Raw genomic sequence first — 288,358 nt, 5'->3', positions numbered from 1 at the left:
AAGCATGAGGCAAGAACCATAGTTTATCTTTCTGAAGGACATTTGCACATGTACATTACCAATAAAGGTAAATTTAGCACTCTACATATTCCAAACCCACACTGATGGCAGCTTTTGGGGCTGAAACTTCTTAGCAGGAGAAAAAGGCTGAGAAAGAAAAAGAAGCAAAAGAGAAAGAGGAAAAAAGAATGAAAAGAGAGGAATAGAAGAAAGCAAAACACAAGAATTTAGTATAAAATAGCAAGTGACACTCTGGATATTACTGAGCTTTTTCTCATAGACAAGTGAGTGTGCTCTTCATGTAGCTCCTTGAGATTACAGCCCTCCAGTGGTGCTGTCCTTCCTCTCAGTTCTGACCGATCTGCATATACATGAAAAAACCTCTCCCTTCTGCAGAGGAAGCTTCCTGTTCATGAAGAGTAACAGCGTTTCAGCAGATGTGTTGATATACACAAGACTAAAACACTGACATTCATTATCAAAAGGAGACTTCATGCAGAAAGGAAATGAGTTACAAAACAGAGGGGTCCATATTTGGAAGTAAGAAACCCACTCTCCAGGAAATTACATCACACTGAGCATTTTTCTAGTCTTTCATGGGAGGGTGCTAACATTCAAACTGACTAGCACTTTGTGCTCAGAAGCCTGAGCACAAAAGGTTTGTTGCGGTTTTCTTAATGTATTTTTGTGAAGCTGTTTTAATGCTTAGAATATTGACACATCACACAGTGATGTACCCATTCATATTCGCTACATGAACAACTGGCTCTTTCTAATGCTTTCTATTGTTTTCTAAATTCCCCCACTGCCCAGCAATGCATGCCTGAGTTATTTTAAATTACTTCCAAATTATTTTTGATATATTTATATCCTTGTATAAAGGTTGACAAAATGTATGTTGAATGTTTAAGTTTTTAAAAATGTATTACAAAAAAAGACACATGGTTATTAATCTCCCCCAAGTTCTCCCTCTCGTTTGAACACACTTTCCCCTGCATTCTTGCCACTTTCTAAAGAAGTTATGAAAGTCCTCTTAATGAGCATCTTTATAAATTTTGATAAAAATATGGTAAATGCTGCTACCAAGTACTTCCTACCAGCAAGTGCACTTCACTGTACCTGGCACTATATAACTAGTGGTGTTTCCCCAAAGTCATGATGATCATGGAAGGTAAAAATCCTGAACCAAGTAAAGAAGTTGAGACAGTCACAAGAAAGCATTAAAGACACAGAGTAGGACTTTCAAAACTGTTGTAGAAAATCTCATGCTAATGGGATGTGTGTCTAAAGCCTGGGGATATATTAAAAGCCGATTAATGGTAATGTATTTTATTATAACAAATACTTTAAATTTAAATATTCACCACATTTTATCATATTGCATATATTTATTCAATGTATTATTTTCTTTTTTAAAATGTGTGGAAATCTAATAATGGAGCAATACTGGCATTTAGAAAATATTTCCTGCCCAGCAGCATGTTCTCCACTTTCCTGAACACACAACCCAAAGCAGTCTCTATTTCCACTGCTTTTTCTGGGACACAGTTCTCTTCCCATCCCCAGTAATTTGTCCCTTTATTTCACATTTTTTCTTTTGTTAAAACTGTGTTTAATTTTTATTCTTTCAACTTCTGTTTGTGTTTTTGCTCTGATCTTTGTTATTTCCTTCTACTCATTTTGCATTTAGTTTTTTCTTGCTTTACCAGGTTGTTGTCATTCATCATTTGGTTAGTTATTTGAAATGTTTCTATTTTATATGTAGGTATTTATTGCTATTTTTTTCTTAATAGTGCTTTGGTGAATCCGGTAAGATTTGGTATGTTGTGGGATTCTCTCCTTTGAGAGAGACAGAAAGATGGGAGAGAGAAAGAGAGAGAGAGAGATGCCAGGTATGGTACTCATGGGATAAAAGAGAACATAGCTCTCTTCTCATAAGCAGTAAAGCAAATGACCAAAAAAAGCAACCACACTTATTTTTTCCAAAAATTAGGGAGAAAGACTAAAGACAGTAGAATAAAGACCAGCAACAAATCACAGTCTCTAGGACCAGGAATCAAAATACCAGGAAAACAACTCAGTGAAAAGCAAAAGAAGAGCTCTGGGAATCAAGAAAGAGCCAACAAGAAAACAGAAATCACAAACTGAAACAAATGAAGACAATGCAGAGAATATAGCAAAGTAGTCTGGAGTGCTGGTTACAGTTCCCAAGAAGAGGGCTCTGTCACCACAAACACAAGGTAAGCCCAGAAAGGACTGGTAGGCCTCGGGAGAAAGAAAATACTAATAGGAATAAATAAAATAGGAAGCACTATCTCCAGGAAAAGTCCACTATTACTGTAAGTTGTCCATACAGCATATGGTTTTACTCTGAAAGTGACTCATTCCGCATAGCAAGCTAGAGTTGAAGAAGAGGTCCACTGTGGCATGTGCCATCGTTAGGGGTGATAAAATCAGGAGCCATTTTGGGAAGACTGACTTATTCTAGCAATCATAAGCCACAGAACAACTGGGCTTCTGGAGTCACCATGGTGACTAGGTGGAAGATGGAGTTAGAGCCTCTAGTATTTTGTTTCTCCCTAGGCCTACCAATCCTTTCTGGGCTTACCTTCTGTTGTGCAGACAGTTATGGAGGGGGCAGGCTAGTCACGGAACTTCTGAGATGTTTAAGCAGTGGTGAGCTCAGGCAGAAAACAGTAGTCCTGGATTCTGTGGTGAGAAGCCAGGCCTGTGTTGTATGGGTTAATGAGAAGACTGGGTCAGAAAATGCTATGTTAAGTCTAGTAGACTTCTTGGCTCCCTAATACTACCTATTGTTGGTTTGGATAGTTCCCACAGAATAGAGTGTACTGACAAAAGGATCTCTATAGGAAAGGGGCATCTCACAGTCCATAAAACTACTAAGAGAAAGTAAAAGGATGGATATTCTATGAAACAAGCAAGAAATCAAGGAGAGTTTTCTTTCAAACAGAAAAACTTAAGATAGTATCAGTCTAAACACACATACTGGTAAAGGGAACAATTCAACAGGAAGTGATACCAATTATAAATGGAACAAATGTTGTCACATTCAACTTTATAAAACATAAATTACTGAACATAAAAAGACAAGCATTAATACAATCATAGTGGAAATCTTCAATACCCGACTCTCACAAATAGACAGAACAACTACACAAAAACCAATAATGAGAAATCAAGTTAACCCACACCATTAAACAAATAGACTTGCAGATATCACAGAGTGTTTTACCCTGCAAGTACAGAATACACATTTTTTCAGCAGCAATAGAACTTTTTTCCATAATAGACCACATCTTATGCCATGAAGCATGCTTATATAAATACAAAACAATTGAAAGTTTGCCCTACATACTATCAGATAATAATGGGAAAAAAACTAGAAATCAACAGCAAAAGAAACCACAAAAATTAGGAAAACATATGAAAATTAAACAATATGCTATTGAACAACGAATAAATCACAGAACAAATTTAAAAGTTCTTAACATCAAATCACAATGAAAGCATACCATACAAAAGCCTGTAAGACACAATAAAAGCAGTTCTAAGAAAGAAGTTAGTGACTGTAAATGCACACATAAAAAAATAGATCCCGAATAAATAGCCTAATAATGTGTCATGAGGTTCTAGAAAAACATGAAAAATCCAAATCCAATACTATTAAAAGAAAAGAAATTATAATATCTAGCAAAAATTAGTGAAATTGAAACTAAAAAGAATGAATCAAATAGTTGGTCCTTTGAAAGAATAAACAAGATTAATAAACCCTTAGCCAGACTCATCAAAAAATAAGGAAAGAAAATATTGTTATCAATGCTATCAGAAATGGAAAAGGTGAAATTAAAACAGACACCACCAAAATCCAGAGGGTGATAAGAAACTGTTTTGGAAATGTATATTCTAATAAATTGGAGACCCAAAAGAAATGTACATGTTCTTAGATCCACATGAATTATTAATTTTTTTATTTTTAAAAGAAAAGTCAGAAAAAAAACAAAAAGCAAAAAATATAAACAACAACAAATTCAAAACAATAACAATATAGGTTTTCAAAACAATGAAAGAAATCTAACAATGGTTGTTATATTGCATATTGTTCTCTCTTTTTTTCCAGAGAGAGAAAATGAAATTAAAGAAAATAAAAAAAACAGAAAAAAGGGTAGAACAATACCAAATTCAAAAAAAAAATTAACATCTGTCATCTTAAAAAACAGTTGGCAAAGTCACAAAATCAAAGCATACATAGTAGCTAGACACTCAAACAAATTGACAGCCTAAATCCTTCTGTTCAGTGTTTCAACAGAAACCCAGTAATATGGTCATCTATCTTATACACTTTCCTTCCCTCTCACTTTCACAATATCTATTATACTTTTTGGATCCCATTATTCTGTCAGTTTTTATTATTTTTTACACTAGAGAGACAATGTGATATATACTAATGTGAGTCTTGTTTTTTTCACTAATAAGGATATTCTCAAGTTGCCTCCATTTACCTATAAAGTCCTCAAGATCATCCTTTTTATATCTGAGTAGTATTCCGTTGTATAAAAATACATTTTTTATCCATTCTGCAATTGATGGGCATTTTTTCCAAAATTTAGCTATCACAAATTGTGCCTCTATGAACATGAATGTGCATATATCTCCGTGACATGACCTTTTCAATTTTTCTGGGAAAATACCCAGAAGGGGAATAGCTGGGTTGAATAGAACCTCCAATCCTAGTTTTTTGAGGAATCTCCATACTGATTTCCACAGTGGTTGCACCAGTCTGCACTGCCACCAACAGTGAAGCAGTGTTCCTTTTTCCCTGTATCCTCACCAACATTTGTTACCAGTTGTTTTCTTGATGGCAGCATTCTTTCTGGGGTGAAATGAAATCTCAGTGCTGTTTTAATTTGCATTTCTCAAATGGCCAGTGATGGTGAACATTTCTTCATGTATTTATTTCCCATTTGAATATCTTCATCTGAGAAGTGTGTGTTCATCTCCAATGCCCATTTTTGGAGACTCTTTGAATTTGGGGAGCTTGATGTTTTTCAATTCTTTATATGTTCTGGATATAAGTCCTTTGTCTGAGGGGTTACTGACTAAAATTCTTTCCTATTCTGTGGGTTTTCTTTTCACTTTGTTAATGATTTCTTTTGAAGTGCAGAAACTTTTTACTAATATGAGATCCAAGTTGTTGATTCTTTGAAGTGTATCCCATGTGGTTTGTGTTTTATTCATGAATTCTCTGCCTATGCCTATGTCTCCAAGATTTCTACCTACCTTGTCCTCCAGTAGATTTAGTGTTTCTGTTTTAATGTTTAGCTCCTTGATCTATTTTGACTTTAGTTTAGCATATGGTCTATTTTCAGTCTTTGGCAAGTGGAAAGCCAATTTTTCCAATACCCTTTATTAAAGAGGCTTTTTTCCCTCAGTGAACAAGTTTGGCCCCTTTGTCAAATATAAGATGGCTGAGTATCTTTGTAATAGTGTTTGTATCTTCTAATCTGTTCCATTGATCTTCAAGTCTATTTCTTTTCCAGTACCATGCTGATTTTATCAGTGTGGCGTTGTAGTATAGTTTCAAGTCAAGAATTGAGATGCCTCCTGTCTTGCCTCTGTTGTCCAGAATTGCTTTTGCTATTCTAGGTTTCTTCTGTTTCCAAATGAATTTTAGGAATATTTCCCTTAGGTATGTAAGGTATGTTGATGATATCTTAATTGGGATTATATTGAATCTGTATAACAGTTTTAGGAGTATGGTCATTTTCAAATATTGGTTCTTCCTAACCAAGAGCAAGGAATATCCTTCCATTTTCTAATATCCTGTTCAATCTACTTTTTTTTAGAGTAGTATAATTTTCAGCATATAGATCTTTTACATTCTTGGTTAGGTTGATTCCTAAGTATCTGATTTTTTAGATACTATTGTGATAGGAAATATTTCCATAATTTCTCTCTCATGGAGTTTTTTGTTTGTGTACAGGAATGCTATTGATTTTTGAGTGTTAACGTTATATCCAGCTGTGCTGCTGAATTTGTTCATTACTTCTAGTAGTCTTTTAATGGAGTTTTTGGGGTCTTCTATGTACAGTAGCATGTCATCTGCAAATAATGATAATTTAACTTCTTCTTTTCCTATTTTTATCCCATTTCATTTCTCCCTCTTGTCTGATTGCTCTGGCTAATATTTCTAGAAATATATTGAATAGAAGTGGTGACAGTGGACATCCTTGTCTTATTCCTGATTTTAAAGTGAAGAGTTTCAGTTTTTGTGCATTTAGTATAATGTTGGCTGTTGGACTGTCATAAATGGCCTGTATGAGATTGATGTACGTACTATCTATTCTGGGTTTCTGTAGGACTTTTATCATGAACAGGTGATGGACTTTATCAAAGGCTTTTTGTGAATCTATTGAGATGATCATGTGATTTTTATTTTTGGCTTTGTTGATGTGATGTATTACATTTACTGATTTGCATATGTTGAACCATTCCTGCATGCCTGGGATGAATCTCACTTGGTTGTGGTGTATTATCTTCTTGATAATTTGTTGCATTCTATTTGCCAGTATTTTATTGAGAATCTTGGCATCAATGTTCACTAGTGAGAGTGGTCTATAGTTCTCCTTTTTGGTTGGGTCTTTCTCTGGTTTTGGTATCAGATTAATACTTGCCCCCAAGAATGATTTAGGGAGTATTGCTTTTTTAAAATTTCACTGAAGAGTTTAAGGAGTATTGGCACTAAACATTCTCTAAATTTCTTATAGAATTCAGCCATGAATCCATCAGAACCTGGGCTTTTTGTTGTTGTTGTTGGTAAGTTTTTAACCATGTTTTTTATTTCAGTAGCTGATATTGGGTTATTCAAAATTGCTAAATCTTATTAAGTAAGCTTTGTTAGTTCATCTGTTTCTGGAACTGTCATTTCCTCAGTGTTTTCCACCCTATGTGAGTAGAGTAGTAGGTGATCGTGATCGTTATCTTTTGAATTTCCGTGGGATCTGTAGTAATTTCCCTCTTTTCAGTCCTTAATGCATGGGTTTGAGTTTTTTTTCTTTTTCTTGATAAGGTTGGCTAGAGATTTATCAATTTTGTTTATTCTCTCAAAAAACCAGCTCTTTGATTTGTTAATTCTTTGTATCTTTTTTTTTCAATTGCATTAATATCTGCTCTAATCTTTACAATTTCCTCTCTTCTATGAGCTTTGGGTTTGACTTACTCTTCCTTTTCTAGAAGCTTGAGTTGTAACATTAGGTTATTTATTTGTGCTCATTCTGTTTTCTTGATGTGACTATTTATTGCTATATATTTTCCTCTTAGGACTGCTTTCATTGTGTCCCATAGGTTAGAGTATGTTGTGTCTGCATTTTCATTGTATTGTAAGTATTGTTTTATTTCTTTTTTGATTTCATCTGTAACCCGCTGGTTGTTCAGAAAATTGTTATTTAATTTCCATGTATTTATGCAGATTTTTCAGTTTTTTCCACTGATTTCCAATTTTAGTGCATTATGGTCAGATATTATGCATGGGATAGTTTCACTCCTTTTGGACTTACTTAAGAATGTTTTATGAGTTAATATATGGTGTTTTGGAGAATGTCCCATGTTTAGCAGAGAAGGATGTATATTCTGATGTGGTTGGGTGGAAAACTCTGTAAACATCCACTAAGTCCATTCTTTCACAGGTATGATTTCAGAGTTCTGTTATTTCTTTGCTGACTTTTTGTCTAGTTGATCTATCTCTGTGATAGTGAGGTGTTAAGGTCTTCTATTACAATTGTGTTCTTGTGCATTTGGTTTTTCATGTCCATTAATGTTTGTCTTATCTAGTTGGGTGCCCCTGCATTTGGTGCATATATATTTATAATTGTTAGTTCTTCCTTTTGTAGTTTTCCACCTATAAGTATGTAGTAGCCTTTTTTATCTGTTTTAATCATTTTAGGTTTGAAGTTCACCTTGTTTGCATTTTTTCTGGATTCCTGTTGCACGAATACTGTTTTTCTTCCTTTGACTTTTAGTCTATGAGTTTCTTTTTGAGTCGTATGTGTTTCTTGTATACAACATACAGTGGGGTGCTGTTTCCTGATCCACTTTGTCAACATGTTTCTTTTGACAGCGTGAATTGAGCTCGTTTACATTTATGGATATCACTGATATGTACTGGCTTGACTTTGACATATTGTGTTTCTGTTGTTGGTTTCCCACTTTCCTCCCTTGTGTAATTTCTTGTTCAGCCTGTAGGTTTTTTTCTGTTGTTGTTCTGGAGAGTGTGGTCATTTTTGTCTCTTTCTAGCGTGTCTTTCAATACTCTTTCTTGGGTTGGCTTGGTAGATATGAATTTCTTCAGTTGTTCTTTGTCATGGAAATATCTTGTTTCTCCATTAAATTTGAAAGACAGTTTTTCTGGGTACATCAATCTGGTTGAAAGTTGTTTTCTTTAGGGTTTGAAATACTTCACTCCAAGCTCTTCATAACCCGAAGGTTTGTGCTGAGAAGTCTGCTGTGATTCTAATAGATTTTCCTTGACAGGTGAGTTGTGTCTTTTCTCTAACAGCTTTTAGTATTCTGTTTTTATGCTGTATGTCTGGGATCTTAATTATTATATATCTGGGTGTAGATTTATGTTGCTTATGACTGTTTGACATTCCATATGCAACACTTATTTGTATATCAGATTTTCCCCCCAGGTTTTCTCCTTCTGTGAACAGCTTAGTTAAGTCCTCTGTGTTGTCTCCTGCATCCTCACTGATGCCTATTAATCTTATATTGTTTCTCTTGGCATCATCTTGAAGCTTCTGGATTGTCATTTCATGCTGCTTTGTTGTTTTTTTTAAGTTTTATCCTTTCATGGTTGCTATCTGAGATCCTGTCCTCAAGGTCTGCAATTCTATCCTCAGCTTCATTTAAATGATTTTGCCAGCTTTTAATAGAATTTTTTATTACTTGGTTATCGCTTTGAATTTGTTTCATGAATTCTGCTCATTTTCCACATTGTTCATTGAAAGTTTCTTTTTTAAATTTTATTTTAGGAGAAAAAGAAAAAAACAAAAAAAGGGTACAAGTAATACAGAATTTCAAAAAAATAAACAGTAGGAAATCACTAGCTAATAGATTACATATTGTCATCTTAGAAATAGTTGTTCAAGTTACAAAATTAAAGCATATAAAGTGGACATTCAAACAGTGAGACTGCAAACAGTTCTGTTCAATGATCCAACAAAATTCAGTAATATGATTATCTATCTTACATGCTTAAATATACATTCATTTATATCCTTTAGAGCACTTTCTTTTTCTCTTTTTTACAATGACAATTATACATTTTGGGTTTTATTACTCCCACAGTTCTTATTACTTTTTTTTGAAGACAATAAAACCAAATGTGACATAACAAAACAGAGTCAGTCAAATCAAAAGGATGGACATAGTACATAATATAAAAACAGAATACAAGGTGATCAACAATGGTTACCATAATGCCTCTTGCTATCTTAAAAAGAATTGCCTATATCATCAGTTATAAAATTGAACAAAACAGTAAAGAACAAAACCAACAAAACCAAAACATTGAAGACATTACAGGACTTCAAAAGAAGATAATAATCAAACCAAAATGGGCATCATAGTGAATCTTATTGTCTTCAAAGTTGTTGCCTATATTCTCAAAGTTTCCATTAATTTCCCATGCTCCTGTATTTTTTAAATCTATTTCTTCCCTAGCTATGTTGAGCAAATCCTTTACTAAGATTGTTATTTCTGTCTTTATGTAAAACATTACTTCTAATTTGATTTCCTCTATAGCTTCATGGATTTGTTTCTTTACTTCATTTGCTATCTTTTCAGAGATTTCTTGTGTATGACTTTTACAGTTCTCTATTTCACTGACACCTGTTCTTGCATCTGATGGACTAGACGTTTGAGATTGCATTTTGGTTTTTCATTTTGTCATTTTCATCTTCTGGGAAAATATGTGGTTATTTAATCTCAACAGCAGCAGTGTATCTTCTAGGGTCCTACTGTGTGGTTGATGTCTGCCTGATTGTTGGGTACATAGTGACTGGAACCTGCCAGGGTCCTCTGTCTGGGTGAGGGGCCACCATGTCTCCCATCAAACCAGCACAGCCAGTCCACTGCAGTTCAAGGTTCTGGGAGGAAGAGTGGGAGCCAAATGTTCATAGCAGTGCTTGGTCTAAGAGATGGGGAGGGTAGCCAAGGGCAATGGGCCTTGCCAGGGTAGGTGCAGTGGTCCTCTGAGTCAGAAAACAGGAAGAGGATGCCGGGTCACAGGCATGGCTCAGCAGCCTCAGCTGGGGTAAAGCACGGAGGTTGTTCTCCGTGCGGTGGTGGCGGGAGAGTGCTGAGGCATGCAGGCCAAATTACTAAAATTTAACCAATAAGATATAAAAGCCCTGAAAAGATCAATAGCAGGCAATGAACAGTCATTAACCAAGAAAAGTTCTGGACCTGATAGATTCACCACAGCATTCTACCAGAACTTCAAGAAAGATCTAACACCACAGTCCTCAAACTCATGAATGAAATTGAAAAGGGAGAAGCACTGCCAAACTCATTTCTTTTTTTTTTCTTTTTTCTTTTATAGAGGTTAAAATATAATAAAACCAATCAAAACAAACCAGTGTAAGAGATACATGACTTCAAAGCATTACAAAATCAGCAATAGTTACCATAGTGCCTTTTGATGTCTTTAAAATAGCTGCAAATAATTTTGGACATACTGAAAATCAAACAAAACAAAATAGAATAGGATCAATAAAAACAAAACAATGAGTGCAATAAAGGATTTCAAAATAAGCCAATAATAAATTCAAAATTGATGCCATAATGTTTTACTATCTTTGAAATAGCTGCTCCTGCCATCAGATTTAACATAATCAAACAAAACAAGAGACAATAAAACCCAACCCCGCTGAATAATGGAAATGATATAGGACCTCAAAACAAGACCATAGGGAATCAACAATGGCTGCAACTCTCAGAAGGAAATCCCCCTAGATGCCCACTGTGTACTGCTAACCTCTGAACCTATGATCAGATGACTGGTCCTGGATCTGCACTGTTAGTGAAATATCAAAGCACCACAAGCATCCAATTGTATTTCACCTCAATAGCTATCATCACAGCCTGTGTTTCTGCAGATAATCCAGTACCTTACAGGGAGATAAGGGAATTGGGGTGGGGGTTGGTACTTCTTGTTTGCAGCCCACAAGCCAGAAGGGGCTGGGGTCTGGCTGGTCCCAGGCTGGCAGGGACCCATGTATGGTGCTGGTTCCCAGACAGGACTTGTTTGCTGGTGTGACTATTGGTCTCTCTCCTCCAGTCCACAAATGGCACTTCCATTGCTAGAAGCTAGTGTTACCGTAGCTCCAAAACTGAGCAAAGATTTAACAAAAAGGAAAACTACAGGCCAACCTCCTCAAAAGGCTGTTGCAAAAATCTTCATCAATGGGGCTGGGGATTTAGCTCAGCGGCATAAGCGCCTGCCTTACAAGCAGGCAGTCATGAGTTCGATCCTGGTACCGATAAGAAAGAAAAAGGCAAAAAAAAAAAAAAAATCTTCATCAAGACACTTGCAAACAAAATGCAACAAATTATTTTAAAAATCATATATCATGACCAAGTTGGCTTTATCCCAGGGATGCAAATAAGAGGTAACACATGTAAATCAATAAGTATAGTATATCACATAAATAGAAACAAGGACAAAAGTCATATTATGACTTCAACAGACACAGAAAAGTCTTCAACAAAATCCAACTTTTGTTCATAAAAATAACTGAAAAAAAGAAGGATTTTATTACAAAATGATAAAAAGTCACTTATAATAAACACAAGGCCATCATATTACTAAATGGGAAAAACTGAAAACATTTTCTCTAAAATCAAGAATAAGACAAGGTCATGCACTTTTACCATCCCTACTCAGTATAATACTCAAAACTATCCAGAGCAGTCAGTCAAGAGAAAGAAAAGGAAAATGTATAGGAAAGAATGAAGTCAAATTATCCTTATTAAAAGATAACAAATCCTTTAGCTGAAGTTACAAAACACTGAAGTCCTCCAAAAGACTGAGAACTGACGTGCTGCTCCCTTACCAACAACACAGCTGTAGATTCCATGCCTTGGTCACAACCACCATCAGCTCAGAGCTCAGAGCAGTGGACTCCAGAAATACCCACCAGCCCATGGGCCTGATCTTGAATGAGGCCAAAATCTGAAACCCAAGATTCTGATTAGATGTCATTTATTTCCCTGGGGACACTGGAGGTAATTCCTTGTCACAAATAATTCTAAAAAGCACAGAGCCACACAAGTGACTACTAAACAAAGAGCCTAATGAAGGATGAAAGGAGGTAAGTCCAGAAGAGTTGACCACTTCAGGAAGAAACAAGAGAAGCCAGCAGCACTAGCACTGAGGAAGCACATGTTACAAATAAATAAGTAAAGTGTGGAGTCTCACCCTATGGGTTGGACAAAACTCCACTGCAGCACATGTCATTTTGATATAGGATATTAGGGAGTGGCAAAACTGACTGCAGAAGCAGGCGTGATCTGTTAATTACAAAATTCCAGACCACATGCACAGAACAGTTCCCAAATCCCCACATGTGAATTTCTCATGAGAGCTCAAGCACATCTTCAGTTGGATGACCTAGGCCTGAGGTATGGGATCCCAGCACTCAGGACCCATCTATAGAAGTTCTCAGGAGTTTCCTTGGGATTTGGACAGTATAAATTGACCAAGACACCTGAAAGAGATTGTTATCATGTTTTTTTCTCATGGTTGCCTATCCTGCTTCCTCCAGGGTGAAAATTCATCTTGATTTTTTCTTTTTTACTTGGCCCATGCTCACTCTGCAAAGCCAGTTTCTCCTGTACTCTTCACTTTTACTTTTTTAAATAAACTTTCCCATTGCTTTTTGTCCATGTTGTTCAATTCTTTATTTGAGACAAGGAGAACCTGTAACCCAACTCCAGAAGGAAAGGCAAACAACCCAAACCTCAGTAACACTTATTTGACAAGCTCCTTTTAGAAGGAGCTACCCAGTAAGAATAATGGCGGAGAGTTTAATTGGTTGCCATTTTGATAAGGGATTGATTGGGTGGGACTGAACTGCTGAACACCTACACCACTCCTTCAGGACAGAAGTGTTACCCTACCACAGTGATTGGTGAGAGACAGCCATGGAAGCAGACTGAAAGAGGATGAGAACTGGGCATAGACCCTCAGAGATTCCCTGAGAAGTTCAAGATCACGCTAGGAAAGGACACAAGACCTAGATTCCAGGACAGAAGGACAGGATCAAGAGTCATCTGTCTTACAAAAGTATCTACATCTGAAGGTAATGGTGTTCAGTCCAGTGGGTTGCTCGATTCCCCAGCCCACAGGCTCTATCCAGGAACCAGTGGTCTGTCTGCTTCCTCATGTACCAGCCTGAGTGAGTATGCATCTCACCTCGAACAGCTGCCACAGAGAGCTTACCACACAAATCCACAGGCTATAGAAAGGGGCAAGGGGGAATATGACTTGCTGGATTCCAAAGACTGCAGGTTTTGGAAGAAAGCATTTGGAAATACATAGGAAACTTTTTGTTCTTTTGACCCAATTTTTCCCTCTATTTTTCTGTAGAATTCAGGGTTTTATCACCCATTTTCTTTCCTATCTTTTAATTATTACTTTATTTGAATAGGTCTTCCTCCCCCCTTTCTTGCTCTCTTCTTTTTGCTTTCTTTAATTCATTCCATCATTTTTCCCTTGAGTTCACTCTCTATTTTTTTATTATTTATTCTTTTTTGTTGATTTTTTTGTTAATTTTATCTACTGTAACTAATTTTTTTACTCTTTAATAGGAACATTTATTTCAGTTTTATCAACTTCCCATCTTTCACTACATAATTTTTCAAACCCTGTTTTTTATACTCCTATTCCTTGCAACCTTTGTCTTTCTCATTGTAGCCATTAACATTTATGAATTTGGAGATAGTTAACCAAATCTTGTTACAGTTGAATACTATTCTATTAGTTTTCTCTGTATGGAAATATATTGATTGCCTGGGGGTTATAAGTATTGTCAAAGAAAAGGGAACTGGGCCAAACAGGCTGCAACCTAACTGGCAAATAAATGGAAATGGTTGGATCCTGGGACAGAGGCAAGGGCCAATAGCTAGATATGCGTCGAAGACATTTCTGAAAAGTAAACATTAACTAAAGAGGTTTCTATACTAGCCATAAAGCTACCAAGTATAATTAATCCACAAGCCTCAGCACAGAAAGCAAGCTAATAAACAAAAAATAGAGAACACGGCAAAAAAGAAAAAGGCCTCCAAAACCTCCCACAAAGCCAGCCCATGAGGCATTAAGAGGGAAAGTCATACTGCGAAAATATCTAACATGGTAACAGTGGAGGTAACAAAATAGATAAAGAAGGTATTTGGTGAATGAAAAATGAAAGAATTGGTAATCTCAGCACTTGGAAAGTTGAGGCAGGTGGAGAAAGATTGCTGGTGGCGATTAAGACAACAGAGTCAGTTAATTACATACAGTAGCATCAAGACAGTGGCTGCTTATATAGGAGTTCAGATGACAAGCATATTGTGGAGTGGAACACATGGGCATGAAAAGTGAAGTGCAAATGGGAAGGTGACAATAGCAGAGTCACTTCCCTGTGTATCAGCCCAGATGGAAAGATGTTACTTTCAACTGGTCGAACAATCAAGCTATGGGTTTTGAAGCCAAAGAAGTCTACAGACACTTCCCAGAACATGCAACACTAGTTTCATCACTTATGTTCACTACTATCAGACATCTCAATGATAGCCAGTCCTTCAATGGCCTTTATTTCTTATCTGGAGCAGTACATGACCAGTTACTTAATGTCTGGCAGATCTGGTCAGAAAACAAAAGAAAAGAATACAGTGATATCTTTTACCATTACAGATGAGACTGTCTACATTTTTACTTTGTCATAAAACAAGAGACTGTCAAGTTAGTTGTTGTTTGCAGAGATAGTCAAATCCACCTTTCTGCACATGTATGAAATGGAGACTGCAAAAAGCCTTTGACTTCCAGCTACACAATTCAGATAGCAACACCTGGGAAAGGCAAGAAATCAGTGCCAAAACCCATCCCTATTTCATCAGCTGGATTTTTCTCAGACAAAATGTCCTTGTTGTTTGTGCATGGCAATTGGTTTTAACTACTATTGAGCAAGTGCCTTTAAACTCCAAAGAACCCCATATTTGTTTAGTGAAAGATATTTCAAACTGCTAAAATCCAAAAGTAGAAATGGCTATAACAAAAGTGAGGACACCAATGATGAATTCTGAAGCAAAATTTCTGGTGCCTGGAATTCCTGGGCATCATGCAGCTGTCAAGTCACCTCTTCCACACACTGAACAAGTGGAAAGCAAGTGAAGTGAGGGGGAAGTGAGGTTAGCATCAAAGAGTGCCTGGGAACCATAGATATAGACACGGAAGAAGGAAAGGGTGACTTTTTTGCAGACAACCCAGTTCTGCTCACCCAGGGTTTAGAAAGTAATGCACACTTCTGGCAAGGTTTAATGAATAAATTGAGCCCATTTATAGATTGTTTTGGGAGACAGGATGTGAGCTTGGCTTATGAAATACTTGAGCCAGAACCTACAGGAATCTCAGCCATGAAACAGAGCAAGGACTAAGCAGCCAGTGCTTCTGGAGTTGCTGGCCAAGCAAGAGGTCATCAGTGGGAAGCATGGGCCATCAGGGGATTCTCCTATGGGGACTTATACATGCAGAACATTGTCATTAACATGAACGACCAAGAAAATGTCACCATCCTTCCCTGGAGGGGAGATCTGCCAAAGAGAGACTCATTGGGTTAAGTGAAAACACTGGCTGAGGAGCATATAATTTTGAAGAGATGAAAGAAAGTGGCATAGATATGGGTGCATTTTAGAAGCATGAAGAAAGCCACACAGGGACTGATGATAATGAGGCCTCATTCATGAGACTCCCTCTGCCACAACTGACTCTGCTCCTGTGACTGCCTCTGCTCCTGTGACTGCCTCCAAACCCAGTGACTCGGAAAGTGAATAGAACAATCAGTGAGTCAGATGATGACCCTCCACGCCAGCCAGCCAGTGGCTGCAGCTAGGCATCATTGGAAATATGATGAAGAAGATGATGATAAGTGTGAGGAGGCAGCAGATAACCCAGTTGCTATGGTGGCCGGCCATTCATTTTCCTATATTAAAGTGACCAGCACCAGAGTTGGTGGCCCAGATGACACCAGAAGGGAAGGAAGCATATATAGCAATGGAACAATGCATGTTTGAGGACCTCTTTCAGTGAGCCTTCTCTGCCTACTCCTACTTTCAAATGTCATGCTCCTTTCAACCTTTGAAGAACACTGTTTAAGTGGCTTTCTTGCTTTTTTGAAAGAAAGCACTTGTTAGTCTTTTACAAAGAATAATGGGAGAGAATGTTTGATTTTAATGCCAGAAATTCCCAGAAAGGTAGGTTTGCTCTAAGCATTCTCTTCATTGCTATTATCACAGTATTAATATGTTATTGTATTTCTGTATCTGATTTTTCTTTACCTTTTAAGAAGCCTTTTATACCTTTTGAGATGAGTGAGGGAAGTAATTTTTTTTACATACTTACAGAAACCTACTACAGTAATAGTTTTGTTTATTCTTACCAAAGATTTAAATAATTCTTTGTATTGTCCCCAAACAAAGCAGCTTGCTGATAGGCAAATCACCAGTTAGGGAGAAAGAATACTGAGACTCCAATTTCACCTAATTAATATTGTGATGAACATATAACGGGAGGTGGAAATGTGTGCAGAAGAGAGATGATTATAACCGAGCCTTATAATTAGAGTGCAAACTAGAATTTGTGTCTTCATAACTGACCAGATTCGTAGATTCTGTTGTATTGCCTAATACTTTTTCATTTGGAGTTTGGATGATACAAAACAAAGCATGCTTAGCATACTATTATGAAGAAACTGAAGAAATCAGAGACAAAGGTTAGAGTCTGTGCAAAGAGTTAAGACTGAAGAGCACTGGCACGAGTACCTTAGAACTGCCTGTGTCTGTGTTGGAAGCCCTTTAGGTGAACCCGAGTCTGCTCTACCCCCACTATAGACATTTTGCCAGTGCTATAAACTATGGAGTCCATCCCAACATAAATCAGCACAGACTAATTGACTACCTTCCTCTTTCTGTCTCAAAATCTTTTGAAAGCCCTCTCTTTTTTTGGTCCTTGTCAGACATTGTTTTAGAGGTCATCTTGTCTATAGTGGAGCATTGTAACCTCAAGAAATATAATTTGTTTGGGTTCTGATGTGTAGCATGATTTTCTTGAATAGAAGAACTTTAAAAATAAAGGACACTTGTATTTCTTATAATACTTTTCTGCATTGTAATTTTTAAGTATTTATTATTTTGTAGTATATGTGTGAAATTAAGATGGCATCTTGGAGTACTTGAGCCTTGTATGAAGTAATATTTCCTTTTCTTGCATCTATTAATGATTAAACATTGACAATAACTATTTTATACTAGCTGAGATGTGTTAATATATAGCTCCACAACATCATGAAACAAATTAAAATGTATATTTTCTCACTAAAAATATATTAAGAAAAAAATATGCTAAAAGAATTTAACATACAGATAAATGATGCACATAGAACCCCAAATAACCATTATCAGAAAATAATCACTCCAAGACACATTATAAAGTTTCAAAAATCTAATACAAGAAGATAATCCATTAGAGAAAACAAACAAATCACTCATTAAGGAAAATCCATCAGAATTACAGCACAGTTCCTAATATGAAAATTAAAGTCAAGGAAAGCTTGAAATGAAGTGTTTCAAATCCCCCCAAAAAGACAATTTCCAAATCAGACTAATGTTCTACAAAATTATCATTCCAAACTGATGGAGAAATAACATATTTTCATGATACAGAGCATCAAAAAAATAATGACCACCAAATTAGCACTCCAAAAACTCTTACAAATGTTCCTATAAAGAGACTCTGATGCTAAAAATTCCAAGAGAATATATTCATCAGGAAGCATGAGTAAGTAAGCAGAAAAGAAAGAAAATTAGGAGCAGAAAAAAATAAAATGACAGGGATAACACCTACCAATTCTAGCTATCTGTGTTAATGATCTTAATTTGCCAATCAAAAAAGATAGATTAACAGAAGGAAACAAGAAACAAGACCAAGAAAACTTCTGGAAAGATAGTGGAGTAGTGAGCAGCAGAGAAAGAATCTTCTTGAACTTTGGTGTCCAGACACTGAATTATAGCTATGTAAAGAGAAGGAGGGGTGGGTCCCTGGAGCCCAGGAAATATCTGGAGTGAGAATTAAAGCCCTTAGTGAGGGCCAAGAGAGAGATTTCAATGAAGAAGGAAGAGGTGGCAAATGGTGCTTTGTCCCTGAGCCCAAATTCACTGTACAGGAAAAGTGACTCTAACCTTCAGATGCATGGAGATGACTTGCCAGTGGCCTCCCTGGATAAATGCACCAGTGCAATGGAGCAGTGGACACAGAAGACTGCAGTGAATGGTGAGTTATTTAGGTTAGGGTGTCTCCCAAGGTGGCAGTGATTGGCCAGAAGCCATCTTGAAGAGGGACCAGCAGAGCTCAGACTTTAGATTTTATTATATAATCACAAAACTAGTTCAATTGGTCAATAGTTAAAACAGTTCATCATTTTCTAGACTGTGTTTGATGATATTGTTACTACTGAATATACTAATTTAGTCCAGATAACATAATAGTTCTAATCAGTTGTTCTTGGTATACCAAGACTGAGTTGTCTAAGGTAAAGAATAGTATAGGCCAGTGCCAAAGAACCAGGGAATGGGCCAAGGAGGCAGAAACTTCTCATTCCCAATAAGTTGAAGAAGTAAGATCTTGTAACAAACTCAAAAGCCAAAAGTCAGTTATACCTGGAAGACATCTCTGAAAAATAGCCATTTCCTAATGGTTCTAAATACTAACAATAAAGTTACTCACCATAAACAATTTATAAGTATCAATCCAGAAATAAGATTTTTTTGTTTGTTTGTTTTTGGTACCAGAGATTGCACTCATTGCCTTGTGCTTGCCAGGCAGGTGCCTACACCACTGAGCTAAATCCCCAGCCTCTCAGAATCAGATTTTTTAAAAATAGAAAATGAGAAGACATTTAAACAAGATGCAACTCCAGACTTTCAGGTCACCAAAAGCAAACCAAGGAAACAACGAGGTGAAAAAACCCAAAATCTACCCACCTGGACTCTCTGAAGTGATAACAGCAGAAGTAACAAGGCAGATAAATAAAGTTCTAGAAAAATCAAATCAAATCAGAAGTAATTTCTCAGATAACTTCAGAGATGGTGACCACAATGAAAGACATGTTTAGTGACTCTGCAACACATACAGATTTTTAAAAAGAGGAGCTTAGGAAAATGATGTAAACTATGAAAGCTCAACATAGGAGACAAATGAAATCCATGAAACAGATTCAAACAGTTATCCAGAAGATTAAAAATTCCATTGAAATATACACCACTGAAAGTAGACACAGTAAAAAGAGCCAGTATGAGAACTGAAATCAGCTATAGAAGACAGGATTATAGTTAGTGATTCTGAGAAGAAATATTTCTTAAAAATAGCAAGATACCATGAAAAATCATGGTATCTTGCCAGCTGCTAAATGATGCAAAGTAAAATAACATAAGATTGATCAGCATCTGTGAAAAAGTAAGAGATAGCACAAATGATATTTAAAAAACCTATTCACAAAAGTAATGACAGAAAACTTCCTGAGCAGGGAAAAAGAATTAGACATACAGATAACTGAGGCACAAAGAATTCCACTAGCCATGATAAAAAAAAAAAACTCCTACAGCATGGCATACAATAATAATGATTCCAGAAATTCAACATGAGAACAGAACACTAAAAACTTTTATACAAAAGAGACAAATCACCTATAAAGAAAAGTCCATCACAATCACAGTAGACTTCTCAAAACAAATCTTGAAGTCAAGGAAATCTTGGAGTAAAGTATTTCAAGCCCTAAAAGAAAACAACCTCCAAAGCCAGATTGATGTACACCACAAAAATGTCTTTCAAAATTGATGGAGAAATAAAATACTTCCATGACAAAAAATACCTGAGGAAATCTATGAATGACAAACTTGTACTCCCTCATGTTCTGAAGGACAATCTAGAAAAAGATAACAAGGGTTTAATTTCCATGAACTCCAACAGAATGAATCCACCTGGCAAGGCAAACAGTGAAAACAGAGTGGGACTAAGAGAGACAACAAGAAAACAACAAGATAAGTTAATACATGTTGGTTATATCCATCACTGATAATCATCTTAGTTCACCAATGAAAAGAAATAGATGGACATAATTGATTAGAAAGTAAAATCCAACAATATGCTGTTATGAGAAACATTTTTAATTCAAAAAGAAATTCATGGACTTCTGGGAGAACATGGTGGATAGATAGCAGCAGCTATGGAGGCTCTCTGAGATACCTCGCTTAGAATCCAGGAATGGTATGGTATAAGGAATCCTAAGCAAGGGGAGATATACCCTGCCAACCCAGGAATGAACTAAGCTAAGAGAAACCAACTGGAAATGCAATCCTGGTGCTATAACAGGAACAGATAAAATCTCAGGGTGGAAGCTGGAACCCACGCCACTGGAAGCTGTGATTTGAATTTCCTGCTACTGCTGCTGTGTCCAAATCAGCACAGCAGGGAGAGAAACGCATGAGAGCTCTGAGAGTGGGAATCGGCTAACGGAGTTGAGAGTGGGACTGGCAGGGAGCCCTGCATCGACCTGTGGTGAGTGAGTGGAATGGGGACCCTTCCATAGAGTAGGAGGCTCCAGCAAAGGACATACTGGGACTGGGCAGACTTGCTGGAGCAGGACGCTGCAGTGACTTTAGTTGCATATTCCCCTCTCAAGCAGGATTGGTGGGGAGTGCCTATCCTGGGTGATGCTGCTGACTAAGACCCAGTACGCTAGCCCAAACCAGGTCCCAGCGTCTGGAGGTGCACCCTAGCTGTGAAGTCTTCGGTAGGTTGATCTGGAGGGGTGGGCCCAGCAGAGGCTGCCTAGGTCTTTGTCTCCCTAGTACACTGCAGTGAGCAGAACACCTAGCTGGTGCAATTCAAACAAACTGTAACAGACAAAGAGAAAAAAACTGGGCCTCCTATATTCACTTGTATGGAAGGATCAAAAAGTATGGGAAGAGGAAGCAACAAGAAAGGGTCCTCAGTCCTCAATCCTGAGAACACTGATCCAGGAACGGTAAATACAAAGGAGGACAGAAAACATGCAATATCAGACATGGCACCAATAGATATAAGGTGGTATCTCCAAAGCCTCATAGATGAGTTTAAAAGTGAAGTATTTAATGAAATAAAGCAAGATATAAATAAAATAGTTAAGAGAAATGATAAGTACAGCCCAAGAAAAAACAGCTGGTGGGATGGAAGAACAGAAAAAAAGGAGAGAATTGTTTGATGCAGAAAATAGAGAAAACATAGAATACGTGAAGCAGATTCAAAGAGATTACCAGGAAACTAAAAACTCTATCAAAAGCTGTCATAACAGCTTGAAAGAAACTAAGGATAGATTATCTGAACTGGAGGGCAGATTTGTAATGTGGGAGCATGAAATGAAAAACTTCTTAAAAATAACAGGAAAACAAACAGCAATAATACAAAGGCTAGAAGATGATTTAAGAGGATCTATAACTTAAGAATTAAGAACATAAAAGAAGAAGTAGGGACTCAAACAAATGAACTACAAAAGCTATTCACAGAAATAATCCAAGAGAATTTCCCTAATTTAGCAAAAGGTAAAGATACTCAGATGTATGAGGCATACAGGACCCCAGCCACCTACAACCCAAACAGAGCAACACCCAGGCATATAATAATCAAAATTCCAGAAATTCAGTATAAGAACAGAATATGAAAAGCCATCAGAGACAAGAAATAGATCACTTACAAGGGAGCACCCATCAGAATTACAGCAGACTTCTTGGAATAAACCATCAAATCACGAAGAGTGTGGGGGGGGAAATAATTCCAGCTTTGAAAGATAATAACCTCCAACCAAGATTGATATATCCTGCACAACTATCCCTAGAAATTGATGGAAAAACAAGGTGCTTCTAGGATAAAGAGGAACTAGGGGAATTTGCAACCACCAATTCAACTCTACAGAGAATACTGCAAGATATTCTAAAAAAGGAAAATACCAAGATTCTAGAAACAGTGCAGAGAGGCCACAATGAATGCAGCAGAAAGCAAAATGAAGAAGACAAACTGACAACAAATGACAGAAAAAGAGCTCAACAGAAATGAAGCAGAGAAGAAATAGGAACAGCTATTTTGGAGAAAACAAGACATCATAATAGCTAGTGCTGATTTAGTATCATCTTGTTTTGAAGTCCCATCAAGCTTTTATTCTTCGGTCTCCATCAGTCTTAACAGGTTGTGTCTTATTGAATTTTATTATATGTGATAATATAAACAAAAACTTTTATAGACAAGGAGATTATACAGAAACCATTGTTTATTTTCTGACAGTTGGTTCTAAATACCTTGTAATACTGTCATTCTCTTGAATGGTTTTACATTGTCTTGATATGTTTGGTGCTACAGTATACAAAGTTATACTCAAAGATTTCAAGGAAAGAGACACTATGGTAACTACTTTTATGTCAGGGTATCTTGTGGTAAAACACTATTTTGTTTAAATGGTTATGCTTGACCTGCACTGTTTTGTTGTTATGCCCTTTTTTATCTCAATCTCCTTTTTTAAAATTATTTACTTTTTTATATTTATCTTTTTAATTAAGGGAAAAATAAATAAAAAATAGCAGTATACATTATAGTAACCCACTTTGATTTCCTATTAACTTGATTTGAAACCCTGTATTGCCCTCACCATCTTGTTTTGACTGATTTTCCTCTATTTTGCTTTGCTTGATAATACCAAGTTTGAAAGTATAGGCAATGACTGTGAAGACAATAAGATTCATTATGATGCCCATTCTGGTTGACTATTATCCTCTTTTAAAGTCCTGTAATGTCTCCAATGTTTTGGTTTTATTGTTTACTGTTTTGTTCAATTTTATTATAACTGATGATATAGGCAATTCTTTTTAAGATAACAAGAGGCAATATGGCAACCATTGTTGATCACCAAGTATTTTGTTTTTACATTATGTATTACGTCTATCCTTTTGATTTGACTGACTGTTCTGTTATGTCACATTTGGTTTTACTCTCTTCAAAAAAAAGTAATAAGAACTGTGGGTCTAATAAAACCCAAAATGTGTAATTGTCATTGTACAAAAGAAAGGAAAAGAAAACGCTCTAAAGGATATAACTATATATATATTTAAGTGTATAAGATAGATAAACATAGTTACTGAGTTTTGTTGAATCATTGAACAAAACTGTTTGCAGTCTCACTGTTTGAAAGTCCACATTATATGCTTTAATTTTGTAACTTGAACAACTATTTCTAAGATAACAATATATAATCTAGTAACTAGTGATTTCCTACTGTTTATTTTTTCTGAAATTCTGTATAGCTTGTACCCTTTTTCTGTTTTTTTTTTTCTTTTTCTCCTTAAATAAAATTAAAAAAAAAAAGAAATTCACAAACTGCAAGTCAAAAGATGAGAAACAAAAATCCATGTGACTGGAGCCTAGAAAAAAGCAGGGGAAGAAGCTATCCTGGTTGCAAGCAAAGTAGATTTCAAGACTGATTAAGAAAGACAAATAAGGTTGCTATATTCTTGAAAAGAAAACAATCCAAGAGGAAGAGAAAATAATCATAAATATATTTAAACCAAATTCCAGTGCAGCCAATTAGATTAAATGAATATTAATGAACATGAAAAATTAACTAAGCATGAATACAATTGTAATTGGAGAACTCAATACCTCACTGTCACATATACACAGATCCTCCACTAGACAAAAATGAACAAATATTAGAACTGAGTCAAACTTTTGAACAAATGGATTTAGTAGACGTTTACAGTGTTATACTCTATGACATTGGAATTCACATTCTTCTCAGCTGCACGTGGAACTTTCACCAAAATAGACCACAGACTAGCTCATAGAACATGCTTAAGTAAATGCAAAGCAATTGAAATTATCCCACATGTATTATCAAACCATAGTGCAATAAAACTAGAAATTGATGGCAAAAGAAATCATAAGAAGAACCAAGATATAAAAATCCTGAATAATACAATATCAATCAGTGAAACTGAAGAAGTAACAAAAGAAACTACCAACTCAGAAAATCTCAGATCCTAGGATTCACTGATGAATTCTACAAGAATATTAGAGAAGCTCTGACACCAATACTACTCATACTATTTAATGAAGTCAAATGGAAGCTGTACTTATAAACTCATTCTTCGAAGCAATCATTATACTGATCACCAAGCCAGAAAAGGACCCATGCAAAAAGAAAAAATAAAGAGAAGTACAGGCCAATCTCTTTAATCAACATAGATTCATCAAATGAACATAAATCCTCAATAAGATTTTGATAAACAGAATGCAGCAACTCATCAAAATTATTATTCACCATGACCTAATAGGATTCATTCTAGGAATGCAGGGTTGGTTCAATATGTGCTAATCAATAAATGTTATATAGCACATAAGTGGAAGCTAGGACATCCTATTATCATCTCAACAGACACAGAAAAAGCATTTGACCAAATCCAGCATCCCTTTCTCATAAAAACCCTGAAGAAAACAGAAATAGAATATCTTTGTCTCGATCTAATAAAAGTCATCTATGACATATCTGTATTTCTCACCATGAACTACACTAAAATTGAAATGAATCAAAGATCTAAATACTGAAACAATTAATCTTCTGGAAGATAAAATAGGCAAAACTCTTGAAGCATAGGTGTAGGCAAAGACTTTCTGAACAAAGCCATGCATTAGAACTAATAGCATGAATCAACAAATGAGATCACGTCAAATTAAATAATTTCTGAATAGCAAGGGAAACCACCAGCAGATTGAAGAGACAACCTACAGAATGGGGAAAAAGTTTCCCAGTTGTGCCTCACACAAAAGACTAATAGTATCTGGGAGATACTTTTAAAATTCAAGACAAATTAGAGGCCTAAATTTAAAGACTCAATCCAAAAGGGGATATTTGAATTGAATAGACACTTTACAGAAAAAGAGGTACAAAGATCCAATAAATATATTAAAAAGTTCAACAGCACTGACCGTTAGAAAAATGTATTAGAATAACCCTGAAATTCTATCTCACTTCAGGAAGACTGGCTATCATAAAAAATCAACCAATAACAAATGCTGGTGAGCCTGTGAAGAAAAAGCAATACTTCTTTATTTTGGGGGGGAGTATAAACTTACAGTCATATAGAAATCTGTATGGAGATTCCTCAAAAAACCTAAAACTAGCAATTTCATTTGCTGTATTATAGTGATGTATGCATATCCATCTTTACAGCAGCATAACTTATAATAGCTAAGTCTTGGAACAGCCTGTATGCCCACCAATAGATGAATGAATAAAGAAAATGAGGTATTAATATACAATGGAGTACTACTCTGACATAACGAAGAATAAACTTGAGGCATTTTTAGGTAAATGGGTGCACCTTGAGGCCATGATGCTAAGTAAAATACATCAGATGCACAAGTTTAAAATATCACATGGTTTCTCTTCTACAAGGAACCCAAAGTATAAAGAGAATAATGAGAGATGGATAATAAAAAGCAGTGAGATAGTTTTACATGGGAAGGGGGATAAGAGATAAAGGAAAGGGGACGAAAATGAAGGAAAGGAGAGTTTTTTTAAAAAGAAAAATGGAAAAGAATTTTGCAAATGGAAATAGAAAGAAGAGTTGGAGGGAGCCAGGAAGAACAGTAAGGGAAAGGAGCAAGACTAATAAGAATTAAGATGTGTTATGTACATGTACAAACTCTCCATGATATATTAATGCAGTTAAAACTCCAAAATGGTAAATCACAGTGAATCCCACCAAAATTCACAGGATTTTGAGACATTACTTTGAAAACTTACTTTCTAATAAGTTCTAAAATCTAATAAAACTGGGCAATCCTTGACACATATAAATTAGCAAAACTGAATCAAGAAAATATACAAACTCTGAAGAGACCAATAACAGGCAAAAAAGGTGATAATAAAATCCCTACTAACCTACAAAAGTCTAGAAACTGAGGTAGGATAGAAGAAATAGAAGGTAGAAAGGAGACAAGAAAATAATAATTTTAAGATTGTACTGTTAAGATAGCAACTTCCAAGAACCAATGAAAGTTACCTAAGATGATACATATCAGCATCCTTCTGGTTAAATTTAGACTTCTTTCCCATCAGATCCATCACACCCAAAATTCCTTAGGAATACTAAAATTCCATAAATTGGCTTAATTGAGAAAGTAAAGAGCAGTAGCTCATCCCAAGATAAAAGAGCAAATGAAGCAAAACCCAAACATCTTGGTTACTTTCCTCTGGTTGCTGGGACAAAATACTCGACACGCAAAATTAAGGAGGAAAGGTCTATTTAGTTCACAGTTTGTAGAAGTTTCAGCCCATAATTAGCTGACTCCAGGGTAGGATGGCATGGCACCAAGGCAACACTTCAAGCGGTAGAAGACAACAAAGCAAAAAGAGCAAAAGTGGGAAGAGTAGGCCTCTTTAGGTCCTTTACATTCTGCACACCTCCAGGGTGGGTGTAGCACTCACAAAGTCTCCTAGCCGTCTCTTTCACAGGATGAGAATGTTTACAAAGTAAGGATCCTGGCTTCCTGTTGAGTCCCTTAGTTAAACTTCTAAACTTCTCAAGTTGACACAATGTTTCAACTATATTATCAAAGAATACTCAAATTGCCTATTTTTTTAAAGGCCCATATTTGTAGAATGGGCTAATATCCTTGGGAGGGAATACATTTTTCTGGACTTTTCCACCTCTTCAAGAGAGGTCTAAATGTTCTCAATTCTAAACTGTATTGTAGCACACTTCATTTCTTTGAGCATCTCTACTCCACTATCAAGTGCATCATAAAATCTCTGTGTGATTAACCCTTCTCATGACACTTACACATCCTGAAAAATCTTTTTCATGGTGGTGGTCAATGAACCTATACACTTACTCTACAAATCATGGTTAGGTTTTTTATTTCAGTTTGAGGGACCTTCAGATCCAGCCAGTGACGGCAATCCCTAGATTCATACTCAATTGTAAGAGAACTTCAGGAAAGATCCAGGGCAAACAGGGTTCAAACGTGAAACTGAAATGGAAGGAACACTGTAAATCATTCCTTGAAGCTAGTATTATATTGGCAGCAATACTGGACAAGGGCTGATAAAAAAACAAAAGTGTACAACAATTTCCTTATTGAACACGGGTGCAAAAATTCTAACAAGACACTTGCAAAATGGAAAGGTACAAAATAAACACACAAAAATCAATACCTTTCTTGTCCTGGCCAATTAGAAGCTGGGTGGCAGAGATGCGATGTGGCCTCCCCACTCCTGCATCAAGCTGCTGTTGCAGGACCAACCCTGCTCTCCAATTTTTGCATCATGCTCTCTCAGGCAGGGAGACTTGCAGCTCCCAATGGGGCACAAGCTCAACAACCTAGGAGAGGCCCTGATTCTCCCCAATCCTAACCCACCCCTTGTCCTAAACTCCCAACCCTAAGCACCAAAGATAGGAGCTAGCAAGATTTCACCTCTGATGCTGGGCTATAACAAGCCCCACCTGGAGAGGCTGACCCTGGGTGTCACCCACATCCTAGAATCTTGCCTAGATGATAGAGGTGACCATCACAGGAAAGGCACTTGCTGTATGTCGTATGATTTCTCCATGGGAACAAAACAATAACTGTATGATGCCTGAGAACACGACAAACTTTCACTGATGTCCAGGGCCTGGAATATGAAGCTAGATGAGCACATCATTTGAATGGGAAACACAGCGATTAACATCATCTGAAAACTAACTCAGCTCAACCAGTCTTCCATACATCACTTCTTAAGGCACCAAATCTGTCAGACATGGAGAATGATAGGTGTGAAGCTAGTGAGGATCAGCCTCACTGATCTGGTCATCTGCTTCTGCAACCCCGTCTGGGAAATAAGCACCCACCTCTACTTCACTATCAACCTCACCACAGTGATTTCCTTTGTACAAATGGCCTCAGGGATGGCCACAACCTGAGGTTTTCTCTAACTACAAGCATCTCCCTGAGTGATCAAAATCCTAGAACTTTTAGCACTGACATTAGATGCAAGTTGAAAGGGCATACTGAATTTTATCTGAGTCCTTCCCTTATGCCTATCCTAGTAGGTTGTGCTAGCTCTTCCCTCCAAAAGTTGTGAGGTTCAGGTATTGTTTCAGAGTATTCAGGTTCAGGTATTGTTTCACATATTAAAAGGTTTCTATTCTTTCCACACCTGATCCTCAATTCCTTGGCACTAATTGGAGAAGTCTGCTGAAAGAAACCACTTGTTTTTGACTCATGAAACATTAGAACTACACAGTTCAATAAGTGTCCATGAGTCAAATGTGGCTATTTAAACTGTATGAAAGATGCATATCCTTGATTGTCTTCACTGCACCTCAAGAATTCACACAGCTAATAGACTCCATACTGGACAGTACAGAAATATGGAATGTTTCCATCATCGAGAAGTTATTTGGACATTACTACATCAGAATATTTTTATACCGATCTTCTACGAATGTTTTTAGATAATATTGATTGTTTTTAGATAATATTGATGCCTTAGCTTGATGGGGTGTAATATTTCATGAAAACTTGGACTATACAGTTGCATACTCTTTTTATACTTTACAAGGAACATACCTTCTCATTTTTCCAACAAAATTTATCTTCCACTTCAAAAAAAGTGAGAAAGGAATCAATACCTTTCCTATATATCAACAATGAACTCACTGATCAAGAAATCAGAAAAACAATCCCATTAACAATTACTTCCAAAGAGATTAAATACCTAGAAATTAACCTAACCAAGGAAGTAAAAGAACTCTATAATGCGTACATGTGCTGCCAAAGCACACACAGAACTCTATAATGAGAACTCCATCACTCTGAAAAGATTGAAGAGAAGCTTAGAACATGGAAAGGCATGCCTTATCCTCGGATAGGCAAAGCCAATATCCTCAAAAGACCATATTACCAAAAACGATGTATAAATGTAATGCAATTTTAATCAAACTTCAACCTGCATGTTTTACAGATCTAGAATAAATACTTTAAAAATTTATATGGAACCAAAAGATACACAAAATATCCGAAGCAATTCTGATCAACAAGCACGAGGCATTATAAACTATAGACTTCATATTATACTACAAAGCTACTGTGATAAAAACAATATGCTGTCAAAAAAAGAAAAATACTTTGACCAGTGGACTAAAATAGAGAATACAAAAATAATCCAAAGTACTTTCACCCATCAGATTTATACCAAAAGGGAAAATAATGGGCTGGAAAAAAGATAACTTCTCTAACAAATGGTACTGGGAATACAAGTTATCAACATGCAGAATATGAATCTAGAGCCATATCTCTCATACTGCTCTAAAATCTACTCTAAGTGGGTAAAAGACTTAAATACAAAAACAGAAACACTGAATCTATTGAAAGAAAAAATTGGTAAAACCCTTAAAGACACTGACAGAGGCCAGGACTTTCTGACAATTATAAAAGATATATTACCAAGAATCAAAAAAATGTGGTTATGTCAATTTGAAAGCTCTGCATAGCAAATAAAACAGGCAGTAGACTGAAAAGAACCTACAGGAAGGGAAAAATTTCGTCAGCTACTCCTTAAAAAGGGCACTAATGTTTATATATATATTATATGAACATATATAATATAAATGCATATGTATATTATATGAACATGTATATATATATATATATGTTCAAGAAATTAGACACTCTAAAAATAAATGACACAGAAACAGGTGACTGAAACGAATAGATGCTTCTCAGAGGTACAAATGTTTAGTAAATATGTGAAAAATGTTCAACATTTTTTTGACCTTTAGAAAAATACAAATCAAAACTACACTGAGATTCCACTTTACTCCAGAAAGAATGACTATCGTCAAGAGTCCAATCACAAAAGTCAGTGAAGTTGTGAAGAAAAAGGAACACTTCTACATCGTTGGTGGTAGCTAATACAATCACTATAGAAATCAGAATGGGACTTCTGAAAAAAAAGAGAGGAATTCCATTTGACTCAGCTATGCCTCTTCTGAGTGTCTTCTAAAAGAGAGATGGTGATTAAAAAAAAAAGGAAGGTAGACTTTGTAAAGATTAGAAAGAGTTCTGAGGAAGGAGGAGATCTGGATGTGAAAGGGGCATTGAAAAATGATCAAGATATGATATGTATCTGTGCTAGTTCTCCAAGATGAATGCAACTCCTGTGTGTGGCAAACATACATTAACAAAACTTACATTAAGTAAAAATAAATAAAAAAATCTAAAACGGAAATGAGCATGTCAAAGAGTTATCTATACTCCGTGCTGATTACAACGAATTTTATAATAATCTATAAATTGCACCAACTGAAGTGGCTGGCAATGATAAATCATTGTGGTTTTGTATGAAGCGGAATATTATTCAACCTTAGAAGAGAATATTCCATTATGTAATGCAACACCAAAAACCAGGAAGATAAACCAAGAAGACTTTATAAGGAATGCAATAGAAAGACATAGAGTACTGCACTCCACTTTTGTGTGGAATCTTAAAAAAGAAAGTGCTCAAGTGCAGTAAAAGAGGGTAGAATCTTGGTTATTATGTAGGTATGTGGGGAAGGAAGCTGACAGATTAGTCAAAGAGTACAAATAAGTACTTGAGTGTAATCCACAACATGGGGACTACAGTAATTAATAACGTATCATGCACCTGAAATCTTCTAATGTGTTCTTACTACATACACATAGGCAAAGCCAATCTCCTCAAACTCCATGAAGTCTTGTATATGTGATTTGCTGCTTGTGGTAATCAATTTTCTATATATACATGTACCAAAAATATGCAATATGATATTTTTACTCTAGATATATTCATTTTTATTTTTCAATCATACATCAAAAAGGTGTTAAAAAGATAGCTATGAGCTGAGAACCAGCATAAAAGAATGAAGGAAAGAATCAATCATGTAAGGTCCAACGGTGATAACAGAATGCTTTTGGATTCTGCACAAAGCTGTGATCCACACCTTACGAATTCCGGAAGGTGAGAGAAACTGTTCTTCAGTGAGGTGCCACATGTCCTGGTGCTCTCTGTTTATCATTCTCTTTCTGTGCTAATAACACTTGAGGTCTCAAATTAAGATGTATGTTAGGATCACTTGGGTTTATTTTTTTTAAATATATATTTCTTCTATTCATCACCAGACCATTAAATCATAATCTCTAAGAGTAAACTCTGCATATTGATCTTTATAAAAACTCAGCTGGATATTGATTCAAGCATTATTAACTCTGGGAACCTATTAATTGTTCAAGCTTCAGAAGCTCACAAAATAAATGTGTAAACTGGGGTCTTGTATCTTCTTGTCATGGTATACTGCAAATGAGCATGCAGTTCTCTGACTTCATTTCCTTTGCTTGTAAAACAAGGCAAATCAATGTGATGAATGTGTTAATATGAGGACTAATTGTAATGTTTCCAGAACATCACAGACCGTCTATAAGTGACAATGTGATAATTGCCATAATTTTTGTGAAAAACATTCAGAAATATTTGACATTTTCTATAGCAGAATAAAAATATAAATGGAGAATAACAATAAAATCACACAAAATTTATGGATAAAACTGTGATTTCTTTTTTCTAATATTTTCATTTGTTTTCCTATTTCTACTCCTCACACATCCATAGATAGCTTTGCATTCACTTTGTATCTGAGCATGAAGCCCACTGCAGTGCTGCATGTTATGAAGCTGCGATTGACCTTGGGAAGGAGTTTGTTGGAAGAGACATGTTTCCCATGGGTGACAAAGATAATAAAGGGCTTTGCTAAGCATGTTTTCTCATGTGTGTGTTATGGTTTTCATGAAGATATCCCCCCAAAGCCTCATGTACTCACAGGTGGGGCTTTGGGGTAGCGGCTGGGCCAAAGGTGTGGGATACTAAGATTAATGGTGTGTGGTTCTATTATATGATTTATCACAGTTTTGGGCATGAATAGTGGGAAAACACCACCCAAAACATTTGTAGCCTGGATGGAATATAAAGAAACAGAAAACAGGCTTACTGTGTTGTGTCTGTCCTGCCATGGACTGTTTCTATTCTGGATGCCCATCTGCCAAGCTACTTTGGAGCCAACCTATGGATTAAAACATCTACAAACTGTGAGCCAAAATAAATGTTTCCTCCTTTAACTTGTAAGAGTATTTTGTCCCAGCAATGAGGAAAAACTAAGACTCTGTGTGTGTGTGTGTGTGTGTGTGTGTGTGTGTGTGTGTGTGTGTGTGTTGGTCAGTGGTCATGACAATGGGGAGAATAAAAACAAATATTGGAACACCCTTAGGAAGAACCTTACCAGCTATGCAGAAGCCACTTGCCACTTCCCTATTCCTTTCCTGAATTTCCCTCCAAGTTTCTGTTCCCTGTCATTTAGGAATTATTTTAAGCAATGGAAACAGGTGGGAAAAGATAAGGTGCTTTTCCCTTACTACCCCACAGAATTTTGAGACAGAAAGAAGAGCATTGATAATTGGGTTTAAAAGGAAGCCCACTATTTTGTGGCAGGGTTAGGAAAAACAAATGGAGAGTGTCTCTTTATATTTTATTTAACTTTTTAATTTTATTTTAAAGAGATTAAGATGAAGGGGACAGAACAAAGCAGATCAGAACAGAGCAATGTAAGCACCACAGCACTTTCACCACAAAACAACTAGATATTAACAGTAGCTACCATAATGTCTCTTTCTGTGAAATAGCTGAGCATACCTTCATATACAATAGTATCAAACATAACAAAATAGCATAAAACCATTCAAGAGAATGAAAGTATTACAGGCCATTCAGAACCAAATAACAGAAAATGAACAATGCCTACTATATTATCTCATTTTCCCATAAAACATTTGTTTATACTATCACACATAATAAAATCCAATAAGACACAACATGATAGAAGCAATGGAAACAGAAGAACAAAAGCATGATAAGACTTCAAAGCAAGATGATATTAAATCAGCAATGGCTGCCATAATATATTGTTTTCTTCAAAATAGTTGTTCATACAATCACACATAATAAAATCAAACAAAACAGGATAAAACCATTTCAACTAATGAATGAAAACATTATAAGGCTTCAAACAATGTAATGGGAAATCATGATTACCATAAAATCTTATGTACTCTTACCATTTCTTACACTAGGAAGACTATACAGTATTTATACATGTGAGTTTGATTTATTTTGCTTATGAACATGGGCTCAAGTTGTATTCACTGATTTGTAAATATCTCAATGTAATCATTCTTTATAGCTGAGTAGCACTCCATTGTATAAAAATACCACAACAATTTTATCCATTCCTCAGTTGATGGACACTTAGGTTGTTTCCAAGATCTGGCTATTACAAACCGTGCTGCTACAAACATGGGTGTGCATATATCACTGTGGCACAATGTTTTCAGTTCTTCTGGGAATATGCCCAGAAGTGGAATAGCTGGGTCAAATGGGACTTCTAATCCCAGTTTTTTGAGGAATCGCCAGACTGACCTCCACAATGGTTGTACCAGTCCACACTCCCACCAACAGTGCAAGAGCGTTCCTTTTTCCCCACAGCCTCTCCAGCTTTTGTTCTTGGTAGTTTTCTTGATCCTGGCCATTCTTTCTGGAGTGGGATGGATCTCAGTGTTATTTTAATTTGCATTTCTCTAATGAGTAATGATGATGAACATTTTTTCATGTATTTATTTCCATTTGTATTTCTTCATCTGAGAAGTGTGTATTCATCTCAGATGCCCATTTTTAGATTGGGTCTTTGAATTTCGGGGATCTGATTTTTTAAAAATTCTTTATATGTTTTAGACAGAAGTCTTTTGTCTGAGGGACAGATCACCAAGATTTTTTTCCCAGGTTTTGGGTTTTCTTTTCACTATGCTGGAGATTTTTTGACATGCAGAAACTTTTTAATAAGATGTGATCTCAGTTATTGATTCTGGGAAGTATTTACCATGCAGTTTGATTCTTGTTTATGAATTCTCTATCTACCCCTATGTCTTCAAGATTTTTACCTAATTTGTCTTCCAATAGACTTACTGTTTCTGTTTTACTATTCAGATCTTCGATCCATTTAGATTTTAGTTTAGTACATGGTGATAGGCATGGATCTAGTTTTAGTATTTGGAGATTTAGTATATTGGAGAGCCAGGTTTTCCAGCACCATTTATTAAACAGACTGTTGTTTTTCCAGCAAACATATTTGGCCCCTTTATCGAAACTAATGTGGTTGAGTGTGTTTGTAGTTGTGGTTGTATCTTCTAATCTATTCCATTGATCTTCAGATCTGATTTTATTTCACTACAATGTTGATTTCATTTCAATAGCTTCATAGTATAACTTTAAGTCAGGGATTGTGATGCCACCTGCCTTGCCTTTGCTGCATAGAATTGCCTTTGCTATACTAGGTCTCTTATGGTTCCAGATGAATTTTAAGAGTGATTTTTCTATATCTATGAGGTATGTTGATGGTATTTTTATTGGGATTGCATTGACTCTGTAAAGCAGTTTTAGGAGAATGACCATTTTCACACTATTTATTCTTCCTATCCATTAACAAGGGATGTCTTTCCATTTTCTGAGATCATCTTCAATTTCTTTTCAGGGTATTATAATTTTCCCTGTATAGATCTTTTACTTTTTTTATTTAAAGAGAAGGAAACAAAAACTACATGGAGATGAAAAAGAGTAGAAATAATACAGAATTACAAAAAAAAATGGCAAGAAATCACCAGTTGATAAGTTACCTATTGTCATCTTAGAAATAGTAGTTTAGGTTACAAAATTAAAGTACGTAAAGTGACATTCAAACACTGACACTGCTAACAGTTCTGCTCAATGACCTAACAAAAACTTAGTAATATGGTTATCAGTCCTACACACTTGTTTGTTTTTTATCTTAAAGAGGGTAAGATTAAACATATCAAAACAGAACAAAACAGTTCAAAATAAAACAATTTAAAGAAATACAGATTTCAAAGCAAGTCCACTGGAGATCTTAACTGTTTATCTAATTGTCTCTAGTTTCTTCCAAATAGTTGTCCCCATCTTCATGCACATTAAATGCATACTGCATATTACAGAATTAATCAAATCATTACAGGATGATGAAGGCTTTTTAGGTCTTCAAGATCTGACATTGGGGAAGACAATAATAACTACCATAGTGTCTCTCATTCTCTTCATAGTAGCTGTCCTTATCTTTACATATGCTGAAATTGAACTTAAGAGACTAGACTAATATTACTCTGATTAGTGAATAATAGTATTGCTAGATTTTATATCATAATGCTACAGAATTAGATTGGGTTTCTTAGTGTCTCTTCTTCAGAGTATCTGTTCATTACATCTTGCATTATATAATGTTACCATAAATAGTTTTTAAAAATCTTGTCATGTGTGAATTTCTACATGTATATCTATCCTCTCTGTATTATAGGGGAAAACAAATCATAACAAGACAGCAAAACAAACTCCTAGAAAAATATGCAATGAAAAAGACACATAAGACCACAATATTAGGTGATCTACCATAGTTACTATGCTTTCTCTTGTTATTTTCAATAATCTTGTGCACATCATCAAGCTTAATATAGTTAAGCATAGTATTACATAGCTATTTTTATAAAAACACAATTTTGAAAACATTGTAGGGCTTGAGAGCTGTTAATAATCAATACCAATATGGATATCTTTTATATCTTGTCATCTTCAGAGTAGTTGCCTCTACTTTTAGGGTTGATACTATCAAGCATACCAAATTCAAATAAAATCAGCCAAGGCAAAACCACGGTCTAATGAACTGGATTCAAGTAAGATCAGTCATAGTAAGACAATGTAAGTAATACAGGGTTTCAGTTTAAGTTAATAGGAAATTAAGGATAGTTACCATGGTATAATCTGCTATTTTGGGGTCAGGTGTCTGTGCCCTCAAATCTGATATGAGTGGAAAGACCAGAACAAATTAAATTCAAACTAAGCAGGGCAATAAGACTACCGTGTCTTTTAAATACTGATACACTATTAACAATGACCTCCACCTTCTTTTTACAGTGTATGAAAACTATCTATACTAAAGATTATAGCTTACCATCTCTGCCTCATGTCTGCTACTCCACTTTACTGCTATAATTTGTCCACCTCACTCCCTCATTCCACTGTCTGCCCCATTCACTGAGGCCTCTCTGCCACTGTTGCTGGAATCCTGGTATCTCTTCCTCTCTTTCTCTGGAATGTCCTTTAGCACTCTCTGTAGGGTTGGATTGGTGGCCACGAACTCCCACAGTTCCTCCTTGTCTTGGAAGCATCTTATTTCTCCATTAATTTTGAAAGAGAGTTTTGATGGGCATATGCGTCTTGGTTGCAAATTATTTTCTTTCAGGACTTGGAATATTTCTCCCCATTCCCTTCTCGATTTGAGAGTTTGTGTTGATAAGTCTGTAATTATTTTGATAATTTTCCCATTGTAGGTAATCTGCTTCTTTTCCCTGGCTGCTCTTAATATTCTGTTCTTTTGGTGGATTTCTGGACTCTTGATTATTATATGTCTGGGTGTAGATCTGTTTTGGTTGTAGGTGTTCTGTATGCATTTTCTCTGGATATCATTTCTTTTTGCTATACATGGGAAATTTTCCTTTAATATATCTGTGAATATTCTTTGTATTTCATTTTTGGTTGCTCCTGCTTCCTCATTCACATGCTTTATTCTTAAGTTATATATCCTTTTGTCATCTTCTAGCCTTTGAATTGTTTCTTTCTGGCTCCTCATTATTTTTAAGAGGTCTTTCCTTTCACGATCATATATCATAAATCTCTCTTCAAGTTTCAAAAGGCTAACTTTAGTTTCTGTCAAGGCATTTTGCCAGTGTTCAATGGAGTTTTTAGTTTCCTAGTAATTTCTTTGGATCTGTTTCACGTATTCTAAGTTACGTTTAAATTCTTCTTCAGAAGTTTCTCTTTCTTTTTTGATTTCCTCCATTCTTCCATCTGAGTTCTCTTAGGCGGGGCTTATCATTTCTTTAATTAATCTCTTTATATCTTGCCTCACTTGGATCAGGAGTACAGTTTTAAATTCATCTATGAGGTCATGAAGGTATTTTTTTTATTTCAGCTGATGCTGTTTCCAGTATTGGATGGTTACTGTGCTTGTTCTCTTCTGTGTTTAATTCTCCTGGGCTTATTTTCTCATGTTGGAGAGCTGGAGATTTTTTTTTATTTCTATCTCTTGTCATGTTTCTGGTTTCTTTCAGACTGGAGTGTCCTGGGGGTCTCTGGCCCTCTCCCTATTGCTTAGGGCCTTTCCAAAGCATGCTGACTTGAGTTTTTGCTGCCCTCCCCAATTTGCTGTTATCTGAGGTAGGCAGGGATGCAGGGATGGTGCAGCTTAGCCTCCAGCTCTATGCCAGTCAATCTGCAAGTTAGACTGTACTTTGTGGATGTCACAGAGTCATGACAATTTTGTATCTGTTTATTGGGTCCCAACTAGAGGCTTGGTTCAGCCCCAGCAGATCCTGCCAGTTCTCTCTGTGCCAGAAAGTGGCTGACTAATGTCACTGTGGCACAGGGCTCTGCCCAAATCCCAGATGTCCTCTATGAAACCTCTGTGCCAGGAGCGACTATCTAATGTCACCACAGCTCTGGGTCTGCCCAATTCCAAGATATCCTCCACTAGTTCTCTCTGTGTCGCTGATGCCATCACAGTGCTGGGCTCTGCCAAATTTCAAGATGTCCTCCACCAGACCTCTACGCCAGGGGCAACTGTCTGATGTCACCGAGCCATGGGCTCTGCCCAATTCCAAGATGTCCTCCACCCAGGCACAGCAGCGACGGGACCCAGTCCCAAGTACTCACCAGGACTCAATGCAGATCTTCCTCTTGGGTCTACTGCACACTGTGCTGCTTGCCTTCACTGAGTTCCCGACACAGTGCAGAATGGTCAGAAAACTACAGTGTCCAGCTTCAGAGCTCCGAAGCTTCTCCCAGTCTCCTCCGGTGCAGCCAGGTGGCCCTGGCTGCTTCGTGGGGTCCTAGGTCTCAATTTCCAGCAGTCGCCAAAAGCCAATACAGTTTTTCCTCTTGGATCCACTGTGCCGTGTTAAAGGTGCGGGATTCACAGACTTCTGTTATCAGCAGCCGCAGTCTCAGCACAACCTTAAATCCTCTAGCCGCGCTGTGTTGATTAATAAGAATCATTATCCATTCATCTGGCTCTCTCCATGTTGTCATATTCTAGCATCTAATATGATTTCTCCACAGAGACTCTCCGCCCAATCCCCTAGCAAGCCACCATTTTTCTTGATCTTTTATTTCTTTTGTGAGATTCACTTTTAAGTATTTCATTTTATTGGATGCTGTGTGAAAGGTGTGGCTTTTCTTATTTCTCCCTCAGTGATTTTGTTGTTAGTGTACAGGAATACTATTAATTTTTGAGTATTGACTTTCTATCCACCTACATTGTTGAATTTATTTATTATGTTTAGGAGTCTTTCAATGGAGTTTTGGGGGTCTTCTACCCCCAAAGTCATCTGCAAATAATGATAATTTAACTTCCTCTTTTCCTATCTTTACTCCTTTAATTTCTCTCTCTTGTCTAATTGCTGTGCTAGTATTTCAAGTACTATGTTGAATAGGAGTGGTGATAAGGAACATCCTTGTCTTGTGCCTGATTTTAAGGTAAAGGCATTCAGTTTTTGGCCATTTAATATGATGCTGGCTGTTGGTTTGTCATAGATGGCCTTTATCGTATTGAGGTAAAGACCATCTATTCCAGTTTTCTGTAAGGTTCTTATCATGAATGAATGTTGGACCTTATCAAAAGCTTTTTCTGCATCTATAGAAATGATCATGTGATTCTTACTTTTGTCTTTATTGATCTGGTGGATTACATTTATTGATTTATGTATGTTGAACCATACCTGCATGCCTGGGATGAATCCCACTTGGTCATGGTATATAATCTTCTTGATGATTTGTTGCATCCTGTTTGCCAATATTTTATTGAGGATTTTCGCATCTGTGTTCATTAAGGAGATTGGCCTGTAGTTCTCTTTTTTACTTGCGCCTTTCTCAGATTTTGGTACTAGAGTAATATATGCTTCCAGGAATGACTTAGGAAGAATTGCTTCCCTTTTGACTTCATTGAAGAGTTTGAGGAGTGTCAGCATTAAGTCTTCTTTGTATTTCTTGTAGAATTCTGCAGTGAGTCCGTCTGGGCCTGGGCTCTTCTTTGTAGGTAAGGACTTAATTACATTTTCAATTTCATTAATAGAAATTGGGTTATTCAGCAGTTTCACATCTTCTTGACCCAGCTTTGGTACTTCATACATTTCTAGGAACTGTCCATTTATTCTGTGTTATCAAACCTATCAGAGTAGAGGTTTTTGAAATAGGTGTTGATGATCGTCTGTATTTCAACAGAGTCTGTAGTGATTTTGCCTTTTTCATTCCTTATTGCATGAATTTGAGCTTTTTCTTTCCTTTTTTAAATACAGTTGGCTACAGGCTTATCAATTTTATTTATTCTTTCAAAGAACAACTCTTTGATTCATTGTTTCTATGGATGGCTTTTTAAGTCTCTATTGCATTAATTTCTGTTCTGATTTTTATAATTTCTTCCCATCTTTTGGCTTTGGGTTTGATGTGCTCTTCTTTTTCTAGATGTTTGAGGTGTAGCATCAGGTTGTTTATTTATATTTTTTCTGTATTCATGTTATAGGAACTCAGTGCAATAAATTTTCCTCTGAGGATTGCTTTCATTGCATCCCAGAGATTCTGGTAAGTTCTATTTGTACTTTCATTTGCTTATAGGAATTGTTTAATTTCTTCTTTAATTTCCTTGTGACCCACTGATTGCTCAAGTGTGCATTCAATGTCCATGTGTTTGGGGGGTTTTTGCAGTTTCTTTTATCATTATTTTCTAGTTTCATAGTGCTATCATTTGATAACATGCATGGGATAATTTTGATTCTTTTGCATTTATTTAAATATGTTCTGTGGGCTAGTATATGGTCTATTTTAGAGAATGTCCCATGTACTGCTGAAAAGCATGTATATTCTGATGTTGTTGGATGGAACACACTGTATATATCTATCAAGTCCATTTGTTCACAGGTGTGATTCAGTTCTGTTATTTCTTTCTGATTTTCTGTCTGGTTGATCTGTCACTTGGTGTCAATGGTGTGTTAAGGTCTCCTGTTATAATTGTGCTATTGTTAATTTGATTTTTGATTTCTATTAATATTTGCTTTGTATAACTGGGTGCTCTGGAATTTGGTGAATATATATATATTTAAGATTGTTATCTCTTCCTCTTGAAGTTTTCCCCTAACCAGTATGTAGTGACCTTCTTTATCTCTTTGGATCATTCTTGCTTTGATGTTCACATTTTCTGCAAACAATAGATACCTCTGCTTTTTTTTTTTTTTTTTTTGCATTCTTATTGCATGAAGTATTGTTTTCCATCCTTTGACTTTCAGTCTGTGAGTATTCTTTTGGGTTAGATGGATTCTTGTAGACAGCATATGATTGGATGTTGTTTCTTGATCCATTCTGCCAGTCTGTTTCTTTTCATTGGTGAATTGAAAACATTTACATTAATGGTTATAACTGTTACATATTGGTTTATTGTTGGCATGTTATCTTTCTGCTGTTGCATCTTTACCTTTCCATTCTGTTTTATTGTCTGCCTTGCTTAGTGGTTTGTTCCTATGTGCATCTGTCTTTCAGTACTCTTTGCAGGGTTGGCTTGGTGATCATGAAGTTCTTCAGCTGTTCTTTGTCATAGAAGTATCTTATTTCTCCATCCATTTTGAAGGACTGTTTCTCAGGGTACATCAGTCTAGGTTGGATATCATTTTCCTTTAGGATCTAAATTACCTCCATGCTCTTCTTGACTTCGTTGTTTGTGTTGTAAAGTCTGCTGTGATTGTAATAGGTTTTCCTTTATAGGTGATCTGTCTTTTCTCTCTAACAGCTTTTAGTATTCTGTTCTTATGTTGGATTTGTGATTATTATATGTCTGGGTGTAGTTTTATTTTGGTTATGGCTATTTGGAATTCTATATGCTTCACTAATCCTAATGTGAGTTTCCATTCTCATGTTTGGGAAATTTTCAGCTATTACTTCTGTAAATAGCCTCTTGATATCATTTGTGTTATCCCCTTCTTTTTATTTATCCCTATTAATCTTATGTTGTTTTTCTTTGCATCATCTTGCAGTTATTGAGTTGTTATTTCCAGATTCCTTGTTATTTTTAAAAGATCTTTCCTTTCATGTATACTAGCTGTAATCTTGTCTTCGAGGCTGAAATTCTATCTTCACTTTTGTTGAGGTGGTTTTGACAACTTTCAATGGAAATTTTGATTTCCTGTATATCTCTTTGCATCTGCTTCATGTATTCTGTTTGTTTCTTATATTGTTCATTCAGGTATTGTATCTTTTTTATTTGTTCCTCTAATTTTTTAATTGTGTCTTCTTTAGGTGTGTTTAGCATCTCTTTCATTACTTCTTTTTGTTTTATCTGGAAGATTAATTTTAGTTTGAATTCCTTGAAGTCTTCCCAGAGTTGCTTCTTTATTTCAGTTGCTATTATTTCAGGTATTTCAGGTGTATGGCATACATTTTCTCCCATGCACATGGCTCCTAGGTTTTCTTGGGATGGGCTGGAGGTTTGAAATTGCATTTTGGTCTTTTGTTTTGTCATATATTTCCATGTTTCAAGTGTTGTTCCAAGGCTTCCGCTGGGCCTGCTGGAAATTGTCTCATATGCCCTCGGCTCCTGGGACTGAATGGAGGTTACTGAGCATAGTCCAGTCAGGCCCACAGGACCTCCTGTGTCACCTCCAGTGTTCCAGGAAGCTGGACAGGCACCTAACCACTGTGGATGATGGTCCAGAGCTGGCCCTGGCAAAGACCAATGCCCTGGGACTCACTTATGTGCTCTCAACTCCCCTGATTGAAGAAAGTCATGGGGTATCATCTAGTTGGACCACAAAACCTCCCGAGCCTAGTGTATTGTGGCTGGAAGCTGGCTGTATCCTTGACTACTGGGAGAGATGATCTTAAACTCTCCTGGGGCTCGGAATGGTAAGCAGAAACTCACTCCCGCTGGGTGCTCAGTTCCCTCCTCTGGCAGCAGAGTTCCCTGGATTGAAAGAAGCTCGCTGGACATGTCCCAGGCCCACCTGAAACCTGCAGAGACCAGTCTAGTGTGGCTGGAAGCTGAGTGCATCCTTGGCCACTGGGAGGAATGATCTTCAAGGCTATAGAATTGTTAACCACGAACTTTATAAAGTCCATGAGATCTGTACTGTCTTTTATTTTTTTCTTAATAATTTATTTCCTTTTTTCCATTAAGCCAACTAAAGACTAATTTTATTGATACATTCCAAGAACCAGCATTCAGTTTTACTGATTTTCTCTATTGATTCCCAGTGGTAAATTTTATTGAATTCTGTTCCAATTTTTAAAATTTATTTTCTTCCATTTACTTTGAATCTAATTTGATTTTTGTTTCCAAAAGATGAAAGATTACTGACATATGTAGTAGTCTAATATCTAAGACTAGTACTTGTTGTATGTTGTGGTCCACAAATTTTGTAAGTGGTATTCTAATTTCATTGTAAATCAAAATAGTTTTTGATTTAATTTTTTAAAAATTTTCTCCATGTCAAGTTGTCCAATCTTTAAAGAGTACTAAAAATTCCAATTTGGGGGGCTAGTCTGTCTCTTTTTGCAACTCTCTCTCTCTCTCTCACCTCAAACATCTTGACATTATGTAGTTAGGTATGCATTTAAGATATTATATCTCGTTAGTTTACTGACCCCCTTAATCAGTTATATCTTTTAAAAAATTCCTGATAAGTTCATTCGTTCTGAAGTCTGCTCTATCTAAAATAAATGTAACTGCTCACAGTTTGATTAGTGTTACTTTAATATTTTTCCATTCCTTTGCTTTTAATCTACATGTCCTTATATTTCAAATGGGGATCTTATAGACAGCAAACAGTTTTGTTTTCTGTTAAACTCTGACAATATCTGCTTTTAAGTGATATATTTATATTAGCGACATTTATAATCCTTATCTATACATTTGGGATAGTTCTGCTTTTACTGTTTTCTATTTGATGCCCTAGCTCTTTATTTGTTTTAATTAACACTTTTTATGCCTTTTTGTGATTTTAATTGAGCATTTTATATATGTCCACATTCTTACACATTCAGTTTTGGAAAAAGTCACACAACCCACTTATTTTATTTGTATGTCCTTGCTGAACCAATACTCAACACTCAGAGTTAAGAAATGAATAGTTGTTCATTTATTTCACAGCTCACAGCTTATTTCAATCCATAATTAGCTTGCTCCTAGGTACAGTGGAACAGTAAATGGGCAGCTGTTCATAGAGGAAGAAAATACCAAGAGCAACAGTGGAAGGGAGAGGGTTCAAACATCTTTCCCTACTTTATATTATACTCGGACTATCCACTTTAGGATGGGTGTAGCACTCACACCCCCATTCCCAAAACTACACAATGAACCAATCACATACTCTAGATTCAAATTTCTCAAAAAATCCCACTTCTCCATGATCATGGGAGTCTTTAGGGGGACTCCAGACACAAGTAATAGCATCTTCCTAGTAAGTGGAGATTCATAGTCGATTTAATTTAATTTAAGAAAACTAAGTGTTGTCTTTCTCCTATGTTTTGAGAAAATCAAGACATTTATATGTATTATGTTTCAGTTTTGCTTCGAAAGACATTTGCATTATTTCTGTTATCAGAACAAATAATACAATTTAGAAATGGTTAATGGACTCTAGCTGCCATTGCAGAGACTTCCCACTAGTATCCAGCTCAGGTCCCAGAGGCAGTGGCCAGCTCTGCTTCCATGTGCATACCAGCCACCATCAAGGGTGCTTCCTGCACCAGTAGCCAGTGTAGACTGGGAAAAGTAGCAGCCAGCCCTGCCCCTGCACACCTCATGGCCACCATCACATACCTGTAGCCAGTACTAGCCAGGAGAATCAAACAGTCATGCTTCGGAGAATTTGTAGCCAACATGGCAAGTGCCTGGGAACCCACTACCCACTTGTCCAGAAGAATCCAGGAAAATGTCAAGATGAAGAAGCAACAGGCAGTCTCTGGACTCTAACTCAAGCAGAGCAAGTGCAGGAATATAAACACTAAAGAGACTGGGACTTGCACACTTGAAGTTTCTGAAGTGATAGCAACTGAAACAACTTCCTAAGGCTATTAACAAATTAGAACAGAAATACTCCCTCAGGTAAAAGAAGAAATGGAAGACAACGAAAAGTTGCTAAGCATCTCTAAAGAAGATGTAGATAAAAAAAATAGAGAAGTATAGGAAAATGAGGGAACCTTGAATGAACAATATAAGAAGGATTTAGAATGTGTGAAATAGATTCAAAGTGATATCCAGGAAATTAAAAACTCCATTGAAACTGGCAAAATCAATTGAAAGGAACTGAAGACAGATTTTCAGACCCTGAAAACAGGTTTGCAGCTTGCTATTATGAAAGGAAATATCTCTTAAAAAAAACTAAGGAACCAAGAAATATCAATTCAACAGCTGTAAGATGGCACAAAGAAAAATAAGAATACTAGGTGTCAGTGAAAAAGCAGGAGTCAACACAAATGACATAAAAAAGTCTATTTATAGAAGTAATAGCAAAAACTTTCCAAGCACGGGAAAAGGATCTGACTCCAAGTGAGGCATACAGAACTTCAACTAGCCATAACCAAAATAAATCTACACCTAGACATACCATAATCAAGATCCCAGAAATTCAATACAAGAACAGAATATTAAAAGATGTTAGAGAGGGGTTGGGGATTTAGCTCAGCAGCATAAGCACCTACATGGCAAGAGTAAGGTCATGAGTTCAACCCCTGGTACCAAAATAATAATAAAATAATAATAATAATAATAATAATAATAATAAATGCTATTAGAGAAAAGAAACAGATCACCTATAAAGGAAAACCCATCAGAATCATGACAGACTTCTCAACACAAGCCATCAAATCAAGAAGAGGCTTAGGTATTTCAAGTCCTAAAAGCAAACAACTTCCATCCCAGACATATATACCCTGAAAAACTGTCCTTCAAAACTAATGGAGAAGCAAGATACTTCCATGACAAAAACAACTGAAGGAATTTATGACTAGCAAACCAACCCTTAAAAGAATATTGAAGGACATTATAGAAAGAGATAAAAATGATCACGGTTCTAGGAACAGTCTCCCTAGTATAAAAAAACTAAAGAAGTTAGTGGGATCCAAAATGCACAATAGACATTGTGAAAATGAAAGGGGAAGAAATGTCTAAAAAAGGAAGACAGTGGCTATTGTTAATCTATTACTGTGCTTTGAAACCCTATATTGTTTTCATTGTTCTGTTTAGTTTGGTTTTATTCTGTTTTGTTTTGCTTGATTTTATTACATTTGATGGCATCAGTAGCTATTTCAAAGGTAATAAAATACATTATGTGGTAGCCATTATTGATTTTCTATTATCTTGTTTTGAAGTCCTGTATTACTTTCATTGTTTTGTTTTGATTGATTTTATTCTATTTTATTTTGCTTGATTTTATTATGTCCTGTTTATTTCATTTGGTTTTATTCTCCTCAAAATAAAAATAAAATAAAATTAGCATTTCATATTTGAAAAAAATAGTTAATGGTAATCACTTTAGATGGAGTTAGGCAATTGGGAGAAAACTAAGAAGTGGTGCCTTCAAACAGGTGTGGGAGCCAGATGGGAAGTGATTCAGAATAGGATACAGTGGCACACACCTGTAATCCCAGCATTCTGGGAGGCTGGGATAGAAAGATCACAAGTTCAAGCCCAGCCTGGAATATTTAATGACTTAGCAAGATCTTTTTTTAATAAAAAGTTAATAAAAAGATAAAGGGGTTAGGGCTGTAATTCAACGTGAAGGCACTGCATTTTTTCCCCCAGTACCAGAGACAAAAATAGTGAGCCAGTAAGGAAAACTGAAACAGTGAATCCGGCTTCATTTTAGAAACTAGTTAAGGCAAGAAAAGAACCAATGAATTCATATGCCACACAGTTCGAAATAAAGTTTATTAAATAATATGTACAATAAAGGTAGTAATTCAACACATCTATTTATCAAATTCACTTCAACAAGGAAAAATAAATGAACAAAAAATTTGTGCCTGCATAGTACATGCTCTCAGTGTGTAATTTAAGTGAAACACTTTAAATTAATTGGTTATATGTCAGTTGGTTTTCTTTCAGAATATCTTTTTGTAGTAACCTATTCTAGCAATAGAACTTAATGCTACTGCAGATAAATAGGACTGCAAAAATCCATCAATGAAATGAAATTTTTAAAAGTTCTAATTGAGATTATACCTTCTTCTCCCAAGAGAATAATTATTGTAAATTTTAATAGTGTATGGCGGGTATTTTTGTGCTAAAAGTCTGCAGGTAAGTTATTTGGAATTCTTTCATTCAAATAAAAAGGCAAAACTTAATGACTTTCTTATCTTTCCTCCCTTCCATTCAAATTTTTAAAATTGTTTTGTATACAAGATAGGTACACTGGCTATACAAAGTTAAATGTACATATTTACAGTCCCACTTCTCAAGCACATGATCTTTTTTTTTCTTTTACTGATCCCAGAGAGACTGCAAAAGTTAAGTAGTTCTGGCCTGCCTTAGCCTGGAAGCATGGCTAAAATATCAAGGCATGCATCAGTTGGTTGCATTTGGTGTAATAAACCTGTAGAAACATTTCAGCATAAAAATAAGTACTTTATATTACTAAATATCTGAAGACAAAAGAGTAATTGGAAACACTTGTGTTTTTTTTTTTTTGTCATACATAGGAAGCAGAAGTAATGCATTTTACCGTATTATTTTATTAACCATGGGCAAATTGGTGAAGCATACCTCGATTTTGAGAAACATACAAAGATGCGAGGCTGGCATTGTATGCAAATGTGGCTTTACAAATTGGTTTTATTTTCTAGCTGTATTTAAAGAGGTGTTCAAAATTACCTACTTAATCAAGAAGCACCCCTCAAAAAACTATTAGATTCGATCACATTGTTAATGGTTTGCATCTAAGAAAGACCAGAAAACACATTAGCCAATAAAAAGATTACATTCCAAAAACGGTGTGATGCTGCTGTGCAAGATGCACGTGCATATGCATTTCTATTGTATTCCCTCAGAGAGAGAAAGTAAAGCAATAGTGCTCGTCAAAGGTGGAGCAGACCTTCCAAAGCAATATGTCTAATTATCACTAGGACCTAAAGAAAATCATGAAGGCTCTTTCTGCCCAAAAATCCCCTTCTCGCAATTTCAGTCTTTTTCCTTGGGATTGAGGCTCTGGTCCATCTTGCTAACAAATGTCTCTGGGAAGAGTAACACATTCAGTCCCCTTATGAGTCATTTAAATTTGGTTGCTTCCTGAGAGCCTCCTTGAGAGAAGCACTGAAGAAGGTGAGGGTGATGCAGCACACTGGTGGGTGGTGGTGGGACCCTAAGCTGGGCATCTGGGCGGCAGCTGAATCAGGGCACTGAAGACAGATTCTGCTGGCTTGTAAAGACTCCAGACTTCAGGACACTGGTTCTGGGGTAATTCTTAGGTGTGCTCAGAGACCCAGAGCTTCCAGTACACACACCTCTATGACCGAGAATTGCTACTTCTATTTGGGACCTCAAACATGTATTTGTGGGGCTGATGAGAGGGTGAAGGCTCTGGAAAAATGTTCAAGGATTTCTAGCCACAAACTACCTGGAGCAAAAAGTTCTCCCGGCATCCTAGTTGTTCAAAAACAAGCTAATGGAGACAAAAATATGACAATGCTTTCTAGGATCCCTCCAGAAGAAACTCACCTCTGTCTCTCGACCTTCCGAGCACTTACAACAGTCTGTCTTAAGGTCCTTTTCTGTGTCTGTCTCCCCAGTCACCTCCGAGTTCCTGGCAGGCAAGGAACATTGACTTCTATCTTTGGTCACTAAGGGATCTAACAGTGAAGCTGATAGACATCTTCATCTCCTCTTGGACACGATTGTGACTAGAAACTCTGGGCATCACAGGGGTCCCCTCCCCAGGCCCAGCACCCACCAAAGAAGATCTCCTGGTGGCTGCTAGTAGTGGCAGAATAGCTGCTTCTGTACTGTGCCCCAAGGGGATCCCTTAGCAGGTGTCTTAGGATTCACAGCCTGAAGGTCTACATTCTGAGTGGCCCTTGAACTCTTCCAGGGAGTAAACCTGGAGACACGGAGTCCTTCTGGCCTTGGTGTGTCTTACTCGTGGGTGTCCCAGAGGCCAACACCCATCAGTGTATTTTAAGTGAATCATTACATACTGCTCTGGATTCCTATGAGAAGAGGCCTAACAATCCCAAACTGTTTGTGCCAAACAGAAGTCAGAGATGAAAGGTTAGCAGTGGAGGCCTGATAAGTGCAGCTACACTGCCCTGAAGTTGATTGTTTATAAAAGCCAGGGAAAGGGTCACACTGCAAATAACCTCTAGAGCTGCAGAGCTTCCTGACATGATTACATGAAAATAAGAATATAACATTTTTACCTGGCCACCTGCTCAATTCTCAGAATGAACGTTTTGTGCTTTTCTGTCTGAACATCATGGCCATCAACAGCAAAGTTCCTAGGCAAACAACCACACTGCACAGGGCTGATGATTTGCCTCCATTTGTTCCCCTAGACCTCAGAAGGTCAAAGAATAGATTCGACCTTGGGCAGGTTGGGGCCTTTTCACCACTGTTGGGGGACAGCCTAAGCAGCAGCCTACACTGAACCCTAGTAGCACTTGAAGAAATCTGCTTTCTACGGGGTAGCCAGGATGCAGAATGGGATGTCAGTAGATGCTCAGCTTTAGCACCTCTGGGATATGGCTGGGAACCTGTGTGGCATCCCAAAGGTTGCTTTAGGCTCAAGGACCCCTTGGATATGGGGCTTGTTAAGGCTGGGTTAGCATTTCTGCCTAACTCTACTCCTGGACAGCTCTTTAGGTCAGGCTACCCAAGAAATGGGGGAGGGGCAGGTTGGAGCAGCTTCCAGAGGCCAATAAGTAAATACAGATTTACTGTTATTATTTTTGTCCAGCACATGGCTCAGTCTTGATACATGAGTTTAGCTTTTAAATACAACACTTCTCTATTCCTCTTTTTCATTTCTTACTTTATCCACTGCATTAACTCTCCTACTGGTTCATATTTAAATAAAGAGACTGGTATGTGAATTTTGATTCTTTCTCCAACAAAAATAATCTCTGTGGTTTTTCATTCTTCTTATAGATATAAAGGTTTTACATAGTTGCCTGGAAAAGTGCCAAACTGCCTGGTCCTTCTTGAAGTACCTATAAAAAAACACACATACACTAAATGAGAAGACCCACCCACTGAGTGTAGGGACAGTACTGTAGTGATAGATTTCTGCTCGTGTCACTTATATAAGTCCTGCAGTTTATAGAAAAGTATATGGTTTCCAAAACACTTTCCCCTATGTTATCTCATTTTTGCTGGATAGTAGGCTACTCATATCTAATATTCCTATTTTTTAGGAAAAGAAATCCAGCTTCAAAGAGCATCAGCAACACTTCTGAGATCCCTTAATTTAATGTGTCAGAGGTAAAATCTGAATCCAGGTCTCTTGACTCCCAATTCACTGCTCTTTCAAACATTTCTCCTTTTTGAAGGACTTTGCACATTTATTCAATGCAAAAATATATCTAGGATTTAGACTTTCTGAAGTGTAGGATTTCTAACAGACCCCTGACAATGAGTACATAGCAGAAGGACATTCCTCTGAGAAGCCTGGAACAAAGCCTCCTTCCTTGCTTTTGCTACCAATCTTGTTTGGGTCCCAGTGATCCAGGAGCACTGACTAAACCCTCTGTGGCAAACCCCTTCTTGGGCTGCTCCTTATCCACAACTATGAGGCCCCTAATCTTGACCCTCAAAAGTGGAAATGCTCTTGGAAGAGTTTAATAGCTAACTAGCTATTATACTTAATATTATATAATATTATATTATATTTAATATATTAGCACTGAATTCTCAAGTATCACAGCCACATGTAGTGACAGCAGCTGAAATGTGGCTAGGCTGATTTGAGCTTTTCATGACACTAATGAGTTGAGCTGTAACTAGGAAACACATACTAGATCCTGAAAGTTTGGTATGAAAAGAATGTAAACTAATAATTTTACATTGATTACATGATCAAATGGTATAGTAAATGCAATGTTTATAAAATATGCTAGAATTAATTTCACTGAATTAAATTTTTTCAACATTGAGTCTAGCAAATTTTAAAGTTTCAATGTGGCTTACCTGGTATTTCTATTGAACTGCACTGCACTAGAGTGGCTGCTGACTTCTCAGATCTGACCTTCTTCTGAGAAGAACAGTTCCTGGTAGTGAGGGCCTTAATTTCTGAAAGCTTGGGGAACACTGGCTCACTTTCTAAGATGCTGGTGAGGCAAGACAAATCTGTCTTCCCACGCATGCTGAGGATGTGCTGTTCTCATTATTACAGCCTGACATTGCTTTAGGAAATCTTTTCCAGAGAGACCATGAAAGAGCTACTCTTTGGAAAAGGGAGAAATTAAAGCAAAGAGGAAGTCGGTGATTCCTAACATTATGCTCATAATTGAATAGAAAGAAGGTAGGCCTGGGGAGAGATGGGCATCTGATTTCACAGTGTGACACTATAATTTACTACTTGCGTAATCTTTAGACAGTTACTTAACCTCTTTGGCCCTAGCTTTCTGAAATGAAGATATATCTTGGTTTGCAGGAATGTTTGTTGAGAGAATGTAATTAAAAGTATATCAAGGGTTTGGCTTTGTAACAGAATTTCAATAAATGTTGATTTTTTTTCTTTCCTTCCTATAAAGATGAGTTCTTTGTTTTTGCTTTGCAGTGCTGAAAAGATGAAACCCAGTCCTGTACCTGCTAAGCAAACATATTTTAACAGATCACTGATCTACATATCTAGCCCTCCTTTGTTTTAATTAAGTAGGTTACTCTTTGAGTAAGACTGTTAGAAGTCCATAGGAAGTTCTTTGGGATAGCCACACATATACTTGAGTTTCATGTTAAAGACCTAGCCTTCATCAGAATTTTCTTGTATTGTCTCACAAAACTTTTAAAAATAAAATTTCCCAATGTAAAATAGACATTTACAAAATAAAATGTAAATGAAAATCTAATTAATAACAATAATGAATTTGATAATTGCCCTTTCATCCAGAAGACATTGTCATATTTAGTTTTTAAGCTCAACATTAGTAACACCAGTACCATCTCTCGAGCAAACAGGCTGGATGGTACAGAAACTAAAGTTCTTCCACCTGTTCAGAGAAGACAGTGTTTTGCATGGCTTTTCATGCCTAGCTTTTCAATATACAACCAGGGAGAAAAGCATGATGACAGTCTTACCAACAAACCATCCATCATCACATTTTTCCATGACATCGACGATATCTCCATCTTGGAGTTCCAACTCATCATCATTTTGTGGTGTATAGCTATATAATGCTTGGTAGCTAAATCTACAAATGAGAAAAATGAACAGTAAGTGAGTCAAATGCTGACAAGATTGGTGAATTTCAAAACTCCATTTCTGTTTCGTCAATATTTGATTAATGCTACATCTCATTTGCATTATTCAACTCTGTCAACTTTTTCTTCTCTGGTGCAGATGTGTTTAAGTCTTGGCTCTGTCCATAATGTTTCTTGCTTTACACCTCCCACTCCCTTACAGCAACCCTTTATAATGGAACCTCTGCTGCCACCTCTCTAACATTTCTATATCAGAGGTCAATAGTGACTTTTCCAGTTGACAAAAAGAACATTTGCTAGACGTTTGATTCTTACCCTGGCCTCTCAGAGGTAGGTGACACTGCTGAGCAGATGTCATTTGCCCTAGCCTGTGAAAGTGAGCATTCCTGGAACATCATCTATGTCTCCTGTGAGTCTGTATCCCTGTGAGTAACCTCATATACTTCTATAGGTATGAACAGATCACTCTGTCCTAGCTAAGCCTCTCATCACTTCGTCACTGGGTTTGTATCTTCTAAGCAATGATTTTTGTCCTTTGCCTTTGAAAATTAATTCCATTCTGCTGTCAGATTTATTCCCCTAAAACAAAAATATGACCAATATGTTGCTCACTTCAGAAACCTTCAATGGCTTCCTTGCAGAAAAAAATCAAAACTTCATGGCAAAACCTACCATCTGGTCTCATCCTATGTTTTGAGCTTTAGATCTATCTGTCCATGAACAATATAAAGTGGTCACAAATGCTTCTTGGAGTTCTCTAATACTGCCTATTCCATGTCTTTGCAAATGGGATCTCATCTGGAAAGATCTTTTCTTTCCTAGTGAAGTTCTCATGATCCAATTTTCTCTCAATGCTTGGTTCAAATTCCCCTTCTTCTGTGAATGGAAGAATTTCATATATGCATAGGAAATATCTAAAAGAATCAGATTTATTTATTTCTGGTCAAAACTAACAGTTCTTCTCCCTATATCCTCCAGGAAAATAGCACTGAACACTACCAGTAAAACTCTCATTTGCCCGTGCATGTCACTTAACTCTTTACCACACTCTTGTCTCCTAGCAGTCCACGACTTCTTTTATTTATCCACCACTCATTTTCACAGTGATTGACAGGAAACATGGCCTTTATTAGAGAAGCAAGGATGACTTACTCATTCCTCCAAATGTCTGTACCCATAGCCAGCCAATGGTCTGCTTTCTGAGGCCAAAAGTACACCAAGAACATCAGAACTAAAATTTTCCAAAGGTACTTACAAGTCTTGTGAGGTTTGACTCCTATCTGGAGTGACTCTTCGCTGCTGGGCTTGAGGTTGCTGAGAAATGATTAAAGATGGTTTATTGTCAGAAGGAGATACCTTGTGATGAAAGTCAAGGGGATGAGAGACAGTGCTGCAGTAATGAACAGATTTTTCGGCAATGTTTATGATCTCATTGCAAACTGCTTCCTGTGAGGTGGCCCCGACATATCCAGAAACCCCCACAGAACAGTCAACATGGGGACCAAAAAAAAAAAAAAAAAAAGAGAGAGAGAGAAGAGATGTAACATTCCAGACGAAGCACATAAGTCCAGGGAAAAACAGAGTTGAAGGTCCAGGTTTAAAAAACAGATATTCCAGTAGTGGAGTACAGGAGGGATCCAGGTGTAAGCATGGAAAAACAGGTAAGATACAGAAGAATTTGGAATTTAGTATCAGTATTAAAAAATAGAGGGGCAGCAGCATAAAAGCCTGTAATTAGTGAGTAACTGTTACAAATGGAATAGTCTCAGGACACAAATGCATTATGTATCCCCAATCATGCACTAATACATTAATTTAATCTCACATATAGGCAGAGTGGAAAAATAATCTCTAGATTTCTCTGCTTTTTTTTTTAAAGGGTAACCTAACATTTGGTTCTACTACAATAGCCACAGACTCTTGTAATGGCTCAGTGAGTTAACCAGTCATTACTCTAAACTTTGGAGTCAGTAAGGATTCTCTTTAGAAATGTTACCATAATCTTATTCAACAGGCATCTTACCACATAGCTCTTTTCAGATTCTGTGAGATCAGGTCCTGCTCTCAATGAATGATGAGAAGGCTGTGATCACCAAGCAAATCATAAGGGAGACATTTTAGCAGATGTCACATTGGAAAGGATTCAAAATAAAAGAGTGAGCAAATACACATACCACATCATCACACTCATATGACACGGGATACCTGTGGCCTATGGCCACTGAGTCTCCATGACAACATGGTGGATGTAGAGGACAAAATGCAAAAGTACAGAGTTAGAAGCAAACATCCAGGCAATGAAATGAGAAATTGAAAACATGGCTGCAGTAGTTGACAATAAGCAACATACAGTCTCCAGATTGGCAGGAGAGAGACATGAGAGATGTCTTTTGAAACAGACATGTCCCTCCATGAGCCACATAGAATTGTTCCCTTCACTCTTAGCTAAGAAGCATCTAGGGAAGGGCTGCTATGCCAAAGCCAGGTTAAGTATTTGTTGACTGGAAGCCTCTACTAGAGCAAAGTTATAAAACTATCAAGTCTGCCACAATTGGATATTTACAAAAACTGCAAAAGAACACTTTGAAACATTACTAGTTAATATTTGAAGTATCAAACCAGACCCTTCCTCAGGAAAATTTGCATATGACATATTCCATAGGTCTGAATGGAGTTCAGAGAGCTCACAGGGCAAAGCTTGTTGCCAGAAGGAGGAGTGCACAACCTGATACAGATGCTGAGATGAGACTGTCACTCAAATAGCATGTGTTGACATGAAAATAGGGGCAAGCAGGCAATGCAGACCTGCCCTTTGAACAGGATTCCGTGGCAGAGGCCAGACCTTCACTCAAAAGACTTTTTAAAATAATTTTCCCCACAGAAGATGCAAATCTGAGTGCTAGGAATTCTTTTTGAATGAATATTTGAAAACCCTTCAGGTACCAGGCAATAACTGCAATGGTCCGCAGTAACTCCAGGGTCTTAGAAATGTTTGTGTAGGGTCCACTTGTTTTATAGAGATGCCCACCTAGAGGGAGAGACCCTGTAATGTTGTATAGCAGCTGAATATACATTTGTCTCCTGGGTTCCACTACTGCTGTGAGTCATGTCTCTCATCCTCGAACCATCTTCTACCTTATCAAGAGTGCCCACTGACATAATCAAGAACTCTCCCAGAAATGCTAGAGAAAAGCAGACCAGGTTGATCCATTTTCTTTTTGCTTTCTTTTCTTTTCTTTTTTTTTGAGACAGGGTCTCATTGCAGTTCAGGCTGGCCTTGAGCTCACTCTATAGCCCAGGGTGCTCTCAAATTCACAACGATCGTCCTGCGTCAGCCTCCTGAGTGCTGGGATTATAGGTGTGAGCGACCACACCTGGCTCTGTTTTCTTAAAGAAAGCAGCTGCTCGGGGTATTTAGTATATTTCTCACTACCACATGGATAGTGAGAGGTGAAGTATCACATCCTCCTTTCCACTGTAAATGGCCCCATCCTGTAGCATGTTCTGCACAGCCAATCTCTATCCAGGCATCACTGCTATACTCTCAATCTTCAGGAAGTCTCTGGTTTTCTGAATCTTCTCCAAACTGACCACTCAGATTCAAAACTTTGGATTTTGGCAAGAGTTAAGGAAAATGCAGAACCAAAGTCCATTTCATGCTCCTTCAATAGCATCTCAGCATTTGCACCCTTTGGCCTCATGGCTGAGAGTTGACCTATGTGGCTCTACTCATCATTCCTCATGCTCTTTTCAAGGCTTTCAAGGGGAGAAATGGACATCTGCAAGCACCTCCTGTGTGGGCTTTCAGAAGAATAAAACATATTCTGGTCACTTTGAGTGGCCTAAAAGAAGGGACAACTTAACACAAAATAAAAAATGAAAAATACTTCATTAAATACTCTTTGGGCATATTGGGTTAAATGAAATCTAATATTAAAATTAATTCCATCTATTCCTTCTTAGTAAAATGGCTACTAGAAATTTTAAACAATGTATGTGACTCAAATTATCTTTCTCTAGGCATTCCTGCTTTCAACTCCCCTAAATCCTAACATCTGTCCTCTACATCTAACATCTAAGAGTGGACATATGCTCTCACCAGGACCTCATCCAGGGTTAAAAATAAAGGATGTATTAGCTCATGCTAAGTATATTTCACACTCTGAAGATAAATTCCGGTTTTTACATCTTTGGAAAAATAGAAATCTGTCCAACAATGTGGTTGTGAACATGCACATGCGTGCACACACACACATACACACATATACTCAGACTGTGCTACCCTTTCCTCATCAATAGTAAGCAAGCAATAGTCAGTGATCAAGAATCTTTCTTCTGAATTCATGCGCAAGCTGCACTTCTGGCCTGGAGCCAGGTGAGTGGCCCTGGCTCTTGGTCTCCTGTTCTGGTTTCCTATCTTCAGTTCACACAGGTCCCTCTCAAATCTGACCTTAGTCTCCCTGGAGCTGTTAATTCCTCTCAATTCACAAAACACTTCATGCTACCACAGTTTCTAAGTGTACTCTTCTAGCTTTTTGTGTATACCAAAGTCTAGAAGTTCAAAATTCATTACACACATTCTAAAAGAACAGCAGGAAACACTGGAGATGTGGACAGGATAGAGACCCTCATCTATATAACACTGGAGCCCCTCTAGAGATACCATGACTCTATACTGCTCTCTTAAATGGGAAGCATCTCCTAGAGACGCATTCCTCTTGTCACCTCCTGCCTCATGCTTTCTTAGATCCTGTCCACCTTTCTGGTGACTTGTAATGGTCCTTCAGTAGCACAGTGAGAAAATACGAGTGCCAGGCCAGGTTTTGACACTAATTTATTAAGTGCATAACTTGCTTTGACCTCAAAGCTGTCAAATAAATAAGGTTAGGTATGATTTATATAAATGTCGTTTTTGGCTCTACGAATCTATGATTGGAGTGTGTTTGCCTGATGAGTTAACAGTTACCACTCAGCAGGGCTGGTGTGGCTTAAGGGAAGTAGCATTTCACACGCTGTGAACAGGAGACCGGGTGGGGAGAGCTTCACGTCACACTCAGATACAGACGGACAGCTCATGTCTGGAAGTGTGGGAGACAGGGGCTTGTCCTGTGACAGTGGCAGAAGATTTGTAGCTCCTGGAACATCATGAATGCACTGCCAGAAAACTAGTGAAGCCAGACTCAGCTTCCATAGTTGCAGTTCCAGGAAAACTCCAGTGTATCCTCGAGCCGCTTCTGGGTCCACTGCTTTCTCCCTCTGAGCTCCCAGTTCAAATATAAAACAGCTCATCAACAATTAGTTTACTTGCTAACTACCCATACCGAATCTTGCAGACCACTCAACAAATGAAATTACCAAAGTGACCTTGTAGAAATTGGAATCTGATGACACTCAGCTGAATGTTTTGCTCATGGTAGACTATGGTTTTACTTCTTAGCTTCTGTCATATAGTAGTCAGGGAACTAATGGCAGATGTGCTAAAGGGTAAAGAACCTAAACACTCTCCATGAGTAGCTTATACTTTTATCCTCAAAGTGGGAGAAAATAAAAAGGAACGCTCATTGGTTAGAATGCAAGTTCAAAACTTTCTAAATTCTTAATTTACACAACTCCCCATAGAAATGAGTTCCTTATCTTCTACTTTCTTCTCTTTCAACCCCATCTTCTTGCAAGTGGAACAGGGTAACAAAAATGAGGTAAATGACTTCTGTTTCTTTTCGTGATCCTCAGTATCACAAAGCAGCTATTGAGTCCCATCTACCTGCCTTGTGCCAGATGCTTTCATCAGCATTATTCACTGAACTAATTCATGTCATTTTAACTCAAGAAGGTGGTCAGTGCTTACTACACTTTATAAATGAGGAAAAGATACCTAATATGTTGGAACTGGAAATATGAAGAACACGGATTCAAACAGCTGTTTCTCTAACTCTAAATTCTGTATACTTCTCTACACCCTGATCTTTGAGCTGCTCTACCAGAGGGAGATTTCAGAACCTGTAAGAAAGATGCTGATGCACAGATCACCTTGTCTTGTACCCTGTGGCTGGCACCTGAGTATTGACTGGTAAGCAACATTTCTCTACACACTGGAGGAGCAGACACCACTGCTGCTGAGTAAAAGGAAAATGTTTCATGCTTTTGAGCATCTTAACATTTCAAATTTCCTCTTTTGTTCTTATTTGTATGCATTTGCAATGCAAACTGCATTGTATGTTTTTCCTTTATTTTGGATTTCAGTCTGTTCTCTTTGTGAGAACAACTTATTTTCCATATGCTGAGGGATATTTCCTCTGAAATCACCAAAGCAATTCTTTCTGTCCTCTCAGATGCATGGCTTCTCTGCTAAGACAGTGGTTTCTCCTTGTGTTTTTAGGCAGATATTTTGAAGATACTTAGCTCCTCTGAATACGTTCATCTCATACTTTGTACTCTCAGATTTTATTGTTTGATTGGTTTCCTTCCCTTTACAAACCAAATTTCTATTAAAATTGCTTTGTCACTATTTGTAGGCCTCAGTTTTCTCATTTCATCATAAATGTCTAATGAATTAGAAACTCTTAACCTACTGGTCCATGGACAAGATGGGAGCGCTGAAGTGACTTAGCTATCAGCCTCTAAGAACTTTGCACAAATGCATGAGTCACCTTTCTCATACTGCCTGGAACTCTCAGTTGGCTCTGATTCTCAGAGGTTCTGTGATACAGAAAAAGCTTTGTCAGTGGGATAGGTGGCTTTTAAAGATTCTTCCTAATTTAGAAATTGTATGAGGCTTGCTCACAAACTTCAGAAACTCTTAAAATTCATGACTAGATACTGATCAGCAAACAACACTTCTATCCTGGGGAAACAATATATATTTGATGATGATAATGATACAGATTTCCTGATCTTCTCTTTTTATTTTCCTCTCCAATTATTGATAATCTGTTGGCTAAAATTATGCCCACCAAAATCCAAGAACTTGTCCGGTAATGTGAATTCTTGGGTATTTTGTACGTACCTTGAGTATGTTTTGTCCAAATAATTAAGCTGTCTCTTTAAAAAACAGAAGGAAAATGTTCATTTTTCAATGGACTGAAGGGATATAATGAACCCTCTACTTAAAATTTTAGATGTGTTTCTCTTTATCATCTCAACTAAAATTCATATAAGATTTTCACCTGATCACAGACTATCAAAGCTAAAGGGACTTCAGTCCTCTCATCTGGATCTTTTGTTCATGCACAAGGTTCTGCCAGGAGAGAGAAGTGACTCATCCAAAAATCTTTGCAAGCTAATGACAGAGCTAGAGCTACAAGTCTGCACCCTGACACTCAACACATGTTCTACAGATCTCATCCTCATCTTCCCAGAGAGTCCTCCTGCATTTCATTCACCCACTTCAGCTACTCAGGAAAAAACCTGCGTCTAAAATCTTAAACAATCAAACCAATGTGACAGCAATCTTGTAGTGAATTTAAACCTTTTTAGTGGAAGAGTTTACATATGTACAGTGTAGGGGCAGGGCGCAAGTGCTAAGGGTATAGAAAACAGTGGAGCAGGGACTGCAAGCATGATTCAATGCATCCTTAAGAGATGCTGATGAGTATCAGAGGTGCCGAGGAGCACCCTCCAAGTCTCAATCCCAGCTCCCCTCCCATTCCCCCATCTGTTTACCTGCAGATACCAGAAGCCTCACCTGAACCAGGAGCACATCATTCCCCAAGCACATCTTTCAGTTTCTAACCCTGTGGTAAGTGCCTTATATACTGTCCTCATGTTTACCTCTGGAATACTTCTCTTTAAGGTCTACGTCAAATGCTACTTTTTTCTCATAAACTATTTCCAGATAACCACCTTCTTCCTTCTGCTGCTTATTACATTTCCCTTTCTTAAACTTACAGCATAGACTTTCTGTGACTTTTTTGCTTGCATTACATTTACTTGTGAGAGGGTCTTATTTCTCCAGGAGATGTCTTGAACTCTTATAACTGTTAGCTATTTCCTGTTTCTTCTTTTTTTCATTCAACAAATAATTACTGAGCACCTTTCATCTATAGCCTGCTTCACAGTTCTTGATCTTAGGGCTTAACTTTAGCTTTGCATATGGGCAGAGGCAAGCAAAAGGACCATGACAACAAAGCTGAGAAGTCAGTCAGGTGCAGGGCTCGCACAGCACTGAGTCAGGCTGCTTCACTGAGTCATTCAGGGGTAGAGGAGGCTGTCAGGAAAGACAATCTCTTCCACCTCTTAGAAGTTACATCTATGAAAATGTGAAGGCAAGTGAGGACTATCCAGACAAAACGTCAGGGAGGCTCTGGAAGAAGAGGCTGGCTTGCCCTCTAAGGGGTCTTCTGAGGCCAGGACGGAAGATTTTCTTGATAGTGATGGGAAGCCCCTGATAATACTCATTCCCCTCAGTCTCTTGCAGCATTTAACACAGTGCCTGGAACACACTATGTACTTAAAAGAAAGTAAATAATCCTAACTTTTCATGCTATGATTTAATTCTATCAGAAAAATTCTCTGTATTTACTGGGCATTAACTCAATCTAGTTCCCCCAAACCAACAATGAACTTGTAGGTTTAAAAGGAAAATAAAGGCTGGCAAAACTTGGTACAGAAGGCATTTAACCAAACAAATAACAGGCTGATGTCATGGTGTCCTGACAGGACCCTTAGAGAACAGCAGTCATATAAATCCTTTCCTTCATTAGCTTGTCTGTCACTCAAAGAGGTCCTAGGAGGCAGGAGACCCTTGTGAAGGACCCCATTTCCAGAGGTGCCACGGGAAGGAAAGTGAGAACAGCTGAGGTAGAGGGCAGATACCCTCTCCACACAACCTCCCATCCTGCACCAGGACCACTAGCCAGTTACATCCTAGCAGAAAGTTCATGCCAGGAGAGCAGAAGCAAGGGAGGGGGCAAGAAATGGTACACTTGGGGTCTGGAGGCCCACTAGGAAGGACTATCAAATTTCAGCACACCTGGAAGTCTCCAGTATTGCCAGCTCTTCCACTCCTGTGTTCCACTAGTCTAAGCATCTAACCTCACTCTGAAGTCCTGAACCGTGCAGTTCCTTTACCCATTGGACCCCGGAATTGGCCTGTGCTGATGACTCACCACTGAAAATAAGAGGACTCCTAGTGCCTTATGTTTAAATGTGACTTATTAGAAACACTTAATTCTTTTCAACTAGCCACTTTTCCGCCTGTGCCAATGATGTACACTTTCCGTAACTGGACGTACACTTTGCTTCCTCCCAGAACACGCATTCTGCATGCGTCTGTTCTGAGACCAGGTACAGCCTCTGGCAGCCAGTGCTGCTTTCCCGAAGCCCTACACTGTGGGGTGAGACAACAATCTGCAGCAATGGCAGCAGGAAACACCCATTTTATGGCTATCTACCACACTTCATTTCATCTATACAACTGCTTTACCAGGGGGAACTACTTTCACTCCTCCATTGGACATGGGAGAATTGTGGCTCAAAGAGGCTTAGTGGCCTGCTAACAAAAGGCTACACCCAATGTCTTATAAACCATCCCACACTGCTTACCTTCAGTGATCCTACTCCTGCAAACAGTGTTAGTGCTCCGAGAAACTGCTTGTAGTGCTGCCTCATAATAGAGGTCAGGACTACACGGGCTGGCAACACTAGTGATTGCCAGGCTTAGTGAAAATTAGTTTTCCTCTCCTATTCAGCCTCCCAACCCCATGTACACTTTCCCTTACTCTTGCTCCCTTGGTTCACTAGCCTGTGAATTGCCTGAATTGGAGGTCTAGGCTAGTACAGTGGTACCTCAGTTTATGAACTTAGTTTGCTTTACAGTTTTGGGGAACACAGGTACATTTGGGTTTGGGTGGGGAAGATGGTTACGGTCATGTTTGTCTCCTGTTATGCAGTTTGCAAATAGAAGCAAATTTTTGCTGAATGCTTTTGTTTACAAATGGAAGTGTTCATGAATCGAGGTTTTACTGTATGCTCTGGCCTCTGTGCTCCTATCACTATCCTGGTGACATTGCTGTGCCTGTTTGTTTTGCTCAGCATAAGCTCTTTAAGATCATGGATCAATGACTTCTGGACCCTACCCAGAGCCTGGTTTCAGCAGCTCTTGAATTAATGCTCATAGATTGAATAAGTAATGAATGCTTCATAAGAAAACTAGGTTATACAGAAAAGACCTAGAATAGCAAAGATAATTCTAAGTAGCAAAGGCAAGGCAGGAGGCATCACAATCCCTGACTTGAAGTTATAGTACGAAGCAACTGTAGTAAAATCAACATGGTACTGGAATAAAGTCAGATCTGAAGATCAATGGAATAAATTAGAAGATACAACCACAACTACAAATACACACAACCACCTTCGCTTTGATAAAGGGGCCAAACATATCTTATTAAAGAGACTGTCGTCAGGAAAACCTGGCTCTCCATATATCAAAAACTAAAATTAGACCCATGCCTATCACCATGTACTAAACTAAAATCTAAATGGATCAAAGATCTGAATATTAAAATAGAAACACTAAATCTGTTGGAAGACAAATTAGGTAAAAATCTTGAAGACATAGGAGTAGGTAGAGAATTCATGAACAGGAATCAAACTGCATAGGAAATACTTCCCAGAATCAATAACTGGGATCAGGGATTTAGCTCAGTGGCATAAGCACCTGCCTGGCAAGTGTGAGGTCATGAGTTTGATCCCTGGTACCACAAAAAAAAACCAACCAAACAAACAAACTGGGATCATGTCTTATTAAAAAGTTTCTGCATGTCAAAAGAAATCTCCAACAGAGTGAAAAGAAAACCCACAACCTAGGAAAAAATCTTAGTGAACTGTCCCTCAGACAAAAGACTTCTGTGAAAACATATAAAGAATTTTAAAAAATCAGACCCCCAAAATTTAAAGACCCAATGCAAAAATGGGCATCTGAGATGAATACACACTTCTCAGATGAAGAAATACAAATGGCAAATAAATACATGAAAAAATGTTCATCATCATTAGTCATTAGAGAAATGCAAATTAAAACAACACTGAGATTCCATCTCACTCCAGAAAGAATGGCCAGGACCAAGAAAACTACCAATAACAAATGCTGGAGAGACTATGGGGTAAAAGGAACTCTCCTACACTGTTGGTGGGAGTGTAGACTGGTGCAACCAGTGTGGAGGTCAGTCTGGAGATTTCTCAAAAAAGCTGGGATTGGAAGTCCCATTTGACCCAGATATTCCACTTCTAGGCATATTCCCAGAAGAACTGAAAACATCATACCACAGTGATATATGTGCACCCATGTTTATAGCATCACAATTTGTAATAGCCAGATCTTGGAAACAACCTAAGTGTCTATCAACAGAGGAACGGATAAAAATGTTGTGGTATTTTTATACAATGGAGTACTACTCAGCTATACAGAATGATCACATTGAGATATTTATAAATAAATGGATGCAACTTGATACCATACTCATAAGTGAAATAAATCAAACTCACATATATAAATACTGTATAGTCTCCCTGGTATAAGAAATGGTAAGCATACATAAGATTTTATGGTAATCATGATTCCCCATTACACTGCTTTGAAGCCTTATAATGTTTGCACTCATTAATTGGAATGGTTTTGTTCTGTTTTGTTTGATTTAATTATATGTGATGGTATGAATAGCTATTTTGAAGAAAACAAGACATTATAATAGCTAGTGCTGATTTAATATCATCTTGCTTTGAAGTCCTACCATGGTTTTGTTCTTCTGTTTCCATTGGTTCTATCATGTTGTATCTTATTGGATTTTTAATATGTATGATAGTATAAATAAATGTTTTATGGAAAATGAGATAATATAGTAGCCATTGTTCATTTTCAGTTATTTGGTTCTGAATGCCCTGTAATATTTTCATTCTTTTGAATGGTTTTATGCTATTTTGTTATGCTTGATACTATTGTATGTGAAGGTATGCTCAACTATCTCAAACAAAGAGACATTATGGTAGCTACTGTTAATATCAGGTTGTCTTGTGGTAAAGTAGTGTGTTGCTTACATTGTTCTGTTCTGATCTGCTTTGTTCTGTCCTCTTTTGTCTTAATCTCTTTAAAATAAAAAAAATTTTAAAAAGAATACTAGGTTGTAAATCTGAGGTTTGAGCAGAGTTTTCTATGGAAACATATACAACAACTACTAAATAAATGGTTTTAGAGACATCTCTGTGAACCCACTTGGATCAAAAGAGATTGCAGAATATCCTCAGCTCTGAAGCAATTCTAGATCACCCAAGATGGTTACAGTGATGGTGAATCTTGACTGCCAATTTGATTTGGTTTGACATGGCTAGATTAGTGAAGCTCACTTCTGAGTTTGTCTGAATGAGTCAAGGGGGCATGTTGGTGGGGACTTTCTGGTCTCTAGCCCCTTCTTTTGGACCTCTCCTATTCTTTCTCTGCGTGTGTCCAGCATGAGCTGAGCAGCATTCCTCTGCCATGATGTCAAGCACCTTGACTTTGGGACCACATAACCACGGACTGAAACCTCTGAGACTGGGAGGTCAAGGGAAGATTTTCTCTTTTAAGTTGTTTCTGTCATGGCACCAGACATCCTGGTCCCAGCAACGGAAAGGTGACTAGTACAGTAGCTTGACAGCTTCCTTTTACAAAAAGTGTCACTCAAGTTTCCAGCCTTGTGCCTCGTCTTAACATGTGTTATTTTGAGAATCTCAATTCATTCCATGAGGTAGATGAAGAAACCAAGTTCCAGAGAACGTAAATAATTCCCATCATCACAAAGTCTGAGACTGAGTATTCAAACCTGACTCCTTTGGAGAAAGCGCTTAAGGTCTTTGGGCTTTCTAAGTAGCTAACAACACAACCAAAACTAGAATCATGGTCTGTTCAGTTGCCAGGTTCAGTTTTCCTTAAAATTTTCTTCCCTCAACACACCCTAAAGCTGCTTTGGTCTAAACTAAAATTATGGTAGCTCACAAACCTGTCATATCCACTTAGTGACTCCAGGCCTGTCAGGGAACACAGGCTCGTCTAAAGAATGCCTTTGTTCTTTATGAACAAGGGCCTCTGCACTCACACAAACAAAAGACAAGACAAAGACCTGACTGACAAAACTAAGCACTAGCAGCCCACCACGAGTTATTGAAAACAAAGTGCACGTCACAGAAAACCACACCGTACCACATCACACCAAAGCCTGGTATTCAAAGCCATGTTAGTCAGAGCAAACCAAAGATAATGTCTAAAGCATGAACAGGACATGAAGGAGGCTTCTTCCTTTTCATGGGCTTTTGTACCAGGTTAGGAGCAGTCAACAGGGGGGATACTTCTGAGTCACCTCAAGGGGCCAGAACGAAGCCTGACCTTTTCCTCCAGCTTTCCCTGGTCCTAACACTTTAATCAATGTCCCCTCCATTTCCATCCTGGGATATCTCTGCTCCCAATGCAAGCAAACAGGTCTCACAAGCATCCACTTGGCCTTGACTGACAGATTAGGGACAAGACATCCAACCCACCCTGCCAAGTAAGATGCCAAGTGCACCCCAGTCATGCTGCAGGCCTACCTGACTCATACCACTCTGAGCAGCTCTCCTCTCAGCCTCGCCACCTCTATGCAGCTCTGTCTGCCCCGCCTCCCTTCCTGGAAAAGTGCTGCCCAGAGGCTTGCTGGGCCGGCTCTCCTCAGGAATGCGGAGCTCTGAAAGTCTCTGTTCAGTACTCAGGCACCTGACCACATCTGAAGGCTTCAAGCAGCTCTTCTTAGAGATCTTGGGTCCACCAGGGCATCTCTCACCTGCCTTGCTCTCTGCTTTTCTTTCATATTGTCCATTCTCTTCTCGCCAGGGCTGAAGTTTGCTCTGGCTGCTAAAGGCACCGCTAAGCTCTGAGATGACCCTATCAGAGCTCCCAAATAGCGGCTGGGAGTAGCCATGTTGGTGAATGCCTGAAGATGGCATGTGGAAGCCACCACTTCCATTGACATGAAGAGAGGCCTGCGAGCTGGGAGCCAGTGAGTAGGTTTTCTGAGGAGCAGGCAAAGCCAGTGGGGAAACCCCTGAGTGCGGGGTAGGGTGATTCGACCAACTCCCCTGAGAGAGGCTAACAGGCAGGGAGGGACGGGCCCTTGCTGATGAGATGAAGTGGTCCGCGTCACACACAGATGCCTCAGGCAGAGGAGGCAAAGGTGGAGTGAGGGCCAGAGAATGCCTGCTTGGGAGTCCTACAGTCAGCGATATCCATTCGGAAGTGACAGCGTGCATCTCAGGGGACAGGGTTCTACGGGGGTGGGGTAGAGATGAGGGGGCTGGCATGATGATCTTGCTGAAACCCGGGCACTTAAAAAGAAAAGGAGAAAAGGAAAACAAAAGGAAAAAGTCAAAGGAACAAGTGTCAGCACAAAGGAAAAAGGAAGAAAATAATCACAAGAGGCACAAAGAGGAATGAAAAGGAGAGAATGAGCAGGACACTCTGGTGTCCAGCACGGAAATCACCTGGGGAGGTTTGGAAAGAAACTGGGATGTGGGTGAAGTGTGCGTGTGTGTGGATTGGTATGTGCAAGCAGGGGACAGCAGCAAAGGCAAGTGGCATGGAGATGGAACAGGTTCCCATCAGATAGTGACAGGTGGTGCCAACCTGCTTTGCAGACTCAGATTTCAAAGGGACACACTGGGAAGCCACACCCCAGCCCACCCCAGTCTTCCTGCAACTGGACCCCAGAACCAGAGCTAGGGACATACCACTCTTCAAACTCTTCTTTGGGCTTTTATTTTCTCTAGACTCAAAAGAGCTTTCCAGAAAGGAGCATGAGTATTGTGGCCATTTTGTTTTACAATCACCCTTGGCAACAGTCACATGAAAATCCCAGCTGAGTTGTCCACGTTATCACAAAGCAGATGCCCTGCTCCCATCTCACACCCTCTCTCAGGTTAGCAGGCCTCACTGGGCAGGAGTCTGTCAAGAGCTCTCTACTGGCATCAGCGATTAAACAGGTGGGAGAGGAGGAAATGATGAAAGGGAAAGCATAAAAGAGTGTTACCCTGGGTCCCTGGGTCCTCTGTCCATGCTCTCCACAACTTGCACAGCCAGTTTATTCCACGAGATACCACCCCAACTATGCCTCTCTTAAAGTTCAAATTTTTTCATCACTTTGGGAAAGTGGGCATGGGCTTGGAGTAACTTATATTTTAAAACAAATTTCTCCATAATTATTGTCCAGAAAAACAGAATTTGGTACAGACTTACCAAAAAATATGATATTTCAAATTTATTTTAGTAAAAGACACATCACCATCAATCCCCCTCACAATACTCCTAGTCCCTCTACGCTGTCTCAAACACATTTATGCCTTTGCCACATTCTGAAGCTCTGGAAATCCTCCTCCATATAATTTATAAGGCATCAAAAATGTGATGAATACTGTTGTGAAGGGCCATCCAAGTAAAGGCAGGCCATAAAAACATTACAGTGTGTCTTCACCCGCCTTATTCATTGGATCTGCTACCATGTGACTTCTGGCTCTTCCCAATGTGAAAGGTAAGTGTTCTGAATCAGTTCTAGACACCAAAGTTGTCATGACACTGCAACTAAAAGACACTCAGGAAAAAAGATTTCCAGAACTACTTCAGAACTGCATTCAAAATGGAAGGGAATTTTTTAGAGACATAAATTGCAATGTGTCATTTACTGTAATAAAAATTTTAAATTAAATATTCACTGTGTTTTGGATCACATTTCCTAAGTGTCTTTTCCAACCTGGTTGGTTCAAGTAAATGCTTACACAAATACTCTGGATCTGGTCTACAAGTCTAGAGACGAAACCATGATATTCTTTTTCCATTGTTTTCTTCTGCAAGCCAATCTTGACTGACAACATGAGACCCATCCTGAGCTGCAGAATTTATGATACAGCAATGGTATCTATACCACAACTGCTACTAGTAACTAACTAATAAAGGCTCTTGCTTCTCTTTCTCTACTCACCTTTAAGTTCTTTATCTTCCCTGAGATGTTTCTTTTACTGAGTGCTAAATAAATGCCATGTGTACACACAAAGACAAACTGTAGTGTACCGTCTGCATTGCTAGGGGCAGTTCATAATCACAGTACTCCAGAACCATGCCATTGCACTGCTGAGCCTAAGTTACGGGCTATGTTATGGAACCAGTGATGATAAGCTTATGTACCTGAGGACTTGCAGTGACACTGCGGCTTGGAGAAGAGGAGTAAGGCAGGTCAATGTAATCCACAGGGTTTTTTACCAGTGGCCGTTTGAGTACATCCACATAGGTAATGGGGAAGATGCCCTGTCGGGATGTTCCTGGAATCCTCCCTTCATACCAATTCTCATCCACCTGTCGAAGGAGTGTGATCCTTTCACCCTGAAAGACACGGCAAGACAAAGGTCCTTACCCCACCACACCTCACGAACCTAAGGCCCCTGCCTGCACCTGGGCTGTCCTATATCATTTATCACGCCCTTCTCTCAGGAGAAGTCTGCCATGCTGATGGAGTTAATGTCACTGTGATCTTCAAGTATTTCAGTAAAAAGGTCAAATTCATGCTGCCAAGGTAAAAGTCATGGTTTTGACTCAATTGAAGAAAAATAGACATCCTGTAAGGTGAAGAGTTTGCATGGTTCCCTTTTTCTTCCTTTTTATAACTTTATTTTTCATGTATTATTACAGAAAAGTTAGAAGTAAACATAAAGCAGACAATGATCATCTCTTGGAGAAAACAATATCAGAACATATGCACCTTCCACATGTAATCTTACACACGTGAATTATACTTGCCCACATTTTTCTTATGCAAATGGAGTATGAACTGTACTTCCCTTTCCCTATGCTTTGTTTTTAGACTGACAATAAATACTGAACCTCTTTCTTTAGCAAGTAACATAATTCTAAATTTTTAACAGTGTTGTACAGCTTCATGGATCAGTATGGGGAATTCTACACACATGAATGATTCAATTACTGATTCCCTGCTGCTGGGCAATTAGGTTGCTTCCAGAGAATCTGACACATAGAGTGCTTTTGAATCCCTGGGAAGATGTCCCCTGCTCAGTGTGAGTGTGTTCACAATCAACATGCCGAGCTCCTCCCAGGCAACAAGATGGTGGTAACACTGGCAGCTTCTGCTTACTGAGCACCAAGCAGATGCACACACCATGCTGGCAGTCTCACATTAGGCCTTTTACAACCACCCTGGGAGAGCCATTTATCTCCATTTTTATATGTGTGGTGATGAGAGCTCAGGAAAAGCATTTAACACGTCCCAAAGTACACCACTGATAATCTGTAGGTTTTGAATTCAATGATTCTCAAATTCCTGCTGCTATTAATGGACTATAAACCAACACAGTGTTCACCACAGCATTAAATGTTCACTAAATACTGGTTGGGCCATTTATGAAAGATGTCTAAGGTTCTAGAAATATTGCCTTAAATCAGTGAACTTAATGTGGTTAAGTTTAGTTTCAAAACATTTGACCTCATAAAATTCTCCTATTGCCCTTACTCAAGTGTTAACAGCGTACATTACTTAATGGTACAGACTGCAGACAACACCAATGTCACATTCCCCACATTAATGGCACTACCCAGAAGAGTGCCAAAGCACACGAAGAGAGGGCAGCTTGCCTTTCTGAAGGACATTTCTATTTGTGTATCACCATTAAAGTTAAACTTCGCAACAGCTTCTCCATATTCCAAAACCTGCACAGGCGGCAACTTTTTGGGCTGAGCTTTCTCCGCAGGAGGAAGAAGCTGAGGGAAAAAAAAAAAAAGAGGCAAAAGAGGAAGATGAACAGAAGGGAGCAAAACACAAGTACTCAGTAAATAATGGTGCTTTGAGCATGCCTGGCTTTTCCTTACAATGACAAAGGGCTACAGTACCTCAATGTAGGTACACGGGAAGATTCCCACTCTGCCGTGGTGCTCTCCTTCATACCAGTTCTGATCGATCTGCTTATAAATGTAAACAACATCTCCCTTCTGCAGAGGAAGCTCCCTGTTGACAGAGGGTCAGAACATTTTAGTAGATGCTTCAATACATATTATGCAAGGCTAAGGTACTTGATATTAGCAAAAGGAGATTTCAAGCAGAGTCAAAGAGGACAGATTATGGGGAGGGGGGTCAAATCTGACAGAAAACCACTGTTCAGGAAATCACATCACGTGGCACATTTTGTCCAGTCTTTTGCAGGAGGGGTATTAACACACAAACTGAGTAGCACTTGAAAGTTCTCAGAAGCCTTATTAGTTTATTGTTGTTTGCTCAGTGCATTTTTTGTGAATGCTATCTGCTTAGAATACTGACATACCACATAGCAATGCACTCAACTATCTTAATTGATATTTATTAAATGAAGAAAAAATGCTTTTTTCTTTTACATCTCTCTACTTCTTGTCCAGCAAAACATGCCTGAATTGTTTTAAGTTATCCTTAGGCCAGGTGTGGTGGCACATGGCCATAATCGCAGCACTCGGGAGTTTGAGGCAGGAGGATTGCTGTGAATTTGAGGCCAACTTGGGCTACATGGAGATGCAAGGCCAGGCTGAACTATGTAGAGAGGCCCTGCCCCACCCCTCCCTAAAGTGAGACAAGGAGAGAAACTATAAACAAAATAAAAGCTTAAGAAGAGAATAAAAATTGTAACCTGAAATTTCATGAATTAAAATGACAGTTCTCCTATGTATAAAAGCAACAACACAGGAAGAAAGGTCTCTGAGTGTACACTGGAGGGGCATGACCTTTGCAATGTGCCAGGAAGTCCCAGGGGACATGAGAGAGGCTGGCTAAACAACAGGGCACATGTGGAAAACTTTGCCCACTAGATCTTGTGCTAAATAAAAGCATGAGGTGGCTTTGTGGGGCTTGAATTAGAAAGAGGATCTCAGTCCCCAAAGGGGAGGAAAGAGGGTCTGTAGCATTTGCCCCTATCAAAAGGAATGTCTCCAGGCACATTTTTGCCATATTCCTCGTTGAGATGTTCTGACTTTCCCCTCTTTTTATCTCTAACTGTGGACACAGGGAGGAGCAAGACTCTCTGCATATCCACCCCTGCTAGAGATGCACAGGCTTCTTAGTCTGCTACCCTGAGTAGCAGGGCAACTCATATGAAAGGAAACAACTTGGAGATGTATGTAGTTGTAGCCACTGAAAATATACACACAGTGTCTCTGTGGCTTCCATCTTTCCTGCACTGTGGACCACACCTCAGCTCCCAGAGAACCATGGACCAGGTCTGGTGGTAAGAAGGCTTGGGTAACAATAGCCTGCTATATTTCATGTCTTTTCTGGAATATCACTGTATACCTAAGCACAACACAAGATCTGAAATGTCCCAGGGAAAGAAAAACTTGGTTAATTATTTTGCCCCAAGTTTCTTTATGCTGAAGACCCTCAGTTTCCTCATTTGTTCAGTGGGGATGATAACCACACCTGCTCCATAGAATTCAGCCTTGATACCTACGGGTACATGAGTTACCATATGAAATATACTTTAATCAACACTCATAAATTCTTCTCTTATTTTTAATCCCAGTTGTATTTCTCCAACTTCATTCTACAAGTGTACTGTTGTATCTCAAAAAGATAGGTAAGAAGGCAAATAAATGTGACTGGTGGCACTTACTTTAGTGTCTGAGCTTTAAAGTCAAATTTGGCTCTGGCAGGTCTCATCTAAACACAAGAAACATGTTACAATCATGATTCATGAACAATGAAAAGAATGCATTTTCACAAGTTTCTAAAAAGCAAAGCAGAAAACTTCACACTGACAAGTTCATTCTGACATAGACATCTTGGAAGAACTCCAGTGTCTAACCTCTGCAGCCCATTAGATGGATGCTTAGCCAGTGAGTAATCACAAGAATTCACTCAGTGAGGGCCAGAATCTATGTCTGAAAGAAACAGTGGTTCCTAAAACATGACACTGGCTATTAAAAAAACCAGTCAGTCAGAAGACCTGAGATGTTCCTTTCCCACTGTCTCACTCCTCAGGGGCAGCCACTAGTCTGACTTGAATTTTGGTCTGCATGAAGACAGAGCCGACACACCTCTCATGTCATACCCAACTCTGCGTATTTCTTATGATCTATGAGACCATCCAGACCGAGACACCACTCCTGAGGTAGCCCTGTTCTCCCAGACACTCAGGCCTGGAGGTCAGCCTCTGTCACAGCTCCATGCTCTCATCACGTTTGTCATTAAATCAGGCCTGCCCACTGTCCACGCACATCTACCCTGGTCAGCTCCAACTTCCAGTTCCTGCAGGTGCCCTCTAACTTCACCTTTCCTTCACTCTATGCATCATCACTAGGAGCACAGAGAACATTTCTCAAGTTCTCTTTCGTGTTGGCGTGGGCGCTTAACTGTCCTTCAGATCCAGCTGCTTAGAACTGCTGACATGGGTTGAGGCCTTGGGTCAAGTTTCCTGCTTTTACTTAACTGCTTTGGCTCTATGATATGCTTCCTGCTCCAGGCAGGAAAATTTATTTGTCACATCTCCGCTAAACCCTCTTCGCTGTCAATTTCTTCAGCTCCACTTCTAGCAAGCTCACTTTTATCATATTTATTTGCATGTCTTTCTTCCTCATCTTTAAAAATAATAATATTTAAAAGGACACAGGGGTTAGAAATTATATACATGAACAACTATTTTTGGCTTTCAGCATAATTCTGCCCCCAGCGAGGAGCAGCTCCAGATTCTTCAACTTCTAGGATCTTTTGGACTGGCCAAACAACACGATGAAAATCAAATTACATGTCTTCTTCTACGTTAGAAGACACAAGGAGAGTGGAAAGGAAAAAAAAAAAAAAAAGAAACACTTAAGGTGAGAAAAAAATGGTATTTAAAAGTTTCATCAAATGTGGTTTTAGATTTTAATCCTTCAGGGATATGCCCCATATTTCCAGTCTTCTCATGCTTGTAGAAATCAGCAATCATGAATCCTTTACAGGAATTTTTAAGTTTGTATTTTCAGGTTGATGTGTCTGTTTCTACACATACATATTAGGGGCCAACTGAATGACCATATTATAACGTTAATACTACACAATCACATTAATGCTACACAATTTTAATATTTGTGTCTATCTGTAACCATTAACATAATCTAACAGTTATAGGAGCCAGATGTGCTGGCACACATCTATTATACCAGCTACTCAGGAAGCTGAGGCAGGAGGCCTACAAGTTCAAGGCCAGTTATGGGCAACTTAATAAAACCTTGTCTTAAAATAAAATAAAAAAAAACAAAGGGCTGGGGATATAGCTCAGTGGTGGAGAGCTGTGTAGCATGCATAGGTTCCTGGGTTCAATGTCTAGTACGATGAAAAACAAAAGAATCAGTTGTGCTTAGAAAAGTACAAAAGAAAGAACTCAATGACAAAAATTGTAAAGAAAAATTTTACAGACATTCCATCTGAAAAAAATGTGGATGGTCCAGAGCACCCTGTGTCACCCAGTTGTAGAGCTGGGTGAGCACTAAGAAACTTATATCAGCAGCAGATATTCACACTTCGAATGGTGACTGAGTTCAATTAAACAATGTTACCTATCAACTACACTAACAGAATTGTACCAGGAGTATTTAATTTGTAAACTGTCTGTTCAATTTGTAAATTGGTGTGGCTTAGTAATTTCCATTAAAAGGAATTCATGGTTACTCAAAACTGAGCAACTGTGAATCTAGTGACATTTTCAGACCCACATACAGCTGTACAAAGAAGACCAGCTCCTTTTTCTTCTTCTGTTGCTCTTGACACCAAATTCTTGTTTGCTTCCACTTCCCACAGCATTGTGATGCTTACTCCAGGACAGACACAACTACAAGTAAGGGGAGATCCTGCCACTAACAGTTCACCCACAGTCTAGACAATCCTGTTTCTCCTGCCATGGAGCCTTACACAAAATCAGTGGCCACTCTAGTTCTAGTAAACAGGAATGCATCTACGCAGTCTCATCTACCTGGTGCTTGCTGATCTCTATTTTCTTGTTGATTTCTACTTATTAACTCTATCAGTTAATTTCGAGGGCACTGATTCTCTAAATGTGGCCCCTTTACCGGCATCATCAACATCATTTAAGAACCTGGAAATTCTAGGCCCCATCCCAGAATCAGAAACTTTTGTAAATGGAATTTTTTTTAACAAGCCTCCAGGAGGTTCTAACAATCAAAAACAGGAACTGCTGCTACTGGAGGGAGGTAGGGCTCCTTAGGGAGAGCGCCCACCTCTGTGCAGTGTTAGCTCCTCCGCACTGCGTTTGCATTCACATGTATCTCTAGCATGCCTGTGCACAGCGCCATCTCCCTCCTCGTTCACAGGCAGGTAGCCAGGTAGTGAGGATGAGCCAGCACCACGACCCTCAGAGTAGGACTGCTCTGAGCGGCAGCTGCAATGCTGAAGGCTGAAGGCTGGCCGCTGAGTAACACTTGTTGACTTTGGCTTCTGCTGCATTTTCTTTTTCTCCACACTTTAGGACTTCCCCTTCCCAGCTTCACTTCTTTATTTCCTTTTCCTTCTATTTTTTTTAAAGAAGGCAGTGACATTTCTGTCACTCGAAAGATAGAAACGTGAATATTAACCTACCATATTGAAACGTTATATAGTAAAAGACATATGGTGGGTGTCACTTTCTCACATTCTAACCCCACTCCAACTTCCAGACACATGCACTCCCCATGCAGAGACCAGCAGCAGCAGGCTACCGAAGGTTTATACGGCGAAACATAAACTCTGCCCCAAAAAGCAGCATTTGGCCAGCATAAGTTTTCCAACATGTTGGCCAAGACCTGGGTAAAAGTCATTTCAGGATTTTTTTTTTCATTCCACTATAATACGAAGGTTTTGTAAACTAAGTTGAGAAATGTCAACATTAGAGAGACAAATGAAATGTCTCTCAGAGAAGTAGCTTACTCTTGAGAGTTTATTCTCAGGGTAAGTCTGTGGTTTTCATAATTCCTCAGTGAGATGCTGCAGGACTCCTGAGCAATTCACACAATCCATCCGTACTTGAAAAGCAATATTATTCTCTGATATTTCAATACTAATGTCATTAAGTTTTGAGATCTTTGCAAATGGCATAAAGTATCAGTAGCTAAACTTCCATAATGTTTCATTAACCATCTCTATAAAAAATCTTATAATTGTCCACACTATTGCTATCAACACATATAACCTAAGGTATATGGTGCCTAAGCAAATGCGCAAGCCACACAGTATCATGATAAAATGCAGGATGGAGAGGCTGACTCATGAAAGCTCTAAGCATGCATGAGGGGTGTGCGACAGCAGATCCCAGCCCCACAGCCAGGCATGCTTGAACATACAGAGCACAGGACATAAGGGGGCTCATGTCCATTCACCAGCCGCAAAAGAGCCAAAGCAAGGCCAAGGGAAGCCGGGATGAAGGTGCTGTTTGGAGAACTAAACTGGCCTACAGAATGCAATGCTGAAGGGAGGCGAACATTGCTTTAGGTCAAGCAGCAGTTCAGGTGACCAAAACAGACCTCTGCCCCTGATTTCCTTTTTGCGGTATCGTCTATATTGAGGAGATCCCCAAAGCGCTCATTAGTGATAAACTGATGGTGAGTCGGGATGACGCCCGTGTGGCGTCGAGCTGCAATGTCGGCCTCTTCCTGCTCGCGCTTAAGTCGTCTCTGGTCCGCTAAAAGTTTCTGCCATGAAATTGCATAAAATGGGCAGTGAATCATTGGATCTAAGGTACTGGAACGCTGCCAATAAAAATAACTAAGGAAGAAGGTTCTGGGTGAGTAGGTAGGGTGAGCTGTCAGAGTCGTCTGTCTACAATCAACGTGCTCCCATCATAACCATCGTGCACACTCTAGGAAGGAGTTACCAGGTCAGCCAGTGGCACAGCCAGGGCACTACAGCACCCTGGGTGGGCAGCAGGAGGCTATGTCATCCCTCCCCACTGAGCCCATCATCCATTCCCCCAGTGTAGTCCAATAGCAGGGCTGGCTGAGTCCTCCTGCCAACATCACACCTATGCTGTGAGCTATGGGATCTCACCATCTGACAACCAGGTCATTTTTGTGCTTCCTGTATCTGTTGCCTAATAGATTCTTCAGAGTGGAGCTGCTTATTTAGGTGCCTTCCCTCCTTGGGCAGCCAGCAATCCCTCTAGGCACAATTTTTAGGAGGCCTTAGGAAATACACAAAAGGATAAGTACATGGTTGACTGAGAACCTTATTGTCTAACTGAACTATTCTCCACTAGGCAAAATGAATCTGAGCTTAAGGGAATGGTATAGAATATAAACTAAGAATACTGCTATCTGGCATGAATTGATAAAAATAGTTATCTAGCTCTATTTTTAAAGACCTTTTGAAATAATCAAATAATGCTGCTTATCAAATGTCCTCAATGGCTATTGAAACAGCTCTATAGAATATCTTAATGTATTTCCTTATACCATAGCAGTCTTATATTCCTGGAAGTAATGTTCTTTATAGAAAAGTATTAATTAGAACTTAAAATTCTTAACACGTTCAATAAAGCATTAGTGTTTTTCCAGCAGGCAATTAAAGGCCTTCTGTGATATCTAGCCCCAAAGGTTGGTAGTCCCAGTTTTTCTCCAGGATCTGAGATTTCTGGGGCTCAGTAAAACGTAAAGATTAAATGACAGCTGGGTTTGGTCTGGAAGATCTCTCTAAGTTCAAGGCCAGTCTGGACTATATAAAGAGACCTTGTGTAATTAAAAAAAAAAATTAAATGAGAAAAGACAGCAAAGTGCTCTTCAAAGCACAGTGCTCTGAAACTTGGAGCCTTGATTTGCAGTTCTGCCTCTGGTATAATTTAACTTGTTAGGTGGCTAGGGTCAAGCCACTCCCTTGCTGTGGTCCCTTCCTGGGTAAAATAAAGGGCTGGCTAAATTACCACAGATGACCCTTCTAGGATTGACATGTTTTTATTTTCTGAAAAGCCATCCCAATCAGTGTTAATAATAAGGCATTTGCATAAAAAGTTCAGACCAACACTCCTGCTGCTGAGAAGTGAGTCTTTCCTGTACCTATGAGAATGGACTTGTGCTTGCGGCTGCCACACATCCTTGCTGCTAAAAAACAAAACAAAACAACAACAACAACAACAAAAACTCTGGTGCTTTGACCAAAGTTGAGTATTACCGGTGGAGGCCAGCTTCAAAAGCAGCCAGTTTCCAACCTACTGGTTAGTATATGTGCTGCCGAAGCACACACCCAATCTAGTGCTTAAATCTGACCTCATTAAATCCATCAAGCCTGAAGCTTAATCACATAAACCAAAAGATGTCAGTAAAGACAAACAATTTTAGGGTTTATCATTTGACATCCTTCTGGCAACAGGCTACTCATATTCTGTGTGCAACTTCTAATATGCCAATTGTTAAATCAAATAAAATATGACCATTTTGTAAGTAAGAATTCTACATCTTCCATGTCAGATCCTAGAGTTTTACTACTAAGATTGAATTTCATCTTTCTTTATCACAGCAGTTTAGGCCTATATACATGGAAATTTTGTATCTTGGTGATAAGAAATATTTAAGAAACTCCTACAGAAATGAATCTGTTTCGTGTCCTGGTGAACAATTATTAGTGAGTTTTGAATTTCCTAATTAGAAAAAAACTCTGTATATCAAATATTTCTTCTTGCTTCTTCCCATGGGCAAGTGTAGTATCTTACTGAGTAAACTGTGCTTGGTGATTGGGAAGTATGATCATTTCTTTTTGTCATTTGTCTCACTATCTGATAGCAATGATTATAAAATCATTACAAAGTCAACCGTATCCTTAATCCTTAAGGAAATTCCACCTGAACTCTAGAATGACTCAAGACAGAGCAGCATAGAAACAGGAGGTGGAACCAAGTTGTATAGATATCATCCCCCACTGCCATCATTCCCAAAAATTTCTTCCATCGTTTAATTCAGTATAGCTTCCTTTTACAGGAAAACAGACACTGAGCTGGTTTAATGGACAGGATCTCTTTTCTTGGGAAAATGAAAATACACTTTATAATGTTTTAAAACAGCAGAGGCATGTGATCTTGTCCATTCAATGGCTGATGTGCAGATCCCCGGGAGAACGGGTTCTTTGCTAGACTCTGCCAGTCATACCACTGTACAGGTATTTCAGTAGCTGCATGGACATAGCCAGTTCTGAGGTTTTCACCTGAGGCTTACTAAAACTTGGGATATTTCCTTTCCTAATTAAAAGTAATAGAGTTATAGGAAATTTGCTCAACTTGTTTTATAAAATGTATTATTACTATTTTTCACTTTTCTCTTTTTCCTGCTGCATCCTTTCCAATTTGAACTATGCTTTGTGCCAACAGAAGGGTGGACAGCAATGGAAATCTGTGGGTAGACTTCCTTACAAAACAGGAGAGGAATGGGAGGAGGAACAAAGGGTGAACTTTAGCTCCCAGTTTATGATGCATCTGGTGCAGCAGTGGAAAACCTTTTTTTCTATCTCCTATGCAGCAGTACCAGCTGGGCATTTGTAACTGAAAGCCTGTGAGGAAATCAGTCCCATTTTTAAAAAAGTAAATTAAAGGAGAAAAAGTCACCATTAAAACCCCAATCTTTGCTTGAAATCATTTGTTACTTTTCTAACTGGTGTCTAGAATGTTTACTTCCTTTATGGTCTTTTTCTGCACAAGAGTTAAGAGATTTAAATAATGAAATTTACCTCTTTGTCATCATGACGTCTTCGAATGAATTCTTCTGTGGATTCCAAGTAATCAGCTGGTATAAAATGTCTTGGTGACTCTGAATCTTCAAAACAACAAAGTAGAGTTAAAGCAGAAAAAAGTTTAGTGGGAAACCAGGTTAGAAAAAGATTTTATCTTTCTTGTGTTATAAATATCAAATATTTATAGTTATTGTTGATCAATGATCAATAATCAAATTCTGAAGAAAAAAACATCCAATCCACCCTTCCCTCTTGAGTTTTGGATTTACTTGCAAACTAGTTAAACACAAAGAAACTCATCAAAAAGCAAAAGGAAAGGACATTCTTTAAGTGTCCCTACAAAGAGGCGTGCAGGCTTTCATAGGGACAAACTATACACTCACACACACAGGGCCACAGAGAAAGGCTGCCTCTCAAAAAACCACAGGTGGGTCAGGGACTGGCGCAAACAAACAGGGGTTTGGGAGTTCAAAACGAACACATTTCTCAGATGAGCTAAACGGCCAATTTTTCTTTCAAAACAGTTTGGTGGTTAGTCTACATGACATGGGACTCTGTTTTTAAAGAAGTGCAGCCACTATGAGCCATGATTAATTGCCAAGCAAAACAAACAGAAGTAAAGGACAGAGCAGAAAATGAGCACCAAAGGCACATAGGAGGAAGAGACAAAGCAAGCAAAGCAGAGACAGGGGAGGTGAGACCGGTCAAACACACAGAATGCCACCTCCACGGGATGGAGCCAGCTCACTCTGAGGGTTGTTGTTCCTGTCCAGCCCGTGGTCTGAGCATGGCACAGAGTTCCCATTATTAATGGCCCGTGAACAGTCCTCCAGGACCACAGGTCTCTCCTGAGGGGGTTCTGAGCTGTGGCTAAGCCTAGCCATGGTGTGTCGGGAAGACAGGCGGGTGGGAACCAAGGGCTTCCCTGCTGAGGCAGCCTGGTCCAGATGGGGCTGACTGGGGGCCTCTGGCTTCTGGCCCACCAGGAAGCCCGAGGAGTCAGCAGGGGAAGGCTGCCTAGGGTGGTGCTGGAGGGGCTTTTTCAACCGAAAAGGGAGGGGGCTCATTAAGTAGATATTCCTTAGGAAGACGCTCTTGTCACCCCTGGAATCCAAGCGCCAGTTTGGCTGCCTAGAGGACTGCTGCTGCTCGTGCTTCCGGATGGTGGTAAAGCGGGTATAAGAGGCAGGGCAGGTTCCCTTGCACTTGTTGAGGCGATGTTTGGGGAAGTCTCCATGAATGCTGCTGCCGCTGCCCTCTCTGCTGTCACTGGAGATATTTGAACAGTGGTCCAGCTCATCTGAGCAAGTAGAGAGGGGCTCAGAAGGCTCGAGGCCCCGGAAGCCCAAGGCGTGGTCTGCTATATTGCTACACGTGGGGGCAGCATAGACTCTGCTGGTGTTCATCACATCCATCTCCCTAGGACAGAGCTTAGTTGACTCAAGGAGGGACTCGGCTGAGCGGGCTGAGGCCAATCCACTCCTGGACAGCACAGGTGTGGGGGACTTGCTCAGCCTTCCAGACAGGTCCAGGGATGGCATGGATCGGGACCGCTGAATAAGCTGCTCAAAAGCAGTGATGCGGGAAGAGACGGTATGCTTGGGGATGTGTTCTGAGCCCTCCTGGCTGGGCCCTAGCTCACCCCTGGCCAGTGCCAGGCTGCTCCTTTCAAAGTGGGAGGCAAGATCCCGCACACTCGAGGAGGAGATAGATCCCAGGGAAAGGCCGGCTCTGTTGATCTGGTGCATGTCCCGGTAGAACATGGTAAAGTGCAGCCCAGCCTTCCTGGAGAGGGTGCAGGGCCTCCTGGTACTGGTGCTATACTCCTGGAGGCTCATGGTGCTGCTGGACTTGCTGTCATAATCCCGCCGGGAGCACATTAGTAGGTTCTCAATGCTTCCCCCAACCTGAAGGGGGAGGCTTCTTTTGGAATCATTCAAAGAAACAGACACACAAAGGTTCTCACAGCTCTGAGCCTTCTCTGAGGGCAACAGGACACTCTTCTGTTCCTGCAAAAGAGCGCTGGGAGCAGAGAGCCTAGGTTTGAATTTGGAAGGAAGGATCTCTGAAATGCAGGCTTTCGCAGCGGACAGGGGCTTCTTGTGTTTACACCCAGGGCCTATTGCATTGCTAGTGTGAAACGTTCGGCTATGAACTGAAGATGAAGGAATCATGTGAGCATTCCCACCTTTACGATCCACTGGTAAGCATGCAGAATAAAATAAACAGACCCATTAGGTTAAAGCTGAAAGCTGCTAATAAATAAAACTTAAAAAAAGGAGAGGTAACATGCTCATTTGTCGTTAAGGGCTTTTAAAAAATTTCCATTGATGTCTGGAAGCAAAATAATCTGTGCTGCAAAGCAGGTGCAAAGATGCAACAAAAGAAATGGCCACCCTGCCAGTTAGGAAAGGCTGAAGCTCAGCTAATATCTAGAGAAGGGAATTAGAACAAAAAGGAGAGAAATGCTTCAGAGAGAGCAAGGCTGGGGTCCAGACGATGGGAAACCATTAACACTAGAAAGAAAAATGGCCGGCGAGAAAATAAGGGAGGAGACACCAGGACTCCGAGGCCTGCATATGGACGGGGACTAAGCAGAGCTTGTCCCGGGTGCTGGAGGTCCGCCTGCTGCTGACTCGGGTGTGTGAGAGCCAGAGGCTTGCCAAGCTTCACTCTGTTAATTACCTTTCGTGGAAGCTGAGCTGGAGGGTCTCTTGAGCCCACTCAGGCCCTGGAGAGGGATGTCACCACCTTCCAAGACACTTTTATAAATCTGCCTCTCATTCTCCAAGCTACTGAGATCCCCTGGAGCCCCATCCGATTCCCTCTTCACTGCATGGAAGTTGGAAGAATATATACTATGAACAAGGTAATTGCAAAAGAGAGAGAAGGGGAAGATAACAACAGTTAGCCTTTTCTCCATGTTTCTAAAATCACATCACCAGCTAAGGACAAGGCACATACTTCCTGACACCATAATCAAACAATGTTCTTTCCAAAGAGCATTCTGATTTCAACGTGGATATCTACAAAGACAAGCCATTGGGGCCCTGACTGTTCAGAAATCAGTTTATTGAGATGAGTGCATTCAGGCTTTAAAAGAATAACTGTAAAACACTGTCTGTGGAGCGTGGCAGGGAGTGGCTATGAGGAGAGTGGACAGAAGGGATGGAGGAGGCTGGACATCCAGTGCTGCACGTAAGGTGATAAAGGACATGGGTAGAGGGGACATGGCTCCAACATGTGGGTAGCCATGGACTTAAAGTCCACTACTTGGATAATTTTTATAGATTTTTACATATTAGTGACATAATATTAATATCAGTTGTGAAAAGAGAAGTCCAGCCATTTTGGATGACTAGAAAAATCAGCAACCAAGCAAAATTGAATCTTGGATTCTTCATCCTCTTATTTGCTCTATTATGACAGCTAAACCTCACCACCACCACCCAGGATAGGGTCTCACTACCTTACCCAGACGGGCCTCAAACACTTGAATTGGAGTGAACCTCAGCTTCTTGAGTAGACAAGACTACAGGTGCATGCCACTAGGCCCAGCATTGCAGTCACATTTTGCACTCATTTTTTAGAGTTTTTGTTCAGAACTTTATGACATGTATCATGTGCATAAATTATTGCCCATTTACATCTTTCATTTAATTTTTTTTGTTAAAATCTAACTAATTTTCAAGTTACTACAAGTTCTTTTTGGAATGAAATGGAACACAGAAAAAAACCAGAAGTTTTTAGTCACTGACCCCGTCCTCCTCTAATCCCACTTTTCCACAGCTTCACCTACTGAGACATTAACCCTGACACTGGTACATGCACATTTTCTTTTTCACAAAAGTACATAGGCTTCTTCAATGCTGCTTTCAATCATACTGAATTCAGTCCACTGGTGGTGGGGTGGATATGGCAGTTCTGAAGATCTTTAGAGCTTGATGGAATTCCTTCATCCAACCTTTTTACTATGAATCCATTACTATGAATATGTCAAACATACAGAAAACCTTAAAGAATAATAAAAGTAGACACACACATTCTCTTTACCTGGATTCTATAAGGGAATACCAGGCTGCATTTATTTTATCACCTATCTGTCCATCTATCTTTTTACTAACTATCAGTAATAGAAGATTTTTTACCTTCCACAAAGTAATCCCTTCCTTCTATGTATAACTCTAGTTTCTGAGTTACCACAATGATGGCAATAAATAAATCTATCTGCCCCTTGCCAAGATGTCCCATGTGGTAGGTACTATGCTCAGTGCCTCAGGATAAGTCCTACTCCTGCTATTTTTTAGATGAAAATATGAAGCACTGAGAGACTGGATAACCCTGCAAAGCAGGCCAGGTTAGCAGGATGAAAGTGCTGGAATCCCAGCTATGCCATCAGATGCCACATGGGTTATATTTTCTTTTTTTTCAAGGAACAAAATGTTCATATTATTTTTGAATTTTCCCTCAGTTTTTGTTTTCATTAGTAAATATTTGCAGTACATAATGATTACATTCCCTGTGGAGACTTGGTACATGTATTTCTTTTTTTTTTTTTTTAATCCATTTCCTCTCTCCTTCTCCCCCTCCCTCTATCCCTTGGTTCCTTCCCATTTGAGAAAGATCTATCTCCCTATTTCCTATTATCATACTTTTATTTTACTTTTCATTTGTGTTTAGGGTTTCAGCGGCTGTTTTAGACAAAAGATTAATGACATAAGTGCAGCAGGGGCATTCTTGAACTCCCGCTGGCTCCTGAGTGAGCCACTGCCTCTTGGGCAGCACAGAAACCTACAGAGCTGCATGTTCATCAGAGATCCAGTAATAACATAGTCAGAGACCACCACAGGGTTATGGACAGGAAGTGTCCTAGGCCCTTGCCTGCTACTCATTAAAAGCATGATTTTTGTTTTCTTCTAGGACAGTCAGGACCTAAAGCCATTTTTGCTAAAAGCTATGACTCTGTATTGGGGGGTACAGATGCCCAACAGGTAACTAAGAGCAAGACAAAGCTTGACTTTCATTTTCTACCCTTTGTTACTGCAAATCTTTGGGTCAAATCCCTTTTCAGCCCTGCTAATGGGTATGTTGATCACTTAGGCAGTGTCTAAAAGTTGCCAAAATGAGGCTGCTTAGCCCAGAACTTGCATATCATCTCCCTCAAAAACAAGAACACCAAAATAAGATACAGGGACATCCCATTATCTCCAGAAGCCTCCAGCCATTGTCCTAAACATCTACTGTGATCACCTAGATGCCAGGGAAAAGCAGAACTCCACATGACTGAAACCACTACAGAGATACTCATTTCATAGGAACAGAACTGCCCTTCCTGCCACAAGGATTCCAGAACTAGGAAAGTAGGACTGAGATAAGGAGCAACTGGACCCCAGCCCACCAGCTCCTCCTTAAAGATTGGGTTCCTCCCTGTGGAAGTGCGCCAATCTAGACTCCCTCACCAGAGTGAGCCTCTGCCATCTATTCAAATTGCAGTCTTCTCCAGCAGGCTTACTCTTCACTGTTAAGGGCTGACCTGATCTTTGTCAGCTCCTCAAGATATCATTTTCTTAAAGCTTTTTCCTATAAATATGTACCTTAGTCTTCCAGTAACTTATCAAAGGCAAGGAGCCTCTCCAGTTAACAACAGATTTTGGCACCTAACAGGTCTATTTCAGCCTCCCACAGGATTTGCCTAGACCCCAGAACTGACTGAGCAGTCAGTATCAGAGCCCTGGACACTCAATGTTGCCAGGGGTAAAACTGGCCCTTCAGGTGGTCTTCCAATCCCTTTTTTCTCCTTTTCCTGACCCTATCTTGTTTAATTTCCTTGGGACACAAGGACTTAGTTGGTACTTCCACTAATTGGGAATTGTAGGGCCCATATGCTGGATGCATGCTAGGCAGCAAATAGCAAGAGACACTAATCAGGGAATACATCCCTGGCACAAGTGGCACCGGGACCTATGGCTGAAACAGGAAAGGTGGTGGATACTCTGTCAGAACACAGTGATGTCTGCACCTTAGAACAACCAAGCACCTCTTGCTCCCAGCACAGGTAATGCCTCATACAGCAGCCACTGATAAGCCCTTACCCGGACCCACTACCAGCGAAGGTTTTCATGCACCTGATTTCAGGAGGTCAGGACTCCCTCAGGTCCTTCCCTTCCTCTCTGGTCTAGGTAAAGGGATCAAATAATTTCCCCCTTTTCCTCCGTCAACACACAAATATTACGGGGAACCCCAGAGAAAAGGAAACAACTCTCAAAAGTTTAAAGCACAAAAGCAAGCACATGAAGCAAGTCTCCAGGGAGTTTCTGAGGTTCGTTTCTCCTGGAGAGACACCTCGGAGAGGGCCAAGATGGGGGCAATCTCTTTCCTCAGGTTTGGCCCTTATTTGCTGGAGCACACTAGACTACATAGTTCAGGAATACCCTCGATATATACTTGTTGAATAAATTAAGGATATTTCCTGAAAGTAAAACTGACCCATTCAGGCTGATCAAGGGTATGTCTTGATATGTGACATTATGAACTTACACATTTTTATCCAAGTATAAAACTTACTTAGGGACCCCTGGCTCCTGACATCAGTAACCCAGAATCATTACCATGGATGGTGGACTGCAGGGAATCAGGATAATCCAGGCTTAAGCTGGTTGTTTCCACTGGTGTCCCTTGTCCCCACCTGAGTGCAAAGCCCTACCCCTAGAGATAAAGATTGGCTTTCCCAGGCTCAGTGGCCAGGCCTAAAGACATGAATGGCTGCCCGTGCAACTCTGAGCTGCCAGGTTTTTTCTGTAGTGGGTGCTTGTAGATCACCCCCAACACTCTGACTGAAAAGAGCTAGAGTTACAGGGGTCCCAGTGGTGGCTTGCAAGCTTTTGGCACTAGTTACCTATTTCTAAAACCCCAAACTCATCTAACCGCTACTGAATTTCCTAAAGCAGCTTCATTCTGCTGCCCCTGCTGTCCAGTAAATTGCTTCAGCCTCGGTAAGAGCTCCCTGCCTACCCTCCTGTGTTCGTCTTCATCCTCTGGTGACTCTCAGCCGTAACTGGCCAGTTGTCCTTCCTCTTCCCTCCACCTCACCAGCCGTCAGGATTTACCACTCAGCCTGCCCGCTGTCTGGCCATATTCCACCCATTACCGCTGTTTTTTCCTGTTTCCCACAGAAAGACAAACCACCACTCAGGAAATCTCTCAGAATGGAGTTGCTACAGCCAATTTTCTTTCTGATACCAAAACGGACAAAACAACGCTTTTTCCAGATGTGTAACATTTTAAAACAATGTGTAAGAGCTCTGGAACAACATTTTCAAAGGTGTCTTCTTGAGTTCCCTAATGCTGGAAAAAGATATTTTGCTTGCTCCATTGTTCCAAGGGGGAAACTGAGGACTAGTGGCGTCCTCTGCCAAGGTCCCTGTTGAGAAGAGATGCAGCCTTAGGTTTCCACGGATTGAGAGGGGCACAGAGAAGATGGACTACTACCCCTGTTGTAACAAAACAAGCCAAACTCAAAAGCTCAGCTCTGAGCAGCCGAGCTTGATCCAGATTTGGGTTTACACAGAGCCAGTCAGGAGGAGGCAACACAGAAAATTCAGCCTCTGAGCAAAACTGCCTGCTAAGTTTCAAGAGAATTCAACAAAAATATACTCCCTGGAAGAATAAAGTGAGAGAACAGAGCAATCGCACCACGGCCAACCCCTTCCGGTTGTGGCAATAGGTGGGCTATGGAGGCAGGGGACAGGGTCCTGGAAAACCAGATTCCAGTCTGATTCCAACAGGAATACGGATCACCTGTGGAAATCTTACCTCATTTAAAAACTTTCAAATAGGCTGCTTCTCTCAGCTCAATTTCTTTCATCTACAGAACTAATGAGCATGATAAAAGTATCCATGAAATCCACACCCAAATTTGTTCTCTGTTAGAACACTCTTCTAGGTGCCAAACACAAATATTCACTTGCTTTCTATGTGTCTCAACCTGGTTTACTTCAGGCATTTTAAATCCAACACATCCCAAATCAAACCCAGCTCTGTTCTGCCGCTTCCTATCACGGAAGCCAGAAAGCTCACCGAATCCATCCCCTTCCCCCACCTGTACTCCCCAGATCTAATTAGACACCGAGTCCTGCTGCCTGCCCCTCCTTGACAGATCCCACATTAACACTCTTGCTCACTCTCTCTCCCTGGTTCCTGCCTCATCTACAACCTGCAGCAAGGACACCACCGCTTCTTCAGACTCAAGCCCTGACTCCCTCCAATCAACTCCACAAATCACTGCTCGTGACATTTCTAGACAAGATCTCACTCTATCCATCCACTACTCAGTACTTACTGGGCATCTAATACATGTCAGTCTCTTCTAAGTACAAGAGGCTCGGCTGATAACTAAACAGACAAAAACATTTCTCCCTCATGAAGCTTGTATTTACTGTTCAAACCTATTTAGTGATTTCAGACAGGAAAAGTAAAAAGCAATTGTTAATTGTGGATTTGGGAGAGCAAGTCTATACAATCCTCCAAAAGTTTCCTTTTACTTCAAGAAAATTTTATTTTTTTCTCTGTGTAATGTGTTATTGCTGTTCAGATTTTACTTGACACTATATAAAGTCTACTTTTCCTCTTTCACAAAATAAGAGGTGCTCACTACCTTTTAGGTCCCCTCATTGCATTTAGCACACTAGATGTTGGTTGTTATTCACAAATCTTTTTCACTGATTACATCTGAACCTTTTGTAGGCAGGCGGTTTATGATCTTAACCTTCATATGTCTGGTACCTAGGATAGTTCAACAAATATTGGTAGAATAACTTACTCTAAAAATGCCTAGATATTTCTGATGTTTTTTTTTCCTAGGGGAATTTTGAATGTTTCATATAATTTTTGAAGTTATGATTTGTGTTTTATTCTTAAACCAGGTCAAGGGAGAATCCTGATAGACCATGCAGCAAAGAGCAGCTTGTCTTAGAGAGCCACCTGCTGGTCAAATAGAGTAAAGCTCTTTAGGTCAAGCAAAGAAGGTACCAGTGCTAGTCAATGCTGCAATGGTAGGTGATGACGAAAGTAACCTGGCTACTAATTTACATGTCTGATATGCTAGTTAGATAACATACAGAAATGGACACACACTGTGATGGTAACTATGAAAATAGATTTATAAAGCAATGATGGGTCACTATATTAGGGTATTAGAACTATGGGTGAATTTCCTTCTCACTGTTCCTAAGTTCTTTTAATATTATAACATTTAATGCTAGTTAATTGATTAACTGACAAACTTCAATTTGTCCAACACATGAAAGTGGGTTTAAAACAACAACACTCCACCAGCTGTCACAAAGGGCCACCTGTGGCTCTTTCTCTCCTGGGTTAGATCAACACAGCTAACATTTCCTTCAATATGTCACCCTCATCCACCAGAGAAGGGGCCCATGTTCCGCTCGCTGCTCAGGAGGCTGGGATCCAGCTAGTTATAGATCTACTCATTTGCCCAGCAGCATTTACCACACTCTTGCCTTTGGGTCAGGCAGCCTGTTTGGGCTGCTTCCTCATCAATCACAAAATGAGGAATCGTACATATTTGAATAAAATCGAAGAATACCAAGTCTGATTGCTTACAAAAAAATCCAGAGAGAAGAAGAGTACAAGAAAAAGACTCATTGTTTCCTGCCAAGTATTTCAGAAAAGCTGGTGATGGCTGAAAAACAGTAGTCTCAAGAGACCCATTTCAGTGAGGCACATAAGAATGGCTAGTAAATTCACACATCACACATCTTCATGGACAGCCAAGGAGCCTAACACACTTTGCCCTTCTGAGTGCTTTGCACCAGTCCCTCCCAGTCCTGCTAACCCAGTATTGCAAATAGCTGCTTACATTATTTTACCATCACTCAAAACCAGAGAACCTACATCTTCTGCTAACTACCACATTAGAATCAGAACACTCCACATACCAGCTGTGGGACCGTAGGCAACACGCTACCTCAGTGTGCCCATCTTATCACCTTTACAAAGGATATTGAAAGTAACAGCCAATGATATAAAGTGGACAAATTGTTAAGCATAGTGCCTGGTGCATAGTAAGTGCTCAACAAACTATTGCAATTATTTTCTTTGAGATTTGTGCCTCTAACATTGACAACCCACAGCAGCTACTTTCTTTCCAAACTTGTTTTTTGTATGTATGTGTGACAGTACGGATTGAACCTCCAGGGTTTCCCACGTGCTAGGCAAGTGCTCTACCCCGGAGCTATACTTTCAACCTGCTATCTAAACACTTTTAATGTTTTTTTTAGTCCACTTCATTTATTTGCTACTTTGGCCTTCTGTTTGTACTCATTTTATGTGTGAGTGTGTGTGCATTGTCCCCAAAACTATTAAGGGGTTCATATTTACATCTCTGTTACAGTAACTAGCATAGTAGTTTAGCCCAGCAGAGGTGAAGGAATTCACTGAGCTGGCCACTTAGCCTGGAAACAGTATTTTATGTCTTGTGCATTTTAGGGATGTAAAGATGAGGAAATGGTTAACATTGGGCAATCCTGAAACAACAAGGGAAAAAAATGATGTGGTTTAAAAGTCCAAGCAGGCACGGGGCAGTCAGGATTGCCAGAGTGATAAGCTAAAAACAAACAGGCAGCCTTGGGGACCAAGGAGAATTTGGTGGGAGCAGGAGGAAGGCTTCCGTCTGCAGGTAGCCTCAGGTTACCTGGTCGACTTCATCTCTAAAAGCAGATATACAGTGCCTAGAAGCCCTGTGCCTTGTTGTCACCCTTAGAGCTGCAGACACAATCCCCTAGAAGCTCTTTATCGGAGCAGGCTCAGAGCGCAGCACGGAGGGAGGGTCCTAACATTACGTTTTGTCCCTTACTCTTCTGTATCATATTGGAACCTGGTCACCGCTCCTGCAGCGGGTGCAAGAGAATTTCTTCTCCAAGGTATGAACTATCCTCTAAGGCAGGTACTCTTTCCTTCTAGTTGCTAGTTTAATATATTCCTTCAGGGGCTGGGGATTTAGCTCAGCGGCATAAGCGCCTGCCTTGCAAGCAGGCAGTCATGAGTTTGATCCCTGGTACCGATAAAAAGGAAAAAGACAATTGAGGGATATATATATATATATATATATATATATATATATCCCTCAATTGCTTCTTAAGATACTGGGTATATTAATCATAAGGCACTCACATTTATAGTAGAAAAATTAACATCTAGCTAGAGCTTTTGATCACTACCCTAAAAGGTTAAAGCTTTTCTGTCTTTTCCTCTGAAATGCCCAAATCTTAGCTGACTGACTTTCAAGTGAAAGTCTTTCTTCTAAGTACTTGCTTTGGCAAGCAAGGTAGGGTAGAACATGTCCAAATGATCATACTATTTGCCAAAAGAAGACCATAAACTCAACCCCACTATCTGTCCCTTCATCTTGATATCAACTTCAGCCCATCCCAATTATACTCCCAAGAATCCAGGAAAAAAAGAACTTTGATTCTAAATATGGACCAATAACATCATATTCTAAAGATAAAGACATTAACAGAGCAAAAAACTTATCAAAAGTAGTAGGAATCATCACAAAATTAATTTAGAAGAGAAGGGGAAAACAAAAGAAAAACTAATGTGAACACTGTTTGACTGCTACCCATCACCAAATTACATCATTTGAAGGCTCTAGACACAAATGAAACACTTTGGGCTCAAAATATATATCTCTCTCATCCTATTTCTTATACTTAATACATTAAGTCATGTAAACAAAGTGAAGTGACTTACTATCCAGGAGGCTCTGAAGAAATGTCTGGAGTGGGACTGACTGTTGAGCTCTGTAAGTCAAAATAGAAAAACAAATGTAGATGATTTATTTTTCCTTAGAGATTTCAAACCAAGAGAAAAAGAAATAAGCCGCTTTCCAATCCTCATTTAGGTAAGGACCTCTGGTCGGCCAGGGACCCAGATGGAAGTCTCCAGGGTTTCAGGGCAGTGGACTTCTCAGGCTCCGCTCTTTTGTCTTCCAGGACACGTGGTATGTTTCTGAGGGGCTCAGCCAGTGGCCCCTGGATTCACACTGATCTTCAGCCACAGGTTCCCGGGCAATGGCCCCCCATGGGCCACATGCAGCAGTCACACAGAGAGCAGGCTCTTGGCCAGCATTTCCACAGCCCTCAGAACCCCATGCTTGGCCACTGGAGAACCTTTCATGCACCGCAACTGCCACATCCAGAGAAGGCCACACAACAATTTGGGTAAAGAATATACAAAGTGGATTTCAAAAGACAATACTGTATTAAAATAATTTGTTTATGCCCAAAGTTTAAGAAGTACGCAAATGAGGAGAGATGCAATTTCATAAATTCTACTGATCATTTCAGCAGGAATGAAAATGCTTTATAAACCTGTAGGCCACAGTACAAAACGAGGGAAAACCACCAAGAGCTCCATGCAGGGAAAAAAAGCAATGTAATTATGGCTTAAGGTTTCTTTTGTTGTCTTGGAAAGAAAAATGTAAAAGGTTTGAGATATTTGTGATGAGTAAATCAATGTAAAAAGTAACTTTTAAAGATATCCTTAATAATGACCTTATCTCTAATAACAACTGTTTAAAGGAAAACAACCTATCTGGAGAAGAAAAAATTAGGAAAGGAGGGAGGGACAAAGAAAAGAAAGAGATTATGGAAAAGGGAGGAGACGGCAAGAAGGGAGAGACTCATCCACCTCGCCCTCTCTCTGCCTGCCGAAATACCCACCTTTAACTTGTAGGTTTGAGTATTTTCATTTTTGAGAGCATCTCTGTCCTCAGAAGACTCTGCCTCACCCAGTCCCATTACATCTCAGAGAGGGCAGGTGCTCTTATCTCCAAGTTCACCCTCCAGCCCTTCAGGCTGCCCTGGTGTATGCAATGCTTTCTTGTGCCCATTGTGCCCTGCGAAGGGCTCTAGGTCCCTGAAGCAGGCTCTGCCCACAGAAGATAGCAGTTAATTTAGTAACTCTCTAGCTGTCACCCATCTTTGTGCGGATTACAAACACTCTCTCATATTGGGCTACTTTAAGAAGTATCACTGATTCATTTTTCTATCCTACCACAGATTTCTCATCCACAGTTCAGATCACTTTAAGACTTGCCTGAACCCACAGTTCTTACTCCAGAACGAGCTGTGGTCACTTCTCTCTTTGGACCCTGAATCTGACAATAGCTATACCAAGTTCTGGTCTCTATCATGGTTGTAAATTTAGCACCCCCTTACGATCTTCCTCCAACCCCCAGTCATCTATCTATCTGTCCCAATTGCATACACAGTGACTCATCTTCTGTGCCTCCTTCAAGTTCTGAGGAAGAAGCCCCTGACTACTGCCCCTCTGGCTCTCTCAGCCTCTGGCGACTCTCTGGATCCTTGGCTTCTAAGTGCCCTGACTAGCCTGCAGCTTTCTTATGAGAGCTCTACTTAGCTAATACTGTAAAATCCTGATTTTCCCATCCTTTACCTGGTTTAAGTCTCTGGCATTCACATGACTCTTTGAATCCCAATTACTCAGGCTAGTAGCCTAACTAACCCTTTTACTCTTAGTTCTGCTTATGTGTAACACAGATTAATTATCAATTTCCACTTTGCCTGCCATAGTTTGTGGATCTTCTTGGTATCTTGAGCAGCATCCACATTCCTGTTTTATTTTCTCTAAAGATACCCTTCCCTCAAGATAATCTTTAATTCTGAGAGAAGCCCTTTGGAACAGTTCTGCATATATTAGCTTTCCCTTTGGAAACCCATTTACCTTAGACTGACTTTTTTCCTTTTTCCGGTACCAGGGATTGAACTCACGACCGCCAGCTTGCAAGGCAGGTGCTTATGCCGCTGAGCTAAATCCCCAGCCCTAGGACTGACTTTTAATAAACGTACTTTAACATAACTTCTCTTAACAATATCAATGCAAGTTCAGATTCAAACATTTGCTTGTGACCTCTGGGGTTGTATAATTTTCTGACCTTTATAAGTACAGTGGTACCTCGTTTCAAAAACTTAATTCTTCCCACAATTTTAGTTGCAGAATTTGTTCCACGATTCTCTTGTAATACAGTTGCAAGTAGAATCATGGAATTAATTCTATGACCAGAATCACTGACAGAATTAAGTTTGTGAACCCAAGTGCCACTGTACTATTGCACTGATAGTGCATTGCACAGAAAGGGCACCCAAATCATTACTATCATGGGTTTTGTTTAGTTTTTATATCGATACTGAGAATTCATTGTCGAACCTCACAGACACTGGGAAAGGGCCACTTCACTACTGCATCAGCCCTTTAGTATTTTGAGACAGAGTCTCACAAAGTTGCCCAGGCTGTTCTAGAATTTATGATGCTTTCTTCAGCCTTCCAAGTCACTGAGGTTACAGATGTAAAACACTATGTCTGGTTTAGTGCTTCTTTTGGAAAATGACTCTTAAGATAAGTATCTGCCAGGGATACCAAAAAAAAAAGACAAGGAAATTGCCAAAAACAAAGCTTCTTCAAAATTCAGAAAGGGTACACAGAGGTAAAGGAAAGGAGCTTAAGAGTCACCTCCACAAAGCAAAGGCAGCAGGAGAGAGGGAGAGGCTGGGGGGGGGCAGTTTAAACAACCAGCCGCTCTGAATATATTTGGAAAAATCTCCTGTAAGGAAGAGGTAAAGTTCAAAAAGAATCCAAACAAAAATTAACTAGGAGTGGAGATGAAGACGGGGTAGGAAGGGGGCGGATGCTAAAACAGAAGTCAGAAAAGCCATGCAGTTTAAAATAACCAGCATTACTGGCTGTCACTTCAATTCTACCAGAAACCATCGAACAAAAGGAGAAAAAGCAGCACATGAAAAGAAACTCATGGCATGAGAAAAACTGGGAAATACCTGTGGTGAGTTTGAACTGGGTGCTGTATTAATCGTCTCCATTTTTTCTAAATCTGCCTCTAACTCTGTTTGGCAGAGGTTGAGATCTTTTTCTAGATTAGTCTGGTACAAGAAAGAAAAGATGAGAAAGGATGTTTTAGTTTAGAGGAAAGGGAGAAAGAATGGAAGGTTAAGTTTGAAAATGAGTGTTTTTTAAGTGTTACACCTTAGTAAAGCCAAGTTGGCATGACTCAATCACAAGAGGTCACCAAAAATTAGTTAGGATGTAAAAACAGAGAATACAACCTTAGGCATGTACAATAGAAATCCTAAAGTATCAGAGTTTCAAAAATCTACCTGATAATCTACAAATACCACAAAAACCTACCTTTACGTAGAGACTTATTTTGCCCCTTTCAGAGTACAGTGACCGTGACAAACACTGTATGTCAGAAAAGTAAGTATTTTAGAAACCTCTAAACATTAGTATACGTTTTAGAGACTTTATTAGTTTTATCATCAAGCTAAAAAATAAAAGTTACCAAATTTAAAGGAAAAAAATGACTTAAGGAAAGAAGAAAGAAAACAAACACACTCACACTAAGCACGCTAACGAGCACACACACAGTCCACAGAGGCGGCAGAGGGGAATTACCTTTCTATCCTCTCTAGGAAGGATAGAGCAGTCTCCTGGAGTATAATCCCATATCTTTTTGGGAGGCTGACGGGAAGCAGAGGAGGAAATGAAGAAATGAGCATAAAGACATAAAGACAAACATGGAGGCTGGCTCAAACAAAGAGGGCGCACTAGGGGAACTGTACCAACACAGAGAGGCAAACTCAATGCAAAGGGCTGGGGACTCTGCCTGCCCCGGGGACCCGGAACTACTAGCTGCAAAAGGTACTTCTGTGTCCGTGGATAAAGAGCACATCATCGTTGGATTCTAAATACTGACAATATTTTTTAAAAGGGAGGGGCCATTAACATGATTGTGAACAAAAGTAGACTTTCAAATTCCTCATTGTGATTTTTGAATTAGGGTTGACACTGGAGATCTTACATGTTTCAGCGTTGCCCACTATAAAACATTCACAGCCTGATAATACATGTGTGATCCCAGAGGTTTGGCCGATACAGGGGAAACTGAACTAAGGATGTTTCTGTGGATTGTAGCAAGGAAATCAGGCACAAAAGGGGCATTTAAAGCATTAGACCATTTCAGAGTTTTTAACTCTCCTTACAGTTTAACTAGATTCTAATAATACTACTAGTTACAAAGATACATCTTCCATTCTCCTTTGTGAATAAAGTTTAAACTTAGAATATAAACAATATTTTATGAGGCTGCTTTTGTTTTCTCTTTTAACCTTTTGTGTTAGAATCAGAACTACAATTGTAAGATGAAAACGTCCTATAACATTGTTGTAGGTTCAACAAGGAAGAGATATGGTACAAAGAACACCCAAAAGTTACAAGACACTTCTAGCTGGGGATTTAGCTCAGTGGCCTAAGTGCCTAGCTGGCAAGTGTGAGGTTGTGAGTTCAATCTCCCATACCAAAAAAATAAAAAACAAAACAAAACAAAAAGCCACAAGACACTTCTAATCTGGTGCCTTTCTCTCACTGAGTGGATTCTTTTGTTTTGCCTATTCAAACTGAAATTTCTTATACAATGACTTTTGGGGAGATAAGAGAGGATATTATTAAAAGTTCCTTCAATTCTAAGTAAATTTCATTATATCTGACTGTTTGCCAGTATTCAAACTATTTTATATTGAGAAATTTTGCCCTGAGTATATATGAAAATCCTGCCAATTTCTGTAGAAATCTGAGTAAGAGGGAAGAAAAAACTGACACTCAGGTTCTCTGCACTAAATCTGCAAAAGAACAGTAACCTGGTTTTAGTGTATTTACCAAGGATAACAACAGTCAGTATTATGGTCTCCAGAATAAGTATATCTGTGCATTGCAAAGTAAGTGACACTAGCAATTATCATTAATCTCTAACATTTCATCTGGGAAGCAGACTTGTTAAAGTTATGTACATTACCACATTCATTTCTTTATTGTAATAAAAAATAAATTAAAAGATGATGTTTACAAATTAAATTGGCTTTAAATAATCATCTCTAAAATGGTCCCTGGAGTCTCAAGTTATTTGCTATTTCACAACAGCAACCTGTTGAGCTGAAAGATATTATAGCCAGAATTTTGCTGAAATTTTGAGTGGACTGAAGTGAATGGGTTGAGGAAGAAAGAAGTTCAGGGTAAATGTCTAGTGGCAAAGTTCTAGCAAGTTTTACTTGGGATAGTGAATCTGAATTGATGTAAACAACAGTTTTAAAAGCTGAAATGATAATACACATGATTTAGCAGGCATTTTCATTTTATTCTGTTTCTGAATGGTTGAAAACTTTACCAAATCAATTTTAAGGGTTCATACTTTTATTCATGTCTCTTACTCTTATAGTCCACAGAGGTAAGGGTAGGAAGAGAGAGAAAAACTTTCCTCTATCACACTTTCCCCCAAACTGTTGGTTCACTTAGATGTAAGCCCATCTTTAGGCTACCTCAAACTATATGGAAGTAATCATCTCAATGCTGTTCTTCAGTACATGGGCATTGATTAAGATATCTTAGCAAGTCTTCAAAAGTATTATTTTAAAATCAAGACCTATACAAAAGACAGCATTTCCATTAGGAGTCTGAAGTCTTGGCAGGCTTCAGAGAAAATGCCATCATAGGAAAGTATGTCTAAATATTCAAATAGTTAAGGACAGTTAGAGCAATGGGGTAAGATGAAGACCTCAACATGCAAATGGACTATGTTCTCAGGATATGTGTGAGGTAGGGCTGTGTGGTCCATCATTAGCAAAAGAAACTGTTAATATTGACTAAGCTATTCTCTCAGTCTATTTAGCATATAATGGTGCTGAAATGCTGTTTATCGTTGACAAAATTTTTCCAATGGTAGATGTGGGAAAGCAAATCACAATTAGGAAAATTTTTAATAATTTTTTTTCTAAAAGTTAATATTTCAGATACAACCAGTTCAGTTATTTGGCCAATAAGATGGCCAAAAACTTGTAGATCCTGAAAGGGCTTCAAAAAACATTGGCATGGACTCTTTATTAAACACAGTTTAAACAGATTTTATTGTTTTGCTAGAAGCTTTTACATTCCTTGATGAAATTACATTGTTATTGTTAAACATGCCAGTCAAATCATGGGATGGGAGACAGCTACAGTATGTATGTCAGAAGCAGCTTTTTTGGGCAATAATAGAACAGGTTTTGAGAAAGACAAGACAAGGAAACCAGTAAAGATACTGTTTGATATTTGATATTTGTGAAAAAGATTGCCTGAGGTAACCTTGATGTCTAAATGGTGAAGAGCAGAGAAAAAAAGGGAGGTAAAACAGAAGAAATAGGTGTGCCCCAAACCTTAGAGAAGGGGGAGAGGAAGGTTTAGTCTGCACTAGGCTCATTCCTCCCCACTGTCCCTGGGTGGAACTCTGAGGCAAGGATCACTCAGCAGCCACCTTAAGATGGTGTCCTGGAGGGATCAGAAGAGAGAAACCCTGAGCTATAAAGTTAATTCTTGTCTACAAGTGGAATTATCATATCAAACTATAATAATTCAGTGGTTGGACTCAATATTTAGCATTTCATATAAATATCTAATAAAGTGATTTCATATGCTTATTGTCTCTACCTAAATTCTTTTTGCAATTGTAATAATTAAGACTTTATGTAGAGTTTTAATGTCAGAATCATCTCGAGGAAAAGGATGATGTCAATTCTCCTTTCTATTTGATACTCCTTTGGTTTAAGGCAAAGAAAATGGTCCTTTAAGTGCCATAGTCACTTATCAGCAATACTAACTCGGAGGTAATACAGAGAAGCTGAACAGCATTAGGTTGAACACTAAATGTGCTGGAATTCCTACCCTTTATTCCAAACTTTGGAAAATATTACCCTAACTCACAGACATCATTCCTTAGCAGTTGCCTATGTGGGGATGCACTTGTGAGTTGTGCCTGCATAGAGACCCCTTCTGGCCCGCTCTTGGACTTGTTGTACATATGTGCTCTCCGAGGCAGGAATCATGCTGATTTTTCAGTGTGTCATGTACTTTTATCCTTGTCTTCAGCATGTCATAAAGAATTTGGTCAAGGGAGTTAACCATAAAGATAATGTCACCCATGTGATACTTGTTGTCAGTAGTGGCAGGGGCAGGGGCAGGAGAAGTAATGATTTAGTTGTGCTCTTTGAGATATTCTGCTAAAATATACTAAGAACTCACTGTCTTTTCTTGGTGATGTAAAGTAAGGAAAGCTCACAGTTTGGAGTGAGATTGACAACCAACATGGCTGTTCCCCATCCCTGAATTCCTTACACATAGATCTGATTCTTTAGCAGGAACAATGCATCAACAGCATTTTATACAAAGGTGTATAACCACTGAAGCTATTAAACTTACCGGTTTCCCAAACTCCAATTCCGAAAAGAATTTATACCAAGGTTCATTCTTTAAATCTATCTCTTCTGGGCTTATATCCCGACTCTATAGGGGTTGGTGATAGGGAAATGAAAGAAAGAGAAGGATAACATTATGAAAAGATTACATAGGAACAGGCCAGTAGAGATGCAGTGGTTTCCAGGCACACACAGCAACTGCATTCAACAGCAGCAACTGTCCTTTTTTACTGATATCAGCAAAAACAGGAGAGATAGGATCTGTTAAACGGGGCAAGTGGAGGACAGCAGTGAGAGGCTCATTCTCAGTCCTCAGCAGAGGCAGATGGACTGAAATGGAGAACTCTGTACCACCTTGCAGTTGTTCATGGGTCCAAAATCTGGATATGGGTCCAAAAGAATTCCTTAGTAACTTTAAGTATTGTGGGGGAAAAAGAATCCCTTATTTCCTCTTACAAAGAACTCTTAGTTACTGATGAGCACACCAAACATTTAGCATCTATGCCAGTTGAGTAGAGCAAACGGTTTTTATAGGCTAGTACAGTTTTAGTACATATTTGCAAGGCTGCCTTAATATTTTCAAAATAAATGCAAATACTGATGCCTGATGAAAGCCAGTTTGTTAATACTGCATCTTTAATGGCACACAGATAGGTGAGAAACCATGTCTTGTACACAGTAAAGTAAAAGATGATATAAGTAAAAACAGAGGACACAAGTGAAAAAACATTTTGAACAAGTATCCAAGGGGAATGAGCACAGACAGGATATTCTTTGTGTTCTAACAAATGTTAAGGAACTGAGAAAAAAATTAAGTGACAGAAAAGCTGGACAAGACATAACAGAAGAGGGGAAGAAAACTTCTGTGTTATGTTACAAAAATAAGTTATATTTCTCACTTTATAGAACTCTAAGAGTTATTACATATATACTTTCATGTTATTTAATATTCAATAAAAAATATGTAAACTTCTGGTGTCTTATTGTGGGGAACATATATTTCTAGAAATAATTAGTTCAGAAGTGAATGTCAGGAGAGAAAATCAGGTTCTCCCCTTAACAAATGTCAGCTATGGGGCTGGGGATTTAGCTCAGTGGCATAAGCACCTGCCTTGCAAGCACGCAATCGTGAGTTTGATCTCTAGTACCGATAAAAAAAAAAAAAAAAACACAAATGTCAGCTATGTTCATACCAGACAAAACTGTTCAAGGCTTATTGCTTTAAATTCATGTATGCATATGTTTCAAAACATTTGATAATAACAAAAAGAAAGCTATGATGATTTTCTGCACAACTTAAAATATAAAATGTATATATTTCCTGCTAAGATTGAAAACATCACATAAGGAATTTTACCTCCAGGCTATCTCCTGGAAGGCATATGCAGAAGAGGGTTGCAGAGCTCCCAGCAGATGTCCTCGGTGCTGCTGCATCACAAAGCAGTTTTCCTGGCTACATTTTTCTTAACAAATGAGTTAATACTACTTTTGCAACTTGTAGAAAGAGCTATAAACTATCTTAATGATATTTATCAACCTCTTTTTTGTTAAGATCCTAAGGAGAAACTGCACTACTTACTATTGTTACAGGCAGAGGGTAATATTGATAAACTGCAGATACTTTGAACTGAATTTCAACTAAGATGAAATCAGAAACACAAGGTATGTCCTACTGCATCTGATAAATCTCTTGCAAATATCTGTGGGGATCCAGGGCTTTGATCTTTAAGCGACAGGCTGGCAAGCCGGAAGGTAAATGGATTCTGAATCTATTCAATGAAATGAGGTACAATATCAAGGACACAACCATTGGAGAATGACAGCTTAGACACTGGGACATTCTAGATTCTAATATGATGGTGTTCATGAAACCTAGTTCATGCTTATTTTGTACCAAGAGTATTTATAAACTGCTTCTTGGGACTAGGCTATGCATTTTTTAAAAAACATTAAAATGTACCAACTCTTTTGGGAAAGTCCCTGAAAGTTCTGGGACTTATATCCTGAAACGATTAACCCTTTTTATTTTCCAATGCTGTGTGCAGACTGTTTTACTGATGAGGTTAATGCTGGGCCAAGAATAGAACTGGGAGGTATGTGCAACAACTTGAGTCCAGAGCTTTGAATTCAACAGCTCCCATTCTTTAGACTACTCAGAAATAAGGTTAAAGGGTAACATCACACAGAACTGCCACTTACATTTGGTCTGTCAAATATAACTCAGCTGAAGAGCCAAATAGGGGACAGACCAGCAGAATATGTCCTTCTGGATGCAGAAAAGCAACTCTGTTCTGGCAGTCAGGGCAAATCCCATGAACCCAGGCGACATTCTTTGCTACTGAAGGCAGTTCTTTTTGCAGCTTGATAAAATCCTTGGAAAGGATTGCTGCTTGAATGGGACCCAGATACCAGCTTCAAATTTTAATTAAACAAATTCTCTGAATGTGGTATGCTCACTTGCATAACTTCCTTATGTTTTTAGGGTTGTTAGCTTTCCAGTGGTACTGGGGATTGAACCTTGGGCCTTCACACTGAGCTACATCTCCATCCCCTTTCCCCTTTTCTTTTTTAGGGACAGGTTTTCACTAAGTCACTGAATTGTACAGACTGGGCTCAAACTTGCAGTCCTTCTGCCTCATGCTCCCAGAGTGCTGGGATTACGGTCCTCAGCTGCCATGCCCACCCTGTTCACAGTTCTTGTATCCATATTATCGCACTTGACTGTCTCATTCAGTTATTTCACTAGAGCTGATAGTCTAGATGTTACCTTTATTTTATGGATGGAAACACTTTCATGAAGATCAAGTGACATTCCCCAAGACATAGGACGGAGTCAGAACTGGAACAGAATTCAGATCTTCCAATTCCTGTTGCAGATTTTTGTACCCTATATTATACCACTACTTCTACTCTGAATGATACGAGATAGACTCACTGAGTTTGCAGATGACACTAAGCTAAAGCAGAAATGAAATGCTAGCATGAAATGCTAGCAAGTAAGAAAGTCATGATGAACTGGGAAGAAACCTAATTGGGTTAATCCCCTTGTCTTACACTCTCAAATATATACTGTAATATGTCTGTAATTACTTATACAACTATGGGAACAAGGAGCCCAATATCTAACCAGGGCCTGGAATGTAAAAGTTATTCTCTCTATACCTGTTGATTGATGCTTATATCATGTTTGGTAAGGGATTTTAAAGTATAAAGAAAAAGGTCCTTTCTGACAAAGCAGGTACCAACCAATAGATGTCCAAGGCTGAAGAAAAGAAAACGGACTCACACCATGATAAAAGGGGCCGAGTGATATTTAGACCTTTATGAGCGAGTCTAATAGGTGAGCAGGTGATCAAAGCTATAAACCATGGGGATTTTGAAGGTAGTAGTGTTATGTGGGTCTAGGACAGAGTGGGTATGCTCAAGGCAAGCTGAGATCTAACAGTTGGAACACTCTAATATTCAACCCGCTACTAGAAACATATAGACAAGTCTCTCAAATTATTACTTAGGTTGACAGGGTTAGATAGACATGAATACTACAAACAGAAAAAGAAAAGTGGGCTTTCCCAAAAGGAGCTACTTAGATTCTACATCTGTCATTTACCACATAATTAACCATTAACACCCTCCCCTCGATGTGTATGGGATGAAGATGCTCAAATTCTGGCAAGCCAGATAGTGGATGCAAAAGGCAAGACTCACCCACTGAAACTCATTTCAACTTTTTTGTTCATGTGATAAAAATAGTAGGAATAAATTAAACATAAAATACTAATTCATCTGTGAAGGGCAGACTCAAAAGATTAAGATTCAACTAAAATTCTTCTCTAAAATTAAAAAATTCTCTTTGGAAGAACAGAGCTGAATTGAGTGAAAAGCTCTGAATTGAACTATTGGATGCAGGGGTTCCTCCCTGGTTGCTTTGGAGCTTACGTCCTGTTATAAATGGGCCTCAGGCTGGCCAGACTATGTAGTTTCTGTGCAGAAACATGGTACTTTGCCATCAAGTACACAGTCCCCACATCTCCCTAGAGAGCCTCAGTGGGACAGAGTGTGCTATTTCCCAAGATCTGTAAAAACAATGTTAATGATCTCAAAAACTACAATATGGAAGGTACTTGGACCATCATAATGCCAATGAGGAAAACAAAATTATGCTATTGTTTCCCGGTTCTGAAAGGTGTTTAAATGATTAAGGAAAGAAAATGGAAACAAGAAATTAATAAAAAGAGTGTATCTTCAGTGACAGCCATGACCGTCTATAAATGGCATACAGTGTTGCCAAAGCAAAGGCATCCAACGGCCTGTGGAGTCCCGAAATGTATGAATACATGATGGTGGGCTCCAGGCTGAGCATTTGAGCACTAGGAATTTACCTGAATAGCAGGATTTTCTTTCCAGGAACCCCTGGATGGAAGGTTACCTTCCATGTCCATTACCAGGAACCATCTAATAGGCAGAAAACCTCCAGTGAAAGTGAGCTGAGGAAAGACCTCCGTTGTTTCTGAACTATTTAAAATACAATGCATACTAAATGCTGAAGAACAGCAACTCAAAAAGCACTTGTGAACTGTTGACCTTTTTTCCTAATTAAAATCACTTATCCTCTGAGCTTTTAAAGATGTCACATTTTTATTTTAGTAAAAGTTAAATCAATTATTCCATAAAAACATGTGGAGCAGAAGGAGTGAAGGGAAAATAATTTGAATTCACATTTCAGAGTCCTGGTTATTCTGCGCCTGGTGTGGTAACAGCATGCGATAAAAACCAGTCCGTAGCACAGTCATTCCACCCTAGTGTTGTGGCCGCGGGCTGCAATGTTGAATCCCTCTGGAGAATCCCTTTACCACAATCAGAATCCTCAAGCAGCTTTATTAATGAAAGGTAAATAAAGGGAATCATGACTGACCGATATGAAGGAAATCCATTTGTAAAAATTCTTCCCATTTCAGAGAAGAGGCTGTTTTTCCCGGGTAGTCTGCTATGCCTACATAAGCCATTTTTCTAATAATAATTGATTGGTGATATGAACTTGTGTAGGGGACCAACAATTAGACTGCATATGAAATTAGTCCTCAGTCTTACACTTACCAAAAAAGCAAGGCCCTTAAAGACACATTCTGATGGCCTGGGTTTTCCCCCAATGTATAACATCCTATTAATTATTTAGCTTTTACTGACATACTAGTAACTTCTACAAAATTTATGTGTTCAAATAAGAATCATTTTTTAAAAATCCTGATTTCATTCCAGTTAACAATAAGCCTGATAAATTAATGGTTAGTTTCTTTTTTTAAAAAGCAGCAGAAAAATTAATTTTTATGCAAGTAGAAAAATTTAAATTAGTTAAAAGCATGCACAAAAGGACCAACAGAGCCACAATAAGAGAATTCTTTAAAAGTAGACTTCAGGACTTATTTCCTGAATAAATGCAAAAATGTAAAGAGTAAAAGTATTTCATACTTTCACTGTCTTCTAAATAAAACAAGTCTATCTCAAGGTGCAAAGAATACAATCCAACAGCATGGGGCACCCAGATTAAAGAACATAGGCAGAGGGAAACAAAAAACTTTAATTTGCACATTACCATCTTTTCGTTGTTCAGAACGGAAGACTTGCCCGGCTGATATTCGTAAATGCTTTTGGGCTCTGCCCGGTATTTTCTGGTATCCACTTTCTTATCTGGGGGCTCCCAGTCGTTTCTGTAGAAAGAAAAAATTTTTAGAGCTATTTACATAAAAACTGCCATCGGCTTTTCCTGATGGAAAAAGGCTTGCCATCGGCTTGGCTGTAGACCAATCAAGAGATTTTTACACCCTAACCAGAAAAATCAGAATTAAGGGTGAACAATTTAGTTGTGCTGGCTTGTTTCCCAAAACAACCAATTAAGTTTCTTCACTTCACAAAGGATTTGAGGTATCCTATGCTCCAGGCCAAGCTTCAGACAGTAGAGAAAAGAGGAGAATAGAGAAGGAAAGAAGAAGAAGCAAAGACTGCCCTGCGAAAAAGAACCTTTCACTTTGCTCCGTTCTCATGAGTTTATCTTTCCCCAAACAGGTCTGTACTTCCTATTCATGCTGGTTTAGAGAGAGAATCTAGGTCTGAGCGCCAGTCAGCTATGGTTCAAATCCCTGCTATTCCACCTGCGAAGCAGATGATCTTAACTAAGCACTTTTCCACTTGGAACCTCAGTTTCCTCATCTGAAAAGTGGAAGATGTTGAACAGATTAAATGACATAGTACATGTAAATCACTGAGCAGAGCACCAGGCTCTTGGCAACTATTCAATAAACATTGCTATTACTATAACCATGATCTTCCCTGTTCCACATCCTGCCCTGCTACCCACCAATCTCAGCCTCTGACCCACGTTTTCAACCTGGCACTCAGAAATTGGTTTCAGGAGATGAATTTTGGAAATTGTCTGCAAAAATGTTTGTGCATGTGCATTATTGCACTTTGCACTGGTTATGTTTCAATTCTGAGGTTGGTCTGAAAATTTCTTGAAGGCAGGACAATAACTTACATATATGCATACTTTTCTATAACATGTCATTCAAGCTGCATAAAAAATGTACCCCACAAGTTCCTAATAAATGCTCCTATAAAAGATTTATGAGTACATCCAACCTTCCTTTCAAATTAATTACCACATTTCCAAGGCAGATGCCACTTTGGTCTGTGTGGCATTTTTTGAGGGCCTAGAGGGGGGAAACTGAATGATATTTAAGGAAATAGCCCCATCTAGCTAAGTCTTTGTGTAGATGTTGGGGATGGAAAATGCATGGGACATTTGTCCAGATAACATGACACTTGTTCCATGGGACATTTTTACAAACAATAATGCAATAAAAGGAAATTGGGTTATTCTGTAAAAACAGTAAGAAAATAATTAATGTCATTAAAGTCCAAGCATTATGCCTCAATAATTCATGGTGTTTAAGTAAACTGACATTAAGAAGTGTGGCTTTATTAAGATTAATTCTTTGCTATGAATATATGTAAGAACAGATTTAGTAGATGCACAGAATACGAAAGTCCATGACAAATCTCATAGTTGAGATTTTGCTTGTGGAAAGGTCAAAAGTGATAATTATAGTTAACATTAATTAAGCCCACACAATGAGCCAGGCATACTAAGAATGTTAGTGTGCACCATCTAATTTTATTTTTACAGCATTCCCAACAAGAAGTCATGCTATTAATACTCCAATTTTACAGATAAGGACTCTGAAATCCAGAAAGAATAAGTCACTGTTGATAGGTGACAGAGCAGAGATTCAAATTTCAAGTTCCTAAGAAAGGAGGCTTCTGAGTATCAATAAATGTTGAAGAGGCCCTGGTTGGCAATAATGACCGTAGGACAAGGAAGGACTCACCTTTCCGGGCTGGATTTTAGTGAGGAAGAACGAGCAGGGAGGGGAAGCGTGGCTGACCTCTTAACTACCTTCTCACCATCAATGTAGCTCATCTCACTTTTTGAGCGAGGCACAGAAAGGGAAGATTTTGCTGGAGAAAGGAAATACATATGAAATATTTTTAAAATCAATGAAAACTAAAGTCAAAATGTATCTTCACCCATCATCTTCCCTTCCTCCCCCACAACCAGGAGACTCAGTCACTTACTGTCTTCAGAAAAGGAGTATCGAGGAGAGTACAGATCTGAATCATCATCTAGTGAATAAAAAAGAATATAATTAGGGAAACTGGAATATGGTAGGTGAACCAAGGTGCATGTTCCCCATTTCCACAATCTTGTACCGCATCCAGACATATCAGGGAACCCAGGGAAAAAAGGAAGAATCAAACACTGAAAGCTATGCACCACAGCAGACCACAACGGAGAGGAGTAAGCTTTGCAGAGTCCACCTAAACCCAACAGAACCTTCAGTCCAGATAAGGTATTCATAATGCTTAGTGGATGGCTGCTGCTTTTCACTGGGAAATAAATGGAATCAAATAGCTGAAGGTCCTCCCCAAGAGAATCTCTTCCACCGAAGCTGGAATGCAGAGTCCCTAGTCTGGTTGAGTGGGATTGGGAGCCGAGATGGAACTGGTTGATCATTCTATCTCTAGTCTTGCCTGCTGAGTTCCATGGAGTGCTTACAGGCCTCCTCCCAGGCTTTTCTGAGACTGCTAGTGAGTATGTGACTTTGATGTTGGGTTGCTAGTTACCTTCCGCAGCTTTACCCTATTTTGTATGTTTACATTTCCACATAAAACATCATTAATAAAATAGTTTTGTAGCTATAGAAAGAGACAGAGAAAGTCTGCATCATAATTTGTTTTGATTCTGTCTTAACCTGGCTTCACAAGTGGGAGATGTGGTTATACTGTGTGCTCTGCAAAGGGACTGCTTGGAGCAAGTGTCTCAATCGTGATTCTAGAACAAATCAAACTTTGCAGGAGTTTCTATGGTGTGAAAGGCTTTCCAGTAGAGTACCGCACATCCCTAAGCAAGTTAAACACCGGGGCTCTAAAACTTGCTGAAGGGAGACAAGATTTGAAATCCTCATAGAAGCTGCTGTATTTTTTTAAACTTAAAAAAAAAAAAAATCAGACAGGGGCTGGGGCTTTAGCTCAGCAACACAAACGCCTCCTTTGCAAGCACGTGGTTGTTGAGTTCGATTCCTGGTACCAGTAAAAAAAATCAGACCATAGTCATATGAGAACAGATGTCTACACTGGATTTGCTCTAAAAATGCAGAATATTTAGATATCTATCCTTGACAATCCTTCCAAAACACACTCCAAAGAGAGTCTAAAACAGTAAAACTTTCCTAGTATGTGGTGTCTTGCTGATCCAAATTCAGAACTAATGCTTGTGGAATAAAGACTCAATTCTTTCTCTTAAAATCTGTAACAACTTTAGTGAGGCACGGGACCCAACCAGTAAAGACAAGTCAAAAAATCTAATGCACTGGGTAAATGACAGAGTGCTAATCAACTCCTTGTTTTTATGCAAATCAGTTTAAATTTCAGAGTAGAAAAGGTCAGAGTATTTTATGAAGTGTAAAGCTAACACTGCTATTATTTTTAGTAAAGCGGTATTCAAAGATAGCTTCTCTATCTCCCTTTCCTCCCCTTCCCTCTCCCCACTTTTATCTGTCCCAGGTCTCCCCCTCAGCCACAATAATGGACAGGTATTAGGTACTAAGGTACCTTTTCTCCCCCTCCTCCTTTTGTTCCTTCCTTTTGTCTTAAAAGATAATAATCAGTTAAAATCAATGTTGGACTGGGCTTGGGATTCTCTACCAACCTTAAGCCTTTTCATAAATATAAATTGAAATATAAATTGAAGTTTATTTGTATTAATTCATGCAAATAGGGTAGGGGAAAGATAAAATGGAATCTAAAACTATATTTTTGTAAAGACTGTTCTGAAGAATTTTGTGTTGCCAGTTTTTGATATTGTTGTTTAAATAGGCCTTCTGATTATTATACTCATCAAATGTCATGATATTTAAAAAAAAAAAACTAAACTACAAGTCAGCTTTGATTGTGAAGGCTTGAATACAAAAACATGGTGTCTATCCCAAATGAAAAGTGAGCTCAGTTAGAAATTAACACATTACTGCTTTAATTCCAGCCTAGTATTTTAGCTCAAAACCTTGTACCTCTCTGAATCAAGGAAAACTTAGTCTATCAATATGTGGTTAATTTATAATTACTAGTTGGTTCATGACGCTAGAAGTTATGAGAGGAAAGGCATTTAAATATTCAAAAAATATATAAATTCTAAACTTAAATACTCCTTAGAGTTTTCTATTGTGGGATTTTAGAAGACTTATTAGAACTCAATGAAAAACAGTTGATAAATAGAAAAATGGCCTACTTGGGGAGTTTCACAATTTATGTGCTTTGAAAACCAGAAGGAGCAGCAGGAAAGGTAAGGAAGAGAACAACAGAAGTTGAATGACTAAATGACCTCAACGCTATTTTATTTTAATCTGGTGTAGGTAAAAAAGAAGTATAACCCCCTCCACCCACACACCTAACAGAGGGCAGGGATCTCAGTCACAGGCTTCACACAGAGTCTAAGGGATTTAATGCAGATTTCAGTCCATGGACTTCCAAGCAAAATGAAGTCTAACAGACTCATCTGAACAACTTTGGCAATTAGAACAAATTGCAGAAGGTGTTAGTTTATTCTCTTAATTTTTGATATTTGCCTTACGAATCTAATGAAAGGAAATTTTACCTCACCTAATCAATAGCAATAGTAGCTCTCATTAGTAAGTGCTCCCATTCTTAAAAAATAGCTAGAAATTTATTAATGTCTCACTCAAACCTTTTAAAAAACTCCTGAAGGAAATAAATACGTCATTTTATATAAGACCATCAAGGCCCAAGGAAGGTTAGAAACTCTGCCTTCAGCTGCACAGCGAGCAAGATACAAAGCAGGAACAGATTCAAGATCTTTCTGACATCACTTCCTGTGCTGCTGTTGGTGCTGTAACAGGGATGGCTGCTTTGTTCTTTCATCCTGGTTTCATGTGCCCAATATTGGGAAAAGTGAAAGGCCACTCCATTATTATTTTTATTATAAAGAATCTTGATTTTTTTTTTTTGTCTTTTTTTTCTTTTTTACCGGTACCAGGGATCGAACTCACGACTACCTGCTTGCAAGGCAGGTGCTTATGCCGCTGAGCTAAATCCCCAGCCCCTGAAGAATCTTGAAAATCAAGTGCACACTTGGCCAGGCTAGTCTTTAGACCCTGATAACTTTGGTCTGTTTTTCTATATCATGCTACCATGGGTGGTGCTTAAGTGAGTTTTCTGAGTTTAACCTTCAAACTCCTAGTTCTCCTCCTGCTGGTCTCCAGGGACAATGGGCAACAAGAAGTCACCCTTGCTATATCTTCCATTTGTTTCTTTTTGAAACCTTCTTCTGCAATCTACAACTACACTGGGGAAAATATACATGCAGTGAGAAATGCCAGAGAGTGGCCAAACTCAGTATAAGGAACACTCATTTAACTTCTACACACAAGAGAAAGGGAGAGAGGGTCAGAGGGAGAGAGAAGAAGAGAGGGAAAGAGGGAGAGAGGGGGAAAGAGGGAGAGAGAGATAGAGAGAGATTAGCTATAACTGAGATACAGTTCTTAAAGCATTTCTCAAATGTCTATGAACTAACACCAGAAAATCTCCCCTCACTTCTCCAAAGGTTTTTATGCAAGGCCACAGCACACTCAGCGGGCTGGGTCCTGGGACCCTGCTCACAGTGGAGCCACAGGCTGTCTGTTCTCCTCAGAGCACCAAGCAGCGGGTAGCAAACTGTGGTAACAACACTCCGGACTTCCTAAGCCAGTGACTCCGAGAAGTTTGAACACTATGCAGGATTCACATGGGGTGAATAATTCATTTTAGGCACCTAACGGCTCTTCTGGGCTCACACCAGTGACCTTCCCAAAGGATTTGGCAAAAAGCATTTGTAACTCAATTTGGAGACCACCAACCCCTTAAAACTGCCAGGAGCTACACAGTTGCCTTTTCAATTACATTTACTTTAACTGAGCCTCTAAGTGGTTTTCTGAGTCACCTGTTGCTATTGCGTGATTTTGCATATATGTTTAGAATTCATAAAAATCTTAAAGATAACTGAAGAAAATGCTGGTTGAAAATCACTGTTCCATTTATGCTATGTAACTGACCAAAATGGGATGTTAAAATGTCAGCATTTGTGTAACCATTACCTATACCATTTGATTTCAATTCTATGTACTTTTTAGGTCTTCAAACCTAAAATTATTGTTCTAATATTAATTGCATTTTTAGTGCCAGGGATTGAACCCAGAATCTCTGTGCATGTTAAGCACGCTCACCATTACCACTACCACTGAGCTACAGTGTCAACCCCTCTCCTGCTTATTTTGAACATGGAGGTCTTACTTTGTTGCCCAGGCTGGTCTCTGAGACTCCCAAGTACCTGGGGCTAGAGGTGCGTGCCATCACACTCAGCTTTATCAGTTCATTTTTAACACAATTTTTTTCATGCTCAGCATAATTCTCCAGTTTTACTCCATGCATTTAGGGAGAGTAAGGAAAAAAGGAAAAATACAAAGAGGTATACAACCTCAAAACAAAAACAGTCAAGGAAAAAGAGAAATGTATGCAGAGAGGGGTACATAAGTCTTAGATAGGAGAGGAAAAGTAAGCAAAATAGGCAAGGAGAAAAAAAACAGGAAGTCTGGGAGCTCCTGGAAAGACAGATAAAATGGTCTATTTTTATTAAAGGCAATTTACCTTTAAATTAATTAAAGATTTTAAGGAATGAAAAAGAAGTCCAGGACAGGGTGTAGAGTAGCTGCAAAAGATATATTCAGGAAAAAATAGAATTTTGAGGATGAGATGAGTTAGATAAGACGTCAGAAGAGAAAGTCTGGAAGGCCTCTTGGGTTGGAAAGAGACTCACCCTTATCTCCTATCAGATTCCTGGATCCTGAAGGTGGAAAAGGAATAACTGTTTTGTTTCTTAGCTGTCATATAGGCCATAGACGTCTGCACTTGCTAGACGGAGACCATCTGGGCACTTCTCATGAGGAGAGCAAAGGTGACTGCTGCAAACTGCTTGGCCCCTCCTCTGGGCAGAGCTAACCAAAGTCTGAGGCAGGAGACACAAATCTTGGCCAAGTTTAAGACAATAGAATGATTTGCTTATACTCAAGCAAAATAAGGCTATTCTTAAAAATCTTGCAAGGCCAATAGAGGATTACTTTAACTTCACTACAGAAACTTGGTCTCCTAAATCCTTGTCTTAGTGCAAGCTCATCTAAAAATGAGGAAAAACCACCCTGGGGCAGACCATTATAATACCACACCCTGGCCATGCCTGGAGGCGCTGTCTTGACTGACAGGGGAAGGGTAGTCTCTAGAACTTTTCCTCTGTTGTCTTTGTGATGTGATCCAAGGAGTCCTCACAGGCCATGGACCATGAAGTACCACATCAGTTACCTGGTTTTGCTCCAAATTCTGAGGCCTCATCTGAAAATGAAGTTGTTTTCTTGAAGTCAAATGAGCCAATATCATTTAGGCATATGTAAAGACTAGCACTTTTTAACCTGAATTCCTCAAATCTAATCCTATGTTCAAATTCCCAAAATTGTATCTGGGCAAATATTTTCAGCTCTTTAAGGGGTAGGGGAAAGGTAGTATTGCTTCCTTTTTAGAAGTTTTTAATCATAGTCAAGCATCCCAATCACTCAGGGAGCTTTTCTAACTTCATGTTCCCAGACACTCTGCCAAGAGATACCCGCGGCCTGAGGCAGGATTGACTTGGGAAACTGATGCCTGCAGTGAGGTGTCAAAGAGTCTTTAGCAAAAGGGGACACCCAAAAACATACAATGTATGAGACAAGGAGAAGGAATCAGCAGAGCAGTGCAGCAAAGTAAGCAAAACCTATGTTTGGTTGTCTCTACACCTGGGCGGGTTTTATCCCATACTGGGTGATCTTGTATATACTTAATTGCCCTGCACCTTGTATTCTTCAGTGATGATAGGAGAAGTTACCTCAAGAGATGGCTGGAAGCCTATAAAATGAGGTAGCAAAAGTGATACACTTGGTACATAGCCTTATACTGTACAAAAAAGGCTCAATAAATGGTAATGACATAGTTGTCACTGTGGCAGTAATATCCATACCATCAACAGGGTTGTCACAGTGAGCCCTGGAGGTGCTACCATTATCTTACTTCTTAAGTCAGAAGGAAGGGAAGGGAAAGAGACTATGTTCCTGAAGCTGTTTCTACCTAGCTTGTCCTTCTGTCCCCTGATTTATGAAACAAAGGATAAGTATTTATAACACAGAGCAGTCTCCAAAATCAATAAATGGTTAGAAGGGATTGCTCCTTGTTGGAATTTACAGAGGTTTATTTTTTAAAGTATTTGTTAAACCACATTAATTAAAACATGATCATTCTGTTTACCCTCCAAAGGCCTGGCTGGGAGTTCACTTGGTCACTATTATGTGGGGGAAGGAAGAATGGTAGGCCAGCATAAACACACTTGCATGTGGTCCTGACTATTCAAGGAGAGTCAGCTTTGAGACAGAGCAATCATTTCTAAATTCTATTAACAACCAGAATTTAGACAGAGGCAGCAGCCCTCAGGCTAGCCTCTGATATAGTTATTAGAGACAATTCTGGTTCCAGACTCTGAATTAAACAAAATAAAGCAACAGTGGCAACGAGGTTCTCCCCTCAGAGACAGATTCTGAACTACCTCCCATTTCTTAGTGAAGTTATTTCTTGATGTACATTAAAATTAATGGGCAGAACTTATACTAGGTACTACAGTGTCTTTAATATCTTTCTCTAAAAGGCATAAAATCTTTCCTTTATCAAAAGGGGACTGCACAGAGCTGGATGTGGTGGCACAGCCCTGTAACCCCAGCATGCTGAGAGGCTCAGGAAGGAGGATTACAAGTCCAAATCCAGCCTGGGCAATTTAAAGACTGAAGAAGCCCTGTCTTAAAAAAAAGGTGTGTGTATGGGGGGTACAGCTCAGTGTAAAGGTTCTGGGTTCAGTTCTACAAAACAAGGGGGTTTGGGAAATACACAGAGCTCAGAATCACCTCTCAGAAGCAGCACCAAAGACGGGGTTGAGAGGCTCTGTTGGAGCCCACAGACATCATCAAAATCATAAACCATGGATGTAGAAATCCAGAATCTTGTGAAACTTAAGAAAGAAAAAAGTAAAACTCCAACAGTTTTTAGAAGTTATCTAGCTCCAGTATTTCCTGCATGTGTAACAAGCCTTTGTCTAACTGAACAGATGAGTGATCTGTGTCTGGATATGTCATCAGGCGGGGGTGTGAAATGGAATCTACTCTATTTTTAAAGATCTCCAGGGGAAATAACTTCTTAGAAACTTGTGTTCAAGTATGATCATCTTTGTTAGTGTAAACTTTTTATGTTCAATTTTTTACTTTTTGTTCATTAAAGCCATTTCTCCATTTTTGGTCTTTGAAAATAAAAAACTCTACTAAGCTTTGCTTTTAAATATATATGACAAATTGCCATGTCATCCCTTACTGCTTATGCCTCTAGGAAAAATAACCCTAATTCCCTCTGTGTCAGAGTTGACTTGTAACAAAAAAGTAGGCACCATCATCAGCCAGGTCTGCCAGTGTGGTGGATGAAGACATGGGAGCTCTGGATTGTGAAGCCACGAAGTTCTGTCTTGAGACCCACAGCCAAGTTAATGAAGGAAACCATGGGTATGCCTATGACAGGTCTGATGCAATCTTCCAGTCTGATAGGAGCCATTGTTGCTCTCACAGAATTCCACAGGAAGGCCTGCTTCTGCTGGTATCTGTGGGATATGGCACCTTCCATGTATGCGATGTCTGTCACCTTCCTCTACCAGGGAGCCCTGTCTTATAAACAGCTTGGGTGTGTAAGTCCAGATAAAGCACAAGGCAATTATTGCAATTAGTCAAAATTATCCTAGGAAAAGCTTTTTCCTCAAACGATTCGGCTGTTTCTTCAGCAATGATTTTAGCTCAAGTCAGTACACTGAACAGATAGATTCTTGTCAGTGGTGATGTCACTGGTCACAATTAAGTTATCAGCTTTTAGTTTTCTAAGTCTAGGTTTGTTTAGTAGATGTTTCATTCAAAGTAGGTGTCAGGTATGAAATGGTTTGAAACCACTGACTAGGACATATGAGACACATCAAAAGCAGACACTGGACTTCCGGGAGAACATGGTGGATAGATAACAGCAGCTATGGAGGCTCTCTGAAATAGTCAGCTTAGAATCCAGGAATGGTGCAGTATGAGGAGTCCTAAGCAAGGGGAGATATACCCTGCCGACCCAGGAACGAACTAAGCTGAGAGAAACCAACTGGAAATGCAATCCCGGTGCTATAACCGGAACAGATAAAATCTCAGCACGTAAGCTGGAACCCGTGCCTCTGGAAGCCGCGATTTGAATTTCCTGCCACCACTGCTGCATCTGAATCTGCACAGCAGGGAAAGAGATGCATGAAAGCTCTGAGAGCGGAATCAGCAAACGGAGTTGAGAGCAGGACTGGCGGGGAGCCCTGCATTGACCTTCGGTGAGAGAGAGGAATGGGGACCCTTCCATAGACTAGGAGGCTCCAAAAGAGGACATTCTGGGACTGGGCAGACTAGCCGTGACTTTAGTCGCATATTCCCCTCTAGTGGGATTGGTGGGGAGTGCTTGGCCTGGTGATGCCACGGACTAAGATCTAGTAGGCTAGTCCAAACCAGGTCCCTGTGCCTGGTGGTGCACCCTAGCAGTGAAGCCTTCACTAGGTTGATCTGGAGGGACGGGCCCAGCAGAGGCTGCCCAGGTCTGTGTCTCCCTAGTACACTGCAGTGGGTACATCTAGCTGGTACATTCAAAGAAACTGTAACAGACAAAGAGAAAAGAAAAAAACTGGGCCTCCTACATACGCTTGTATGGAAGGAACAAAAAGTATGGGAAGAGGGAGCAACAAGAAAGGGTCCTCAGTGCCCAATCCTGAGAACACTGATCCAGGAAAGGTAAATACAAAGGAGAATGAGGACAGAAAACATGCAATATCAGAACCAGCACCAATAGACATAAAGCGATATCTCCGGAGCCTCATAGATGAGTTCAAAAGTGAAGTATTTAATGAAATAAAGCAAGATATAAGTAGAATAGTTAGAGAAATGCTAAGCACTGCCCAAGAAAAAACAGATGGTGGAATGGAAGAACAGAAAAAAAGGGGAGAATTGTTTGATGGAGAAAATAGAGAAAACATAGAATATGTGAAGCAGGTTCAAAGAGATTACCAGGAAACTAAAAACTATCGAAAGTTAGCATAACAGCTTGAAAGAAACTAAGGATAGATTTCTGAACTGGAGAGCAGATTTGTAATGTGGGAGCATGAAATGAAAAACTTCTTAAAAATAACAAGAAAACAAACAGCAATAATACAAAGGCTAGAAGATGATAAGAGAATCTGTAACTTAAGACTTAAGAACATAAAAGAAGAAGTAGGGACACAAACAAATAAACTACAAAAGCTATTCACAGAAATGATACAGGATAATTTCCCTAATTTAGCAAAAGGTAAAGATACTCAGATGTATGAGGCATACAGGACTCCAGCCATCTACAATCGAAACAGAGCTAAACCCAGGCATATAATAATCAAAATTCCAGAAATCCAATATAAGAACAGAATATGAAAAGCCATCAGAGACAAGAAACAAATCACTTACAAGGGAACACCCATCAGAATTACAGCAGACTTCTCGGCACAAACCATCCAATCACGAAGAGCATGGGGGGAAATAACTCAAGATTTGAAAGATAATAACCTCCAGCCAAGACTGATATATCCTGCACAACTGTCCCTCGAAATTGATGGAAAAACAAGGTGCTTCCAGGATAAAGAGGAACTAGGGGAATTTGCAACCACCAATTCAACTCTACAGAGAATACTGCAAGATATTCTAAAAAAGGAAAATACCAAGATTCCAGAAACAGTGGCAGAGAGGCCACAATGAATGGAGCAGAAAGCAAAATGAAGAAGACAAACTGACAACTAATGACAGAAAAAGAGCTCAACAGAAATGAGGCAGAGAAGGTTGGGTGGTAGGAACAGCTATTTTGGAGAAAACAAGACATCATAATTGCTAGTGCTGATTTAGTATCATCTTGTTTTGAAGTCCCATCAAGCTTTTTTTCTTTTGTCTCCATCGTTCTTAACAGGTTGTGTCTTATTGGATTTTATTATATATGATAATATAAGCAAAAACTTTTATAGACAAGGAGATTATACAAAAAACATTGTTCATTTTCTGCTAGTTGGTTTAATACTGTCGTGAATAGTTTTACATTGTCTTGAGATGTTTGGTGCTACAGTATATGAAGTTATACTCAAAGCTTTCAAGGAAAGAGACACTATGGTAACTACTTTTATGTCGGAATATCTGGTGGTGAAACACTATTTTGCTTAAATGGTTATGTTTTGACCTGCGCTGTTTTGTTGTTATGCCCTCTTTTATCTCAATCTCCATTTACTTTTTTACTTTTGTCTTTTTAATTAAGGGAAAAATAAATTTAAAAATAGCAGGATATATTATAGTAACCCACTTTGATTTCCTATTAACTTGATTTGAAACCCTGTATAGCCCTCACCATCTTGTTTTGACTGATTTTCCTCTATTCTGTTTTGCTTGATAGTACCAAGTTCGAAAGTATAGGCAACAACTGTGAAGACAATAAGATTCATTATGACACCCATTCTGGTTGACCATTATCTTCTTTTGAAGTCCTGTAATGTCTTCAATGTTTTGGTTTTATTCTTTACTGTTTTGTTCAATTTTATTATAACTGACAATATAGGCAATTCTTTTTAAGATAGCAAGAGGCTATCTTGTAGATCTTTAGTGTATCTTGTAGATTCTTTTTAAGATAGCAAGAGGCTATCTTGTTGATCACTCTTATTTTGTTTTTACATTATGTATTATGTCCATCCTTTTGATTTGACTGACTCTGTTCTGTTATGTCACATTTGGTTTTACTCTCTTCAAAAAAAAGTAATAAGAACTGTGGGAGTAATAAAACCCAAAATGTGTAATTGTCATAGTACAAAAGAGAGGAAAAGAAAGTGCTCTAAAGGATATAACTGCATGTATATTTAAGTGTGTAAGATAGAAAATCATATTACTGAGTTTTGTTGGATCATTGAACAGAACTGTTTGCAGTCTCATTGTTTGAAAGTCCACTATATATGCTTTAAATTTGTAACTTGAACAACTATTTCTAAGACGACTATATGTAATCTATTAACTAGTGATTTCCTACTGTTTATTTTTTCTGAAATTCTGTATAACTTGTACCCTTTCTCTGTTTTTTTTTCTTTTTCTCATTAAATAAAATTTAAAAAAAAAATCAGACACTGACATTTTAACTAACCCTGGATCTAAGCCATCTCATTGTGCCATCTTACACATGCTAAGTGATCGGCACAGTCTAGTGAATGACTTTGCCAATGACGAGGGCTTAGCAGCATGGCTGGCTGAATGATTAAAGAACAGGAGCATTGGGATGCTGGCCCTGAGGTTCTAAATGAGAACTCTTGGTTCTACAGCCCAACGCCATCACTCACAACATTACTAAAGTATTACTGAGCACTTCTGTGCGCCAGCAAGGTTTTCTGTGACCTTCTGGAAAAGCGCTTTCCAATTGCCCTTAATATGAGATATGGTACACTGATGTGGTCTTGTCCAACTCCCTGCCAGACCTGACAGACTACGTGTCCTATTTACAGCACTGTCCTTAGTTCCCAGGAAAGTGCATTGTACACACCAGTGCTCCTTACTACTGAATGAAGGCTGCACTATGCAATCTCCGATGCCACAACATTTAACAGAATTTCTTTCTCTGTACTCCTTCACACCTTTTTTCTGGGTTGCTCAACCAAATATTAGACAATCTTTGTTATTCTGGTCATTCTCAAGATGTTGCTACCTAACTTGTCAGAAGCTTTTTGCCCCAGAAAAAAATATGTGTTCAATACAGGTGGGCTAACCTCTCAAGCAGGTCAAATCCCTACGCGGCTCTTTGATAAGATGTTTTTCAGCTTGCCCAAATCTTTAGTTTCAACAGCTATAATTTCCTACTATTACTAAATTTTTTCCCTTTTGGAGAATTCCTAAGCAAAGAGAGACACTCTGAGGGTCTATGACAAGAAAGGACCAGTGACAAGTCAGTTGCGCATATTTAAAACCTGGTAATGTTTCTGTTGTTGAGAGCTGTCATTTCCACCCGCAGCCCAGCACCATGACTGCATTGCCAAGTTACTGTCCAGTCACCAGCAGCAGGGGACCATCCCAGACACCTGGTCCTGGATAACAGGTACAAGCAGCTCTTCAAAGCATTATAACTAAGCTATGATAGTTACCCTGTTAATAATGTAAACCCTCAGAGAATGTAAAATACTATCTGGACAAACTTTAGTGATACAGTCAGCAAGGAGTAAGACAACACCACAAAACACAAGGTTAGAGGGAAGCAAATAAATGGGAAACAGCCTTTAGCCACCAGGAAAACGCCCAGCCTTCAGCCACCAGGAAAATGAAACAGCACCAGTACAAAAGAAGGCACAAAATTTTCCTTTAATTACCTTCAGATTTAGGACTAGGAGTAGATGCAGGAAACTGGTAGGTAGGAGTGTAAGGATTGTCCTCTGCAGCAGAGAAAAGTAGTGGATTTTGAAACTACCCACCATGAAGTGGAGGGACTAACAACTCCCAGTTGATTCTTTTGAATAATTACCTATTTTAGTGTTATTAAAGCACACAGGCATCACACTCAAAAATAGATTAATAAATTAGAAAGGACTTAGTCATTTTAATATAGCACATCATGCAAATGAATGAAATAAAATGTTCGCCAACCAAAAAAGCTATATAAAATCTAAAAGCCAAATCTGATGCCTATAATGGAGCTCTAAGAACTAATTTAAGGCTAGGACAACAGATAAACTGTCTTAATTTATGGTACCTTCAGAATTTTGCTGGATTTCAGGAAGTTCAGGGAATTTGTACGTAGGGAAATAAGGGTTTTCTTCAGGAGTGTCTAGGCAGAGGAACAAGTTTGGGAGAGAGAATAAAGGCAGATACAAATGGAGAGAATGAACAAGAAGGAATCTACAGACAATTTAGACTCCTTGAATTCTGGAACACAGTAAACTTCACTGATCATACAAAAGAAATTCAAATTGCTTTTACAAATCCAGTCTTTTTGCCTGAATAACTGAGACACATCAAAAAGAGACAATATCACTACTTTCATGGACAGTGAATTATACATAATAAACAGGCTGCAGAATGGGCACAAACCTTTAAGTTTTCACTATTTATAAGCCAGAGATATTAAGTATGATAGTAAGTAATATGTAATGAAAATAATATCCTAAAATAATTTTTTTCAATCAAAGCTTATGCTGTGGGTGTTAGACTCAAGCAAACAAGTGAAGTCTTAATTTCTCACATTCTATTGCCTCCCATCAGGGCAGGTAGTTTTGTTTAGAATCTGTAATTTAGTTGTGTTAATAACTATAATTCTGCTTGCAGAGCAGAATTAGATATTTTGCACATATACATGCACTTGTCACTGTGTTTAGTCTTCCAAAGCTAAGTCTGAGGGACAGAGGCACAAATTGCTAAAGAAAATGCAGTCATTTTAGGAAGTGATCAATGGAGCTGACCCAGCCAGTCACAGAGATCTAGCATTCAGCATCCCCATGATGACTGAACTCATCCATCCAACCATAGCACACTTACTCTTGCCTCAGAAACGCTAAATACTGAGCATCTCAATATTTAGAGACAGTTTGAAGAGGGTCACACCCTGGCTTATTTTGAACCCAGCAGGAGCTAATTAACAGTGATGTTAGTTGGCATCTGCAACTAATCAGAGAATGGATATTTGTGGTTTAGGTGGGAACACAGACTGGAACACACTTTCTTTGCCTTCATGTGTCATCCATGCCAGGCAGCCAGACTGGATTTGGGCACAAGAAAGGAAAGCTTGCTCTGCCTGCAGGAGAAATGGTACCCACCCCACAGTGTAGCAACATCCCTGCCTATGTACTGATTGAAGGCATAGGTAGCAATGGGAGCTGGTGAGGTTGTGACCTGCTCCAGCACTGGCCTAGGTTCTCCCTCCATGCTGGGACACCTGCAGACAGTCCAGCAGCCCTATGATCTGGGAGCACCTCTCTTTCAGCTTGAGCAGGTTCTACTGTGTCAGCTCTTGACTGACACAGCTTGCCGTCTGGCAAGTGCTAACTCCCAGAGGGAAACTTATTTTTCATACGAACATACCCTTAGAGGTATATTATGCATTCTATTTCACAAGGCCAAATGTGTTCTCATATGGATTCTGAAACAACCTTTGGAAGAAGGGAAAGAAGATAAACAGAAAGACAGATGATTAGGCCAAAGTCATATGAGTACTTGGCAGGGGCTGAAAATACATGAGAAGTTTTCTTGATTTCTCGTTCAGGGCTTGTCCAACTTGCCTGGCCTGCAAGGCAGTCATGGGCTGACACAGGATGCAACTAAAGCTGGAAGCAGGTGGGAGATGGAGCTGTTCACATCTCAGGCGGTAGGTACAGAGCACAGGCATAGTGTTAGCCTCAGCTTACTGCATTCTGCAGGAGCTGGGAGGGAAGACGTGTGAGCTGACCTCCAGTTACAAAGCAGAGGTAGGCACACAGGAGCATCACCCCTCCTGGGTCTGAAGGCAAATGACTGGGCTCAGGCAGGTCAGTACCTAGTGGGATCCACGTGCAGGACCCCGGTTCCTGGAGTCTAAACAAAATGACTTCAGGCCCACACCACCAGTCAACATATGGGCACTTAGCTTTGACAAGTGAAAATCAGTACCTCTGTTCAGTTTGTGGATCTGTTTAAACATGGTCTTGTACCAGTCTTTTGATCGTTCAGTATTCTGGAGAAAAGGTAAAATGAAATGAAGATGTTAGCATATTTCAGAATTTATATGTTCACAATATCAAAATCAAACAGGGAAATCACAACATCTTAAGTCAAAACTCAGCCACCTTCGTATCTTAAATATAAAAATTTGGAGAAAAAACAAAGTTAGAATTTACAGACTATTTGGTGAAAAAGATGCATTTCTTGAAGAAAAGTGGGCAAAGACAGGCTTGAATTATGTCTTTTACTAATTTTTTTAAATCTCTTTTTTCATACAAATTTCTCCCATAGGCAAAATACAAGAAACTGAAGTAAAGTTACAAGGCAAAAATACTTGCTTTATCATACTGTGCCCCCAACCATTCTGGGTTCCTCTGTAGGTAAGTATCCAAGTCACCTCGCATAGGTCAGATTTAGAATGCATACATTAAAACATATCCTGTTATAGTACCCAATACCAGAGCATCATCCTCACCACAAATCTGGGTAGTTTTTTTCATTATTTTTAAGATAAAAATAAAACAAGGAAAGACAGATAGTCAGTTATGTTAAAATAGTTTCCCTCCTACTTTACAGATGAAGATACGAGATTTTTCCCAAGGTCACAGAGATGGGACAAAAGTGATCAGGAGGCCCTCCTAACATAATGGTGAGGGCCACAGGTTTGGGAGCTGGTCAAACACTATCACCCACAAGTTGTGCAATTTTGGAAGACTAATGTAGTTCCTCAGAGTCTCTGTTTCCTCACTGGTATGGTTTGGATGAATGTCCCCTAGACATCCATATTTAAAGGTATGGTTTCTGGGTTAGTTCTGTGGGATCTAGTGGAAGGTCATTAGGTACATAGGTACCTGCCTTCAAAAAGAATAGAAGGACCCCGCATGTCTTTTCTGTTTCCTGGCTCATAATATAAGCACAATTCTGATGTACCCTTCTCTCATGAAGTGCCACCTTTACTGGAGCCCCATATCGAGGGAACAACTCAATTTTTGTCTTGAACCTCCAAAACTACAAGCCAAAATAAACCTATCTTTACTTTATAAATTGACTATTTCATTGTAGTGATGCAAAATTGATTAACATCTATAAAATGGGTACAATTTTAGGACTACTCATTCCAGGTCTAAATTAGATAATGTATTCAGCAAACGATAGCTGCAATAATAGCTGGTAATAATTTGCTTTCAATATTATTATTTAGGAACAGGTTAGAGTTCCTTTGAAAGTTAGCTCATGACTGTTTCTTTTGGCCTCTTTCAAAACGATACAAACAATATCCCTTTTTCCAAAATGAAATCACGAAGGGACATAGTGCAGCCAGTGGACTGTTAGACATGGAGAGAAATGCAATTCACTTGAGTCTAGCTTCAAAAGGTAGGTTGCCCTGCATTCCTTAGGGTCTGAAGGACCCTAGGACACCTAACCAGCAAGAAGAGCAGAGAATGGTTGCCAGGCGACCTGCTCTAGCCTCCTCTAGCATTTCCTGCTGACTCTGAATGATGGGTAGCTCCTACCCTGGGCAATCTTCTTCCTAAACCCATAAACAGGGATGCGGCCCTCACATTCTCCAGGATGCTCTACCTCTGGAGCAAGAATTTCTGAACAGGCTCCATCCACAAAATGGTAGCAAAGGAAGATATCCCATGGCATCCTCCCCTGAACATTCACAAGGCCAAAGCCTCTCATTCTGCTGCAGAGAAACCTCTGACTCTGTGCCACCCAGATAGCCTTCCTTTTCATTTCATCGTGAAATTTATTTTTCCATGAGATTAATTAACACTCCCCACCCACTCTGGAAAAGCTGTCATGTGCCACATCTGGAACACAGCTTATGAGGGGAGGGGTCTGGCACTTCAGGTCAGATGCCAGTGCAAGGCCCGCCCTTCCAGGCCTCCATAACCCACACATGGGGTTCACATGCACTCTGAGTGGCATTCTTGTCATGACTTGTTGAAGCTGAAGTATAAAAGGACCTTTTAGGTCAGTATTCATACCCGGAGCGGAATGCCCACTTCATCCATGGACACATCGCTTAGGTCCTGCGTGCTTTTCACCACTCGCCTACTGTCATCTTTTGCTCTTTTTTCAGTAGTGCTGCTGGGTGATGTGGGTTTTTCCTGGGTTGGTGATGAGTTCTCACCCACTCTTCTTTCTGAGACAGAATCTGGAAATGAAAAGCACTAGTTATCTGAAGCACTTCTAACAGCACCAAAGCAAAACACTCTCAAACAGTCCAGTCAGGGGAAAGAGTATTTGCTAACTCCCAACTGAAACTATCGTCACTTAAGGCAGAGATCAGCGAAGTGTAGCCCATGGGTTGGCCACCTATTTTTGTAACTAAAGTTTTGCTGAAACACAGCCATGCATGTTCATTTATATGTTATTTATGGATGCCTTTGTGATACCAGGGCTAAGCTGAAGAGCTGGGACTATACTTCCTACAAAACCTAAACTATTTTTTATCTGGCCTTTTAAAAATATTTTATAACAATGTGTTTTGCAGAGGTATTCTGGATATTCAAGTAGTTCCGAAAATTCTAGACACTACTAGAGCAGGTAGGGCCATAAGGAGGTGATTAAAAATTACTGGGAAGTTTGTACTTCCTCTTCAGAAAGTCATTTAACTTTTCTGTGCCTCATTTTTCTCATCCAAAAATGGGAATAATGTTTCCACTGGCAAGCTCACAGCAGTGTCACATAATGAGGCTTATTAAGATAATTAAAGCCGAAGTACTCAGAGAGCTATACAGTACTAAGAGCTTCTCCAAGTTTATTTAATTTGGCTCAACATCAGAAGTTATAGAGAGCTAACAAACATTCAAGGTGGTTTTCAAATTATACAATTACTTATTATACTTTATTATTCCAAGCCATGTCATTCACTGACTGGGGAGCCACAACTAAACACCTGCCAGATGCTCTGAATTGTGCTCTCCTGGAGACACAAGGGTGCACATCTCAGAATCCTTGGACTTCAGGGAGTTTGTATGGGAAGTGGGGGGGGGGGGAGCCAACAATGAGAATGTGGGAGGATAAGGTCTAAAAAGGATTCAGCATTCAGCTCAGCTAGGAAATTTAGGTTCAGGGCCAACTTGTCTGAGAACAGGAAGTGGAAGGTGCTCTGACAGAGGGAAGAGCATAAGCAAATGCCCAGGTGCCTCTTTGCTACTCCAAGATCACAATGTGCCAGGCACTGCACTGCGTACTCCTCACAGATTGCCACCTTTCATCCTCCCAATAGCTTTCTGAGTGAGAAACTACTACTCTTCTAATTTTTTTAAATAGTTAAGCAGACCAACACTCAGAGATGTTAAAGTTCCCTGCTTTAAGTCATGAAGCCAGCACATGGCCAAGCTGGGATGTGGCCTGGTGTCCACTTGACTACTCTCTGAGCCAGGTACTCACTCACCTTCCTCAAAGGTTTCCTAGGAAAGGGAAGTGAGTTGGGGAAGTGAGAGACAGATGGCTGTTTCCATTTAGACCACCGTAACTTTGAGAAGGCAGTGAAACACTCAGGCAAAAATATTCTAGAGACTCCAGGAGAAATATGGAGGGAGTCCAGTTGAGATGCCTTGGCATGAGTGCAATTTTGGAGTCATCAGCACAAAAGCCATAGCAATGTGAAGACCACATAAGAATTCAAGGGGTGGAAGGAGGTGAGAACAGAGCAAAGGCTGAAGTCCTGCACTGAGTGATGTCAAAGGTGCAGGCTGAAAAGCAGAAGAACCTGCAAACAGATATGGGAGTCGTGCAAGGCATAACAGAGCAACCAGGAAATATGACATATACAAAAGCAGACGCAACAGAAATAAGATGTGGGTGGTTGAACATGTTAAAAAAATAAAATTAAAAAAAAAAAAAAGAAACACACCTACCCAAAAATTGAAGCCGAAGAGGAGGCATTAGATTAGGCAAGAGGAAAATCACAGAACACTGAAGCAAACAGTTCAGAAGGGCAGGTGCCAGTCAGCAGAAAAAGTGATAGATCATAAGCAGAAAGCAGGGAGATAATGCAGTACAGAAGAAAGACTTTTTCAGGTAACTGGAGAGGTCTAAAAGGCTTAAGCCTTAAGCCCTATCAACAAAGCCCAAAAGAGAATGAAGGACATCGATATGTGCTGGCTATTCGTTAAATGCTCATTGACTAGACAGAGGTGCAAAGCGCAGGCTGGGCTATGATACAAGTGATGCCTCGGTTCAGGAAGTTAATACTTTCCATGCTTCTGGTTGCAAATTGAATTGGACAAGAATTGAATCAAAGTCAGTGGTTAGGTTTAATGTTGACTTCACAGGGAAATTTGATTCGGTTCTCCTTTAATTCACCTTGCAGTAAGAATCATGGAAAGAATGAAGTTTGTGAACAGAGTTGCCACTGTGCTTTGTCAAAAAGAAAGGAAAAAATAAGGCTCCAAGGGTCGATGCAAAGTTGTGGCAGTCAGAGGTATCTGTGTGTGGGCAGCTGGAAACAGGGAAGTCAGGATGCTCAGGTTTTACTATTTCAAGCAGGGTGGCTTCCTCTCAGCGGGATGGCTCTTGCCCTGATTTCAAACAAACTTCTAAAATTTATGCTCCATCTATAAGGGCAGAATGATTGCTAAATATTCTATGCAAAACTCATGCTTCAGAAAACCCAGTTTCTGGAACCATCACCATATACTGTAAAGGATTTAAACCAGGCTGGCTTTATACGACAAGATCTTATACTCTAGGAAATTCCAACATGAGTCCATATATTTGGCAGAAAGGACGGGGACATTCTGAGTCTACCCATAATTTGGCTTTTTGAGCACTACCACTAGGAAAAGCTTCCCTAGGTGAGACCAAGAAAGCGCAGGCAAACGGGGTCCAAACTCCACCTGATATGTGAAGGTGCTCATTACCATCATGCTGTAAGGTAGGGAAACCACAGACATCAATTCTCAAGGGTTTCTAGACCCACAATAATTCTTTTTTTAAAAAAAATGTTTTCAGGGCAGATGGTTGCAACTGTAAGACTCATGATAATAGTTTATGGATTTGCCAGAGTCCTTTTGATCTATAAAAACTAGCCTGAAATGATTTTATTTTCAAAGTTTATTATCATGTAATCCCTAACTGAGTAGATTTTGATGTATGGAGAAATGAACTACAGATCTTGAATAAAAAGTGTTACATTATAGAGTGAAAAACCAAAGTGACAATTGTTTCATGCAGATGACAGAGCCACCCTTTTACCATCCAAGTTACAGAGAAAGCTTGCTCTCACTTCTTACTAGGAAGACAAGAATCCAGCATACGATAGGGCATTTCTTTCTAATTTACTGTGCTTTTTAAAGACAGTCTTGGACCACTAAATAAATGATGATACCAACAATTCAGACAGGGCCTCTATGTACGGGAGGAGAGTTAAAATTTTCCTATCCCCAAAGCTTTACGACTGAGGATGACAGCCACACTTATATTGCCCTGGAAAAGAAAGTTGGCCTCTCTACACCCTGTGCTAGACCCCATCCTAGCCTTGTTTCCTTATCTTGTAAGTCTTCCCTTCTTCTAAGAAGACTATGAACCACATAAGTCAAAAATGGGGAGGTTCCATTCCAGATGACTCTCTGAGCATCATGACCCAAAGAAGGCTCTGTTAAAGCATGGAGGTTGGTGGCCTTGAGGCCCATCCCCCAAGTAAGCCTCATTTGCTCCAAGGCTCACAGTCTGGGAAGTGCCAGCCCAGCCAGCTTTCCATTGGAAGCTCCTGAACAAAATTACTTCCATTTAAACAAAAAACTAACAACTTAATGAGCATCTGCTCTAGGTCCATTGTATCAAACATCATTAGTGGATCTGTCTCAAAACCCAAGAAAGGTGGTATCATTAGTCTTGTTTGAGAGCTGAGCCTACCAGCATGGTGGAGAAGCCCTCCTACGAATTGGCTCTTTCCAGGGTACAAAGGATCCTCCTATTTCAGTCACATACAACAGCTCCTCCAGGCAGGAGCAAGCTTAGCATCCTCATTTCCTACATGAGGAAACTGAAGTCAAAGAGGTGAAATCACTTGTCCAGTGACAAAGAGCTCTGAGAAGGGAAATCCAGGACCCACGCTGGCTCTCCTAACATGTGGCTGGTTGCTTAATTCATCCATTCCACTATGTCTTTCAAAACCTCACCGACAGAAAGGAGCCCACCAGAGCAACCTTTTACTGTTTCCCCCCAGGGCGACTGCCCTCAGCAACCTGGACTGGGGCCAGGGAATGAAGCGGACTATAATATGGCAGCTTGAGGAGGGCAGTGAGGGCACCTGGAACTCAACTGCAGCCTGTCCTGGTCCTGTGGCTAAGTCCTGATAAACCCAAGAGAGTGTGAGAACCCCACGTCCTCCCTACCCAGACTCCGCACAAATCACGGGAACAGCAGAGGCATAAATCTCACGCAGAAACATGTATCAGCTGCTCAGAAAATGGTGGCTTCAGTTATTTGCCAGATTAGAGGTTCTTAACCCTGGAGTTCATGAGTATTTGCAAATCCATGGAATTCATGTATATATATTTGCATAGATGTGGCTTTTATGGAGAATGAATCTACTGCCTTCATTAGATTATCCCAAGAAGGACATGACCAAAGAAAGATGACAGAACATCGCATCACACCACCAGCTAACTATGGGCAGCACAGTTCTCTGATGCAGCCCCAGAGCCTGGCTCTGTGCCTGAAACAAAGAAGGTACTCAGTGAAATGACTAATGAGGAGTCAGCAGAGGGCCCTGCTATAACAATAACTCACAACCAGTAAGTATTTAGCAAGTGCCAAGCTCAAGCACTCAGTTGTTTATAAGCAGAATCTCCTTTGGTCTTCAAGCAGAAAAGCTATAGGAAATGGCTAAACTTCCCTGTATTCCTAGGATATCTCAAAAATTCACCAGTACATCTAGCCCTTGCTCCCCCTAACATTGTAGCACAAACCTGCATACTTCCTTAGGGAATGAGCCCTGAAATCTGTTTCTATCTGCAATCACTCTACACTGTCATAGGCCTTGATGACCCACTTATCACCCAGAGGGGACGATATTAACACCACCCACCCAGAGCTGGTTAAAGGTGCAGATTCTCTTCTGTACTCATTAAACCTGAATCTCTAGAGACAAAGCCTGGGAATCTGAGCTTTAACAAAATCTCCAGGAAATCCTGATGCCAAATTCAAGGAGCAATTTCAGGCACTGCTGACTTGAAGACTCTCACATGAACCCACATTTCCAGGGTTATCTACCGGCATCTGGGCTTGCCACCCAAAACTTACTTGTCCATACTTCCCAACCCCAGACTTGTCACCTCCCAAGAGAGTCACCGAAGCAACAAAAGGTAACCTCTTCAGAGGCCTGCCCTGAGTGCTACATCTAAAGCAGAGTCCTCTGTGCTCTTCAGCCAGCACATCCTGTCTTACCATCATGGCACTCATCACAGTTCCAGGGGACATGAATACTACTTTGGTTTACTAGCCCCAGAGGCAAGCTGCAGCAGGTAGAAATGATGTCTATTTTCATCATCTTTCTTACCTAGCAACAGAGATCCCAACACATACAGGAGCTCAGACATTTGTACTGACTGAACATAGGCTAGTGACTAAAAGCCCACTTTAACAGAAACAAGAGTTGATGTGCAAATAAATATATTCCTCACTTACCTGAAAGGCTACTGAGTCGTTTTTGCTGCTCTATGATAAAAGAAAAGAAGACATGGTAAGAGTGAGATTTATATAGTACATGGCAAGACAAGGAAGTCCTGGCATAGCTATTGTAATTAGGGTCCAAGACTGCAATCTCACTGTCCTTTGGGCTTCGGTACTAAAATACCGAGTTAGAGTCAGGTTCCCAAATATCTGCAGAACTCCACCCCTTACTTGGTCCTGCCTCTGTTTTCTAGAAGTTTGTATCTCATCTCAAAATGATCTCATCACTGAAGGAGATCCTCCCAACTCCTCTGGTTTCACATGACAGGACTTCATATGATCTCAGATTTGGTATCTTTTGAGGAAAATCTGATTAGAACCACAAGCATGGCAGCTACCATCACCTGAGATCTTGCTAAAAGCCAGGCTCCATTTTAAGAGATCTTACACATAACACTTGAAAATTGTGGCAACAGTTAGGCATGAATATTTTCTCATTGTACAGACTTAGTCCCTGTACCAATCTGGCTGGGTCCAGAGTACATGAGAAATCTTAAAACAATGAGCATTTACCAAAAACCTCCAATAAAGGGCTCAAGTCATCCAATAAAACACTGGGCAACCCCAACATCTCCACTGGAGAGTTCTGGGTGTACTTGCCATTTGATAAACACAAAAATGACCTTTACCTTCCACAGCTGCTAAATATAAAGCAGCCACACAGATAAAAATAGAACATTTGCCAGGCCTTGGGTGCTGTCGCCATCCCTCTTGGCCACATTCCCATCCTCCAGTTACAATCAGTGTGAGCAAGAAGTAAACAGGGCAGCAAGGGAGCTAAAGGCTAGTGGAGTAGAATGTCCCCTCCTGATGTGTGGCTGGGGTTCACACAGGTTGGACAAGCAGAGGTCCACTGGAGCACTAGGCTAGGCTCTGCCAACAAGTGACCAGATGACAATGGCCATCCACATAACCTCTTAGCCTCAGGTGCTTTGTCTGTAACGTCAAGGTATTTAGTAGTATCTCAAGGGATACATGGCTGCCAAACCTATTGAAATAGTGGCAGCAGCCAGCACAAGTAAAGCCAGCACAAGTGAAACACTATGGTGTAAAATTGCCTTTCATAGGATGTCACACACGCACATACATGCGTGTACACACACATGCACACACACATATTTCAGTGGTGTTACACAGCAAAGGGAGAAGTTAGCCACAATGGGGTGATCCCTAGACAATTTCGCATGCCCACAGATACGTCTGGGAATTTCTGAACACTTGCTTTCCAGTATGGTCCATGGTCAAAAGCACAGGCAAGCTGGCAGGCTTTCTGAAAATGCAAACCCTCATCCTCTTGCCCTCTTTAGAGCCTCTGAACCTGAAACTGCAAGTTAAAAAGACTTTTTGGGTCCAAAACAAAATAAATATTGAGAAGTCCTGATAAAGGGACACACACACTTGTGTAGGTCCTGAGAGTTTCTTGACTCAAATCCTCTTTTCCAGACTAATGATAAAATAACTTGCCCTTCAACACACGTGATATGAAAACTCAGGAGAAAAGAAAAGGGATTGTCTATCAACACTAAGGGCAGAGCCTTGCCTCTCTATTTGCTCCTAGTAGAGGAAGAGTGGCTTAGAGAGAAGAAATTATTGTCATATTACGCCCTTGGTCTGTCTAAGCAGGAGAAAAAGGGAACTTTAAGTTGACTAAAACAGAATTCCAAAAGTAGAGTAAAGGTTTCATTCTCTTGGGAGACCATGCAATAGTTACAACTGTCCTCATGTGTACTGCCTATGAGTTTCTGGCAGAGATGCCAAGTTAGGTAATTCCCAAAGCAGTACCTAAAACACTTGACCTTAATCCCATTTACGATTACAGGGTTGGCCTGGCCAGGTTCTCCCATTCTTTCAACTCTTCCTGCCCCACCTGCTTGTGAACATATGGTTTTACTCTTTATGGGAGGCATCCTTTAATTCTAAAAAAATCTAATATCATTATTTGTGTTTTTTTTCTGAAGGATGAGTGTCTTAAGCTGTATAATTACGAGTTTTAAACCCAAGGGCAGAACTGGGCCAAAAGAGAAAGTAAGAATCAAAGGTAGCTGGGTAAATTAGAGGAACTCCTTTTTTCAATAAAGAAGCAAAAGAGGAACTACAGTCCTAACTGTGCCTAAAGACATCTCACTAGGTGCCATCAGAGAGTCTTGGCAAAAGCCGCTGACACTAGCATTTTCCTAGAACTAAGTTGCTATGGGAATAAATCCCATTTTTAAAGAAACTGTCTTTCCTTCTGGGAATCAACTTGCTTGGATTAGATTTTTCTAAAGTGAGTCACAAAGAAGTTCACAGAGAACCAAAATTTCACTTTGTCTTGCATTACAGACACTTGGGGGGCAAGAAGAATTACTGCCAGTAAAAGGGTGACATAGCTAAGGGGCAAAAGGGCTGGTACAAAGTTCAGTGCGGGACCTTGTTTTTTCTTCTGAAGCACATAGACTCGTGAGGGAAAATGAATATGAAAGCAGCACATGATGCAAAAAAATGACTGTTTAAGACTTGAGTGGGACTATTTTAAGTGAGAGAACATGTTTTATGCATCTATTTTCAAGTTAGAAGCAGGAAACAGAAAACTATTTAGTATGAACAACAATTAAAAATAGACTCCAGTATCATTCTCATCCAAGTTGATTCAGAAGGGAGGGGCAAGAAAGGGAGGAAATGAAGAAGCAGGCAAAAAAGAGAGTCAGAGGGAGATCTGGAACCCAGGTGGGAGCCTGAACCATTGAATGAGTAAAGCTCCACTTTCCTTTGAAATTCATACCAAACAGCCCTCCTCTTCACGGGAAGATAGCTGAAAACTTTCCATTTTATGCTGCAAAGGACTTTTGTAAATAGCAAGTATATTCCTCTATGAAATTCCAAAAAGGAAAACTTGGGATTTAGAATCACCATCTGGGATTTTAAAGCCGAAGGGTCAACATCTCCAATTAATAACTCAAACCTCAAGGCCCCTCAGAGTATGCAGCAAAACCAACCAAAATAGTCAGAGAAACTATAAAAACTAAACATGAAAACTCTAAGCAGAACTGGCTGATTGCACGGTGCAGGCCCAAACACCCACACAAACATCAGTCCCAGAGGGCAACGTTGAACAGCAGCCTAGAGCAGCAACGACTGGGAAGGAGAGCCAGAATCACTAAAAAGGAATCCGGTAGCCTGTTTTAGAGGCACAAAAGCACATTTTATATTTCAGAAAGTTTTCTATCCAATGTTTTATTTTTTTAAACTTGGTACTCAAAATTATGCTTCCTAGAAATATATCATGTTGAAGAACTAAATCACTTATGATACTACTTTAAAATCTTAGATTTTCAGATGGGTTGTAGGGGCACATGTCTGTAATCCCAGTGTTCTGGAGGCTAAGGAAGGAGAATCACCAGGAGCTTGACGCCAGCCTTGGAAACAGTGAATTCAAGGCCAGCCTGAACTGTATAGCAAGAACCTGTTTAAAAACAAAACAAAACAATAAAATAAAATACCAGAAAAAAAACACAAAAACACCCTAGATTCTAGATTTTCTAAGCAAAGCTTTGCCAGAAATCACATGGTAAGGAATTAAGAGGTACAGACTTTTTTGCATTTTGGTGTTACTGTCTACAGATAATCATGAACACCCCATGTGAGGCATATGGAACTACACTATCCCAGCTAACTTCTACAGACACTTGATATCTTCTCAAATTAGTGACCTCCATTTGCCTGCTGGGATCAACCTTCAGGATCATGCAAATAAGTAAACTGGGGCAGATAGTCCAGGACTGGATTTGTGAACATTTCTGTTGAATGACAGAAGTCTTGCCCAAGATATCAAGAAATAGCTAGCTTGACTCTGGTGAGCTAAGAGAGGACACACTTTGAGGCTCCCTTACCTCTATTATGCTGCAAGAGTACAATGGTGGGATTAACAATTGTTGTGGAGGGGTAAACAGATGATGGTTTGCTAGCTGGTAGAAAGGCTTGCAAATCAGTTGCAATATGAGAAGAAGAAACTTCATTTAGTAGAGGACTGGAACCCTGAAAAGAAAACAAACAAAGTAACTAATTGTAAATGCAGGACATCTAGAGTCAATGCTTTTAAAAGGAAGAAATCTAAAACTTTACAAAGGTTTTAGTTATAAACAGAAATGTAGTCCAGAAGACATTTCATCATTAATTCCAGTTAGAAGTTTAATCTGGGACGCTTATTCTCTTGTTTGTATTAGTAAGGGGAAAGAAAGGGAAGTTAAATGTCGCTGACAGTCTCAGCAGCACCATTCCTTATTTTAACCTGCTAGTAGTTTTGGGTCAATCCAGTTACTGAAAAAGCAAATTTAAATCAAAGTAGAATAACATGCAAAACCCATGCAATTCCAAATGCGATCCAGGAATGACAGCCAGATTAATTGGGAAAAATCAGGGAAACTTAGTATAATGTGTTGAGAAATGTAAGACTATATGAAGACAAGATATAAGATGATATAAGAACAAGGAAGAGTAGTGATTCTCTCAGAAAGCTGCTCTTAGTATCAGAATCACCAAACAATTCTACTAATGCTTGCTTCTAACATCTGAATATTATCCTATCATGCTGTGAAATTTTTTCACTCTAATAATAGAGTGATAAAGATCCCCGAAGTAAAGATGTGTGCAACAAATGAAAATAGGGCCCTGAAATGTAGTGAGGGTACATAGACACTTTCCTCCATCATATTTATACATTTTACAAGGTTTCTATTTTGGAATTTATAAACCTCAAAGCAAATGACATTCTTAAGTGGTTTTAAGAACAATATTTTAATAACTATTCTTGAAGCAATTATTAAGCTCAGTCAGTAGTAATCAACCACTGGGAACACACCTGGCCAGACAAGGGACACGCTTTCCCTTTCTTCCTGCCATCACCCTGCACAATGTCCCGCACATAGCAGATGCTCAGTAAATGTCACGAGCATTTACCAACAAGAGCACATCTGATCTAACAACTGTGGCAAGAGTACATATGCGCAATGGAAGACAGGATGTGGGTACCAGCACCCACGACAACTCCTACCACACTGTGGGGACTTCAAGATCACACTGCCGGGGCTGGGGATTTAGCTCAGCGGCATAAGTGCCTGCCTTGTAAGCAGGCAGTTGTGAGTTCAATCCCTGGTACCAATAAAAAGGAAAAAGACCAAAAAAAAAAAAAAAAAAAAAATCACACTGCCAGTCAGTCCTTTTCTTTTGAAAGTTCCCAGAACTGCTGATAGTAATGAGCAGCAGTAGTGGGTGAATAAAATATTTTTCCCAAGTCTTTGAGAGGCACACTATGATCTTGTAAGTGCCTTCTCAACTCCTCCATTTAGGAACTAGGAAATATTTACACTTTTCCTAATTTATCTCAACAGTGACTTAATAAAGGTGTATGACATATTTAAAACACTGCCAAAACACGCCAAGAAACAAAATACAAAGCACACAGCTCTTTAAAGCATATATGTCCAATGTGATGTCTGGGGAGATCACAAAAGCACCGAGCATTTAACCAATTTTATTCTGTATCCTACTTCTGAACATTACACAAACAGCTACTGACAAAATAAATAAATAAATACAAATAAAAAAAATTTTTTAAAAACCTGGCTGAATCATCATGACTTTTATTCTTTTCCCTTATTTCCAAATAGTGACAGATAGAACAGAAGTTGGAATCATGACTTGGACACCATCCATTGGGTCCTTCCTGTACTTAAAAATTCTCATTCAGAGAAGGAATCCAAGCAGTTTCTTTTTTCACCTTTTACTGTTACATAGGGTCAAACCAGAATTTATCAAGCCAAATTTGAGAAGTTTACACCAGGCTAATGAATCAGGGTTAAGAAACTGAGGATTCTGTCCCAACTCAGATGTCCTGGCATGCTTGGAATAAACTCAATATGAAAACCTAGAGCTATGCAAATGATAAATTACAGGGTCATACAAAACTACTTACTCTGGGGTATAAGTACACTAAAAATATGGCTCACATTATCTGCTACTCTTGAGAAACACATTTTGTGTACCCCTATTCCCCAAAACTTAAAGTGGCTTTCAAATTCACCAAGAAGTTCAGCTTGGAGGATGGGAAAGTACATAAGGGAACAAGCGGGTAGATTTCTCCATCAGGGACTGAGCTATAAAGCCCTCAGTCAGGCTATCCAAGCCCTTGGGTTATATCTGGCCAGTCCTGGCCAACTGCACAGTGCTGCATCTAGAGATGTAAGAAGAGGCCTTAGCCCAGCGTGTGACAGTCAGTCCCCAGCTTTGGTATGCCTGATGCCTCATTAAAATTTCTGTAAGAAGCCAAATAAGAAGTTTCTTCACTGCTTTCTGCATGACTGGCTTCAGCTTAATAAGCCACTTGGGCCAGTTCTGTAGGCATACCTTGTCACACAGTGGAATGTCACTGATCAGTTAGTTCCACCAGCCAAGCTCACTGTATCTCAAAATATGACCTGGGACCTGCTGGGATGCTTAAAACCAGGTGAGAATCCTAGGCCCTTCCTAGACCCACTCCATTAGCAACTAAGAGTTTAGACCTTCCTCTCCCTCCGGCGTACACTAACTTTGAGAACTAATACACTAACCCCTAAAATACACTTGAAAGCAAAGAACTTGGTTTGTTCATAGGTGCACCTGTGATGCCTAGCAGACTGCTCAGAATGTGATAAAAACTCAGAGATTACATGTTAATTAATCAGCTGCTTTAGCGTGACTGGCTCCTCATCTGCTAGAGGAAGCCCCAGTAGCATAGTTAATGTTTAATGGTCACATTCTCTATGCCAGAATTCAGTCCCACTGATCCCTACAACCCCATGAGTAGATCCATATTCAGTATCTCCACATTATAGTTCACATTGAAGTCCTTCCAATTCTTTCAATTCCCAGGGCTCATAAAGAAAAAAAGAAACCCAAATGCTTCCCACCTGTGGAGGGAATCACTCTTCTCTCACAGGATGGACCTGAGATGTCAGGGCCCTTTAACTTCACAACCCCTGACTACTGGTGCACCCTGTGCCACAAAGGCCTCTGAGCCTCCTCCTCCTTAGAAGCTCTCACATCTCAAGCCTGTCTATCTTTTGAAAAACTCCTAACATCTGTACAAGGCTTCCAGGTTCATTGGCCAAATAAACCTGTCTAATTTTGTTTCTACCCTGGTCTCCACCACTTCTGTTATAAAAGGGAGACAGTTTACGCATAAAATCAACGGAAGAGAAATCTTCTCCTCCTCCAGAACCCTTCTGCCCCCTGGTACACTGTCCTGTAGAACCACACCTACATTGGCTTTCCCCCACATAATTCTGCAGCTTTTCTCAGTTCTTAAATTTTCATCTGTCTGATCTACCAAGAGCAAGACTAGGCAAAGTAAAGGCCACAGATGTTTTCTCAGAGGGAAGACAAAGTGCTTTCAGGAAGACATGCATTCTCAACAGGACAAGAGGAGGCCCTTCAGAGATGCAAATAGCCACAATGACCCAGGGACACCCAAGGGTAGCATGCACTCTAGGGACAGCAGACCCAAGTCCAGTCATTACACAAGCACAGCAACAGCCAACACTTTGCTCAGAACTTAGTACTCCAGTGAGAAAGAGAGATTTACTGCCAGGAGTAGACATTCAGGGAAGCTGGGGGAGGGAAGTCCAGCAAGCTTACGGTACTTGAAACAGCTCCCGTGAGGTCAGGCTCGGAGATTCTGTGGAGGTCCTCCGGTATGGGAGGGACCAGCGGAGGTGGTGGTGAGAAGGATGGTGGTGTCTGGCTAACAGGGGGAAGGGAGCCACAAGCACTGGCTGGCTGGCTGTGGTGGGGCCGCCTCTGCAGATGAGGGGGAATGAAATCATCTAGAGTCGGGAAGGTCAGAGGTAAGGCAGCAGGGGTGGTCACCAGGGTAGTGTGGATGCAGCCAAGTGGCTCCAGAGATGCTGGAGATCTGGCAGTGCCTTCTTGCCCTCTGTCAGTATTAACCAGGTAGAGAGGGACAACTATTACCTCAGGCTGAGCTGGGCCGGAGGAAGTGGCATCCTGTGGGAAATAAGGGGGTCGTTATGTAAAGGGGTACAGCAGGGACAAATGAATTCCATATTTAAACAGTTGAAAGTGGCCATGCAGTGATGTACTCGGAGAAATATTTAATCAGTGCCCTTTCCTCACAGTACATGAGACAGTTAGTGCTGGCCAGCTGGCCTCCTGATACTCCATGACACAGAGGGAGCTCTATCCAAGTTTACTTTCCATCCATCTATTTTTGAATTCTTTTAACACTTCATGAGAGAGAAAGAGAAAGAACGAGAGAACAGGCAGGCAGGCTGTGTTTCACCCCACAAAACCACTGTAGAATCGGAAAGCTTGGGAATAAATACTATTTCTTTGGCACCTTGACATAAAATTTAAACACTTCATTATCTCATCACCTTATTAGTCTATGGATTTCATGATCTGGCATACTTTGGCATTTACAGGAAAGAGAGAAGGAGAGAAGAGAGGTCTGTGTTTAGAAAGAAGAATTCAGATTCAAGCTGCCGTAATATTAATGAGGAAAGGGAGGGTAAGGAAGTCCAGAGAACATATTAGCTGCTCACATCAGTTTCAAAAGAGACAGTGTAGAAGACACACAAACATTCCTAAATTCTTGCCTTGGCTGGACAACTTGGCTGCAAAAGGTAAATTTCTTTGCTCTTCTGTTTTTCAGGATCAGAAGTAAATTGGGGGCCTAGCACAGGTGGTCTCACTGCATCTGGAAACGAAGCCCAAGTCCCCAGAGAAGGACTCCCGCCACAGTTACCAGCATCTTTATGGATGTCAAAGAATAGCTTGGAAGGGTCAGGAGGAGGAACAGAGGGCAGTTTTCCTGTGCCGGCTGTGCGGGGGACAAGGCTGGGAGCTGGTGCCCGGGTGCCTGCAGCCTCTGAGGGAGTGTCTTTGGCCGGGTCACGTGCACCATGAGAGGAGTTTTCTGATGCGGCCTGGCAAATGTTATTGGATAAACAAGGTACATATAAGCTGCTGATCTTTTTATTCCCGATGGCCTCATGATGTGGGTTAGAGCTCACATTCCTATTAGGAACTAACCTTGTGGCTGCATAGTGGCGCTGGGGTTTGGATAAAGCATTGGGAAAAGTGGAACCCAGAAGCAAAGGACCAGAATACACAGCATCTTTGGGAGCCAAAGTAGCTGTCAGGGAAACAGAGATGGGCTGAGGTTGTGAGGGGTTCTGCTGGCTGGGACTGCTGAGTGGAATGTAAGGCTTTGGTGAGCTCACGTATAGGGAGTCTTTATGGGTACTGCAGAGTGTGGGGGACCGCCATGCAAAGCACACCTCTGGAGGAGGACAAGGGCGTGAAGAGAAAATCTTTAGTAGTATTTTTAAGACACGATAACAAACCAAGGAAAAAAGAAAGAAAAAGAAGGGGAGATGGAAAGAAGGATGACCATTAGAAACAACAGTATAACACAATCTGAAGACAACAAAAACTCTTGACACATTTTAAAGCAAATCCTCAAGCTGGCCTCCTCGTGGTGCCTGTAGTTTTCCTCAGAGCATAACCAAGGACTAGCTTATACTCACCTGGAAAAGCTGGTCTGACTCGCACCCCAGGGAGGCTGAGCCAACCCAAAATAATCTATGTCACCTTCAACACCAGTCCTTGATTAGTTGCATCATCATGGACCTCCTGACTCCGGGAAGCCCAGGAGAATAAGCCCCAGAGACCCCATTCCCTTGAAATTGCCATTCCACAAGACTTTTTCCCTTGAAGGCTTTACTTTAAAATTTGAAGTTCATTAGACTCTTCTGAGTTTCTTTCATTCTTTTCCCTTAGGAAAAGAAAAAATGAAAGAACTATATATATTTTTACGTATTTATAGGAAATAGATATCTGCATTGAGCCACTAAGGTTTAACCCTCAACTCCATACACATAATAAATTAAAGCTCACCAAGAAGAGGACACTATGGACTTTGATGCACATGTGCTCTTTTATCAGGGGAAAAAAATCTGATAGAAATAATTTCAGTATAAAGATGCTAAGGATGTAGCCCTGTAGTAGAACATCTGCCTAGCATGCACAGAGATACTGGGTTTCATTCCTAGAACACTCCCCCCAAAAAGGGAAGAGGAAACCAGCTCTGAAAGTAAAAGCACACGGTTCATAGTCTACCACTTTTGATGTGAACAGGAAAAAGGACCAGGCATTGTGCTCATATTTCAGTTTATTGGATTATACTATGCCGAGTATATCAAATCCACCTACCACAATGCACAGAGAATCTACTCTAGAGGAGGATGATTGGCCTCAGAATTACAACTTGACCCCAAAGCTCTGAGTACAGGTTCAGAGTAACAAAACTATAGTTTACAACTCTTCCCTCGTCTCTCAACACCACTCTTCCATGCGTCTCAGGGGAGCCAAGAGCCAAGAAGTTGGATGACTCTCCAGACTAAGCCTCTTCTTGCAACCTGCAGGTCAACTGGGCATGAGACTATGAGAGGAAGAAAGCTCAAGCTCCTAGAAATTCTCCACCAGTTCTTATCTTTACAGATAACCCCAGACTATAATAAACCCAGAACCCTCTTCCAAACTGTACAAGTTAAAGGATATTACAGTTTGGTCAATATCTATTAAATGGGTTGCAACTAAAAGCTAAGAGGGTATAAAGGTGGGGGTGTTCATCTTGGAGTTTTGTATTTTACTTTTGAATTTTATAGAGTACATATGGGGATGGAAAGCACACTAAAGAACATGAACAAATAAGGATTTTTTTTAAATTTATGAGTTTGAATTAGAATATTAACTGAGAAACAGTAAGTAACTGACCTATCCTTTAGATTTTCTTAAAACCTATCCTCTAGGTTGTAACGCAGCTTTTAAGTTACAAATAATATGAGTGGACTATATGGATATTCTCCAGCAACTCAGTTCCTGTCCCATCCTTAATGTGTCCAAAATGGTATCAGTGGGATGTGGCTGTACATACCAGACAAAAATATAACATGAACAGCCCCTCTCTGACACACAGGAAGGAAAAACCTTTCAGAAGAACTCACGTGGTTCATCAACTTCTAATGGGACTTTGGGTATGTTTACAGTCTACATGATGCCCTCCCAAAACAAAATATTTGGACTAGGATGCACCAAAGGGACTGCCAGTTAGCTGATATTGGCTATTGAGAGTTAAGCAAAAGACCTCTTTATTTGGGTTCAGATTGACTTTTACTTTGAGCTCACATATCTTGCATGTGATTTCTTTTTGTCCAAAGATAGAAATCAGTTTCAATTAGTTTTTAACTCAACTTGGTTGTGGCCATATATGGTACCAGGACACTATCACAGCAGGCATGAGCCTGCCCAGCCTTGTGACCCTGCAGAAAGGATTCTTCCCCACAGTATTCACAATCCACTCAAAACCAAAGGACTTCCTGTCACCAGGCCTCTTTTAGCCCTAAAGAAGAAGGCAGATAAGAGAAACTACTTTTTGTTTCATTGTTAACACTGCAGAAATCACACAGACATTTTTTATTCTTGCCTAGTTGGCTACTAAGGATATTCCACATATTTTTAAAATGAAGATGAGTGGAAAAATTGAGGCTTCTTGAAAAATTTGGTTTATAGTTTACATAGTTCCAGAAACTACCTCCACTTCCTCTGTGAATGGGCACAACGATAATGATATTACAAAGAGGGAGAACTTCTCTCCCTCTTCCTTGAAGGGAGGAGGGCATTAGGTCTAGTTTTATAGGACAAGTGTTCCCATCTGTCCTGTGGGTCTCCTAAACGGTAACTCATCCCTATAAGGATACACTCAGAGCATGGGGTTGTAAGAGCTCTCTCAGCTGAAATCAAGTGAGAGGCCCAGCCTAGCCCAATCAACCATGGATTTGTTGAAGCCAAACTCTACTTACCAATCTATTAATGGCTATGTATTCAGGAAGTTATGTTTATATTCAGAAAGTAAATCTAAAAATTATGCATGATCCAAAGGTTCTTGAAATTTGGTTGACCAATTTTACACTGAATATGCAGGAAAAAAGCCACTATATCAACCACATATCACATTCCCTTTCAAAAGCTCTACTAAAAAAAATTGCATGAAAGATAAGAAAATACTCTGTTTAGGATGTTTGGCCTTATTAAGAAGCTAAGAGTATTGACTCACACACAAAACTCCACCTTTCTGTGAAGACAGAAAGATCACAACTTTGAGGCCAACCTCACCAACTCAGTAAGTTTTGTCTCAAAACAAAATATTTTTAAGAGTTGGGGTAGAGGCTGGAGATGCAACATAGTATAAAGACTGGTTCAATCTCTAGTGCCACTAAAATAAAATAAAATAAATTCCTTGAGGGCAAAATTTACTAACACAGTAATTTTAACATAACAGCGTATTCAATAAAGCTATTGTAAATAAAGGTATCTAAAACAAATGTTTCTTTACTTCCTATGCTTTTAAAATGATCTCTTAAAAAAGAGGTACAGTGGTACCTTGGTTAATGAATGCTTTTGCCTGCAAACAATTAGGTTTCCAAACAGAAGCACTTGGCAAAATTTTGTTTTGGTTTGTAAACTCTGCTCTGGGTGACAAACATGACCACAGCCATCTTTCCCACACAAATACAATTATGGCCATCTTTTTCAAAATTGTACAGTAAATGAAGTCCATGAACCAAGGGATATTTACAAAGCCAAAAGGAATGACTGAGTTACCCTAGGAGCTAAACCAATGATGACAGAAAATGATGTGCTTCTACATTTCCTTTGAATTCATCAACACTGCTTCTTAATCTGGACAGAGCTAATTGTGTGCATTCTTAAAATGTCTGAGAAGGAAGCATGTCGGCCACTGGCAGCACATTTGACCGTTCAAACATGTTTCAGAAGTGGCAAGTCATTTACCAGACAAGCAACCTCTCAAGTCCCTGTGTCTAACGAGAACCAGGAGGCCAGGCATGGTCACAGATCCTGGTTCTAATGGGGGCTCTGGATGCCCATGCTGTATTCAGGGTAGGCGGGGTCAGGGGGAGTAAGTCACCGCAGTGGTGGAAAGCCTTAACAGTGCTGCTTAGCGCACAAGGCAAAAAAAGCCCCCAAGGCCAGCCTGAAAAGTCCGAGGTCAGCAGAAAACATCACCTCTGAGTTGGTTTCATTGCATGAGTCAGAGCAACTTTATATTCTCATTGGCAGAAGCCAAAGAATTGCTAGAGAAGAGGGGTGGGAACTAGGAAAGATCTTTGGAAATTTTAGGTTCCTTGTGAGCTCTGGGAACACCTCCTGAGGGAGGCACAGAAAAGAGGACCATAACAAGGATATATTTCTGCAATATGAGGACAGGAAGCCCCTGACTTATGAATGTCCAAGTTGTGAACTTTCACAGGTGTACTGTGCAAGACTCACTTTGTCAGATTATGAACAAATCTAGCTTACAAACATTCTCCCAGAACAAGACTCAGAGACTTACTGTAACACCACTTTCTTTAAGAGAAAACAGCTCCATTCTGTGAAAGTGGCTGCTTTATGTAAAAATATTCTTCACAGATCACCTGAATTGTAACACTGTCCATCCTTTTCATCAAATTTGGCAATGTATCAATAGGGAAGGAAAGGAAGAAAGTCTGAGAAACCAGGTAGGAGAAAGGACCTAAAGAAAATTATCCTCACTCTAGGTTGCACAGCTTTGGGGAATTTTCTGTTGTATGGTAAAGTTCTATTGTGGAGTAGAATGTGTGAATGAGGCTACGCTGCCATTTTGAGTTCTATTTGTAGGGTTGGGCTCTTGGATTTAGAGTCTGGCCACAGCTACATGATAATAATCTGTAACGACAGTTGCTTGAACTCTTAGAGCCCACCTCTAGAAAATTAATGAAATAAGCACAAAAATCACTCTTGAATATTACCTGATAAATAGTTTTATAAAAATAACCTCAGACTAAGGGTCAGGGATTTAGCTCAGTGGTTTAAGTGCCTGCCTGGCAGATAGGATCGAGGTTGTGAGTTTGATCCCCGATACACACACACACACACACACACACACACACACACACAAAAAAAAAAAACCTAACATTTTTACTTATTCAGTCTAAATGAATTCTCTCATTCAGAACATTTCCACATTCATATCAAACCAAGAAAGCATCAGGCCTATTTCCAATATCCCACTAGAGACCAACTTCATCCCATGCCTCTGCTGCCCTTGACCATGACTCTCCTCACAACTCCAGAGCTCTTTTGGGGTTGATTAAAAGCTATTTCCAAGTAGGAAGGCATATGTCTAGGTTAAAAGATTAGTGAGCAAGTACCATTCACTGATACCCATCCTGCCTGTGGGCACACGCCTACCTGGGGCTTGTCAGCCGGATGGCTCGGATGCACACTTCTGTAGCCTTTGGCAGCAAGAGAAGAGGGTTGGGCATTCCCATTGGCATCAGCACTGGAAGAAGGCCTCCACTCATCTAAGAGATTTAAAAAAACCTTGTCACTCACAAGGAACATCCCCTGACTCCCCCCACTAATTCAGGGGTCCCTTTTAGAAAGCAGGGATAAGAATGCAAGAGAAACCATACCTGCTGAAGAATTCTCTGGCTCCAGAACTATGTGTAGGGCAGAAAGAAAAAAAACAAGAAGAAAAAGGGGAAACAGAAATGGTTACATTTGCGGAAGTAAGTGTGAGCTACAAAGAAGGATGAAATCCAGTACCCTGTTTTCTGACACAAAGTGCCCTCAGTCATGATGGCCTGATTACCATAGGAACCCACTCTAAACCATGATGTGCTCATTGGCACTGACCTTTGAAAACACAAGGCTCACATTCACAGGGATGAAGAAACAATTGTTCCTTGGCATTCTTACTTCTCAGACAGAAAGGCAACAGAACTCTCTACTGCCCAGTCCCTACTCACTAACTCTCACACCCCTCCCCTCGCTGGCAGTAGGCTCAGAATGACTGCTCCTCGTGAGCAGGCTGGGCTAAATAATGGACCCTGGAGAGGAAACGGCTAGATCCTTTTTCCAGGGGTGCTATGCTGTACTAATGGTAGAACACAATTTAAGCCCAGATACATCTGTTGATTTATATATGTTGTTTTGGGCTAGTTCCCATGATGTTTTGTTGTTGTTGTTATTGTTGTTTGGCTGCTTTTCTTCTTTCCATTAAATGAGCCAATAAACACTCAAAATTGAATCACCTTTCCTGAGTATTCATTATGCTATCAGGCAGTCTTGCATCCCTTCAGAATTCCCAGCCTTTGCCTATTGCATTCCAGAGTTCCTAAACCTCTCCCAGTTGGACTCACCAGCACAAAGAATAGAGCCCAGTGTTTATATGCTCAAGTGGCGAGGTAGCTGGACCTCAATTCAAATCCTGGCTCTACCACTTATGGGCTTTGTGATTCTGAGCAAGTTATAAACCTCAATTTGCCCATCTGAAGAGTGAGGATGATTGAGATGCCTGCTGCATTAGTGTTGGTATAAGAACTGAATGAGCTAATGTATGTGAAATGCTTAGCACAGTGCCTGGCAATGCTCATAAATCTCTGCTATTTATCACCATCTTCTATGTTACCTCGTTTCTAGTATTCTTTATCCTCCATTCTGCCCAGGGTTCCACAAGCCTTTTTTACAAAAGGCCAGATAATAAATATTTTAGGTTTTGTGGGCTGCATGGTCTCAGTCATAACGAGAGATTGAGCATCCCTCGTCTGAAAATGTGAAACCCTCCAAAATGAAATTTTTGAGCACCAACATGATGGCATAAGCAAAAAAAATTCACAACTGACCTTATGTGACAGACTGCAGTCAAAAAGCAAGTGCATTAAAAACACTGTATAAAATTATTCTAACAGTGGGGGCTGTGGTTTAGTGATAGAGTGCTTATCTAGCAAACATGATGCCCGCTGGGTTCAATCCTCATCACCACATAAACAAAGCAAACTATTGGAGTAAATAACAATAAAATAATATATCTATTTAAAAATACCTTCCTATATCTATAAGGTATACATGAAGTATAAATTCATGCCTAGCCTTAGGTTTTTTTCTTACCATACCTCATTATTTACACTTCAAATCAGAAAAAAAAAACCCTGAAATCCAAAATATTTCTGATCTCAAGTACTTTGAATAAGGGACACTCAATCTGTATCTGATCACAGAATAAGAGCGGCTACAGAGAGTACATGAATAAGGGAGCCTGCCCCTATATCCTTTTATTTATGGACATTAAAATTTTAATTTCATATAATTTTTATGTGATATACAATGCCATTCTTTTGAATTTTCTTTCTACCTCTTAAAATGTAAAAACTCATTCTCATCTTACAGGCTATAACAAATGCATGCATGGGCTAGAATTTATTCATGGCCGCCGTTGCCAAACCCTAATGCAGCCAATTCTTTACTTCTTCTTATCCCCCATCTGCATCTACTTGTCTCATTGTACTTAGAGACCCAAAGTGGACCAATACTGAAGCTCTCATAGCCCAGGCCTCCATTGCAAAAAGGGTCTCTCAGGGACTAGAGAAGGATTTTCTCTAGTCAAGTTGCAAGTTGACATGTGCAAACATTTATTGAATACCTTCCACTGCTACACTTTTACACCTATTTAGCATTTAATTTAGTGTGCATGTCAACTCTGGGAGGTGGAAATCATCCTACTTCTTGTATGGAAAAGATGGAGGTCAACTGACCTGCCCAAAATCACACAGCCTCACATATGACATCCAAACAGTCATCCCAGATCTCCAGAATCCAAGTGTAGCATCCTGGCCACCACAGACAGCTGACATTCATACCAAGCAGAAGTTGCATCCCACAAAAGTAGCTGGATTAAACAAGTTTCAGAGCAAGATGAAAGCCAGAAGTAAAGATTTTAAATGATTCACATCCATGTACAGCAGCAGTCTAGCTGCATCAGAATCACACAGAACACTTATTAAAATGTACTTCATTGGAACCCCTCCCAGTGTTTCTGATGCAAGATGTAAGAGATGAGACCCAAGAACTTGTATTTTAAGAAGTTCCCAGATGATCCACTGTATGCACTTTGAAAACCACTGAAATTAGGCACAGTCAAAAGAAAAAGTCTTTGTAAACGAATTGTATCTACGGCCATTTGTAAAACACAATTTCTATAAAATGACTCAGTTATGTATTCTTTTAGTGGGCTGCCTGTTCACATTTCTTCTAATTCACATCTATTCATCTTCTCCCCCCACGACCACAAAGTTGAGGAATGTAAAGGTCACGTTTTGCTCACATTACTGCAATGTAATGGTTTGTGTGATCAGATGCAAGTTTGTTAACCACACACACACACACACACACACACACACACACACACACACAAATTCTTTTCTCATTTATAAAATATAACCCTTAGCCCAGGTAATCCTCAAAGGCCTCAAAAAATAACCAGAGATCAGATATCCACATTTAATGTTCACTGGTGTTTCTTTGCATTTGCCTGGCCCAGAAAAATTCTTACAGCTGGCAGACATTCAAAGATTGTCTGTGACAATCTCTTCTCTCATCACTTTCACCATCCCATCTTCTTCCCTAAGTCACTATTCCTAATCCCACTTTTTCATATCATTCTTCAAATGTATTGAGTTTATACAGACACTGAATATCAACAGGTTCTGAGTAATGGGTTATTCCATGAAAGATGTGAACTCTAAACTAAACTGGGAACATGTTATTTTGCCCATTTTTGGTTTCCAGTTGGGTTGGGTTCTATTCAAGTGATACTGTCAAATAAATGTGTCATAGAAAGTTGAAGTGTGACTGTCTTTCTAAACCTGTAGGTATTCTAAAAAGATCATCATTTTTGCATCTGATTACCTTGTGCATCTTCATCTCTGTCTCATTAACTACAAATCCTAATCAAATGACCTACTTCATCAGTGAAGTGGCCACAGATCTCTTCTTGAGTCATGATGAATAAATGAAAGTATATGGAATGGTATGCTTTTTTTAAAATTGGAATCTAAAGTTCAAGGGAAAAATCCCCATAGACATGAACTAGTGTCACTGATCTCCATTTGAATAGTTTCAAGAATATATCTTGGGGATTGACCCAATTTTGCTTCACATTCCAAATCTTTACAATTTTTCCCTGACCCTGTCCCAAAAAGGCAGTTCCCAGGAACCCTTTAAATGGATTTCTTCTGTGTTGAAAGAAAGCTGCATATCTGATATCTCATCACCCTTTGCCTGTTACCTTGCCTTCTGAACCTGGAAGGATGATAGCAGCCCAGGGCCAACTATGCCCTAGCGTGTATGATGAAATCATACATACATAATCATCAATTTTTAAGTAATCATCAATTATTAATTCCTGATTGAAGAGACTGTCAAAATCCTTCTTTTGTTACCTTCTGGCTTCTGAGGTTGGAGAGATGGGAGGCCTTGGAAAGTTGGCTTCTAGGTAGATTTTGAAGCCTTGAAGAGAAATAGCTATTTTGCATTAAATTTAATTTATTTTGCCTTGAGTTTTCTTTCATCTACTCTTTTATTTTACAATCTTTATGGCCTGTGGCCAAAGTCTACTGTTATTTTTCTTTTATCTAGTTGACAGAAATCTTTTGTGCTAACTTCATTTTGGCTTCTTCTGATATTTTTGTTTGTTTCTGATGCTCAGTCATTTCTAGGATCTTAAGATGATTTTCATTGGGTCTGTCTTGATGTGCTCTGGTAGTATACTCAAGAAGTAGATGGCAGATGTTAAAAGCAGCTAGGTATTCCAAATCTTATTTTGGTTTATATTTTACTTAAACTGTATATTAGGGAATTTAAATTTACTCAAAAAGGGGCCTGACCTTTGCCCTCTGCTTCTGGGAAGCAATCTCTAAATCCTTGGAAATTACACCTAATAGGAATGTCTTTGTTTATCTGGGGGCTTTCAGTCATAACAATAATGTGATTTGGGATGGGGATTTTGAGGAACCAAAAGCTTTACCTCTTAATGGAGATCAAGACAGGCAGTGGGCATACCTGTGTACTGGAGACATGACACAAACACACAAACCTTCTGATGGGCAGTACTGGGAATACACTCTCAGATGCTGAGAATGCTGAGAAACAATGTGTTCTGAATTCATGTGGGAGGACAAGGAAAGCTAGTAACTCCAAAGACTCCATGCTATGCATTGTTTCTCTTGGATGATTGTTAATCTCCATTATTTTCCTATAATGAATCATAACTATCAGTATAACAGCTTTCAATGAGTTTTATTAGAATCCTTCAAGCATTATCATTGAACCTGAAAGTGATATTGGAATCCCCAGAATTTGTAGTTGTCAGAAGTGAGGGTGCCCCCTTGTGGGGACTTTTTCTCTCTAGCATCTCAGTTATCCCAAAGATTTGATTTGGGACAGAATATCTACAACTGTGTCAAGTGTCAGTGAATCAGTATTAAGGTTTTATGATGTCTTTTGCTGCAGCCAATCTGGGGAGCAAATATGAGAGTCCAACGAGAGGAAATGACTTATTGTAGGTCCAAGAATGTTTATAACTAAAGCGAACTTTGCAGTAAAGAATCAGGCAGTAAAGATTGGGGCCAACTGACATAGAATTAACAGAATGTAAGGCTTACCCTAGACTCTGGTATTTAAGTCAAATGCAAGAGAGGATATGAGTCTTCAAGCTGTACCAGACTGGAACTTTGTACTGCCCCCACCACCAAATCAGGTTCCTTTTCTCCTCTTTAAGAAAGGATACTGGTGACTTTGCTCTGATCTGACATGGCCAACACCCAGATATGGCTCAGCAATGTGAACAGGAAACAAGTACAAGTACTGCTTCTCCTAGCAGCAAGGAGTTAGCACTAAGATTGCTGCCATTCTTTTCAGATTAGATGGTTATGATCCAAAAGTCAGACTCCATAGCGATTAGCATTCTGGACAGGAAACCGTGGTCATGGATCTGGGATTTGGCTGCCACTTAAAAGCAGGAGTCTGGGGAGTTAGTTTAAACTGGGCTTCTCCTAGGGTGCCACCTTTCACTTCACCTCATAGGGCAATTCATTCTACTAAAATTCACTTATACAGATGGCTCCCAAATCTATGCCTTGAACTCCAAATTTCCAAAGGCTTTATAAACTTTCTCCTAAAAGCCCCTCTCTTGCCCAAGAAACTCAGTAGGCCTAAAAATGAACTTCAACATTCCATTCAATCCCTTTCCCAAATTCCCTGTCTTCATAAATGTCACAAGCATCCTCCTAGGAAACCAGGGAAGACACTTCCTGGTTAACATGAGGTTATCCCTCATTGAGCCCTCTCGTTTCATCTAGTTTTACCCAAATCTCCCAACAGTACAATCTTGAATGTATTCAGTCAATGGGATTCTATTTGTTTCAGGTTAATTTCCAAACTTTCAAGGAGAAGGAGAACTTAAGGACATTTAGAAAGACTTGGAAAGCATCTTGCCCCAGTCTCTCATACCTTATATGGACTTCAGAGTCCCTGTGACTTATAGCCAGGAAGCAGGGTAGGGAACCACAAGCCCTGCTCGACTCTTCTGTTGCAACAAACTGCCATTTTCACTCGCCTTAGCACCTAGGATTACTTTTTTTTCCCTATTTTTCTTTTTCTTCCTTTCTCTCCATTTCTCACCACAATTCTCAGCTAGCCCTTGGCACACAAGTGATGCTGAATGAATGTATGTTCATTTAGATTAATTTCAACTTACCAGAAGAAAACAATTTACCGTGAAGTACATACACTGGTAGGTAAACTCTCAGTTCTGCATTTTTTAAAACAATCTGGTAAAGATTTAGTGAAAGGCATTTTATGAAATCTCTTTTCTTCAAAACTATTTGGTAGAAATTTGTAAGATACAGAACCATCCTAGGACAAGAGGGTGCTTTCTAAATGGCCTCAAATCCACAAGCAGTTCTCCAGCACACAGAGAGTAGCCTACATTAGTGATACTGTGACACTAGAGGGCGCTCCAAGCCCCCTGTCCTCTGAGAATGGACTTAGATAATAAGGTCATCCTAGTGGGACACAGAGGCTTTCTCTTCTCATGACTTCTAGCTTGGGAGCTGCATCTTTCTAGTTAAACTCACAGATGCCTGTTTAGGTAAGCCTTGAAAAGAAGTTATTGTGCTTTCCCTCCTCAACCCCACTTTTCCAGAGAAGAGAGACTGTAACAGTCCAGGGCTTGGACTCTGCTCATCATGGAAGAGACAAGAAGCCAACTTTCCCATGGGCCCCTGAGAGAATCAGGTGGCAGAAGGATTCAAACCCACCTAAGCAAAAGCAAGATGATCTTCCCAAATGGCTTTGTACATCCCAACCCCATGCCCCAGTCTCAGGGGTAGCGCACCTGGCTTGCTTTCATGTTCTGGGGTTTCCTGAGGGCTTGTAGGGTTACTGGTTGGGGCTTCCCGATAAGAGGATGAGGCCCGGAGAGTCACTGCTCCTTTTCCAGTGCAGATTTTTGTGGGATCCATATCTGAAAAGAAATTATCCAAAAGAGAAGATTGAATCCAAGACTCTAGAAGGATTAAAACAACAGTCAGCAAATTATTACAGCCAGGGAAATGACATGAACTTGATTAAGCTACTCACAAATACTCATGGCCAATGGAAATTAATATATGAGTGGTGGAGAACAAGTGAAACCACTTGCAGAGGTTTGTCACGCATCATGAGATTAGGGGAAAGTGGAGGAAAATGATGAGTCCTGAGCAAATGTATGAGTTACTGTATCAGCTGAAAATGCCTCAAATTGAAAGCAGGTTTATTTCTTTTATCAAATGAAGTTTAGGTTGTAAGCAAACTTCTGGCCAATTAGTAATAAGTTATGTTTTAAGAAAGAGTTTATAAAGTTCTCTCAAGCATCCAAATCATCCTTTTTATCAAAAAGCAAATTGGCAACACTGGGAGTTAGAGGGAATGTTCTGAGGAGGACAGTTGTCTAGAGAACAAAAGAGAAAGCAAATCTTGTATCTGCAAGGCAAGAACTCTGATGTGAGGAGACAGAAGGATATGCAGCCTCACATTCCAAACGGAAGAAAACTCATAAGAAAGATGACCAAAAAGGCTCAGCTCCTGGCAGCAGCATTCCGTGACTTTCCCTAGAATCTTCACCGGGCTCTGACCTCCCTGACAGCTTTATCAGGGCCCAACAATGACTCGACATTTCTGAGAGTGCCCCTTCGGGAGGATGTAAAGGTACAGGTGTCCACTTTAGCTAAGGGAGATATAGTCCAAGACCACACACTACTGACCCTGACACATGCCTCTGGGAGAGTTTAATTTATAAATTAGGGATAGTAAGAGATTAACAACTATAATAATAAAACAAAACAACATATTGTAATAAAAGCTTTTTAAAATATAAGAATTATTTATTTCTAGAACTTTTTATTTAATATTTTTGGACCATGGCTGACTATGGGTAACTGAAACCACAGGAAGTAAAACTGCAGTTAAGGAGACTACTGTAAACTTCAAAAGATCTAGATGCCCCGGAAAATCAGTAACGAAGAGGCAGGAAACCAGTCCAGACCACACAATTCTAGAAGGCACATATACCAAGTGTTTATGTGCAGCTGAGTTAAGCTGAACTCCATGCTTATTTGGGATTCTTTTTCCCCAAAATTATTCGTAGCCTGGATCCTTGACCTAAAATTGCCACAATTAGGATTATGGGTTAAAAGCTTGGAGTGCACATTCATACAGGATGTGGGAGTTCATTCCCATTCCTGTTCATGTTCAGAGGAAGAAAAGTTTCTTTTCTCCTTGCTTTCCATCCCAGCAGCCAGCTCCCAACAACTCAGAACAATCATTGGTGCTGCAAAAAAGGACAGATCCACCTCTTGGATCTTCATGGAAAGGAAGAACAAAATCCACCACACGGGGCAGTGTAGGCAGCCACTCCGCCGTATCTGACTTGTCCACATTGTGAAAGGGTAATTGATGCCACAAACTATTAGGAAAAACTGGTTCGTGCTCATTTGCAATAGAGAAGAGGCAAAGCAGTAAATCCATAGCCCATCCATAGATTTCTGGACCACAACCAAATTTACCCAACTTCTTCAAGTATCATGGGAGAAAGTGCAGTGTAAGTCTCATTTGTACCACGGCTCTAAGCCAAGGCTGACATCTGAATTGTATCCCTGCACTTGCCAGGAGAGGTAGGAAGTGACTAGAGGTGAAATAGTGTCAGGACGATGATGTTCTGTGGATTGACAATTCCAGGTTTCTGCTAAGGCAGCTGCTTTTAAGTATTCTCGACTCAGAGGTTCCCTGTGATTCTTGGGGAATCCAGAGTTTTCACAAAATAACTGGGAACTGCACACTTCTAGAGAGAGCCTGTAAAAGGTCACATAGGCCAACCTCAGTGAGAATGTTCAGCCTCTGGCCTGACCCTGTGCCTCAAGAAGGAGACAGGGCCACCGCCTCTAGCTCCCAGAAACACATACACACACAGAGAGGAAGAAAGGAAACAAGCTGCAGAAAATCGAGAACACTGCCGACCATGCAAGGATTAAGCCTCACAGTCTGTTGTTAGAAGGAAAAGAGAAAGGAAACCATGCATGATATAACAATTAAAAAGAAAGAAACCAACCCACAGCAAGATACCTGGAGGGAGGACCAGGCCTGAAGCATTTTTCACTGTCTTCACAGGAATTATTTTAACAGCAGAAATAGAGCGTGCACGTAAAGGGTTGGCGGTTGCTGAAAACACAAAAGGGTAAATGGCACATCCAGAAAGAACATTTGGGAAACTTCCATGCCATTGAGGAACCAAGCAGGGACAATAGGAGGAAGCTGCCTTCTTGAACAGAACACAAACAGCAATAGATATAATAATTAAAAGAACCTGCTTTCTCTCTTCAGCGTTCTGAGCCAAGACACCAGAAACTTTTCTCCAACCATCACCCAAATACAGTTGGTCAGTACTTATCAGTGCCTCCTGTCACACAGGAGCTTGCCAATGCTTTGAACAAAGATGTGCAGAGACACAGATGGTCTGGCAGATAAAGGAAGGGTAGAGTAATCAGGGGGCCCTTGGGAGAATGCTGGATCACTTGCCCTGCAACAAGGGTTCCAAGGAGAGGGCTATGACCCCAAGCCCCAAATTAATGGAAGAAGGAAAGAAACAAGTTCATGAGTTGCCTGGTCCCCAGTCGTCATAACTTCTGGGGTCCCAAGGACCACTCTTACAATCATAGCCTTGTGGCCACAAGCAAGTCAAAGCCTCCATCTGTTGAGGAACAGATGGTCTTAAACCCACTCTTTCCAGGGAAAGAGGTGCCAAGTGTTCAAATGTATACATAAAACTCTAGGCAGAACCCTGGTCTGGATGCTGATGTCCAGCTGAGCTACCGCAAAGCAGGATCACTGTCTGGGAAGCAAGGAAAGCTGTTCACCTCATACCAAGGTGTTTGTGCTTATCGACTGCAGGGCCGTGGGATCACTGTCTGCTCAGCCTCTAATTTCAATGGTGAGCCTCCAGCAAAGCCTTTCTTGTCTTTTTAAAGGCGCTGCTCCTCAACAGTGGACAATATATCTTCCAGCCCATCACATTGCCGCTTCATAGCTCATATGCCAGTCACACTGCATACAGTTGTCAATAACTAATAATGACCATTCTGCACATATTAAGATATAAACAAACTTCCACAGAAATCATATGGACTGCATCTTGTAATCACCAGGACAACTGGCTGGACAGAAGATGTTTCTTACTGTTTTCATAGGAAGAGGCAAGAGGCATGGCCAATAGCTCAAGGTCATTCACTTTTTAAATTTAGAGGCTGATATGAGCTTAGCCACCTTAGCTTCTGGCTCAGTGACCTCCACAGGCCACCTGATATTGTTCAGGTTGTACCTGCCTTGTATCCAATCAAAAATCTAACTAAGGAGAGAGTGACTCCAACTCCATCTGCCGCCCTCCTCTCACTTCCTTAAGTCTCTGATATACACAAAGCTGACTGCCTAACAGGTTTTTTAAACAAATGGAACCCTATTCCTCCCCATGTTTTTCAGTGGATGCTTAAACATCTCTGTAGCCTTTCCATAGGTACTGCCCCATGATACTCCCTAAGTAAAACAGCCAAGATTGTCCAAGACTCCAACAAAGCAGACATGTTTCTCACCATGAGAGAAGAAGGGTGGCCAGGCAGGGAGGCAGGAGAAATGGGACGGCAGTAGGACATCTCCTGCCCCCAAGGAACCCACCCCCAACCCCTCGGCCCCATTTCCCATCTCCTTCTGCTCTCTGTACCTTCTCTCCTCAGCTGCTTCCTTCTGAATTTACATTTTTCCTTGTCTCAAAAGGAATATTGGGCTACATCAGATGGGAATTACAAAGGCCAAACAGGTCAAACTCTCTGCAACTATTCTTTAAGAGATACTGCATTTTGGTTTAAATGTCCCATGCCAGGACTTCTGCTCTTTTTTGTTGATACCATAAGATGCAGATGAGTAAGCATTCACAGAATTGCTGGTACCAGGATGAGAGGCAGAAATACTCATGGCAGAACATCGAACACTCCTATTCTATAGGTAAGAACGCACACTCTCAAAGATAAAAGGGCTCCCAAGACATCTCTGTATGTGAGGGGAAGAACCAGCCCTGGAGCTATATCTCCTCCTCCAACTCAAGTGCCTGGCCACCCCGTACTGCAAAAGTGGTGCTGGGAGCCTGGCTGCAGCCTGTGTGGGCAGCCACAGGACCAGGGAAACTTAGCCTCAAAAGGTGAGGGTGCATCTTATCCATCATGTGCTTTACATTTAAAATTGTCATAAAACTCTTTAAAACTGAAAATGGAGGGCTAGGACTGTAGTTCAGTGGTAGAGCAGTTGCCTAGCATGCATGAGGCCCTAGGATTAATCCAGCACACCCAAACAACAAAGAATCCTGAAAATATGACAGAATGTGCAAGGAACTAATGTCTCAGAAATAATTTCCTTTAATGATTTGGCTCTTGCCTCAGAGGGCTGTGACTGTGTCCCTACCTATTATAAGTGCAGGTTAAACGGCAGATAAGAGGGATTTCAGGCTGATGAATGTCACATTGCCAGGTGTGACGCCTGCCTTGGACCAGGTAGTTACTCCATTATTCATAGCAGCCTTGTGAGCTAGTGACAGCTTTTCAGTACAACAGCTCCCAGTGGGGAAAAAGAAGTCTTACACTTATGAGAAGCAAGAACACGTTCCAGGTCTCAGAAAGTCACAGTCAGGACTAGGTCCCCACTTCACAACCTGATTAAGCAAACAACGCTTTCCCCAGGCAGGTGGGGTGACCCCAGCCCAACATACTCTGCACCTTGTGGAAATACTTTTCAATACCAAGCCAGATTTCTCTTGAAGAGCCTTACCTTTGTCTTGCCCATTGCTGCTAGGTGCCAAGCCATTCACAACGGCTCCAGAGGTACCAACATCACATTCTGAAAGAGGACCAAGAGCACAAATCTTGTTACCGCACCTCCCCAATGTCCACTGAGTGCTGTGTGACATGAGGTACTGGAGACAGAGTTAAGAGACAAAGCGAGCCTGCCTTTACAGTTTCAGGAGTGGCTCCTACCACCAGCCCCCACACACAGACAGCAGCTTTCCCAGGCCTGTAAGATCTCTCTCAGGTACCATGGAAGAGTTCTCAGAATGCTATACACAAGCTATTTGGAAATGGGAAGCATACGTGAATAATATAAAGTTTTCTTGCCTCATTTCTTGCTGACGCTTAAAACAAATCTTTCTAACTTACTCATAATGGCATTTTCTCTCTGCCCACTCACCCAGCTCAGGTACACCACTTTGCATCCAGATACCAGGAGGTCAGAGAGCTTGAGCAGAAGCTCAGGTTCCCTGACACTTTTTCTTACCCTGTCCATGTCACACATATCAAAGTTATTCTGCCCCCTCCGTGAAGTCTTTAGATGCTGCTCCACCTGACCACCCTAATTCTGGTCCTTGTGCCACTATTCCAGAGATGACATGGCTTCCTGATCACTCCCCCTGCCCCCTTTGGTCCCTTCTCTACACTAACCCTCACCTGAACCCTGAGAGTATCTTCTGCACCCTCACCTAACTGCAGCACTACCTGCATTAAACCAACAGGGAGCAGAACAGGTAGAAACAACATAGATCTCTGCAGCACAAGTCTCTAAGCCTTTTTCCTTTACACATACTGTGTTTCACATTGAATTTGAAAAATTAAAACTGAGGGATTTAGTCTTAGAATTTAATCATGTAGAATATTATTTTCAAGAGGGGGAAAAAACAAATTCCAAGTCTCCAAAAGTATAAAAATGATTGTTTCGAATATAATTTTTTGAAAGTAAGATGATCTTCATTTTGACATATGATTACATTCAAATTACTAATTGATACTGTTGGTCATTAAAAACAAACCAAGCCACCCACAAGCCCCAGAGGCCACCACTAGGGACAGAGCCTGACCAACTTGCTCTGGAGTCAAGGTTCTGATCATCATCTTGAGCCTTTCCCAGCTCCATTTCTCCCTTTTTTGAGTGTGTCAGAGACTTTCCAACCCTACGCCAGGAATGCCCTCTCCCCTTGTCTAGGGAAATCCTACACATAATGTGGCTCACTTTAAAGTTCATCTCCTGGCTTCTGGAAGAACATGGCAGATAGATAGCAGCAGCTTTGGAGGCTCTCTGAGAAACCGCACTTAAAATCCAGGAATGGTGCCGGGCGAGAAATCCTAAGCAAGGGGAGATATACCCTGCTGACCCAGGAATGAACTAAACTAAAAGAAACCAACTGGAAATGCAATCCCAGTGAGATAACAGGGACAGATAAGGTCTCAGCATGGAAGCTGGAGCCTGTGCCACTGGAAGCTGCAATTTGAATTTCCTGCAGCCGCTGCTGCGTCCCAATCGGCGCGGCAACGAAAGAGGCGCAAAAGCTCTGAGAATGGGAAGCGGTGAATGGAGTTGAGAGTGGGACTAGCCGGAAGCCCTGCATCGACCTGTGGTGAGTGAGCAGATCAGGGACCCTTCCATAGGAGGCTTCAGCAAAGGACATACTGGGATCGGGCAGACTAGCCAGAACAGGTTGTTGCAGTGACTTCAGTCATATATTCCCCTCTCAATCGGGATTGATGGGGAGTGCCTGGCCTGAGTGACCCTGCTGACTAAGACTCAATAGGCTAGCTCAAACCAGGTCCCAGTGCCTAGAGGTACACCCTAGCAGTGAAGCCTTCCGTAGGTTGACCTGGAGGGGCGGGCCTAGCAGAGGCTGCCCAGGTCTGTGTCTTCCTAGTACACTGCAGTGGGCGGGAACACCTAGCCAGCACAATTCAAACAAACTGTAACCAAGAAAGAAAGAAACTGAGCCTCCTATATTCGCTTGTATAAAAGGAACAAAAAATATGGGAAGAGGGAGCAACAAGAAAGGGTCCCTGGTCCCCAATCCTGAGAAACATGCAATATCAGACACGGCACCAACAGACATAAAGCGATATCTCTAGAGCCTCATAGATGAGTTCAGGAATGAAGTTATTAACGACCTGAAGCAAGAATAAGTACAATAGTTAGAGAAATGCTAAACACTGCCCAAGAAAAAACAGATGGTGGAATGGAAGAACAGAAAAAAAGGGGAGAATTGTTTGATGCAGAAAATAGAAAAAAAAACATAGAATATGTGAAGCAGGTTCAAAGAGATTACCAGGAAACTAAAAACTCTATCAAAAACTGGCATAACAGCTTGAAAGAAACTAAGGATAGATTATCTGAACTGGAGGGCAGATTTCTAATATGGGAGCATGAAATGAAAACTTCTTAAAAATAACAAAAAAAAACCAAAACAAACATCAACAATACAAGACTAGAAGATGATAAGAGGATCTATAACTTAAGAATTAAGAACATAAAAGAAGTAGGAACACAAACAAATGGACTACAAAAGCTATTCACAGAAATACTCCAAGAGAATTTCCCTAATTTAGCAAAAGGTAAAGATACTCAGATGTATGAGGCATACAGGACTCCAGCCACCTACAACCCAAACAGAGCTACACCCAGGCATATAATAATCAAAATTCAGAAATCCAATATAAGAACAGAATATGAAAAGCCGTCAGAGACAAGAAACAGATCACTTACAAGGGAACACCCATCAGAATTACAGCAGACTTCTCGACACAAACCATCAAATCACAAAGAGTATGGGAGGAAATAGTTCCAGCTTTGAAAGATAATAACCTCCAGCCAAGACTGATATAACCTGCACAACTGTCCCTAGAAATTGATGGAAAAACAAGGTGCTTCAACGATAAAGAGGAACTAGGGGAATTTGCAACCACCAATTCAACTCTACAGAGATTACTGCAGGATATTCTAAAAAAGGAAAATACCAAGATTCCAGAAATAGTGGCAGGAAGGCCACAATAAATGGAACAGAGGGCGAAATGAAGAAGACAAACTGACAACAAATGACAGAAAAAGAGCTCCACAGAAATGAGGCAGAGAAGATTGGATGGTAGGAATAGCTATTTTGGAGAAAACAAGACATCATAATAGTTAGTGCTGATTTAGTACGATCTTGTTTTGAAGTCCCATCAAACTTGTATTCTTCTGTCTCCATCGGTCTTAAAAGGTTGTATCTTATTGGATTTCATTATATATGATAATATATGTAAAAACTTTTATAGACAAGGAGATTATACAGAAATCATTGTTCATTTTCTGTTAATTGGTTCTAAATACCCTGTAATAATGTCATTCTCTTGAATGGTTTTATAGTGTCTTGATATGTTTGGTGCTACAGTATACGAAATTATACTCAAAGCTTTCAAGAAAAGAGACACTATGGTAACTATTTTTATGTCAGGATATCTTGTGGTGAAACACAATTTTGCTTAAATGGTTATGTTTTGACCTGTGCTGTTCTGTTATTATGCCCTCTTTTATCTCAATCCCCCTTTTTAAAAATTATTTACTTTTTTCTTTTTATCTTTTTAATTAAGGGAAAAATAAATAAAAAATAGCAGGATACATTATAGTAACCCACTTTGATTTCCTATTAACTTGATTTGAAATCCTGTATTGCCCTCACCATCTTGTTTTGACTGATTTTCCCCTATTCTGCTTTGCTTGATAGTACCAAGTGGGAAAGTATAGGCATAACTGTGAAGACAATAAGAATCATTATGACACCCATTCCGGTTGACTATTATCTTCTTTTAAAGTCCTGTAATGGCTCCAATGCTTTGGTTTCATTCTTTACTGCTTTGTTCAATTTTATTATAACTGGCAATTATTCTTAAAATAGCAAGAGGCAGTATGGTAACCATTGTTGCTCACCTTGTATTTTGTTTTTACATTATCTATTATGTCCATCCTTTTGATTTGACTGACTCTGTTCTGTTATGTCACATTTGGTTTTACTCTCTTCAAAAAAAAGTAATAAGAACTGTGGGAGTAATAAAACCCAAAATGTGTAATTGTCGTACAAAAGAAAAGAAAAGAAAAGAAAGTGCTCTAAAGGTTATAACTGCATATATGTTTAAGTGTATAAAATAGATAACCATATTAATGAGTGTTTTTTGGATCATTGAACAAAACTGTTTGCACTCTCATTGTTTGAACGTCCACTTTATATGCTTCAATTTTGTAACTTGAACAACTATTTCTAAGATGAGAATATGTAATCTATTAACTAGTGATTTCTTACTGTTTATTTTTTAAATTTTGTATTACTTGTACCCTTTTTCTGTTTTTTTCTTTTTCCCCTTAAATAAAAAATAAAAATAAAGCTCATCTCCTTTGTATCAGTTGAGAATTCTCTGAATTTTTTTCAGCTGCAAATAACACTGAGGCTTGCTCGGCCTCAGAATAAATGGAGGAAGGTCAGGGAAAACAGATACACAGGCAGACAGACCCTGTCACCCTGGGACACATGGCCAGTGTTCTTGGAGGGACCTATGGCAGCAAAGAGCCAGCCAGCTACATGACAATCATACCTTCTAAATTAAACATCTATTTGCCTACACCTGAGGATCCAGGTTCAGCATTTTACAATTAGCATCTCATTTTATCTAGAGGGAGAAGTTAGAAACTACTATTCTAGAGAAAAGAAAACTAAGGCTTAAAAAAAGAGAGGGCTACCCAGGTCACTACCTCAGGATGTGAACTGTCCCAACTCACTGCTTATCCTCTTCTCCACAACTGGAACAAACATTTTTGATTCCTGAGTTGTTCTATATTCTATTTACCCAGATGCTGGGCCTAAAGCCCAACATCAGGCTGAGACTAAGACATCCTGCTGAGGCTTTTCACAATAAGCAGCCTGCAGGGCTGAAAGCCTACCATAAACTACAAGGACAGGCTTGCTGGCTCCTCCCTGGGCCCTTCAGAGTGGGGCCTCCACCCCTCCCTACCCAGACCCTGGCTGTGGCTCTTTCATCACCAGCATCACCAGCACCTGCAGAGGAAGCCGCATTCTCCTGATGTCAAATCCCACCTGAGCCTTTGTATCTGGTCAGTGTTAGTGGGAAGGCTAGAAATCTAAAAAGAAGAAACATAAGTTCCATCTCCCCACCATTTGTTTGCTACCCCTTCTTTGGTTCCCCTTAATCACATCATGTTGGACTGTTTGCCCTGTCTTGGGCACCCCTGAGTTCTACCTTCAGCTCCAGCCCATAGTCTTCCTTTTCTCTTTTTCTCCTTTTAATTTACTAAAACAACCAAACTGAAAGAAAGTTGGAAAAAGTGTCTTAAACTCAACAAATCCAACACTACAAACTTAGGCCGCTGCTGAGCTATGTCAGTGTCAGCAGCCTGTGTCCACCGCCATTCTGTTATGCACTAGTTGGTTGACCCTGGACAAGTTTAGCTGCCCTATCCATATATCGGACACAGTAAACCAAGCCCACAATTGGGGGTTTCCAGGAGAATGAAAGAAGATCATGCAAGTGAAACATTTCTCTCAATGACTACCAAAAATTGAAATGAAAAAGAACACATTATTTTCATGCTGCAATTCCCATAAATGATGTAAGCAAATTTTCCGCACATTTCCTGTCTTCCCACTGATCACTTTTAATGCTGGAATAAAATTCTACTAAGTAAATACAGTGAACTTACTCATTCCACACACATACAGGGTGAAATTTTGGTTCCTTCAAATTAAGCTAGAGGGGCTGGGGATTTAGCTCAGTGCCATAAGTGCCTGCCTGACAAGTGCAAGGTCATGAGTTCCATCCCAGGTACCACACACAAAAAAAAGACAAAGTAAGCTAGAAATTCCCAAGATGGAGGTCAAGGGAGTCAGGGTCATGGACTCCTCCTAAGCAATGCCTCCTTCTAGAACCCTACCTAAGAGACATCCTAGGTACCGCCACACCCTCATTTCCCTTCCAGACCCTCCCTTCCTCCTTTTTCCATCCTTACAGTTAAGGAGCAATGTCTTAGCTTAATCTGACATCGGTAGAGCAAGAAACTTAATATTGATAGCAAAAGTTAAAAAATAAGTCAATAAAGAAATAAAAAGGTCCCAGTCTATTTTAAATAGCAAAAACCAAAAGGAAAACAAACACCAAAACAAGTACAGTTCTTTACAGATAGTAGGTACTCAAAAAATCATTAACAACATAGGTGGTAATGGTGACTTAGGACAAGGTCCTTTGGCACTCACTCTGGATGCAAAAACTAAAACATAAAATGCTGCCAGGGCCCTGTATGTGGAAAACCTTGGTAAACAGGTGGCTTTGTAGTTTTGTCAAGAAAGGAAGGATTTAAAATGACTTACTGGAGCTCATGGTGGTAGCAAGACAAGCCTTCTGCAACTGGGACTCTGAATTACTCTGCAGAAAAAACAAACACCACACAAGAGAATTAATGAATGGCAGGTTCAAGATGAATCCCCACAGTTAGCATTAAAAATGCAAGTGTAACCTTTGTTACAGCAGAGCCTGCTAATATCCCTTGGCCACACTTCTTTTTCATGCCTGGCCACGCAGTTCTGTGACCCAGGGGACATCACTAACCCTCCCCAGCCTCAGTTTTGTCATTCATACTGCGTTTAGCTGTCACTCCAGATCTCTTCCACTCTAATCTACTAAAAGCTTCAAGTTATCTGAGCACATACAGTTCAAGAAGAGTGTAAAGGAAAGATACATATATTTTAAGAGAAAGAGGTAAGACCACAACACAAACTAATCATTAGAGGTTGATAATGATAGTGAACACTCATATATAGCTAAAATACAAGGAATGTTCTAACTCCCTAAATATCTTAATTGATTTGATCCTTACAATAGGCCTATGAGGTAAAACACTAATATCATGTTAGTGCACACAGATGCGGAAACCAAAGCACAGGGAGCTCAAACAGCCTGCCTGTCTGTGTGGAGAAGCTGATACTGGAACCCACATAGTCTGACTGGTGGTGAAGGCTCCAGGGCACTGTGCCCCATCACCTGGAGGTGGGAACTAATCGCTGACATTCACATGGATAACCCTGCTTTAGTATGATCTCCAACAAAAGGACACTTACATGTACTGGTAACACTCTGCTACCTACCCAGACATTTTATTGAATAATCATTTGTACCTGCCTGAGAAACGTATCCAACTAAATTATGAAATTTGATGGATCTCAACAAATATATAGTACCATAACACCAACATAATCATAATGTAGCACATTTTCATCACACCAGAAAAGGTTTTTTGTGCCTTTCCATAGTCAATCCCTGGAACCAAAGATGTGCTTTGGGATGAATAGGGCTCTGTGTGTGTGTTACTGGAGACTGAATCCAGGGTTATATTAGGTATGCAAGCATTTTACCATTAAGCTACACCCTCAGCCTTTTCTTTTCTCATTTTCAGAAATGGTCTCACTAAATTACCCAGGTTGACCTGAAATTTGGTGATCCTACTGCTTTAGCCTCTGAAGTTGCTGGGATTACAGACATGCGCCACCACACCCAACTAGTACTGATCTGCTTTCTGTCAGTATAGTCTGACTTTTGCAATATTTTCTATAAATGACACATATATGCAGTCTTTTGTCCCTAGGTTATTCCAGTTTCATAACCTTTTCAAAAAGCAGCTGGTCTCCTATCTATCTCCGCCTTCGCACAACTGAGCCATCTTTACTCAATGACTCACCGATTACATTGCTGTAGCTTTACATCTTAAAACTGAGTAGTCTTCCAACTTCATTCTTATCCAAAACATTTTGACTATTTTAGGTTATTTGAATTTTTATGTGAAGTAAAACTGTCTTATCAATTTCTAACAATAACAACAAAAACAAAAACTCTATTGGAACTGTGAATGGGATTTTGTTGGCTCTAGATCAATCTAAGGAAAGCCAACAATTTAACAGCATCAGGTCTTCCAGTTCATGAGTGTGGCCTACCTCTCCTTTTGTCCAAATCTCCTTTAATTTTGCCCCCACAATCTTTCACGCTGAAAAAAGTATACATCTTGCACATTCTTTGGATAATGAGATCTTACTGAACACATCTGTAGGCTACACAGCCAGACATATGCAGAACTTTGATGTTAAAATGTAGCCCAAAGACCAGCAGCATCGGCATTAGCAGAGACTTATTAAAGATGCAGAAACTCAGATTCCATCCAGCACCTCCTGAAGCCAAATCTGCATTTTAACAAGATCCCAGGTGGTCCCTTTGCCCTTGAAAGTACACAAAGCAGGCATGTAGGGGAAATCACTGGTTCATGATTTCTGTAATGGCGAGTCAAAATAGGGTATGAAAATCTGCATAAAAAACATGCTTTAGTTTCCTTTTCTACACAAGTTGGCTTAAGGCACTGGTTTCCTTTCTGGGTTGCTCTGCTTACTATCATTCTTGGATTTCACAGAGTAGAATGGAAGAGTGGAAAGAAAATCACTCTCAATCCTCTACAGCCTAAATCAACAGCAGCTCTGCCTTTGCTGTTGTCAAATACACCTGAGATTATCCATGACCTTCAATCACCCCCTCAGATTGTTCTCTAAACTGTGAAAACATTTGTTCTTTCAGTCCAAGAACATACAACCTACTGTGTTCTCCATGCCCTTGTGGTTTCTTATCTTACTTTTATTTACCTCTCAGGACTAAAAGCACTGCTCGGATACCATCAGCCAATGTTTTTATTTTATGAATAATTTTCTTAACTGGGCCTGGTAGCACAGGCCTGTAATCTCAACATCCTGAGGCAAAGGGAACAAAAGTTTGAGCCTAACCAGGGCAACTTTGAAGACATTGTTTCAAAAAAATAAATTAATAACTTTTAAAAATGGGTGGGATATCTACCTTAGCAGGAAGGCCCTCAGTTCAATTCCCAATACAGGAGGAAAAAACATAATTAGTTTTAATATGTCAGTTTTTATTACACAATTTTTAAAGCTTGATCAAAGAAATCTTTTGATTCAACTATGAAGTTATCTTAAAGGAACTTTTTATTCCTTACATAGTTGTAAACATATCTGGATAGCTTTGTTTCTTCATTTTTTAAATATTTATTTCATAAACATTTTTCGAGCTTTCTACACAGTTCATATAGCTATCGCTTTAATGGCTATATACTATTTCATTGTAATAACACTGCATGATCCACTTACCAATCCTCTCTATATAGTTTAATTCATCTTCATTTAAAAAAAATAAACACAAAGGGCACACAGCAACTTATGGGAATTATCTTACGAACCAAACAAAATGGAAGCTTCAACTCACACATGGTAAGTAGTCACTGGCATATGTGAGTACTTCTTTGCACACATATACTTCTCGGTACTTAAACTACTAACTTCTGTCAGCCACTTTACTTGTTTATCTGCATTCCAAGAACCTTTGCCAGTGCAGGCTGGGAAAGAGGGTTTTCAAGGGTTTCATCTGGAAAGGGGTTTCTTCATTCCTCTCTGCTGAAGTAAGCTTGACCTGAGCTGAATCCCAAGATTCAGTAATGGTTTTTCCTCTGCCACATAAAGAGCTCACAGTCAAGGCCATGAGACCCATCTAGAAGGTTGCACAAATCAAGCCCAAGCAGAACACTGAAAGTTCTTAAAGTTTAATTTTGTACCTATTGCTGCTTCAAAGATAGTACAGAACATTACAATCAAATGTCGGCTTGAAAATTTTAAAAACCAAGCAGCAAAGAACTTGATTTGGTTGAGTGCTGTGTATGCCTCCACATTATTGAATCAAACATCTAGAAGTCCTCTCTAAAGAAGCCAGGCACCTTAAGGTAAAAGCCAAAGAGGAAAGAGCCATCGCGTGGCAAAACCGGACAACTGCAAGTAGACAATTATTTCATGGCAGGTTTCAGAAATTTAGAGTTATGGCTCTGGTGGGCCAGCCAGGGTAAAGTCACCATTCCCCATGCGTTGGGCTACAGAGCTCTATCATAGTCTTCGTAGGGCCTTCGTACAACATTAGGACAAATATTTCACTACAAGAACAAGATGTGAAATGGCCAGAGTTGCTAAGAACACACCTAGATAACTAACGATTCTATGTAGCCTCTCCCTCATTCCATGACCCTATAATTTTAAGTTTTGATGACAAAAAAAAAAACTACTAAAAATCAAAATCTATGCTTCTAGATGCAATAGAATCAAAGAATAAAGATTAGTTTTCTATTAAGGAAGGAAACAAGGTATAAATGTGGAGAATTTGGGGATGCATGACTAGGGAAACTTGAATTTGTCTGTAAAGCAAAGTCAAGGTTCAGCAGAGATTCTTGGAAGAAAATGAGCCTTTGGCTAAGCTCTTACACAGCACTCCAGCTTCTCCTGTGCACTGTGAGATTTTCTGCATACCTCTCCTGTCCTCAGCACTAGATTATACATATCTGGAAGTGAAGGATTATGTCCATCCTCACCACTGAGACACTCAGTCAAGATTTTGCCCCTGTCCCTACTTGGCCTTGAGAACATAATTTTGGATTCTTACCTTCAAAATAACCAAGACTCTCCTTAACTCCACTGTAGCTGTTTAAAAAGGAGCCAGCTCCCCACTCCGACAAAACCCCAGTTATACTCTATCTTTGAAATCTAATCTAGGTCTTGATTTTATACATTTGTGCTACCTCCAATAGCTTGAAAAGAACAGAAACAGCTCACAAAGACCCAAAATAATGTTCAGTCTTATTTCTTTATACTTTGCTGATCCACATTTCTCCAATTTTTCAACAGCTCTTTCTTTTCTCAAAGTCTATTAATGTCATTTCTCTTCAAATGTATTCTCTACATTATTGGAGGGAGTGCAGAGGCTCTTCAGAAAGCCAGAAAAGCTAAACACTGAGTTGCTGACACTTCCTTTTGAGGGGAAGGAACTAGGATAAACTTGACCCGGACACTAACTTCTGTCAGGAATCCCATGACATGCTGGGGGCTCAGAATTCCACAGGCTAAAGGTTTCTGTATAACAACCAATGTTTCTAGAAAGGGAGCAATAGGAAAACACATCAGAGAGGCCTTTCTCCACATCCTCCCATTTCCTCCTGGAGCTCCTCCAACTCGGTTTCTGTTCTATCAATTATCTGAAATGGCCTTCAGAAAGGTTCCCAGTGTATACACATGGCCAAGCCCAACAGTTTCTATATTAATCAGAGTTTCATGGACCCACTTACTGCATTTAAGACATAACTCCCTCTTCCTCCCCACAAACACTTTCTGGTACTGATTCCTAAGTGTCACTGTGAACTGATTTACACTGGATCATGGTGACCCTCTCTGTAGTTCTTCTAGGAGTTTAGAAGTTCAAGGGCAACAAACTGGTGTTTATTCCTTTCCAACTGCACGCTCATTTCCTTGCAAGTTTCATCTGGAACATCAGAATCAGAAGGGTTGATGGAGGTCCCCTGTCACCTTTCTATGGTTTTCCAACTGGGTTGGAAGGAGAGTCCATGAACCTCCTCAGTCCATTCATTTATACTTTATGAGTCTTCTTTGGTGAATGTATTCTATGGCAAGAGAAAAAAAAAAAAGAAAGAGAACAAAAAGTTCACAAGCCAGAAATCAAAATGCAAACCCTGAGACTCAGAAATTTTTTAAAAAGGCTCTCTTCTTTAACAGAAATTTTTTAAAAAGGCTCTCTGCTGTTCTTGTTAATTTCTATACACTTCCTCTAACCTCCATTCTACTTCTTCAGGACAGCTTCAGCTTGTAGCCTCTTGGAACTAACACTGGACTCCAGATGAGAATAAACCCTCCATAATGAAACTGTTCCCTTTAGGACCTTTCAGTGGTATCCAGTACTCTGCAAAGTCCAGGCAATCTTCTACAGGCCTGGCTAAGACCATTACATCTCTCTCCATCTTGCCTGCCTGCTATGCCTAATATGCAAAGCCCACTGGTGAGCACCTTGCCGGCCAGGCAGACTCTAGGTCATCTGCCACCCTAACATCTCACACAGTATTTCACTCCAAGGCCACTGACGTTGGTGAAATCAAGCTCTGTATCTAAAGCGAATGAGTGCACTGCTTTCCCCTTTCCCTTTGCCATACCGTCTACTCCCACACCTACCTCTCCCATAGCTTCCAGTTCTGTGACTCATATCACCTCACACCTACCATTTTGTTTATGATCTCATTCCTAGAATACAGCCTAGTAAGCCTCAGAATCACCCTACATCCCATACACTACTGTGTTTTTGAGTTTGGGTACTGTTTTTTTTGGTGTTGTGGTATTTTGTTTTAAGACAAGGTCTTGCTATGTAGTTCAAGCTGGACTTGAACTTACTATGTAGCTTAGGATGGCGTTGAACTTGCTGCACTCCCCCTGCCTCAGCTAGGACTACAGGTGTGCGCCACCGTGCCTGGCTGCCATGTTCTGACTTAAGCAATGAAAGAGTTCCTGGATCAAATTTCAATAGGGTAAAACTCCACAGGGCTCTTATAAATCTCAAAAGGACTGGCTGGGCAGCATGGGCAGAGGGGGAAAAGGCAGCGAAAACTCTTGGATAAAATACTGTCTAAAACACAGTCCTCACGATACTATTCAAACACTTCTTTAGCACCTAGGCCAGTGGTTGGCCCAGAGGATACCAAGAGGATCAGACTCAGCTGCTGTCTCTGAGGCCACCACAGGTTGGAAGACGAGACATACCCTATTTAATATGATATAATCAGATAATTCTTCTGCCAGCAAGATGGACTATGATGGCTGTGCAGTAAGAAAGGCAATACATCTTGCATGAGAGAGAATCAAGCAGTAAATATGAAAATTCCCAAGTGTTCAATGACACACCTTCTAAAATCACCTCAAGTATCATACTTTTAGAAATACTGGTAACTAAAACTCCAAGACTGAGTGTCCTAATATGCCATAAGGCCCTGTGAGATCACGTTCCAATTACTTTTGTACTCTTCTCTCTCCCATGCACTCCATAAGACTCTATGCGTAGACCTACACTGTATGCACACTATGTGTGTCATTCCTACTGAATTCTGACGGTATTTCCCATCTCCAAGACTTGAATTTCACTAGTGCGTCCTACCAGTGCCTTTCCCTCCTGTCTGCAAACCCTAAGGCCAATTCCAGTAGTTAATGAACTGATTCAACAAAAACTAAAGGATTTGATTTTGGTCTAAGTTTGCTTTCAATCTTTATGAAAGTCATGGAAATAAAGAACACATTTTAATAAGACCTGTTTATGGTCCCAGAATTCAAAACCCCCAAGCTCTCACTAAAATCATCACTCTCTCATTCTAGACCAATGTCAGAGAAGGGTCAGATTCAGAGCTGGAACTACAAATAAATCTACAATCTTTTTTTTTTTTAACCTTTCATACTTAGATGAAGCCTTTAAAGAAGCAAAGTTGGTTTCTGCCAACAAAACTCCTAATAAGAAAAATGTAGTCTACAAACAGTTTCAAGTTTTATAAACTCAATATTATTTGTGCTGCAAGCAACAAAATTCAGGAAATAATTTGTAACCATTTATTACACTGCCTATATATTAAAATGCCCACTTGAAGAACAGAGAGTCAGTACCCTGATTTTTACAATGTAGTCATACTGATTTCCAAGAAAAAATTAAAAAGCATGAAGAAATCACTCCCAGAAGAGAAACAAACAAATCTAAACTGAACGTTACTTAATCTTTTTAAAAATGATTAAAATACTGACTAGTTTTTTTCTACTTATTACAATTAGTCCACAAATATTTTTAAAATGAATATTCAATGTTAATAAAAGTAATGACACTGGTTTTTTTAAATACACAGTGAATGACACTGTAACTTGTTACTACCATTTCAGTAATATGCATCAATGAGCTATGCACATCCTTCCCTCTGTGCTGGGGGAGATTCTGGCCCGAAGGAAGTCTCAAATGACATAAAGCTGTATCTACAGAGACATTTTCCACAGCTTTATTGAAAATAATGAAGACAGTCTGGTATTAAGCAACAGGGGGACCAATTAGCAGTCCACTTAGCCACTGGATAGATTACTGAACAGTTAGGAATGTACCAATTATATATACTTCGCTGCATGGGAAAAGTATCTTATCAAAAGATTAGGTAAAGACAGCAAGGTATAGGTGTATGTGGGTATTTGTGATTATAATTATGTAAAACCAAACATCCAAATATGCCCAAGTTCTAGGAGTAACTGTGTTAGCTGGAATTATAAGCAGATTCTGTCATTGCTATTTTCCAGGCTGTTCATAATATGGTTATACACATTGAGTATCTCCTATCTGAAATATTTGAGACCAGAAGTATTTCAGATCTTTTTGGATTTTGTAATATTTGCATATACATAATGAGGTATCTTAATGATGAGGCCCAAGATAAATAGAAAATTCATTTTATGTTTCGTACGTATAACCTAAAGGCAATTTTATACAGTATTTTTAGTGTGCTTGCATGTACCATGAAGTCAAGTGTGAAATTTTCTATTTATAGTGACATGCTGGTACTCAAAAAGTTTCATATTTTGAAGCATTTCCTATTTTGAACTTTCAACTTATAATACATTTCTTTTTTAATGAAAAGTAATTATTTTCTAGTTCATGCTTAACATCTGATATACAACTATACAATCTTTGGAACGTTCCCTTGAAAGTTCTAGAAGATGAGTTCAAAAATGCCACAGTCTTGTCCATTAGACAAAGTCAGCTTCACATAACCCAATTTTTCACAGGACTAACAGCAACTAACCCAAAATGTAAACTTCCAAAATAAATCATAGGCACTGCTTTTGTTTAATGAAGCCAAACTATTCACATACAGTTCCTTACGAGGACAGGCAGGAAATAAAATGACTCAAATGTTCAGCCAGATTTCCTAAAGAAGCAATTGCACCAAAGCATCTCATTTACAAAGAGTTAGCATGGCTGCCAGGTAACAACACACACAGTACCTCCATTGCTCCTGGAACCTGTTCTCTGCCAATTCCCTGTTCCTCACCGGACTACATGGCATTCCATTGCCCCAAGCTCTTTGTCTTTATATGTGCAACTCTGGGCCACAAAGTTTCTTAGACAGGCATTGTTAACCAAAACAAGTCCTAAATGTGAAAACTGGCTCATTTGTGTTTCCCAAATATGGTCCTGTCTATTGAACCAAAACAAAGCTGTCTAATTGCGACATCCAGTATATTTAGAATCTTCCACTTAGATAATCTAGATAATTCAAAATAGGGCAGATTCCCCAATTCATTTGATAAAATCAAAGTATCTTAGCTCTGTATAAATTATAAACCATAATCTTAAAATAAAGGCAAGTCTAGGATAGAGACACCAGTCTTCTGCTGAAGGGGTGACTATCTAATATCTACCTGTGGAGCAATCACAAATGGAAACATCTTGAGTTCCAGGGGAGTCACAGGCCACAGTGCAGATAAATGAGACTAAGAAGCACTGCGGGTGACTGAAAAACAAGTCTAAAATGCCTTTAGAAAGAACAGGAGAGAAGGGTGGATTGGACATGGCAGGAGAGATGGTGATCCTCACACACAATCCACACTTTTCTTTTAAGCCACAAAATTCCTAAGGCTACATATTCACCACATCCTGTATCATACAGACATCTGCAGAACAGGCCCACACCATGCTCAGGCAAAGGGGACAGAGGCTCCATTCAGTAAAAAGATTTTGAGTCTCTTGCAAATGCATGGCTTAAATACTTCAATTCATAATACTGACTTACCCAAAAGTTGTTTATTTTCCTTAAATTTAGAGATTTTACTGAGAGTATACCATCCTACCTAAAAGTCAATATGTACATTGAAAATATTCTCTTTTCTGAAAAAAGCTTTCTTTTAGGTGGTGTTTAATAACTGAGGTGGAACACATACACACAGGCCTAGAGCCAATAAGCCCTGAACTTGGGCTGGGCAGGCCAAGGATCATTAGTGCTAACTGTGTAAAAACAAAGTTGAGACTTGAGCTCCCATTACTCACACAGCAGTGCATTAGTACTGTATATCCCTCCAATCTATTATTATTTTGCATTAATTTGGGAAAATAGGGGCTGGGGATTTAGCTCAGCTGCATAAGATCCTGCCTTGCAAGCTCATAGTCATGAGTTCGATCCCCAGTACCCCCCAAAATTTGGGGGAACTATTTAATATATCATTGGGGGAAATATTAATATATTAACGTATCAATATAAAAGCTACATCAAAGTATTTGAGAATACAGTGCAAATTTTCAAAATGAATTTTCTTCAAACTAAGATAAAACCACTAAAATATTTAATATATTACCAACTTCAAAGTAAATATTCAATAAATGCATTTTGTTTTAATCTATGTTGTGTCTCAGGCCAGGCTACCTGTAAGTAAATCGGCCTCTAATACACATTTATGAAATAATATATAAAAATTAGTATGTGTATTAATATGTACATGCAAACTTTATCTGTATTGCAGAAGAAGGCATGGCTCAGCTGGGGTCTGCCATACATTTCTTTAGTTGCCACACATGCTTGCTGGTTGCTGGAAGACAATAATAAGACAGAGTCAGAAGAACTAGATCTGAGTCCAAATTTGGCCAGGGTTGTGCAAATTGGGAAGTCCCTTATTTTGACAGCCGTGGTACTCATCCATAAAAGGGAATTAATATCTAACTTAACAAGTTGTTCTTAAGATTAAATTTTAAAATATGTAAGATATTATACATTGTGTTGCAAATGGATAAGTACTCTAGCAAAGAAGGTGCTATTACTTTTTATTCTTTATTGTTTTAACAGACTGATGAGTAAAATCACTATTTAACTAACTGTTAGGTTGATGTTACCAATACTTGCCTGTACCAAAAATCAAAATTGACACATTGTAGTATGAATCAAACACCAAGAAATCAGTCTCCAAGTCTAAATGAAAGATGTTCTTCATAAAGACATCATGTATTTAAAGATTCTGAGTTGTTGCTTCTTAAGGATTAGTTCTTAAGGACAAAGATCATCATTATGGACACAATGTTTATACATGCAAAGACTCTGTTGCTCGCACTACAAGACAGACATATGAAGCATCTCTCTATTCCTAAAAGCAAACTGCTAATTTAAATTTCTGATCCTCAGAACCCCTAGTAAGGTTTATATATCCACTCTGCAAATGGAAAAACTGAGCCTCAATAAGAATTAGAAGACTTGCTGAGAAGTCCAGCAGCACCAAATGAAAAAGGCATAAGACAGATCCTGGCTCTGGCTCCAACTTGCAGCTCCATCCCACACGTCACAAAACCATTCCTGCCTGAAGCAAGATGCTCCTATACAAAGACTGCTCAGAGAACACAGATCTTAGAAAGACAAGTGGATCATCTTAAGGATTTTTATCCAGCTGTGGCAGTAAGATAATTTCACTTTTCAACTAACATACAAGATTGTCCCTACCCTACCCTCAGAGACTTCACATTCTAGATGTAGAAAAAAGACTTACCTTGAAACCACAATGAATCACAAAAAACAGCATGCAAGAATATACAAGAGCTGCCTTCCCCCCACACACATATAAATGATCTTAATAAAAGAATGCAAACCTCCAAGACTTACAAGGGAAAGACAGGGCGCATGCTTACCAAAGCACTGTCTTTTGAATAGTTAAAATAACCCTGTAGTTTCTAACCCTGCACTTTCCAACAGACTATTGAAAGCAAAGACCTGCACCAACACCACTTTACATACACATAGCTTTTTAATAACTGCACACAGAAACTCTAGAATAAATATAACTTGGATTTGAACTGCTGTTGTGCCACTTACTAGATGCATGATTCACAGTTAAACTTGCGGGGCTTCAATTTCTCATCTATAAAATGGGAATAATGGCAGTCATCTACCTCTTAGTGTCACAGTAAGGATTAAAAGAGATCAAGCACATTCCAGGGCCTACTACAGTGTTAGGAAGTTGTCAAAAAGTCTTGGCTGCTTTCAGCATGATCATTGTCATCAATAGCATCTGAGGGGAAGGCTCCAAACAGCTGACATCTCTGAGTAACAGCAGGTGTTCTTTTTCAACTTCAGGAAGGCTAGTCTTTTCAAGGTAATTAAAAAGAATGGTCTCAGTGGCTGGTATATAGCTTGGAGGTAAAGCATGTGCTTAGCATGACTAGGGCCTGAGTTTGGTGCCCAGCACCATGCAAAATATCAAGAATGATAAAGGGGTACTTTCAGTCAGCGGTCCATTCAAGAACATATACTACCTGCCTCTCTTTCTTATGAGGTAACATGGCCTGCTTTCTCCAACAGCAGAACCTCTTCTGTGAATAAACTTTCTGTAAGAAACAAAGTAAATGGGCTACTTTTTACCCCAAGAGTTTCTCACTGATGTTACCTGTCATCTGATTGACAGATAAAACTTTCTGTCTTCCATGTTGTCTGCTACTAACAACGTGTTCTCACAAAGTACCCAAGTTAGAATTCCCACATAGGTACTGGCTGGCACAGAACACAGAATAGAATGGTCCAGTTGATGGAAAGGATTTGTACTGAAAGGCATATGGAAATTACACTGGGTAGCTATTTAACACAAATCAGTCCGTGGTGCTCAAGTTAAGTTCTGTAGGACAGAAGTTTCCTAATTCAAGATTCAACCTGGCTGAGGCATGCAGGATGCACTATAGAATTAGAAGCCCTGAGGCAGGAAGCAGGTAGAGGTAGACTGTGGCTTAAAATGAGTCACAGAAGAGGGCACTTGGGTGACAATTTCCACATCTGGTTTTGTCTTGGAGATATATAGCTTATTTGCAGCAAAACTTGGGCTGCTCAGAGGATTTGATCTTTGTATATTCCTTAAATCCCATTCTGCCACTTCTGCCCACAGTGAAGTTTTTCCTGCCCAAACACCTTGGCGGCTGACAAGATACAATGATCAAAAAATAAAAGCTGTCAAAAATCCCTTAGAACTCAAAGAAGCTTACCAACTAGAGAAACTACAATATCAACCACTAAAACAGGATAAAAGGTGACACAGTTAGAGATGTTTAAGAGATTATTTCAACTAATAAATGCTAAGAGGATGGTTCTTAACTCTGAATGACCTAGACTTCAAATTTACTACTTATACAAAAGTACCATGTTAGAAGAAAAAAAACTATATCTGCTCTAGTTAGTACAGGATGCAGACAGTAAGGGTAGAGAACTGAGATCTTCATTAAAAGAATAATTAAATCCTTTACACCAGCTCTAATCAGCAAAGAGGTATACATGCTTCAGTAAACCTTCTGTACAGTAAACCTCAGTGTCCCCCACATGCAAAACAGGAATAAAACAACAATAATTTCTCTATTACGAGAATGAATGCTGCCATCTTCCATGAAACATAATGCTTGGCACCCAGAAAGAACTCAATAAACAGTTGACATAATTAATTTCCCACTTGTCATATTCTAACTCAAAAGAGTCAGTTCAATGTGGGTGGAAAGCCAAGTTAATAAAAGGCTCCCATTAGTTACTGTTTTACTATTATAATAATTTGCTAGATCCTGCATAAGGAGACAAAGGTCTGGCCAATAATGAGAGGTTTTTACCTTGGGCAGAAAAAATTCAACACAAACTTTGTGGTGACCCCCTATTTGAACAGAAGTCTGCACGTCAGAAGGCAGCAGTGCCTTGGACATCTGCAGTACAGGTTGACCCTTGAGTTTAATAAAGAAGGAAAAAAGGGAGGGAGTGAAGGAGAATAGGAACAAAGAAAGCAGGTAAGCAGGCAGGCAAAGCAAAGCTGTATGATTTGTCCCATGTGTTAGCTGGGCACAATGGCCCACACCAATAATCCCAGAATTTGGGAGGCTGAGAGAGGAGGATTGTGAGTTCGAGGCCAACCTAGACTACCTAGCAAGACCCGTCTCAAAAGGTTTTGTGTGCAAAAAACTCACAGCCTCATATAATTTCAGTTTCCAAGTATATGGGCCTTAAAGACCAAATCAATCCACTGCAATAGTAAAAATGCTCAAATGCACACATTGAAAGATTAAGAACTCCCACCTTGACTTCCGGAAGAACATGACAGATAGATAGCAGCAGCTACAGAGGCTCTCTGAGATACCCCACTTAGAATCCAGGAACGCTGCGATACGAGGAGTCCTAAGCAAGGGGAGATACACCCTGCCAACCCAGGAATTAATTAAGCTAAGAGAAACCAACTGGAAATCCAATCCTGGTGCTGTAACAGGAACAGATAAAAATCTCAGCACGGAAGCTAGAACCTGTGCCACTGGAAGCCACGATTTGAATTTCCTGCTGCTGCTGCTGTGTCCAAATCTGCAGGGCAGGGAGAGAGATGCGCAAAAGCTCTGAGAGCAGGAATCTGTGAAAGGAGTTGAGAGCGGGACTAGCAGGGAGCCCTACATTGACTTGCGGTGAGTGAGCGGAATGGGGACTCTTTCATAGAGTAGGAGGCTCCAGCAAAGGACATACTGGGACCGGGCAGACTTGCTGGAATAGGGAGCTGCAGTGATTTCAGTTGAATACTCCCCTCTGAAGCGGGATTGGTGGGGAGTGCTTGGCCTGGTGACGCCATGGACTAAGATCCTGTAGGCTAGCCCAAATCAGGTCCCTGTGCCTGGAGGTGCACCCTAGCAGTGAAGCCCTCCATAGGTTGACCTGGAGGGGCAGGCCCAACAGAGGCTGCCCAGGTCTGTGTCTCCATAGTACACTGCAGTGGGCAGGAACACCTAGCTGGTGCAATTCAAACAAACTGTAACCAAAAAACAGAAAAAAATTGGGCCTCCTACATTTGCTTGTATGGAAGGAACAAAAAGTATGGGAAGAGGAAGAAACAAGAAAGTATCCTCAGTCCCCACTGATCCAGGAAAGGGAAATGCAAAGGAAGACAGAAAACATGCAATATCAGACATGGCACCAATAGACATAAAGCAATATCTCCAGAGCCTCATAGACGAGTTTAAAAATGAAGTATTTAACAAAATAAAGCAAGATATAAGTAGAATAGTTAAAGAAATGCTAAGCACCGCCCAAGAAAAAAACAGATGGTGTAACGGAAGAACAGAAAAAAAGAGGAGAATTGTTTGATGGAGAAAATAGAGAAAACATAGAATATGTGAAGCAGGTTCAAAGAGATTACCAGGAAACTAAAAACTCTATCGAAAGCTGGCATAACAGCTTGAAAGAAACTAAGGATACATTATCTGAACTGGAGGACAGATTTGTAATATGGGAGCATGAAATGAAAAACAAAACAAAAAAAAATAACAAGAAAACAAACAGCAATTATACAAAGGCTAGAAGATGATAAGAGGATCTATAACTTAAGAATTAAGAACATAAAAGAAGAAGTAGGGACACAAACAAATGGACTACAAAAGCTATTCACAGAAATAATACAGGATAATTTCCCTAATTTAGCAAAAGGTAAAGATACTCAGATGTATGAGGCATACAGGACCCCAGCCACCTACAACCCAAACAGAGCTACACCCAGGCATATAATAATCAAAATTCCAGAAATCCAATATAAGAACAGAATATTAAAAGCCATCAGAGACAAGAAATAGATCACTTACAAGGGAAGACCCATCAGAATTGCAGCAGACTTTTTGGCACAAACCATCAAATCACGAAGAGCATGGGGGGAAATAATTCAAGCTTTGAAAGATAACAACTTCCAGCCAAGATTGATATAACCTGCACAACTGTCCCTAGAAATTGATGGAAAAACAAGGTGCTTCCAGGATACAGAGGAACTAGGGGAATTTGCAACCACCAATTCAACTCTACAGAGAATACTGCAGGATATTCTAAAAAAGGAAAATACCAAGACTTCAGAAACAGTGCAGAGAGGCCACAATAAATGGAGCAGAAAGCGAAATGAAGAAGACAAACTGACAACAAATGACAGAAAAAGAGCTCGACAGAAATGAGGCAGAGAAGATTGGATGGTAGGAACAGCTATTTTGGAGAAAACAAGACATCATAATAGCTAGTGCTGATTTAGTATCATCCTGTTTTGAAGTCCCATCAAGCTTTTATTCTTCTGTCTCCATCGGTCTTAACAGGTTATATCTTATTGGATTTTATTATATGTGATAATATAAGCAAAAACTTTTATAGACAAGGAGATTATACAGAAACCATTGTTCATTTTCTGATCGTTGGTTCTACATACCCTGTAATACTGTTATTCTCTTGAATAGTTTTACATTGTCTTGAAATGTTTGGTGCTACAGTATACGAAGTTATATTCAAAGATTTCAAGGAAAGAGACACTATGGTAACTACTTTTATGTCGGGATGTCTTGTGGTGAAGCACTGTTTTGTTGTTATGCCCTCTTTTATCTCATTCTCCTTTTTTAAAATTATTTACTTTTTTATTTTTTTCTTTTTAATTAAGGGAAAATAAAAAAATGCAGGATACATTATAGTAACCCACTTTGATTTCCTATTAACTTGATTTGAAACCCTGTATTGCCCTCACCATCTTGCTTTGACTGATTTTCCTCTATTCTACTTTGCTTGATAGTACCAAGTTCAAAAGTATAGGCAACAACTGTAAAGACAATAAGATTCATTATGACGCCCATTCCGGTTGACTATTATCTTCTTTTAAAAACCTGTAATGGGTCCAATGTTTTGGTTTGATTCTTTACTGTTTTGTTCAATTTATTATAACTGATGATACAGGCAATTCTTTTTAAGATAGCAAGAGGCAGTATGGTAACCATTGTTGATCCCCTAGTATTTTGTTTTTATACTATCTGTTATGCCCATCCTTTTGATTTGACTGACTCTGTTCTGTTATGTCACATTTGGTATTACTCTCTTCCAAAAAAAAGTAATAAGAACTGTGGGAGTAATAAAACCAAAAATGTGTAATTGTCATTGTACAAAAGAAAGGAAAAGAAAGTGCTCTAAAGAATATAACCGCATATATATTTAAGTGTATAAGATAGATAACCATATTACCAAGTTTTGTTGGATCGTTGAACAAAACTGTTTCCAGTCTCACTGTTTGAAAGTCCACTTTATATGCTTTAATTTTGTAACTTGAACAATTATTTTTAAGATAACAACATGTAATCTATTAACTACTGATTTCCTATTGTTTATTTTTTCTGAAATTCTGTATAACTTGTACCCTTTTTCTGTTTTTTTTTTTTTCTTTTTCTCCTTAAATTAAAAAAAAAAAAAGAAAGAAAGAAAAAGAACTCCCACCTTGCCAAGCTCTTCCTACAGGACAAGAAGGAGCTAAAGCAGCCCTAGAAATTGCAGTTACTTTGGTCTATGGTCCTGCTCTACTTTATTGATTGGAGCTCCCTGAACAGGAATCTATGTTTGCCTGTGTGATGTTTCTTAAGTTATAGGACTAAAATATTTTTCTAAATTGTTTTTATAAGTTCCTCATGGCATCCTCTTCTCTAAAAATGTTTTTACAAAGGAAGTACTGAAATAAAACCAAAAGTTTCATTACAGTTGTATAAATCCAAATATCTCTGAAAATAAAAACTCATTAAATAAAGCTAACTTAGGAAATAAATGACTTTTATTTTTGTAAAAACAAATCATTAATTTAAGGCAAGTCCACAATCAAATATCAGTGAGTATTTCTAAATTCATTAATCACTCAATAAAAGTTACTGTATGGGATTCAATAGTGCCTCTCACTATTTAAATTGGTAGGATATCTTGCCTATCTAGAAATCAAACCATCAAGAAGTCAAACCAAGAGATTTTTTAAAAAGATTATAGGCTATAGGAAAGAATAAAGGTCCCTTACAAGAAGCCCCATTCTCAATCCCCTTTTTTTAGGTATGCAGTAAAAATCCTTCAGAAAAATTTAACTTTAGAACTTCTGGGCTGATTCCAACATTCTGCTTAACAGGATTAGTAGGGTTTGGTAAATATGTCACATTTCTAGAGAAAATTCAGGTCAAGAAGCATACTATTGTAGGCTTTCTTCCTGTTTAATAATACAAGGGCAAAAATAAATTTTTCTTCTTTAAAAAATGTAAAGTCTAACTAAATATACTAGGTCATGAGGAAAAAAACAAACATACATGCTTAAAGTTCCTACTAAAAACAGAAATAAAAAAGGAATGAACTCTCAGAATGTTAATGAAACATTTCAGATTCCCATCTACTAAAATAACAACTCTTAAGCACTAATCAGCAAACTCAAATGCAAAAAATCAGGTACACCAAGGCTTGTGTAGTATGAAACACAGGAGAATACACAAGCTTGCCAACAAGCTTGCTAAATTGTTCCACCAGTGGGTAAGGACAGAAAATCCCACTGACTCACCACACTGCACGTATGTGTGACTTCAAATACATTCCAAGTTCATTGCTGGTGGTATCACCACACTGCATGCATGTGTGACTTCAGATACATTCCAAGTTCATTGCTGGTTGTACCAAAGTCCAAAGAGAAGGGCCAGTGGAGCAGGCAGGCTCAGAACTGAGCCCTAGATGGTGACCACATGAGAAATGGTGGGAAAGACCCTATCTTAAAGTCACCCAGTAGTCGGCATTTATTTGATAGGAAAAAGTGCTGTATCCTTCCAAGGGGGAATCCCTTCCTTGGCCACTCAGTTTAGCAATCTCATTAAATTCATAATGAAGTCAGCTGCCAGGAAGGCAAAGTGCAACTCAGCCATGGGTCTGGAAATTCCTAAGAAAATAAAGTGAGCGCCCGGGTCATGAGAACTCACAGATCACAGTGCTAGAATACAGATTTCAGGCAACTGTCAGAAAGATAAGGAAATTATCCTTGAGTGTTGTTCTTCCAATCTTAAATCTCCCTTGCAGCGCCCAGGCTGCCAAGGAGCTGAAAAACAAAAACAATGCCTAGCCAAAGAAACAAACTGTGGTTTCTCTGCGGGATGTGTTGGGTTCACTGCCCAGTCCCCTCCACCCCATTGCCAATAGACAGGGTCAGCAGATGGAGGAAGACAAGGCAGAGAGACAGGGGATACCCAAAGACAAGCAAAACGGTAGATGGAAAATAGACCAGTGCTTCCCATCCCAAACAGTAATTCAACAGGGAAAAGATCAATTCTTCCCAAGAATCATTACAATTAGATGGACATCTAAAATTATACAAGAAACAGAGGTTAAAAGGTTTTATTTAAATATTATTCCATTCATTTCTTCTATCCCTGAAATTTACACAAGTGACAATATATTTAAACACAGATAATGAAGTTATTTTTAAAGTCCAAGAGATTTTATGATAAAGTGACTGCTTTTCTCATGTCCTGATTTTTTGTTTGCTAAAGATAATTATAATCTGAATATCTTTATACATGGTACAACCAAACTCAAATTGTCCTCTTTCACTTTGATTTTATTACTTTAAATGCCAAAATCACTGTTCCATGTAAGCATATGGCTGAAAGACACTAGTAAAATCATCACTGTCTTTCTGCAGAAAGCTGAATACTGGGTTTACTTTTACCACAAAATAAATTTATTGAATTAGATATGGGGTTATGGTTCTTGGTATAATACTAGGTCTCTCCATCCTTTCTCTTCCAAATTTAGTAAATTCCTTAAAATTCACTGTTGTATAAAATAATAAGGGGCCTAATAATGCTTTTCTTGATTCTAAGCTTTTCCCCCCTTAGGGATACTGAGAAAGTATTTAAAATTGCTTCTTCTGTTCTAGTCAATGCTGATGAGCTCAGGAATTCAGCAAAACAGCAGAAGCACTTTTTTCAAATATTCTTGCATATGCCCTTCCACTAAATTTTTTACTTGTACTTCAAAAATTGACTTCATTGTACAAACTGAAGACACTATTCATAATGCCTAGAAACTCAAATCTAATGTCTATGTTGATAAAAGTAAAAACACAAAATAAGTCAGCTTTGCTTCTAAATGTTTATTATAAATTTGACTCTGGATTTAAAACATATTTAATTCAGAGAAAAATTTAATCTTTGCAAAATGGTCTCATTGTTTCAAATGCCTCAGAAAGCTGATGCTATTCACTGATTATTTGGTAAAGCACTAGTTTAAATTGTAGATTTTAAGTTCTGCTCCCAGAACTATTAATTTCAAAGTTCCACAGGGCCTGTAATCTGCGTTTCTGACAAATATAATTCTATGGCCATACTCTGAGAAACACTAGCATTATGACCCAGTTCCTGCTACGTCAAGAATCAAATATCCATTCTGAATTCCAACTCATCATAAAAGTTGGAAATGTTTATGCATTAATGGAATTTGAATTTCCATCCATTTAGGGAAACAAGTGATTTATAATTTATATTCCTTGTATTAGAATTTCATTTAAGCAGAGAAACAGTTTTCCTCCCCACTTTTCCTGCAAACTGCTCACAGTGAATAAAAACAATGTGTGAATGTAATTCCATTTGCAAGACCTGCCAGTCATGACTGCTGCCCCATCTGCACACAGTCTGGTACAGGGCTTCCATACAAGAAATCTACTAAAAGTATGCTCATCTATTGAATATGTTTAAACTAGACGCTTGAGAAAGCAAAAAATTCAAACAGACACTAAATTGAAGACTATTCTATATTATAATCTATAAAATGACTAAATCTTTAAAATACAGATGCCATCTCATTAGCAATTGTTTACTTTTTAATTAGATAGGCTTTAATTTCTAATACAACATTCACACTTTATTCAGTTATATTATTGTAAGGGGAAATTTTCATTTTGCAATAAATTCTTAAACTCCCAACTTCCCCATGTGTTTTCATTATATATAATTCTATTAATTATTCAGCAACAGAAAAGAGTTTCTTATTTAAAAAGATTGAAAAAGCAAGTAAAAATCAACAAAATTTAAAAGTTCTAAGACTTAATTTTTTTATTTTAAAGGAGATAAAATTAAACATAATAAAACAGAACAAAATAGGACATAAGAAAGCAATGTAAATTTCAAAGCTAGATGACCTAAAATTTTCACTATCATATTGTCTCTTGGTTTCTTCCAAATAGTTGTCCATGTCTTTGCATACAGAGAATTCATACAAAACAACATAATATAAAACTGATCCAAACAGAATGAGGAAGGTGTTTTAGGTCTTTAAAACCAGACAGTAGGGAAGTCACTAATGGCTGTTTTAGACTTTCTCGTTGTCTTCAAAATAGCTGTCCATATTTTCATGTATATTGAAGTTCAACAACAACAACAACAACAAAAAAAAAAAAAAAACAGGCAGGGGGCGAGGGGTTGCTTGGTTTCACAGTGTTCCAGGTCCCAGCATGGCGCAGGGCCCAGGAAAGCCGGTGGCTCCCATCCTAGACTGCCGCAGCCAACTTAATTCTTTTTTTTTAAGGATCTCTTTTTATCTCAAGATTGCAGCTTTTGAAAAAAAAAATTTAATAGGTTTCATTTTTAAAAGCATTGTTCAAGAAATAAACACAAAGCTGAAAATTAAAGAAGACCTGAATGTCAGTACCCTAACACACTTCATAAGTTTCTGCTGAGTTTTCCTGTCTTTTTTTTTTTTTTTCTTTGTACTGGGGATAGAACTCACAACTTCACACTTGCCAGGCAGGCGTTTATGCTGCTGAGCTAAATTCCCAGACAAAAAATTTACTTTATTTATTTCTTACTTATTTTTTTATCAGTACCGGGGATTGAACTCACGACTGCACGCTTGCAAGGCAGGCACTTATGCCACTGAACTAAATCCCCAGCCGCCCCTGTCATCTTTCTAATTCCATATGGTTTATGTATAACAATAGTTTCCCAGACTTTAGAAACATCCAGGATAGGCAGTCGTGAGTTCGATCCCCGGTACCGATAAAAAGGAGGGCAAGTTCTCCACAAACACCACTTATACATACCCTGACAGATCTGCTTCTGATCAAGATAATTGGGAAGTACTATATGAAGTATTAAAGCCACTCTGCACATAAACTGTTTGTCTTTGGGATGGGGATGGTGTGTTCTCAAATGCTGCATCTCATTTCTTTCAAAATATCCACATTTGGTGTATTTTATTTATTGCTAGGGGGAAAAAACCCTCCTATTGTTCCCATTGGTAGAGCCCCTGCCAATGCTAAGCCATCTCACAGAATTCCCCTTTAATCCTAGTAACCTTTTGATGTAAGTATTGTCAGCACCTATTTAGAAAGGAAGCAGTGTGTCAGTGTCTTCTCCAAGATCACACTACAGAAAGTGATAAAACTGTCAGGTAAAACCCAGTCTATCTAATCTTAAGTCCCAGGTCTCTAAAACCATTGTCATACTACAATGCTGTGCCTGCATTTAATTTCTCTTCCTTCTACCCACATTCATTTTAAAACATCTGTCCACTACAGCTATATGGCAATTGAGAGCACATGCTTTAAAAATCATTCAACAAATTCACCCAGTGCTTACGGGGTACCTGCTTGGTGCCACATATTGTGCTCTGGCTTATCACTGCCATTAAGAGGCTTAGAGTGCAAGGCACAGAGGGTACTTAAAAGCAAGACAGAACTTTTTTTAAAAAGCCATGTGAGGGGGCAGGGAAAAAAAAAAAAAAGCCATGTGAAGCCTAGACTTTGTCCACTATCAGCTGCAAAGAATGACAGTAAACAGAAGCTCATACTGAGCAGTTAGAAGTAACCCCAAGAAAGGATCTAAGGCCAGTTCACATTGGCCACTTAGAACATTTCACAACAAATTACAAACCTGGAAACCTTGGCTCAAAAACTACAGATATAAAAGTAGAACAAATTTTGGGAAATTTGGAGAAAACATTTAAAAATCTTTTCATTCACCTCCAAATCCCAAGTGGCTAGTTGGACCCTACTGTTTACTCCCTTGACTTGCCTCTTGTCAACTCAAATGGCAGAGTTACCCCAAGTTCCAATAAACACAAAGCTCTTTTTATGACTGGCAGAAGTTCTAGAGGAGGAGGGCAAGAGGTTTTTGTCCAATCTTGGGACAAAGTTTTAACAGTGTTCTCCAGGGTTTGACAAAGCAGTGACAGGCTATTGAGTTCAGAGAACACTAAATAAACAGACCCATATAAGCGGCCCCGATCACAATGTCTCCTTGTCCTTTCGTTGCTAGACCTTGACGATTCTGTGCTTTTCTTTAATGAGAGGACTGCTGCTTCTCTCTACCCATGCCTTTATCTTCCCTCAGAGGCACAGTGATACCAGCTTACCTTGAGTGTCAGCTCTACCGCTCTGTGACCTCGGGCAAATTACTTCTGCTTCTTCCTCTATAAATGGGATAAACAGCACCTGCAGTGGCTCTAAGGCTTGACTGGGATGATATTGATAAAGCTCTTAGAAGCATCTGGCATAGTACGAGGGGTTGAGAAATGGCAGCTGTGACTCTGGACATTGTTGGTTTAGCCGATTCTTTATCCTTTATGTAAAACAGATTCTATATCATTTACTCTTCTTCAAACCAAGTATCACTGTCTGAAGGAAAGTTCAAGTACTCTGCATTCAGGTACTTGCTCTGTTCATCACAGTCTTCTGCTTTTGCTTGATGATCAACAATATATTTAGGGACTTTTTGTTTTCTTTTTATTGATTCTTTTATGGTTTAATATTTCTAAGACGGAAACTCTGAAATTCCCAGGATTAAGAAATTCACACATGAAACTATCCCAGTACCTTACATAGTGTTTATTCAACAAAAATGACTACTGGCCTTATTTTCTTTGAAGAGATCTTAGAAGTGGTCTAGTTTAACATCTTAATTAGAAACTGAAAAATCAGTCCAAGTGGGAAAGGAAAAGCCACCTCCAAGGTCAGGATGAATGCAGGACCTGGATAGAAATGAAACAGTAGCTTCTACCTGCCAGTTCCATATTCTTTCCCCCAAGGATGCAGCCCTGGTTCCAACACAGTGGACAGCTTCTCTCTTCTACACAACACATGGTGGGGAGAAGGTGGTATATGAGGAGGAGCAAAATTCTTTATTCACTGCAAATATTCTTTCTGAATTCTAATACAATGTCTTAAATGTCATAAACAAGCAATAAATATGCTGTTGATTTGATTTTACATAAAAAGGCAAGTAGGGCCGGGGTTTTAGCTGCAGAGGTATAAGGGCTGCTTGGCAAACGAGGTCATGAGTTCATGACCCTGGTACCAAAAAATAAGGCAAGTAATAATAAGAAATACATCCTTGCTCTGAAACTTCTTCTATACACAAACACCTGCCATTCACAAAGAATTAATGGATGTTCTAGATAATGAAACATTGATTCATTAAGAAATCTGATTTTTAAAGAATTAAAAACATGAAATATGCTAACATCCTTCATAGATGATCTTTCTATAGGCTAAAAGGCAGTTAGAAAGGATTCCTGTGGGTATGAATGACAATAATTCTGGATTGAGTTACATATTCTGCTTATTATGATAGCCCTAAGTTCAAGTTTTCCATCTCTTTACATCAATAATTAAAATTCTCCCCACATTCCAATTTTTCAGAAATTCATAAATGAATAAATCAAGTCAGTAAGCATTATAAATAAAAATAAACATAAGTCATAACAGACTGAAAAACCACAAAATCCACTCTGACAGGCTTATCTACAGCAGCCTGTGCACATAAAACAGAGCTGATTATGTCTCCTGTCACACATGTACATGGACTTGTAAGAGCACCCGCTATGGAGCCAATGTGACAGCAGTTTAACATGAGCAACAATGCAAACTCTACAACCCGAATTGTGAATTACCCATATTCATAAGAAAGAACCAAATGGCAAGAAAGGTGCATTTCACAGATTTCTTTAAAAAAAAAACAAAAAAAAAAAAGGCAGGAGGGTGAGGGAAGGAGGAGATGGGAGCTGAAAATGATCAAAATATGTTACATATAAGTACAAAACTGCCAAAATGAAACCAATTAATCTGTACAACCAATGAAAAGAGTAGAAAAAATTAAAATGCAAATTCAAAATGAAAAATAACAACTTTAATAAGTATGAAAAGCAAAAAAAAAAAAAAACAAAACAAAAAACCTTTCTAGGTACTTTCTGTGGTCCTGAATTCAAATTCCTACACTTTCCATATTATCATCAGATTGAACCATCTCAAACTGCCTTTTTGAAGTCAAAAAAGTCATATACTGGAAATATCACATTGTCTGAACTAACACATAGGATTATCAACATAAAACCTTGGTCATCAAGGCCAGCCACAAACATGGCTTCAGGAAAAACGTAATTTTGAAATGATTTTCTCCAACGAGTCCTGAGACAGAAAAAGTGAGGGGATTTAGGGCTTACATTAGCAATAAATTACCAAAAGTCCATTGACTACAGTTTGTCATTTTCTTAGCATTTACTTCTATTAAAGTTTCACTGTAAGGGGCCAGGGATTCAACTCAGTGGCATAAGTGCCTGCTTGGCAAGCACGAGGTTGCGAGTTCGATCCCCGGTACCAAAAAAAAAAAAAAAAAAAAAAATTGTTACTAAAGTTTCACTGTAAAATAATTTATTAAATGTCTGAGGCAGGTTGTGGGGGGAAATGACATTTAAGATTATTCTAAAACATTTCTCTTATAAAAAAGTCAAAGGTGTGGCAAGTTTGAGTCTCATTCAGGCCAGGAGAAAGTTGTAATAATCAGCAGCGTGGGACAGGAAGCCGGCCCAGCTCCAAATCTGCAAGGCCCAGGCTGGCTCTCCCTGCACCCTGAGCCCTAGGGCAAAGACAGCACCCCTGTTCCTATCTGGGGCCTTGGTCTGGTGTTTGCACTTCAAGGTTCCCTGCTGCCTGAAGAAACAAGCAAAATACTTCCATAAAGGATCTGCTGTTGGAAGCAACAGGAAATAAAGATTTACTCTAGACACTCCCTGCTAACCAAGAGGTGGGGGTCCATCTGAGAATCACAGTTTTCCAAGCAACTTGTTATTTTTACCAGATGTTTTCAAAGGAAAGTCTTGTGCACAGTATTTAAGAGATTTTTTTTATTATTTGGAATAGAAAGTACTTAACTATAAGAAGTATTGTAACTGAGCATTAACAACCAACTCAAATTCAAGTTGATGTGAAGGAAAGAAATTCCCACAGGAAGACAACTTTTAAGTTTTCTTAGTGTTTAAGAGAAATTACTCTAAACTTCCTAGAGTAAAATCACTTCTTAGAAAATCTACCATCTCCTAAAAACGGCGTAGACTAAGAAGACTACTGGACCAGCATGACCCAGATATCAAAACTGGGGCCTCAGATGTACTCTGAGATCCTACAGTGACCTCTTTTGCCCATTACTTGCCCACCTCCCACCCCACCTACATTTGGCTAAAGCACCCCACGAGTAGAGAATCCTTTCATTCTATTCCCACTCCCTCCCGGGCACTCCAGGCTATGACACATATCTGAAAATGTTTTCCTTTCCCTCTTCCCAGCCCCTATGCACTCCTCTGCCCTTCCAAAAGCGTCCACCTTCTCTAAAAAGATATTTAGGAATTAGCAGATCCCATAGAAAGTTAAATGACAGATTTCTATAACTCCAACTAATCTAACTTTGGAATTGCATGTTTACAATCTTTCTCTTCCTTACACATGTAATTTTCATGCTTTTGTTAATTTTTATATGTGCCTAAGGTGCTATTTTCTCCAGTCTACCGAATGCCCAGTGTCAAATACGTAAATCAGAATAGGAGCCTCTAGAATGCAGTGTTTCAGCCTCATCACAGAGAAAGACAGAAGGAGGAAAGTGCTCTACCTAAAGGAATGGGTAGCATAAAGTATAAAACTACAGGCTGATGGCAGAGTTTGAATTCGGCCTCCTTCATGTCCTAGGGTTACAGGCAGCTGAGTCAGACAGAAATATTATAAGCAGTCAGACAGGGCGAGGCCCTTGAAGGAGCCTAGAAGACCAGATACCGTAACTATAGGCGTGACAGACACCTCCACTGGTGGACAGACTTCAACACACAAGATAAACCAAATGTACCCACATACTTCCTAAGGATAAGTATCAAGAATTGATATTCTAAATAGGTCTCCATCACCCTAAGGAAGCCAGGAGTCACCATCCCAATCCCCTGTAGGAAGAGTCACTATTCTGTATTCATGCCTGCTTGCTACATGACTCGCCTCGCCATTTGTCCTGAGTTAATCAGTTTTACCTATGCAATTAATTTTATTGGTTGACCATAGTCTTGTCCCACCTCATGCCCACCATTGCAAGTTGCCCTGTTTTCCCCACCTTAGACTTGCCTCAACTTTGTTACAACTTTGTGGTTTGGTCTATAAAAGTCCCTAGGAAAGACAGAGTTCTTGGCAACCCCACTTCAGACCCCTTCTGTCTCTCTCTCACACAGAAACTTTCTTTCTCTCAATAAATGTATTCTGCTTTTAACTTCCCTTGTTCCCAAAATTCATTCTTCAGTTTTAGAGAACATGAACTCGTACTGGACATATAATAGGTTGGGGGTTTTGTTCCGCTAGACCACTTGTTACAGTCCAAGGATAATTTGCTTTACCTCTTTGAGCTTTCTTCTTCTGCACTGTACTAAATAACATGATCTATCCTTTGGAATTATTACAATTGAATGTGATGTGCATTAAATGCTGGTACAGACAGAAATCAAGTCCTGAGTCACTACTGCTTTTCGGAAGCCCTGCCCACACTCTTTATAAATAGTTCTTTTACTAAAATCTCAAATTACCTGAATTAGATGTGCCATATGTTTCTATATGGTCTCTGATATGGTCAGTGACATTTTTCTTTCTTCATCTTCCCTTCTCTTACCTATATAATGTGCCACTTTCTTCCTAAAAAACAATTTCCTTCTTTTAAAAATATAACCTTTTACTCTTTGATGTTTAATTACTTCTGTAATGTCTCAATTTTCAACACTAGCATTGTGCCTAACTTAACCTGTATCTGAAGTTTTGGAATTTCTTACTGCTTTATAAAGTCATAAATGCTCAAAATTCGAAGGATTCTTAGATCATCTTTAGACAGGTAAGGCCAGCATTTCCCAAAATGTGTTTCAAAAACCACTGTTCCAGAAAAGTGAGCAGGTGTGTGGTAGAAAAGGAATCTAGTAAATTTGCAACCTTCTTCCCTGGGAATTCTCAAAAACCCAGTGACACATTTAGGTATCTGAAAAGCCTCACCATAAATGAGAAACAGAGAGAGATGGGGGAAGAAAAGGGAAATAGGAAAAGAAAAGAAAATCCTATTTAAAATAACTAAAAAATTTTCATTCTGAGGCATCATAAACATCCTACAGAACACATTTTCTATAAATACATCCAAAAGATAACCGAAGAAAAACTCACTTTCTTAGTCAGTCAGATATAAGTGGTAGCACTGGCTTGAACCTCAGGTCTCTCAGCTCCAAATCCCTTGACTTTATCACCATACCAGAGCCCTGCAGCACACACCAGAAACACCTGCAGAGCTTGTTAAAGGGCAGACAAGTAAGCCCACCTCCCCCCGCACCCTGAATTTCTACGTCACTGTATCTGGTGTGCATTCCTAGCTAGTTCCCATACACTGCTGCTGCTGCTGCTGCTGCTGCTGGGAAGCCCACTGGGACAAGCATCAGGCTATACCCCCAGCAGCAAGACAGTGGAGAGCACCTTGCCAAGGCACGGACACATGAAAATGCCTAACTGGCAGAAGAACAGTTCTACACACAACACTGTATCTAATTCCCAGTTAACGAGCCTGCGAAGAATTACAAAATGGACAGTGGGAACTGTGCTGGATCTTAAAGGATAGGGAGGCTTGAAGAAGAATGGCAGGGGCATTCTCAGTGGAAACAACAGCTCCTTCCACCCCCACGTTTGTGTTTGTAGAATGCTGCTTTCGGAGTTGGGACCTGGCCCATGTGTCTTTGGAGAGTTCTCTGGTTCATACATTTACATATGGGTGTGCCAGCTATTCCAAAAATTCAAAGCAAAACACTTAGTGCTGAATAGAGCAACTCCTCTCCAAATAAGATGCAGAGGAGCTGGCAAAGATTTCCTATTCCCTTTGCACCTAAGCTACCCTTTCCCCATGGCCCCCTCTGCCTGGCTCCCAAGGAACTCATCTCTAACACCAGAAACCAAGAACCAAGCTATACTGGTCATCAGGACTGCAAGCTAACTGGCTCACACTTTTCAGATGGCCGGAAATACCAACTTCTCCTTTCTCTTCCAACATAATTCACAAAAACAAGGAAATGATAGGAGGATGAACATGGGATCTGTGTAATCCAGGAGACAGACACAACACACAAACTCAAAAACCATGTTATGACTTCTAAAAGCCACTGAGCATGTTCAGAAACATGCAGAGCTAAGAGTCCTTGGGAGGACTGTGTTTCCACACCATATGACTTGATAATACTAGCTACTACATACAAACCTATTGACATGCTCAGCAGTTTATATAGACTAGTATTTTTAACCATCACTTCTTCCAATGACAAATATTACCATGAGGAAACTAAGCCACAGGAAGATTATGTGACTAGCCTATACCACAGTATTTGAAAGTAAAAGAAGAAATTAGTCTATAAACCAAGGCCCTGAGCTCTAGAGTTCTGCTTTTAATTCTGATAGATTGTCTATCTAGAACGGATGTACAAGGTTATTTATTACACCATGGGCAAAAGATTGAATCAGCCTATACGCCATCATAGGCGATTGTTTATATGTTATGACACATCTACTCAATGGAAAACTATTTAGTTATAGCTTGGCATGGTGGCCCACATCTATAATCCCAGCATTCTAGAGAATTTCCAGGTGCCTGAACAACTTTGCAAGGCTTCCTTAAATTAGAAAATAAATTAAAAGTGCCAGGGGTTTAGCTCAGTGTAAAGGCCCTGGGTTCAGTCCCCAGTATAAGAATGGAAGGGAAAAAGAGTCAAACAGAGAGACGGGTAGAAGGAAGAAAGAAATTAAAAGAAAGGAAACACGAAGGAAAGAGAAAAAGGAAGCTATCATAGCTCAACAAGTAAGGCAGAATGATCTGTAAGATTATGGATAAGCAAAAATAAAAACGAAAATGTTCAAAATACTGTGGATGTCATTTGTGTGGGGAAAAAATACATACACACATATTTAGAAAAGCAAAGAAAATCCTCAGGATAGTATAATAAGAAAACAGTGTCCAGCACTTCTTCTGAAGAAAGACCTACATACAGACAAGATGGAAGAGTCACTTTCCACTGGAAACTTTTTCTAACTTTAAAATTTGCATATGTTCACCCGTCATCTATTAATCTAAAGTAAATTCAAAAACAAAACTGTTTTCCAATCTAATTTACAATGGAGCGGGGTAGGTAGAGTAAAAGTGACCAGAATAGTCTCTAGGACAAAAATCTTCTATTAGTTCCATAAAGTAAATAAATTCCTGTAGTTTTTCATTACACAGATTCTAAATGCTTCAAACTATTCATTCTCCTCCACTAAAATTAATGTCATCTTCTTCTTCAAAAAGATATTGTCTCTTTCAAAGGGAGCAGACAGAGAAGGCCTCTCTGTATAGGTTATAAGGGACACATCAATGTTTATGTATGGGGTCTGTGTGAGAGATACCAGAAATGTCCCCAAAAATACAATAAAGATGGCAGGTAACAAACTAGCATAACCACTATATGGCTAAAATAAAAATGAGTATGTTACCTCCAAGTCACTAGAAAAGGAAAAAAACAAAGGAGTTTCTTATGACTTACAAAACATGCAAGGCATTTTGCCTTGCCAAATTTAAACAGGGATATATTTTTAAGTCACTATAATTAGTTCCCATTTGTCTATGAATCAGCCTTTATGAGGCAATAGCATTTAAGCCTCGTCAGATGAAACATGAAACCACATCATGTCTGTTTATTATTTTGAAAAGAAGGACAGGGTGCCAAATTTCCTGCAACACCCAATTCAAACACTGAAATTTGAAGGACAGAATGTCCTGTTGTCCACATTTGAAGATCGGAATATATTTCCATGTAACACATCAGCTCCAGGTCCAGCTGGCAACAGGAAGGAACTAAATTCCAGAGCTCAAAAATAGGACTTACGCATTAAAGCACCTTTCATTGCTCGTATAGGATATTTATATTTTAACCCCTTCTGTCGCAGTATTTTTAAGTGTGCATGTTTACGAACAAATATGAGAACTCTTTAAAGATATCTGCCTAAATGACAAGAGATAGCTATTTTAAATAAAGCTATTTTAATAATGCCTAAAAACTGCTTTCCTAATTAAATTTCTCATAAGCAATAAAAAGTTTCAATCCCTAATGTAAAACTAGGATAAGAAGGAGCCCTCCTATTTTTCCTGGGTTTCTTCCAAGGGAAACAGATCTTCCGAGGGGCTCTGAAGTCAGGTATTAAAATACAATAGAATTGGGGCTAGGGATTTAGCTCAGCGGCATAAGCACCTGCCTTGCAAGCACATGGTCGGGAGTTCGATCCCCAGTACCAATAAAAAAAAAAAAAAATACAGTAGAATCCTTTGGTCTCCAACAGAAGTCTAGCCAGAAAGAAGGCAGTAACTAACCTCCTTAGTGAGTCACAGAGAGCCCAGTAGAAAGCTCAAGCTCAAAGCCATACTTCACAGAGAATGTTAGTCAGCAAGAGGCCAGGAATGGGTGGCACAGGTGAAACAGGGTGCTAGGGGCATTGGTATAATAGTACACAATTTTACTCATTTGTCTCCAGATTTACAGCATTAAATTCTTAATATTTTCATGCATGTCCATCTTCCCTCCCCAAATATGTACCTGTAGCTACTTTCATAGCAAGGACCTTGGGTTCTGGCCTCATTTTTGATGTTCTGCAGTCATATTTCCCTCACTAACTCACTTTCATCCATCAGAACATCATTTTTCCCCTCAAACGCATCATGAACAATACTGCTAAGCAGGCAGTGAGGGAGTGGGCAGTAATACTTGCTCAGTGTCAGACTTCTCAGGAATTTTGTAAGAACCCAAATGAAATAAACACTTTCATAATTTTAGAAATGTAGCAAACATTTCTATAATGTTTTCTCATGGTAGGTACAAGGTACTTTATAATTTTTACTTTTAACCTCCCTCTGATGAGGATACCCCTGTTATCACTGTCTTCACAATAAGAAACCTAAGGCCCAAAGCAATTCAGTAACTTGTTCATGCTTACCTAACAGATGGAGCGGAATCTGAGCTTCAGCAGTCTGATTTCAGAGTATGTGCTGCTATAATTCCAATGTGCAGCCTATTAGCAGCAGCAGCACCACTGCATTTCCACTAGATTACCACACCCTTTATATTCATACCAATTTCACAAATGAGGATCAGAGAGGTAAATCACAAACCAAGATCATAAGGCCAGCAAATGGTAGTCAGGATTTGTAACTAAGTCTATATAACTCCAGACTTTACTCTTTTAACCACAAAGTTAATAAAGCTCAATCTACAAATATTTACTCTGCATTTATTGTGCTCCAGACTCCGTGTTCTAACATAAAATTTTTTAAACATAAGGTGGCAGTCCTCCCCCTCACCATCATCCCAGTTGAAAAGCTTGCCCATTAGCTCCCTCTGAGAGCATGGAATCAACTGACCCCTCCCATGCACCCCAGGGCAAAGTCCTAGCACAAACTGCAGGTGTTCAGTGGTAGCTGATGCCAATGAGAGTGATAATGACAGAAATATCTTAAATGCTGGCTAATAGCTCACAAAGTGAATTAGACTGCTCAGTTTCTAGGAAGAATAAACCCACAGGGCAGAACGCTAACCATTTCTAAAGCACTGTGAACCAGTGTAGCCTTCTTCAACAAATGGGGGACATTTCTGGTACTTCATTCCTACCGACCTTTCAACTTCTAAGATAGGGCGACCTGTTCAACCTAGTTCTCTCTGAATTTTTCCTATCCCAAGAAACTCCTCAGACAGCTGTCCTAATGGGAAATGGTTAGGTTTTATACTTGGATGCCCACCACACAAAGCCATTCTAGTCCATTCAAAGTCCTTGTGCTTTGCAAATAAAAGGCATGCAATATGTCTGAGATGATTAGCTGAATGGAACTGTCATGGTTTACGTCTGTGGCCCCCAGGCCTCATGAGTTTGCATTCTTCATTTGTGATGCTTCATTGTCTAGTGCTTGGATTGATGGTGTCAGTGCTCCACCCACATAGGGGTGGAGCCAGGATGTGATATAATGGCAGGCAGAAGGTGTGTCTTGCTCTTTGCTGGTTTCTGTTTGCTGTTGGCGGCCGCCATGAACTGCGGCCCAGCCATGCCCACCTGCCTTGGAGCCAACTGAGTGTGGACTGAAACCTCCAAAAATTGTAAAAAATAAACCTTTCCTTTCCCAACTTGGGCTTCAGGTATTTTGTCTCAGCAAGGAGTAAAAAGTAACTAAGACAGGAACAATATTTTATTATTTTCAAAGTACACTCACTTCCACTATGTGTTGCCAAGCAGCAGTCTCCAAAACTGCTGAAAGGACTATGTGAGCATCATTTTAATTAGCACTTTCCTTGTTTGTATGCAAATGCACGTTCCTAAAGTGGATTCTCTAAAAAGCTTTCCTTAAATTAAACATTCCTCCCTGTGATTTCTCTTTCAATCCTGTTACACAGACAGTAAAGGGATAAATCTCAGTACAGCATGAGTCTTAATAATTGTGAATCAGAAATAATGAGATTGAGATGCTTTTCTTTACAAGAATGAGAAGTCTGAAATGAAAAATTTGAGGTACTTCCAGGCTCCAGGACAGAGCTCCTCCTTGGACTTAGTCATTCCAGAATAGGATAGACAATTCCAGAAGAGGGTGTTGTCCCAAAACCAAATTACAGAACAGTGAACAGCTTGACTGCTTCGGTGACTGTGGACTGAGGGTCTTCACAGTCATCAACTTCCTAACCTCCCCCTATTTTCCCTTCTCTGATATTCTGCTTTCTGCTCAGGCAGTTGTTCTCTCTGCCAGCCCATCCCTGTCCTGTTCCTTCCTTTTACTTCTGACCTGGGAACTGGGAGGCCTTGGTCCTATGCCACAGCTCAAGGAGAGGCTCGATACTCCAGGAATGCTCAGTGCTGGGGGAGGTATGCGTGGACCCCGTCCAGCCCAGCGCTGGGTGGGAGTGCTGAAGAGCTGGTCTCTTGAAGAGCAAGACAGCAAGAGTGTGAAGAAAACTTCAGGGTGGCTGGCAGGGCTAAATTTTGTCATGAGTCACTAGCTCAGTCTTGCATGGTTATACCAAGCAGCCCAGAGAGCCAGGCACAAAACTAGAGGCAGCAGGATGGTGAGAAGCAAAGCCCTTGAAAGGGCAAATGGGGAGTCCGACGTTATCTGAACTCACAGGAAAACTCTCCAGTCCAAAAAACGGTGGGGAGGTCACGAGTCAGGAAAGTTCTGGAAAATCAAAAGCCATTTAAAAGGCTACAAAATACTCCTAGTATTGGAATTCTTGGCAGGCATTTGCAAGTCTGGCCCACAAGAAGGGTAAGAGTCCAAACTGAACAAAGGACAGTAGCAGTTACTGGCCAAAAGACTGACATAAAGACAAAGATCTAGGATAAGTTCAAACATGAGAGAAATGTGAGTACCTTTCTGAGGACAAGAGTTTCATTTTTTGAGTTGTTGCTGATAGTGTTTTAAACCTGCAATCATAGTTGGGCATTGTGGCACATGCCTGTAATCTCAGCATTTGGGAGTCTGAGGCAAGAGGATTACTGCAAGTTCAACAATAGCCTAAGCTACACTGACTTCAAAGCCATCTCAAACTACACAGCAAGACCCATGTCCACGGAGAAAAAGAGAAGGGAATGAGGGAATGGGAGAAGGAGAAGGAGGAGAAGAAAAAGGAGAAGAAAAGAGAGACAGAGAGAGAGAGAGAGAGAGAGAGAGAGAGAGAGAGAGAGAGAAGCTATGATTACAGCAAAAAGAAAAACAAACACATAACAAGCCTGTTTGATGTGACCAGTGTAACTGTGCCAAGAGTAACCAGCCCATGCTGTTTCTACATCATCTGTCTAAGAGAACCCTCTTTCTGGAAGAGCAACTCTGGTAAGAGACAACTAAAGCAGAAGACAAGTATAAAGCTAGAAACAGAGCCACAGCCACTCTAAGTTACGTCGTTTTCAGGCTTAAATGAATCTCATCCATGGACAGCTAAAAGAACATGCAACCTCATTTATTAACCACTGTCAGTAATCCTTCAAAAACATCTGAGAGGAAGAATGATGGTAAAAGATAAGAAACTAAATAATAAACAACGCAGAAGTTCTAGAAACACACTCCAAGAAAAAACTTGGAGTTGGATATAATCTGAAACACTCAGAGAAACTGAGACAAGAATATCCAAGTTCAAGGCCAGCCTGGGTAACTGACTGGGCAAGACCATGTCTCAAAATAAAAATCAAAAAGAGCTGTGGATGTAAGTCAGTGCAAAGGCCCTGGGTTCAATCCTCAGGACTCCAAGAAAGGAGGCAGGCAGAGGCAAGCGGGAAGGTAAAGGAAAAATGGGAAAGGGAAGAAAGAGGGGCAGAAGAAAAAAGGAAGGAGAGGGGAGGAGCATGAAGGGGAATGGGAGGAAGAACACTTGGCAGAAAAAATTCTAGCCTAGAGAATTAAATAGATAAATATATAAGAAAAGAACATGGTGATCACCATGGACTGATACAAGTTCATGATAAACAAGTGGCAAGTAAATCAAATTCTTTAAGTTAATTTATTAGACCCATAGGTTAATGAGTATAAATTCATCTAAGCCAGACTTTTAAGAGTTCCATGACATTCTTGTGAATATGATGAAAGAAACATGAGCAATTAGGCAGATTTATATAGATGATTAAACCATAATCCCTGAAGTGTTGCTATTTTCTTCAAGCATTGGATTTAACCCTGTTCTATACCTTTTGGGACAAAATAAGGGAAGAATCAATACCTTGTTAGACACCAAGAGCTGGATTTTAAAAGTGCCTTGTAGGTTGCAACATGAATTAAATCTAACAAGATGAAATATAAGATAAATTCATGTAAACTCTACCTGCTGCAGGGGGAAAGTGGGGAGGCGACAGCACTTCAGGGGACTGTACGTATGCTTTACATGAGCCAGGAAGTTGAAAGGGCTACTAGAAAGGAGGAACTGTCCTGGCTGTATTAGAGTCCTTGTCACTGCCCTTGAAGAGCTCCAGACAGGATCCCAATACAGTTTTGGGCCACAGAACCCCTTCTTACTCTCCCATTCATAACCACAGTTCCCTACTGCCACACTGAAAACTTACACCCAGAGGAGAACTTGAGGCTGAAGCCCGTGGGCAGCCACACTTAGAATACGCCATGATGGCAGACAGCTCAAAAATTACCCACATGTTAGGTCCTGTGTCTCAGTTACTTTCTCATCACCAAAACATCCTACTAGAACCCCACAACTTAAAGGAGGAGAAGTTTACTCTGGCTCAATTTGTAGAGGTTTCAGTCCATAGTCAGCTGGCTGTGAAGCAGGACAGCATGACGGAGGGTCACCACAAGGAGAAATTGCTCATGGCCTGATGGGAAGGCAGGAAGCAAAGAGGGAGAGAAAATCAAGGCAGAAACAGGAGGAGATAAAACCAGGCCACACTCGCAATGATCCCTTCTCTTCTCTTCTGGGCAGATCCCACCTCCTAACAGCAAGTCAGATGTAAATCCCCAATAATACAATCACCTTCCAGAAGCCCCACCTATGAGCATGTGACACTTTGGGCAAACCATAACAGCCTGCTACAGACAAAATTGATTCTACCTCAAAACTGTTATCCTCCCTGGGTGTGGGGCTGTACACCTATAATCCCAGCACTCTGGGAGGCTGAGGTAGGAGTAACACAAATTGAGCCCAGCTTGGCCAACTTTGTGATTTAGTGAGACCTCGTCTCAAAATAAAAAGTTAATTAACAAGGGATTGAAGATGTAGCTCACTACAAAAGCCCTGGGTTCAATCTCTAGTACTACAAAATGAAGATAAAAAGATTGTCATTTTCATAACTAGCTAGCATAAGGAGCACTACCAGCAGGTGGTGGAGAAATATCAGAAGTATTTAAAATTTGATGACACCCTTCTTATCCAGTAATGTGTGACTGACAAGCTGCAATCTCTGAATGGAAACCCAGGCTGGAACTCCCGAGCTCATCAATCAAACAAGTATCTTTGGAAGTTTTGTTTTTGTTTTTTGTTTTTTGTTTTTTAACAAGAAAGAGGATGTCCCTGGGGGAAATAAATAGATGAAAAGCATAGAATATAGCAAATCAAAAGGCTGAAGCACTTCCAGCACAATTCCTGGAACTCAAAACCAGCAAAGGGAGGATCAGAGGCTCCCTTGTGGCTAGAAGCCAAGAAGGTCCAAAGTGGCTTCAGAACTCTCTAAAGATGTTAAACTTCTTCCAAACCACAGTGTTTCTGAGCTAAAAGGGACTTTGTACATCGTGTAGCTCTTTAAGGAAAGGTAATACAAAACCTCACAGGGGAGGCAGTGTTACAGAGCTTCTTAAAGTAGTGAAGGGCTTTAAAAAGTGAAATAAAATAAAGTAGTGAAGAAGGGCTTAAAGACTGATCTTCAAAGTTCTTTTCTCAAATGGACAGTTTTACCCATGTTCTATATGGTTAGTTAACAAAAAAGCCCAAAGATTCACACCTGCCACTCCCAACCACAACTCCGCCCCAACATACTTCGGACCAAGGGTGACCACAGTGACCCAGATTCAAATGCATAAAACCATATCACCCATGGACAGATGGTAAAGGAAGCAGCCACATCTCACTCTCAGTCATGCTTACAATTTAACCCTAAACAAAAACATTCAAAGACAAGTGTTGCCCAAAAGCTCAGAGATAAGTTTTGGTGGTGGAAAATATATAAATAAGCATTTCTAGATACCCCCCTTGTATATCCATTATGGGTCCAGAAATCAAGATTCACTTTTTAAAAAAATGAACACAAAACTGCTCAGACAAGTCATTTCCTACCCCTCTGTTTTCCTTTTTCCATGTTCTTTCAGTTCTTCTGCTCAGTCCAAGAAGGAAACTTCCACTTTCCACTACTGCTAGTCTTTAACACGTGCTAAGCTATGACAGTATGGAAACGGGTAGCAATGGCAGCAGCCAGAAAGGGACAGGCTCTGAATATTTGAAACCACAAACTCTGAATCTGCAGTTCCTCTATTTACTTAGAAACAGTTGCTGATGCTTAGAATACCCAGAGATAAATTAGGACAAAGCCGGAAAGGGAAGGGGAAGCAGTGAGGTAAGGGCTGTTGTAAACCTGGCACCAGACAAAGGAAAAGCTCCTTGCGTTGTCAGGACAATTTTCCTCCCTAGGAGAAAAACTAGACAATGTAATGCTATGAATAGTGACACCGAGCTATGTAGTCAAGGCACTCAGCAGAGGCAGAAGCTGCCACCTTCACAAATTTAGAAGACACAGTTGGAGTCTATAGTGGTGTAACACAAAGAACACGCCATTTGGAGTCAGAAGAAATGAAATCTGAGTTCTTGCTCTATGTGGAACAAGCTATATGATGTCAGATCAGATCCAGCTCTCTGTGATTATAAAATGAATAAGAGTAACTGATCTTATAATTTTCTTCCAGTTCTTTTCTTTTCTTTTTTCTCTTTTTTTTTTTCAGTACAGGAGATTCAGCTCAGGGAAGTACTCACTCGTCTTCCTTTATTCTCTTTTCAAGACAGGGTCTCACTAAGTCACCCACAATGGGTTGAAACCTGTGTTCTTTCTGCCTCAGTCCCCCAGAGTTCTGTAATTACAGTTGTGTACAACTATGTCCAACTGTTTTCTTCTAGTTCTCCCATTCTGTTATAATAATAGTACAGCAAAGAAGTTATGAATCTATTCAGCAAGCATTTACTGAACATATTATGTCCTAGGTGCTCTTTAGGTACCAGGGATATCTTGCTACCAAAGAACTTTCAATCCATAAATGCTAGAGGTCCATAAACAAACCTCTAAGCACGGAAAGAGATGTGTGTAGACAGGATGAAGGAACCTAACAGAACAGATCAGAAATAGAGTTAGAAACAGCTTCCCTGGAGTAATGCCTGGACTTGCACTTTAAGTAGGAGGTTAACAAGACAAAGAAGAGAGAAAAAAGCAAAGCATATCCCAGAACACTTAAGAATGGTCAACAGGGCATCATGCCAGGAGGAGCTCTGAGAGATACAGAGCCTTATAAACCACGTGAAGAGCTTCTGCCCAACATTCCTCAGCCCCTCATTTCTCCTGCTGTTCTCCTCAACAGCTCCCTACATGGCTTCACTTTGAGGATCAGAAACAGCTCCTGTACCAAGTCTTCTTATATCAACACCCAGAAAATCCCTGCCCCACAGCTTCTCCTTTTGTCCAAGTCTCATCTGGCTCCACCTGTTGCTCTGCACAGCCTGTCCTCACTTGCTTGACAGGAGGCTTCCTCTCAGGCACCCAGTACGAGGACCACTCTTGTCTCCAATCTTGGTTGGCTTACAGTATCCAACCACTGTCAGCTGTTCTAAATAGTTTCCATCTTCCTGATAGCCACAGTCACATCCCACCCACCCCACTCTCACGCTCAGTAGATGATCCCCACCTCCTCTGTTCTTGGAAATGATTATGCAGCACAAGTTCCATAGCAACCCTCCTGCCCACCTGTCCTAATTTCCTTTCTAAATAGCCCAGATAAAGCCATGGGGATCTCTGTCCACAACACAGCAGACAGCAAAGAAAAAGACTAGTAAGAAATAGAAATTGCAGCCTTAAACCAAGGCAGATTACTGGTCCATGTACATAACTGGTATCTGGAATGAGCACACTTAAATGGGATAGGGGAAATAGATATGCTCCATACACTAGCAGGCATTACACAAATATTACTGCATAGTGTTAGCTACCTAAGTGAGGAGACAAATTGATGGATTTGAGGTTTAAGAGGCACTCTAAAGAGATATAAAAACACAGTATTATTAGGCATGTGAGCCAAGAATGTTGCCTAGAACTCTGCCAAGCAAATCCTTCCTAAAAAATAATGCAAAGTCTTGTAAGCCTGATCTCTGGCCTCTCCTTTACTGCTATACATACAAAACTTATAATGTCAACCCAAGAAGCACCGAGTCATGTTAGTGTCATTTATTTTAGAAATGACTTCCTGAAACATAATGGTATAAAATATATACACAACAGGTTTAGCAGACTGCATGTGTAATATACTATACCACATGTATATACCTTTTTCTCATACATTAAGTGCCATTATAAGCTCTCAGCCCATTGACAAAGGCCAATAACTCTTGGGAGCCTCCATTTTTTGTCCTGACCAACAGTTTTGACTTATCCTGGCCAAGAAAAGCAATGACCCTGGTTTTGAACTTGAACTTGCCATAAAGCAGTAAAAAGTATTACCCAGAATTGGAAAAATTCAAATATTAAAGTTTTCCAAGTCTTAAAGTCTTATGAGCACCACTGAATATATCAGCATGTAGACCCATACAGATCTACATAGAATGCCAGGAAGATTATAAAAAAGAAATCTCCTGTCTAGTCTATCACCTATGCAAAATTTCTTCCTGGTGTTACTAGTCCAGGGTTATATTGTGAATTGGTCAAAAAATAACTTACACTATTTATTTTTTATATTTACTATTTTTGTTTATTACAGGTAGCCATGGAAAAGGAACAAAGACACTATTGCAGCTACTCTTCTAACCATATTAAAGCCATAAGTAAGCCAGAGCTCTAGGTTTCCCAGAACTTGTTCCCAGCACTGAGCTGGGTACTGCATGTGAACAAACAATGAAATTCTAGACTCTTAGACTATCATTTTATGTCAGTAATAATGGAATCCCAGGGAGGGTTGTTTTTTCTAGGGTAGGTAGGACTTAGGGCCTGGCAGGTACCCAAGTTAAGAATTTCTCTGATGAGCTTACACCCCAAAACCAAGAAGTTAAAAATGACAGACGATGAGAAGCTATTTTCGTCTATCCTTCTTAGTATTTATTTCTCAGAAATTTGCAAGAATGACTATGACAGAGAAAAGAAACGGAAAGTGCTAATCACTCTACTCAAAAATGGGAGTATTTTGGCTGAAATTTACATGGCTTTTCAAGTTCTATTTGGTTTGTTGGCTTTTCTTGTTGTGAAATTCCTTTTATATAAACTACGGGACATTTTAGAACGTAGAAGGCCCAAAGAACAATCCTTAGTCTCATTCAAACATTGGAAGCATCAATAGGTACTGGATATTACCGAACAGGAAGAAAAACTGTATTCTCCAGCACGGTGAGACAACGTGTTTATTAATTAATTGAATATTTCAAAATACCTACCACAGACTGTTTTGAGTGTTCCCACCCAAAGAAATGGTAAATGTCTTAAGAGACAGATGAACCCAATGGTCCTGATATGAATGCAAATATATCTATAAAACATTATACTGTACTCCAAAATATATATAATTACTACAGTTGCTTAAAATAAAAATATATTTTAAAAGCTTATAACTTGTGTTCTTAATTTTATATTTTGCCTATTTACTATAATAAGGGGAAAATAACAAAGAACATGTCAACTCTTTCAAATTCAGTAGTTCAGCTTTATTTTAGAGAAAAAAAATTGGAAATATTTAGGAACAAATATAATTAGTAAATTTATACAGTGTAAATGTTTCAAAACTAATACAATAACTTGACATTTGTGAATAACACTTTTTTAAACTATTGCTTTCTTAGTTAGAAATATGTAAATCTCTCTAAAGAAAAAACATGTTCATTTCACCCTACTGCCCTATTTTGCTCCCTGGTATTTTAAACTTAGTTTCCCTATCAAAAAAAAAGAGACATGCCAAAATGTTTCCTTGAACCTCAAGACTTTTTGATTTTTCAAGGTAAGATGGTTAAACTGAAACATGTTAAGGGTTATAAAATCAAACTCTGAGAGGTATCAGCAGGTCACAAATGGGTACAGGGACTACAACACACTGGACACCCACACAGAAATATGTTCCAGTATTGCAAGCAGCTCTAGATTTTCAAGAATAACTACAAACAAATGCTGCAAAATTCTCTCATTTCTAAAGTTCTGGCCATTACTTTGAGAACCTTCAAAATACTGATGTTTGTGGGCAGCTAGTTTGCAACTTACACAAAAGACAATATGTTAGAAGCATGATGAACTCAGGGATACATATGTCTAGAAACATAAATTTTGTTCTAAAATAAAGATTGTTCCCCTCTCTCCCTCCCTGTCTGTCTCTCTGGAAGGAGCTTTTTCTGGCCAGAGAAGAAACCTGAAGAGGTAATAAATCAACCTAACAGAATATGAAATTGTCTATTACAAAACAAAAAGTATAAAGGTATCTTTGTTTTCGTTTTTAAAATTAAAGCATAACAAATCTTTTTCATGCCTAGTTTTTGACTCCATGTTGGGACAATTTTGTAAACTAAAAAATTGCAGATATCAGGTTACCCAAAACTTAATTATGTTCTCTACTCTTTTTTTGTCTAATGCCATCTTAAAGTGGGTGTGCCATGCAGTTATCCAGAAGTACCCACATTTAGAATGGAATGTGTGACTAAGCATATCTGAGCAGAGGAGTTCCACCACCTAAAATTGTAAAATGTTATATATGAAGATTGCATAGGTGCATATGAATCTTAAAGAGGTTCCCAACCTCTCCCCACCAAACCCTGAGTCTTTTTCTAACGGATTGTAATAGTAAAGTATATGAATTCAACAAGTACAAATAATACAGTTGCTTTTTAAGCATACATCTGTAGAAGTCATTTTTAATTTAATCATTCCATAATTAGTAGACCAAAGATGTTCTCTGCACAGTGAAAACACTGAGTCATCTCTACGTTGACAAGGAGATGCAGGATGAGGGCACTGCTGTAAAGCAGGCATCAGATGCCGCCTTGCCTAAATCAGTTCCCGGAACAATCAAAACGATTTCTTTCATCGTGTGATGTACAATAATCACTGGTGATGATGTCGATCTCTCTTTTTTAGTGACAACCTTGAGGATAATCTAATGTTTACCTTTTCAAACCATAAAAAAGGAAAGACAAAAAAACAAATTCCACTCTAAGACTGGGGAGTGGCATAAGCGCTTGCTTAGCAAGTGCAAAGTCATGAGTTCTATCCCCAGTACCAGAAAAAAAAAATTCCACTCTATTTGTATGCAGAATAGTCATCACAAGTAGATGGAAAAGGACAAAATATCTTGCTTTCACACATGGCCAGTAAACATGATTCTATTTCCTGTTCATTTAAAAAATGCAAAATTAAACTCATAAATCACTTGTAGGAATACCAACACCTAAGAATGACACCACTGCACAAAATGGATATCATGAATAGCGTGTCTTTGTAGGATGCAACAACTCTGGCCAAAAAGAGGCCTGGTAAACTTTTATAAATGGCAGCCCAGAGAGATTCTAACGGCAGTGTGACAACAGGCACTACGCCCATTAACAATTTATGCAAATTCCACTTTGAGCATTTTCCTATAGTAGGCTGAGAATCTGAGCTTGGGTTGTTTTTAATTTGCCTAAACTCTAAGGTTAGAAACTATCAACCACAATGCATTCCAAATCTCATGTTTTGTTCCATAATATAATATCACTGCTCTAAAGAGCAGCAATGAAACAAATGTTCAACTGAAACGGCTCACTTTGTGGGTCTGCTCATAGCAACTAAATGTCATTTAGAATTCTTACTTGTGCAAAGTAGCTAAATAAAATATTGACCAGAAACAGCCTTAAATTCTTTCAGAAACAAAGGAAAAAGGAAGAAAGAAATGGGCCTGATTGACATGTTCTTAGACATTTAAAAATACACAACTCACATTGAAGAAACTTAGTCCTAAATTGCAATGAAATGAAGCCACAGGCAAAATAAAAGAGACGAGACACTGTGAATGGGCAATGAACATGATCAAAAATCACATTCAATGAGCAAGATGAGTTATATTCCAAATAGTAAAGAAATTCTAGAGTCATTCTAGATCATTGTTTGAAACAGACTATAATCCTAGCTCTCAGGAAGCTGAGGCAGGAGGATAGCTGTAAGTTCACGGCCAATTTGGTTTATAAAGTGAGTTCAAATCTAGCCTAAACTCCATAGTGAAATTCTGTCTCAAAAAGATGGAAGTAAAAAACAGAGTAAAAGAGATTAATATTATTAACTTTTTAAAAGGTAATATAAAAAATCCAAAAAATGTAAAGTACAAGTAGATGGAAAAGAACAAAATATCTTGTTTGATACTTAACCAGAAAATGTGATACAATTTCCTACTTGTTCAAAAAGTGGAAATCAAATACGTGAGTCTTCCTGTCTACCTACAAAGCTGCTAAGTGAGCCATCTCCTGAACTGGTCCCTAAGTTTGTATGCCAAAGAGCTGTTCTGAAGCCTCTGCTTTGCTTTGCTCTGTTTTGTTTTGTTTGTTTAAAAGTATGCCACCATTTTTTAAGTGCCCCCTTCTTTTGAGTCTTCAGGGACTTGGGAAGGTCTATCCTTTTAATTCCTAACATTAGTCACTGAAGAAGGAAACAGTTATCAGAAATCCTCCCCCTACAATTTCCAGTTAAGTTTCATTCTTTCAAATTTTTATTTAGCTTCTACTCTGAGAAAAGAAGACAATGGAGAACCAGAGCTAATGCCAGTTGTCATGAATCTCATTCCACTGAAACCTTCATTCTACCATAAACCCAGGGGTGATAGACGCAAAACACTACACAACTGACACCCACTTTTCAGAGAGTAGATGCTCCAGAACTACCTTAACACTCATTAATATTTCACCGAAAACCAGACGTCTTAAAATACATGCCAGTCAAGGTTGCACATTGTGCAGGAATCTGAAACAGCCCATTTTAGAATGTGTTAATTATCCTCTCCTACACTGTTGTACCAGTTTCCCATTCGTGTGTCATCATTTCCACGAAGGGTCTGAGGAGACCAGGTGGAGTGGGAAAGGCAAAGGTTTCCAAATAAAGATATCTTGAGGGTCTCTCAAGGACTGTGGGGCTAAACCAAAAGGTTCACAAACACAGTGAAAGGAATGAAGTAAGAAGATTTTGTGCCGATAATGGTAAAGAACAGACAAAATTTCTTCCGGAGGAAACAAGACTTAAAGAAACTAACCAGGAAGCCTAAAATGGGGAAAGTTAGGTGCAATGTGAAAATGAAAAAAGCTCAGTAGGGCAACTGGCAAATGGACAAAACCAACAGGGCTACATTTTATGCAGGAAGCTCAGATATAGATGAAAATGTGTATGATTCAAAACTGATGTTTCTCCTATCCATCAACAGTGGTTGAGAGATACGGGTGGTACCTGAAGTGTATACATCTACTACAATTTCCATTATATTTGTTTTTGGGGGGGATCTGCTAGGGTTTTGGGGAGGGGATCTGCTTTTTACTTTATAGCATTCACCCTTGATATTTTGAAGATATCCTAAATATATCCTAAGTTGTGCTCCTACAAAGCATGAAAACATTGTCTGTTTGGCCATTTTCATAGAATTATATCCCACCTAACTTTTACTATAAAATTTTCAGTCATGTTTTTCACTTAACCAACGTTCAGTTAATGAACTTTTAGATGACGTAATTATAGGATGAAAAGTATCTGAAATGTATGAAAAGCAAATTACACTTATCCATTAAAATACCCTGTAAAAGTCGCAGTCCATAAAAAACAGTGCAGTTCACAGGCTGATGCTATCTCTCTGCTTGCCAGCCAAAGGCACAGATGCATGCCAACTGCACCAACGCTGTTTATAATTCTAAAACTAATTTTCTTGATTAGGAGGAGTTGAAGTATTTCAAATGTTTTATATAAGGTGAGTCTTATAACATGTTATTTCATTCTGTATAATTCATATTTGCTTAAAATGAATCATACCTTACTTATTAGAATGTATATTCATTTATCTGGAAAACGTTTTCCTTCTTTTTCTGTTAAAATTCTACTCATCTCCTCCTTTCTCTCACTCAGTGATCTCATCCAACCTCATAGCTTTAAATAACATCTATGTGCTGATGACTCTCAAACATACTATTTCTAGCCCCAGCAAACATTGTATGTCTATGAGACCCCTAACAGGCATCTCAAAATGAACCTTACTCAAACCAAACTTGTAGGGTCCCTCTTTGTTCCCTGCCTCAGTAAATGGCTTTGTCAATTGCCTAGCCAAAAAGATGGACTCACCTTTGACTCTTCTCTTTGCTCATACCCCACATGCAATCCAGCAGGCTCTACCTTTAAAATAGGTTCTAAGCTGGACCACTTCACACCGTGCTATCATCCCCACCCTGATCCAGGCCACACTTACTCTTCCCTAAACTACTCCAAGGCCTCCTATAGGTTACACCAATTTTCCTCTCACCTTCAAAATTTATTCTCCACTCAGAATCCCGAAGAATGATTTTAAAGTACAAAGAAGATCACATCAACAGTTGTACTCAAACTTCTCCCACGGAATCCAATCACTCCTGAGAGTAAAATCTAGAGCTGGTATAGTTATGCACAGCTGTAATCCCAGCACTCTAATCTTAGGGTCACAAGTTCAAAACCAGCCTGGGCAAGTTAACAAGACCCTGTCTCAAAAGGAAGGAGAGAGGATAAGGGAAGAAAGGGGAGAAAAGAAAGAGAAAGGAGATAAAAAATGGAATTGGGATGTGTTAAGTACATGGGCCAATTTCACACAAGGAATGTAGACATTATATATTACAAACACACACCCAAAAAGGAAAAAAAAAAAAAAAAGAAAGAAAGAAAGAAAGAAAGAAAGAAAAAGCAAGGAGACATAGCTCAGTGTGAAAACCCTGGGTTTAATAGCCAGTACCACGGGGCAGGGAGGGTGCCCCTTATCACGGCCTACACACTTGGCTCCATCTGTAACTCTGATGTCATAAGACATCACTCTCCTGTCTTATGACCACTTCCAGCCCAAACCCAGCCAAACTGGCTCCCTTCCTCTTCCTCTATCATACCAAGGGCACCCTACATCAAAGGCCTTTCCTTTTACTTACTGTCCCCTCTGCCCAAACACTTCTCCCCAGGTCCTTTCACACTATTCCAAAAACAGCCCTCCTAGTTCATCATCTTGTTTAATTTTTCCATAGCATTCATACTACACTACCTACTCAGTTATTTGCTTCATTCACAAACAAGTACTTGATAAGCACTCATCATGTGTAAGGTATTCTAAGAGCTACACCAGTGAATAAGACAAAGATCTCAGTCCCCATAAAGCTCCTATTCTTGTTTGCTATCCTAACTAAAACCTAAGCTTCAGAGAGGCATGGAAACACAGTCCATCTGTGGTCAATGAATCCCTAGTGCCCAGAGAACTGGCACCAACTAAGCATTAATACACCTGCCAAATGGATGAAATGTCTTGTCACATGCAACCCTCTGTTCCCTGAGAATGTCAGTCAGAGTTTTTCCTGTCTACCAGCTGGGATCCAGAATGGGACCCAGAATGTTCATTGTGCCCCTTTAAAGGAGTATGGACACCAGCCACCATGGTTGAGTTGGGTCCCTAACTCCAGGTCTAGGTGTGACTAGGTGGTCTAGGTCTGACTTCCATTACTTACTATCACTACTCCCCGCTGCAAGCTCCCCATATGGCCCTGCCACTGTGATTTATCACACTGAGTCATAAGAAGACCTGATCCACATGGTGGGAACTGACCATGCACTCATCATTAAACAGGTCAGTTTTTCTCTATTTAAAAAAGAAAAATGTGTTAGAATTAAGGAGCATGGGTCATATTTCTCCCTGGCTCACAGTAGTCCTTTTCCTCCAAAGCTCACATGAGACTTTCACTATCAATAAGGTATCACATCTCCAAGTATTCACAGCTAGAACTGAACACAATTTATTAAGGACATACTTTTGCTTTTTCCAACTGCCGTGGAAGCAAGATGTTTACCTGATCTGATGAGTAATTATATTTCTTGCTGAAATGATCTAACCTCAAATAAAAACAAAAGCAACTATTAAAAAGAAGTTAATTCATTTTTTTTTTAAAATGACAACTATGGGAACAAAAAATGAAAATCTCTTAAAGAAACATTCTGGAGACCTCTGAAAATAGGTATTTTAAACTCTTATTTCTAACATACATGCATGTAAGAATAACATTCATATTTTAATACACTAGCTGACATAGAAGTACCCTGCTGCTTTGAAGTCCTCTCTCATGGCTTTAGTAATGAAGTTATCTCTAAACACTACACAAACAAATATGGGAAGCCCTCAACTGGTGGTCTGCTGAGGTCAGTTGAATTTGGAAGCTATTTCTTCCTATTTCTAGGACTCTAGCTTACAAACTGTGTTAAGTTAATAAAGAGGTAGGTGGATGCTCTGCTCTATATCACAGAACCAAAAATTTACCATTATGTTTTGCCAGTATTTCATTCTCTTTGAAGCATTTTTATATATATTATCTATTTTAGTCCTCAAAGTTAAGCAATTCTGCAATGAAACACGAAATGATACATTTCTTTGTTTGGGACCAGGAGAAGTCAAACAATTCACTTCTGATTCTACAGTAAAAGTGACAGAACCAGATATGCCTAGACCCATTTCCGTGTCCTTTCTTCTGTAAGGGAAAACACAGCATGGTTTTAAAAAAAATCACACTCGAAAGTCACCTGAAAATAATTCCCTTGATTGCAGTAAATGGAAAAAAATTATATATATTCACCAGTGGCTTAGGGTGCTGCTGGGGAGTTGCATTGGTCCTGGAGCTCTGAGCAGAGAGGCTTCACAAACTCATTGAATAGAGAAATCCTGCAATGACAAATACACCAAACACCTGCTGTGAATCACAAGCATCCTGTGGCCTTACCCCAAGGGAACCCATCCAAACCAACTGCCAGCTACACACTGAGGCTCAAAGCCCCCTTCTCCTCATCCAGTCCAACCAACCCCTTTTCCCGCTCTCATTTCTCACAGTAGAACAGCAATCTTCAGTTCACCCATTGAAGTGGTCCCTGTTAGAGTTATAGGCTCTTGGGTAGAAAGGAGCTTCAAGCATCATCTTTATCAGGATCACAAACTAAAAGCACAGCGGGTCACCTCCAGCCTCTAGGGGTATCACGTTTCATCTGCGGTAGTATAACCAAAAAATCCGAGCCCAAGTTTAAAAACCCAAATTTAAAAATCATACTAAAAGTCACATAAAAATCTACATTTCTAGATTTTATTAACACATTCACACATACACACACACACACACACACACACACACACACACACAGCTCTATCAAGGCGACCTGTATCAATGACACCGATAAAGATGATCTGGTGCTAAGCAGCAGCTGCTCTCCATAGGCAGGCTCTGCTGTTCTAAAATACCATCATCCCAACACATCCTATTGTTTCCTCAACACAAAGAACTGTGGCTGTCATTTACCATTGTCCTTGTATTATTGTTTCTGTACTATTGAAATATCTTCCTCTATGACTCTAACAAAAGTGGAAAAATTTTTAAAAAAAGAGCAAAGCTCTAAGGAGAAAAAATGGTAGAGCACACAGAGCCTCTTAAGTTAGTAGCTTCACTCTGTAAACACTCGTGATCCCTGGAGATGTATGTGTAACACTCCAATTGCCCACAAGTTAGATACAGACAGAAAACTGACCTGCCCACTCCCTTAGTTAAAAGCTGAGCTCATTATAGAACCGAGGTCTCTTGACTGCCAATGCAAGCCTCTTTCATTATCTATGGAATCATAGTCTTATACTATGAAGCAAAAAACAAATATAGTAAATACATACAAATGTGTGTCTAAAATTAATACTTACCTATTAAAGTATTAAAGTTAAGGATACAGAGTTGAGTCATCCTACTTACTTTCTATTATAAAGTTTGTTCCTTTTCTATGTTATCAAAGAATGTAAGAAGTAGTTATAGCAGATTTCCTCAGGGTTTATTTCCTACTATGACATTTTTCAATAATTTCACTGCTAAAAAACAATAATAATAATTTCACTGCTTTCAGTACAAAATTTTTAAAAATTACAAATGCCATTATGCACTTCAAAAGTGCTAAGTTTAATATACCGAACTGTCTGGAACACTATTATGTTAGGGGAAAAAACCTTCCTTAATAAAGAACTGTAAATAAACTTATGCTTAAGGTATCAGCCCTATAATAAATGAGCAATGTTCAATTTTAAGATGGTAGGAGTTATTTATATCATGCTTCAATGAATTAATTGGCACATTCACTCAATAAATATTAAATGGACTGACTCTGTTATATACCAGACAGCAAGTGAGGTGATGGAGATACAAAAGTTATGAAAACCTTAAATTACTCTTCATGAATAAAAGACGCATCTGGACATTCCAAACAAGCTGTGAAACAATGAGCGAGTGCAAAGATTTGGGTACACATGTTTGTTACAGGGGCACTGAGCAGAAACACTTAATGCAGCAGAGGCAAAGAGACATTTCCTAGCATAAACAAAGGCCTGAAGAAAACCTAAAACTTCTACAAGAATTGGCCAGAAATAGAAGAGATGGTTGAGGGAAAATAGGGACCTTAAGCTCTGGAACAAAATAGGGTAAAACAAGGAGGTATGAACAGCCCACCAATGTGGTCTTGTCCAGATCTCTTATTACCTTCTGGGTCGTGTCGTTATGGTTGTTATTGTGTTTTATATTTTGACACAAGGCCTCACTAGGCCAGTTCAGTCTGGCCATGAGCTCACCATGTGACCCAGGTTGGCTTTGAACTCACAGCAATCCTCCTGCCTCAATCTCTTGAATAATGAGATTACAGGCCACTATACCCAGCCTTTAGCTTGTGGGTTTTAAAACCCCTTGCCTTGCTCCACATGACCCAAGATCCACTGGGACTTGATGTATGATGCTGCATGCCCACTCTTGGAAGTGTATCTTGCTCAAAGCCCATATCTACAATACCAAGGACAACCCATGTCATCCCAGAGTCCATAGACACCAAGAAACATGGTGATAAAACCCTGAGCCTTCCACAGTGTCTCTGTGAAGACAACAATGATTTCATCTCATGCCATTTGAAAACTGTCCTATGTATTCCTACCCCAGGGCCTGAATTTCTGCAGCCGGAACTACTGTACTACACATTCAAGCCGCAAGCAGAATGTTCATGAGAAAATGCTCCAGAATATCTGTCCATCAAAATCCTAAGTGGAAATTTCTTCATATATAATAAAGAGATGAGTCATTGCTCAATGATGCAGAGGGAAGAGGGCTTAAAGAGAAATAAAGGGGCCAGGGACTTAGCTCAGTGGTACAGTGCCAACTGGCAAGTGTGAGGTCCTCAGTTCAATTCCCAGTACACAACAACAACAAAAGAGGAGCAAAGGCCAAATACATAGCCATAGTGAAAGTTCAGATGTCAAGGTCAGTATGAGCAAATGATGTGGCAGAGCCCACCAAAATTGTGTAAAGACTTCCCTTTATGAGTAAACGGTGGGCAGTTTCCCAAATATGGCTGAAAATTATAATCACCTGGAAAACTGGAGTGAAAACAAATTCCCTAGGTCCCAAGCCCATTAAAGCAGAATATTTGGTTTGCAAGCCCTGGCATAGCTTAAAAGTTTCCCATAGGTGATAACAATGCCCAGTTTTAGAAGCTATATTTCACTCAGAGGCCTGAGAATCTCCAGAAAAATCTCTTCAAAGCCATTAATTAGGCATCCTCTAGGAATGATACAAGGATCCAGGTTTCAGGGGAGTTACACATTCTTAGTATAATTGCCCACTCTGTATTGCATAATGACATCTATCATTTAACTCCTTTTTGTTTTAAATAAATAAAAACAGAATACCAACAGCTAGAATGGTAACCAGAGAAGTAAAAGGGATCCTCATCTTTCCCAACAGCAGTGCCTCTAGATACATGGTGGGGGCCATCCAATCTCAGCAATAGAGCAGCAACTTCATACACCAATGCAGGCTGCCTCTAGCCAAACACAAGACCTGGGGATATCCACTCACTAAGATGGCCTTCGAGGAACAGCTCCAAGGCACAGTATTCTGATCAGGTACTTCCTGCCCATCAAGGGCAAGACACTGCAGATCGATGCAATATGTGGAAATCAGCCAAGCCAGATGAGCATTTCTCTTTCCAGATTTCCATCTTGTGGTCATGTAACACCCTGAGCAACCCCACAGCAAGAATAACAAAGTAAATGCCATGTACCACAAAGACGACTGATCAGAGTACGCTGCTTCCCTGAATGGATCCGCCTAGACAAATCTCTTCCCTGATTCCACCATGTGCCACCAGGAGACCTTTAGAGAGTCAACACCAGAGAAACCCACAACTGGCTAAGGTCAGCCTTCCTGGTTGCAAGGTCTGCAGCAATTCATAATTCAACAAAATGAGGAAGGATTCAGGAGCTCCCTTCAACCTTGGTATCTTCACTTGAGCCATAATGCAAATTGAGAACATGGATGGGAGAGGAAATCTAGGAAAACGTCAACTTAGGATTTGCCCTGTCCTGGTGGCCCTCAGTTTTAAAGGATTCATTCATTTTTTCTGTGGTCATATTATATCATGTCCTATAAGACAACATATTCCTCAGCTTCACGATCCAAAAAACATCACAAGACTTGCTAGAGATTCTGAAAGAGACCTGGAACCCAAATGGCTCCTGCATCTACATGCTTTTCTCTATCTCATCCCCAAAATACAGACCAATATTGGCTTTGCAAAAGTCAGTTTATCCATTCTCATTCTTCCCAAACACCAGCCTGTTCTGGACCAACAGGGCTCCCACATTAAGTATTCTCACAGCACTATGCATCTCTCCTTCATAGCATATCACTTATATTTTTATCTTGTTTTTCCACTTACCTATAGGTAGACAAGAATTCACGTCACTTTGCTTCGCCTTTTTGTTGTAATTTTTAACTTTTAATGAGTCTTTGTTTGATGGAGGTTCACTATACCCCAATTTAATACCTTAGAACTCTTCAGTTTTCCTCCAAAATATACCAAATTTCACGCCACTTAGCCCAAATTGGCTCGTCACTCTGTTATTTTTTTTTTCAGTACCAGGAATTGAACCCAGGACCTTGAGCTTGCCAAGCAGGCAATATCCCCAGCCCTCTCCTTTGTCCTAAACCCAAGGACCAAGTTGCCTCCAGAGCTCACTCCAGACTCACTCTTCTCTTCGTTAAATTTAATTTTCTCCCTAACAAACAGTCCAGAGGGCAAATCCCCAACTGGCCTTGTGGGTGACCAACTTGGGAAGAAAACAAATCAGAGTAATGATCTATTTCATTTTTTTAAGTCATGTGGTTAGTTATTTTATTTAAGATGACTTTGTAATATGCAAAATGGCTAGAGAACAGAAAATGGCAGCTTGCTAGGGGGCTGGGTGCAGAGTCTCTGTGGAGAAATCAGATCAGATGCTAGAATATGACAACATGGAGAGGGCCAGGTGAATGGATAACGATTCTTATTAACCAAGGCGGTAACTGAAGGGAAAAATAAGACTAGGAAGAGGAAGGAAAAGCACAGGTGGAGAGCTGAAGCCTGATGTGCTAACTGAGCCCTGTTCAGCACTGTACTAGGCGCGCCTGGAGGATCCAAAGTCACGCTGAGACCACAGCTACCGATAACGGTAGTCAGTGAATCCCAGGCCTTTAACAGGAGGACACAGCACAGTGAGCAGTGGCTCCAAGGGGAAAAGCTGTATTGGCTCTTGGCGACTGCTGGAAATTGAGACCTGGGCCCCCTCGAAGCAGCCAGAGCCACCTGGCCATGCTGGAGGAGACTGAGAGAAGCTCCTGGGCTCTAAAGCCGGGCACCGAGGTTTTCTGACCGATCCACGCTGTGCTGGGAATGCAATGAAGACACGCAGCACAGTGTACAGTGAACCCAAGAGGAAGATCTGCATTGAGTCCCGGTGAGTACTAGGGACTGGGTCCTGTGGCTGCTTTTGCTGGCTGGAGGACATATTGGAATTGGAGAAGATCAATAGTTGCCCTTGGCGTAGAGAGGCCTGGTAGAGGACAGCTTGGATTTGGGCAGAGCCCTGCACCACAGTGACATCAGCTGCTCCTGGCACAGAGAGAACTGGCAGGATCTGCCGGGGCTGAACCATGCCTCTGGTTGGGACCTAATAAGCAGATACAAAATTGTCACTACTCTGGGACATCCACAAGGTACAGCCTAACTTGTGGATTGACTGGCTCAGAGGCTGGAGGCTAGCCTGTACCACCCCTGCATCCCTGCATGTACCTCAAATAACAGCAAATTGGGGAGGGCAGCAAACATTCAAGTCAGCACACTTCGGAAAGACCATAAGCAATATGGAGAGGACCAGAGACCCCCAGGACACACCAGTCTGAAAGAAACCAGAAACATGACAAGAGATAGAAATAAAAAAAAAAAATCTCCAGCTGCCAAACCTGGGAAAATAAGCCCAGGAGAAGTAAATACAGAAGAGAACCAGCACAGTCACCATCCAATACTAGACACAGCATCAGCGGACATAAAGAAATACCTTCATGGCTTCATAGATGAATTTAAAACTGTACTTCTGATTCAAATGAGGCAAGATATAAGAGATTAATTAAAGAAATGATAAGCCCCTCCCAAGAAAACACAGATGGAAGAACGGAAGAAATCAGAAAAGAAAGAGAAACTTCTGATGAAGAATTTAAACATAACCTAGAATACATGAAACAGATCCAAAGAGACTACCAGGAAACTAAAAACTCCATTGAAAACTGACAAAATGCCTTGACAGAAACTAAAGTTAGGCTTTTGAAACTTGAAGAGAGATTTATGATATATGATCATGAAAGAAAAGACCTCTTAAAAATAATGAGGAACCAGAAAGAAACAATTCAAAGGCTAGAAGACAACAAAAGGATATATAACTTAAGAATAAAGCATGTGAGCGAGGAAGCAGGAGTAACCAAAAATGAAATACAAAGAATATTCACAGATGATTTAAAGGAAAACTTCCCAAGCATAGGAAAAAGAAATAATATCCAGATAAATGAGGCATACAGAACTCCAGCCACCTACAACCAAAACAGATCTATACCCAGACATATAATAATCAAGATTCCAGAAATCCACCAAAAGAACAGAATACTAAAAGCAGCCAGGGAAAAGAAGCAGATTACCTACAATGGGAAAATTATCAAAATAACAACAGACCTATCAACACAAAATCTCAAACTGAGAAGAGCCTGGGGAGAAATTATCCAAGCCCTGAAGGAAAATAATTTGCAACCAAGACTGATGTACCCAGAAAAACTCTCTCTCAAAATTAATGGAGAAATAAGGTGTTTCCAAGACAAGGAGGAACTGTGGGAGTTCGTGGCCACCAACCCAACCCTACAGAGAGTGCTGAAGGGCATTCCAGAGAGAGAGAGGAAGGGATACCAGGATTCCAGCAACAGTGGCAGAGAGGCCTCAATGAATGGGCAGACAGTGGAATGAGGGAGTAAGGTGGACAAATTATAGCAGTAAAGTGGAGTAGCAGACATGAGGCAGAGACGGTAAGCTATAATCTTTAATATAGATAGCCTTGATACACTAAAATTAAAAAAAGAGGCAGAGGTTATTGTTAATAGTGTATCAGGATTTAAAAGTCACAGTAGTCTTATCACTCTGTTTAGTTTCAATTTATTTTGTTCCGGTCTGTCCACTCATATCAGATTTGAGGGTACAGACATCTAACCCCAAAATAGCAGGTTATACCATGGTAACTATCCTTAATTTCCTATTAACTTAACCTGAAACCCTGTATTACTTACATTGCCTTATTATGACTGATCTTATTTGAATCTGATTTGTTAGACCACAGTTTTGCCTTGGCTGATTTTATTCGAATTTGGTATGCTTGATAGTATCAAGTCTAAAAGTAGAGGCAACTACTCTTAAGATGACAAGATGTAAAAGATATCCATACTGGTTTTGATTATTAACAGCTCTCAAGTCCTACTATGCTTTCAAAGTTGTGTTTTTATAAAAATAGCTATGTAATACTATGCTTAACTATATTAAGCCTGATGACATGGACAAGTCTATTGAAAATAACAAGAGAGCATAGTAACTACAGTAGATCACCTAATATTGTGGTCTTATGTGTCTTTTTCATTGCATGTTTTTCTAGTAATTTGTTTTGCTGTCTTGTTATGATTTGTTTTTCCCTATAATACCGAGAGGATAGATATACATGTAGAAATTCACACATGGGAAGAATTGTTTAAACTATTTATGAGAACAGATTATATTATGCAAGATGTAATGAACAGATACTCTGCAGAAAAGGAGACACTAAGAATCCCAATGCTAATTCTGTAGCATTATGATATAAAATCTAGCAATACTATTATTCACTGTTCAGAGTGATATTAATCTAATCTCTTAAGTTCAATTTCAGCATATATAAAGATAAGGACAGCTACTACAAAGAGAATGAGAGACACTATGGTAGTCATGATTGTCTTCTCCAATGTCAGATCTTGAAGACCTAAAAAGCCTTCATCATCCTGTAATGATTTGATTAGTTCTATAATATGCAGTATGTATTCAATGTGTGTAAAAATGGGGACAACTATTTGGAAGAAAACTAGAAACAAGATAGACAGTGAAGATCTCCAGTGGACTTGCTTTGAAATCTGTATTTCTTTAAATTATTTCTTTTTGAACTGTTTTGTTCTGTTTTGATATGTGTAATCTTATCCTTTTTAAGATAAAAAACAAGTGTGTAGGACTGATAACCATATTACTAAGTTTTTGTTGGATCATTGAGCAGAACTGTTGGCAGTGTCACTATTGAATGTCACTTTACATACTTTAATTTTGTAACCTGAACAACTATTTCTAAGATGACAATATGGAACTTATCAACTAGTGATTTCTTACTGTTTATTTTTCTGTAATTCTGTATTATTTCTATCCTTTTTTTCTCCATTTTTTTTGTTTCTTTCTCTTTAAATTAAAAAAAAAAAAGTAAGCAAAATGACACTGAAAAGAACTTCCTTTTTTCCCAGAACAAAGTCGCTGGGGCTGTAACCACAGCCAACATCCACAGGACTTCAACCCGACTGAAGCTTACACAATGCTGCATGCTGGAGTGGCTCCCACTTCCCAGATACCTGTGGCCTCTAGTCTCAGTGCCCAGCCCTCCTCATAGCACACTCACAGGCAGTGGAAAGTGGATCTTTGGGAGCTTTTTAAAGTTTTCCCACCTACTCTATAGATTCATTAGGAGGGACAGTGAATGTTTCCAAGTTCTCTGAATGACATAAAGCTCATAAAGTACAACAAAATTAGTTGAAAATCCCAAAATGACTTTAGCTCCCTTTAAAAAAGTAAAAGCACGCCTACTTTAAATGAGTCACAGTGACTTCATACTTGTCCTTGCAGTAGGATATGCATTCTTCCTCCCCAAGTCAGTGCTTTCCTCTTCACTCTCCTATCCTAAGGCAGTGAAGGGCCAGGTCTGCAGATACCTATTCTATCTGATTCAGGGCCCCTAAGAACATGTTCCTGCAGAGTTCAGGACATATCCTGCAGACAGTCAGAGACTTGTTCCCCCTAAAACTTATCCTGCAGACAGTCAGAGACTTGTTCCCCCTAAAACTTTACATTTACTGTTTGTCCTTCCTACAGAAAAGGTTCTTTGCCTATCTCTTACCTATCTATGCTGGGGTAGTCTCAATCCTGAAAGCTCCAACAAAACATCATCTCTTGGCTGAGGCCAGTCCTGACTACCCAACCTCATGCCCACCAGCAAAAGCCACTTTCCTGCTAGGATTTATTATAATCCATTATTATCATACGTACCCATATTCCCCTCCCGAGGAACAGGAACATTGTTTGACCTGTTTATTGCTGTAACCCAGCACCATAACAGTTTCTGACTCACAGCAAGTACTTCATGAATAGATGATGAGTTGCAAAATGGTGGTAGGGGTGGACAAAACAGGTGGAAGCAGGCAGAGGGACAGGGCTCAAAGCTCTCCAGAGACCCTCTGTACCATGGTCTCTTCATAGGCACTGAGATGGGTCTCCTGTGTCTCTTGCTTTGATTCTTCTCAACTCTGTTGCTACCTGCTGCTTCTACTACTGGATAAGGTATGACTTAAAAATATGGGGAGTATTTAGATGTTTTTAGAAATTATCACAATGAAAAATATACTGCCATTAATCTCCTTCATAACACTTCCCCTTTCTTTGAACATGCTTATTCTATCATCTGGAAGTCCTGCTGCATGAGTGTCCAGTTGCACTGTTATGGCTACCTCAATATCCTAAACTGATTAAAAATTTTTATCTTTCGTTATTTGACTTTGCAGAAAAGTGAGAAGTATCACGGTGCCAGAGGCAGTGAATAAGTGGATGAGGACACATTACAATGTCTTTAGGAGCCTGCCTTTCCACCGGATGGCACATGACAATAGTATTGAACTTTTTTATCACATTTCATAAAAATGCTCACAAAAGAGGACTTCTATAACTGCTTCAGAAAGTGACAAGGATGATGAGATAGGTAGTTTGTAGTGAGTTCAGGACCAGCCTGATCTGTATAGTGAAACTCTGTCTCAAAAAACTAACAAAAAAAATTTTTTTTAAAACTCTGTTGCTAATCATGTTAAAAGCCAAATAAAAAGAATAGCTGGGAGCAGTTTAACATCATCATCATCATCACCATTAGACTGGAGAGCTGAATAGTGACAAGCAGAGACCTGAGGCACAAAGAATATTAGTTCCAGTTCAAGTGCAGACTCAACCTTAGCTGTGTAACCACAAGCTTGTCACTTTCCTTCTCTGGCCCAAGTCTCTTCCCCTGTAGGATGAAAGGGCTAGTCAGTCACAAAAGGGTATATCCTATTTATATGAAATGTCCAGAACAGACAAACATGCAGAGAGAGATGGCAGATTAGTGACTTCTGGAGAATAAGGGGAGAAAGGCTAGGGGAATGAATGATAATAGATATGGGTATTCTTTCTAGAGGGATAAAAATGTTCTGGAATTAGGTAGTGGTAATGCTTACACAAATTTGTGAACACACTAGAAAATACAGGATTGCATACTTGAAAATAGAAAAACAGTGAATTTTGCATTATGTGAGTTTTGTCCAAATAAAAAAGATTAGAGGTTGAAAACTAGAAGATTATTAGGCTGTACCCATCCAAAAGCATGTCCTTTAGACTTTAAAAAAGATTCAACATATTTGCCCAAATGATTTAAAAGCCAAATATTTTCTTGATCATTGTAGAGATTACACAAATGTATATGTGCTAAAATTGCACAGCGATACACATGTACCCACATACATAAATAATTACATGTAAAATCTGAGAAAGGAATGTACATTGCAGTAATGTCAAGTTTTGAGTTATGGTTTTGTTTTGGTTGTTTGTGTTTATTTGTTTACTTGTTAAGATACTGGGGACTGAACCAGAGCCTTTGCACCACATCCCCTGTCCTTTTTATTTTGAGACAAGATCTCACTAAACTCTAAATTGCACAGGTTGGACTCGAATTTCTAACCCTCCTGCCACAGCATCCTGAGTTGCTGGGATTTGGCATGTGCCACTATACCTGGAAATCACCTGGCTTTGGTGCTGTACTACAGTCACTAAAGAACTATCCCTGGGGAGCAAGGCAAAGGGCACACAAGACCGCTCCGTACTTGTATTTTTTTTTTTCTTTCCTGTTCTTTCTCTTTTTTGCAGTGCCCTGTGAATTTCTAATTATTTCTAAGGATTTTTTATTACCAAATCAAAGATGTTATAATTTTAAAAGACGGCTTCTTAGAAATAGCAACACTGGGCCTCCAGAATAATAACTGGACAGAGCTGGGGAGAGGCTACTCCCTCTAGACAATTATCATACTGCTCAGATTCATCTCCCCAGCGCCAGCAAGGCCTGGCGTCATCTGCCATTTATTATGGTTATATGTACTGGTTCTTCTTTTAGAGAAGAGAAATATTTCTCTAGCTACAACAGGAAAAAGGACCAAAAGTACCTTAAATATCCACAAAGAAGGGAGAGTGCAACATTCTTTGTGAAAAAGAACATACTGCTGGACTGATCAAAGTCTTTGCCCTTTCTTTCATGCTGCCTATCTGACCTCTGAGACATGTGAGGCTTGAAACCCCTAGGCTATAATTCCTTAGAACCAAACTCTTGCTGTAAGTCTGCAAACAAATTTAAAACCAAACCACTGAGGCACGGGGACACAACTTGAGTACACAGTATCCTATTCTGCCCAAAATATTTTATTTCCTGATCTTGCCCTTCCCAAGATAGGATCATTTTCTTAGCCACCAAAATGGAAAGTTCCACCCCTGACCCATGATCACATCCAGATGAATAAGCAGGATTTCTTTTCTCCAAAAAAACTACAGCTCCATTTAGCAAGGGAAGGAAATGACCCTTGCGGCATGCATTCCACTACCTTTTCTACCACACCACCATCACCCACCATCCCCAAGCCCAAGTGCTCAGAATTCACCAGTCTCTGAAAGGGGGTGAGGCACAGGCACAGAGAGTCCAAGTAAACTGTGCAGAGAATGTCTGTAGTGCAGCTGTTTCCACTGGGGCTATACAAAAGGATCACCTGGGACTCTAACCTGATAGAAGAACTTTAACATCCTTGTCTGTAGATGACTCCCATGTAGACTACCTGACACTGATCCATCCTGAGGCATTTTCACTCATGATCTGAAAACCTGTGAGCCCTCACTACCTGGGCAGTCAGGTAAGACACACCTCTCAAGCCAAGACATGTCAGAACAGCATAGTTCTTTAGGGTGGACCCCAGCTTACATGGCCATGGAGCCATGTAACATACCTAGTGTGACTTGAGATCTGCCAGATGAATAACTGTACATGTTGGATTTTGAAGAATTTGTATTAAAAAACATAAGCTGTCTCACTAAGATTTTTATATTCTATAGTAAAATAATTTTTACAATTAGGTTACTGAAAACATGGTTGAAATTAATTTTACCTGTTTCCTTATACTCTTTAAACATGCTTACTAGAAAATCTTAAATTGCATATTAAATTAAAATATATACATTGTATCATATTTCTGAAGAACAGCAGGCTCTCAAGACACTCATCATTTTAGTGTGGTGGTTACAGTCCTAATGGAGAATGCAAGGATGTCGGCCAAGCTCATCTCCAGCTGCTCTGTCATGCTAAGCAAGTCACTGACCTCTCTGATGTTCATTTTTCTCCCCACTGCTTGAGAATGAAAACACCCTGCACTCTGGACTACAGGCCAGAGCAAATAAAAAAAAAAATGTAGCTGGAAGCACCTACCATGCATTTTCTCATAGCTGGTACTCAATATCTGTGCATGTCTACCCCTCTCCCTTCCTAACTTTCTTAAGGACAAAATACTTAAAACCAGGACTTCTTCACATCAAATTTATTAGCACCTCCCCCATAGCTCTGCACAGTGGCAGTGAATGGCCCAGTGGTTCTTCATCTGCAGGGGACACAGGAATCACCTGAGCAACCTAACTACTCCCCCCACACCCCAGAATCTGACACTGGCCCTTGGGTGTGAATCTAGGCATTGGCATTACTTGCCATTGTCTTGGAGCAACGCAATGGCTGTTTTCTGGAAGCCACTATTACAAAGACTAGTGCAATAGAATGATGACATCTGAGCACCAGGTCCAAGAAAGGACAGAACCTCTGAAACTTAAAACAAAAATGGCTGATAAAGAAAATATCAGAAGACATACAGAAAACATTAATACAACAATGGAAAAGAATTATATTCCCTTAAAAGCTTCTAATGAATTAACCAATTCTCCAGCAATTGAAACACATAATCTTGAGGCTGATGATCAAACTTTACAGTTGTTACCAGTTAACAATGATTCTCAAAATCAAACTATGACACTAAGCCAGGCATTTCATCTTAAAAAAAATCATAAAAAAAAGCAAATGATTGCAGAAAAACCAAAGCAAAATGCTAGCGTGTTCAAGAAACCTGTGCTAGGATATTATCATGGCCAAATCATTTAGTCTAAGGTTAATTCATTCACAAAACCTCTACAAGTCAAAGACGAGAGTTCTGCAACAACAAAGAAACTTTGTGCTTCTGTTTCTAAAGGCACAAAGCCTAACTCTGTAAAGACAAGCAATGCAACAAAAAGTTATAAAGCCTCAAATATGACTGCCGCCACCACACTTGAGAACCTTACATCTCAGAACACACAGCTTGTACGGCCTCCCAATAGAAATCACCACAGTAACACCCAGCACAAGCCCAAACAAGACATTAGCAGAACCTCTGCCAATGTTACAGTCCCAAAGAATCCCACTGAAAAAGAACAATTACAATCAGAAACAGTTCTAGGTAGTGTCAAATCCAGTTCTTCTCAGGGCACAAAAAATAAGGCCTTACAATCAAAAACAGTTCTACCTGTGGTCAAAACCTCTTCTCAGGACGTAAAAAAGAAGTAAGACATTATCCCAAAACACATCTGAAAATATAGCCAGGCCTATTTCATTTACTAATATCAAACTGACAGAAAAGTCAAAAACTGTTGACCACCGAAGACATACGTTAGCAAAAGCCACTGTGGATGGATCAGCTCAGCTCAAAGAAACTGCAGAAGAAAGAAAAGCTCATCTGAATGAGTGCAGAGCTGGCAAAGGAAGAGTGCTGAAGAGGCCTCCGAACCCAGTCTCTGCCCAGCCCGAGCCTGAGGGACAAAATGCAAACCCCGCTGGATCATTCTGGACTACTATGGCAGAAGAGGATGAGCAAAGATTAATTTACTGACAAAGTGAACAAGATATTTTCTGAATGCCTGAACCTCATTCATGAGGGATACCCCAAAGAAGAAATAATGACCACACTGAATGACGTGATTAAAAATATTCCAGATGCTAAAAAATCTTGTTAAATATTGGATATGTCTTATACGTATTGAATCAATCACAAGTCCTGTTGAAAACATTATCTCAATCTATGAGAAGGCCGTTCTTGCAGGAGCTCAGCCAATTGAAGAGATGCGACAGACAATTGTGGATATTATAACAATGAAGAACCAAGAAAAAAGTAACTGTGAAAAAAATATTGAAGATGCTTGTAAAACCAAGGAACAAATCCAGGAAGTCAACACTGAGGATACAGGTGTTAATCTAGAGCCAGGAAAACAAGAAATGGAGAATAAACATAGTAGAAATGTGGTGTTTGAAGGTTGTGAACAACAGCAAGATGACACAAAAATCCAAGTGACAATTTTAAAACCCCTGATGCAGAAAATAGATCAGGTTGCTTAATTAAATATAACACATCTACTACACCATACTTGCAGAGCATAAAAAAGAAGATGCAATTTGATGAAACAAATCCTGCACTTAAAGAGCTAAAGTTTCTAACACCAGTGAGACGTTCTCGACGCCTTCAAGAGAAGACTTCTAAATTGCCAGACATGTTAAAAGACCATTACCCTTGTGTGTCTTCACTGGAACAGTTGTCAGAGTTAGGAGGTGGAACTGATGCTTTTGTATGTCGCCCAAACGTAGCTCTGTGCCCTATGTACTCTGAGACTGATACTTCAGAGGAGAAATGAAGTTCCAGAGACAGGAAGGTTCTTACTATTCCTGGGGTGTTTGTGAGGTTCACAGTTCACTTGAACTTAGGTAAAACTTATATTACATGGACATGTTTCAAAAAATTTTGGTATACTTCCCTGCTTTTAAACAGAATTCCAACAATTCCTTTTTTGCCTTGATTAATGTGAAAGTCAAAATAGAGGACTGAGAGCTAGGCATGATGGAGCATGCCTGTAATCCTAACACTCATACAGGTGAGGCAGGAAGATCAAGAGTTCAAGGCTAACCAAAACTACTTAGTGAGACCCTGTATCAAAAACAGAACAAAACAAAACAAAAAAACTAGAACTTGGGACAGGGAATAAAGCTCAAAAAGAGTGCATGCTTAGTATACCTGAAATCCTGCATTCAATGCCTAGCATCAAACAAAAGAAAGTAAAAAATTGTGCTGTGTAGAGCTCCTCCCTTAAGTATTTTACTAGGTTTAGCTTGCTTTTTCCCCATACTCATGTTAGTCAGACTGTTGGGCTCTGAGATACTTCTTGAAGTGTAAGAAAAAAATGATGCCAAAGTTAGTGGATACTCAAAACTTTAATCTGAGTTTTTTCCTTTTGTTTTTTTGCAGCTTGATTGACAGTGTTAAAATTCAATTTTGTATCTTCATTTGATAGTTTATAAACTAATAAGAGTTTGGGTAGGATCTATATATTTAATGTCACTGTAGTTTAGCACTGTAAGCAATAGTCTTTATAATATAAAAATGTCACTGTTAAATCATGTCCACCTAGACATATATTGAAATTTTCTTCTTCCCACAAATATATAGCACCAGGAAAATTATTTTATAAGGTTTGAACTAATACTTACATGGTGTATCAACTACAGTTTCAAAGAAGTAAAGACTAAAAGATTAGTTTAATAACTATATGTGAAATATGAATGTAAATACTTAGTTTTATGTTCATTCCATTTGTATTTTTATTTATTGTCTTATGTTCTAAGAGTGGGACTTGGTTGGTCTTAATATGCTACCTAATATGTATCCAATAAAAATACCTTTATAATGAAAAAAAAAAATACAAAGACTAGCGCAGCTAAAGACTTCTGACCAGCATCATCAAGATTGCCTCAGGTTTCTCCAGCCAGGTCAGGCCAGCCTGAACAAGAGATGTATGGGCCATGGAGGAGATAGGATTGATTACAGGTCTTCCTCCAACAGAAGGATAATTTCTTGGAATCTTTTAAACCTGGGTAGGAATGACTACCTGCCTAGGACATTTTTCAGACATTAAAAGCCAGCTGACACTTCTTCTCCTTGTAAGGTAGTCAAAAACTATGAACGCAAAGCCTGAGGATACGGCTCAGTGGTAGAGCATTTATTTGCCTAGCATGGGTGAGGCCCTGTGTTTTCTATCCCTAGCACTTGGGGAACAAAAAGAATAGATGGAAATTTTTCAAAGTGCCCAATGGCTCTGCAATCAGGCTAAAAAGAATGCTGCTTACTTAGCACTTTAAGTAATACACAAGAAGCCCCAGTGCAGATCCTCTTTCTGTCTTTGCCTAGGACCCAGCGGCACCAAGTCTTGCCTGAACTTTCAAGATGCCGCCATTCTGCAGAAATGCTAGTCTTGCTCTTCCATGACTCAACAGAAAGGAGCTCTGCATAGACCTGCAAAACCCTACAACCTGTTTATTCTAGGCCTTTGACCTCTTGAAGAGTCACTGCAGGAACACAAATTTGAACAGGCAGCATGCACAGGTCACCTGGGCCCCAGGAGGCAGGCAGGCAAAAGAAAACATTCTTTATCTAAGCCAGAGAGTCACTGCTCTTTCCCTTGGCCAGAAAACCCTCTGTGTGCTAAACAACCTCCACTTAAAACCAGTACAAAAGAGCAATTGCTTGGAGAAAAAAAATAAAAGTATCCTTCCTCAAGACTGTTTCTGTCATTGACATGTGGTCTAGAAACTCTATTTCTTCTTCCTTCTTAGAGCAAGTTTCTTTTCTAATAATGGGGAAAAAATACAAGCTGAAGGAATTTCCACATTCCTCCACTAAATCCACACTGATTCAAATTATTTGTGAAAATAAATTCCCTCCATGGCCCAATCTAAGAACTCTGACATTTTTGTATGTTTAAGTCAGGAAAGCAACCTGGGGTTTGTTCAGGAGGCAGAGATGTTATCTCCATGCTGACTCTAGGACATCAGCTCTGGATGCCCACATGCAGCATCTCCCCAAATCACTTGCATTCCAGGGTCTGCTTCTCACACGCTCTTGCCCAACATTAGCCGCTGCCACCAGACCGAATGTGTGGGAGAACAAGAACGCACCCAGGTCTCCAGGTAGCAAGTCTCCACATGGCAGACACCAAAGCAAGAAAGCTAGCCCAAACCTAACAAAAATTACTGCAAAGTATTACTGAATCTGTTACTGTATGTCAAGAGCTAAACTCTTGATGCATAGGAAAGCACCATTAAAAGTCTTTCCTCCTCCTCTACTATCTGGTAGCCCACACTCATTAACTCTTTCTCCAAGCCCTCAGCCCATAAACATGACCCCAACCCCCAGCCCATAAACACTTTTCCCTTTCCTTTTTTTAGCCCATTTATTCTTCTCTGCCATAAGCCTTTTCAGATGTAAGTTCAGCTACTGAAGATACACACACACACAAAGAGAGAGAGAGAGACCATCCCTACCCCCGAGTCCTTCAAATTCAGTCTCTAGTCATTAGCCTGACTCCCTAAACAGAGCTAACCAAGGGAAAATTCTCCTTAGAAGGCAGAGTTACCAGGACAGCTGAGTAACAGACAATGGAATTCTTCTCAGCAGGGAAAGGTCCGTGAACACTCACGGTGGCACATGTAAGGGTGAGAATCGCGAGCCAGTGCTTAGTCCTGCTAAATGTCACATTCGGGCCAGCTGTGTCCAACCTCAGAAAGGTGCTCTTTACATCTAGATTAGATCTCTGCTGAAGAGAGAAGCCCAGCATTGCCATTAATAAACCATAGCACCTTGGCTTCTCAAAGCCTCCCGTAACACACTACCTGCCTGCACCCTATTTGGAATGAAGAAGTATATGGAGAGGACTATTTCCTACCCTGGTGCTCTGAAAGGTTAACAGTGAGCTGAGTGTTGGAAACTGTGGCTTAGCACCATGAAGCCTTTTGGAGGTGGCTCTCCTGACACAAATGGGTTTGTTCCTCTGTTCATTACTCACTGAAGGGTATTAGGAGAGGAAACTAAGATGAAAAATGACCCAGCCCCTTCTTTCAGGAAAGCAAGTAGAGGGGATAAGAACCGAACAAGGGAAAAAGTGACTATGAGCCATCTCTGATTGGGAAGGAGGCTCAGACAGAGACAAAGAGCAGCAAAGGGGCACAGCAGAGGGAACACTAAGCAACTTTCCAGCCCAGCTATGGCTCACCTGGCAGCTGGTGCAGTTTTCTATACCTCTGAGCCTGTTCCCATTTTGCCAAGTTAGAGGGCTGGCTCTAGGTGATGTGAGTTCTTTCCTAGCACTGAAATGCCACCATTGTATGATTTTTAAATATGTCTGCTTGGGGGATCGTGGGCAAGTAGGGAGAAAAACTAAAGAAGAAAGAATACAAACTATTCCAAAATCTAAATTACTACTGCACTGATAGCTCTAAGAAAACATTCACTATAACTCTGAGCCGCAGTTATCACACAGGCATTGACCACAGGTGAGTTTCTGGGCTCCTTAATCTGTTGCTGTTGTTGTCATCAATACCAAGATTCAAACACATGACCTCACGCTTGCCACAGAGGCACTGTGCTGCTGAGCTATATCTCTGGCTTGAGCCTTTTAATCTTAAAAGAATTGTGTGTAGAATGCACTTCAAGAAGGCCATTTGTCTATAGGTCAAACTGAAGACACAGAAGGGACAGTGAATTCTGCCTCATCCTAATGAAAACTGTCCTTCATTCTCCCTCATTTGCAGACAAGTAGACAGACTCACAGAGTCCAGCTGACTCCAGTCACACAGCTCAGCAGTGGCAGAATTAAGAGAGAAGCCCAAACGGTCTGACCCCACCTAACATTAAACAGCAATTAGATCACTGCAAAGCATGGGCGCTAAGAATCTGCCACACAAATGCACCAAACTGGACAAGAGGATGGGGAAGGGCGCTGAAAAGAGGGACCAAGAGCTACCTTGCCTTCATCCACAACCTTCCTAAGGGGTTGGTCAAGGCCACAGGGATTCAGACCCTGTCACTCTCTTGCTATACATACCGGTTTCTGTCTTTCATCCTGGCTAATCCTCTAGAACGAAAGCTCTTGGCCTGTAGAGAAGGCTGCACGGATGTAAATGAGTTCACTACTTCATCATCACCCACTGAGGGACACGAGAGGCAGTAGGGGGGATGCAGAAAACATGAGTTGAAAACAACCCAGCCTCTTCTTCAAAAGAAGCAAGCAGAAGAGAGTAATAACTAAAGATCATAACTGAAATCACACGCAGAGACCTCAGCACTTTGTATGTCTGGATCCACAATCAGGTTTTTCACCATCTCAAGACCTCAGTTTTCTCATCTGCTGAATAGGCACAATACCTGTATCTCATTAGGTTATGAAGATTAAAACAGGGAGCACATGTATTTAGCATAATACTTCTAATATAATTATTAATTAGCATCACTATAATTTTTCTGGGGAAAGATTCCAAAGTTACATCAAATTCTTAGAGGAGTCTATGGCCCAATAAAAAAAAAAATAACAAATCCTTGTTCTGCATCCTACTCTGGAAGAGAATTAAAGCCATCCTGTGAGAAGACAATTACCCTCCCTTACCTTCCTTAGTTCTCCCAAAAACACAGATTTGAAGCTTGCTGCCCCACTCCCATAAATACACACACACACACACACACACACACACATTCTCTGTCTCTGTCTCTCTCTCTCCTTCTCTCTTTCTGTCTCCTACAGAGCAAAAGAAAAACCACTCTGATGAACTGCCCTCATGTATTATTGGGGTCATTTCTATGGCTGGGAAATACTTTTTTGGACCACTGAAGGCACCAATTTGAGAGCAGAAAATGAGAAAGAAGAGACAAATCCGACTCCAGTTCCCACACACTCAGGAGCAAACCGGCCCCACCTGTCCCAGGAGGGTTCTCCATCTCAGGTGCTGGTCACCTGTCCTGCTATGGAGCTGCACAGCCATAGATGACTAACTATACATGTGGAATAAGGTGATGGGTTGAGGATGTGACAATGACTCAAAAGCTGATGCCCAGTTCTGGAAAATGCTGATAGAGGTGCAAAAGAATCAAAGAAAAAGTACACAAAGGGAAAGGAAAGGACACATTTTAAATCCTGGTTTTGCTACTTTCTAACCTCAAGATCTCAGACAAATTACTTAATATCTGAAAGCTTCAGTTTCCTTGTCAATACAGTGGGCGAGGGAGCTAAGTAAGAGCCTTTGCTTCACAGAAGAATTGAAACAACCAAATGACATAATCTATGTAGACTTGTAACACGATGTCTGTCACATTGCAAGTACTCGCTGGCAACTGTTATTACTATTATGCAGACTCTGATGGTGATGAAGGATGAGGCAGACATAGCTTAGCATAATCACAAAGACTTACTGCATTACTGGCTCTTAGGCTGCTTAGATGTTGCTACATTAAAAACAAAATCAAAGTAAGTTGGTAGGAAACCATACCAGCACCAGAGCTAATGTGAAACACTGAATCCAAAACAGTTCTAATTGTAGAACTTTAAACTTACACTCCCAACCCAGAAAGTTGCATGCAGGCAACAATGAAGGTGGAGGACATAGATGAGAGCCTATGAGAAGGACCATCTCAAACCTCACACTCAGTCACCCTCTCACCTGGTTAGGGTCGTCTGTGATTGAGCACAATGGGGAATCTATTATGGCTTAAGGGAACAGTAATGGGTTAGATAAAATCTTCCAAAACAAGGGATATTTAAAAGACAAATAAATCTAAAAATAACAATAAAGGAGGGAGGTTTTGATGGCAACAAGGTGGAGACATAGTTCCCATGGCAGCCCTGGATATGAATGTCCCGAGGCTCCCATCTGTTATCTAGCCTGTATTCTGTACCTCACTGTCCCTTTGACAGACTGAGAATGAATTTGAAATCATGCTTCTTCTCCAAATAATTTTCTCTAATATAAAAGTAACACATGTTCACTAAAGAAAACTCCAAAAACAAAGGTCTCAGAAGAAACTGACTAATCCATTCACCAATGTTAACATGGTGATTATTGCATATTCTCTCTCTCTCTCTTTCTCTCTTTCTCTCTTTCTCTCTTTCTGCAAATCATTTTTGTTTAAAGACAACATCACATAGCTGGGCATGATGGTTCACTCCTGTAATCCCAGCACTCGGAGGCTGAGTCAAGAGGAGCACTGGAGTTCAAGACCAGCCAGGGTTACAAAGTGACCTCAAGAACTGCACAGCAAGACCCTGTCTGAAAAATACAAAAAAAAAAAAAAAAAAAATCACACTAAGACAGCAATTATTTCTCATGATTCAGTAAAAACTTACAACTGGGTGGCAAAGTGGAGCCAATGCAAATATGTGCAGACACAAACATATGCACACACCCATAGCACACACGAACAGACACACATGTGAAGTATTTGCTTCTCACTCCAAGGCCTCAAACTCTCACAGTACAGGATGGTCACAATATCTCTCCTGAACTAAGAAATTTAACTTAGAGGATAAAAAAAGAACCCCACCTACGAAAACAATGGTGTTTGAATATCAACAAGTCTATCATTTCAAACAAGCACATTTGAAAAAAAAAATTTAAAACCAAAACCAATGATGTGTTCCTTGGCATGAATCTGGGTCAGTTCCTGGTGGGATTCCAGGACAGAATTTCAAAAGATACTTCCATTATTCCTCATGTCACTGATACCATCCTATCATACTCAAATAAATCAAAATCATAAGGAAAAGGAAAAGAAAAAACTGAACCTCTCTGGCAACATACTTGGTGCGTAGAAAACAAAAGTTTAAACCAGCTCCTTTTATGGTTACCTCATAAAAGCATTTCTAATACCACTCATGACAGAGCAATGGGAAAAATAATTTTCTGACCAACTTCCACAAATATTACTCCAGGGATTTTTCCAGAGACACTCCAAGTGCTTCAGGGTAAGCATAAGAAAAGACACCGTAAGGCAGATAGCAGAACATGTAATAGCTGCATGTTGGGTTCATTTTTACCAAGACTCCAGGCTCATATACATATTTATTCCTGTATCTGGTCCATCCTCTGGCTATAACTAGACACAGTGAATAAGGACTTGGGGCAGGTGAGAGGCACTCACAAGTGAGGGGTCATCACTGAGCCATCAGCAGGGGGCCACCACCACCCTGAAAGCACACTCCTAAGCATTACACTACCCCTTCATTCCAAAGAGCCAGAAATTTCTGTGCATGAAATCCAACCTCCTCCTCTACCTCTTAGGAGATCTCAGTTACTAAAAATAATATAATATATGATATTATATGTATAACTAATTTAGCATTCAATTTCAGAATTTCATTACAAAGCTATCATAATACAATTACCACTTCATATTTTTCTTGTAAAATTATAAAGAACTAAAAAAATCAGACCTCCCAAATTTAAAGACCCAATCTAAAAGTGGGTGTGTGAAATGCATACAAGTTTCTCAGATGAAGAAGTACAAACAGCAAATAAATACATGAAAAAATGTTAAATGTCACTGGTCATTTGAGAGATGCAAATTAAAACAATGCTAAGATTAAGTCAGTTGAAAGTACGGTTATTATCAGGAGGTCAATCAATAACAAATGCTGGCAGGATTATGGGTAAAAGGAATCATTCTTTACTGTTGGTGGTAGTGTAGACAGGTGCCACCACTGTGGAAATCAGTGTGGAGATTCCTCAAAAATCTAGACTAAAGGTCCCGTTTGACTCAGCTATTCCCTTGCTTGGTATCCTCCTGAAAGAATTAAAATTATCATGCCACAGTGGTATATGTACACCCATGTTTATGGCAGCACAGTTTATAACGGCTAAATCGTGGAAACCACCCAAATGATCATCAATGGATGAAAGGATAAATAAGATGTAGTTTTTTCTACAATGGAGTACTACTCAACCATAAAGAAGGATGAACAAGACATTTCTAGGAAACTGATGCACCTTGAGACCATACTTTTAAGTGAAATAAATCAGACATGTGTAAGTATCACATTGTCTCTCTGGCGTGAGAAACAGCATGTCAATAAGGGCCAAAATGTGTAATAGATATTGTGAAATAGGAAGAAATGGTTCAAGTAGAAAGGGGACTAGAGAGAGAAAAGAGGGAAGGGAAAAGAAAAGAGAAAAGAAGGATAAAATGGACACAAAGCTTTTGTAAATAAGGAGGGGAAGAGGGGTCGAAGGAGAAGGGAATGTGAAAAAAAGAGGAATTGAGATATATCACATACCCATACAAATTTCCTATGGTAAATGTGTCCATTATGTACATCTAAATTTCACTAATACAAATAAATAAATACAAACTTTAAAACTAAACACATACACAATCACATTCCAAGAGATTCATGAAAAATAAAATGGGACACAAGAAGTTAAACGGCATCTAAGTCCAAACAATTGGCGGCCCAGACTTTCTTACATGTAACTCCTTGACACTTTTGTGGAACAAAGACTAAATATGGTACTTTTCAACCCTGCGGGAAGTCCCAGGAAACCTTTTCCTAAAATAGGTTACTGCAATGTCCTCAGTTAACGGGCTACATGATGCTAAAGATCTAAACCAGATTATGGAGTATACAATGCTGAAAGCACAAATCAGATTAATGGAATACACATTGCTAAAAGTTCAAATCAGACTAACAGTATATATTGATGAAAGTTAAGTCAGATTTATGAGCATCTGTGAGTACTGGTTGCATTTGTACAGCACAGTGCCTATTATTTTAATCAAAGTACATCTATTACTTCGCTTTATATCACTTCATCAAGAACAACAGGAAAAGTAATTTGTTAACAGCTGCACCCTTGAGGATGTTCTCATCCTCCTTCTGTGGATGAAAGTCCTACACAGGACATAAATTCAGCAGAAAAAACCTTTCAAATAAGAACCATCCAAGACTAGATGAAGCAGCTTCTCAAAACAATGACCTCCTCACTGTCAGGGTACACATGCAGAGTTGCACAAATGATGCAGCTTCCAAGTGTCTTTACAACTGTAAGCTCACAGTCTTCAAGCTTCTTACAGTGAAAGCCACAAGGTATTGCCCCATTTCCCTCTCTCATTCTCCTTTAATGAGAAAGATGGCAAAATCACTGACATAAGTTCAGGGAATGCCTCTCTGGTTCTCAGGCCATAAATAGAGAGGCAAAGGGCAAGAGGTGGGAGTCACCACTCAGGAGCTGGAGGAAACAGGGTAAGCCTGGATGGCCTCTGGAAAATGATGGTGGGGGGGTTGCAAAGTGAAACCATTAACACTTGAGGATAACAGTCTGCTTGCCACACTCCTGACAATGGACTGTGACAGCCCTTCTGGAAAAGGCACAACTTTTAGGACTTCATTTGAAGCCCAGATGGATCCTCAGCAGACAGACACTTCCCTACTGCCCACAAATCCTGGACATCGGTAGTCAAAGATAAACAGAAGTCTTGAGTATCCTGGAGCTCAGCTCAATAAATGTGTCTTCTAGGACCCAAAGGTAACCAGGGCATAGCGATGTATATTTCCTATACACTCTACTTTTATGATGAAGTCAAGGATCATAAAATAAGTTTATGTATGTACTTTAGTCCAAAAAAAAAAAAAAAACCTCTAGGAGCTGCCCTAAATCCAGCATAGATTCTGACAGGCCCCTGGTTCTGTTCTGTATATGGATCTGGCAACAACACATGCCCCAATTCAAACCTGTAACTTCGAGTTTGGACCAGACTTTAAAGTCTGAAAGATATCAAAGATACCAGAAAGATATCAAAAGGCCAAAGGCTTTCCACATAAGGAAACCCTGGGCCCCTCAGACAGTGAGAGACACCCATGGCTTTCACAAAAGCAAAAAGATTTTTCTTCCTTCAAAAACCAAGGAGAGGAGGGAAAGGAAGAGGAAGAGAACCAAATCTTCATCTTACACATGGAGAAATCGATTGATAATGTCTAAGAACGTGTAAACTTTTGCTTCTTTTATCACTAATCAGTGTCAAGTAGCCATTTTACAAGGATAGGCATGTAAAGGTATCATAAGTATTTTGCATTAATAAAATAAGAACAAAACACCCATTTTGGAAAGTGACGATGTGATTATTCAGGATTCTCGGACGTACGCTGCAGCAATGGGAGGAAGGAGCTTACAGTGCCACCCCCACTTGTGCTATTTTCTGACCTCTCTCCCTGCTCAGGAGCCTTCTCCTGTTCCTTGTCTGTCTCTCCTTGTGCCAGTCTCCCCCTTCTTTCTCATTCTTCCCCACTCTATCTGTCACTAGCTTCCCTTCCAGCTCCACTCCAGTTTCCTGTTTTACTCTCCTCTCCTCATACGGGTACTTTTGGCGCAACATCCTAACTTGACACAATATAGGATGAAGCTCATACTACTACTTTTGCCATTTTCAGAATAGAACTGTGTGTTTCTTGTCCTCAAGCGTGAAACTGCAATAAACAGCATTTCATTTAATCATTGTCTAAAGCCCATCTTGATCCCTTGATTTTTGTTTGGTCTTGGCTTTTATCATCAAAGGCAACTAACTGCATTCTTTGGACCCAGGACCTGAGCAGGAAACTCAGAAAAAAAGGAGAGCTCTAATCCCTGCCTGGAGAAGCCAGTGGAGACCTGGATGAGGCTCTGTGTTAGAAGATGGCTCCCTAGAGAGGCAGCCACGGAATAGAAAGAACACCAGCATGTGAGTCAAGTAAACTGACTTACTTTGCTTCTTGGTTACCAGTCTAGCAATCCCCAGAAGACAGTAGCCCCAGAGGACACACCCAAGGCATCATGGAACCCACAGGAAGAATCACCTATTCCTTATTGCTTTTGAAATCCCTTTTTGGAGAAGAAGCTGCCAAACACCTGAGTCTTTTATTCATAACAGCTTCTTTTAAAATCAAGTCACCTCTAGCTTATATATGTGAATTTTTTTGTAACACAGATGCTAGACACATCTTAAAAGAGCTTTTTAAGTCCTGATGACTCTTTGAATATTTGCTGTTTTCCCATCTCTGAGAGATCTACACACCTCACACGGCTGCCTGCCAGGTCTCCACTCTATCTCATTAAAAATGATATTGACCAGCACAGACCCAAATGATGCTAGGTCTGCTACATGAGTCCTTCCACTAGAGGATGAAAATCTGATCTGGTAATTCATCCAGCAGAGAATCTCAGTGCAGCCTTATCATTCAGGCTCAATGTCCTGTTGCAGCCATACGCTTCTAAGGAAAGTTGTTCCACTGAAATCAGCATACACGGCACAGCATTGACAGCACAACTCAGCCCATGTCAAGAAAAGATTATCATTCCTTTAACAAGGCTCACACTCCAGAAACCCACACTGGAATAAAATGCTATATTCCTCCTGGCTACCACTCCCAAGTCATTTTCTTGTAAAGACATATGAAAAGAAAAGAAAAAGAGAGAGGAAAAGAGAAGAGAAAAGAGCAGAAGAGAGGAGAGGAGATGAGAAAAGAGGAGAGGAGAAGAGAGGAGAGGAGAGGAGAGGAGAGGAGAGGAGAGGGGAGGGGAGGGGAGGGCAGGGGAGGGCAGGGGAGGGCAGGGGAGGGGAGGGGCGGGGAGGGCAGGGGAGGGGAGGGGAGAGGAGGCGAGGCGAGGCAAGGCAAGACTGAACCATAAAAGAGGCAGCTCAACTGTCCCCAAGTATTTCCTCAAGAAAGTCAGGAAATAGCTCAGTCCAGAGAAGCAAACCAATAAATTTCCAAGCAATGTTTTCTACGATGGATGTAGGCAACTGGGGTGGGGTAGGGGTGTGAACCTGTTCCCAAAAGATCGGAATTTTTACATAGTGGCATTGTTCCTTTTGGGCTTGATTCAAACCTGTGTGTGGGCTAATTCTCAGAAAGAAACAAATTCTCACATATAACAGAGGTTACAGGGTGATTTAGAGAGTGAAGACTCTGACAAAAAGAAATACCACAGATCACCTTTGCTAAAGGGGTCACTTATTCTGCCTGTACTAGGTCTTACCCCAGAGATACCTGACCAAGGATACAGAGCCATAGCAAATGGTCTTTGTGAATCTGAATAGGTGGGAATATGCCCCAATTAAATTCAACTGCATTCTGAACTGGTACTGGTTTGAAGAGCACTGAAACACTCAGCTCCATCCAGCAAAAGGCCAGAAGGCCAAATTTGGCTTCAGTCAGTACCGATAAGCAGGCACAGAAAAAGGCGCAAGGTTCTGAGCAGCAGTTGGCCAAACATCCACGAAGGTGGGGCAGCTGCTGAGCCTTTCATGTTTACCAGGAAGAAAGACTGTTGATTTTGCAGATTTTTTACAATGTTTTCACTGCCCGTGTTATTCCCAACCCATTTTAAAATGCAATCTGAGCAATACCCCTTCCCTCATCAGTCTGCTTGTACTTAAATGGTTCCATCAACTTTGGACCGTGGAAATTCCTTTTCTTTCTCTTGGCCACACCTCAGCACAACAAGCAGAAAAGCAAAAGAAAGCCAGGGCCTTTGCCACTGCACTGAAGGGCAGAAAGAAAAAGTTAAATGTATTCTGGGACACGTGGAACACCAAATCGCAGGATCTCTAAGGGTCAGATAATACCATTGGAAGGACACTTCCAATGGTATCGGAAGTGGGATTGGAAGCTGGGTGTGGGATTGTACTGAACTGGTTCCATGTTCTTATTCTAAAACGAGCTACCCAAATGCAGTAGCCATGAAAATGAAAAAAGACCAGCATTAATTAAGAAATTCCTTTAGACTGAGGGCAAAGAATAGTCAAAGAAGTGATAGTCTTGCTGGATGAACCTGGCGTGCTAGCAGTCAAGGATAGAAAGAGGCATTTTCAAAATATGCTGCCAGGCCCTTTTTTTTTTTTTAACACAATCTTGAACACTGACTATTATGTAGAAAAAGGAAAAAAAGAACATCTAAAAAGGAGAAATACATCCTTGGGAGACATAGCAAGAATGCTCTTTGAAGTAAGAATCCTTTCTTTTTCTCTCAACAAACAATCTTGCACACACAGCCACGTAACTGGCATTAGGAGTGATCTGTTGCTGCGGCTGATGACCAGCCCATTCTGACACAGCTAAAAGCAGCGTGTGCCACCCAATGCTGCAGTGGGGTATTCAGCTCCCCTCCTGATGCTTGTCTACTTCTGATTAAAACTTCCAGCTTTTAGTGGGGCCTAGAATTGCCTGGGGTTCCTTAGAAGAAGTACTGATGCACTGATACTCAAGGGCCTGAGCCTAAAATGTCTTTCATCTTGAGATGCCGTGGGATCAAACTAGTTCTAATAGAGGACTTTGAGATCATGTACGGAAATACCTGGAAGTATCACAGTGAAGCAAGTTACTCATCATCACTGATAAAATCACCATTATCACTGATAAAATATAGTATGTAGATTCAATAACCTCCATGATGCTTATAATATGATAAATTCCAGCCTGTGGGACACTACACATATAGTTATACAAAGCTTAACAAATCCCATCCCCCTAAAAACACTGTCATTCACCAACAAGTTGTGAAAATGGATCAACTGTGGGCTATAAAGGGCATCTTAACTTCGTGTTCACATTGAACCTTGAAGCAAAAGTAGAGTTGGTATAAGTAAAATACTGATGGAAAACGTTGCAAATTTTAAAAGATCACTTTAGAGGTTACAATGGAAACCCTAAAGCTGGCTCATCAAGCAAACACCTCTCCCATTTGAGACCAATCTTTATGGATCCCAGGGATGGAGTATGGACTCTCAGATACAGACTCTAGAGAAGACAGATGTCCAAGCAGGAGCTCTGGGTGGCTGGAGCAAAACTGGTATCAACCACACGTCAGCAGAGAAATTCTCTTTGTTGCCTCCCTCAGCATAGTTCTCAGGCACCCACATCAGAATCCCTAGGATCTCTCCAGACACTACACAATCAAAATTGTATTTAGTGTAGGGCTAAGGATATAGCTCAGCAGCACAGCACTTGCCTAGCAAGCACAAGATCCTGAGTTTGATTCCCAGTACAAACAAAAAAGTGGTTAGTGTACTGTATAGCCAGGGAATCAGCATTTTTAACAAGCCACAAATGTCCCAAAAGCTATTAGCCTGTTCCAGCTGGTCTTCTGAAATTGGAGTAAGGTTGGGTATCTCAGAAAAGAGATTTAACAATACATTTGCTAAGGAAGGGAAGGAGAATGGCTGGTGCAAATAAGAGGAAATCTCCAAGATTGAAACAAAATATGATGATCAATTACCCACCCCCCAGGGAAACCGTCCTTTCATTGCAAATGAGAAAGATCATAAGAAAGAAGGTGATCTCTTTAGAGGATCCAGAGAGGGCTTGGGTTGGATGCATCTAGATTATCCTCCAGAATGAAAGAGTCCACCAATATGGATGGGTCCACCCAAATTTAGCCGAAAGCACCCAGTAGGAAGAAGGTTCTGGTCTGCACACCAGAGCCCCAGGGAAAAGGCAACTGCGAAAGGCCATCCTAAGAGCTCAGGGATCCAAAAGAGCAGCAAAGCTGCCTCTCCACTCCCTCCACACAGCACAGCCCCTGACCGAGGATCACCAGTGCCCATTAAGCTCTGCCTGGCCTGAACGGAGATCTGTACTTCCCTAACTCCAAGATTCAGGGAGTTTCACTTGGAACTCTCAAGTCCTGAGGCTGTGGCTGGACCAAGAGGCTCTACACAGAGGTGGTGAGTGCCAGTGTTTCTCCAACCACATGGGCATCATTTGGGCACTTGTTAGAAATACAAATCCTCTGGCTCTACCCCAAGCTTCAAGTCAGAGATGTTGAAGGAGAGGCCAGGAATCCTTGTTTTACAAGTCCTTTAGGTGATTCTGAAGCATATGAACCATGATGGTGAATCAACAAAAGTAGCATCATTTTCACAGGCCTGCAAAACACTTTCAAATATATTATGTACAGGATCCCTCTCCAAATCTTAAGACTTTATAATTCATTTGAATCTCAAAGCAATGCTGAGGTAACTCACTCAGCATTATTATCCCATTTGATACATAAGATGATGGAGGCTCTGAGAGGTAAGTGACTGGTAGAGATTATATGCACTCAGAGCCTATTCATTGACATAGCACATCACAGTCAGAGACTTAACTCCAGGTGATTAAAAGCTACCAGCCCACACCAATTTCTTTTCTCCAATGGCTTATGGAGTTATTGCTGACTATAAGAATGAAATTCACTTTCTATCTGGTCCACTGATACTCACCTCAAATGACTATTTCTAAGACCACCTTCCATTAATTTCGTAGTGAAACTAAAAAGGCACTTTTAATATTACTAAGAGACAGACCTACTTAGTCTTGGTGTTTACCTAATGCAGAATTAAGAGAACAGCCCTCAACAGATAAACAGACCAAGCACCAAAATTCCATCTACAAGTTGGAGAGCTGGAACTCAAACTGCAGTTTCCCACGGACATGAAATAGAAATAGTGGTAGGATCCCAGGTCAAACCACAAAAATTTATGTGTTAGAGGGAGAAGCAGAAATCTATGTACTAGAAGGAGAGGCAGAAGGACATAAATGTGTTTGGCAATAGGCCAAAAGATTCAAATCCTAGCCATCTACACATTAACCAATATGAGACAAAAACCCAAGTCACTCAGCCTCTCTGAGCCTGTTTCTTTACTTGAAATCATAAAACTCACCTTGACTGATACTTAAAAAGATTAAATGACAATTTACCTAGTGTCTGGCACACAGTAGACACTAAACAAATGGTGGTAGCTTATATTATTTAACTTGCAAAGTAGAAGTAATACTTTATTTTTGTCTTGAAAACTTTGCAAACCTGAGCATACATTTGAAATTATTAACTTTCGGAAGATTAGCCACTTCCAAAAAGGTCAATAAAAAGCAGGAAGGGAGGAGGGTTCAGAGGTAGCACAAGATGTCAGGCCCTGCCATTCCCCATTCCCTTCCCCTTTGGCCTTCCTTCAGCTTTCTGTTCAACTGTCACTCCTTTGGGAACCTTCCTGGGCCTCATGGACTGGCTCAGATCTCTCTAGTGTATGTTTCAGTAACCCAAATCACTTCTTCTAAATAGTCTTACACTGGTTCTGATTTTACTTTTATTTGCTCAATGTCTGTTTTCCCTGCAACTCACAAGATCCATGAAGTCAAGGTCCAAGTCTGTTTTTGCTAAACATGTTTTTCTTTGGCATATTGTCCTGTGCTTGAAACACAGTAGGCATTTAATATTTGCAGACTGAATTGCACCACAGCAGTTGGGCAAGCATGGGTAAAAGGAAAAGGAGGTCACATGCAAAAGATGTGCAGGTAACTCCCACGTCCAAAGTCTGTGACTCAGGGCCACCTAAGGAAACATATAACTCTTTCTGTCCCAATAAAATCAGTCTGACTCTGTCATATCACTTGGTCAAAAGGGCTAATGATTAAATGCACAGGTTATTAAACCCACAAGCATCCTCTTCCAAGAGGTGTACATCCTCAGACCTTGGTCTGCACATGCTACATGAAATGAAGATGGTGACCCAGTGAGAACTAGGTGTCAACGAGGAGAGATGATGCCAGCCTTAGCACAGCCAGAACTCTGCAGAAAGGCATGGAAAATAATGTTGCCAGCTGCAATTTTCCAAGTGTCTACATGTACTAGAAATAGGTCTGAGTAGTCCTCAAAAACCTAAGGAAATAAACACAGTCACAATACTACAAACTGAGACTCAGTTCATGAGCACACAGCTAATAAGCAGCAGAGCTAGAACTAGGATCAAGTCCATCAGATGGCAAAGTAGGTACACTTGGCATTCTCAGTTACCTAGCCCCAAGCTGGGTATGTGTTTCTCTAGAATCTATGAAAAAGCTATGGACTTCGGAGAGTCAGTGCCACAAGGTTTAAACGCACTTCAGAATGAAGACACAGTTCTAGCTCAGAGTCTCCTACACTACTCTGTGATCCAGGACAATTAACTTCACTGCCCTGGTCTCAGGAAACTTCCTCTCCAGCCATGTAAGGGTGGCCCACATGATCATTAAAGGAAACACTGTGTTGTTGATCCAATTAAAAAAAAAAAAACTTCCAGTCAAAACCTATCATGAAATCACACCATCTTAGCCCAGGACACAGCTGTTCCGTCACTCAGCTCTCTCTCACACAAGCTGGAGTTATGGAAACTTTGTGAGCTCTTTTTGTTCTTTCTTTCTTTCTTGTTTGTTTGTTTTAAAATGACAGAGCCCACCAATTTGTCTACTAGGGTCCCTGAAACTGACTTGGAATGAACGACAGATAAGCAGCAAAGGAAAGGAACACTATCTATACACACTTAAATAAACTTAAACCTTCTTGTCTGAGTAGAAAATTGAAAAAATAACATATGCTATGAAAAAAGCGAGTAGTTATCTGTCCCCAAGTCTCCCTTGGGGCCATGAGCATTTTTCTGACACTCTGGGATGTATCCAATACATACCCAAGACCAACTCCAATCTTCAGGGACAATCTTCAGGGACCAAGCCTATGCATCCAAGTAACAGAGTCTCCCTAACTTTGGTCCTGCACTGCTGCACAGAGTGTTCCACAATTTACGGTCTCTTTTACAAAGCCTTCCAAGGTCAAAAATGAGTTGCTTCAACTCCTACAATGAAAAGGCTGTGGAACTACTAACTGATAAGTACCAAAGACATCTCAGAAACCAAAACCCAATGGTCAAAACGCAGTCAGCAATGGGCACAGCCAGGGCTAAGGAGCCTGGAACTGGCCACGCTCTCTAGGCACTCAGGCATCTGCTGCTACCAGTTCTGTAAATGTTCCCACCACTGATAGTCCCCAGCGAAATGAGCCCTGCTACCCCAGTTCCCTTCCCCTGATAACCAACACTGGAATAAGAACCACAAAAGAGCTGACTTTCATATTAGCAGACACCTTAGCCTTCACTTTCTTTGCAAACTCACACTGATTTTTACATGTATGTCAAGGCATGGAGGAAATGGCATTGTGTAAAATGTTTCAAGATAAAACCTGAACCACAAAGAAGAGCCAATGGGAGGAGTGGAAGGATCGAAGGAAAAATAAAGATGGAGAATCATATAAAGAGAAGGCCCCCATTAAGTTACCCCAACCTGAAGCTGCCTTCTAGCCTTGGTCTTGTTCTCCAGTCTCCTCACTCCTACTTGCAGAGGTCCTTCACAGGGAGTTCTGCCATTCTACTCTGAACATCAAGCATCAAAGATACAACGCAACTTAACAAGCCAGAACTCATTTCCTGCAAATCAAGAAAAGCAAACTAACAAATGTTAAGCAAACGCTCCACAATATAAAACACCAAACAGATTTGAAGACATTGCAAGCTGCTTAAAAAAGCCAAGTGCCTAAATATATACTTAGATAAATCTTTTCAAACCAGGTAAGATAATTTTTGATTTATGTAATAAACATTTTAAATTATTCTAAAATAAAGGAAGTATTATTCTTGCACGGTGAAAGGCCTAACAAAACTAGTTGAATTTGTCAGCAAACACTGAAGGGCTTAAAAGAATACAGTAAGGCCTAGAATAAATACAACTTATTAGATCAAAAGCTATGGTTTTCCAAATTAGAAAAAGGGTACTAGACGACTAAACTAAGACAATAGACTTTTACTTGGTAAAATGTGTTAAAGTGGATATTTCTACAAAAAGATGTATATAGTGTTTTTATATATTGACTACACTAAATACCACTTATTCTATTACATACATACTAAGGATAGTTCCTATTTTATCCTTGCCTCAAATTCAAAGTAACTACCACAGAAGGGTACTGCATCAGAAATAAGATAGGAGAGTACACTCCGATTATGTGCTGACCTCTGAGCCCACAAGATGACCCCTGTGCATGACCTCTGTCTCCCTGGTCCCAACATAGCCATCAAAGTTAAGAAAGGAGAAAGGACGGAAGTTCATACCATGCCTTCAGATATAGCTGATATTTAACAGCAGGAAGTGGTGAACAGTGTATAGGGAGAGCTCAGTAATTAGTCTAACAAAGAAATATGTCAATCCCATTTAGAGATGACTGTGTCAGCTTGAGAGAACAACAAATGTAGACTGGTTAACTCTTTCATTGTCCTTTCCCAGATGATTTCTGAGCCAATATTCCCCTTTCCTGGTGGAGGCCTTCCTGGTGGAGGGCAAAACATTCTCCTCTAATTTTAATCTTATTTCTGGTTATCAGTAACACTAAATCTGGAATTCAGCAGGACCTGAGAGGAATAGAAAAATAAAGATGGTAGCATCCCAGGAAAAGGATGAAGTCACATCTCTAACTTCAAGAAAGCAAGTTTTCCAAACCTGGACCCCAGGCAATTATAGGCTGAAAGTAAGGTAAGTGGGATGCTGGAGCTTGGACAAGACCCTAAGACCTGGCCAGAGGTGACTCCTTTTCTCCATTGTCCCCCCTCTACTGATTTTTCAACTTTGGTCTTTCTACTCAACTAACACACATTCCTTGAGCCCCGTACTTAATATTTTCATGTTTCCCAATTTAATCTCACCTTCATCAAATTTTGAAACCCATCATTCATAACACCTAGCATTTAATGGATTCCATGTTTTGAGGAGCTTGTAGAAAGTGTTCTGTTAAAACCACCTCTGTTGAAAAATTCTGCCAAATGTTGTTTTATGTTGTTGGATGACAAATTCCACCAGTCCCCGCAGTCCAACACCTTCTTGTCAATATTCACACTCATAGTAGAATATACATGCACAAAGTACTTACGGGGCCAGAGTTCCTTCTGCATGCCCACCTGTAGGACAAGCTGAGATGATTTATAAGGTGGGCACTAACAAGTCAACAGTGGGAACAGCAACCACAATGTGTTAAGCATAATTTATCTATAGTTAGGAATAAGGCTGCTGCTTACCTAAATGTAAAATTTAGTCAAGTCTTAAAATTCCTATGAGGCCAACCTTACCGTGCTAATTTAATGAAGATGGAAACTCAAGGTCAAAGACTTTGCCTACATTAAAATAAGAGGCAGCATCAAAACATGGATTCATGATTGTCTAACCACACTACTCCCTCTTTTCCCAGTTGGGCAGAGAAGTAAGGTAAGACATCAGAATGTCTGGAGCCTAGTCATAGGTGCCCACCCTTCCACACTGGGAATGGCGAGTGGGAATGAATGCTGAGATAGGAAATCTATATGCCAGAAATAAACATGTAAATGTTTTCTCTAACGTACCACTAAGGAAAGTAACCTCCCAACCATTACCTGATGTTTTTACATTAACAGGGGAGGGGGGCCCTTACTGGGAATCGAACTCAGGGCCTTGAGCTTGCCAGAAAGGCGCTGTGCTGCTGAGCTACATCCCCTTCCCACATTTGATCATTTTTTAAATAATTCATTCTTGCTATGTAAAAGACTGCAGCACAGACAGGCAAGGTCTGACCCCACTGGGTATGTTACAAAGAAACGATCTGTTCCATTGTAAGTCACATTCTGAGAACTGTCTAGAACTTGCAGGGTGCCAGCCTAATACTAGACTACTAAGGCTAGACTATCAAGAACTACTGCTTGTCTACCAAGAAGACAGGGACATGTAAAATGTGGCTCCAAGCCTCTTGACCCCATGGGACTACAGTCAACCTCTGCAAAACCCCAAGTTCCTGAGAACAGGAACATGCATGTGTGGTGTTCAAAAATGTAATTATAGGAAAGCAGCAGACTTTCTCTTGGAAAAGCATATCCATCTCCATTACTACCACAGTATTCTGAGAAGTTTCCTTGCATGTTCTTTTTCATAAACATGTAAGTACATGATGGTTTATTGTTGTTTGTGGTTTTGTGAGAGTTTTTGTCATTGTTTGTTTGTTTGTTTGTTTGAGGCAGGGTCTCACTATATAGTGCAGACTGGCCTTGACCTCACTTAGGTACCCCAGGCTGGCCTCAGACTCACTGTGATTTTCCTGTCTTTGCCTCCTGGGTGCTAGGATTACAGCTGTGTGCCAGACCACAGTTTATAAACAGTTTTTTCTTCCTCCAGTTCCTATTTCTGCTTGATTATACAGCATCATCTGTTCTGTAGCAGCTTTTTCCCAGCCACCCCCTGACCCAGAGAAATAGACTGCTTTCTTTTCTGTGCCTGAAGGTATGGGATACGGACCAGTATACCAATGTTAAATAAATTTGTCATACAAATAAATAATGCCTCGCAACTATAAACCAATAATGATTTCTGGCACAGTTATAAAACAAATAGTTGGAGAACATTTAGAAAAGAATGTGAACACCAGGAAAAGGCAATACAGGTTTCTAAGGACCACATCACTCCAACACTCAACTGATATGCTCATGTCGTGATTACCAAGGTAGTAGGTCAGCTGAGATGAAAGATAGCATATATCTGGACTTCAGTAAAACACCCTCGCATGAGTCACTTTTAGACAAGTTAACTAAACAAAGCAGTTAGTTTGCACAACTCTCTACTTAAGCTGGTTGACAACTACTTTGATAAACATACTGCACATATCCCTCACGCAATAAACTAAAACGAGCTGCTCTCCTGTCTTTCTAGACCAGGGGTCAGCAAAACTACAGCTCAAAGGCCAAACCTATCCATCATTTAGTTTGGCAAAATTTTACTAGAATAGCTATGTTATTCGTTTACATGTTGTTGACGGCCACTTTGACATTACAGTGGAAGTGACTAGTTACAAGAGAGTTGTATATATGGCCTGAAAAGCCAAAAATATTTTCTATCTATCCATGTAAAGAAAAAGCCCACTTCCAGGAATGTTATTTAACTTTCTTGTTGGGTCCTCACACTAGTACACTTCCTGGCATAGTGTGAGCACACAGTAAACACCTGAAAAGTAAACACAGACACAGGCATTATTCATAGACTGATGGCAAAGGAGAAAGGCTACCACAGTGGTGGCATCAAATAGGACTCAATTCTCAATCATATCCTATCCGATGTCATTTTGACACCAACTTAGCCAAAGACATATAAGGACACAGGCTAATCAAACCCTTGGGTGGTACAAAAGGGAAAGAAAAGTTAATGCTAATGACAGGGTCAAGATTCAAGTAATCTTGACCATTTAGCATTCCAGGCCAAAAAGAAAACTGACAGTGCATTACAGGTGGGGAGCAGTTTTAACTTCCGGAAGTCCACAAAACCAGCCCCAGCAACCATTTGTGTGAAATGCAAGAGGGCGGGCACTGTGACTGCCCTCAAGGCTCATCAGTGGCATAGTGCCACGACTAATACAATCTTCACTAACAGCAAAAGTAGTGCCCGGCCAACAAATAAATAATATACCCGGCCACAATCTGGATTCAACTCAGAACACCACACCTGTGTAAATGTACTTTGCAATGCCTTCTAATCATGTGACTTAAAAGACATCAGGAGATTTAAAGTGAAAAGTCCCTATTCCATTCACTGCTGCAGGCACCCAGGGCCCAGCTGAGGCCATCAACATGACCTATTTCTTACGTGTCCTTCCAGAGCAGCCTTTTATATACACAAGCTAATAAACACCTGCTTGCCTCTCTCTTTGTTCCACAAGTTGTAGTACAGTAATGTTACACAGTCCCATGCTCTTTCTCACTTACGTATCCCACAGAACACTATGCTAGTACTTGAAGAACTGCCTCTTTGCTTTCTACACAGTCTCATACTTCTCCATTGCATAGAGCAATGGAGGGCATTTAAGTTAAGCCAGTCTTTTGCTGCTACATGCCACGCTATTATGAATACATGTACATCTTTTCACATATATGCAGACACATCTGTAACACAAACTCCAAGAAGTGAAATTACAGAGATGTGAAGTGGGTGCATTCATAATTTGGATGAATACTGTCAAACTGGACACTGCTTTTTAGAGCATAACAGACAAAATAAACAGAATCTTCTGAAGAATCTGGAAATTATACCCCCAACAAAAGGACCAATGAAGTTTAATGTGGAGGAATGAGGCGGGGAGCAAAGGTGAGCACTACCATCTTTAAAAGTTCCTGGGTAGCACCAGTAAGTTTTTCTTCATTCTCCATGTGCCTGACCCATCCTTGGGGGCTTGCATATATTATTCGCGGACAGTCACAGCAACCTAAGAAACTGCCTTTTGTATTCTCATTGTACAGGAAGGAAACAAATGCTAGAGAGCCCAAGAAACACCTCTACCAGAGGCCACAGAGCCAAGAAGGACAGGAGCCTAGCTGCAGATCAGACCAGGTAACTCCAACCTCCTTTCCCTCAGGGCCAGGCCCTGAGACCAGAGCAGCACTCTCGGACAAGCTGCACCCACAACCACCAAAGTGGCTTTCAGTGCACAGGCCCTGCCCAGATTCTGATCTACCTTGTCATACTTTTCACAACACCCCCCCACCCCAGGTAATCCAATGTGCAGCTAAGGCTGCACCTAGTGCTTTAAATCTAATACAGGGCAGGCATCTAAGTAGGGCAGGCACCACAAATACCTGCAGTGCTTGTAAAACTGATTTGGGGGCTCCACCCCCTAAGTTTCTGAGTCAGCAGTTCCAAGGTAGGGTTGCAGAATTTGCATTTCTAACAAGTTCCAGGAGATGCTGGTGCTACTAGCCCAAAATCATCATGCTTTGAAAATTCTCCAGAAGCAAGAACTACTACTATGCTTAGTAATTAACAATTAACATTTTACAAGTTTCATTATGCCAATAAACACAGTTGCATTGCAAGGTTTAATGGGATAAGATCCTCTGATACAAAATAAAAACATATGTTCAAGTGAGTTACCCAAGTTTGTAGAAGTTATCCATTGTACAAAACCTTCATTCCTTTTCTTTTTTGCAAATTTCTTTGACATATGCTCAGGCTTTCCAGCATATCCTCTCTGCCACACCAAGACCAGATTCTAAATTCCAAGAAGGCAGAAATCTTGTCTTATCTTGCTTTTTCTTATTTCTCCTGAACCTAAAATATTGTGATCAATACATATGTTTGAATAAGGGAATTAACCGTTAAGGGTAAAAACAGTAACACATAAGTCTTAAAGGAGAAAATGCTAAGACAAGTTGATTTTAGTTCACATTAAAGAATATTAACAATTAGAAATATTCAAAAGTAAAATAAGTTACCTCTGTAAGCATAGAGCTTTCTGTCCATGGAGAAAGACTGGCAGAGACGAAACAGCCAAATGACAGAAAGGTCAGAAAATAATTATTCACTCCAGTGCATTGTTGACATCTACCACCTCCAACACCTTTTGCAAAACTGAATTTAATCTCTGTGTACTCCAGTAAATAGAAGGGGTTTTAAAAATCTTTCTTCTTTTTTTTTTTTTTTTTGATCTTTTTAAGACAAGGTCTCCCTATGCCGTTCATACTGGCCTTACGCTCACTTTGTAGCCCAGGTTGGTCTCACAACAATCTTCCTGCCTCAGCCTGCCGAGTGCTGGGATTACAGGCATGAGCCACCGTGCCCTGCTTAAAAATCTTTCTTGAAAAAAAAAATCTTTCTTGAATGAAGTAGCCTACCTAAAGCTTCACTACATAAATTTATACAAATTACCGCACTTTTGTATCTCAGTTTCCCTAGACACAAAATGAAGAGATTTGTCAATAAGTCTCTTGGGATTCTCTGAGCAAATGATTGACAAATAATAAACAACTACAGAAGTACCATGGTAGTACTTTAAATGGGTACAATTGATGTCTGCCTTGCGCCTTCTCTATAGTTCTATAATGCAGGTAACCCTGCATCTAATTGATAATTGTATGAAAATTAAACTTGTGGAAGAACCAACAGCAAATTCAAAAACACATTGATCTACCCTTCAAATTCGATGCCTTTACCAGTTTAATTAATAGCCCATTATTTTGCTTTTTGAAAACAAAAAATCATTCTTGCATGTGTTTTCCATGCATTCTTGTAAAGCATAAGTTGCCACTTATAGTCACCGACTGTGAGCAGAGAAATATGCAAGACCCCTGGAGCATACGGGAAAACAACACACTGCGTTCTGCTTTTTTGGGTGCTTGCCCGCATGTATAGCTTTGGATTTCTCCCACCTGGGTAATGTTGTGGGCTTCATTTGAATTTACTGGTGTGGAACTGTGTTTATAGATCGATTTCAACAAGGAAAATCACAACCCAGAATAACGCCAGAATATCAGAACCAGGAGTAAACCAAGGTCTAGAAAAAGTTGTTAACTTTTAAGACCTATGATATTATTAAAGTTTTCATCTTCATAATGGGCAAGAACCACATCTTACCAGGCCCTTGCCTAAGAACCATTTCATTCACACATAAACGAACACTCTCAAGATTCACAACACTTCAACTGTAGAACAACTTGCTAAAAGGTGTAATTGCAAGGATAACATCAAGAAAGTTGACATTTTTCCAGGTCCTGCTATTATATGGCTGAAGAAACTGAGAGATGGAAAATTAGAAGATGAAATCATATAGCTCAAAGGTCCCAACACTCTAACCCTAACCTGCAGTGCTTATTAAACTGAGAATTCCAGGCCTCTCCTCTAAAGAGCTGGGCCTATATGTTGCCACAAAACCCTGTTCACTCTCTGATCACGGGGTCTATTTCCTACTCATCTTTAAGCACTTGTAGGGCACGGACCAGACACCATCCATTATCATATAGCAAGTCTTCTTGATGTTTTTATTGCAGAAATGCTGTTGCTACCCTCTGCCTAGAACGCTTTCCAGGACACTGTCCACCTAGTGCACTTCTCACCATACTAAGTCTGGCTCAGGCATCACCTTCCCCAACTAGACATAACCCGATACTCCGACTCCCCTCTCCCAGAGGACGCTGTACATATGTGTTAGCGCTTATCACACAGCTCTGTAATCATCTTATTTACCTGTGAGACAACTCCTAAAGGACAATGATTTTTGTCTTTGAAACCTCAGCACCAAGTTCAGCTTGCCATATATAAGCTGCTCAGTAGACAGTGAGAAGGTATTCAACAAATGTTAGGTGGGCAGGAAGAATGGAAGGGAGGAGCTAATCTTCACAACTTCTTATAGACTCAAAACCCTACAAACTTGTAGATGTGTTTCACTGAGGTAGGTGAGAGAATCCCTATTCTTTCCCTTGCCCATATCTAAAGTCAGGTCCTTAGCAGCTTGTCTCCAGACCCACTATGATCAGATTTGCAATAGCTGTACTCAAAAAGGGCCTCATCTGAGGATGTTCCCCAGATCAGCCCCAGTGGTCTACTCTCTGCACACATTAACTCCCTCCTCCTTGCTCCTGCGGGGCTTCCTGAACTTCTAGGACCCTCCCACAAATGCCAAGGCCTGTATCTTCGGTACTGAACCTCTGTAGAGATGGCAGTCTCCAGACAATACTTCCCAAAGCACAGGCTAAGTGGGGACTCCAACTACCCAGAGCTGGAGAGACACTTTTCAGGCAAACAGGATTTCACCATGAGAAAAAACTAAAGCTATATTTTTGCCCTCAGCTGGCTCTGCCATGCCTCTGTGCTCTGTGCAACTACCAGCTCATGACCAGGGAGAGCTGCACTCAGCTTACAGCACAGAGGTGACAGGTCTGTGGCCCACACCCTGACATAGTTTACCTTTTTTTGAAAAACTCTATACAGTTGGCAAGGCTAGCTCCACCATCTACCTCTGATTCCTTTGTCCCCCAGGCTGCTGCCAGAACCTCATTTTACATGTAACAAAAACTGCTCTGAAAGGCTAAACCTGTGCCCGAGTTCACACAGCTAAAACACAGACCTAGGGATCGCTTTAGGGTATTCAGATTCTCCCTCTAACACTCCTTATTACTGCCACATTGCCCACACTTACCACTCATCTCCTAAACCCAGAACATTTTTCTTATCCTCAAAGTCTTTCATTTTCAAAGCCAACAACTCTTTGAAGCTTTTCTGAGAGTTTTTCCTATTCACATTTTAGCTACCATATAACAAACCCTATTTCCTGATTCTTTCTTGTGTTTATTATGCTCAGGATATTTTTTCCTAATACCCTAAGAATTACTCCCATAGGAAACATTCAGCTCTTTGGAATTGATGTGACACTAAATTCCCTTCCCCTAAGAGCCTTCCTTCGGGGGCAGGACAAGTCTGGAGGACACTGATAAGCCACAATGTGGTGTAGAGAAGCAGCCCTGCTGGGAACCATATAGTCTGCAACTGTGGCTCCAGCATCAGCAAGTGTGCTGCCCACCTGAGACTCAGTTCTGAGCCCCAGTTTCACTGTCTTGAAATATGGGTAATGAAACCTAACTTAAACTGGGTGTGGTGACACAAGCCTGTAACCCCAGCTACTTGGCAAGCTAAGGCAATTTAGCAATTCCTCATCTCAGGTAAAATATAAAAACTTAACATAACAGGTTATTGCCATGCTGGGCGTGGTGGCTCATGCCTGTAATCCCAGCACTCGGGAAGCTGAGGTGAGAGGATCATTGCGAGTTCAAGACCAGCCTGGGCTACAAAGTGAGCTCAAGGCCAGCCTGAACTGCATAGCGAGACCCCGTCTCAAAAAAAAAAAAAAAGGAGGCTCTCTGAGATTACCAGTTTAGAATCCAGGAGCGGTGCCGTATGAGGAGTCCTACGCAAGGGGAGATGTACTCTGCCGACCCAGGAACGAACTAAGCTGAGGGAAACCAACTGGAAATGCAATCCTGATGCTATAACAAGAATAGATAAACTCTCAGTGCGGAAGCTGGATCCTGCGTCATTGGAAGCCGCGATTTGAATTTCCTGCTGCCGATACTGCATCCCAATCCGCACGGCAGGGAGAGAGACACGCGAAAGCTCTGAGAGCTGGAATCGGCGAACCAAATGGCGTTGAGAGAGGGACTGGCAAGGAGCCCTGCATTGACCTGCGGTGAGTGAGAGAAATGGGGACCCTTTCATAGACTAGGAGGCTCCAACAGAGGACATTCTGGGAACAGCAGACTAGCCAGAACAGGGCCCTGCAGTGACTTTAGTCGCATATTCCCCTCTCAAGTGGGAGTGGTGGGGAGCGCTTGGCCTGGTGACACCGCAGACTAAGATTCTATAGGCTAGCCCAAATCAGGTCCCTGTGCCTGGCGGTGCACACTAGCAGTGAAGCATTCAGTAGGTTGACTTGGAGGGGCGGGCCCAGCAGAGGCTGCCCAGGTCTGTGTCTCCATAGCACACTGCAGTGGGTGGGAACACCTAGCTGGCGGATTCAAACAAACTGTAACAGACAAAGAGAAAAAAAAAAAACAACTTAGCCTACTACATACACTTGTATGGAAGGAACAAAAAGTATGGGGAAAGGGAGCAACAAGAAAGGGTCCTCAGTCCTGAGAACACTGATCCAGGAAAAGTAAATGCAAAAGAGAGTGAAGACAGAAAATATGCAGTACCAGACATGGCACCTATAGATATAAAGCGGTATCTCCGGAGCCTCATACACAAGTTCAAAAATGAAGTATTTAATGAAATAAAGCAAGAAATAAGTAGAATAGAGAAATGTTAAGCACCGCCCAAGAAAAAACAGATGGTGGAATGGAAGAACAGAAAACAAGGGGAGAATTGTTTGATGGAGAAAATAGAGAAAACATAGAATACGTGAAGCAGGTTCACAGAGATTACCAGGAAACTAAAAACTCTATTGAAAGCTAGCATAACAGCTTGAAAGAAACTAAGGATAGATTATTAGAACTGGAGGACAGATTTGTAAGGTGGGAGCATGAAATGAAAAACTTCTTAAAAATAACAAGAAAAGAAACAGCAATTATACAAAGACTAGAATATGGTAAGAGTATCTATAACTTAAGAATTAAGAACATAAAAGAAGAAGTAGAGACTCAAACAAATGAACTACAAAAGCTATTCACAGAAATAATCCAGGAGAATTTCCCTAATTTAGCAAAAGGTAAAGATACTCAGATGTATGAGGTATACAGGACCCCAGCCACCTACAACCCAAACAGAGCTACACCCAGGCATATAATAATCAAAATTCCAGAAATCCAATATAAGAACAGAATATTAAAAGCCATCAGAGACAAGAAACAGATCACTTACAAGGGAACACCCATCAGAATTACAGCAGACTTCTCGGCACAAACCATCAAATCACAAAGAGCGTGGGGGGAAATAATTCAAGCTTTGAAAGATAATAACCTCCAGCCAAGATTGATATATCCTGTACAACTGTCCTTAGAAATTGATGGAAAAACAAGGTGCTTCCAGGATAAAGAGGAACTAGGGGAATTTGCAACCACCAATTCAACTCTACAGAGATTACTGCAGGATATTCTAAAAATGAAAAATACTAAGATTCCAGAAACAGTTGCAGAGCGGCCACAATGAAGGAGCAGAAAGTGAAATGAAGAGGACAAACTGACAACTAATGACAGAAAAAGAGCTCAACAGAAATGAGGCAGAGAAGGTTGGATGGTAGGAACAGCCATTTTGGAGAAAACAAGACATCATAATAAGTAGTGCTGATTTAATATCCTCTTGTTTTGAAGTCCCATCAAGCTTTTGTTCTTCTGTCTCCATCGGTTGTAACATGTTGTATCTTTTTGGATTTTGTTATATGTGATAATATAAACAAAAACTTTTATAGACAAGGAGATTATACAGAAACCATTGTTCATTTTCTGATAGTTGGTTCTAAATACCCTGTAATACTGTCATTCTCTTGAATGGTTTTACATTGTCTTGATATGTTTGATGCTACAGTATACGAAGTTATACCCAAAGATTTTAAGGAAAGAGACACTATGGTAACTACTATTATGTCAAGATTATCTTGTGGTGAAACACTATTTTGCTTAAATGGCTATGTTTTGACCTGCACTGTTTTGTCGTTATGCCCTCTTTTTTATCTCAATCTCCTTTTTATTATCTACTTTTTAATTTTTATCCTTTTAATTAAGGGAAAAATAAATAAAAAAAATAGCAGGATATATTACAGCAACCCACTATGATTTCCTACTAACTTGATTTGAAACTCAGTCTTGCTCTCCCCATCTTGTTTTGACTGATTTTCCTCTATTCTGTTATGCTAGATAGTACCAAGTTTGAAAGAATAGGCAACAACTATGAAGACAGTAAGATTCATTGTGACGCCCATTCTGGCTGACTATTATCTTCTTTTGAAGTCCTCTAATGTCTCCAATGTTTTGGTTTTATTGGTCTTATTCTTTACTGTTTTGTTCAATTTTATTATAACTGATGATATAGGCAATTCTTTTTAAGATAACAAGAGGCATTATGGTAACCATTGTTGATCACCTTGTATTTTGTTTTTACATTGTGTATTATGTCCATCCTTTTGATTTGACCGACTCTGTCCTGGTATGTCACATTTGGTTTTACTTTCTTCAAAAAAAAAAAAAAAAAAAAGTAATAAGAACTGTGGGAGTAATAAAACCCAAAATGTGTAATTGTCATTGTACAAAAGAAAGGAAAAGAAAGTTCTCTAAAAGATATAACTGCATATATATTTAAGTGTATAAGATAGATAACCATATTACTGAGTTTTGTTGGATCATTGAACAAAACTGTTTGCAGTCTCACTGTTTGAAAGTCCCCTCTATATGCTTTAATTTTGTAACTTTAACAACTATTTCTAAGATGACAATATGTAATTAGTGATTTCCTACTGTTTATTTTTTCTGAAATTCTGTATAACTTGCACCCTTTTTCTGGTTTTTTTTTTCTTTTTTCTCCTTAAATAAAATTTAAAAAAAAAAGTTATTGCCAGAATTTAAGATGTTGTGTGCATACAACTTATATAATAGCCCCCACAAAATAGGTGCTGGTATTATATCAACTGCTATCAGACACAGCCAGTTTGAGGATAGGTGAAGCACAGTGTATTTTTCTCATGTCCAGGAGGTTTTTACCATAAAAAAATATTCAGGAACCACTTCTGTCAGGAATACCCCTAGTTCTGGAAGAGAAATCAGAAATAAAAGGGTTGCTCTGACACCTCAGGAATGTAAAAGGAGATGATCGCTCTTTCAGGGCTAAAATGGCTTCTTAAACACCTCACTTCCTGCTCTCAAACCCCATAACCCAGGAGTATGTCATCTACAACAAACCACTAAACCCCAGTGATCCCCATTTCCTCAGCTGTACAGCAGAGATAACCTGTGCCATGGAATCACTGGTAGCCTTGCTTCTTCCTTTCTGACTGAAGTGCCAGGGTGAACCCCCAGTTTGTTCAGGGAATGCCCCTCCCTCACATGGCTCCAGAAGCATAATGCTCTTCTAATCAGCCATCACCGGCTCAAGGAAGGCATGTTACATTAACTCAGCCTTTAAGGAAAGAAGCCACCAGAGCTTCCTGACTCCTGAGAAAGAACATCAAAATCAATCTATACCCTTTTTTCTCTGGACATTGTGCTCAGCTGAGATGTTTGAATATCCTGTAGTCATTTTATTCCCAGCCTACAAGGACTCTAGTGCCAACAATGCTGACATGGGAAGACTCCAGAGTCTAGATGCCATCACTGAGCCACTAACACAATCAACTCCAAAGCCCAACCTATGTCTGGACTCAGAACCATCCCCTCACACACCTTCAAGGGAGCACAATCCACCCTTTAGTCCAAATGAAACCACTCCTGTTTAAGAGACCATGCATTTCCTAATTGTTAGCCACTCCGCCTTACCATTTGTTACCAGCAGCTGAAAATATCCAGATACAACCTGCATAATCTAGCGAATGTTACAGCAGCTGACTTAGAAATATTATAGGCAGTGAGACAGGGCTGGGTCCTCGTAGGAGCCAGTGCAGAAGCCCAGATACCTTGCAACTGTGGGAGAGACAGGCACCTCCTGCTGTGGGGCAGGCCTCAAGACAAAAGATCAAACAAATGCATCCACATCCTAAGGACTGATATTCTAAATAGTTCCCTGTCACCCTGAGGAAGTCAGAAGTCACTATCCCAACTCCCTACAGAAGAGTCACTGCTCTCTTAAGAACACCTGCTTTCTCTGTGCCTCACTTCCCCATTTGTCCCCAACTTAATCAATTTTACTGAACTATTAATTTTATTGGTTAACCATAGCTCTGTCCTCCTTTATGCCCATCTGCCTTCTGAGTTCCCAGTGTTCCTCATCTTAAACTTGTCTCATCCCATGATTTTACTCTATAAAAGTCCCAGGAAAAGACGGAGTACCTGGCAACTCTCTCAGGACCCCTTCTGTCTCTCTCAAACAGAAGCTTTCTTTCTCTTAGGTAAGGTAGAATATATTCTACCTTAACCTCCATTGTTCCTAAAATGTATTCTTCAATTTTAGAGAATACAAACTCGTATCAGACATAGGAGGTCGTGAGTTTCATTCCCCTATACCAAGAACATGGTCAAAGTTCAGACACTTATGTCCCACTAGGGAAGAACATCCATTTTTAATAAACACCAAAACTGGGTGTAGTGGTTCACATCTATAATCCCAACACTGTGGGAGGCTGAGGCAGGAGAAGCCCAGGTTCCACTCTCACCTGGGAAATTCAGAAACTCCCCGTCTCAAGTAAAAAGCACTATGGCTCAATAGTAGAGTCCACGGACATGATTACCAGTATTGCAAACAAAAACCAAAACCTAATTTGATGGAATGTAGGGCCCCATAGTACAGTGCCAGGCATGCAGCCAGTCTCAAAGCATCAGCCTGAAATGCTCCCAGAGAAATATCATTGTTCCTATGTACTTCCATGAAAAGCTACTGCTTAAAGAACAGACCAGGGCAACTGACAGGGCAATGTGAGTTGTTAAATGTCACCTCTTACCCAAAAGACTGCTTCCGTAAATATTTAGCAAAAAAAGCTTCTACTAAGAAAAATCAAAGATGCTGGCTGCTCTTGGGTTACATGGCTGGATTCATCACCCAGACTTTCTCACAATGTTAACCAATCTGCAGTGCAGAGCTGAGGCCTACACACCAGCATCCCCATTTGCCCTGTGGCCCCCTCAACTTTGCTAAAAATCCATTTTCTTGGCCTAGCTATTTCTTATCCTAAACTGATCACCCCTGTGGCACCAGGAAACTGCAAAGGAAGTTAAGAGTTCTTAGAAGATGAAAGGAAAAGCTGCTGAGCTACCAGGCTGATTCTCAAAACATTGTTATTGGAATGTCAGCGGGACAAGGGGTCACAGCCATTCCCTTCATTCCAAGGGGGGAAACTACGACCAAGAGGGGGTGAGACTTGGGAACCCCATTCATTAGGTTTTTTCCTTTTAGCACCTTCAGGATCATAGTGGGTGGGTTTCCTACTACGGAAGGATTATGGGAGGAAGAGGACTCAGATGGAAATGTTTGGCTTATGTAAACAAAGAATAAAGGAAGGGCAGGCACTAATTTAGAGGGGCCTTTGCAGGACACAGGTTGTCCTGATAACCACAAAAGCCAAGGACTGCAAAAAACATTCCATGTATTCTTTTCTGTATTAATTGTTTAATACAGAAAAGCATTTAATTTAATGCTTGAGACTAGCTTCATTTTAATTCATTTGAGTCCCTCATCCCCATTCAACAAATTCTTGAGTGGCTGTGAAATCCAGAACACTACAGTAGAGTTGCGATGACAGAGAATATAACACCAAGAACCTCAATCTGAAAGTAAAGATAACCAAAATATAGTAAAAAGTCAAAACAAGTTCCTTCTTCAGAAAGCCTTCCAAACCTCCTGAGAATCAACAGTGGTGAGGTACTCTACTACATACTTCCTCAGCACTCTGGGATAAAGTTATCCCTGCAGCAGCCACGTTGGGGTATGCTTATTTGTTCATTTCTGTCTTTCTCTCTTTGCCTGTCCTTGTCTCTGTCTATCTCCGTCTCTCTGTCTGTCTCTCCCCACCCACCACCCATGCCTAGAGCACAAGACTGGTCACCTTGTTCGCTTTCATGTATCTGGCACAGGTCCTGGCATTAGGGTATACTCAGTGAACACTGGCTGATGAAATGGACAAACAGGTGGATACAAGAATGATATCTGAGAGGATCGATAGCTGGAAATGTCAATGAACTGTGGACTGTGAATCAGGAAAACTTTCTTGAGAGGCTGAGGCATCTGAGCCAGACCTTAAAGGACTCAGACAAGTAGAGATGAAGGGAAGGCCCACTTCCACAGAGTGCCAAGTGTCATGTTAGTCGTAAATCTAGATGAATGCTTCCTGCATGAGTCTATTGAACTTACTTTTTCTAGGGAGGAAGCCAGCTTCCCATCACACAGCATTTCACCTCTCTTTTGATAAACAGAAGAAATCTCTAAACAGCGATCAAACTGGTAAGTCAAAGGAAAAGCAACTGCCTATTTATCTCTACAAACACTGGCTTCAAAGACCGTGGGAGAATTAGAGATTCAGCTCAGTGGTACAGCAGCACTCACCTACCCCGTATGAGGCCCCATGGCTCAACGCTTAGCACTATATAAAAACTTTTTAAAGAAATGAGGAAAGAAGTGTAGCAGAATAAAGATACGACATTTACACCAACAAGGAGAGTTTCTATATCATTAAGTGACAAAAACAAGCACATCACTTCTCTCCCTCGTATATGCTTCTGCATATAAACACCTCATAAGGACATGCAAGAAACTAATATAAGTGACTATCTGTCTGTTAGGTAATATATAATTTATCACCCAAACTAGGGCACTTTTGAGAGTGAAAAGAGGTACTACTTAGGGATCATTCACTGGGACAAAAAAACAAACAACTTTCCTGGGCAAACTGGAATGTAAGTTCTCTCCACCTAGTGGAGGTTGGCAAAGGGAGTAGACACAGCAGAGACCGGAATAAAAATGTTCAATGTATACATTTTCACAGTATTCTGATTTTTCAAACCATATATGTATATGAACAGTTTTAAAATGTAATAATCTTTGAATGAGAAGGAAAAAGCCAAAGAATTTAGATTTCTATCTCTCTAAGACAAAGAAGCTCATTTAAGGGACTCAGTGAATGGCCATCCTAAAAGTATAAGACGAACCCATAGGTATGAAATGAAATCACCACTCATTGCATAACTGTTTTTGTAGGGCACAAGAAAACATCCCTCAGAGTAGAGAGCCGTACATGGCCTAAAAAGGCTGGGAGTTCGTACTGGGGCAGCCAAGAGGGGGAACATTGTGGAATATAAACAGTGTGAGACAGATATAAAGCAGTTCAGGTTTTATACAATCATGGCAACAAAGTGAGATTGATTCAGGACTGAATCAAGTTCTTTATATTATTTCTACTTAAAAAGGAAATGTATTGACTACAGTCTCCCTCGCAGATTTATCTTTCCTGACATCAAGCACATTCATAACCTATTTTAAATTCCAAGGCACAATGCTGGGTTTAGGAAAGTGAATAGCAGCGGGTTTCATCATGCTGTTTGGGGGCTGGGCAGAAGCTTCTGACTTTTAATTGTTCAGGAAACATGCACAATGCAAGTTTTTTTCTTTTTTTTTTCGGCGGGGGGGGGTTCCCTTCTTATCAGTCATAACTTCCAGTGAGGAAAATGTTTGTCCAGGATGCCTGTGCTTCAGATGGGAGAGGTCCCATACTGTATCACTGCAAACCTCAGTTTCATAATCATTCCTTCCGTTTGGACATCACTAAGCTCCTCAGGCTCAGGCAGTTCCTGAATGAGAGGATGCCTCATCCCAACCCATGGGTTCTGACCTTCCTCAGTCCCAAACCAGGGAGTTCTGACCTTCCTCAGGTCAGCCTGACCACACCCCACTGTGAAATCTTCACAAATACCACAACATCCTGTGGATTGCAGGACCATATAATTTATTGTCCAGTCAAACAGAAGCAATGTTAATAATCACTGGGACAATGGGAAAAACCACCCAAGAAATTGAAACATGAGATCATCCTCTAAAGGGTAAATCCAACCCCTTTAATAAAACTAAATTCAACAGTCTCCAACACCTGGCCCCAACCTATCTTTCCCATTTTTCCCATCCTTTCCTCACATGGTTCAGTCACAATGGCTGCAGCGGCCTAGGCAAGCCCCGGCTTTGTTATGTCTGCATTTTTTTGCTCCGACCATTTTCTCCTCCAGCATTCGCCCCCCATCAGCTCATAATGTCCTCTTCCTCATCTGTTTAGGTCTAACTCCTATTTTTTCTTCAAAATATAAATCATTTATTACTATATTCAACAAATACTGATTGTTTACTATGTCAAGCACATGATGAACAAGCCTGAAAATTGTCTCCTCATCAAACTTTAATGGGTTTGCGCATGTGCCTGTCACTGTGATTACTGATCATAAGGATGACAAAGAATGATGTGCTAGAGAGCAGACATGTGCTCTCACAAAGCTGATAAGTCTCTGAGGGCAAAACTCAAGAGACTGCCTGCCTACCAATGCTGAACCTTTCCCACAACCTTGAAGAGAGGAGACATTCAAGAAACCATTACTGAGTAAAATCATTAAAATTGTTGGAGTGGTGGCACCCACTCATGACCCCATCACTGAGGGAGACCGAGTCAGAATTAGTGCAAGTTTGGGCAACTTAATATGACGCTGACTCAAAATAAAAAATACAAAATCCTGAGGCTACAGCTCAACATTCTCCGGGTTCAATCCACAGTGCTGCCAAAGAAAAAGAACAAATGAATAGAAAGTAGAGGAAGGGAAGAGGAAGAAGGAAGCAAGGAAGGGAGAGAGAGAGGGAGGGAGGGAAAGAAGAAGGAAGAAGAAGGCAAGGAAAAAAGGAAGGAAAAAAAGAATATTAAAGAAGCTTACTCATGTAATCAGGCCTCCCAAAGTCAAAGATACAACCCAAAAATACGCATCTGAGATGAATGTGCACTTCTCAGATAAAGAAATACAAATGGCAAACAAATATATGAAGAAATGTTTATCATCACTGGTCATTAGAGAAATGCAAATGAAAGCAACATTGAGATTCCATTTCACTCCAGAAAGAACGCCGCCATCAAGAAATCAACTGATAACAAATATTGTCGAGGCTGCAGAGAAAAAGAAACACTTCTCCACTGTTGGTGGGAAGGTAGATTGGTACAACCACTGTGGAAATCAGTGTGGAGATTCCTCAAAAATCTAGGATTGGAAGTCCCATTCAATACAGCTATTCCCCTTCTGAGTATTTCCCCAGAAAAACTGAAAACGACATGCTACAGCGATATATGTGCACCCATGTTTACAGCGGCACAATTTGTAATAGCAAAAATCTTAGAAACAACCCAAACGCCCATCAATCACAGGATTGATAAAAAGATACAGTATTTTTATACAGTGGAATATTATTCAGCTATAAAGAAGGACAATCTTGAGGCTTTACAGGTAAATGGAAGCAAATTGAGACCATATTCATAAGTGAAATAAGTCAGACTCACACTTATAAATATCATATTGTTTCCCTACTGTTAAAAAAAGAGTAATAAGATCTAAATGTACACTAGGTATTGTGGTAATGAAAGCAAAGTGCTCAAAAGGAAAGAACAATCAGGATAGGGGAAAGGAAAGAAGGAAAAAGGGGAAAGATAAGTACACATATATATATGCATGTATGCAAATATATACAAGATATAGCTATATTACTAATCTCTGTTAGTCCATCCAAAGGAACAGTTTGTGCTTATATTGTTTGATTGTTTCATCATTTTTCATGCCTAAATCTTGTAACCTGAACAACTACTTCTAAGACAACAATGTGCGTTATATGTGTTAATTTCCTACTACTTTTTTGAAATTTTATAACATTTCTATTCTTTTTCCTATTTTGTTTTGTTTTTTTTTAAACAAAAAGGAGCTTACTTGTTTAGGAGCTTACTTATTTGTTTAGAAAACAAAGTTTTCTAACAACTTATTCTGAGTCAAAGGAGAATCTGAATTCTATTGACCTCAGAGAAATATCCCAGGTACCACTACTATGCCTCATATCTGATTCTGATACTAAAAGGGAACTGAAGTCCTCTGATCAAAGCCATACTGTTCCTCTTGGTTAAGTGACTCCTCCAAGGTCACACAGATGGTTAGTGACTGAGCTACTGAAGTGATCAGGTGACCAGCACAACAATCTCGAGACAAGAGGGTGTTAGAGAAGAGGGGTGACACTGTCAGCTGAACTGGTCAACAGGCTTTGTGAAGGAGGCTTGAGGGATGAAAATGAACTGGCTTGTAGGCTTAAGACACATACGTGGCACATACATATGTGTGGCTGAGAAGAAATTTGGCAAGGGAGGGCCAGCTCAATATTAGGCTTACAAAGGGAATGTCCTCAGAGATAGGGTTCAAGCACACCATTTCCAAGTCTGAACTAGAAAAGAGACAGGTTAGGAGCTGGGCTGCTCTAATTTAATCTACTGGCCACTGTAGTGCTCAGAGAAAGCTAGTCAGAGTAATCTCAGGAAAAGCCAAACATCCTGGGGCTGCCCTGGCCTTGTCTACAGTTCTTCCCAAAGCACATGAAGCATATTTACTGAGTTAAACAGTAACAGGTAACAGACAAACTTGGCAAGTTGCACACTTGCATGTGAGTATAATTACAACATGTATATCTCTTTCTCGGAAACTTCTAATGGTGAATAGTCACAGCACTAATTTAATCAAGTGAAAAAAGCACTAATTTTAGTTACACACAGTAAAGTAGCTCAATTACTTCTCACCAACATGAACTGGACCCTACTACCTGTTACCTACTGCAGCTCATGCATATCCCTGGACCACCGTGATCCTCAAGCCTTGCTAGATTTTTCTCACTAGTTTAAACGTACTACTACAACCTCCCTGAGCCCAGGACCTCATGGTTCAGTCAGTGAGGAACTCAACTGCAAATACCAGGTAAGATACAGCGGCAGGCTCTGGAGCTACCAAAACAGCTCCACGTTCTTCAAGTCACCCTATGCTCTGTGTGGTAGAAATACAATCAAATGCCCAACCAGACATTGACACTGGCATTCAACATTTTGTGTGGGATAACTCTTTGCAATGAGGAATTATCTTGCACACTATAAACTGTTTAGAGTATGCTTGGCCTCTGTACACTGGATGCCAGTAGTATCTTTCCAATGGTGACAAACAAAAATACCACCAGACACTGCCAAATGTTCCCTACTGGTGAAATTTTCCCACACTGGAAAACATTGCCAAATGATAACCTTTGTAAATGTGCTATTCCAAGCATCCCCAAATGGACAGATGCCAGGAACTCTTAGTCCAACAAAATAGCTCAGGGGTTAAAGGCTTTGGATTCAACAAAACCTGTGGTTTTTGTATTTTATTTCATTTTATTAGTATCTTGAATGTCCCCCAAAGATGCTGGTGTTGAAGACTTGGTCCCCAGCCTACAAATGCCACTGGAAGGTGGTGGAATCAATTTAGGTCACTGGGGGTCTGTCCATGAAAAGGATATTAAAACCATGGGCACTTCTTCTCTGTTTCTCTTTGTGCTTCTTGGCAGCCATGAAGTGAGCCATTTCCTACACCACATCCTTCTACCACAATGAACTTCCTCACTATTGACCAAAAGGCAACAGGGCCAAGCAACCACAGACTTCTGAAACTGTGAAGCCAAAATGAACCTTTCCACCCTAGAAGCCGATTGTCTCAAGCATTTTTGTTACAGTAATGGAAAAAATAACTGACATACTCAGGTTAGAGACTTGGCTCAGTGTTTTACCAACTCTATGATTTCGGTGGATAACAGTCTCTTTGAATTCATTTCTTTGTCTTCAGAATGGGAGCAATAAAGCAGTACCTACCTTATGGGGTCATCATACAGTTACATAAAAGGACACAAAAAGACTGACTGGTATAGTGAGAGTACAATAAATTTTAATGATTACACTCTTGGAAAATTCTTTTTAGGCAAGGCTAGAATTTAGTCTTCTATTTCTGTAGCTTCTTATCTTCTTCATTCTGCACCTGCTAAACGCCATTGGACTTAACCTTTGATTTTAAAGAATACTTCCTACTGGTTCAAAGGCATATGAGGTTAAAGTGAAGGAAACACACACACACACACACACACACACACACACACACACACGGATTAAACTCTGCTCAGATCAACTCTTCAGACAAAGGTTTCCATTGTTGCATTGTGGTCTAAAAACAAACTTTTCCACGGGGAGCTTTCAAGCAGTCACAGGAATAAAATCTCCAAACTCTTCTAGTTCCCATTCCCTTTCTGCTCCAGTCGTGGCACATCTTTTCTGAGTCTCAGGTTCATAACCAGTAAATGAGGGGTTTAGATTCTGATGAGCTCTGAGAGCATCCCATCAGCAGTTTCTAGATTTTGTACTGTATGGGAATGTGGTAGCATGGACGGCAGCTGGATCCACATTTTAGATAAGTGCTTATCTTAGGAACAAGCATCACAAGAAAAGAATCATTTTCTTTTTTCTCTACATTTCCCAGAAAGTCAGCAGAATATAATGGCAAGGATATTTATTGCCATTGGAGTCAGAGATATGAATAAAATGAAATCCCCTACCACCACTGAGACCTTGGGCAAACAAATTCATACCTCCAAATCATGTGGCCTTATCTGTAACATGGGATAATAACAGACAGAAATAATGAAAAAAAAAAGTATGAAACACAGGTCAGGAAAGCACCTGTACAAAGCTGGTGAACACATCATTATGCCTCCCTTCCTGGAATCTGGACTGTAAACTTTGTTCTACAACTCCATGTCAGTCTCTCCTCTGGAAAGTCCTTACTTTGTCCTTTTCCTTATAAAATTTTCCTTCAAGGATCTGCACATATGCTGGGCATGGTGGCCCATGTGTATAATCCCAGCCCTTGGAAGATGAAGCAAGAGGACTGTCTCAAATTCAAGGTCAGCTTGGGCTACATAATGAGTTTAAGGACACTGAACCATATAGTGAGACCCTGTCTCAAAAAACCAAACCAAAACAAAACAAAAAAAGATCTGCCCAAGTCCTCCTATGCCAGGGAGTCTTCTTTGCACAGACTTTTTAATGTTCCTTTTGTCTTTTTTTTTTTTTTAAACTTTTTATCGGTACCATGGACCGAACTCACGACCGCCTGCTTGCAAGGCAGGTGCTTATGCCGCTAAGCTAAATCCCCAGCCCCAACTTTTTAATGTTCCAAGGCCAAAAGTTTCTCAAATTTTAGCAGTGAGGGAGAGGATGGGGTTTACTAGTTCCCTACCCTAGGAATATCCTTTCTCTGGCTTCAAGAAGATTAACCTCTTTTTTTTGTCCCACCTCAAAATGGAACACTTACCTCAACATCAAAATAAGCTTAGATTTTATATATCCATTAGGTCAAAGAGTCGTAAAATTGTCCTGAAAAGAGTCAGGACAGCTTCCTCTACCCCCCAGCTCCTCAATCAACCGGTCAGACAAACTATCTCCCCCAGGCTCCTATCCACATCAAGAAGATAAAGAAAAGATTTCTTCTCAAACTTTCTTCAGGGAAGCCACACATACATATATCCAGCCCAATCCCTTCTCTTTGTCTAAAGTCTAGGAGTGTGATGACACCACACCTTTATGATGAGCAAGGACCAGAGAGGCAGCCACACCCACTTAGTAGAAAATGAAGTTCAAGTGAAGGAGAAATTGGACTATGGTCTCTCCAGTGGTTCAACAGCAAGGCTAGAGTTGAAAGAGGGCTGTCTATGTACTTGACATACCAAGCCTCTAACTCACATCTTTTTTTCCCACCAGCTGGTCTGAGATAACCCCATGGTCCCAGGCTGTGACCTTGTGCTAACCTCTACCTCTTCCTTTGCCTTATTTCTGTCATCTTTCCAAAAGCAAGATCAGTAACTCTTCAGTGATAAAGGGCTCCAGAACAACTTACCCTCCAAGCCCACTGCCTGGTCCCCATTACTACATGCCCAGAAAATGAGGCTAAACTCCCCAATAGCCTTTCCTATCTACCAAAGCCCACTTCCTATTCCTTCAAAATACATTTTTCATGTCATTCTCCTGTTAAGCAGCTTTCCATGGCTCTTCTTTCTTCAGATATCAAGCCTCTCCTGCCTAACACATCTGAGTACTGGGAATCTGTCTCACCAACTTCAGTCAAGCTAGGTTCACTCTGCTCCTCAGGCCTGATGGTCTCTCTGTTCCCTCACTAGGTCTTTGTCTATATCACTTCCCTCTCCTAGTCATTTTCCTGTCACTGGGACAAAACACCCAACACCAGCAACAGAAAGAAAAGAAGGTTTATTTTGGCTCACAGTTTTAGTGAGTTCAGTCCATAGTGAGCTGGCTCTAAGGCAGAAACCACATGCAGAACAGGATGGTACAGGAAATAGGCTCAGGGGGCCCCCAGGCACCATGAGGACCATGAAGCAGAGACAAAATTAGAGACAAGAATATACCCTTCTGAAATCACACCCCCAGTGACTCACTCCTTCCAACTAGGCCCACTTCTGAACACAAGACCTCAGGGGACATTTTTGAACTAAACAACAAACAGCACCTCCCTTTAGATCCCATCTCCCATTCTCCTCTCCTATTCTTCCTTCAAGACTGTCTGAGACTCCTTCACAAGGAAGCTTCTTTTCACTCCATGGGCCATAGTGATCCCGGACTCCTATACACACAGTCACTACTATACAGCCTAAATCTATTGGCCTCCTGGTCTCATATTATCACTGTAATGCCTGAGCTGTACCACTGTGACTCCCTCACCAAACCATAAGAACAGTTCTTTCCACCTCCTACTTCAGCTTGGCACTCAGCCCTTATCTGAATGCCCTTGATGTGCCCAGAAAGTTTTTGTCTTCCCTTGCTCTTTTAACCTTATTTTTCAAGTTTAAATACCGCCTGCCCTGTGAAGCCCCCTCCCCTAGCTCCCGCCTCAAAGCCTTAGTCTCTCTGCCTTTGGACCTCCTACTGCCCTCAAACCTGTGTTCCACTCCCCACAGCCCTCCTGAGACCCAGGACTTCTGTTTCTTATTCAGGACTGGGCCTCCCATAATACCTGGTACCAAGAGGATGCCCAGTGAATGGCCTTCACAGAGAACTGAAACAGAATCTGTCTGCTTCTCAGCCCAGTCTGGCCTCCTGGGTGGCCTCAAACTCCCCACATCCAAATGACCTCTTACTGTCCTTCCAAGATTGGATTTGGGCCCAGACTGAATCAAATGACTTCTTATCATTCTTCCAAAATTAGGCTTTCCTCTTTAATTACACCTTATCTACCCACACCGAATGTAGGTTCTAATTACATAATTACTTCAAACCATGGGACAAAGGAAGAAAGAATGAAAGAAAGAAAGAAAGGGAGGGAGTGAGTGTGCATGATTACATAGCTAAGTAAACACAATAAATATGTATGTGCCATTTTCCTGTTCATACACAAGACTGAAAATACAGCCTGAGAAAAAGTCTAAATCACATAAGTAAAAACCCCAGCAAGGGGCAGACCAAGGAGAACTTCATAAAGAAATCTGAAGAAGGCCCTCAAAAGAATCACCTACTTCTTCTGCAATAAAGAAAGAGAGTCCTGTATCATCTTCGCTAAGCATGCTAGAATTTGAAAACATCATGAGGCCTGATCCCTTAACCTAAGTATCCATCCTCTTCTGAATCCCAAATATTCTCTGTGCTGCACCTCTCCTCAAACCCATGCACATAATTCTGCTCTTGCCTGTTAAACCAGGTCTATCCTACCCAGTCTCACTCAGCTGGAATCCTAGTTCTCACTCCCTCCCCATCCTGTAGGGAGGCCCTCCTTCTGTCTTACACTCCAGCCTTGTTCAGAGATCTGCCCTTTTCCAAATGTACAAAGCCTCTTTGCCATCCTGCCTCTGCACATGTCCTCCCCACTCTCATCTATCAGGAACACCTTCCTCTGGCCCAGTTCCAGCCTCTTGCATGGCCCAGTCTCCCTTGCACAACACAGTGCTTCTGAGCCTTTGACATATAAACCTTTTCATTTGCCTACCTCTCAGGGCAGTAGGCACCAAACTTTTTAATTACACTTTCCCATTAGTGAAATAGCTTTGAGCACATTAATTTACAAGTTAATTATAAAACCATACTGCTAAAAATAGGAAAGCCATGTCTTTCTTCTAAATAGAGAATAAATAGAACTTCAAAGTGTTTTCTTTCTGCACTTCAATGGATATCTCAAGAGCTCTGAGGGGACAGCCAGAGGTGTTTTTATTCCTTTATAGTCCTAGAATCAGGTACAGAATGAAAACATAACAAATTAATAAGTGAATTAATTTATTCCACAGATTTTGGAGCACCACATATGGGCCAGGCACTTGCCAGGGAGTAACAGTGAGCCCAGCAGGGGTGGCCACTCTCATTGTGGATCCTGCATAGTGGTGGGGTGGGCAAACAACAAGCATAACAAAGCAGATGAGACAAACACTGCTAAGAATGTGCTGCTCAGAACCTTGAAAGTCCTCACTTGGTCTAGAGTCAGAGGTTTTACCCAAGCACATGATGCATGAGGTAGATCTGAGGGTGAACAGGGAAAAGTGAAACCTGAAAAGAGCACCCAGGCTAAGGAACTGGCACTGACAGAAACCCTCTGGCTGGAAGGAATGCTAATTCACAAGAGACAATAACATAAAGAAGCTCCAAAAGACAGTAGGCTCTTCTCTCCTTAACTGCTATTCACAGGCCACACTCAATGACCAGCCTTGGACGGGGTAGCCTGCTACACCCAGCCTGAGCCAAGCCGAGCAGATGAGCAGATGAGCCCTCAGGTCCCCAGCTTTCCCTCTCCAGACTAGACCTCCACCTTATCCTTTCTGAGGGGCCCAAAGTACCCAAAAGACATCCCTGAAAACTGTGCAGGTCGCCATAGCCACCACCACTCAATGACTTCCAGGCAGCTTAACTTTTCAGTGTTAAATATTTTATATCTTCTAACTGTGTTCCATTTTCCTGGCCTACAATAAGAAGAAATAACCTAATTCAAGTTAAGGACCCACTCAAAACAAATGCCACTGTGGAAGGTCCCTCATAAAGGTCTGCATCATGCTCTCAAGGGTACCTTATGAATTTCCTGTTGTCAGGATATTTGCTCCTTGAGAGAGAGCTACTTGGGTAATCCAGAATCTCAAGCCACCAAATCTCTTCTCTGCTAGAACTCCTTTGAAACCACGAAGAGAAAATTATTCACAATGATGTTTCAGGTAAAATAGCTCATGACTTTAAAAATTAAAGATCAATTGGATATGGTGGAACAAGCCTATAATCCCAACTACTCTAAAGACTGAAAATATAAGATCATAAATCTGAGGTCATCTGAGCAACTTAGTGAAATCTTGTCTCAAAAACATGGAAAATTTTAAAATACTTGGCATGTAGCTCAGTGGTAGAACACCCCTAGGTTGGCTCTTCAGTACCACCAAAAAATAAATAAAAATATTAAAGATGAAACCAAGAACATGAACTGGAAGACAGCCAAGTGGCTACGGGCCTCCTGTATCAGTCATTTTGATGAGAAGCCATATCTTCTTCAGTAAGAAAGCACAATTAGTATTTCCTAGGGCGTGGAGGGCCTTGCCCATTCACACTTGCCAGTGCTGCTCATTCATGAATTATGTTCGCCACAGAAGATCTAGGAAGCCAACACAAAATAGTCCTAAGGCCTACCCCACCTTGGCCCACGTTCGTGAGTCTGCAGCCTGATTTTCAGCAAACAACCATACACTGATGAAGCCCTAGGCACTTGTTGCTTTCTTCAGCTACTCTACTTTCTGGTCCTTTTGGGATTTTGCTTTTTCTGGACTCTCTATTCATTCTGTCCTGCTTAAAAGCATATTGTACTCTGGGCTTAGGCCTTTCCACCCAGATCCCCACTTTCCAGGCCATCAGAACAGTAAATAAGATTCCACAGCTCCAGTGCTGGCTTTTCTTACCTCATCCCTGGCTCCAAGATCCTGCCCATTTACTGTCAGAGTTCACTGAATGTACTGTCTAAAAAGCAAGGTCAAGCACAGTTCGCAGTGCCTGTGCCGCAGCAACCTTAGAAAGACCCCTACCATCAACACACCAAGAAATGTTCCAATTCCCACATCCATTTGTTATAAGAAGCTATAACCCATGGACAGCATTTGTGCTCATAGGGGACAGTCACCAACACTGGCTATTCCCTGACTAAAGATAACCCTGCATACAAAAGAGCAGCCTGCAAATGAATCATCTATTTATACATCACACAAGGAAACTTCGTACATATAGCCATTAGGTTCCTAACAGACTGGGCAATAAGAGAAACTGTTTAGATTGTACAAGATATGCCCTAGTGACCTTTTATACTGGGAAGCCAAGCTCAAAGTTCAGTCTACAGGTTGATGTCAATAATTTATGCATAAGGCATTATATTAATGAGTAATGGGCTCTCACACTCACATGCAGGCAGAGGGGCAATTCTTGGATCATTAATCACTCATTTTTGTTACAACTGCTAAATAAAGGCCAGAACATTTTACTCATGTTAGAAAGTCAAAGCCCAAATAGGCAGGATTGGCAAGGCCCATTATACATTAAGATTCAAGTGCTCAATACTCCTGGTCGTTGGTACTCAGGCCAACTTGTATTCCTACGCCACACTGAGCACCCAGATTGCCAGGAAGTCTTGTCACAGATAAGGACTGGTCAGCCACTTCAAGACACCCAAACTCAGAGACATCATTAGTCTTTGCTACTTACCCTATGTACTCAACTTGGGAGGAGCACACTGCCACATCCATTCTAACTGGGACTCACTGAATACACTTTCCCACACACACCTTGTCACACCAAATAAGACCTTCCTACTTCATCCCATGAAATATACTGTTGACTGCCCAGTAGGGAAAATAAGAGCTTTGATCTCTTGGTATTAATGAGGAAATAATCTTCAGGAGGGCAGGGACCCTACCTAGGTCCCTTACCAACATTTGCCTAATGAACGAAATGAGACTGAGGCTACTAAAGCACTTCTGAAGCTAAAGTTCCATATGCAAGCAGGAATCTAGCAATCAAATGACCACCCTTGTATCCCTAGGGCTGTCATATCTTTCTCTTCACCCAGCAAAACAAGGTACCCCTAGAATTCTATGCTACTTTAGACGGATTTGCTGGCAAGACAAAACAAAGATATCCACATTGAAGAATGGGTCAGGCCCTAGATGGGGCCAAGCCCTGTGTCCCTTCTCTCTTGTGCAGTCCACTGGCGCATCCCTTTTATCCACTGGAGTGGTAGGAAACGTCTGTAAGCCCACCCCTCCATGACAAGGAGAAGAGGAATATGTGAGTCCCAGTTAGAATGGATGTGGCAGTGTGCTCCTCCCAAGTTTGGTACATAGGGTAAGTAGCAAAGACTAATGGTGTCTCTGAGTTGACCAGTCCTTATCTGTGACAAAGGGACAACCTAGGAAGGAAGAAACCAGGAGAAAAGAAAATGCAAGAGTCCTTGTTCAAAGTACTAGTAAACTGTAGGGGGCTTGGGGGTGTTTGGGAAACATGCTAGCACTTTTACATTCATTCTCATGATCAAAGCAGTCCTTGGCTTAGAAACAATGAATTTTGTCACTCTCCCAATAACCACCCAGCTCTAAAAACACAAACTCGCCTACAAACATTCATTTTCCCTCTAGAGTCTCCTATTTAAAAATATGTTCCCTTGACTCTACCAGTAACTTCTGTCCCCATCTCATTCTCAATAATAGTGAACAATACTTACTGAATGATTTTTGTATGTCAGTATAATTCTAACACTTGCATCATTAGATTACCTAATCTTCTAACACTTGCATTATTAGATCACTTAATCCTCCCCAAAGTCTTATGTGGTAGGTACTATTATTTTCTCCATTTTGCAAATGACATTACTAAGGCACTGAGCGGTAAACTGTTCTTGTTCTCTATATGACCTAGGAAATAACAAAGTAGGCAGCCTGAGAGCAAAGACCACAATCTAAGAGCCACACTCAAACAGAAGAGATCTGTTCATAGTTCAGTCTCATTCAACTGTAAGCAGATAACTTTTCTGTGCCTTAGTTACCTTCATTGTGAAAATAGGGCCAGTGACAGATGTCTAATCTAAAAACCCAGCATTCGCTCTGTAGCCCAGCCTTCCCAAAACAACTGCTTGAAGTGATGCAGTATTCTAGGTTTTCACTGACTGCAGGGCAGACTCTAGTCACAACTGCCCACCAAGCCCTTGAATTGTGGCATGTATGACTTAGAAACTAAATTTTTAATAATACTCCAATTAAATTAATTAAATAACCACATGCAGACAGTGGCTACCTTCTTGAACAGCTTGGCTCTTGTCTGAAATGCAGGAAGGCCAGTGTCACTTTGCTTTGTTTACTGTTACGTTTCTAGAGCTCAGCACAGATCCTGATCTATGGCTGGTACTCAATAACTATTTGTTGCACAAGTCAAAAGCAAAGTACTTTTCAGACACGCTGACAGTGCTCCATCTTCTTCACAGGTACTGATTCTCTACTTCCCTGGCCAGCAGACAGCAGGCCTTGGCTTGACAGCTCTAAGCCTCCAGGCATAGCCTGCTGAAGAAATCAATCTCATGATGGAAAGGTCTCCCACAAAGCCAGATCTATTCCTGAAATTTCCATTATTAGTCCTGGTATATAAGCTCATAGGTTGGGAATACCAAAACAAGTTATGAAGAAGCACATAAATGGGTTGTTTTGTTGGGGGTTTTTGTGTGGTTTTTTTTTGTTTGTTTGTTTGTTTGTTTGTTTGTTTTTGAGCAGGGTCTTGTTATGTAGTTCAGGCTGGCCTTGAATTCACTATGAAGCTCAGGCTGGCCTCAAACTCAGCAACCCTCCCATAGCTTCACAACTTCTGATATCACAAGCGTGTTCCAACACACCTGTCTTAAATGTTTTTAAACACTATAAATGCAGGATTCTTTTTTTTTTTTCTTTTTTGTCTTTTTCCTTTTTATCGGTACCGGGGATCGAACTCACGACTGCCTGCTTGCAAGGCAGGCGCTTATGCCGCTGAGCTAAATCCCCAGCCCCTAAATGCAGGATTCTATTTGTAATTTATTTTCATAGTTGAGATGGATATGATCTTAATGTGTAAAAGTGTGAGACCTATCAAATAAGATCATGACTGCGATCCATGGGGAAAAACAATGCTGTAATGTCCAGGCTGTAGTTCAGACCTGTTATCTACACAGACCTTAAAAGCAACACATCTGGACTCTATAAGTGAGCCAGGAAGTGTACACTGGAATCCCAACAGGTAGGCCTCATTCCCCAAGCAAGCTCTAGTAAATATGTCAGAGCAGTTCAAGTTTTCTTATTTCCTTGATGCACTCCTTGGTGGAAGAAATCAATATTTACTACATATCTTCTATATGCAAGAGATAAAGGTAGACACAGGAACTATAAAGATGACTACCATGTATTCTTCAGAAAAAGTCCAGTCTAGAAAGAGTAGGAGATAAAAGAATTCATTCTGTATAAGATACTGAAGTAAATTGAAAAGAAAGTCACAAACACAAATGACTCAGAGTAACACGCTAAAACCTACACACATAGCAAACACTCTACTGGCTGCCTTAAAAGAAATACTAGAAAAATCCACAGAGCCTTGCTCCCCGCAGGTGTTCATTGCAAAGAACTGAATCAGTCCTGGACCAGCACTTTGTTTTAAGGCTGAGGACACCAAGTTCCCATACAGGTTAAGTACTTAGCAATGGGGCTGGGACTAGCACCTGTGCCTCACAATACCTCATTCCAATTGTCCGTGATACAGTCTCACGTGTTCCTCTTACACTGATGGAGACAACAGAGAACATCTGCGGTCTGTGATTTTCTCTGTCTCCGAATAAACAATGGATTTATGTTTGTAAGACTGTATGTTCAGGGCTCTTTTGACATCTGATGACTAGCTGTATGCATATTATCTCAGATACATGCATTTCAAACATTTCTTGAGAAGATACCCTCTATCAGGTACAAGCTTAAGTGCTCGAGTAAACAGATGAAATAAAGTGCTGATCAAATCAGTGAAATAAACATCATGTTTATCTTTCTCCCAAAATCCCAATTTTAAAAGCACTGTAGAAGAATTTGTTTCCTAATGGAAAAGAGACACAAGATACGACATGCAAGATATGCCAACAAAACTCAGAGACAGAGGACTAATTGCCATGCAGTAACTGACTTAGGTTCTGGCTTTTTCTGTTCTACTAAGTACAAGTTAAGGAAGAAACCACTAAACAAGTGGCCAATACACAGAACAGAACCTAGAAAAGGCTCAGGAACTAGAGGCACCAAGAACTCAAAGGGCAAAAGCAGGATAGGGCTTCTGTTTGACCAGCATGCTGAAAGTTGGTCCAAGGAACAATCAGACTTAGATTCCCTCCTACACTCTGCTCATCCTGGTGAGGTCTGCCTCTCAGTCATTGTTCAGGCAGCTCTTACTCCGGATTCAGATATAGCTACGGGAGGCAAGAAGAGAGGGGGACAAGTTTCAGAGGCTAGAAGGTTTAAGTGAAAATCTGCAAAGCAAGCGTGATAATACTGGTCCCTTTCCCCATCAAGGCCCTCAGAAAGCAGAACATTCTGGCTGTTACCCACCTCCTACTAACTCCCAGGCAAAATTTCCTGCAGGAAAATCCTCATCAGAAAAGCTCAGAGAGAAGATCTACTGGCACTAACAACTAGGTTTCTTCAGAGGAAATGAAAGCTGCTGTCTTCTGGATGACCCTGAAGAAATTAGCAAGCTCCTTCCATGTCACACAGATGCCCAGTGTCCACCACTAGAACATAAATGGACACTCAAGGTTCAGCATATATGGAAGGATGCCTTTAATAGGAATTAGAGTAACCAGAGCAAATGAAACAAGATATTTGGCTATAATAAAGTTCAGGGAATGGTAAAAACCACCAAACAAACAAACACCTAATGTTGTATCCATGAAACAAGAAAAGGATGCTATTTTTGTTTTCTTTTTAAGTTTTATTTTAATGAGAATAAAGCAAAACAAAACAGAACAAAGCACATCAGAACAAAACAATACAATCAACACAGAATTTCAAAACAAGACAACAGGAATAAACAGTGGTTACTATACTGCCTCTTGTTTTCTTCGAAATAGTTGTTCATATCTTCACACACAGTGAATTCAAACAAGATAAAATAGTATGAAACCATTCATAAGAAAAGAGTGAATGCATTACTGGCCTTCAAACCAAACAATAGGAGAATCAACAATGGTTACAATAATATCTCTTGTTCTCTTCAAAATAGCTGTCCATATCTTCACACATATTTAAATTAAATAATACAAAACAGACTAAAACCAATCAAAACAAAGAATAAAAACAGTAGTGGACTTCACAAAAAGATATAGAAAATCACCAATGGCTACCATGATGTCTCATTTTCTTCAAAGTAGCTGTTCATACCGTCACGTGTAATAACATCAATTCTTATAAACTCTTTAGGGTAGGTTCTAGGCATATATAAACCTATACATGTACATCTATTTTTTCTGAATTAGAGGGAAAAATAAAACAAAACAAAGCAAATTATGAGAAAAACAAGAAACAAGAGACAAATAAATAATAACAAAGAGCCCAAAACAATGACAATATAGGCTTTCAAAACAAGGTGGTAGAAACATAACTAAGCTTGTTATTTTGCATAGGTATCTTCAAAAAAGTTACTCAGATTACCAGATATAAATATGCAAATTGATCTAATCCTATGAATGTTAACTGTTTTGTTCCAAGAACTAATAAAATTAGTAGCACAATCATCTTAGCAATCTTAAGTGTATATATACAAATTTATATCTCTATTTTTTCCTTTCCTTCTTTTCTCATTTTCCCTGAGTTATTTTTCTCCTTTGAGCAGTTTCTTACTCTTTCACAATATTTACTGAAGATTTTGTATCTTATTTACTTTTCAGTTTCTTTCACTAGGGAGACAGTACAATTGATTTATTTCACTTATGAGAGCGGTCTCAAGTTACAAAAGATGCTATTTTTGAGGACGGCTCAGTGGCAAGGGGGCTTGCCTAGTGTGAGGTCCTGGATTCAATCTCCAGTACCAGGAAAAAAGAAAAAAATCAAACATTCAGAGAATCGGGGAACTTTTACAAAATAAAACATGCATGTATGTATGCATGTAAAAACATGAAAGCAAAAACAAAAAAGTGAAAAGGTTTGAAGGTAAAATCAAAGAAGATAACTCTCAAAACAGAAAAACTGATAAAATGGTAAACAGGAAATAAAAGACTTTAAAATTATAAACTCAATCCGTGAAGCCCCATAGTCAACAAATAGTACTTATAAAGACAAAACACAGAAAACAGAGAAAAGGAAAACCAGAATGGTGGAACACATTCTGCAACCAGATCACGGAAAGAACTAAGTTCATGAACTGACGTACCAAAATTGAAAAATTTCCCAAAATTAAAGGATGTGCGTTCTCAGATTAAAAGAGTACACTAAAGACAATTTTAAAGAAATTTCAAATATAAGGAAAGAGAAACGAGCCTAAAAACTTTGAGTCATAAAGCAAGCTAGTCAGAAATGATCAAAAATCAGAACATTCAAATTTTTGACATTAGCACTGGAACCTGGAGAACAGTAAAGCAATATCTTCAAAACTTTAAAGTAAAATGGTTTCCAACTCAAAAATTTAGCTGAGTCAAACCATCAGTCAAGTATGATCAAAGAATAAGACTATAAAGTGTTCAACTTGCACAGATCTCAGGAACTCTTGGAGGAATACAAAGTAAAAACGAGAAGGTCCAAGGTAAAGGAATTCTTGGCATTCATCATGCCACAGACCTAGAGGTCAATTGACAAGACCTGACAAGAAGGCTAGGCATGTAAGATGGATGTCTCCAAGGAGGACAATGTGACAAAATAAAACAAACACATGTTACATAACAGAGATGTTTTTATCATGCTGTCAGAGACTTAAAGAATTATATGTATATAGAAAACTAATTTGAAAGAAATAAGGCTACTATTAATTCTAAAAGCTATACAAGGAACTATCATAGCACGCTAAATGGCTTAGCCATATCATTATTTATATAGTCAAAATAAGTATCTTATATCACGTATCCAAAAACTGTGACATAATCACAGAAAAATGGAGAAGGAAAGAAAGCATGGGGTGAAAGGGCAAGTAACATGTAAATATGATGGTAACATCAAGAGAGAAAGCTAAAAGGATTAGAAGCGACTTGTAGAACAATGGCCCTTCAAAGATACCCGTATCCTAACCTCTAAACCAAGCAACGCGGTAGGTCACACAGCCAAGGAAAATGAATGGTGCTAATCAAGTGATTTTAAATCAGGGAAACTATCTGAGATTGTCCAAGGCAATCACAGAGGTCCTTAAAAATAGAAGAGAGAGAAGGGAGTCAGACAAAAACATAACTATGGAAGGACAGAGTGAAGTAGTGAGAGGACTCAACTAGTAGTTTCTTTCATCTTCAAAGAAAGAAGAGGACCCTAAGGTAAGAATGCAAATAGCCTCTAGGTGCTGGAAGAAGGAAGAAAGCAGACTCCCTACAAGGAATTCAGCCTTGTTCATACCTTAATTTTAGCCTAGTGAGACACTTTTCAGACTCCTAATCTACAATACTATAATACAGATCCAGGTTGCTTTAGGCCACTAAATTTGTGGTACTGTGTTCCTGTGGCATCAGAAAATCACATTCAGTGACTGGCTCTGAGGAACAAATCATCAAGAGGAGAATTGACAAAGACTTCTTCGAAAGTCTATATTTTTCTTGTTGTGTTATTTAACTTTTAAAACCATGAAGATGCACCTCTTTCAGATGTGAAGGAAGCCTGAAAGGAAAAGTTAGAGCCAACTAGGAAATGGAGGCAAGGCCGCTGAGCAGGGAACAAGATAGCATGGGGACAGCAACATGGATGGCCCGGCAGATAAGCCTGGAGAGGTAGTTCTCAGCACCAGCAGATCAGAGACCGCCCCAAAGACCTTGCACACACCCTGCTCACGGCTTCTCTGGGTAGAGCATGGATGGTTGTACGTACTCAGGGAGGGCTCAAAATAAACACAACATTTTCCTGGACCATCGACTATTTAAATACTTGTATACTAAAACTAGCAAAGACATATTATAGAGTTGAATACAGAACTCACATGAATTTTTAACATAAAAACTGGAGACTTCAAGATCCCTTCTCATTATGAAACCTACTTTAGATATAAAACTAACTGCTAACCACTCACCATCAAGACTAAATCCTCTCTGTAATTGATGAGGGTCAGAAGAAAATTATGAAACTACATAGCACACATACATCAAAGCCTCTAGAATTTTATACCAGCCACCTATTGTTGGTTGCCAGTCCTCCCATTGGGTCCTACCCAACAGTAAATTGACAAGTATCTTGTTCTTTTCTAAATGTATCTGGGTCCTGCAACAGCCAGTAGGATGAGCATAGCCTGGAGAAACACAGAAAACTCATCATGCTAAATCCTTCCCACTTGTCCTCTCCTTGCTGTAGCCCGCCAGCCTCCCCCCACCCTAAGCATTGCCAGAATCACTGACTAAAGCCTCACTTCCACCATCCGCACCCATACGCTCACAGTACAGGCCTTGTTAGAGAACAGATTGAAGACACTTCCATGAAAGGAAGTTAAGAAATAGGGCACATCTCTTGGGAGAGAGTATCCCTTGTGGTCATAATAAATGGGTGGAAACTATTTCTATTGTTATAGCTGTTTTTGTTTTTAAAACAATAAGCACAAGACAGAGATCTGAATTTTTTTTCTATAGAGTCACTACGGGCCACAGAAAAGAGGCAATGGGATCAATGGGAAACCCACTTTAATTGGATTTTGTTTTGTGTGTACACATACACATTCAAAAAACTCTAAATTCAACTGGTTCTAAATTAAGAACACAGAACATGAAATTTCAATGACACAATAGATATATTAAAACACTACACAGCCATATTACTGATAGTAAAAAAAGGCAAAGAGAAAGACAAAGAGGCAGGGGTGAGGATGGGCCCAGGGTCAGGATGGAAGAGCAAAAAAGAATAATGACAACAAGACAGACGTACAGAAAATGGAAGCGGCTGAGTGGTCCACAGAGACAGGTACTAGGCAGGGCCTACACAGCTGACCAAAGGAAAGTACATAGTTGACAGCCAGCTGCTGGGTTGGGCCATAGACTTCAAAGTATTATCACCTTTTATCCTTGCCTTTGAATGGTTAATCCTCTGGTTAACCACTGTTCACAGCTCTGTAAATACTCACTGAAAGTTCTGAGGCTTACCTCAGGTCCCCCAGATGATCTTCAATTTGGTGACTCTGTCATCTACAAGATTATCCCTTGAAAAGGGAATACATGAAATGTCCTCTCATAAAACATACAATTGTCCAAATATACAATGAAAATCAGAGAAGAAAATGCTGCTTTCATTTTTTAAAAAAATTCGTGTACCATTTTTTATTTACATTTTTAAAAAACTAGGAGTTCAGCAGAACTGGGCCTCACCTCCAGCACTTCTCACAACCAGCTAACCTGACTCCTCATACGTTCAGGTTCTATAAGCCTCAGTAAAACTAGAGGTCTCCTTTGTCCCTAACTGCTCACCCTTCACTATACTCTGCATTTTGAGAGTCAAAGGAGACATCCCAAGGGGATTCCAAGTTTGGCTTGGCCCAGCTGGACTCTCCGCTCATCTGGACGCCCACCCATGCACCCCTGTCCCAGGCAAGCCATCCTTACTTCACTCCAAGGGCCCAGAAATACTCTGCTCTTCCCTAACTGATACAGCCCCTTTTTAAGCTTCACCCCTTTCTCCTCCCAGCTTGACTCCAGTCTTCCCCTTCCTCACAAGACCTGTCGCCAACCTCCTATCTTCTCTTGTCTATTTCTCCAGCCTCCTCCTCCTTCTGCTCTACTTCCTCTTCACTTTTTCTCCTTCCTCCGAAGAGGACGGAGGACCTTTATAGACATGCCTAGAATACAAGGCTCAGAATCTATCACCCGGGCTTCTTCCTCCAACTCTGCATCTTTCCAGCTATATGACCTCAGACAAATGGCCTAACTCCCCAATCCCTCAAATCCCTCAGTGAGCAGTGCTGACTGGGTCAATCACAGAGGGCTTTTCCAGCTCCCATGTCCTCAGTATCTCAGTGTTCACCTCTACAATCTTAAATAAAATGGTGAGTTACCCAGGTACTGAGGCAGACTGAATTCTAGAAACTCCTTTCCTCAATGGTCTGTCATCCTACCCTGGGATCTCCACCAGAAACACCCACCCTGACTCTACACCTCTCATTCTAGACCATTCTACCTCTGAATTATTTACATACAGTAAAAATTCACAAATCACTCCAATCAAGGAGAAGATGAATTTGAACTCAACAGTAGCATGTGTCCTAGAATTTTTCTTTCATGCCATTGCTGAACCCTTAGAATTTAACATCAAATTAGCAAACAGAAAGAATGTAAAAATGCCAAACAAATCATATCTGTGCATTTAAGAAGAGGGGCTATCCTACTGAAAACCTGACAACATCTTATGTTCTGAAGCCCTCTTGTTTACTAACAAGGACTCGGGCCCAAAGAAGGAAGTCACTATCCCAAAGCCCAGAGAAGGTTTGTGGCCACAACAAAGATAACTGCCCCACCAAAGCTTTATGAGACCATCTGTCTCTATTTCATAGGGACAGATCAAATCCTAAACTACTAGCCAGTGCTCTCCACAGCAAATCCAATTCCATGTTCAAGAAAGGGTATAGAGAACTGAGCTGGGATGACCAGATGATTACAAATGCAGCACCAAAAAAGCTGTCAGTCCTGGGCCTGGCCTTTCATTCTCTGCAAAGAAAACTCACACATTGTTATCTGTACCAACCTCTATTTTGGAGATGGAAAAAGAGGCAAAGCTGAACAGCTCTTTGTTCTGTCAGTAAAAAGCACTTTCTCATCCTTTCCCATGACTTAAACCCATTCCCAAATATTCCCAGTCTCTTTTAAAAGTTTACAGAAACTCTTTGACTACAACAAATATAAACAGATAAGAAAGGGCTAATAGGGGGCTGCGCTCTATAAAATGATGAGCTCCCCTCTCCTCACCCACAGGGTGGACAGCACTTCATTTCACTTGCTAATTCCCTGCAGGAAAATCACCAGAGCCAGTTGTCACCGTTCCTTAAACTGACAAAAGTGCTCTCTGCAGCACCTGGAACACTCTTTCCTAACCATCTATTCCTACAGTGGCCAGCGCAGTGGTGCCAAAAGACCTGCCCTTCCCTCTTTCCCCCTCTCAGGCTAAGAGGGACACCTCAGGGCTTGGCTGGCTAGGAGCTATTTAAGGCAGCATCAGAAGGGTGAGGCAGAAAATTGTTGGCAGGATCCTCCTCCTTCCCTCCCCCCACAGCCAGCACACCTCACTCTGTAGATAGCCATCTACCTCATCCAAGTCTCTGAAGGCTGAAGCTATGGAGCCCTCAAACGTTCACCATGTGCTTTCTGTCACTGACATTTCTGTCTCCCTTGCTACCCACCCTACCTTTTATTCACCACCCGCTCTCAGTCACTACCAAGGAGAATAGAGACAGGCAATTCATCGATGGCCTTCACTCGTGAGAGGAAAAGAAGGCACAAAGAGGTGTGGAAGGGAGGGAGTCAGAGGCCTGACATGCCAAATAGGTTCCGTGAATGTCTAAATGAACGTCCCTCCTACTGACAGTAAAATCAATTCTAGCAATTTCAGCAAGTCGGCCCTGTGACAACAAGAGCATCCCAACGACCTGTTTAAAACAAAAATCCAAAGGCTCTGCCAGAACATGCTGGGGGAAACCCGGGAACTAGATAATACGAGCCACCCTCAGTGGGATTCCTTCTGTTTTTATGTAGCAATGTAACACCGTAATAAATTATGGCTGCCCCAAGGAAGCATGCACTGGTAAATTTCAAAGCCATTTTACTGACAGCGGGGGAGGGGGGGGGGTGCGGGGCGGGATGCAGAATTCGACAGCACATTCTCCCTGGAAAGGCACGCAATGACTTCAAGTCTTTTCCCCCCTCTATCTTGAATGGCACTATCGCTTACAAGGAAACCACGACAGAAAGCAACAAGGTGGGAACCAAAGATGCCCGGGAATTCGGAGAAAGAAATTGCTTTCTGTCCCTCTCGGTGATGAGCTGCCTAGCAGGATGCTGTGCTGTCAGCCACTGGGCGAGATGAAAGGGCATGGCGAGATGGGCAGACACTGTGTCCCCGACACACACATACACACTCGCAGCCGCCCACTGCTCCGGGATGGGGGGTCAGATGAATGAACACACCTGAAATGCCTCCATCCTGTCGCTCGCTCCCTCGTTCTTCCTTTGGCTGCTGCAGAAGAGGCCCCGGTAGTTTCACTTTACAGCACAAACCCACCCGGGCTTTCACGTCTCCTCCACCCACCCACCCATCCACAGCGCAGCCAGCCAGAAGCCGGCAGACCCGCTCCCGCGGCAGAGGCCATGATCGCACTACCCCCCACCCACCAGAAAAAGAAAAGCAAAGAAAGAAACCTGGAATCCCCCCAAATCTCCGCATCCTAGCCAACTTTCCTTCAAGGAACAGGAATCCAGTGGGTGGGCAGGTCGCACGGCTCGGCCGTGGATGACCACGGCGTCCCCGCGACCACAGGGCGATGCTCTGGGGGAGGGGGTCCCCCAAGTCCCTCCAACAGCTGGCCCTTTAAAAGCACCTCCTCCGAGCGTGGAACAAAGGCGCCGCCCGCGGGGGTCAGGCCGGTGCACACCCCCGGCGCCGCGGCGGAGCGGGCGAGCGCTGCTGATTTGGAGGGTGGCGCGGGCTGGCTTACCTCGCGGGTCGCCGGGCGGGCCGGCGCGCGTGTCCTGCCCTGCTCGCACTACACGCTGCAGTTGGCCCCGCTCTGTTTTTCTGAGACTCGGCGCTGACTTCACCGACACTCCGCGGCCGGCCAATGGGCTGCGGCGCCCGGCCCCTCATTAGCATACCTCTGGAACCGTCCACTCTGGCGGCGCCCAGGGGGCGGGGCGGGACCGGCTATGACAGGAAGGAGTGTGTGCACCAATAGGAGACAAGAAAGCGCCCGCCGCCCCTCCCGCTGCCCTGGGAGCCAGTCGCGGGCCGGTGGGCTCCCCAGATAATGTGCGCCCTGGTTCCGAGTAACCCTTTCAGTCCAGGGCTGACCGCGAGCCGGCCAGCCTTCTAGTCTGGTCTTTCATAGAGGTCGCCCGTGGGACGCTTGGAAGGAACCTTAGGCGTGAAGTAACGACTAACGTGTCTTGACCACCTAGAAATCGCTTAATCTCTATGCCCCACTTTTCCCATCTATAAGATGGTGCAATAGTACTGATTTTGTTGGAGGTAGTGAAGATTAATAAAGTTAACATTGGTAAAGCGTTGAGATTAGTGCTTGGCTATTGTGCTACATATGTGTTTGCTGCTATCATTATTACACTCTGTACCAGGCAGGGTGCTTAGTGCTTCCTAGATACCTTCCCATTTGATCCTCATAGCCTTACAAGAGAGGCACTATTACCATAATTTCAGTAGCTTGCCTGACTGCACAGAAAGCAGCGTAACCAGGTTGCAGACTCAGGCTCAGAGTCTAGTTACACTTACACACTGAGAGCACAGCAGGCGTGGACCCGACCCTGTGGTTGTTAAGGCCCCCTTAAGAAGCTTCCATTTTAGTGAGGGAGACTTGCAGTGCTAAAAGGAGACTGAATAAAATGTAATGGGATAACCTGCAAGTGGAGAAAAGGGCACTGTGTTAGATTATGTTTCCAGCTAAGTCACTGGTTAGTACTCATGACTTTCGCTGGTTCCTCATCAGAATTGCAGAAAAAGGAAACAGGAGGGGAACCAGAAAGGGAAAACTGCCTGCCCAAGTCACAAAGCCCGAGAATGACTAGTCTGGAACTTGCTTCCCCCATACCAGCTTCCCACATCCCTAGGCATCGCTCAAGGTGCCACAGTCACCTCTCCGTCTAAGCACAACTCTCTTCAGCAGCCTCTGGCAGGAATCATTGGCCAAAGCATGTTTCTAACTAACAGACTGTGTGGTGGTTAAAAGGACAGGCCTCGATGACTACACTGGCTCATAAGAGGGAAACGCATCCGTGAAGATTCTTAATGTCAAGGAACACCTGCTCAGCTGTGTTTAAAGAAGAAGAGGAAGGAAGAGGAGAAGGAGGAGGAGGAGGAGGAGGAGGAGGAGGAGGAAGAAGAGGAGGAGGAGGAGGAGGAGTGGGAAGGGGGAGGGGGAGGGGAGGGGGAGGAGGGGCGGGAGGAGACAGGGCGGCAACTCCTAGCTGCCTGGGAGCTTAGTCCAGGATACAAGATGTCACCACAGAGTCTAGGAAGCCCCCAGCCTGTGCCTCATCACACTGCTTTGCGATGAACAGTTCTCAGGCTCTGAATTGCATCACAATCTGGGCAAAATGGCTCTTTCTGGGCAGTAAAAAATACTCACTGCACATGTCTAGTCTGCTATGCACTGTGCTATACTTGCTCTCAGAGCCTTGCATACATTAACTCACACCACACTACAACCCCAGGCCACAAGTACTGTCATTAGTGTGAGATTATCCACAGATGGAATACAAAACTAAGTGAAAAACTAAATCTACTGCCTAAGCAGTAAATTCAGGGCAACACCATTTAGAATAAAATAATAATAATCCAAAAGTTTGATTTGAATAAATTAGTTAACACTATAACTATTTGACAGAATAGGGTATAGTCATAAAAAATGAAGTGTTATATTTGACATTTTTGTTTCATTTTGTTTTTGAGACAGGATCTTGTTATGTTGCCCAGGCTGGCCTCACTGGACTTGAGTGATCTTCCCTTCCTCGACTGTAAGTTGCTGGCATGCACCACCATGCATGGCTATTGACATTTATTGACAAACAAAGATGCTCATAATATATTATTGAAAGGAAAAGTAGATTGAAAACTGGTTTCATATAACCCCATTGTAATTTTTTATCGAATTATAAGCAATTATTTTTTGCTCACCTTTATTTTTCTGATCTTATTCCTTCTCAAATGTCTATCAAATTGTTCAACAAAATAATTTTAACATGAAAAAGTAGAGTCTCTTCAGAGAGATGTTATCTATAATCAAAGCCATCTCTGTAAATCGAAGATCATCTCAAGGAATCTTAAGTGAGGACAAAGTCTTTAAGTCATGCCTCTTCTGGTTCCAGTCTATGACACTATTGCATTTCTCACCTGTAAATCATAACATGACTATGAGAGTTTGTCAGGGGAATGGAGAAATATTGGAAGGACAGAAAAGAAGGGGGAAAAAGTAGAAAGAAAAATTCTGCTATCCTTTGAGATCCATCTCAAATATCATGGTGTAATGACATCTTAATACCAAAATCAACCCAAGAAATCATCAGTTATGCTGATTCATTGGTATCTCCAGTCATTTGCTGATCATCTAGATACCAGGCATGGTGCTAGCTGCTGGAGATATGGTGATGAGAGAGAGGACTGATTCCCTACTTCCAGAAGGCAACCCCTAAGGAAGCAGAAGCCCAGGTAAAAATCGCGTGAGGCAGGGCCTTCTCAGTCTGTGTGGAGAAGCGGTCCATACTTGGTTTGATGTTCTGCTGCCCCATTCTTAGAATTCATCACTTTTGAATAACAGACTCTACATTTTCCTTTTGAACCAGGCCCTAAAAAGTATGTAGACTGTGTGGGGCAGGGAACAGTAAAGCTTTGTGAATGTCACTGCCAGCCTGAAGTGAGCCTGGGGCTCTCTGCTCTCCAGATCCTTTTCTTTTCTATCACACAGTCTCAATCCTGGCTCCCCAGGAAAAGGGGCAAGCTCCTGCTTTTCAGAGCTATGCGCTTCCTTTCATATGGAACTTACTGTGTTCGCCATGAACTCGTATATATTCCTTTGCAGTTTCATTTCTCATTCCTTCTCACACCAGATTTTAAGTTACATAAGACCGTGGCTCATGTCTGCTTATCACAAATGATATTTAATATTGTGCTTCACACACTGGTAAAAATGTCCTCAAGTTTAATTTAATCTTATTATTAACTCCTCATTTTCTCTTCATGTGCATCCGAATATTCCCAGAAGTCTTTCTGCTATCAGAGAGAAATAAAACTATGAAGCAGGAGAGTTGTGCACACAAACCAGGCCATGTGTGTGGGGAATTAAGAGAGGATGGAGAATAATCTGCCTTTTCTCCATCTTCAGGGTCACTGAGGCTAGACATGTGGAGGTAAACTATCCAAGCAGAGATACAGCATTTGCATAGTGGTGATGGCTGCAGATTCCAGAGCAGAAGTACCAGATAGAATCCTGCTCTGGCACCCAGTGCAGAGCTATGGGACAATTTCCTTCAACCATAACATAAAAAAAAACCACAACCACCTGAGGTTTACTTTCAAGCTATAGATTACATCATTCATTCAAGTGATTACACACTGACTAACACACATAAACTCTAAATAAGTGGATATTAGTAGTAGTAGTATTACTAGGAGGCAACATCAAGGAAAATACTTTCTTAAAACATGAGAGTTTTGGTAATCTTGTTTCTCCAGTAACTTAAAGGTTGCATGTTAGACAATATCAGGAGTGAAGAAAACTGAATGAGAGAAACAGTTATGAATCAAAGGGGTTAGCTCCTATATCACTAAAAAAAAATGTTGATGATTTGTGCCCAACTTATTTTATAGCATCTTAAAGAAAGTGCAGTATGTACTGGAAAGACCAAAATTGCCTTAAAGAATTGATTCTCATGTTTCTTATTGGGTATAGTGGGAAAACATGCAAATCCACACACGGTAATCTAAGGCCCAGAATGAATTTGAAGGTTATAGAGCATCAGATTCAAGAGTCTCACCTTCTTTGGAAGTCAGTGCTGATGGATAGCACTTTAGGAAAGTTTAGTGAGATGGGAGGAGTTCGGTAAGATGTCCATGGGCCAGGTGAAAAACAGTAGGGATCACTGTTCTTGGTATGGCTTTGAACCAGCAGTCCCCAGACTCTAGAATCAGGTCTCTGTAATCAATCCAAAAGCAGTTGCGTTAACATGTCCTGTGTTATTGCTTAGGTAAAAGCACGGCACATAACAGAACTCCAAATATTGTATTGTATTAAACCAAATATGCTCAATTTGGTTTGGGGATGGTTTTACACTATTAGTTAAAATAAACATATTTGCAGATTGACCTGAGTAGATATTTGGGAGTATTAGAAGTACAGGCTGCGTTTTGTCAGCTACCTTGTGCAGAATAATCTGCCCTTGGTTGAGGCTGTAGAATGGGTGATCTGAAGGTAGCTGCTGGAAAATCTGTTTTTTGTTTTTGTTTTTGTTTTTCTGATGGGGCTAGAGGATTTATTGATTAGAAAATGCTGAGTTAACTCGATTTACTACTCTAAAATAATTTAGAGAGCAAAGTGTTTACTAAAGAAAACCATCTTAGGATTGGTGGACACAGCTCACAACTCTGAGAGAGGCTTTCTGAATGAGGATGGATCCAGGAAGGAGGAATGAAGTGGAGGGACAGGGTCAGAGGCAGAGAGCAAGAGGATGCAAGAGGAAAAGAGAAATCATTTTGAATGGAATGAGAAGAAAATAACAGCAAATTCAGAAATGAGGCAACTATTTTACAAAACTAATGTTACCATAACAAGGTTAAAAAATCAACAACAATTGTGTTAAGAGAATGACATTCTAGAAGCTGTTGAAAGCTTGTGGTTAGAAGAGTTCATTATGGGGAGTCATTTCAAAGGACCAAATTGAATCACATGAGTGCCTTGGGATGCTAATTATTTGGACATGCAGATGTGAGAAATGTCAGGTACTGAGTGAAAGCAGCAAATGAGGAATGGATGTGGTACCTGTCAAGTTTCAACCTCTGCATTACCTTAGCAGGTGTGTCCTGTTGCTGTATTTGCTTGTCCCACTCCCATTTGGCATAGTAGATCTTTAGCTGCATCAGCTCATTGCCTTAAATAGCACTTGGCGGTGCTCTCTAATCACTTGGGCATATTCTTTGGGGATCTTACCACCTGCTTCCCCCTGTCTGAGCCAAGGGATTCATCTAGACACACTTACAGTGTTCATGAGAGTAGATAGTTCTAAGGAAGTTACCTATTCTCAAAAAGTTACTTGACTGGAGCCTCTTTAAATTGGCAACCTAAGCAATGCTTGCCCAGCTCTGTGGGTAAGGAGAAAGTATTGTGAGAGAATCATGGCTAAGGGACTGAGCACAACTGGACTTGTACACCAGGGAACTGGACAAAGATAGCGTTCTCCTCCATTAAACTGAAAAGACCAAAGACTTCTT

At 40.0% G+C, this 288,358-nt stretch overlaps 2 protein-coding genes and 2 pseudogenes across 51 annotated transcripts; 3 read left to right on the top strand and 1 right to left on the bottom strand.

Annotated features, from left to right (window-relative positions):
* The first annotated feature begins 14,475 nt into the window (after nucleotides 1–14,475).
* Nucleotides 14,476–15,570, top strand: LOC100734963 (WD repeat-containing protein 43-like; annotated as a pseudogene).
* Nucleotides 15,571–15,581: 11 nt separating this feature from the next.
* Nucleotides 15,582–16,366, top strand: LOC100735246 (general transcription factor IIE subunit 1-like; annotated as a pseudogene).
* Nucleotides 16,367–46,464: 30,098 nt separating this feature from the next.
* On the bottom strand, nucleotides 46,465–283,056 carry Sorbs1 (sorbin and SH3 domain containing 1). 50 transcript variants are annotated; one of them, XM_063245166.1, is made up of 35 exons: nucleotides 282,864–283,056; nucleotides 282,337–282,385; nucleotides 160,865–160,919; nucleotides 154,471–154,539; nucleotides 151,726–151,821; nucleotides 149,462–149,590; nucleotides 142,701–142,727; nucleotides 142,477–142,589; nucleotides 135,799–136,167; nucleotides 132,018–132,162; nucleotides 128,104–128,133; nucleotides 122,448–122,617; nucleotides 120,403–120,466; nucleotides 118,514–118,588; nucleotides 118,134–118,196; nucleotides 105,632–105,679; nucleotides 105,385–105,514; nucleotides 103,593–103,707; nucleotides 98,007–98,090; nucleotides 94,179–94,244; nucleotides 93,545–93,646; nucleotides 90,441–90,490; nucleotides 81,354–81,526; nucleotides 79,393–80,868; nucleotides 78,666–78,751; nucleotides 75,482–75,649; nucleotides 71,602–71,648; nucleotides 69,860–69,974; nucleotides 69,605–69,730; nucleotides 68,147–68,341; nucleotides 65,527–66,297; nucleotides 53,999–54,058; nucleotides 53,231–53,421; nucleotides 51,853–51,965; nucleotides 46,465–49,766 (listed from the first exon to the last, which is right to left on the bottom strand). In XM_063245166.1, exons 1-35 carry the CDS (start codon nucleotides 283,016–283,018, stop codon nucleotides 49,699–49,701), a joined length of 5,793 nt encoding a protein of 1,930 aa, XP_063101236.1. In that variant the 5' UTR covers nucleotides 283,019–283,056; the 3' UTR covers nucleotides 46,465–49,698. The 50 variants fall into 50 exon arrangements, with proteins under 50 accessions (XP_063101236.1, XP_063101249.1, XP_063101237.1 ...); XM_063245179.1 differs by lacking the exon at nucleotides 79,393–80,868 and having other exon boundaries at nucleotides 53,231–53,289; XM_063245167.1 differs by lacking the exon at nucleotides 135,799–136,167.
* Nucleotides 222,036–224,373, top strand: LOC100716604 (cytoskeleton-associated protein 2-like). The gene is given in 5 exon segments (XM_063245216.1): nucleotides 222,036–222,796; nucleotides 222,873–223,167; nucleotides 223,169–223,291; nucleotides 223,293–223,617; nucleotides 223,620–224,373. Coding segments are annotated over 5 exon segments (1,857 nt in total). The 3' UTR covers nucleotides 223,973–224,373.
* Nucleotides 283,057–288,358: the final 5,302 nt, after the last annotated feature.

Source organism: Cavia porcellus, unplaced genomic scaffold, assembly GCF_034190915.1.
Source record: "Cavia porcellus strain 051 isolate PalLab524CR breed Dunkin Hartley unplaced genomic scaffold, mCavPor4.1 scaffold_2, whole genome shotgun sequence".
In the NCBI taxonomy this organism is placed as follows: domain Eukaryota; kingdom Metazoa; phylum Chordata; class Mammalia; order Rodentia; family Caviidae; genus Cavia; species Cavia porcellus.
This window is presented reverse-complemented; position numbering and strand designations above follow the sequence as displayed.

Coding starts and splice junctions, on each gene's coding strand:
- Sorbs1 (XM_063245166.1), bottom strand. CDS start 283,018: ATGCTAATGAGGGGCCGGGCGCCGCAGCCCATTGGCCGGCCGCGGAGT. Junction 160,920..282,336: donor ACAGGATGGAGGCATTTCAG/GTGTGTTCATTC, acceptor TTTTTTCTGCAG/AGTAATTCAGAGTCCCAGTT. Junction 94,245..98,006: donor AATTGGAGTTTGGGAAACCG/GTAAGTTTAATA, acceptor GCTTCCCGTCAG/CCTCCCAAAAAGATATGGGA.